A 288,358-nucleotide genomic window follows, 5' to 3' on the forward strand; every position below is an offset into this window, starting at 1 on the left:
CGAGGGAAGCCCCAGGTGTCTAGTTGAAGCAGACACTATGCTGACAAAGTGTTCCAGAGTTAGAAGGCGTTTTGTACAGACAGCACAGTCATCTTATATCGACCTTCAATACTGAGGACGAGAGGGATTATCAGCGGATCTTAGTAAACAAAACAGCTGAGCTCTTCAACAACTGATTCCAGAGTTTTATTAGCAAATTCAGATATTTTTTAACAAAAAGCTTTTCAATTGGATGAAATTTGCTATTTTTGACAACTTTTGTTCTGCAGTCAAGACTTCTTATGTTGAGTCTAGCTTTATTCATAATGACCATGGTCAGTACTTTCCTATTGCATAAACTCTCACTATTAAAAAAAAATCACACATAACTTCTTCTAAACCTCTCATAAATAACGAGATTTGTCTTCTAATTCACAGATGAGGAAAAGAGCTTGGAAGAGAAGCCACTTGCTCACCCTAACTCTTGTTGGAGGCATGGCTGGGATTGCAGCAAAAACACCCAGCCATGTCTTTCTGAGATAGGCAGTAAGTGGTTGGCTTTATCACGTAAATGCCTCTGATTTTCATAAAACAGTGACCATGTCATAACCAATTCCCATTCTTCCCCTCCCACGAACATTTCAAACTAGTGCTCAACACATCTTCCCAGAAGAGTTATCTTTGGGTTATATAGCTCTCCCCATGCCCCATCATCTCAGTTGGTTCCAAAACATTCTACCAAATTAAGTGCTGGCATCACAGATTGGCAATCAGGACCTCTGAGCCCACCTTGTTCCATTTCTCTGAATGTACTACATCTTGCTGCTTTTACTCCAGCTAAGTAGGGTCAGGCCTGGATGAGGTAGGACACAACATGGAAAGACTGGCCAAAGAACTCGCAATCAGTTTAAAGTTTTAATGTAGTATTTAAAAAGAAAGAAATCAATGCAAAAGTGCATGATAAAAATATCAAAATTTTAAGTGAAGGCAGGACTGGTACTATGGGGGCTTCCATTTGCTTCGAAATCTAAAATGCCTTGAAGGGGCTCTCTGGCAGCTAGACTGAATCTAGCTTATCTTGCAGTAACCGCCTCCCCCCCCCCCCCCCCCCGCGGTCAGATGTTCGTACTCCTGAAGCGTCCTCACAGTTAGCTCCCAAAGCCCCTTTCCGCACTAGTTACCTCTCTGAATGCGCCAGCATTTATCGTTAGCTCGCTTCTGTCAGGAAAACCTATTTCCCCTTGCACTTTGAAGGCAGGCTGAATCATCTTGGATCCTTTCCAGCACCTTCCTAAACCACCCTGGGCAGGCCCTTAGCATCTCTTTGCAGAACTCTTTGGTTCAAACAGGCTGAGCAGCCACTGGACCCAGCCATGGGTTTTTGGTCTAGACTCTAGAATGTTGTTATTATTATTGTTGTTGTTGTTGTTGTTGTTGTTATTACTACTTAATTCTCTGGCAAGATTCAATAACCGTAATAATTTGCATGAGAAAAGCTATATGTCGACCAATTATTTATTTGTTCATAAAATAAAATCCAGCAAACCCAGGTCTAATTCTTTCATGATAGCAGTGGGCATCTCTAGCAGGACAGCTGCTCCGCCTGCGGAGCTCTCTTAAACTGGCCTCCTCCTTCCCTCTTCCCTCATTAACTGGGCTTGCCAGGCCCCATTAGCTCTTGGATTTTGTCACCCTAGGTAAGCTTGGGACTGAATAAAACTCCACCTGCTGGGCCCACATTCCTGTAGCGTGTTTTCTGGTTGTCCTTTAATACCAGCTGGCAGAGGCTCACAAAATCAACCCACCTTTCCAGCCCACAAACTTCTCACAACCCTGAGGCTCTCCCTGCCTTGCTCTCGCTGACCGGCTCCCCCGGACCTTCCTCCACTTGTCCCCTGGGCTCCGGGCCTGAGGCCCATCCCCCGAGCCCTATGCCACCGATCTTTGCCCCGGGCCAGGGCGCTCTGGCTCGCCCACGGCCGCACTGGGCATGCTCATAGGCAGCGGCGGGGGCAGGTTGGCTTCGCTAGCTCGCACTCGCGGCAGCGGGCTGGCGCGAGGCTGCAGCTGGAGCTCCGGTGTTGGGACTTGGAGTTGCCAGGAGTTTCCCCAGCCCCTCCCTCTTCGCCGCGCAGTAGCAGGAGCCCGCGCGGGAGCGGCGAGCAGCGAGCAGCCAGCAGTCGAGCCGGGCCAGTGTGGTCCGCAGACCCGGTCTCCGCGCGGGGCAGCCGCGGGGGAGCAGTGTCTCCGGTTGGGACGCGTGCCGCACAGTAGGCACCGCCCGAGCACGAGCCGGGCTGCACGGTAAGCTCGGGGACGCGGGGAGGCCAGGCCACCCGGCGTACGGTGGCAGCAACGGTAGCTGCCGGCTGGGATGCGTGCCGCGCGGGGCAAAAGCCTGTGGTAGGCGCGCGGAGAGTGGCGCGAGCAAGTTGGAGGACGGCGGGAAGAGAGGGCTGCACGCCTGGTGCAGCTGCTTTGTGCGCGCGAAAGGGGATCTGGCTTGCTGATTCTCCCCGAACCCGGGACCTGGAGTGCGAGCAATATTGGTTTTAGCCTAGAGGACAGTTTCCTGTGAGAAAGTTAGTGGCAGAGTGGAGCCCTTAGGTCTGCACGGCCGGCTCGGCAGAACGGCCCCCAAGGGTGCCGCCTGGAGGCTCTGGTTATGGAGAACTCAGTGGGTCGCTGTGCCCCTAGTCAGAGCTCTCTCAGCTGAAATCAGCGAATCACCCCAATCTATGAATCCTGGTGTCTTTAGGAAGATCGTTGCTACCAAAACTGAGGCAGATGCTTTTGGCCCCCATGGCTTTTTTTTTTTCCCTCTCCTGTGACTAATCTAAGAAGTGGTCCGGGGCTAGGTCAAGGCCTCCTCTGAGCTCCGTTTATTTTTATTTTTATTTTTATTTATTTATTTTTTAAGAGCACTCCAGAATTCGGCTCACACATGTGGCGGGTCTGGGGTAGATGATAGCTTGCCCCCCACCCCCCACTTTTCCCAGGTTTACATCATCACAGACCCCAGGACCCAAAGGTCAGTTAGAGAGTTTCGAATGGTGCACAATTCTTCAGAAAGAGTGCATGGGAGCTTGTTTGCCTTGGACTTCACAGCGACCCTCTCCTGTTTCTAGCATTCTTCTACCCGGACTTTGTGGGAAGGCGCAAAGCCAGCGGCAGAGGGCTGTCTGCTTCCTGGCATTGGCTCCTAAGGTCTTTTGGGAGACTCAAGGGTCTGAGCCTGGCTGTAGCATAGTGCAAGGATATGGAGGATGTCTGTGTTCGTCCTGGATCCACTTTTTTTCACTTCTTGTTTTGAGTTTTAGGGTTTTGCCTACACACCAGTGAGAGCGGAGTTGTCATAACAGGGTGGGGTGTCGGGGAAGGTGGAGTAGCGGGGGTTGAAGTGTGTGGAGGAGCTTCAGCCTGGGCGCTGAGTGGTTGTTTGCCTTGCCTAGGAGGCAGCTATGGGAGGAAGCCCGGAATGATTATGCAGGCTAGAAATAAGCCTCTCTCTCTTTCTTCCTTCCCTTTTTGATTTTCTCTTCTTCCTTTCCTCTCTTTTGGCTGAGCACCTTGGCTGGTTTGTGTGTGAAGTGTTTAAAGGGACCCTGTGAGGAAGTGCTAGTGTTTTAAGACCTCGCCGTTTCTGTTGTACGCTTTTCTCTTGGGTTCTCCCTTTGGGGACTGCACATTTGGGGAGAATTTCCAGATGTCCAGATCCCATTGGTGGGGCTGTTCCACCCAGGTTCTTCAGTTAGACAGACATCTAGAGTCCCAGAGTTCCCTGATGACAGGCCGGGTGGGCAAGCTGTTACCCACTCTGGACTTCAGGGCTTTTCTCATTTTGTCTTTGTAACAAATAGGAGATGGTGGTGACACTATTGCTCTCCGTGGCAGTTGTGAGCCTTGAATGACACCGTGGAAATGGAGAGAGCTAAGGAAACAAGGCGGTGTCTGCGCCTTCTGTATTGTCACTGTATACTGTACCCAGGTTTTAAAAAGTCTGTTTATTCTTGATGATGACAGAGCCAGCCAAGTCTCCTCCCGCTATGCAGGAGGTTCACTACAAGGTTTAGTTGCTGAGATCTGTGGAAACAGCGATTACACACGCTGGCTGCCCAGTTTCTCTTGGGTCTATGGGTTGGAAATCCCTCTTTTCTGTCTGAGGGAGGCAGTGTGGTATAATGGAGGAGACAGTGGGGCCTGCCTTAATACCGCTCACAGGTTTGGGGCCCCAGAATCCTCTGTGTCAGCAAGGCCTTCCTTTGTGATTCAAGACTGGTGAGGAAATCAGCAAGTCCTGCCTTAGACCTCTCTTCTCTTAGTGACCTTGAACTAAGGACTCAACCCCTCTTTGGTAAAAACAGTCTGTGAGACTAAACACCAGCTTAAGAGGCAAGGACAGGAGAGACTGCAGGCCACCCAGTTAACAAGGATTTCATGAGGGTCCCGAGCTTCCCCAGAAACACACCCTGAGCCTAGAACAGAGCTTCCCAAATATGAGCATTAGGCCTTGCTAACTCATAGATTGCTGGTTTCCACTTCCAGCCTCTAGGTTTAGAGCAGAGGTACAGCAGTTTGTGTTTCTAACTAGTCTCAGATGATGCTGGGCTGTTCCCCAAGCCATGTCTATAGAACCGCTTATTTGTATAGGAGGAGAAAGAGAGATGAGGGCTGTTCCAAATTACCAGGAGTTTAGCTCTTCATAGTAGAAGCAGGGTTTCTTAATTGCTGTAAGCATTTTGAACTCCAGGACACGTGCCAGCTTCCCTTCCTCATTTTAGTGATCCTAGTCGCTTTTCAAATGAACAATTTTACAAAAAGATAAGATTGCCCCTTTCTTACTGTCAAGTACTTAGTCTCAGGTCTCTAGAGATTTGGTAGACATGGTGCTCATGCTCTGGTAGGGAGAGATTGGTGATCTGTATATGTATACAAACCTTTGGGACAGTCTCTTACTTATAATTGATGTGGGAGGCTCAAGTCCAGTGTGGGTGGTAGCACCCTGAATGGTGTTCCTGGGTTCTTTAAGTAAGCAAGTTGTGCAAGCCAGGGTGGCAAGCCAGTAAGCAGTGTTCCTCCAAAGATCCTGCCTGTGTTCCTGCTTGAATCCCTGCCCGGACCTCCTTCAGGCACGAACTGTGATTGGGACACGTAAACCAAATGAACCCTTTCTTCCCCAAGTTGCTATTGGTCATGACGTTTCCTACAGCAAAAGAAAGCAACGTGGCACAACAGGTTAAGTCCAACAAGTATTCTTTTTCTCTTTTTGAGGCTCTTGGCATTTAGTTTGCACACAGCCCTGATGGCTGGAACGATGTGGTTCAAGGGACAGATAAAATGACCAGAATGCACATTTTAAAAAGGAGTTTTACTGATGTTTTCTCTGAAGACATAGCTTGCTCAGGCCTTCTAGAAGTGTGAAGTGGACCCCGTGCCAGTTGACCCATGGCGATCAGACTTAGTCAAGATCTTCCGTGCTTTCTGAGGGATGACGGCCTTGGCAGTGACCTCCAGCTTTCAGAGGCCGCTGTGCATTATCAGCAGGGTGCCAGAGTGAATTAGCTTTTTAACATTGTTTAGATTCAACCAATCCAAAGCACTTTCCTTGTCTCCCACACTGCCGATGGTCCTGTGCAGCGAGATCTTGCTATGACTTGCTATGACCTAGATTGATCATGTCTGCATTTTAACTAGTTTGCCTCAGAGAGGCACTAGGAGACTCCTTGGGGCAGGACGGTTTTCTGGGGAAGAAATGAAGTTTATGTAATACAGCACCCAAATCTGGGCATATGAGATCAGTTAGCACTTTCACTACTTCATATGTTGCCAGGCCAAATGGAATCCGGCTCACCCTCACGCTTTATCTTGGCTTTCCATTTGGGCTTTGTTTTAGCATTAAAATGATTAACAGTGGGGAAACTTATCAGTAAATCAGAAGCCTATTCAAAAACTCAAGTGTGCCTCTTAATGTTTTAGTAGATAAAAGTGAAGGCCCGAGCCTGCCTTCCTGACTATAATCAGTGCCTGGAGAAGGAGCAGTTGCCAGTCTTAAGATTCAGTGGTTCTCCTAGCAGGAGCCCCGCTCCAGCTTCAACCCTCCTCCCCACAACTTGGTGTGTGTACTTTGGGTGGTACGCTTACTTTTGCTGCTACTCTGATTGTTTTCTTTCATGAGTGTGAGTAGTCCCTTTCTTGTCACTGTTGTTGACTTTTCTCAGCAGGAACTCCCTGCTGTCTTTGTTCTCTTAATACGTCTATTGTGCGACAATCATTATCATATTTCATTTCTCTTTGGTTGTCACTGTCGGTGCTGGGGTCACAGGGAGTCAAAACCCAGCACCATTCTGAGCCTTCCTGAGGGCGCTTTGAGCAAAAAAGGTCTCTGGAACACAGCGCTGGCTCAGTTCTAAAATACATTTGTTTGCTATTTGTTCTTCATTTCAAAAAATCTTTAAAAAGCAGACAGCTTTTCCACATTTTGAGTCCATGTGTATTTTTTTTTTTTGGTAACATGCTAAGAGTTTCCACCAGCAGATGACATTAGAAAACAAAGCAAATATACTTTGTTGTCTCCATAGAAAGTGTTTTCTCCTCAGTGCTGTCCCGCTGATAGAATTGAGCAATAATTAGATTAGCTCAGCAGTTCTGAGTGTGTTGGAAGGATGCTGTTGGGGTGGACGGTAATAGGTGTGTTCTTCTAGAGCACAAATCAGTTTGGGGAATGCTACCTATTATTTTCCTCTCATACAGAGACGCTAAACATGCGCACCGTCATATCAAAGAAACTGAGGTGTACCCCATTGAATACTGTCAACAGATACTCGCTCATATTCATTCTAGTCAGGATTTCTCACATCACAAGTCATTATTGAGTTTGTTTATGAATTGTAGGGGATGTTCCACTAAATTAGGATGTACTAACAATTCTAATATGCTCTATAATACTAGTATGGATGAAGTGGCTTCACCTACTATATTCCTAAAATGTTAGGGACATTTTCTGGATATTGGTTGATTAATGAATTCTGTAAGGGATGACTGGCTTGTACTGCAGAGGGAGAGTTTTAAGCCGTGGTGGTTAAGAAAATCTTCAGAAAGGGGCAGGGTAGCGTGAATAGGGACCCCCCCCCCCACGCAGGGCATTTTGGGTTGGTGGTATGATGCAGTAGGACCCTGGGGACAAACAGTTGTGTCTGTGTGGATGACTATCAAGGTGCACAAAACATGAAATGATGCCTTGCTCAGCTTGAGTCTTAGAGACCCTGGGGTGGTGGTGGTCCAAAACACCTGTTCTGTGCTTTCTCGATTCTGGAAAGTCACTAAGGCTACAGGTAGGTTCTGATGATGGCAGAAAAGATGTTTGTGGGCAGTAGAAGGCTTGAAGTTTGGGGGATTGCAAAGAGGAGGACTGGCTCAGGGAGGGAGAGTGGAGTTGATGATAGAACACCATGGTCCTTGCATAGTGGAACTCGGACTGCAGCTCCATGGAAGAATGCTGGGTAATGAGAAGGACTTTCCAGGAAGAGAGTTTCTCCCTAGCGTTTCAAAAATAGCAAGAAAGAACTCTCACCATTCAACAAGAAAGAGGCAAATCACCCAATTTGAAAGTAGATAGAGAATTTGCATAGCTATTCCTTTGAAGAGGAATGTGAAAATTTGCTCAGTGCCATTAGTCAGCCAGGAAACTTAAATCAAAACCACAAGGAGATGCCTCCCATCTATCAGAGTGACTGGGAGCAGAAGACACAGGGAGTAATTGGGCCTTCATGTGGTGGAATGTAAACTGTGCAGGCAGTTTGGAAAACAGCTAGATGGCCCTTCAAAATGTAAAGCAAGGTCTACAAAAAGAAGCCCCCCCCACTCCTAAGTATATTCCCAAAGGAAGTGCAAGCATGTCAAGATACACTCTTATGAGTGAATATTTATAGCAGCATTAGTCATAGAGCTCAAAGATGGTAAGAACCTTCCTCTATCCACCAGCGAATAAACAGAACACAGTATGTCCCCACAATGGCAAACAGTCTTTCTGTGAAGAGGAATGAAGTTTGGATTCACGCTACAACACGGGTGAGCCTTGAGCCTACTATGTGAAGAAGAGAGAGCCACAGAATTCTTTCTGAACTGCCCAGAAGAGAAAGCCCAGGGTGTTAGAAATGAGTGTGAAACAGGAAGTGACTCTGGTGAGCATGGGGTTTTCTTTTGGGGGTGATGTAATATTTTGGAATTAGATGGTGATGGTTACATAATTTTTGGTAACTATTGAGTTGCATACTTTAAAAGGATAATTTTCATGGTACACGAATTACAGCTCAATTTAAAGAGTAGGAAAAAGTGTGTAGTGGCCTGAGAGGTTTAAAAGCAGCCTAAACATCAGCTTCTGCTACTGGAAACCCATCTGGCTTACTTATTTCTCCTTGTCTGTGGGACCTTTAAGGTCCTCTGTGAACCTTCAGTAAACACCCCTCCCCCAAATGGAAAGGATTTTGCTCCTTCCCGCCTGGGTCAGTGCTGAATGCCCTTTGTCTTCCCATCCCCTCCTGTTTCTAGATTCCCCTCCTGAGACAAATTCCATATTTGGGCTCCCTGATCCTCAGCCAGCAGAGGTTCTAATGATCTGGCAGCTCATACTTAGCATCTCCCTTCAGAATTGACTGTGGTTCCCAGAATTTTGTCAAGATCTCCCTCCTTGTTTTAAATCAAACTGTATTCAGACCTCCATGGGCTAAATCATAGTATGTGAGCATCAGTGTGTCTGAGCCAAGAGTTATGATGCTCTAAGTATGTTTAACACCACTGGGGCTGAGGCAGTTGTCCTGTGGGTGGAGACATTCTTCCCTCTTTCCTGGCTTGGTGGAGCAATGCTCAGTGGAAAGCTGGAAATGCGAGGGGATCATGTTTGAATGCTGACTCCCGCTCAGCCAACTGCTAAGGCTCTTGAGATTCTGCAGTTCTGTCCAACCTGGAGTTGACACAGATGCTGTTTTCCCATGTGTCACACTTGAAGTGAAGCTGATATCCTGCGAAGAAGGCAGCTTTGGGATGGGGTGGAACTGACTGTGAATCACAGCTCTGCCCTGTGTCTGCAACGGGACCTTGGCAAGTTAATTACCAAGTGGGCCAGTTTTCTTTCCACATCGCGGTAAGACAGAACTCACAAAAACGTGCTGAGCATAATGTCTCAGATTAGCAATGGAGTTTGCCTTTTCCTTACCCCAAGGGCCAGGAATTCCATGGTGAAAGCTAAGACCAAACAAAACAAACTGTATATATGAAAGAACAAGTGATTTAAGTTGTGTGCATGGCTTGGTGTAGGGAATGGTATATGAGATTTAATCTCAGTCCCCAGGGAACAATTTTCTGTTTACATTACCATACTTTGGGTGAGGTTTCTGTGTCACTCTCAGCTGAGTCTGGGTCACATTGAGTCTCTAGTCGGCTTTTGTGGGTCATCTTTTGCTGACCAGAAGGGTATCACTGGCCATCCTTGTCTTGCTGGCTTCTGCCTTCTCTTGCTGGTATTAATCTCTAATGCAAGGAAGGCAAATTAAGGGAGCAGATGCACATAGGTGTGCAGCCCCAGAAGATGTTTCTGGGGTTAAGATGGCAAATATTTGCTTCCTGATGACCTTTGGAAAGCCTGCCTGCTTTGCTGCCTTCTCTGAGTCTGTTCACCGTGGGTGGTTTGATGGAATTAGGTTAGTAGGGAGCAACTGAAGAGGAACCCAGGACTAAAGCCGGGACCATAGCTCTAGCTGGCATCTGTACTGGGTGCTGTGTGGAGTCTCAGTGTCCTGTATGGTTAATTGACCAGGAATAATCCCTTCTGGCTGCCCACATGGGGTTTACCCAACAGTTACCATGTGAGTTGGTGATTGTGGAAGCAGATGGATTCTGCTTCCATCACCTTCAGTATGTTCAGTAGAAGCCAAAAGGAAATCATCTTTATATTTCTATTTATAGAGCCTGCTTGCTTTCTTTTGGGAAACAAGATAGAAGTACAATCTTTAAGACAAACAAATCTAGTTGTAGATCAGTAAATCTAAACAGTTTCCAGTTGTCACAGTCTGAGGGTCACTGCTTTTGTAAAGGTGACAAATGGATCCCATGAGACTCTTTCCCACACTCTGGTTTGACTCTTGGAAGTGGGAAGTGTCTGATTTCTGGGGCACGTGATGTGTGCTCTAGTCACTTTCTGTAGCTACAGGTATCTATGTTTTGTCTGGCAGTTCACAAATCAGGAAGGGTTTTTTGTTTTGGTTTTAGGCTGTCTTGAAATGTGTTGCCTCACATAACCTAAGGTGAAAGCTCATAGTTCCTAGTGATTGTGAAGTCAGTATTGTTCTTGATGAATTTAATCTACCCTATCATTAAATAGCAGCCAGGAAGCTGTCCTGCTGCTCAGGGTTGTAAAGCTGGGTGTTCCTGAAATCAGTCCTTTAAAATTAGATCTGTAGACAACTATAACAGTAATTACAAAACCAAGCAAACCTCTACTATGATGCTAGGATGCTGTGCTTGTGGAAGGAGTTCGGTGCTAGTAATGAGGGTCTTTCTCCCCATTTTCTTCTGGTAAGTGCAAAATGAGACTTTCAGATCTCTTTCTAATATTGCCAGTTACACAGTGGTTTATCTTATACTTAATTTTGGTAAAAGAATGAATGAAGAATTCTGAACTCAGATGCCTTTTTTAGGAACTGTCTTTGCTCTCCAGCCCCACGGAACTGAAGCCCTTCAGAAGCAGGAATAGGGATCTTGGCATGTAGTTTGCTTGCCTCCCTGCAGATACTATGCAAATCTGGTAGATAGAAAAGAAACAGTAGTGTGTGGAACTAGACAACTGCTTCCTCTGGGATTCCTCGTCACTGTCTAGTCTATTAATGATTCTGCCAGTGTTGTTTTTCTTATGTAACTCTTGCCTACAGATTATATACGCCGCGGTTTTGAGTACTTTAGAGTTGATCCCCTTAAAATTCACAGCCAGCACTTAGAAGTTTCTAGAAATATGTAGCACTTTTATATTCTATGCCTTGATTTTAATAGACAAGTGAAATCATATGTGTCAATTGTATACAACATGTTTTGATATAGGTGTGCATTGTAGAATAACTAAGTCAAGCTCATGATGCATTACTTTCTGTTTGTGTCAGACAATTGAAAGCTCTCAAGTAGTTTTCAAGTACACAACATACTTGTGTTGATGACTGCCATTTTGTTTGATGAATCTCTAAAATTTATGTCTCCAAACTGAAATTTTGTATCCTTTGACCAACATTTTTCATGTCCATTTTCCCTTCGTAACCACGATTCTATCCCATACTTCTAGGAGTTTGAAAGTATGACTTCTGACCCCCTGGTTTTGTTTGTGAGATTTATTTATGTACTATACTGTGTATCACAGTAACTTATTCATTTTCAATGGTAGATAATATTCCCGTGCAAGGATATACAGTAACTACATATGATAGACATTGTTCAACCCTAGTAAGAATACTGCTGATATGAACATTTGTGTTTATCTTTCCAGGTGAGTACGTTTTGCATTACTGGTTGAGCATGTGTATATTACTACTGAGTCCTAAAAAGTTGTGCTAGCTGGTTCTATGTCAACTTGTTGCACAATGGAGTTATCTGAAAGGAGGGAGCCTCAATTGAGAAAATGCCTCCATAAGATTCGAGATACAGATGTAGGGCATTTTCTTAATTAGTGATTAATAGGGGAGTTCCCTTCCCATTGTGGGTTGTACCATTACTTGGCTGGTGGTCCTGGGTTCTATAAGAAAGCAGGTTGAGCTAGCCATGATAAGCAAGCCAAGGAGTACCACTCCTTTATGAGCCTTTGCATCAGTTTCTGCCTCCAGGTTCCAGCCCTGTTGAGTTCCTGTCCTGACTTCCCCCAATAATAAACTCCGATGTGGAATTATAACACAAACAAAGCCCTTCCTTCCCAGCTTGCTTTCGGTCATGGTGTTTCATCACAGCAATAGAAACTTTTACTAAGACAAGTCGGTACCAGGATAGTTGGGTGCTGCTGTGACAGACTTGTTTTGGGAAAGATTATGGAAGGACTTCAGCACTTTGGGCTAAAGAACAATTGGGTGTTGAGAGTTCAGTGAGCTGTTCTGTAGAAACTTGGAAGATAAGAATGCTGAGAGCAGTTAAGGCAATGAAGGTCTCGGTTATAAAGTGTAAACAGAGACTGCTTGTTCATTTCCCAGCTGCCCAGATCCGAATAATCACACAGAAGCTATATTAATTATAACACTGTTTGTCCTGTTAGCTCAGGCTTCTTATTAACTAACTCTTACATCTTAAATTAATTCATTTCTATTAATCTGCATATCGCCACAAGGCTGTGACCTACTGGTAAAGATCCAGTGTGTTCTTCTTTTTAGGTAGCTACATGGTGTCTTATGGCTCCACCTACTCTCTTTCTCTATCTCTGTTTGGATTTCCCACCTTGGTTTCCTCTGCTAAGCCATTGGCCAAAACAGCTTTATTCATGAAATGAAAGCAACACAGAAGGACATCCTACATAATCTCCCTCTTCTGTCTAAATAAAAAGGAAAGTTTTAACTTTAACATAGTAAAATTACCTATAATAAAATAGTTATTAAGCAAGAATTATAGTTACACTATTTAGTCCATTTACATTTGGCAAATTAAGGAAAATACTCTATCATTTATCCTATCTTTGTGAGTCTAAAGTTTTATATCTAATTTATCCTTTATCATAACTAAGGAAAATTATAACTATAACTATCTGTCTTCAACTCTTCAAATACCACAGAAGGATATTACCTAAGGAACAGGAAGTGCATTGTAAGCAACTTCCAAAGTTCTAGAATTGACAGAGACATTTTGCTGCCTGGCCAGTCACCCAAAGTTCTTCAGTAATGTTGGGGCATCCATCTTCAGCCTACAGTCCCATAGTATCTAGCAGACTTTTCCATGAAGCAGGAAATTTGAAGATCTGTTCTGCCTTGTAATGGCAAATTTCATCAGTTGGTTTCTTTTGTGCCCTGCAGAATGTCTGGCAGTTTCCTCTGTGACGCAGGAACCCTGGAGGACCATCCTATTTTTTGGAAATTTTAGCAGTCTTGCTAAACTTTTCTGTCTTGTTCATGTAGCATACCCTTAAGCTTTCCAGGCAAGAACAGTTTCTTGTCCATATGGGTAGCCTTGTCACATTGAATGCAAATTCCATAACGAGTTTCTTCAGTGTCCATCAATGTCTCTGAAGTAATTGGTGCTGCCAGAAGCAGACATGCCTCACTGTCAGTAAAACTCTAAGTTCTAAAAACATTTTAAATGTTATGTTCTGTAGGTCTTTGAAATATTTGAAGAATACTCATCTGTAATATATCTCTGTTCATCTAGAAAACCTAACAAACATAATTACATTATAGATGACTATTAATCTGTATTTCTTACACATTACATTTTTTAATTAGGTGTACAAACACAGTGCCTTAAACAAGAGCAGATATAGTCTACATAGTATAAGAAAATCAACCTTCAATATGTATTAAGATCCATACCAATGTAACGAATTCTCCCCCCTTTTTTAAATTGACTGTGACCTTTAATCCCTTATAATCAACCCTTTTTAAATGAAAATAAACATTTATAAGTAATCATTATGGAAATTTTGGCAGAGTTTTCTCCAAACTTCTTCCTGCTGTTTGTTGGGAAAATTATTTTAGGGTTTGTGGATCTTTTGGGGAGTCTTGTTCCATCAAATCATATTAGCCTTGAAGAACTCCACAGGTTCTCATCTTCTGTGGAAACAAAAGAAGAACCCCTTTTCCAAAGTAACATATCCTTAGAGTCAAATTTTGAAGTCAAGATACTTTTATGTTGGTTTAACTTAGCAGCCTCCAGAATCAAATGTCTCACTACAGTAAAAAAAATATTCAAAGAAAATACAATAATTTGCATAATCCAGACTCTCTGTGTATATTTCATGTTTACCTGGCTTATATCTTTTTAACTCTCTTTATTCTTTTAATTTACTACTGTCCGTGCTCTTTCTTCTCTCTCTCCTAAGCCCATGTACATTTATCCAACATTGTAACCCATTTAGAGGAATCTGTCTTTATGTCTTTATTGTTTATCTGTAATCATTTTCTGACCTGAAGTACCTTTTCTTTTAATGCTAAGCAGGTGTGGATTGAGCCAACTCCACAGTCATGCCTGCTCGTTCTACCCCATCCAATATGGCAGAGGTATGTTCCCTGCCTCTGTGAGTCATGCTCACTGCCCCAGCTCCAGGGAAGTAGCGGTCTGTGTCGTGATTAAGAAACCAGTAGCACGCTGCTAACAAACCCCATGTAAGTGCAGGACCTCCTGAAAGAGCCAGAGTTCATGCTGCCAGCACAAACCTGGAAGCTGCTGTTTCTTAAAGAAGCCACACAATTTGTTGCTGCTAATGCTGAGTCAGGAAACCTTCTCTTAAAGGAAACACACTTGCCTCTAACAAACAGAGCCCACCTGAAAAAATGCTGCAACCAAGAAGCCGTGCTTAACTCTGTTCTTTTATGTTTAGAATTTCTTCCCAAGCTTTCTCAAGCTTTTTGTATATGTAGTTGCCCCACTCGCCTAGACCCGAATAATCACAGAGAAGCTATATTAATTATAACACTGTCCTGTTAGCCCAAGCTTCTTATTAACAAACTCTTACATCTTAAATTAACTCATTTCTATTCATCTGTGTATCACCATGAGACTGTGGTCTACTGGTTAGGGTCCAATATGTCCTTCTCCTTTGGCAACTACATGATGTCTCCTTGACTCTGCCTACTCTCTCTATATATCTCTGTTCAGATTTCCTGCCTGGCTTTATTCTGCTAAGCCATTAGCCAAAACAGCTTTATTAATTGTCTAATAAAAGCAACACATATACAGCAGGTCATCCCACATCAGAAAAGTTTCAGAGGGAAGAAAGTAAAGAACCTACTGGACCTTTTGTGTGAAGAATCTGTTGTGTCTGGTCAGCTAGAGCTGAAAAGTTAGCTGTGATTTACATGAGTGAAAAGCATTCACTACTAGAGAAAAACTTGTGCTTTGCTGGGACAATGGATGCTAGTCAGTGGGGGCTAAAGACTCCGTGATGATTAAGAGGAGACCAGCATCGTTGAGGTGAAGTCTTCTGGGAAGTGTTTCCTCAGGGTTAGCATACATAAACTGTGCTCCAGAAGTGGCTAAGATTGTACCTCATTCTGGCAACCAAACTTGGTAGTCACCCATGGGGTATGGGTTTTGAAGGTGTGAGGAGGTCATGGAAAGCAGCTGAGGCTTGTCACGTGACAGGGCAGGAGTCTCTGAAGAGAGGCCTGGAGAGGCTATTGGGAAAAGTGAATCCCAGTCACAGCAGAGGCCCAACAGTTTGAAGATGCCAGTACCATGGCATGATCATGAAGAACGCAGCAGTGATGGGGTGGAGCCGGTTGGAGTCTAGAAGACAAGCTGTGTGTGCTGCCGAGTGAAGAAGTGACGAGCCAGTTGGAGGATCCCAGAGAATTAGACGTTGAGTTATTTATACTTTTGGAATTGGGTTTTGCTTTGTTCATATTGTGATTGTACCCCGATTCATCCCTCTTGAAGGAAGAAAATATTTGATTTCTTTTGTTTTTACAGGAGCTCAGAGTTGAGACTTTGAGTTTTAGAAGCCTTTGGATTTTACTGTTCCCCTGCTCTCTGAAGGGGATGTCTCAAGACATGGGTTCTCTGTTTAACCCTGGCTGCATGAGTCTCATACTGTAGACCAGGCTAGCCTTCCCCCCAAGTGCTGTGCCACTACTACCTGACTCACTCTTTGGGTTTTAGAAGAGTCTGGTGATTTTAAGAAGACTGAATATTTAAGTGTTTGAATTTAAGACAATGGGACTTTTAAAATTTATATTGATTTAAATATTAATGTGTGAACTTAAGGAAGAATAAGAAGGAAAGAGATATAGCTTAACAGTGATGTGCTTGTGTGTTAAGTTGACAAGGGACCAATTGTGATGTCTAGTTTTATGTCACATTGGCCTGAGCTGGAGTGATCTGAAATGAGGAAACCTCTCAATTGACAAAATGCCTCCATAAGATCTGTTTGATGTCCTTTTTTTAAATTTTTTTTATGCGATTGGTGTGATGGTGGTCATGGCTTCTATGGGAAAAGCAGGCTGAGCAAGCCACAATGGGCAAGCCAGTATGCAGTCCTGCCTCCAGGTTTTTGCCTTGACTTCTTTCGGTGATGAACTACAGTGTGGAAATGTAAGCCAAATAAGCCCTTTCCTCCTCAACTTGCTTTTGGTCCTGGTGTTTGGTCATGGCAATAGAAACTCCAATAAAGAAAGACATGAACAGTTTTCTATTGTACTCATTTATACTTTATTAGATTGGAGTTTGAATTCCATAATCTTACCAACATTTAGTTTGGTAAGTCATTTTGATTTTAGTCTTTCTGACATCTGTATAAGGCTTTATCATTATGGCATTAAATTATATTTCTCTTATTACTGTTTGAAGCTTGATATCTTTTATGTGCATATTAACAGTTGGATATATTCTGTGAAGTACCTGTTAAAGGTTCTTGCTTTCCAGTTTGCCCACCCGGCAAATTACTGAGAACAGCCTCAGCATGAAAACTCAGTGCCTAGCTACATCTCTTTATATCCTGGGAGATGAGGGCAGGGAGGGGTACATAGAATCCTAAAACCCCTTTGTATGGAAAAAACTCCCAAAGAGGTAGAGCTAACCTAGACAGTTATAAAGTTATGAGAGATTTAATCTATGTATGAGCTTTCATTTTATAAGATTATTTTTGGAAGATGGGATAATATTGCTAAAGAACACTTTGTGTGTTCTTTTGAATAGTTTTCCTTGGTTTTAAAATGCCCTTGGAGCATGAGTGTGATTTAGGGAAATAGCAATAGACATCACTCTAGATGAGGGGTATATAGCTCCATGGTACATTGGTATAACACACAACCCTGCGTTCAATATCCAGCACTGCAGAAACCAACAAAAATACCACCTCTCGTGAATGTGAATGATCCTTCATCAGTGACCAAAGAAGGGCACTATTCATGTGACAGAATTTTTGTTTCTTTTGTGAGCCAAGGTATCTTAACAGAGTAGAGGAGTGTTCTACTTCATTACTTCTGTAGTTGAAAGAGTAACCAGAGGTGATTACGCCTAGAGAAGGTTTAGGGATAGAGAACATGATTCAGGAGTAGAACCTAGCTGTGTTCCCATTTCCCTTTCCCCATCCTGCCTGCATTAGTCAGCTTTCGATTGCTGTTACAAAATGCCTGAGATCAGCAACTTAAAAGGAGACAAGCTTGAGTTTCCTACTTCATGGCAGTCTCTGGTCACGTGGCCTCTTTGTTCTGGGCCTGCTGCACGACTTGACAGAATATCATGGCGGAGAGGAAGCCAGTAAGAAAAAGAGGAGAAAATTTCAAGGTTCCCATATCCCCTTCAAAGGCCCGCCCTTAGTGACCTAAGTCCTTCCAATGGTCTCTCTTCCTGAAGTCCACACTACTTCAGGTAGCATGAAGTGAGCTTTTGGGGAACCCTTAAAGTGTTTCCCCCCTTTGTTATTGATGTTCCTTTGTTTTTAAAGAAAGAGTCTTGAAGTGTATCCCAGGATAAGTTTAACCTCACTGTCTCCCACCCCCATCTCAGCTTCTGAAGTCTTGGGATCACTGCTATGTGTCACCATGTTTGGCCCATTGAGGGACATTTAAAATCTAGACCATAATATTGCTCTTCCTATGACAAATGAGAAAAGAATTACCTTTTAGCCAGATACTCATAGTGAAACCTGTCCTTGTCCTGTCCTGTACAGTCTCAGGAACAGGCGGGGATTGAGTGGTGGGAAGCATCTTCCTGACACTCTGGTTTCAGGACACAGTGACTGTGGCTGTGAAGGATTCTCAGGCCCGGTTGTTTGTATATGTTCTTCAAGGCTTTACCATGTCCTATCAGAACTGATTGGCTGGACTGGAACCTTGACTGTATCTGTTCAAAACTGGCAAATGCTACTCAGAAAATACTTCTGCCAGGCTAATAAACATTGTCACAGTTGGAAACCACATTCTGTGTAGACAATAGTATTTTTCTACCTAGATATAAAATCTGACCATAGAGGAAGAGTGTTGCTGAATTCTTTAATGGTTCTTCATTACTGATCTTGAAAGCAAATCATCCGTTGCTCTTCCCTGAGATTGCGCGGGTTAATGTTTTTGGTGTGGAGTAAGGACTTGCAGAAATTAATACTATGTTCTGGGATAGTTTCTTTCTCATAGACAGCCAGCTGCCTTGACATAGGAAGGGACTGAGGAAGGGACTGGAAAAAAAGAATACCCTTGACTATCCTTCGCTGGCTTTCTCCTTTCCTGGACTCCTTAGAGCAAGGCCTAGTTGGAGTACTTCTCCTAGGGCAAGAGAAGCCATCTGTTTTCTTGACTGCTCAGTGGGAACTCAGGATCCTGCAGAGTTCTCTGGAGACTCCTCAGTAGTGAGGCAGAAGCCATGTTGCCCCTGTCTTTGCCACACCTTTAATCTATATTGCCTGATTTTCAGAAATGATTTGTGCATTTTTATACCTGGTAAAGGGTTAAGATATTCTTTCTCTCTCTCTCTCTCTCTCTCTCTCTCTCTCTCTCTCTCTCTCTCTCTCTCCCTCTCCCTTTCTTTCCTCTCCTCTCCCTCCTCCCTCCTTCTCTTCCTCCTCCTCCTCTTCTTCTATTCTTTCTCCTCCTTCTTCCTCTTCCTCTTCCTCTCCTCCTCCTCCACCTCCCTTTCTTCTTCTTCCTTCTCCTCCTCTCCCCACCTTTGGTTTTCTTTCTCCCGTCCGTCCGTCCTTCCTTCCTTCCTTCCTTCCTTCCTTCCTTCCTTCCTTCCTTCCTTCCTTCCTCCCTTCCTTCCTTCTTCCTGACAGGGTTTCTCTTTGTAACTCTGACTGTCCTGAAACTTTCTCTGTAGACAGGGCTGGCCTCTAACTCTGATATATTTTTGCCTCTGCCTGTACTAGGAGACCAAACTCAACAGCCTTTAGGTATAGAGAGATGTACCTTTTCTGGGATTAAAGGCACCCACCACTGATGTAGGATTCCCCTCTATACGCCGTGAATATCATTGGTTAATAAAGGAACTGATTTGGGCCCATAGCAGAGCTATAGGGGAAAAGAGCTAGTGGGGGAAACTAAACTGAATGCTGAGAAAAAGGAGGCAGAGGCAGAGAGAAGTCGTGTAGCTCTGCTGGAGACAGATGCTGGAACCTTTCTTGTAGGCCATAAACCTCGTGGTAAAACAATGGAGATAGGTTAATTCTAGATGTAAGAGCTAGCTAACAATGCACTTAAGTAATTGACCAAGCAGTGTTTTAAATACTATAGTTTCTGTGTGATTATTTCAGGGCTAAGCGGCCGGGGACCAACAAGCAGCCTCTCTCCCTCCAGCACACCATTACCTGGCTAAGAGATTTGTTTTTCTACCACATTTAACTCCATAGAGGATTCCAGAGCAGGTGCAAAGAGGTGGGTGTTGCTAACACTGAGCTGGTCTCATCCTCAATGGCTGTGAATAGCTGGCACGGGTATCCATCTAAACCACTTCCTTTATGATTACATTAGCTTTTATGTGTGTAGATGTATACATGGCAGAACTGGAGTGGCTGGCAGATGCCTCAGCTTAATACTCACCTCCTGCCAAAAAGAAAAATGAGAAAATATTGCTTGGTATTTTGATTGTTACAGGGAACAGAGGAAGCAGAAGATGCACATTGTGATAGGCATAGTAAGCTCCTCATGCATCCTTACTCTCTGGGAAGGAGTAGGTCAGGTCCTAGTGATGGTGTTGGGTCAGTATGGTAAACGCTGTTGCCCTGTAGAGTGGCTGTGTTACCTTATAGATGCAGCTGTCTGCAGCTCTCCCGCAGGTGTTTAAGCTCTTGGTTTGGGAATAAGGACCTCACCCCAGTCACTGCGGTGTTAATTATATTAAGTACTTACAGTTGTAGGCAGGTTTTAAGGACATTTTATGGATTCCTTGAATTGTGTTATTTATATGTTTGCTTTACAAACTTAGAAAGAGCTTGTCCTTTCATTCTTGGTTCATGTAGCCTTTAGTGTGACTCCTGAGTTCCCTGAGCACTGTCATGTGCAGTCGTAGTAGCGAGCAACTGTAGAGTGTCATCAGAACCTGCAGCTGTCACCCAGAAGTGCTAGCGGTAGAAATAGGAGACACATATCAATAGGAACTATATTTGTCAAAGAAACTCCCACATTTTGAATCAGCTTAGCTTAGATGAGGCATGGGAAAATGAATTCTAGCAGGTATTGAGAAAAAAAAAACAGAGTTTTCAAGAAGTCTATCACTGACGTTTGAACAAGGGGGAAAGACAGTGGGTTTATTTAAGGTCAGAGAAGCATCTGTGGAAAGATACCATGTGTGCTCCGTGGGGAGCAGCCGTCATTATAGCAGTTAGTATTACTGAAGAAAAGTCTTGGAGCCCAACCCCAAGGTATGTAGGTGTAGAGAGATGTGCTGTGGATCTCAGGAAACATGCTGAGGCTGTTCTGAGCCTTTCCTGTCTGAGCTCTGTTTTTTCTACTCATACCAAATTCAGCTTTCTTTCGTCTGCAAGAGCAATGTAGTGACAGCAGTGCCCTTAGGCATCTGCCAGGGATACATACAAAAATTTGTGGAACCTGAAAGGTTTGACATGAATTAAAGGCGATCTTTAATTATAGTTCTTCCTAGCCTGCAGTCCTCCTTACCACTAGTGGGCACTGTTGCTAAGTGGGCATAGCCCCTAGGATGACAGTTGACTCTTGGGAAATAAGGTCTATTTCTTGGATAAGTGCTCACATATAGGTAAATTCCTTCCTTCCTTGGTCCAAATTCATCAAATATTATCTTTTATATTTATAAATATATAGTTCTTGTTACTTATCTCTTCGTAATTGAATTAGTGGATCACTTTTCATTCAGGTGACTCTGAAGACTGAAAAGGAGTGAAAGGTTCAGTCTTGTTTTATTTTTTATTAAAAGTACGTTAGACTTCAGGGTCTGGCTTCCTCAGACAAATTTTAGCCTCAGGGTTGACAGTGTGTCAAGGACCTTGATTCTTCATGGAATGAAGAGGCTCATGCCAGCCTTTCTGAAAATGGGGGAGAAGACAGTCCGAGAACTGCTGCAGACTCTGGAGCTGCCCTCTTAGGGTTCAGGAGTGACCCTGTGATGTGTCTCTGTGCTGTCAGAATGTTATCCTAAGTATGGCACAGCTAAGTATATGTGCTGCTCTTTCTAGTTAACCTCGGATGAGGAAATCCTTGTTCAGCACCTTAAGACACACAAGACTAAATAACATACTGCCTGAGAGCTGCATTCAGGACTCTTAAGAAAATAAAAGTAATACTCATTAATGTAACTAAAGTGAATTTATTGACCACTATCTTTTTCTTTTATTTAAAAAATATTGATTTTAAAAAATGAAAAGTGAAGTTGTTTGTCCCTACAAAAGATCTATTTTGTGAATATTCCAAATTCACGGTTTTTAGCAGAAAAATTCCTTATGTATCCAATTAGATGGTTTAGTCTTCTCTTCTCTCCACCATTTTGTCTTTCTATGTAATTCCATTTTTTTCCAGTGAAGAAAATAGCAGCTGTATAGTTCAACCAGGACTCAACCTGAACCTAGGTAGGACCCGTGACTTTGTATAATTTTAAAATTTTCAAAAGTTCTTTATTTTGTAATCTGGTTTTCAGTTACCATCATTTTCTTAGACACTATTACTTTGATTTTAGTAACCAAGTTAATTGTTTATGTGTAAGTAGGAAACCAAGCAATGACTTTGCCTTACTGTTAAATTAGTATGAAGATTTATAGCCTGATGGGTGTGGTGCGCCATGCACTTGGGAGACAGAGACAGGTTTAGCTCTGGGAGTTCAAGGCCAGTGTGGTCTACACAGCAAGTTCCAGGACAGTCAGAGTTACATAATGAGGCTGTGTACTCGAAACAAAACAACAAGGATTTAGGGCTCTTTAAATATTTTTTGTTGAATTTGGCAATATTAAATGTGCATCTGAATGAATGATTTGAAGTGTCAAATATTTGTGTCTAGACTGGTCACCTTTTTCCCAAAGAAAAAGATTCAATCCATGACTGTAAAGCATGCATGCTCCGTCAGTTAATCTGATCTTTATGAGTTCTTGTCCTTGGCACTTTGCAGTGTGTCTAGCTGTCATACTGGGTGCCATGAATCCTCACAACAGTAGCGAACAGTTTTAACTCTTTCTTGGGTAGAAGCGAAACATGGTGTATACCGAGGAGACACCATTCTTCCTTTGAAGAGAGAGACCCTGAGTCATGCAGCACACTGCTCTTCCAGAAAGCGTGAGTGCTCTAGAGGCTCTAAGTGCCCCGGGGCGGGTGGGGGGAGCCTGATGCCTCTGTCAGGACTTGTTAAGCCCCACTATTGTGGTGGCTACTGAAGCTATGGGAAATGTGATCTCTGATTGACCTCTTTCTCTTCAGAAACTCTGCTCCCTGGCTCTGCTTTTCACATTTTGTTTTCTGCGCTGTCTGCCAGGATGAAGAGCTCTTGAATGAAGTGCGTCTTATCCTTAAGGTCATCGGGTTGGTCTTCTAGCAAGGCAAGAGACAAGTTTTCAGAGTTCACAGGGCCTGTGTTAAGGAGAGAGGAGAATTGTATATTGTGTTGGGAAGGAGTGGTCATGCTTTCCTGTGCCTCCTCTGCCTGCTCGGGTGCCCCAGGCCTGGGCTTTCTCATCCTGTCAGGGAGGGTGGTGTTCTGATGGCTGAGATCAGGCAGGTGTGGAGGAGTGTCCCGAGATGGATTTTTCTTCCTTGGCCTGTCACTTTTTCATCATGGTCGTTCCATTAGCACTTAGCACCGATCAGAAGTGCTTGAAATAATCCGCATCAGTGATCTTTGTCTATCCTGAGATCTAGGTAAGGGTTCACAACCTCTGTGATATCATTTGTGAAAATCGGATTTCCACTCAAGGCAGAGGTGGCATGTGTTACTACTGTGGCATGCAGCTCCTCCTTATGTGTGCTTGGTTGTTTGTATGTCCAGACTGAAAGCTTGGATAATGAGACAGTAACTTGTTGTTTTCTGTCTTCAGCACACCCGTCACATCTTGAGTCCTTAGGAGGGGTTCGGTGGGTTAGTGGGTACAGTATGCTGAAGGTGCAGAGAGAACTCATTTTCAGCATGGACAAGAGAGTTGTTTTTGCCTCATGTTTCCTAACAATGATGTATAGCAGAGGATAGAGTTGTGTGTTATGGAGAATGAGCATGAGACCTGCCGTTCTTTTTCAGAGTAGAAACTAAATGGCTGACAAGAGGTAATATCATAGTTATTTGGGATCTTTGTTAAAATGACAAATTTCTCCTGTGTAAAATGAGATGATCACTTTGTGAGACATGTTTTAATTAATGTGAGGATTAACTGAGATTTGCTAGGTAATAAGCTTCCTGCCTGGTCTGCAATGAGGTCTCTTCGGGGTAAATCATAGATAGCTATTAACGCTATTGGTCTCCAGTGTGTGATAGGATCAGATGGCTCCTGCTACAAAGACCCAAGATGACATTTCAGAAATAAAAATTCTTAAATTCTTGGGCAATCACTAAATAGGTACCAAGGTGTTAGGATTTATCATAAATGAAGTCACATGTCCTCTTCCCCCTTCCTCTGAATGCAGCTCAGTGTTGTTATGAGGAAGGCAAGTACCTGCTGGTTTCCTGGGCAAACCTACACTTGCCGTCACCAGGCTATAAAGGAAATTTTTCACATGGGCTGTTACGCGGGGACCTTTCTAGTTGTATCAGAGGACCTAGACTGTGCCTTCATCCCATTATTTGGTACCCTGCAAATATAGATCTCCCTGCAGTCACTCGGGGAATAAGTACTGAGCGATCACAGGTTGGACCTTGTACAGAGTATGACAGCTACTGATGAGACGCAACCTCTGCTTTTCCTTGAACTGCAGAAGATCAGAGTCACAGTAGAACATGGAAGATGCTTCAAAGGCAGCCTATGCAGTCCTGCGTTTAAAAGAACAACCATAGCCTGGAATCTTATCAAGAATTCAGGGGCTAATTGTGGAAGAGAACATGATTGGGGTGCAGATGTCTATGTGCTGTGGTTGAAAAGTAAACCTAGGGATAGGGTGTAGAGGAGCCAGCGTCTGAAGACTCATCTGCCAGCAATAAGGCAGGCATCTGTCTCTAAGTCTGGGAATAGAGGGGCTAGATTCGCATTTTAGGAAGTTTGACTTCATCACATGGGACTCCCAGAGGAAGTCATTGCAGCTTTCAGGGAACTGTCTCTTGAGATGTTTTATGTTGGGTTCAGTTTTGGGGTTTCAAAATAACTTTCTCTTCCTTTAATTTCTTTTGTAGTGTCCCTAAGGGGTAGGTAGACAATAAATGAGGATGGAGTTTCTGAATATCTCAAAACTTGATGCAATAGGTCTTATACTCAACAGTCTTAGAACATGATGTCGAAACATTTAATAAGATGCTAAGAATGCTTAAAGGTATTCTCCAGTCTGCCTGCCTTTTATATTCATACCTACTGATGTGACTGCCAATTCCCTTAACTTTTACACTTGTGGTGAAAGCTTGCCTGAAGATCAGAGTGCAGAGCTAGCCACAAGTTAGCCATAGAGGCCACGCAGTGGTGGCACACGTCTTTAATCCCAGCACTCAGGTGTCAGAGGGAGGCGGAGCTATGTGAGTACAAAGCCACCCTGGACTACACGAGAGTGATTCTGTCTAAAAGAGAAACAGAGCCAACTGGTGGTGGCTCAAACCTTTAATCCCAGCACTAGGCAGATGGAGACCGGAAGTGATATGGTTGGGCAGAGAGAGGATAGAAGGTGGGAGGAGACAGGAGCTCAGGGTTCAGTCTGAGGATTCTGGGAGACAGGATCTTGCCTCTTTGGGTCTGGGATTCGGTAGTGGTAAGATTTACTAGTGGATGTCTGCTCTGCTTCTCTGATCTTTCAGCATTTACCCTGATACCTGACTCTGGGTTTTTATTATTAAGACCAATTTGAATTCATGCTACACACATGCTACACATTGTTAACTTTGCTATGGCTTTGCTAGATGCCAGAAGCACAGTAGGCACCACTGGGAACTCACCAGCCTGTTTTTCATCCCGCACCTTCGCAGGGCTAGGAAAGGAGAAATTTACCAAAAAATGTTCTTTTCATTTTTATTTCACACGCACGTGTTGCACAACTTCTGTGTTCAGAACACTGCTCAAGGAACCATGGAGAGTCCAAAATGAAAATAACCAAATTTATATAAAAAGAATCCTGTCATGAATCAAGCCTGTCTTAATTCAGCTCTCATGTTATAAGTTCCTTAGCTTTTACAACAGAATTTTTATTTTTATTTTTTAATGAATGTTGGATGTTAAAATGAAAGGCTCCTTGCTCAGATGATGAGGGAGATTGAGCCTACACATTTGCCTTGCATTATTTTGTTCAGTAATTAGGTGTAAATTGGTACCTTTCCAAGTGGTATTTTTGAAAGACAAAACAAAGCAGCCATGAAAGGATCCTGTTTGTTTATTACAGAAGACATTTCTGCTTGATTAGAGGCCCAACAATGATGCTTCATAAATATCAATTGCTTGGGGTTCATAAACAGTCAGATGTGAAGTTTTTGTTTGTTTGGTTTTTCCCTTTTGTTAACCTGTCCCCTACTGAGTTAGCAGTGAGGTTGGTAATGTAAGGGCTTTCTTTCTACCACACCTAGCAGAATGCTTACTACAGAAGTATTTCTAGGAGCTAAAGAAAAGTCAAGTTCTTTCATTTATTGTACTTAAAAAATGATTTATTTATGTGAGTTGATGTTTCGCCTGCATGTTTGTCTGAGGTTGTTGGGTCCCCTGGAACTGAAGTTATACTAGAGTTACAGACAGTTGCCAGTTGCCATGTGGGTGCTGAGAATTGAACTTGGGTCCCTCTGAAAGAGCAGACACTGCTCTTAATTGCTGAGCCATCTCTCCAGCATTGAAAAGTCAAATTCTAATTTTGTCTATTTTAGAATCTATGTTTTTAAAAGGATTTGCTGAACTGATTTATTTATTTTCACCTGTTTATGAAAAAGTTTTGGGGCACAGAGGGAGCTCTATAGGAACAGGGGAACTGGACTTTCTAATGTATCTAGAGTAGAAAACAGACCCTGAAAGTTGGCTGTTCTTCAAATTACTAACTTTGGGTAATCTTCCAGACCTCTAGTTTTTTTGATTATGTTTTTCACAGATTCTGAGATATGTATTTTTGTTATGCTATATTGTACCGTGTCTAGAAACAACAGTTCATCGTACAGCATAGGTCAGTTGTGATGGTTATTCCCTTAACACAGTATTGCATCATGAATCACGTAGGCAGTGACTCTTTAGCTTTGTCAGAATATGATAGTATTTGTCCAATCTCCCATGCTCTTATGAGTATCAAATAAGAGTCAGTCTCTGGTTGTACTGATAGAGCAGGGAAGGCACATTTGGGCATGCCTTGATGAACTTTTTCTCTTTTGTGTTTGTTATGGATACATTTTGTTTTTGTGTATCTTAAAAAATAAATGGAAAGGAAAAAAATTGAAAATATATTAATCCAGATACCAAGTAACTTTCTTGAGTATTTGAAATAGCAAATGAATTTCAATGGAATCTTAGAGTTGGCTTTCTGAAAGTTATTTTTTTTTCTTTTCATATACTACTTGAGACATATTGGTCCTAATCGAAGAAATAGAGAACTCTGTGAAATATTGATTTATTTAAAGTAAAATAATTCCCATTTGATATTATACCTAGTAGGATATAATTTTCCAAGTTGAACTATTAGTTTTTAACTATAAAAGATTCTTTTCATGGTCCTGAATTATTATTATTAATTTCTAGTGTTTTTATTAAGGTCTCAAAATGCTTTGGGGAAGCTTGTCATACTAGCATTTAGGTTAGGATTGAATGATGAATCCCTAGTTAAGATCACTTTTCCAGAGATAATTTAATTCCAAAGTAACAAGTTGTCCCCTCATATTTCTCTTTCACCTTATAGTAAGAACTCTGAGGAAGGCCACTTTTAGGTAGGTGATTAGGTAGGGTAGTCAGAAGATCATGGTTTTATTTTGGATAAATTAAATTTGCGGTGAGTTTGAGGCATCCAAGTAAAGATGTTGAGTAGGCGTTGAGTTTGTGAGTCAGAAATAAAAATGTGGCATTTTGGTGTAGAGATGGTAGATGAAGTCCCAGTATTGGATGAGATCACCTAGGAAACTAGGAACATTAAGGGGAGGTTGATGAGCCACCTTCAGCCAGCAAACCTGTTTAATTTTGAGTGTACAATGTTTTAAAAATATTTGAATGAGTTGCTACAGTGTGTGTTTATGGCTTTTTGGCTGCTCAGAATATATTTTCTGTGTTGTTAGCAGCAAATGTTCTTTTGAGACAATCTCTGTCCTCTGGTCTCAGGCATTGGGCATTGGGCATTAGACTCAGTTCTGGCTCTGGTTCCAAACGAAGTAGGTGGCCCAGGGTGATGACAATGAAGGTGGTAAGATCTATAATTAAATGGAGCCAACATGCCTGTTCACTTGGTACAAGCCAAAAGCCCTGGCTACTGTATGAAAATTCACAAGGTTGAAATTCTGGCAATTGCATTAATTAAAATTCTTACTAGTGCCGCTAAAAGAACTCCTGGTTCAAACTGGGTTACACCCGAAGGAAAATTTAGTGGCTGGTTTAACTAAAAGGCCTAGAGCTGTGACTTATCACAGGGTTTAGTTCGAGTAATCGGACCAGCTTCCTATCTGGGGTCCTCTTCTTAGTTCTTCCATGCTAAAGTAAGCTGGCTATTTCTCAGTGCCAAAGCATTTCCTGGGACCGCTAGTCCGTGTTCTTCCAGCTTTAGGCAAAGCATAAATCTCTCTATAGATTATCCATAGCCTCAACGTTCTCTGTATTTGGGATAACTTAGATTATAAGCCTACTTTTGAACTGAACATTGTGGGTAGGGACACTTGGGGTTGAATAAGAATGCCTTAGTGTAGGATTTGGTATGTGTATTATGGTTTTTTATAAGGGAATAAAACTGATAAATTCACACACACACACACACACACACACACACACACGGGTGTCAGTCAGTTCTGTGCAGTCTATTACAAGATAATTTAGTAGAGTAGCCTACAGGCACTGATTCCAGTAGTCTAATCATGGCTGTCCCTCAGTGGAAAGGAAAAGAATCAGGTAGTTTTTTAGTCCACTAAACTGGATGTCTCAGTAGTACCAATCTGGTGCAACTAAAAGAGCTAAAAGAATCCGAGAGGATTCCTAGAGAGCTGCTGGTCCTCAGTCTCTATTGGAGTCCAGAAGAGTTTCTGATATTAGGGAAGGAATGCCTCAGCCATGTAAACTTGGCAGCGAGAGTGGGAGCAGGCAGACAAGAAGTAAAGGCTTCCTCCTTCTATGTCCTTTTATGTGTGCTGCCCCCAAAAGGTGTGGCCCAGGTTTCAGGTGGGCCTTCTTTCCTCAATGATCTAGTTAAGAAAACCCTTCAACATATGTGTCCAGCTGCTTGGGTTTTGATTACAGATGTAGTCAAGTTGGTAGCCAGGAGTAGCCCCCACAGTCTACTAAAATGCTTGACTGGATGGGTGTGGTTGACGACTTAAATGAAAAGGAGAACTAAGGGGACATTGATTATGAGCCAGAGAAGGTAGAATGGAGTGATATGCTACTCATATAGGCTGAGTGGCACTATCAGGCTGTGGGTGTCTTTCTCTAGTGCCTGGGTGCTCAGTCCTAGACCCAGAGCTGCAGTCAGCATCACCTGATGCCAGAGTTGGGTGGAAAGTGAGCAACGTCAGTTTAGGACATCGGGTAATAGCGTCATGGGAAATGCGCTCTCGCGAGATGGCCTTACAGAAGTAAGATGGTAAGAATGGACTTGAAATTCAACGTCTAATGAGGCAGAGATTGTGATCACAATGAGAGAGGACAATGCCAGTGGGCTTGGATGTTGAAAGTGTCTCTGCTGATGTCAAGACTAGGTAAAAAAATGAAGATTCTGACTAGCATTCAAATGAGGTGATCGGGTGGCTGTTTTCCTAAGAATTTATTTTCCATTTCCTCTAAACCTCTTGAGTTTTGTTGTTAATGAAGAGGTTTTCTGTCCACCTGTCTGTTTTTGGCGTGTGTTCTAGGAGCAATGTGTCAAATGTGTCTTTAATCACCTTATGTTACACTGCTAAAGGAACTATTGTTATCCTGAGCTCAGTAGAGAATGTTACTTGATTATGTAACATTGGCCTTATGTGGTCATGCTGCTTCAGAAGGTGACTGACCCTGGAGTCAGAACTTTCAGAAAAAGGGCTGGCTTTGGCCGAATACCCTGTGGCTCTGACGATACACGTGAAAGGGAGAGTAAGAAGGAAGCCATGAGGACACATCTGTTGCCATGTGTGAAGTGCACTAGGCTTGCCGGGAACCGAAGCCAGGCAAGCCCCCCACTCGGGAGTTTAACTGAGCTCAAATATTCCTCAGAATGTAAGCACCCCAGTCAGGACTTCTTACACTTGAGAGGAGTTTGAAATACTTAAAAAGGTAGAAAAAGAAAGAAAAGGAAAAAAAAAACAAACTTGGGCTTTATACTATAATTCTAAGTTTAATCATTTCAAAACATCTAGCGTGTGATGAAAATCCTCAGCATGCCAGAAACTATCATCAGGAAAAGAGACAGAAGATCTTGCACATGGAGTCTTTTAGACACTATTCAACACTCATTACTAAGTCTGAAAGGATTAGTGAGCAACAGCAGTGGTGGCGGTGGCGGGGGCGGTGGCGGTGGCGGAGGCGGTGGCGGGGGCAGTTGTGGTGGTGGCGATGGATGGTCCAGGTGACAGCACTCAGTGCTCAAGGTGTCTGCCGTACAGTGCAGTGTTCTGCTGTTCCAGGAGAGCTATGCTGCCACTAGGCAGCTCAGTTTGATCAGATCTGCATTATCTAAAGCTCTTTTTATTCTTTCTTAAGGAACTTACTTGTCCACCACTGATTTTGCTCTCATTTTTTTCTTTTCTCCATCCTAGTACATATTTTTCTCCCCTCTGTGTCTCATTATCTCATCTCTTTAAAAGAATTAACCAAACAAAACACAGACATATAAACACGAGAAAAACAGAACCCCAAACAAATCTAAACGATGGTGGATCTTTCCTGTCTCACATTTTCTTGCATTTGTGTTTTGTGGGATTGCTGCTGTATTTTTAATAGTGTCATAGTTTATTCGGGTTCTGAGAAACTGTACTCTTCCCCCCAACCTAAGACACAAATCACTGCATTAAACAATTCGACTTAAAAACCTTTTAAAACGATTTTTTTAAATGATTGTTAATCATGGTCACTTGTGTGTGTTTGTGTATTGGTATGTGAACATAAGTTCAGGTGCTTGTAGAGCCAGAGATGTTGGATCTCTCTAGAGTGAGTGTCGTAGGCAGTTATGAACCGCCTGGTCCCCTGTGGTTAGGAACACGGTGTTCCTAACCACTGTGCCATCTCCCCACTCCAAAGGCTTAATAATCTTGACAGCTTCTGCTTGCCCTAAGGTATTCAGCAGTCCTAATACTTGTATTCTGGAGTTTCAGCCCTTTGAGGGTTGCTTCCATTTTCTCCAAGGAGAAAGAGTCGTTGATGAGCATAGCCCTTCTGCTACTCTGTTTTACTCATGTAATAGGATCTCCCAATGACTCAGGTGCCTGGTTTTTTTCTTAGCATTTTCCTGAAGACACATGCTTAGTCAGTTCTGGTTATAAGTGGTTATTCTTCTGTATTTTCATGAACATCTTCACTAAGTATTTTAAATCCTGAAAAATGGACATGTGAGGAGTAAGGCCACATAGTAATGCTTCTTGGCTTTAACAGAACAGAAGGCAGTTGAGTTCAATAGAACCAGGCAGCCCCCACTTTCTGAAGAGCTCTTAGAAAGTCTTTGTGATGATCAAGATTGAGGAGACTGGGCATAGTGTCAAACACCCTTAATCCCAGCACTTGCAAGGCAGAGGCAGGCAAATCTCTGTGAGTTCAAGGCCAGTGTCAAACAATTAGTGAGTTCCAGGACAGCCAGAGATACACAGTGAGACCCTGTTCTGAAAAAAATAAAACAAAACAGTAAAAAAAAATGATGAGCATAATGCCCGGCATAGAGCTGGGTGTTAATTTGTGGTAGATATTCTAATGGGGACTGGTTGGCTGATCAGGACGTGTATATAATGGAAATTTAGGGTGTTTTAAATATTTATTTATTTATTTATTTATCTATTTATTTATTGTACAATATTCTATCTGTGTGTATGCCTGCAGGCCAGAAAAGGGCACCAGACCCCATTACAGATGGTTGTGAGCCACCATGTGGTTTCTGGGAATTGAACTCAGGACCTTTGGTAGAGCAGGCAATGCTCTTAATCTCTGAGCCATCTCTCCAGCCCCCAGGTTTTTTTGTTTTTATACTTATTACTTATTATTTATCTATTCATTTGTTTTGTTTTTGCTGTTAATTAGGACCCTACCTTTAAGGCTAGAATCACCTCTGTCACAGGAACGACCCTGGGGCCTAGGAAGTTCATGATTGCACCAAACCCAGAGAAGTTGTTTACATTGGCACGTTATAACTAGGACTCAGGTCTCTGGAATTTGGAACCAAGTTTTTCTACCACATCCAGGTGAATGGCTCTGCAGAAGTCATCCTTACTGTAGGAGTGTGGAAAGAGAAGAGGAAAGAGCTAGACGGTGTTTTGTGTCAAGAATGTTGTAGTCCTGAGTGGTGATGCCAATGAACAGCCTCAAATCTATGTTCTGGTGTCGTAGTATTTTGTCCCATTACTCTCCCATGGTTGCCTTCTGTATCTGGTACTGTTTAGCAAACTCTGTATTGGTATCATGGAGAGTTTGAAGTTTTCCCAATGTCTGAGGGGATCTTTTCTTCACTCTGTGAGATGCTCATAGATCAAGACACTTTTCAAAGAAACTGGTGGAAACATTAGGTAAATTATTTAAAGCAGAGCAGAGGAAACCCCTGTTATAGTTCTCAGATGTTGTCTGATAACAATTCTTAACTTTTTGGGTAGCTGGAAAAGCCAGTGATTAGTTTATACATCCCAAGTGATTTAGCCAAGGATCACAAAGCTATTAGTTCATATACAGAGGAGGGCAATAAATGGCTATTAATAGACCTGAAGGTGCCCCAAAACTTGTAACATCTCAAACTCCGTATAACGCTGAGGCTATAATCAGTTAACCAGCCTTGAAGAATGTTCAGTTGAACTGCAACTTCTTCTTATGAATATTAACACAGAGATCAGCCAAAAATGTGTCTTCTGGTTATGCAAAGTTGGACGCCGTATGTAATTGTGTTGTTGCTATGGAACAGCCCGTTTTCCCTCCTGCAGGTCTTTCCTTAGGGAGATCCACAGTGATCTGTAACCACAAACATCTGGACAGAGGGAAAATTCAGGCTGGATGCAGGAGCAGAAAGAAGAGGTGTGGAATTAGAACAAGCAGGTTGTTAGCTTGGAATCCATCCTTGATGGGTTAGATTCATGCCGGTGAGCTCAGCCACCTAGTACCTGTCTGCCCCACTCAGCTGCCTGCTAAGATCCAAGGCCAGGGAAACAGAACCAGCCCACAAAGTAGTCGCCGTTCTAGAAGCTGCTTCTGTGAATGTTTGTTGCTTCTTAGAGTCAGAAGCCAACTTCCTTGGACATACTGTTCTTTGATGTCCCAGGAGGAACTGCTAACAGGGAAGTAAGTCTCAAGGAGGCACCTTTAGCCAGTGAGCGTGCCTTGCTGGTTCCCGTAGAAGATCTAATCACTGAATACACAACATCCTTACCTGACAGGTCAGCTTTTCATCCCTGTGAATGTCTGCTTCCTCTCATACCTCTACCACTTCCCCTCACGATTTCCTGCTCTCCCACCTTAACTCACCAAGCCTAATCTTTTTAAATGTTTCCTAATTCCCTTTCTTCTGAATGGATAATGGGAATTTAGTATAACTAGAAAAGAAATCCTCCAAACAAAGAACTTTGGAAGTTAGGTCCCAAATTCTTTGGCTTTGGCTATCTTTGAATGTCAGAAATGATGTAATTTTGTGATTCTGAGTCAAAAAGTTGGGAAACAGCAGCCATTTACGGCTAGGAAAAGCAAAGTAAGCTCTAACACCGTCTTTATTTTTTCTTGAGAAAATGATAGTTGTTAGAGTGAAAGAAATCAAAATGTTGAGAATTACACAGCATTCACTGATAGAGCTTTATCAGCCTTTGCTCCTTAGGGTAAGAAAAGAAAGAAGAAACAGGGCTTCAGAGCACAGCAGAGCGTAGTAGTGAGCAGGCCTTACTCAGGATGCATGACCAGGCATTCGCAAGCCCCGCTACAGGAACGACCACATTACACCTCTTTATCTTTTATGGTGTGGCCAGGGAACTCAGGAAGGCCTTCAGTTTCCGAAGGTCACATGCAGCTAATAAATGACAGATCAGCAATTTTCGCCTGGACAGTCTGACCCAAAGCTCACACTGTCACAAAACCAAGCCGCCTTGTAATGGGTCATTTTGATGTTTTTCTTCATTGTGGGCAGCCTCTGTGGTGTCTCTCAGATTGACAGCTTCAGATTTTTTCTTTTTTTGTTTGTTCATTTACTTTGCAGAATTAAAAGGCATTGTTTGGTCTAAATCATGTTTAGTTGGAAGCACATTTCCTGTTTATCATGAATGAAGAATGTGGTATGTTTCTAAGTAGGACAATCGGAAAATGCATATGATTCAAAGCTATTGCGTATATCTTTAAGAACCTTTACCTAGAGGGATCATTTCCTCTCAAAAATAATAAGCCAATTTTTCTATGAATGGTGCATCTTCCCTAGGAGAATATAGTGTTATCAGGTGTGCAGTCTTGGCAAGAAACTAAACTTCTCCTTCGTTCCTGAGCTGATGGAAGAAGAGGACTGGAGGAGGTGAGTGGAGAAAGCTTGTATACGGAGGAAGCCATGCAGGACCCAGAAGCACCCCCTTCTTTAGGCCCGGACCCTTCCCCACTGTCTGTGTGCTGACACGGAGGCTCCCATAGAACCTGAGAAAATACTTAAGTCTAGATTCTCCAAATCTAGTGTTTGTTTGGAAACAGTTCTCCTTAGTTTTGTCAAGGATAATGTCTATCATGTACTTACTCCAAACAAAACAAGGGTATTTTTTTTCTTTTACTATTTAGTTTTCAGGTTGACCAGGATAATTTGTTTTGGTTTTGTCTTTTTAAATTTATTCCTTTATTTTGTTTTTGAATAAATTATCCTGTAGTCCAGGCTAGTCTCAAACTTAGAATCCTCCTGTCTCAGAAGTGTGTTGCCATATCTGTCTTCATAAGCACTTTAAATATTTCTTTTGTGTGTGTGTGGGGGGGGATTTGAAGTTAAATGTTTATGAACTGTGTTTTATTTTTTTCTCTGTATAAAATAGGATCACTGTTCTCCCAACAGTTTATTGTTAACTAAAGTTGAGAAGCTTTGAGCACTGCCCACTCTGCTACACATAACGTTTTTAAGGGCCAGTGAATAAAATTAGACATTCATTTTCTTAAGAAGCATTCCACTCAAAAGAGGAAAACAAATTCAGCCGGAGGGGCATGTACTGAAGCTTCCCGGGATGACAGAAAACGAAGCTCTCAGTCGTTGGTTTTTGTAGTCACAGCAGAACGACAACACTAGCAGAAGCTCATTCATGGTCATGACTGAGGATTTCAGCCAAGGAAAAGCCTGCATGGCCATGAGGTTGAGTCATGGAGTCCCCACTCATTTTTGAAGCCAGGCTCCAATAGACGGTTCAACTATGGTTCTTGGAACTACTTTATTTTAAATTCTGCGTTTAATTGAAGAAAACTCTGGAGGAAAACATCCTGAGATTTCATCAGTCAAAAAACAAACAAACTAACAAAAAACAAACAAAACAGCAATTTAATCGTTGGCTTCTCATTTCCCCAGCACCCCCTGTCTCTAAAATGTGGATGGTAAAATCCCATAGGTTTTGGCCTCAGGAATCTTTATCTTATTCTGTCGCACTGAATTCAGTAGCCTGTAGTTTCATTGCACTTTTCACTACCAGTAGCTTATCTTGGCTACATTAATTTCTGTTCTTCATGGTCATGGGGCAGTTTCCTCAGTCAGAGCAGAAAGTCTGCTTTCAGAACAGCTGCCAGGGCCTTCAAAGGCTGTGCACAGTGAAGAGAGGTTTGATCTTATGTAATGTCCCTAGTACTTTTCCACGTCAATTAAATAGGAAATGTATGCATACATATACATCCTTAAATTTCCTACTAAATTCGTTGAACAGATTCATCTCCACACAGAGAGCACGTGGTATTTGGTAACTGGTGCCTTGAAGTTATAGCTGGGGGATTCCAGGAATTTGGAGCGCTGGTGTCACCAAGGAAAATGGCCCCGCCTTTCTACAGTTTGATAAGCTGTTGAGAAAGTTCTGCTTTTTTTAGTAGAGCCTGGAAGTTCTGGAAGAAAAGGAATTTTGTGTGTGGTGTTTTTTTTACATGAAGTGCACTCCTAGCTATAAAGCTATACTAATAATAAGTTAAATGCCTTATTTAAAAAGTTATAAATACACGTGGACTTTTTTGTAGCATGAGGGGCCAGCTTGTTGGGGTTTCTGTCCCTCCCAGTACCCCAACAACCGGCAAGCAACAAAGAAAATCACACACAGGACTCCATAAGGTTATAAACTGATTGGCCCATTAGGTCAGGCTTCTTGTTAACTCTTATAACTTATGTTACCCCATTATCTTTATCTACATTAGCCACATTGGCTCCGTACCTTTCTCAGCTGGGCAAGTTACATGCTGCCTCTTTGGTGGTCTGCGCAGGAGTTGCTGAGGGAGCTTTCTCCTCCCTAGCCTTATCCTATTCTCATTGCTCCGCCTCTACTTCCTGTCTGGTTGACCCGCCTATACTTCCTGCCTGGCCAATCAGCGTTTTATTAAAATATATGATTGACAGAATACAGATAATTTTCCCGCACCACTTTTTTATTTTAGTATTAAGTATATAGTAATAGCCCTTAGCAATTTGAATTAAGATTTAAAATTTGTATTTCTTTTAATAACAGAGAATATGAGTGTCTGGCAATTAGAAATTGGAACTAATTTTAATTGCTGAATAGGTTTTTTTTTTTTTTCGACTCAGTTTTGGGGTAGTCCAGAAGTCTGTTTCTTTTCTTTTTCTTTTTTGGCTTTTCAGGACAGGGTTTCTCTGTGTAACCTTGACTGTCCTGGAACTAATTCTGTAGACCAGGTTGGCCTCAAACTCATGGAGACCTGCCTGCCTCTCAAGTGCTGGAATTAAGTGTGTGCGCCACCACACTTGACCAGAAGTCTGTTTTCAAGTATGAAGATTCCTCATAAAGTGAGCCGTACTTAACAGCTTTTTGTGAGTGTCTTGTTTGAAATTCCCTCTGGTGTGAACACAAAATTCCAGTACTGAATCTGCAGGAGGAATCCGTAATCGTAATGATTCCCACCGGACAAAGGCTATGACAGAACGTATGAGTCAGCGCGTGTTTCTGAAACATGAAAGGCTCTGCTCGGTCATGCACCGTGTCTTCGCGTATCCCAGAGTTAGCACACAGCTGGCTCCTGTTCTCCTGTGGAGTCATGGTAGGGGAGGAACTGCAAATGAACAGCAGGATACGTTCTAATCTTCCTTGCAGTGAGAATTTGGTCCTGTGATGCTGTGAACATACTGAAGACCATTGGTTTGTGCGTTTCGTTTTATTTGGAGTCAGGGTCCTGTTTTACAGCCCAGGCTGGCCTCAGTTGCGTGGTGAGACTCTACCCTGGCTTCCGAGTGCTGGGATGTCTGTGCAGCACCATGCCCAGCAGCTGGCACTCTTTCAGAGGATGGATAGCATGTCACTCTAGAGCACCACTATTTCTAGGAAGAGAGGAGGGATCTGTAGGTCCGTCCATGGTGTCACTGTTCAGAGTGTGGCAGTGTGTCCTGTAGAGCATGTCCAGCATGTCCTAGTATGTCTTGGTGGCATTATGATTTGTTCTACATTTTTTATTCATTTTTGTTTTTTTGTGATCTCATATGGTATGGAAGAGAGGATGTTTGGGATTTGATAACTGGAACCATTGGTAGCAAACCTGAGCCTCTTAGAGGGTCAGCATTGTGTAGGAGTGTCTCACACTAGCATAGGCTACAGGGTACGTGCTGTGTAGTGTACGTTGTCCTCAAACTCCAGTCAGTCTTCCTTTCTCAGTCTCCTGTGGCTTCAGAGTGCGTTCTTTTAAATACTTTCTTATTTAAAATATTTAATATTCATATAGTCATATAATGTGTTTTGAAAGCAGTCCACCCTCCCAGACGCCGTGAGTTCAGGTGGGGGAAACCATGCCATCCCTGTAAGATAGCATTCAGCAACATAAACAGACGAGATTCAGAAGGGGAAGTCCTATGATGTTAACTGAAATCTGAAGCTGTGGGTTTAAATTTTAGAATAGAAAACATTGACGTGATAAGAATTCTGTATGTTAAGGTTTCAGTCCTTGCTGACTTGTCTCAACTCTCGTATACTTGTGAAGTTGTATGATACTTTTAAATCAGTCAGCACAAATTACTTGGAAATGATGTTAGCTGTCCCCTAGGACAGTTGAAAATTTTTTATATAAAGTCCAGTAACTCTTGATAAAAGTGTTATCTTAGTCTCAGGGTTTTCCACATTATCTGTGGGTTTAGTACATAATATGCACAGGCTGGCTGGTAGGCCTAGGTGGCGGGGGGACTTTTGCTGGGGAAATTGACTCATAAGACTCAAGACAAACCTTTTGACCAGAGCATGGTTGAAGAAAACCTTGAAAACTGAAAAGTGTGGAAGAAGATCTTAGAATAGCTTTTTTTTTTGTTAATGAAAAGCCATTTTATGAATTATTAGATATTAATGTTTGCTGTTGTAAGGATTAATGGAAGTTTAAAGTATTCTGCACATATGAAAACTTCTGAGGTGTAAAAAGTGTTTTGTGTAATATGTCTTCAAGCTTTGGTCTTTAATCACTATTTTGGTGGAATTATTTAACCATATTTGAGAGACAACAGAAGAGTAAGAAAATAGGATCATTATTGGCAAAAAGCTAACAAAGAGACAGCTCTACAAACAAATGCTTGGTAAATAAACATCATCCCATGCATGATTCTGGAGCAGGTCAGAGTGATTTATCTGATCATGTTCATGGCCAATTGTGAAAAGCTGGAGCTACATTTTTCCTCTCTTTTAATAAATTGTGACTACTTACTATGTGTAGAGTTAGGTCTAGTGTCTGAGCTATTTGTTTATATGGGATTCAGACAAATTTCTTCCTAATGTAAAGGAATTTTCCATCTTTTCTCTCTGGCTTCATGGGGTGGGTGCTGAATTGGCCCGAGAGATGCCTGGAGAGGGCTCCTGGGGAGGACTCACCGAAGTGAGCCCCACATGTGCTTGTAGTTCTTGTTTGGTGACAAGCTACCAAAACCGTGTCCAATTCCAAGACTGTTCATTCTTGATTCCTGTGCAGGCATTAAGACAGTAACCTGGGTTCCTGGAAACCCTGCTGGAGGCACAAAAAGGAGCTTCAGTTTTGTGCAATGTTTGAGGTGTGGAAAGATTCTGGAATGTGTTGTGAGGGTCACTTCTTTGTGACTGGTGTCTTCAGATGTGGTGGAAAGCATTCATTTCATGGATGCCTTCCACAAATGTTTACTGAGTACTTGTACCCAGAACTGCTTTGGGTTGTACAACATGCACACAATCCTCTACACACAGGGCTTCTGGTGGAGGAAACTGACACCCAGTATGAGCTAGAAAGAAGCACAGAAGTGGGTGGGAATTATGCTGTGGTGAGAAGGGACAGACTGGCAGTCTTCGTTGTGGTTTCTAATTGGACCTACTGGCATGAGGTAGCACAGAAGTAGGGCGTGACGTTCACGTGCTGTGACTGCTTATGTTCTCAGAGTGACTACTGCTGCTGTCACAGTCAGAGCATGGCCCTACACCTGTAATTAGCAAAGCTGTCTGCAGAGTGACTCATGAGGGCTAAGTGTTTTTTTGCTAAGATTGGCAGCGTTCTAACGGATACATGTAAAGAAGGTATTAGTAAAGAAAAATCAACTGACTTTGTTTATTCAGTAGGTGTTTAATAAATGATGGTCAGCACAAAAGACATTACAAGGAAGAGCAAAGTGAATTTCATGTCAAAGGAATATGTGGGTTATTATATTCACAGAACAGAGCATTGAACTTCAGTTGTTTAATATTTGAGAGATAGGAAGAGTCTATGACATATGTTGATTCTTCCTTTTGCAAAGGCATGAGTTTAATTTGGATATGGTGGAAGGCCCATATGTAACTAATTTATCCAGTGTTTATCCAGTTGCCTGGTATCCACATGTTAATTGGGTTATTTTTGCCCCTTATTTGAAGAAAAACATTCTTTCTTGGTGAAATACAGCTCTGAAGAAAACTACTTTCCAGTGTTAGAAAGTGCCAAGCCTAAGATGAAATGGATTTCGGAAAGTGCTGAGCCAAGATTAGATAGATCTTGGGTAGGGATGGAATTATATAAGGCCTCAAGGCAACACTTACCACTTTGCTGCCTTTATGAGAGAAATGTTATGCTTTACTAATGTTTGAGATCTGGAACATGAGCCCTTCATGAACGTGTTGTACATGGGGTCTTGATAAGGACCTAAAGGGTACCCTTGCTGGAAGCTGAGTTTCTTTGTTAGCTTTTTGTTCTGGGTTCTAATCCCAGAGTTTTCTTTTTTTCAGAAGTAGAGTATCAACTTTATTTGTACGAAAGTCTTGGCATTTATACATCTGGGATTGTCGTTAGCTGTGCAGAGGAATAGTTACATACATTTGCAAGTGCACACACATGCATGTACATGTATGGCAAGGAAAAATCTCCAAAGTGGAAGGAAAAGCTATAAGGTACAGGGAAGAGAGACTGTGAGCATCTCCCTCAAATCCAGATTTTCCTGTGGCTACAGCAAGAATGCATTCTTGTGTCTTTTGCAGTTATGTGCAGCCATATGACCAAGTAACTGTCACGGTGTGGACAATATGTCCATCAGTGTGAATCTGTGGTTCCTCGTGAGGAAGGAGAACATCTCACTCACCGCTCCCGCATTTTAAGAGCAGAGATATTAGACATTTCTGGTTTGTTTTGCCAGTGACTTCCTTTTCCTAATACTATGATGACGTGTGGTCAGCAAGAGAAGCAAAGGTTGCATTTCAGGAACTGAGCCTCAACCCTGATTATTGAAGCTAATTGTTTCAGTGTGAAGGAGACAGTCCCTTGCAAGAGGGAGGTTATTGTACGATTAGGCTGTGCAAGTGTGTGTGCTGTACTCAGTATTAGTTAGGTCTCTGCTCTTGCTCTACTAACCCCCTGACCCACAGGCATAGGGTAGATTCCAAGGAGCAGAAACTGGTGCTTGGTTTTCCCTCCTTTCACTCAATTGTTCTATTGTTTGCCTCGTAGGTAAACAATACCAGGAAGCATGGAATGAGGGGACCATGGGTCCTAGCCTGAAAGAGCTAACAAAAGTATTGGCAAGTGAGACATTCAGCTGGGGGTAATAAGTACTTAATTTGAATTTCTCAACCAATAAATGTTGTATTAGGAGCTAAGTGATAACTTAACTTTAGGTGTTTTCCCTTTGAGTCCTAATCTAATTAGGTTTATCTCCCACCTATTGAGGTGTCCAACCACAAGGTCTGGTAACAGCTCCACTCAGAAAGACCTTTCCCTTCCTCTATGATCTGTTGCACGTGTGAGATTATCTGGAGCAGCATAATGAGGACCTCATTTCTCCTTGGATTCCATTGAGCTGGAGGGAGAAGAATCACTTGTGACTTTGCTGAGCATGTGAGAGTGGGAACACAGAGACGGAGGCACTAGAGTGTGCAGTGGGAACATAGAGACGGAGGCACTAGAGTGTGCAGTCTAAGAAAATCTTTGCCAGTTGGGCTTTCAACACACTTTGTGTCCCCCTTAATTTGACAGTGAAAATTCAAAGATCAACCCATTTCTTCTCCTTTAGCTCTTTACCAATTTGCCCGTATGCCCCCATTGACTTATTACTACCAACTTGTTTGCTGCTCCGCTGAGATCCTAAGTTGGCATATTTATGCTTTAGGGGTAGTGCCAGACTTCAGCCATCTTAGTGCTGTTCAATCTTCTGTGTTTTATGTGGCTCAGGGAGTGTTTGCTGCATCAACTGATTACTGACTTTTCTTACACAGGTGGAGCTTCTTGCACTAGTATCATGTTTGGTGAATTGTCCTTTTCATGTTGAAAACTATATCCTTAGACTCGTGTGATGTTTTTGTCTTATCGTTTGTTTCTATGACACTGACCTGGCCTTGGCTGGTAGCAGGACTCACTGAAAATTAGGTTGAAGAAAGGAAAGTGATGTTGTACTATTTTTTTTAATATATAAGTGTTGTAAAGGTTTTATTTTTCCAGATTTATTTTATGTTCTGGGTCTGAGTGTATGTATATACACCATGTGTGAGTTGGGTGTGCATGGAGCTCAGAAAAAGGCATCCCCTAGAGCAGAAGTTATAGATGGAAGTAGGCTGGCATTTGGGTGCTGGAAGCTGAACCTCCATCTCCTGCAAGAGCACTCATTACTCTAAACCACTGAGCCATGTCTTCAGTTCCTAGCAGATGTGTCTTAATCTGTTCCAACATATAATGCTTGGTGCATGTCCTGGAAGACTCTTGACCACACTGCTTTTCTTTTCTTGGCAAAGAATCATCTCCGTGCTGCATGTACTATGTTGTCTAATTTAATAGAAGGAAACAAATTGATATTTTCCTGCCTGTTAGTAAGATTTGTATCTTAGATCCATTTTGGTGCACTGGAGAATTCTCTGAAAAAGAACTCATGTCATGTAGTCCACAATTAGGCCTGTTTTCCTAATAAAAATTACAGCTGAAATCCTTCCCTTGGGGTCTTGTTATCCTTCTTCGGACAGGCACATTTTAATTGTGATAATAGTACCAAGTGGCGACTTAGCAGGATTTAAGACAATAAGTCGGGGAGATTGGGTGTCCTCCAGGAAGAGATGCCACTCTCCTTTGTAATTAGCCGTCTCCCTGGCACCTCTGTTCGACCGTACAGGAGTAGGGCTATCACCCACGTATGCAGTGGTTGACCTTCCTTTCTACTCCAGATGAGAGGCAACTTTAAAGAAACTGGCCAGACTTTCCTTCTGATCCTCTTCTGGCTTCTTTTGTAAGAATCTTTTACCAAATGACAGGGAAGCAGAAGGTCATCTTCACATCTCTGATTCCTCCAACCCAACCTTTAGTAATCTGCAATGTGAGTATTTCAGTGCTGACTCGTAATCAGAAATTTCTGTCCCACCCAGTCCCGTAGTCATTCAGTCCCAAATAAACAAACAGAGGTTTTTTTTTCTTTTTATTTATTTATTATTATTTTTTCCTTATTTATTTATTTAAAGAATTTCCACTTCCTGCCCTCCTCCCAATACCCTCCAGCTCCCCTCAACTCCCTCTCCTCCTCCCTCACCATTCCCAAGAGCAGTCAGGGTTTCCTGCCCTGTGGGAAATCCAAGTTCCTCCCCCCTCCCTCCAGGACCAGGAAGGTGAGCATCCAAACAGACCAGGATCCCAAAAAGCCAGTCCATGCAGATGAAACAAGACCCAGTGCCATTGTCAATGGCTTCTCAGTCAGCCCCCATGTCAGCCACATTCAGAGAATCTGGTTTGATCACATGCTCTCGTTCAGTCCCAGTCCAGCTGGCCTTGGTGAGCTCTCATTCGATCAGTCCCCTTGTATCAGTGGGTGAGTGCACCCTTCAAGGTCCTGACTTCCTTTTTCATGTTTTCCTTCCTTCTGCTCTTCATTTGGACCTTGGGGGCTCAGTCCAGTGCTCCAATGTGGGTTTCCGTCTCTATCTCCATCCATTGTCGGATGAAGGTTCCCTCTGGTTCTGCTTTCCTTGCTCACGATCTCCCTCCCTCTGCTTCTCATTTGGACCTAGGGAGTTAAGTCCAGTGTTCCAATATGTGTCTCTGTCTCTATCTCCATCCTTCGCCATATGAAGGTTCTGTGGTGACATGCAAAATATTCATCAGTATGATTATGAGCCAAGGCCAGTTCAGGCACCCTCTCCTTTGCTGCCCAGGGAACAATCTGGGGACCTCTCCTTGGGCCTGGGAACCCCTCCAGAATCAAGTCTCTTGCAAACCCTAAAATGGCTCCTTTCGTTGAGATATAAACTTCCCTGCTCCCATAACCATCCTTCCTCCCTCCCCCTCCCATTCTCCCAAGCCATCCCCAATCCTCCCCCTCTCCCTTCTTTCTAACCATCTCCCCTTACTTCCACCCCCCACCCCCCCATGCACCCAAGTTTGCCTGGCAATCTTGTCTACTCTAATATCCAGGAGGATAACTATATGATTTTCTTCAGGTTCACCTTCTTATTTAGCTTCTCTAGGATCACGAATTATAGACTCAAAGACCTTTATGGCTAGAATCCACTTATGAGTGAGTACATACCATATTCCTCTTTTTGGGTCTCGGTTACCTCACTCAGTAAAGCGAAACAAACAGAGGTTTATGTTAATAATAAACCATTTGGCCTATTAGCTCAAGCTTATTATTAACTATCTCTTACACCTTAAATTAACCCATAAGTCTTGTCTATGTTTAGGCACATTGCTTGGTACCTTTTCTTAGTAAGGTTTTCTCATCCTGCTTCCTCTGCATCTGACTGGTGTCTTTGTTTCTGCCTTTCCTCTTCCCAGAATTCTCCTAGTGTGGTTGCCTTGCCTATACTTTCTGCCTGGCTACTGGCCAATTAGCATTTTATTAAACCAATATAAATGACAAATCTTTACAGTGTAAAAGAACATTATCTCACAGTTTAACTCTGCCAAACATTGTGAAGACAGGCTATGATCATTTCTTTAACAGAATTTCCAAAGCCAAGATACCATGGCATGGTGTTTACCCACAGAAGTTAACTTCAAAATATCTAGTCATTTCTCTTGATAACAGGGAGCTTATTGTCTTGTCTCAGTAGAATCTGTCTGGTCACCTGTGAGGGAATTAAACACTCCCTGTATCTAACTCTCTGCGTTGTGATACCAGCCTGGAAGTGTTTCTGTAGTGATAACTGCTTTTAGGAAACATGTTTAGAGAGCTATATCTTGCAGTATCAGTGTGCTGGGTTAGAAAGAAAAGTGAGTTTGTAATGTATGTAGATTATTGGTGCTCTCTTTTAACCATAACAGATGGCATGAGTCCAACATTCATAGTAGCTTGAATTATATCACAGATGGTAATTTCAGAAGCTAGTCTAGTATATGGCTGTACCTCCTGGATCCACCGGGTCTTGTCTGATCTCGGAAGCTAAGCAGGGTGGGGTCTGGTTAATACTTGAATGGGAGCTGGTCTATTGATTTTGTGTGTGTGTGTGTGTGTGTGTGTGTGTGTGTGTGTGTGTGTATGTATATATATATATATACATTTTAGATCATAAACCTAGCAGAAGGTACATATTTGAGCAGAATAATCATATATAAGTTGCTGAAAAATACTTTATTGTAGAGGATACTGTCACTCTTTGTCTTCGTTGAAATTGCTATGAGGAAATAAGTAAGAATAAGCATAGGTAAATTCAAGAATATGTTTTGTTATAGAAGATAGTGCTACCTTATCTCTTCACTGTATCATTATACAGAAAACAAATTGTTATACTAAAGGTATAGTTACCTCACTTCCTATTATGTCATATTCATGAAAAAAATAGAAGATATGCCAAAAGGAAAGGTAAAAGCTCACAGAAAGGACAAAGCAATAACACAAAACCAGACTGTGTCCTGATGCAGATGTTGGGATTATCAAATAAAGAATTTAGAAAAAAAAAGAATTCAGAAGACTATGATCTATTAAGGGCTCTAATAAATGACTTTCAAGGACAAATGTGTGCAATAAACAAGGAGATGAAAACAGCAAGAAAAGGAAGAAGGAAAGTGCTGGGGATAAAAATGTGGTAACTGAAATAATGAATTCTTGGGCGTGGAGCTGAAGGCTCAGGAAACTGAAGCCATTCTGGCCACAACCGCATCCTGAAACCGTTGGATCCTTGGGAAGAGTCATTTTATTAGTCTAACCTCAGGTCTAGTGGCAAGGATTTAGACCCTTTGTTTCACAGTCTGTGACTTAGACTACCAGGGAGGAGTGAGAAAGCAGAGACTCTTTTCCTGTTACAGTACTTGAGCGTGTATCTCTGCCTCTGACTTCGACGGAAGATAATGTGCCGTGTAGACTGCAAAGAAGCCTAAGATCTCCACACACAAGGCTAACAAGGATCCTTCATTACAGGGTGTCAGACTCTGTGTCAATTATAAAAATAACCAGCCTTCTTCCAACTAATAATTAATGGAAAAGGGGGTTTATGTTCACTACTGTGAAAGCAAGGAACATTTATAGCCAAGACTTAAAAAGCTGCATAGTCTCTACAGACGGTATTGTTTCTGTTCATTTTTGGAAATGGGTTAAGTTGAACTTTTTAACCTCTTAAATATGACAGGCAGCATTGATGGTTTGAAGACAATTCTTTGAAGCATTTTTATATGGGAAAAGTAATATTATCTCCATATTGGTTTCTGATTTACACAGGAATAAAAAAAAAAAGGAGAACTCCTCAAGGTCAGGGCCCAGATCTTGGTAACATTTGTGTCTTTAGTGTCTGCCAGACATTTAGTGTTTAACTATCCAGTAAATTCAGGTGGATTTGTAGAAATATATGAGTCTTAACAAATGGGCCAGAGTAGCTTCTGAGTCCTGTGCTAGAGACCAGCCCATGTCTGGTCACCAGTCCTCCAGTTATGGCAGACAGCTCAGTCAACACATCCTTTGGTTTTCCTTTAGATGAAGTAAAGTTATGACATCCAATGAGTGAGTTTTTCTTTTTCTTTTTTCTAAAGTTTATATGATTTTAATCCAGTGGCTAAACTCAAAGACTTTGCCCTCATTTTTTATCTCTAACTTATGCATAAGAATATATGATTTGGACATTATTGAAAAGCGGTTTTTGTGTGAAGGAATCCCTTTTGTCTTCTGGACAATTAAAATGATCACCTTCTTATAACTTCAGAAATGAAAAATTTTAATACCAGCCCATATTTTCCTTATCAGATTAGCAAAAGCCAGAAAGACTAATAATTATTAGTATTGAACTGGAAAAAAGCAATTACATACACCAGGGGAAGTGTAATTAAAATTTGTGCTACATTATAGAGATTGGCCAAAACTATCAACATTCAAAGAATGCATCAGTTTTTACATGAATATTCATGTAGACACAGCAACTGTCTTGTATCTTTTATTTCTGAAAAGTTAAAATATATGAATATACACTATTAGAAAAATGGTCCTATTAAATGACATATTTATATAAAGAAATAACAAAGTGCACTTAAAAATGAGGTATGTTCTCTCTCCCTCTCCATTTGCAAATAAATGTGTCTGTATATACGTACTTATACCTTCATATACATGTTATATATACACATCTAAGGAAGTGTTAGTTGTGATTCTTCCTAATGTACCACTGGAAATGTGAACTGTATATTCTCAGAAGTTTAGAAGATTGCACAGTAATACTTGCTAACAGTTATCTATGAAGGGCTGGTTCTTATTCTGGCCTTTTGCTTCCATTCTTCATTTGTATTTTACAGTGTAAAGAATTAAAAATATTTAGAAATATATGTGCACATGAGCAGAGATATCTGCCGACACTAGGCAGAATTCAGGAACATTAAGGGTTAGTTTCCTGAAGGAGGGAGGGAATTGGAATTAGAAATAAGAGAACAAGAAAACAGCTATTGAAGGTCTTTGAATATGTGATACCTAGATAATTTAAACAAACTATTCTATACAAAATATATATCATATATAATAAATTCTTAAATATAAATAGAAAATCGATATAATATATTTTATATAATAATTTCTATGAGTCATTTTCATCTTCAGCGTCCTAATCTCTGAGTGTTTAGACTGCAGGAGTAGCCTACTGGTCCTTTGTTTTCCTTTCTGTCCATAGGCCCTGTCTCTCAAAGGAAGTTTGCTTAAAACTAGGAGCAGGCAAAGTAGATAAAGACAGAACTGTTGCACTCTATGTCTTGTAGTTGACAGGTAGAAGGTATCCCCACTGAGGGTTCTGCTGTGGCCCTGTGGCATGCCCAGGGCTTCAGGAGTTCACCAGTGTGTAACCAGTTCTGGCAGCCAAGGCACATTCTCTCAATATAGAAGATGGCAATCCTCTGCCGTTGAGCTGGTCAGCTGACATGGCTTCCTTCACCACTGGAGCAGTCTTGAGTTGGACCAGGTCTAGCTGCAGCATTTGAAAGCTGTGCCATTTCTCCTTATGCTCAAAGGAACTCTTTGCCTTATGCCCGTCATCTCGACATTCTCATCCTTTCCTGTCTTGTTCATTTCTTCTCGTTTTCCTTATTTTGTGTGAGCAGGCTGGATTTTCTTGTCTGATAAAGAAAATTGTGATAGGTGACACTTACTGACTGTGTCCTGTTAGTGTTGCTGTAGCATTTTATATAATCACTCTTCTCACACTCTCACAAGGTAGATGCTAGTATTGTGGTTTTATGGATGAGGAAATGGAGGGAGGCCAAACAAGCAAACACTGTGTGAGGTCAAAGAATAGCAGAATGGTTGAACTAAGAAGGGCCAAGCCGTGTCTAGAGCCTTTTCGGTTACTGCAGTCTGTGTTTGTCTCTTGACGTTTGTCCTGGCTATTACTTTGCAACAGAACAAGCTCCATTGGGTGCTGTGTCTTATGTGCTCTGGGGCGTCTCTTTCGCTGCCCTATCCACCTCCTCTCCCACTTTTAAAGATGAAATGACTGAAGTATGACTGAAATTCACACCAGAAATTATTTTGGAAATGTTTTGAATGACCCTCATAGGGATTACAGAGAGGAGTAAGACCCAAAGGTTCAGGTATAGGAATACTGTATGAGACTGACATTTGCACGTTTGTCAGGTAATTTGGTGCTGGCCAGGAGAAAACAGGGCCCATCATTTGATCTGTGGTCAAAGTAGAAGTTAAGGGGTGCCGTAGAAAGTGGTGGTGACGTTCCAGCTATAAAACCAGTGCTCTGCTCTTCTCTGCTACTATACCATTTTCATCGATGCCAAGGAATCTTAACAGAATTACCTGAAAATAAGTCTGAGAGGATCTGTTCTGACCACTTGTTTCTGCAGTTACTATCTGAAGATCCAGGAAAGAAGTTAAAGAATTAACCAGATTTCTAAAGGTTTTGAATGGTAAAATATTAGAGCACTTGCTCAGGAAAAGGATAAAGCTTACTAACTGGCCTGGAAGCAATGTAAGAAAAAACAAATTGACAACGTATGTGAAAGCTGGGGTGGGTTCAATAGCATGCTATAGAACTCCAGTCCACCTGTGTGAGATGGATGGCAGAGAAAGGAGAATCGTGGTAGGCCAGCTAGTCTGCCATCCACAGCGGTGAACAGCAAAGAGATTCTATCTCCAACAAAGAGGAAGGAGTCGGCCAGAGCTCAAAATTATCATCTGATCTCCAGATGTGTGCTTCTGTATACTTATGCACACTCATGCGTATACACATGTACCATACACGTAATGCAATGTACACACACACACACACACACACACACACACACACATGAACCTAGGTGTTTTTATGGCTGGTGTTAATGTATTTTTATCATACGTGGACTATGAAAAGTATAGTGTTGGGTTGAATGAGAAATGTTCCTGTTCCCCATAGGTTCAGGTAGTTGAACTCTTGGTCCCCAGTTGGTGACATTATTTGGGAAGTGTCTTCGAGTTTTGATTGCTGTGATAATCCACCAAGACCAAAAGCAACTTGGGGAGGCAAGCGCCTATTTCATCTCTACTTCTAGGTAACAGTGCATCGCTGAGTGAGTCAAGGCAGGAACACAAGGCTGAAACCTGGAGACAGCACCTGAAGTAAAGACCATGAAGGAACTCTGCTTACTTGCTTGATACCCATGCCTTACCCAGACTGCTTTCTTTAACACCCAGGACCACCAACACAGAGGTCACAACACCATTGTGGGCTGGGCCCTCCCACAACAGTCACTAAAATGCACCACAATCTTACCCACAGGCCAGGCTTGGGGGGGAATTTTCTCAGTTGAGATTCCCTCTTCCCAAATGATTCCAACTTACGTCAGATTGACCTAAAACCAGCCAGTACAAGGAGGTTAAGGAGGTACCATCTTGCTGGCAGAAGTATGCCACTGGAGGAAGGCTTTGAGATCCCCCCTCTCTCCTTTGTGTTTTTGTTTAAAGATGGGATCTCTGAGCTTCCTGTCCCCACCTCCATGCCTGCTGCTTGCTACCATCTCTCCCCTCTGTGGTGGGTTCTTATACCCCTGGAACCATAATCCAAAATAAGCCCTTTCTCCCATAAGTATTTTTGGTGGTGGTGTTTTACCTCGGCAACAGAAGAGTAATATAGTGAGTTTTTAGAAAAAAATGTTCATGTTGGTTGATCAATTTTACCCTTAGAATTAAAGAAAACTTATGGGAGAATTGTTATTTCTTTTATCTCAACTATTTGGGTTAGGGAGAAAGTAGATTCTAAATATAGAAACACACCTGCAATTAATACAGAAAATCTAGAGAGAGAGAGAAAGAGAAAAAAATGTTACTCTTCTGAAAATACTCTGCTCACTGAGAGCTGAAAATCATGTTCAAACTTAGAGCGCATGTGGTTTAGACCTTTTCTAAGACCGCGGGTGTGAGCGCTATGAGAGGAGCGCAGCAGGGTAGCCTTGCAGAAGCAATATGCTCAGTTCACATGTCACTCTTCCCACAGAACTTAGAGCCGAGTCTTCGCCAGAGGGAAGCTGGGACTAACAAACAACATGGGGTTGGCTAAGTGTGCATTAGGTGGCTTGTGAAAACCACCCCTTCACTCTTTCCTTCCCTTTCCTATTAAAAAAAAAACGGGGAAAAAACCCCACTAACACTGTCCGTGTGTATGTGCAGTGGCTGTTGTGCCTTCAGTAGAGATATGGTCTTGCTTTTGGCATTTAGGCAGCAGGATCAATAGAAAAAAACTAGGGAAAGGTAACCGTGGTCACGTTAATCGTGAGGGGCCTAAGTGGTTTCTTTAAAAGAGAACTTCTAGAACTTATGTGGAATGGGGAGGAAGTCTGAGTACACACATTTAAGGTATTATAATAGGGGCTGGAATTTAATAGCTCAGAATTTGGTTGGAAACACAGACCCATGAGCAGAAGATGAAAATCCCCAAAGTGTGTTTTTCCCAGGGATGAAGTTGTGCTGCGGTACAAAAGGAGGGTATGTATTCTGACCTGGTGAGAGACAGGAAGGTACAAAAGGAGGGTATGTAGTCTGACCTAGTGAGAGACAGGAAGAGGAAAGAAGTGCAAGCTGAGGAGGTCACCAAGGATTTTCCATTCCGTGTTGCTACTCTCTGTGTGTTTTGTTTTGGTATTTTTTATCTTGTTGATTTTCTTGTTTTTGTTTGTTCATGCTGATTTCTTTTGTTCTTATGTTTTCTGTTCTTTGTTTTTTTTTTGAAGGAGAGAAAAAGCATAAAGTTGGGTATTTAGGGAGGTGGGACGTGCTGTGAGGAGATGGGGTAGAAAAAAGTATGTGATCAAAATATATTGTATGAAAAATTAAATAAAAGTTTTATGTATTTAAGTGTTTGCATGTATGTCTGTGCATCATATCTGCCTCATGTCTGAATGCCAGAAAAGGTTTTAGACCCATTGAAGTTGGAATTACAGATAGTTGGGAGCTGTCCTTTGGGTTCTGGGAATTGAACCCAGTTCTCTGAAAGAGCTTTCGTCATTTGAACTGGATGCTGAGCCATCTCCTCTGCTCCTGTTTTCCTTTTAAAAACATACTTAGTGGGAGTTTGAGTTTGTGAGAGTTGCAACCTTGATTTGGTTGATTTCCCTCTTACATAAAGTACAAAAGTCATCTTGCATTAACGTGCCTTTTGACTAGATTTATCTTGCCTTTGGGGATGATGAAAGCTAGGCAAGCTAAGCATCCGATAGACAATGAAAGCTCTGTGTGTTTAAAACTCTGAACTGGCTGTCGTTATATTATATACATCCCTTAATGGTGACAAATTACGTATTCATGTTAACCTGTGTTCTCAGAGTGACTTGTCAGAGCCAACTTGGGCAGCTAGTAGGCCTTTCCTCTATAAATACAGATCAAGAGACACACACTTGCAGTTTTAATCTTGTGTACCACTGAATGTTCTTGACTGTTAGATTCGTTTGGTTACATGTAAGAAGGAGTTCTTTCTAATTACTGGAAGAAAGTTGAGTTTGTCTTACGTATACACGTGAGCTGAGAGGCAGATGACCCAGTAAGTTCTCTGTGTTTCTTTCTTCTACTTTTTAATTCTTTCTCTCTCCCTATTGGGCTGCCCTGCCTATCTCTACCACACTGTCTTCAATTGGCAGGTGAACACTATCTGTAATTTGGCATGTGTATAATTAGTCTCATCTCCGCCTTTCTTTGCATTGTAATTCTGAGCAGATCTTCAGCTCTCACTGCTGACTTGTGGTTGGATGGATGATGTGTTGTGTTTTCAGCCCATGGGTGACATCAGTTGTGTTTCCCAGGAGTCTGATTTCAGACGATAGGGCTGGCCTGACTTGTTCTTCCAAGTGAGGTCACACTGTAGATAGATTGACTCCTCTTGGTCAAGATTTCTTTTCTCTAGCACTCAGTTTAGACTGAGAGGCATACCCATGTGGCTCATAAAACAGGTCTGCCCCCTCTTCAGAATCACAGAGTGAAACCCAAGGTCTTCTGAAGCAGACTTTTCTCTACCTATTACATAACTCATTTCCTATTTGTGGTCTCCTAAATCTTCTCTAATGTAATCAATCCTCATAGTAACACTGCTTGTTTACTGCTGTTTACAAGAAGCAAACAGTGATGATGTAGTCCAGTGATTGCAGCCAATTAACAGTGGGGCGGTTGAGGAAAGACGATTATAATTTCCTATAAAATGGATTTAAGGCCTGTCTGAGCTACAAAGTAAGTTCAAGGTCAGTTTGGGTAACTTTGTGAGATTCATGGCTGCCACTGCCGTCCTCTCCTCCTCCTGCTCTTTTTCTAGGAACTAGAGCTTGAACTTAGTCCATAGAATAATGTGTCTGCCTTTCTTACCTCATGTGCTGTGATGAACACTCTTCATGCTGATTGAACAATCATGAGGAAACCACCTCTCAGTCTAGCTTGAGGAAGATGCACCATGCATTGACCACTGGCTTAACATGTGCTCCGTGTAGAAATGCAGCCAGTGCCTAGAGATGAGCAAGCCCAGCTGAGCTTCTGAGGTCACATGCTTGGCAATAGCTTTTCAGGAGGAGGAGCCCTGTCTCCTAGGTGCCTGCTCTTTGTCTGCCTCTTCTCCCATGAAGTGAGTGTCCTGCTATGTTAATAGCCCCTAACCACTGACTCTCTCTGGGTTGTGCATTGGTCTGGGACTTTGGACACACCTTGGAATCTCTTCCTTTCTTATGCCTTTTCATCAGTTTCTCCTCTTGTCCCTTCAAATTGTTTTTGAAGTTGTATGTTGTTTCTTCCTTTTTTCTTTCCCCAGATGAATTTTTCAGTACTTTAATGACATGGCATAGAATGAAATGGAATCTTAGCATAGCAGTTATATATCAAACCAGAATGTTTTTTGTTTGTTTGTTTTTGTTTGTTTGTTTGTTTGTTTTCCCCCCAGAGACTCTATTAAGAAGTTAGAGCATCTTAGTTTTGCCTTGGACCAATAGGCATCCATCAGACTTGGATTTTGTAATCAAGCTTGTTTAGTTCTGGCCATTTTTATCCTGGCCAATTTCCAGGTGGTTCCTAAGTTCATTGCTTAGAAAAGGGATGAAACATTTCATTTCCTGCACTGTGTTGTCATGACTTTGACATTTAATCGCTCGCTTTCTCCGGTTCACAAAGTACGGCGAGCTGTCTTTATGTTTACACACTACTGAGAAGATTAGGATAGCCAATGAGAACTAGAAAAGTAGCAAATAACATAACCACTTCTCCGATAACTCAGTGTTGATGCAGTGTGCAGCCCAGAAGCACCCGGGCCATCAGCAAACACCAAATGACTTCGCGTTAATTAGGTCATTGATTCTTTGCAGAGATGTGTTATGGAGGGCATTTATCAGCCTTAATTTGTTCTACGTTATTTATCTTAATTTGGTGAATAAAAATTTCTGATCTGTAGCTCGGTTCTCTTTCTCCTAACTTCCCAGCTCTGCTAACATGGGTGAGTTAGGCTGACCCTGTGGAAACCTTCCCAAACAGGAGAGAGGCTTCTGTTTTATAGAAAGACACATGAAACACAATCAGACATCCTAATGGATAGTAGAAGGTAGTTCACATAGGGACTAAGGCACACTGTCGTTGTCTTACGTTGATCTGTCGGCACTGTTTAATTCATTATTCTCCAGTTATTTTGGAGGTAACCACTGAAATATAAGACATTTCCTTCATAGGACTTCCAAAGAATGGCTAATTCCAATAATAAAAAGAGTAAAAGGAACATAGCTCTTCTGTAACCGAGCCACCAGGTTTTAACCAGTGGTCCTTGGGATGCCAGTGGTTGTGCATTCCCCGCCCCCCCACACACACAAGGTACCCCTACAGCGCGACCCTGCTGGGTCTTTCCATATATTACTGGAGAAGTAGGAGTCTACTTGTAGCTTCATAGTCTCATTAACAACAACAACAACAACAACAAAAAACATAAGAAATGACTCAAACAGAAGCTCAAGGAGAACGTTACTAGATTTTAGAAGGAAAGCCTCAAGGCAAGCAAGCTGTAATAGAGGAGAGATGGGGACAAGCCATGCTGTTTTAGGTTGGCAACATGACAGACAAGGGAGTCTTTGCAGGAGTGAAGCCCTAAGTGTTAGGAAAACCACACCCAGAAAAGGGATAGAAAGAGGAAGGAAAAGGGAAAAGGTATCCTTTTTGAAATAATCCCCCAAAGTAGTCCATAACCTATGCTACAATGCGGTTGTGCTATGCAACCAACTGTCAGGTCAGGAATTCTGGGGTGGAAAAGCAGATTACCTCATTAACATCACCCTTATTCCTCCCTTCTCTTTAGCATGACTTCAGGTGAACCTGCTTTCTGAGAAGTGGCTCCTTAGCCAAGCCATTTACCAGCCAGGCTGGAATGTTAAGTGTCCACCCACCCAGGCCAGAGGTGGCATTCTCCTGCTATAAGAAAATCAGTTTCCCCTCATGGGCCTCTACTTCCACAGTGACACATGAAGTGGCTGTCCTATTTCTGGCTGAGATTCCTGACACAGACTTGGCACGTAGTAGATACACAATGACATTCTTGACTGGAGGGAGGAATGCATAAATAAGTGCAGTTTCTATGGAATGCCAGCGTTTGTGCAGAGACATTAACCAGGATGTCAGAGGAAGAGAACCACCAGGCTGGTATCTAATGCTTGTGGAGATGCGCCCTGGGGTTTGCATCTTTGTCTACTCACCCACTGATTTGTTCTGGGAAAAATATTTCTGAGCGTAATTGCTCTTGTGCTGGGTGTACCTATTTCAATTTTTTTAATAAACATAACTGAAATGTTCTCCGCAAGTTTTTGCTAGTTGGTGACACATGAGTCTCCTGGTAGTTCACATTCCTCTCACCCCAATCACACATTTCATGGTGTTCATCGTTGTCTCTCTGGGGCCTGCACTTTTCTAGTACATGTTGGCATATTGGAAGACAGACCAAGGAAGATGATTATATGATAAAATGTTTGCCATATGCTTGCTTTGTTATTACTCTTGCCTTCCTTCCATCCACCTAGAGGTAATGATTTTGTATCTCAGCTTCACTCTCACATTATCTAGTGTTTTATGTTTGTTTGAATTCAGTTCTGATTTACTTTTTTGAAAAACTATGTGCTTTGAATGTTCTGCATCCTGTTTGCTTTGGTATGTATACCAGGCTCCATATCCTTGCTCAGCCACCCAATTGTTAATTGGCTGCAATCACTGGACTACATCATCACTGCTTGCTTCTTGTAAACAGCAGTAAACATACAGTGTTACTATGAGGATCAATTATATTAGAGAAGATTTAGGAGACCACAAATAGGAAATGAGTTATGTAATAGGTAGAGAAAGTCTGCTTCAGAAGACCTTGGGTCTCACTCTGTGATTCTGAAGAGGGAGAAGACCTGTTTTGTGAAGGACATGGGTATGCCTCTCAGTCTAAACTGAGTGCTAGAGAAAAGAAATCTTAACCAAGGGGAGTCAATCTATCTACAGTGTGACCTCACTTGGAAGAACAAGTCAGGCCAGCCCTATCTTCTGAAATCAGACTCCTGGGAAACACAACTAATGCCACCCATGGGCTGAAAACACAACACATCCTTAGTGACCAGAAAGCAAGAGACTTATGAGTGGGCCAGTTGTTGGATATCTAGTGAGATTTAAACCTGGAAGACAGGCTAACTGATGGTTGTGAACAAGGAGATAGGTGGCATGGTGACCGATCAGTATATGATTATGAGAATGGTGAAGAATACAGGCTTTGTGCTGTCAAATTCTCTTAACTTGCAAGAGAAACTGGAAACGTATTTTACATAAAAATAAGTATTTTCCTATGTTCACAAACCAAGACAATTTATTCTTGCAATAACCTTCATTTATACATTTATAACCTTAATTCGGCCTTCCACCTCTTCAGTGAACCTTTTCACAAGTGGGCATGAGTTATTTATTGGTTTGTTTGGTGCTGGAAAATAAACCCAAGCATCCATACATACTATGGAATAAGAATCTTACACGTATTTTTTCTTCCACACCCGCACCCCTTCAAATGGTCCTCAGCACCAAGTGGACATTCAAGAAAGACATCATGCTAGTATCATACTATCTCTTGTGATCACTTGTTTTTTCTTGGACTTTCTAAAGTATGTGTATTCTGTTCAGAAACTTCCCGATAGAGGAGTCACTGTATTCTACCTGTGACTGCGATCTTCCTCTCAGGGTGCACCCATGGTGCAGATCACAGGTAGAAGTCATGACAGGAAATGGCCTACTAGGTCACTCGTACAGAGCCAACAGCTTCCCCAGGCCTTCCGCCTGGCTTCCTTCCGAAGTGAGCTGCCTGCATAATTCCTGCAAACTGGCCTGGTTAACTTCTTTCATTGCAGCTCAAAAATAGACTTAATAGAGCAAGTATTTCCTGATCACCAGTCTCTGAAAGATTAAGCTGGACCTGCCTCCTCTACCATGTAGCAGCAAATTCTGATTCTTACTTTAATCTGTCGCTTGCCTCTTTTTTCTTCATCTTTCTTCTTGAATATTTTATATTTTGTCTGTGTTATCTAAACCTCACAAAAAAAACCCAGGCTAAAGTCATTCATCAGAAAATGTGGAATGAAAAGCGAGTTCGTTCCTGTCCCCAGACGACTTTGTTACCTCAGTTTAGAAAGGAATACTATATACTAGGACCAGAAACATTCATCAAGGCTGGGTAGATACCCAGTTTGAAGATCTTGGCCCCGAATTATTTGATTTTCCAACCTAATGATTAGCAGTGAATGGCAATAACCCAGCTTTATTCCTTTGCCTGGTCAGCTTCTCAGCTACTGTGTTGATTTGTGGACTTGTTTTTCTTGTGAATAAATCCTCCTGAGAAGAAGCTGTCTCTGTAGAGACGGATAGGTTAGAATGTCAGTAGTGTAGAGAGTTTGGACTGTACCAATCCTTATCTTGGGCTAGCTTTAGCCTCAGGAAACGCCATTCCTTACTCAACCTCTGTGTGAGAATAATGTCCTATGACTAGTAGATACAAACCTTCAGAGTCTACTGACTTAGGAGACACGCTGGCTTTCACCAACCCAAAGCTAAGAGTGTTGTTGATCGTATCGGGAGCCCACAGAGAAGCATTCTCCAGTGTGCTGTATCCACCTCTCTGATCTTCCCATCAGTGTATTTTAAACTTGCCTTGCTCTCTGACTTCCTTTGTTTTGTAAAACTATAACACTTAAATGGCTTCCACCTTGGAACGTGGAATTTGGGGTAACCGAAATCCGTGTTCCTGAGCCAAGGTCACTCAAAGTGCTCCAGAGTTAACTATCTTTTATTCTCCGTAAGATGAGAACTGTGGCCTTAGCGGTGACGTTCTTTGTACTCCGAGGAATGGCAGCTCTCTGGAGGGGAGAAGACTCCTTTGCTCATTATCTCCCGAATCTTCTGTCTCTAGAAAGGGCTGCCACACTGAGTGAACGCGACATGTTCTCTCTCATTTTTGTTCTCTGTGTTCATTTTCTTTTCCCTTTTAAAAAATGTTCCTTCCGTTCTGCATCTCCTCAGGTCACAGCATTGTTTTCAGAGCAGGAGATTTCAGTGTGCCCTCTCAATTGTTTTCTCTTGAGGCTGGCAATTTATACGCCTAGCTGAGGGCAGTAGCAGTCGAAGGCGGGCAGGATTGATGGGGCAAGACCCACTGTTTCCCTTTGTCCACCCAGAAGTGAGGATATGTCCTCTCTCTCCTCACAGATGTGAAAGATGAAGTACAGTGCTGCTTGAGGACTGCTCGTGTCCCATACATTGTGTGGGACACGTGTGGACAAATGCCCTCAGATATGCCGGCAGCCTGTCAAGGGCAAGGCCCCTGAGCTGGGAGCGGATTTCCACACAATACTTCACACACGTCCCGTGAAGTAGGTGCACTACCCTATTTCAGATATGCAGACACAGGCCTCAGAGGTGGGGAGTTTTACCCTGATTCACGAAGCAAAGGCAAAGACTGGCTTAGATCCATGATGACAAACGTAGACGCCTTTTCACTCTCCGTCAGCTGTCAGGTTGGGGTAGGAGAAAAGTCACCATTCGGCTTTGACCCCAGCTTCCTGATCAGGTGGACTTGAATATCCTTCAAATTCAATTCAATTAAAAATGTCAATGAGAGACATTTTTAAATTTAGTGTTGAGCTCATTTTTAGGTAGTATTCAATTGAAAGATACTTTTCCCCTCATCATTATGAAATATTGTTATGGCTAGTTAGGTCAGAAGTTACTTATCTTCTGGACCCTGTTGATTAAGAGGGATTGACATTGACTGACAGATCTGCTGATTGGATGGGGCAGACTCTGCATTTGCATGTGGGCCTTGAGTCTGACCTGGATTTATAAGTTATTCTGTAACAATCTGAGACAGTCACTAGGGCTCTCTCCCCACTATGTATTCCAACCGCATAGAGATTTCCGTCTTCAGAGGTTGGATCCTAACCTTGGTATTCCAACTTACTGCTTCTGGGGAGTATCAAGCGAACCTGTAAAGACTCTGCAGTTACCCAGCAGGACCTCATGCAGCTGCCTGCGGAAATCAGGGTAGTCCCACCATTTCTGCGAGCCTTTTAATAGAGCACTGATTGCAGATTGCAGGCACCTGGTGCTGTTTTTGTATTGCGACTGAAGGGTACCATTTCAAAGACAAGCACTGGGCTTGACTGATTCCTATTTCCTGCTCCGTTGCTTGCCAGGAATAGGTACCAAGAAGCCCATACAACAGCTGATCTGGCTCCCAGCGTGGAGACTGCCAATGCCAAAGTGTTAATTCCCAGAATGACAATGTGCCTGCGAGTCGCCCTGAATGGATTCACCTGACAGTGGCTCAGAGCACCAAGGTTATAGAAGGACTAACTGGGGTCAGCACAGAGCTCTGTGGGTTGACCCTAGGCCAGAGTTGTTCTGTGCTGCTTGGACTCCCCAGCATGGTTCACTTGGGCCTGTTATACTTTAGACCTCAACAGCCAAATGAGTGAACGTAAACCGTGGAAATCCAACAGAAGTCGTGCTGGCCTGAAATCAAGGCTTACAGATCTACGGGCTTGAGGTATTGCAGGCTAGGACTGAGTTTTGTGTCACTTCTCAAGGAAAAGAACGGACCTGAGCAGCTTCGCAACTGTGCGGAACCACGCTTGCTCCTTGTCTTCTTCCCACCCTGCCACACACCAGCTGTTCTCATGTCCACAGCCACGGGGCTGGTATGACACTTTACACCCTCTTACCATCCTTTTTAAATTTCAATTGGAAGGAGCATTATAGTGAAGTGGAGACCAGCATCTAGTCCACATTTTGGCTTTCTTTCTCTTTGAATATAAGACCTTGGAACTCAGCTTCTGCGTTAGATAGAACTGAATGAGACAGACAGTCACCAAGATGATTTTGCTCCTAAAACTTGAAGAGTCCAAATGCTCAAGATTCATTTGGACAGCGTCTTTCAATGTAAATATTATTGTAGTTAGGTAGGAATGAGAAAAGCTGCCAAGGCAATGGTTGTAGGTCATGAAAGCCTTTCTGAGAGCCTCCTTGGTAAAGCAAAGTATATGGAATACCCATGTGAAGCCTTGGGCATTGCTACCAACAAACTAGGGTTGCTTGGAGCATCACAGAAGAAGATAGAAGGTATAGAATGTATGAGGGATGGCAACCAAGAAGGTCAATGTTGTGCTTTTGAAACGCCAGGGAGAGGCAGTCCAGTAAAGGAGCTCAAAGAGGAATATCCCCCTGAGGACCAGCAGAAACCTTGGAAATCCTTGTCTTTTACAGTTAAGTCTTTTCCTCTTGGGAAAGTAGCTTATAAGCTTCACAAAACTGCCTCATGACAACCATCTGAGATCTTCTCAGGAACTGACTCCTGACTGGAATCAAAAGGAGGGAGGCTCAGTGGGCACTGTCCTCTGTTGGTGCTCGCGTTGGTGCCCAGACCCTGGGAGAGTGGGGACTAAAAATGGCGGGAGAATAAAGCCTCATGCGGTAGTCAACTTTATTTAGAGCATCAGATAATTTATGCTCCGAGGGTCAAGAAGAATCACCTGAGTAAAGTACACAATCACAAGGACAAGCTACACGTGGCAAAAATATGTTTTTCCATAGAGGCCTATGAGTAACCACAGCCGAAGTGAGCTCATTCCTACTCACTACTCCTGGGATGACTCTGAAAACACATTCCAAGACAATTCTGTGTTTTGAAAAAACTGAGGTCCCAAGATTCTTGTCTTCCTTTCTTGGAATTTTCATGTAAGCACTCAGAACACTCACACATCTTTATGCTTGGATTGTGTTCTTTCTGGAATGGGCCATCTATCGTAGAGTCTTACTCTATGCATTAAGCTCCTTTTTAAATTCGGGAATAAAAGTAAGTTATCTTAACAACACTATGTGATAGTCTTTGCCAACTAAGCTTGGACACATCCAAGATGAACTGGTAGCAACGAGGAATGACCAGAGCCCAATTTGTTGTCTTTGTAGTTGCTGGACAAGGTTAACAACAGTGTCTTGTTCATCAGAAAGCAAAGATGATCAAAGAAAAGTCATGAAATACTGAAGCCCGTTTTGATTTACCTAGAATGCAGGTCTGCCTCCCCTTCTCCCTTCCTTTCTTTAGTATAAGATGGTGCAGAGGAACAGACAGACACTCTTCTAGGATTGTGTTTCTAGCTTCAGATTCCTGCTTGCTGTTTAAGGCTGTAGGCTCTACAATAATTTACTTAACAACTTACTTTTCTCATCTAGAAAACCATTTCTTTTCTCCAGATATAAACATATCTGTAAGGAATTTTAATGCCAAATTCACATCTCTGCCTGTCAGAATTTGAGGCAGTAGCATAGAAAGGTGCTTGTGGGAGCTGGAGCAAGTCTGTCTATCAACATTCTCATTAAACTATACAGGCACAAACATGAAGCCGAGCCCTGGAGAGAACAGGAAAGCCTGGCATCAAATCCTTGGCCGGATGATGCCACAAAAATTGATAAGGAACCCAACTGTAATTTTCACTTATGAAATTAGGCATTGAAGGCCCTAGAATCTTTCCTTCTAAACCAACATGGTGAATATGAATAAAATGGACCCATGAGGTATCATGTTTTTATGTACTGTTCCCTTGCCTGAGGCAGATCTTATGGCAGGTGGTGCCACTGGTGACATACCGACTGTAGAAAACACACTGCTGCTCTCATCCAGACTGAAAGCAGCGACATTCTCCAAACTGGGCTTTCTGATGTGGAGTACTAGTGTAAAACTGGTGATACGATGAAAGACAATAGGAAGTAATTTAAAAGTAGTTAAGATCATATTGGTTTCATCCATATTTGAAGTATTTAGAAAGCTCATACACATAAAAATTGGAAGTTCACTCTCAAAGTTTAGCTTTTTAATATTATAATTCAGGTGTATTTTGAAATAGAATTTGCTTAGTTGGGAAAACTTAAAATTTACCTACGATTGCAGTCAGTATCTGCTGTAAAAGGTGAATCCTATTTTTGCTAAAGATTTCCCCCATCTGTGTGTGTGTGTGTGTATGTGCATTCACACACGTGTGTGTGCTTAATCTAATCTTCAACACTTTTTTCTTTCTCTATCTTCTCTTCAGCATCAGTGAAGCAAGGGTGATAATTCAGCAAGCATACTGAGTATAGCTCATAATTAAGTTGTTTGTGTATAGAATTGACCCTGTGTGGTTTTGACTTTGTTTGGACATGATTGAAATTGGCTTGGCCACTTCCCGTGCTCCCTCTTGTAGGTGATGGTTTCAGACCAAAGTATTGTTGTTGTTGTTGTTGTTATATTTTGGTTTTGTCATACTGTTTGTTAATGTTAGGATGTGGCAGTTTACAATACTATATTGTAAACAAATTTATAAACCAGGTCTGTGGCAGAGCAGAATTTATTTTTGATTATTAAACCTATAAGAAGAATGGACTTAGCAAACACATAAACAAGAAAAACTGAGATGAAAGCAATGTTTGTAACTGAAGTAGACATGAGACATAGGTACCGAGAATCCTGTGACCATGTCTCCTACAGAGGAAAATATGTATTTAGGGAAAAGAAAGCCCACTCTTACGCTTTAGCAGCCAGTGATGGAGACTCTTTCCTTCTTAGAGACACCTCTGTGGCCAAGGCTGCTGTCTGTGCTGGTCAACAGTCTGTGTTTATACTGTTCAGTCATGTGTCTGAACTGGAGCCATTGGAAGCTGGCGTATGGCTTCTGCTCTTCTGTCCCGACTGGGGTCAGGAGGTGACTGCTGCGGCACAGAGGGAAATGTCCTCTCGCAGAAGAGTCTTCCAGCCCCTCGACCACTCGCAGAATTAACCCTCCTCTCTCACAATGATTTGGTACTGATTGGAATCAAAGACAGTGAATCCAATCACGGGAGCCCAGTGAAGTATGTTTTTATGGCTTTCAGGTTAGGGGGAGAATAGGTCCGAAATCACAGATGTATATGGTAGCATTCTAGCTTAGTGACAGTGAGGACAGCAGGAAGATTATCGGTGTATTTTCTTAGTTTGAATTCAAATAATGATATGAATTTAGTAGAAAGCTTGTTTCTAGATGTTTCCTGGGAATAAGTATGCTAGGCATGGTGGTCCACACCTTTAATCCTAGCACTTAGGAGGCAGAAGCAGGTGGCTCTCTGTGAATTCAAAGCTAACCTCTTCTACAGAGGGAGTTCTAGGAAAGCCAGGGCCACAAGAGAGGCCTTGTTTTAGAGAAACAAAATCCAAATAAGAACAAAACAACAACAAAAACAAAAAGATGCAAGTGCAATTTTATATTCAGATGCTCGTTTTCTGTTCTGGAGCCTCCTTATTTTCACGCTGCATTGTTTCATTCTTATTCTTCAAGTCCGTATCTATGAGTCCCCCACCCATTGTTCCATTTTCATGTGTATGTGGTATGCATCTGTACATATGTGGTGTGTGAAGGTGCCTGTGAATGTGGGTGGGTGTGCACCTGGGGAATTATCTTGCCTCTCATTTAATGAGGCAGGGACTCTCAGTTGAATCCATGGCTCATTGACATGGCTAGTCTGATTAGCCAGCTTGACCCAGGAATCCCGTCTCAGAGGCTGGAAGTGTGGCGTTGTGTGTGTGTGTGTGTGTGTGTGTGTGTGTGTGTGACATTCAATTATGAGGGTTCTGAGGATCTGAAATCCTGTCCTGTATGTATGGTCCTGATTTAAAAAAAAAAAATATGTGATGCTCCAATAGGCCAATGGGCATCAGTTCCTCTGTATTTAAGCAATGAAAATTTACGAGTGTTATCCACAAGGTGTTGCTTTTGAAATGAGCCTGAGGCAAGCTTGTGTCTTTACTGCAGCGTACACGTTTCTCTGATAGTCGTTTCTGCCTCAGTGGGTTTCAGCTAAAACACTCTCTCCACAAGAGGAAATTATAACACTTTCCCATAATCTGTAGCCCAAAAGGAATTGACTAAAAATGGCATAATTTATCATTATAAAAATACATAGCTAATGATCCTTCTTTGCAGTCTTGAGATGGTGCATTCAGCAGCTATCTTGACCTACATTTGGAATTGAGTGTGGAAGTGCTTTGTAAATAGGGCTGTAGACACTTAAGGATTCCTTACTAGCACCCTGCAGAGCATCTGCCATGGACACCTGCTCAGGAAACATTAGTGTGCTTAACAAGGAAGTCTTTCAGGACAGGGGGCCACCGCCCCACCAAAACAATGGTTCTAAACCTGCTTGTGCAGCAGAATAGACTGAAGACATTACATGCAAACAAGTCTCCTGGATCTCTGTGACTCAGAGACCCCAGATATAAAGTCTACTTGAACCCCCCCAACACACACACACACACACACACACACACACACACACACACACATCCTATCCTGAAATGTTCCGTCTCTACCAACTGCTACCATTCTGATAGAAGTTTTAGCTTTGTATATATTAATGACTTGTAAAACTGGTGGCCAGATGACCTGTGGAACCTGAGAATGAGTTAAAGAGTTGTTTAAAATAGTTTATAGAATTCAGATGTGCAGCTGGGTGTGAGACAGCTACACAGTGGCCGGCTTGCTTCCTGATTATTCTCCTTTGAGTTCACTGTACATTAACCTTCCCAGAATGACACTCACAATGTACATCTTCATGTACTTCAGAAAGCTCTGAACAAATAACGTGGCACTTGACCCTAGAATGAATATGATACTCCCCCAGTAGTGAATTTTTAAGAAAGGCTTATAACTCTCCATTTTTGTGTTTATATAGAGGAAACCATCTATTTATGTGTGTTTATACATGAAAAACAGTGAGACTTTGCTAAGTAAAGCTGAGTTTTATTCTTCTAGACATCTCTGCTTTGCATGGGTAAATTCATTCAATTTTTATAGTTCAAAAGATATTTCATAGTTTGTATCATAACAGGAGTTAATAAAATTCTCCACGTTTAAGTTTTTTTTTAAACAAAAGTATTGAGACACTGGAATGCGTGATCTGAACATATTAACCTATTTAGCTCTTCAGTTCCAAGATGGAGGTAAAGGTGTCTCCATGTTGTATTAAGAGAGTGGTTCTCATCCTGTGGATTGAGACCCTTTTGGGTTTCATAGGGATTGCCTAAAACCATCGGAAAACACAGATATTTGTATTAGTATTCATAACAGTAGCAAAATTATAGTAATGAAGTAGCACTGAAAATAATTTTGTAGTTGGGGGTGGTCACCAGAACATGAGGAGCTGTATTTAAGGGTCACAGTGTTAGGAAGGTTAAGAACCACAGAGCTAAGTAAACTGAGAGTCAAAAATGCTAAGATTTACCCATCAATTTCAGGCCTTATATGTTGGATCTGGAATTTAAATCTCAGCTTGTTTTATTTTAAAACTTGGGCACAGAGAAGTCAGTAGTTTATCTTTCCTATGCTCTTCCATTTGTGAATATCAGTATAACAAAAGTAAGAAAGGTCTCTTCAGCTTCTCACCAGCCTCCAAAGGCATGGGTGGTTTTAAGGTCCTGGTTAGACAGGTGTGCCTCTTTTGTCTTCGGAGTCATCTTCTACACAATGTGGCGTTAGTTCTCTATTACCTTTCAGTATAGGTTGAAAAGATATGAGTCAAGATGAAGAAGCAATGCCACGCCTGCTGGGAAAGGTGCCTGCCGGTGAGTTCTGGATGAAATTGAGAATGTGGCTAGCTTTCTTCCTCGGCTTTCTTTTCTGTGTTTCCCTGACTGGGAGGCACAAAAGACCTCAAAGCTAGAAAAGCAATATGTGTTTCTCTAATTAAAACAAACAAACACCCCCCCAAAAAAGCCCCAACAACAACCCAACAAATCATAAAACTGTCATAGGTACAGACAGTAAGACACATGCATGCTAGGAGAAGTTATTTTTGCCAGCTTGAGGGCAGTCACAGTGGTCAGTGCAGTGAGAACCAGGCACACCTGCACTATTTTCTATTTCATAGCCAGCATGGAGAGAAAATCTGGCCGCAGTGCAAAGACTGTTGTCAGACCACAAGCAGATCAGAATATACATACATATATATGTATATAATATATGTCTATATCTATTTATCTACATTATATATCACATCTACTAGACCCATGACTTGTATCCTTAGTGCATGTGTCCATATATCTTTTTGGTGCTAGTAGAACTTACTTTATTTCAGAATTAAAGAGAGAAAAAAATTTAAACCGGGAAATTCTTTATATTTTTCCTACCAGGGGCTTAGAGATGTAGACAGGTATGATTTTGCCGTTGAAAGATATTTCCATGATCTTCCTTCATAAATCATTGGAATTTCAATGAAACTTTCAAATTGCATTTATTGTTTTAGGAGGTGTGGCATGCCACAGTGATGCACGTATGGAAGTCAGGTGACAGCTTGTGAGAGGTGATGCTCTACTTCCACTCAGTGGGCTCTAGACATCAAGCTAAGGCTGTCAGGCTGGGCAGCAAGTGCCGTTAATCCCAGAGTTGTTTCTCTTGTCTACTGGTGAAACCTGTGCTGCAGTCTGTCATCAGCCCTAGTAGGACAGAGACCATATCTTGATTTATTATGGGATTTCTAACAGCAAACACAAGGCATCATAGAGTGGGAGCTTCTCTATCACATGGTCAGCTTAGGTTAGTCCCATCAAGCCTTTGAACTACTGGCATGTCATATACTGCGCTGCCAATCTGTATGCAGGACCTCACAGCACCCCACACAACCTGTGTGGGCAGAACAAAGACTTCTCCTGCACCTTCAGTTCTGATTGGTGCATGTGATATTCATGTGTGTGCAGGTATGCATGCATGTATATGTGGAGGCCACAGATCAGTCTTAGATAACTTGCCTCAGGCATTGGCCCCCTGGTTCATTTTTGAGTCCCTTGGCCTCTCACTCACTGCGTAGAACAGGCTGGCAGGCCAGGGATCTCCAGGTCTCATCAGCACAGCGCTGGGATTACACGTGCATGCCACCACAACTAGCCCGATTTTTCTTTTCCCACCTGGACTCTGGGGATCAAACTCTGGTTCTTGTGTCTTTGTGAGCTTTCTCCGTGAATTCTGAAGTTTTAAGTTGCCTGAGTCAATATTGGTTAGTGATAAGTAAATACTTACCTGTGACCTCAAGGGTGAAGACAGTAGATTTGCCTAGGTCTCTAGAGCTGTATTTATGTTCAGATTGACTTGAACATGAAAGACAGAAGCAGAATTAAGACCGTCAGGGAAGCGCAACTTTGGGAGCCATATGTAATGTGTGGGCTGTGACTGCATTAGTTTGTGTGTGGTGGGGAGAACTCGTGAGCCCTAACATACTGCTTCATTTTCTTCGTGGTTGGTCACCTACTACCAGTTAGCCACAAAGGCGGGACCTGCTGGGTAGCATTTCCAAAATAGTTAGCACAAGTCCGACATGGATTTAGAATTCCATGGCCACTGGGACTGCAGAGAAAAAAAGCACAGATTTGGCAAGGGTCCAGATGGTGGTAGGTCTCTGCAGTGGAACATGGGACAGTAGGGCTCACTGCAGGAGTCTAAGAAACAAGAGCGCCTTACTCGGATGATGAGAAGTGGCTGGGCCCTGGCGAAATCAATGCTCTTCTGTTCCTTATGTGGCTCTTCTGTAGAAGATGACATAATGATTTCCACTCCGAATGGAATTAGGAGAATGTATTTACATTGGAGTTGAAAGAGATCTGGAAGGAGCATAAGTACCTCCATTTAGTCAGTGGAAAGACTTCTCAACTGCAAGTGTTATTCCTAACAAAGGAGGAAGAGGACGGATACTGTTGCCAGTTAGGGGAGGCGCAGCCTAGGTAGAGACTAGCAAGCACCCTAGAGCTCTTTGCTTGCTGTTCCTGCCACATTGTGTTGGGTGTTTCAGGTAGTGAAAAGCACACTCCCTTTCCCTTTGCATCTCTGTAGACAGTACACTAGGAAGAGCTTGTTGTTAATGTCTCTGTAAGTCGGAGCTTAAACTGCAGACTGAGCAACACTGCACCTGCGAACACTCCCTCCTCATTCCTACCCGCCCTACAGTATTGTTGGTTCCAACTTGCCTTTTTTTTTTTCCTTCAGAAAATTCCCTGCGTGCCCGCCTCGGTTTCTCTACAATGAGTGCCAAATCTGCCATCAGCAAGGAAATTTTCGCACCTCTCGATGAAAGAATGCTGGGCGCTGTCCAAGTCAAGAGGAGGACAAAGAAAAAGATCCCTTTCCTGGCGACTGGCGGTCAAGGGGAATATTTAACTTATATCTGCCTGTCAGGTAATGGAAACTACACAATGACACCAAAGCAACCTTTGTTTTAAAATGCTTCATCTAAGGCATCTGGGAGTCATGTTCATTTGGTTACGTCTGCCTTTCCACTCTTTTCTCCTGTCTCCCATCCTTGCTTCCTTGTGTCTTCTCCTCTGTTGTTGAGATTTCTGTGTACTGAAAAGATCGTGAAGTTCAGGCTTCCGGTCCCTGAAGAGTTTCTGCAGAGTTTGGCGGGCACTTTCTGATTCATTCCTTCCTTCGGAGGGAGTGGTCTGTCCTTTGGGAGTTCTGTCTGAGAATCCTTCTTTTGGATAATTGTTACCACTAGCAGACTGAGCTTCACTTTTTTTTCCCTAGACCACTGCCAACAATTAGTAACACTTTTCCTTGAGACAAATATTGGTGCTTTAAGGAGCAGGAGAGAGAAGATTTCCTTTACAAACCCTTGCTTTGCCTGACAACCCCAGACATGTGAAAAAAAACCCATCTGTTTTTATAAGCTTAGAATTTGCTTGGATTATTATTTTCTCTTCCTGCTTGTGATGAGAGGAGATCTGTGGGATTTACGGTGGATGCACACCAAGTTGTTTTGTGATAAAGTTGAGATCAATTCTCCATGAGCTTCCGAGTGATCCTAAAGCTAAGCACTGAGGGCATTTGTAATATTTCCCAAGAGAGGAATGGATAAACTAAACTTACCACACTTCATCTTTTGTAAGATCTTCTTGAGCTGTGCTTTGGGAATACAACTTTAATTTTAAGACCCGTTTTTAGCTTTTAAGCAAAACTCAGCATCTGGTAAATTAATCAGAATTAATTTCAAGGAATAAAAGACTTTTCATTAGATAGATAAGAATTTATCAGACTTAGATTAGAATGAAATGAGAACATAGCATTTTGATTAGCATGCCTTTAAAATTGTTGGAAGAAAATTTTATTCATTCAGAAGGTGTGGGAATCAACCTGGAAACATTATTCTGTCCTTCCTAAATAAGGATTAGGTTTAGAAAATATTTGTGTTTTGTTAGTATAATTGAGCAATGCACAAATGGGAGATAAATTAAGAAACAGTGACTTAAGTTTTTTAAAAAGAAAAAATCAGCCCAGGAGGTGTTGGCATACTCCTTTAATCCCAGCACTTGGCAGGCAGAGGGGGAGTGGATCTCTGTAGGTTCAAGGCCAGCCTATTCTACAAAGGGAGTTCCAGGACAACAAGAGTTACAGAGAGAAACCGTGTCTCAGAAAAAAAAAAAAAGGAAAAGAATCTTTTCTTTTCTTTGTTGTATGTGTATGTGTGTAAGAGGACGTTTTCCCTGCCTGTATGTCTGTATGACTTGTGTGCAATGGTAACGTGTGTGTATGTGTGTGTGTGTATGTGTGTGGGAGCATGTTTTCCCTGCGTGTATATCTGTATGACTTGTGTGCAATGGTAACATGTGTGTATGTGTCCGGGAGCATGTTTTCCCTGCCTGTGTGTCTGTGTGACTTGTGTGCAATGGGAGTGGTGAAGAGAGGCCATCACATCTTCTGGAACTGGGGATACAGACCTCTGTGAGCCACCATGTGGGAGGTGCAACGGAATCTGAGGTTCTGGAAAAGCATGAAGTCATCTCTCCAGCCGAAAGGAACTTTCGCCATACCAGCCCAGGATTTTGTTGATAAGATCAAGGTCTTAAAAATACTTTCATATTTTAAATTTTGGACCCTGTTGGTTTTTTTGTTTTGTTTTGTTTATGAATATCAACAATGGATGAAGTGCATACCAATAATCTTGTTTTGTATTTGGCTGAGCACAGACACAGAATATTCTAACCCTTTAAAGCTCGTTTCTCTTCACTGCTCTGAGACTTCCTACAGGCACATAATTGAATGAACAGTGCACAGTCCAGAGGGCAAGTCGGGTTTTGCCAGGTGTATACCTATAACTGAAGGTCAACAATTTTCTTTGTCTTTTAGACTTACATTTTTATCTGCCTGATTCTAATCATAAAGTCTCTGAGAGTGGTAATGGGGCTCTAACAGGCTCATCTCAGGGAAGCTGTGTAACCATCCCTCACAGAGCTGGAGATAATGACCTGAGACTCTTCAGCCGCATTCCTGTTAAAATTACCAAGTCCTTCAGGTTGGAAGTGTAAAATGACAAGAATTGTTTCTTCCTTGCATTCTAACAGAGGGGAATCCCTTATTCTGAAAGTCTTCATCCTTATCATTTCTTTTTTAAATTGTGAGAAGCTACATAAAGTAGAGCTGACATTTTGACAGACAATAGAACGGAAACCAGGGCAGAAAAGGGCCAGGTGGCTTTGACACACACATTTGTTACATTATGCTTTTTTCTTAAAGAACAAAGTAATAACCGCCTTTATTTTCTGGTTTATGTACAACTTGGAGGCGTTTCAGTTCTGATAAAGTAATGCTTTAACTAACAAGTTAATCAATATGTTTTATCTTTTATATGCCGAGTGTCTTAGGGGCTAAGGATACAGTTATAAGAAAAAAATATGCAGGTTAGGTGGGCTCCTGTGGACATTAATTGCTTTTAAAAACTCACATAATTATAAACTCTGAAGAAGGCAAAAAGGAAAAATGCAGATGTGCATGTCTGGGGGAATTAGTTCTGTGTGGTAGAACGGGCTTCCATGTTTTGCTGAATCGAGTTGTAGGTGGGCAGCACTCAGGCAGAGCAACAGTGGTCTCATGGCATGCAAGTGGTCCCTGGTTTCTCCCGTTTCCTCTGAGCTACTGGGGACAGCTCTTTGTAGCTGACCACGGGTAGGAGGTTTTGAAGTAAAAGCCCGTTCTTGCTATTAGTGTAAATTACTATGCATTCTGGGAGGCCAACCCCTTCACCCATTATAGCATGGTTGATGGAAAGCACCTATTCATTTATCAGAGGTGAATTTTGTATAAATTAGCACAAGGTCTACAAATAATTTTTAACAATCTTTTCAGTACCATGGAGCATTAAATCAGGTCAAAAAAGAAACTTAAAAAATATGCATGTAAACATGAATATTTTAATATATTTTAACTAGTGCTTATTCAGTTTTTTCTGTGTCATGAATAATTTATAATATAAGAACCAGAGTTGTGTGACCATAAACATATCTATCTATATCTATGTATCTATCTATGTATCTATGTATGTATGTATCTATCTATCTATCTATCTATCTACCTATCTATCTTTGTATCTATCTAAACTCTCCTGGATTATTAAGATATTATTTTGGAAGGAAAAAAGATACTCAATCCAACTTAGTCACAGTGAGATTACTGAGTTTGATAGTTTCCTCATGGTCACCCAGGTCTAATTTTTTTGAACTGGTCCATGTCTTTAATCCCAGTACTTGGGACAATCACAATACCGTGTACATAGTCATGCCCTCAGGAAAGCTCTCACGAACAATTGCAGAAAATCACTGACTTGTTTCTGCTCATGACAACCCAATGTCATGTTGTTGTGCTGTTTTATGAAATTATGAGATCTATGAGCCAAAACCTTTTTGTCTTTAATTACGCTTTACGCGTACGCTTTACGCGTACGCTTTACGCGTACGCTTTACGCGTACGCTTTACGCGTACGCTTTACGCGTACGCTTTACGCGTACGCTTTACGCGTACGCTTTACGCGTACGCTTTACGCGTACGCTTTACGCGTACGCTTTACGCGTACGCTTTACGCGTACGCTTTACGCGTACGCTTTACGCGTACGCTTTACGCGTACGCTTTACGCGTACGCTTTACGCGTACGCTTTACGCGTACGCTTTACGCGTACGCTTTACGCATGGTACTTATTGTTAAAATGTCAGTAAATCTAAAAAGAGTAGTATGATGATGAGTTGTAGAGCATACTTAGCGCAACAGACATTTTCGCAGCATACAAGACACTTTTTACACAACAAATTGGACAGAATTTTCTCACCACCAAGTCTCACAATATTTAAAAATTTAATTTACTTTCATTAATCTTTTTACCCTCCTACTGTGTTGCCCATAGCTGGCCTCAAACTCCTGCCTTCAAGTGATTCTCCTGCCTCAGCTTCCCAAGATATTGGATCTATAGCTCCTGACTTTGTGCCTAGCTTAATGTTTTATAATTCTTGCTTTGATGTATACCTGTCCAGCTGTTCAAGTCTCTCTCTGTGAATCAATTTATACCGTTTTTCTTACTGATTTTTCAAATTAAATTCCAACATAGCCACAAATATACTTCCCCCAGAACACAACAGTGTACACAACATTAACTAGAGTTCAATATTTATTTACATTCTCTTTTTATAGCATCCCTCTAGGTAAACTCTGGAATGGTGTACAAATGTTTCCATTCTAAGATAACTCTATAATTGGCTTTTTGAACACATCAGTTCCCATTTTTTTCCTCTCAGTAATGATACAATGAAAAAGACCTGCAATAAAAATGAAAAAGACCAGTAATGCCGAGTGGTGGTGAGCATGTCAAGGTGTGTGAGCTCTAACAACCATGAAATCTGAAAGCAATGTAACTACGTTGGCTGGAAATTTGGCAGTGTTTAGTGAAGTCCGATATATATCCCTATGCTAGCCATCTACATACAAGAAATAAAATCCTATGTCCACATAAAAGCTTGTTATGAATGTTCCTATGTTTTACTCATCACCAGAAAGCCCAGACATAATTAAAATCTCCACCCACATGTGGAATGAATAAAGCAATATTTTATATATAGGCAGTAAAATCTATCCAATTCTACTAGTGAAAAGAAATAAACCACCAATACATGCAGCAGCCACATGGACAGACAAGTGTGAAAAACCCTCACTAGCCTGTTCAAAGCTAGAGCTGGTACCCTCTTCTCCGTTCCTCATGGCACCTCCCACGCTGCTGGCTAACGATATGTGGTATGTGCTTATGGGAGACTGTTGTCTGCATTTATGGTTTGCTGCTTGCCTGATTAGGGTGTAGACTCAACTTGGGACTATTAATATATCCAAAGGATAAAGACACGGCTTATCTCCCCATGATAATTTTAGTCTATGAATTAAGTATTACTTTATTATTACTATTCAGTTGCCTGCTAAACATTCTGTAATTTCATCCTCACAACTATTTATCTAATCCCCTATTAATTTGGTATGTATGATATTTTATATTTGCTTTCATATTCATAAATGGATAAACTCTTCCTCTGGCTGCCACTTTGTCCCCACAAAAGGGACCCATGGAAACCAATTTTTGTGATCAGCACATTCTTTTATATATCTGTTGAAACAGAAAACCTTAGTTCTTTTCAAAATTATTGTCGATTTGTAGAAAGAACAAAATTGTCCTGTTTAAAAAAAGTTCTGAATACACTGTGATGAGGTAATTTATGTACACATGTTCCGTGGAAGGCTGCAGTATAGAGTAGGAGGATGGGAGCTGGTGATGCCGCCCTGTATCTCAGCAGCTCCTAACCCTGGCCGGTACTTGGGTGTGGCCCCTTCCAGGATGCTCGGGAAAAAGTGTTAAATGTGTGGGACTCTCAACTAAGGTTGAAGCATTTTCACTATTTACGGGTCTTACACTCGGGATTGTCCCCTGGAATATTTGACATAATGACACATTTGGGGTACTCAATTTTATTTTAAAAAGTGCTTTTTAGTCCCATGTTTTCTTTAGCCCTGGTTAAGGTTCTACAGTTTTATGTGTTCTTCAATTGAAAAGATATCTAGGCTAGGGCTGTAGTTCTCCAACCCCTCTGACTTAGCTCAACAGGAGTGGCGTTTGAAAGGGCAGATTCTTCTGTTCATGATGATAGGGAAGTACCACTTTTTACACACACAGTATCTTCCTGCTCATGCTAAGGTGTGGAGCAGTAGGCTTATCTACAGATGTTGTAGTTGTCAGGGTAAGTCTATGTTATGAAGATTTGTATGTGCAGTCAGCTGTAAAATTAAGAAACTCTGGAAAACCATGACATACCAAACAAAGTTTCCCTTCTGTTTTATTTCTGTGACTTTCTTTGTGATCTTTTTAATTTTTATAAAACTACAATTTTCTCTGTCATAATGTTTATTGAGTATTTGTGGTTTTGTGATAAATCCATGGCTAAAGTATCAGTAGTGACCATTGGTTATGGGGAATTAAAAGAGAAGAGTTTCTTCTCCTGTGCTTTCTGGGACTATAGACTTAGGCGCTGTGATCACACATAAAGGGCCTCCCCGAAGAACCTGCTGTACCTGTGTCAGTGGAGTGCCGTGGTAGGCATGGTTGCATCCTTTCCCCTGTATTCACTCATTCTACCCTTACACTATGCTATGAAGCAGTTCTTTGTAGGTGAGGGGCTGAGGACAGACATGGATTAGCTTGCTTACAGTTGCTGTCACAGGACCTGGATGTGAGCCTGGGTAGCTTGAGCCCAGTTTGTTCTGATTTGTTCTCAGTGTCTCTGTTCTGTTTTTTTCTGCTAGGTATAAGAGTTGTGTGAGAAAAGAATTCCAAAACCAAACATCCTTCCTCACTATCTACCTCAAGCAACTAATGACCATTTCTTAGCTTTGCCTTGTTTTGTACAGGGGTATGCCTTTGGTTTTGGCTGGATGGTAAGATTTGTAAGCCAAGCCATTAAACCTGGGAACAAAGATGCTATTGGCAGATCTGTTTGCCTCTTAGAAAACTGATTACTCAGGGAAATTCAGTATCTCCTCATAGTGACCTCTGTCTATGTACAAACTTGGTTTGTTCATTCATGTAACAAAATGTTCTTAGATGTCCTTATGATTCTAGATCATCTCTTGTGAAAATTGATGGTGATATCTTTTCTCAGGCCCCATTGAACAGAGGAGTCCAGCAGTAGAGCACTAAGAAGTTAATGTGTACCCTCTCAGTTCATCTTCACACCGGCTTCTGTTATTTCTACTCTCCAGATGGCCCAGCCAGGGCTAAGTGGATAAGTGCCCTGCACGCTGTTGAACCGCTAGAGAACACAGTGCTGAGACCACACGTGAGACTTTCTGCTCCAAAGTATACATACTTCTAAATATTTTCCCTCCAAGACAGGGCTAGGTCTGAGGAACAGGGCTCTCCCATTCCCTCAACACAACACGATAACATTCCTTGAGCAGAATGTTCTGGTCTCCGGGGACTTAGAGGAAGTGCTGGCAGGCACTCCTGCTTTTCTGGTGGTTTAGCACGCCGGCAGAGTTTTCTTTTTCCATTCTCTCTTGTGTGTGTTCCAGGACCCAAACCAGATGGAAACAAGGGAAAGCTCCTGACAGAGGCCAGTGCCAAAACTTTTCATTTAAAAAGGAAACGCCATCTGTGCGCTCCCCCGCCACCCAGCCCTCTGCTTCCAGGAGCGAGTTTCGCAGCCAGCTCACTCACTCCTGTTGCTGTCGATGAGCTCGCACTAATTGCAGAGGTAGTACAAGTGGTTCAGGCGTCCGGAGGCAGAGCTCCCTCTGAATTGTGGCTGACAAGGAGCTGGAGATATCTCTGACAGCAGCTGACCAAGCAAGCATTGTTGTCCAATACGAGCATGGCTCTCTGTTTGGGGGGAATTTTCTAACTGTATGCTTTCAGAGGATAGTGCGCTTTGCTATAGTGGTGTGGAGAATCTAACATCACCATCTGTGGTTTATTAGTACACTGGGGGCAGAGACGTAGGCACTAAGGGTCTCTCTTGCACCTTACATTTCTACCCCTGCTATTGTACAGCAACAAGCTGGGCATTCTGCTCATGCCTCCTAAAGCATCGACAGCTGACTTTGTGGCAGTTTTGCGGCTCCGTGTTCTGATCTCAAAATGGGAGTGACTCCTGTACTCAGGGTAGCCTTAAAGGCTACTCGACTCTGTATGCGTCTGTGCAGGGCCTGGTACAGAGATGGGGTTCCTCTTGGGCAGTGCCAGGCGTGTCCTAGGCAATCTCAGTTAATCTGTGAGCTCACTGATGCCTGTGACGACATCAGCACGTGGGTCATGTGAAGCACTGTCACCCAGCAGCTCAGCTTCACTTACCTGCTGCTCCTTGGGGCCTCCCTGCTTCAGCATCGCTGGCTCTCCTCACCGTGGCCATGGTCCATCCAACCATCCCCGTCATTCCGGCCCTTGCTTTCTAAATCAGCTTCTCTTAAATTTCTTTACCCAGCCTCCCTCCCTCAACTCCACTACTAGGTGGCTTCATATGTACTCTTCTCCTTCAGGAATTTGGGCTGAAAACGCTGGTGAGATTCCACCCTGATCTCACCAGTGTTTGTGTATTGCTGGGTATGTTGGGCATTGAAGTCAATAATGTTCAGGTCCCTGTGTCCAATGTCAGGAGTAAGAACTGGCTTGGTCTATCAGGTTCCTGCTCCTGAAATGCGAGATGTTGTTTGCCTACAGCTACCTTCGCTACATCAAAAGAAAAATTCAAACAAATTAGAACAAAACATTCTCTGGGGTCAGTCAAGTGCAGTGTTACTCAAACAGCAGAAGTGGGAGAGGCTGACATGGATACCTCAGGCCCAGCTTTTCAGCTTTTCAGCCAGCTCAGGTTCTTGTTTATGTTTCTGCAACTCTTTCCTGTTACACTGTGTGTGTGTGTGTGTGTGTGTGTGTGTGTGAGAGAGAGAGAGAGAGAGAGAGAGAGAGAGAGAGAGAGAGAGAGGTTTGACATTTTACCCTCGTTAGTCATGCTAAGCATATACAGAGTTCTCCAGAAGAAGCTACAGATGAGCAGAGCCACAGTGCACTTGGCTTGTATTTCAGGACCATAGAACTCAGGGCCAGTTAGCCACGGCGCTCTGGGCACAAGTGTGCATCCACCCAGCCCCACACCGGCACTCAGCTCTGTTCCTATCAGCACTTGCGAGCCTCTCACGGAGTGGGCTGGTAGCAGTGACCTCTCTGCCCCCATGACTGTGGTCACAGTTCTCCCACAGATCCCTGAAGCTTGAGGTAGGGGTGGGGGTGGCTTTTTTTTTTTTCTCCTGCTGTCTGTCTTTCTGGTTCCACAATCCAAGGCCTGAACTCAGGGCTAACTCTGAGGTTTAAGCTGGATTGTGACAGAGGGAGCCTTCTCCTTTTGATTCTTCACAGAAATTGTCATGTCTCACAGTGAGCTGCTGCTGCTGGAGCCTGTCTCTCCGTGTCCTTTGCAGTCATTAAACTGCTGAGCAGAACATTTTATTCCGCCTAATGGCCCAGTTACCACGAAGGAAACAGGGAAGTTTCTTCAGACTTTTAGAGGCATGCAAAATGAGCAATTTATAAAAGCTTCCATTGTGACCCACGGTACCAAGCTGTTATCTCAGAATTTTGAAGTACCTGGTGTGTTCCCTGAAGAAAGACTTTATATTATGAAGAATAAATGATCATTTAATGGACACTGACTGCATCAGACCTTCCCCCGAATGCTCTTTCCTCACAGGGATCGTTTTCAGTCTGCCTTTCCTTCAAGAGGGCTATCAAGATAAACACGGAGACCGCATTTTGTGTTTTAGTCCTGACCCCTCTGACGATGTTAATGCTGTCATTCCTGCCCCCCTTTTCAGCACATGTTAGTTTTTTTCGTCTACCATATGTGGACCCCATGTGACTGAGGTTGTAAACGTCAAGTTAGACTGTGTGTTCTGTTCATATCTGCTTAAGGAACCACACTCCTCTGAGAAGCCATGAGCACCTGGAAGTGGATTGGACATGCCAAGCTTATACCTGCCCTTTAATCCTTAAGATACAAGTTTCTGTTTTCATAAAGGAAATATTGGAGGCTGAGAGTGGCCCTCTTAAGCAGTACCCACACAGTTCTGACTTCTGGTAAGACTTTTTTCTCTAATAGAGAGATTCATGAAGCTTAGCTCATTTCTCTGAACACTTGTGCATGCATATACATATGTACATGTAATACACATATGTATGAAACATGTGCACATATATGCACATGTTGTGCTAAGACAAGTAATATACACTAGACAGAAAGACAAATATCTTGTGGGGAACATGTACAAATCCTGACATTGGCTTTTTAATGTTCATGCTTTTCAATATTCCTTCATTATGATATTCTAGATATGGGGCCATCCCCTGAAGTGTGATCAGCCTATAGGAGTCACATACTGAAATTCTGACTCTGTTTCCCCTGCAAGCCATCAAGTGTCCATAGCTCCTTGGTTAGGGGTAGGAGCCCATGAGGCACCCACCCTCATGCCAGACTGTTGACTGGCTTGGTCTAGTACAGATAAGGTCCACGGCTGCTGTGAACCTTCTAGCACCATGAATGCTAGTCAGTAGGGAAGAAGTTTCTAGTTAAACACCAGCTCAATTCTCAATGTTCAGTAGCATAGGTAAGTTTTGCTTTCAGCAGTAGAGCCTTACCTTCAGGTTGTGGAGAGTAACTAATAGCCTTGCCAATAGTGTGTGATGTTTAGGGAATTAGGAATATATAATTCCTATGTATTAGGAAGCTTTTATGATAGTAGGTTTCCATATGACTTTTCAAGTGACCTTTAGTGTTAGTTGGCCCTCCGCATGTTCCCTCCTTTACTTTGCCTACTGTGAGGCTTGTGTTTGTGTTTGTGTGTGTGTGTGTGTTTGAGACAGAATTTCCTGTGTAGCCTTGCTGTTCTGGAACTAGGTTTATAGAACAAGACTGGCCTTGAACTCACAGAGATCCACCTACCACTGCTTCCCTAGTGCTCTGATTAAAGGTGTGCACCACCATGACCCATTACCCTGTCTTCCAATCCAATAATTCCAATAATTCCAATTATTGGATCTTATTAATTCCAATTAATAAGAGTTTAATACTCTTATCCTATTTTGCCCTTTCTCTCTATATAATATTATACTCCATCTCCCTTTCTTTGGAAGATCCCCTTATTCTACCCTTGTCCCTTTATTAGCTTCCTATAGCCTCTGTGATTATTCAGATCAATACATGATATATAAAACTTAAAAGCATACGCATACATCTCAAGAACCCACAAATATAAGACAACATGCAATATTTGTCTTCTTTAGGTCTGGTTGCCTCACTTGGGATGGTTGTTTCTAACCCTGTTCATTTAGCTTCAAACATTCTAATTTCATTTTTCTTAACAGCTGGTTAATATTTCATTGTGTAAATGTAATAAAAGCTGAACATCAAGAAAACAAATTACCCTATTTAAAAATTGATGACAGAAATAAATGGAGAATTCTTAAAAGATGAAACAAAGTGGTTGGGCTGAGAAATACTTAATGAAATGTTTAATATCCTTAGCCATAACGGAAATGCAAATTAGAACTATTTTTGAGATTCCATCTTACTTCAGTCAGAATAGCCAAGATTAATAAAACAAATGACAGCTCGTGGTGGATGATGCCAGGAAAGGGGAACACTCGTCCTTTGCTCACGGAGTGCAAACTTGTACAACTGCTGTGGAAGTGCAGGAAGCTGGGAACAGGTCTACCTCAAGACAAGACCCAAGGGACTATCATCCCACAAGAGAGATACTTGCTCATCTACTCTCAATGCATCTCTATTCATAATAGACAGAAATTGAAAACAGCCACGTTACTCATCAACTGATATATGTATTTGAACTTCTTGAATGATTCTTACTGAAATAAAGTAAAATAAAATCAAAGGTCCAGACTCCTGACTAGAGTTCTCAGAGGTAGTAGTCTTGCCTGCTGTACTAATAACTCCTGTCCAGTGCACTATATTCAATTTGTAAAGGCTCTGGCTTAAGAAGTAACTACTTGATGTGGTGAGCACGCAAACACAAGGAACGCCCGTCACAGTGGCTGGCAATGAGTGTCTTTAAATGATGGTGTCAAATAATTGTGCCCTCCCTCAGGTTGTCTGTTTTTCTGAAAGCTGGCTGATATAATTTTTTTTTGTTTCAGTTTTAAAGTTTGGTTTGAACTGCATGCAAACATCTGCAGCTTTGCTTTTGGTATCTTTTCATCAGATTGGGTTGGAATTTATTTAGTTCTGATGCTTCTTGGCTTTTGTACCGTTTGTTTAAAAAAAAAAAAGGAAACCTGCATTTCCTTTCTTGACTTGCTTCTTATTGATTCGTACAAGGGAGCCTCCCCTTTTGCTGATACAGCAATGTCCTTGGTTGCTGGATGGGCCATTCTTTTGGGCCTAGTGTTTTTCCTTATTTGTACATGATTAAATGTCTCTGTTGGTTTTTATACTGCATACGTATAGATTGTATGTTTTAGGGTTTGTAGTGAGGAGCTGTGAGCAGGCCTGCTTTTCATCCTGCATGGCTTCCACATGGCTAGCTTAGTCCCAGAAATAACAACACACAAATTGTATTCATTTAAACACTGCCTGACCCATTATCTCTAGAGAGTTAGTTACTGGCTAACTCTCACATCTTGATTAACCCATTTCTAATAATCTGTGTAGCACCACGAGTTGGTGGCTTACCGGGAAAGATTCAGCATGTCTGACCTGCTGGCTGTCTCCATGGCGTCTGCCTCATTGCCCTCTTCCCAGCATTCTGTTCTGTTTACTTCACCTACCTAATTTTCTGTCCTATCAAAGGGCCAAGGCAGTCTCTTTATTAACCAATGAAAATAACACATAGATAGAAGGCCCACCTACATCAAGGGTTTCTTTGCCAACCTTCTTTAGGAAAGACTTTTTTTAAACTTAAATTCCAACACAGTGGCCCCATACCCACATCCCCAGCTTGCACTTAAAGGTGTCTTATCTTTGCCATTCTCTCCAATGTCCCTATAGTCCAGTTCAACTAACAGATTAATACAGTGAGAGGTAAGCAAAACAATCATAAAGAATTATAACAGTAAATTGTCAGAAGGTATTGAAAACCTGAGTTTATTTCTGGAATTTTCTATTTAATATTTTTAAATGGCTGTTGACTACTGGTAGCTGAAACCAAGGGAAGCTGACTCAGATGGGGAAGACCACTGCTGTATTTTGTCTGAGACACGTCATGCCACGTCTCCTAAGGGAAAAGTAAGTCACTGACTTTTCTTTTTCCCTGGGTTCTGAAGCTGCTGCAAATGCCACTTTTTATTTTCTCTCTAGAAACACAGAAGTTGGCCCTGAGGTTGAATTCTGTTTCCTTTCCCTTTACGCATTGGGCATCAGAACAGAGCCACAAGTGTGTGAAACAGACATCCCACCACTGAGCTGTGTCCTCGGCTTTGGACATGAGCTTTTGTGTTTTAGGTGGTCAGGGAGAGCCAACCCTGCTCTGGCTGTTTCTCCAGCTATCACTGGCTGCTCAGATGCCCTTTGCTGGCCAGCGCCTCTGCATCTCATCATGCAATCTGCTACTCCTTCATTCTGAAACCCCTCTTTCCCTTTCCTCACCAGCTCTCTTAAAAATTCAGCTGCACACAAGGTCTGATCTAAGATGTCAGTCAGGGAACATTACAGCTCATGAGGCTTTTGCAAACTGCTGTGCCGCTACTGATGGGCACATTGCCCCGGGGTTTGTACCTGTAGTAGGTTACTTTGGAAAGTAGTGGTGCCAGCATTTTGCATGTATGGAACAAGGATTATTATCCATTCTGTGCTTTCCTAAAGTTTACATTTGGGGTTGGAACACACGGTGACTAATGCCTGGATTGCCATTTGATCATTGTGCTTTTGCTCAGAACTTTTTGTATGGTATGAGATTTACCTGCAATGAGAAGGTAGCCTATTGGATGGACTTTGCATTTCATTTAGCTTCTTATTTATTTATTTATTTATTTAGTGTGTGTGTGTTTAACAGAAAATAGTACTGAAGAAATAAAACTTGATGCCAAAGAGCCTTGAATTATGCATTTTCATAGATTGGCTCACTAACACCAAGAGTGATGCAAATGCCTCCTTCAGTTTCAGAAGCAATGTTTGTGTGGTTTTTAAAATCTCTACATAGCCAGCCTTACAAATAAATGTTCTCTTGCTTAGCACTGTGATGATGGGAGTCTTATTGCCAAGACTCTCAACATAATGTTTCAAACTTGCTTCTTTCCCAAGTCTCATTTTATTTTGAGCTATAACATAGCTCTGTGAACACTGAGGTCAGGAACAAAAAGGGACCTTTTTTTCTCTATTTAATATATTCATTTCTGGAAATAGCAGGTCACAAGCAATGGGAGAGTTTTGGATAAATGACGTTAGATTTCCTTTTGACCACTTTAATTTTTACTTAGATGTAAGAATAGACCAGCGGTACTCAGAATTCTTCAGAGGATGCTGCACTTGGTTTACACAAATCATCCAGGTTTTTACAGGGTAATTAATGAATTAGAATCACAGCCAGTTCTAGATCAGGAATGAAATCTGTCTTGAAATAATTCCATAGGTTTAATTTACTCTTTAGATAAGTAGACGGAATCAACTATTGCTCCTGAGTCTTGTCTGTGGAATATCATTTTCCTAAATTTTATGTGGGTCACAAACACAGAGTTGTCTGTGTACACTAGTAACTAGGAATACTATGTGAGTGACAAGCCACTTAAGTTAATCTCCTCCATCACTCCAGCAGTACCGGAGTGGAGGAACATGTGGCCCAGTATGGTTCTAGTGATAGTTCTGTGCTCATGATCCATGATTTTTTCATTTCTTGGATAGCAGTAGCTCAGAGAAGTAACTATGTCAGAGCAAGGACTTGGAGGAGAGAGAAACATGGACTTTCTCACTATAAAATCTGTGATGTTCACAAGGGATCCCTCGGCCATTTAGAGCCATAATTTTCACATATATAAAAACTGATTGTGAGACTGGTGTTTGGTGGGCACACCTGTAATCTTAATACTCAGAGACTGCAATAAGAGGTTCATAAGTACAAGTCTGGTCTCAGGTATGCCATTAGACCTGTCTAAAATGGCAGATCAAAAAATTTAAAAAATATGTAAATATTTGAGTGCTATCATGAGACAAGCAACAACAAACTGATGGAGGCTGACCTGAATGAGACTGGATGTGTGGAGAGGCTGAGGATGCTGGGCAGTTAGGGTGCTGCACCAAGTGATGGTCCTACATGACTGTTTATGTCTCAGCCTCATCTCTCTAGTTCTGATCGACCTGTGCAAACTACGTTACTCTCCTGATAGTAAAGACACCTTTTACCCTATGGACTTGGTGTGGAAGTTGTAGGAGACTGCCAGCTCCTAGCATGGTGCACCACAGACCTCAGTCAGAGCTAGTTGACAGTGCCGAACCATGTGTGCTGTGGTCTGCTGAAGAGTGCAGAATCCTGCAGAATGTGATCCCTGTAGTCTCAGGGATTTGAAGATCCACAGGAGTGAACTGAAGACTAACATGTAAGTGCAGAATGCAGTGAGACACACCACTTGCTCTGTGTCTGTTACCTGCTGACACCCAGGGTGCCCTGCCCTGACCTCATCATGACAGAGAGTTAAGTTTTTAGCTTTAAAGATGACATCAGTGTGTTGCAAAGCAAGACAACACAAATACCTGCCTTATTGTTCTGTGTGAGCTTTAGGTTTCTTTTACTTTGATAGCCAGATAAACGCCTACTGTCATGGTTTGAATAAAAATGGTCCCTACAGACTCATCGGGAATGGCACTATTAGAAGATGTGGCCTTGTTGGAGTAGGTGTGGTCTTATTGAAAGATGAGGTTTCAGAAGCCCAAGCCAGGTCTAATAGCTCACTTGCTCTTCCTTTGGATCCAAATGTAGAACTCTAAGCTACGTCTCCAGCACCATGTCTGCCTGCATGCCACTATAGTTCCTGTCATGGTGATAATAAACTAAACCTCTGAACTGTAAGCCAGCCCCAATTAAATGCTTCCCTTTAAAAGAGTTGCCATCATGGTCATGGTGTCTTTCCATAGCAATGAAGCCTCAATGAAGACTCCTAGCTTCCTGCTTTGTGTTAGGTTTTGTTTTCTTTTACTTTGTTTTTAAGCTGTGTGCAGTCAGTTCTTAGTTTCTTCTTCAAACTTCTTTGTGGTATAGAGAGTCTTAAGCTCCAGTAAGCTGTGAGCTTACTGTACACCCAGTCCTCAAGGATCTTGAATTCCTTGAAGCTTGATAACATTCATTCAGGATATAAAAGAAACTTTCAAAAACCAATTTCTGGCTTAACATTTTTCCCATGTTCATTTTTATGCTAATGCTGTTTGCTAGGATTTTTTTCCCCTTCAAATGAAGACTTATTTGCAATGTCTCAGTGCCAGAGTGTGTCCTGCACATCTCCACATGCAGTGCACAGCCCTCCGCTGTAGGTGCATCAGCTGCTAGATCAGGATGCTGAAGTCCCTACTGAAGTCCTGTTGCTTACTGCAATCAAAGGTGCAGTGAGTTCGGCCCCTTAATTCTGACCCGTGTGATCAAATCAAAAGAGGCAATGTCTTCTTCATGTTGCTTTACCCAGCTGCCTGTCAGTTAAAAACCAGATTTCTCTTGTGCTTTTTGATATGTTGGAGAGTCAGTAGCCTGTATTTGACATGCTATAGTAAAGAAATAAGCATGGGTTTTTGAGTCATACCACCATGGGCAGATTCTTAGACACCACCTGCGTGCATCTGACACAGATACCATTGAGACTGGTTACTTCCTCTTTGTGTGCTGTTTCCTTGGCTCTGAAGCTGATTGCTGTAAAGATGGGAGGTAGCATGTGTGGCGCATCTTACTTTTCGTCTGGCACCTGGTGATTTCGATTGAATAAAATCTGCTGCTATTATGGTTGTTATCTGCTCAGTTGGTTTACTGTGCTGGCGTTAGTCACTGTAACCTGCTACAGAACGCAGACTCCTGCCCCCAGGTCACCTGCCAGATGCACCCCCACTTTCTCCGTACAGCTACACTGTACCACTGCTCATCACTGACCTGTGCCCAGGTGTAAGGGTTGTCCTAAGGGCTCAGACTCTGATCCCAGTTTACTGTGTCAGTTTGAGTGTCCTTAAACATTGCTGACAAAGAAAGCTCCATGCCATTCTGTGCTGGTTAGTTGGAACTGTCACCTTGACAATGTAGAAGCACCTGGAAGAAGAGTCTTAACGAGGGCTCACCTAGAACAGGTTGGCCAGAGGGCATGTGCGCGAGGGATTGTTTTGATATTCAATGGCGGAGAAAGATGGGAGAAGAAAGGTAGCTGAGAGCAAACAAGCAAGTGGGTAAGCATCCATGTGCTCCTTCCCTCTCTGCTCTGGACATGATGTGAGGCTTTGAACACCTACTTTAACTTCCTACAGTAACGGAGCGTAAACTGAGTTAGAACCAGATGAACTGTTCTTCTGTCATGTTTCTTTTGGTCACTGTGTTCTTTCACAACAGCAGAAAGGAATGAATGGTTTGGCATACCACAAGTCTTCCTGGTCAAGAGAGATGGCAGCTAGCATTTGAAGTGGCCACCTCATGAGTCCTTCTGTTATTTGGGATGGGGTGACTGTGTTAGCCATCCTCCCTAAGAAAGTTATTCTCTTTTCCTACCATCCATTAATTGCCACAAAATATACACACATGTATAGGTGTGCACATGTGTGCGTGCACATACCCACAATTTTGGGGTCAAGGGCATAGAAGAATACATAGTTTAAGATTTTAAAACTATGTTTCGCTTAGTTTATAAAAGCTGATTCCATGGGAAATTCAAGGGTTGGTGAGATTGGTTATATTGTGTTCTTTAAGGAAAGTTAAACTTAGTACAGGCACAGTAAGGTAACAGATTGGATACATCGCTTTGAATGGTCTCAGCTTGTTTGAAAGCCCACGACACTGTCCAACTTCTGACAAACCTATTCCCACAGTAAGGTGTACTTTCTTATTAGCCCTCGTCACCATCTCCTCCCCCTTCCCCATCTGTTAAGCAACATTCTACGTGCACTCCACGCCAGCTCACCTTGGTCAGGTCCATTTTCTTTGTGTAGATGTTGACCCCTGCTCTTAGTATCAATCACTCTAAGCCTTGTCAGTGCCACTTAGCCTGAGTGACCATTTATCCCGTGCTGTGCTGCCTTTGTTGTCTTCATTGCGTAGTATAACTTGAAATCAGGTATGATGATACCTCCTGTAGAATTATTTTGGCTCAGGATTGCATTGAGTATCTGGAGTTTTTTGTGTTTCTATGTGAATTTTAATAATTTTCCCTGTTTCTGTGAAGAATGACATGTGAATTTTAATGATAGCTGCATTAAAACTATAGATTTTGTCTAGTAAAATAGCCATTTTCATAAAATTCTTCTAGTCTTTGAGCACAGAATGTCTTTCCATTCTGTGGTGATTTCTTCAATTTCTTTCTTCAGTGCTTGACAGTTTTCATTGTAGAGTTTGTTGCTTCCTTTCTAACTTATTGAACTTCCTTAGTTATTCAGTTACTTAGTTCCTTATTACAAGATTTTTCTTTTGAAGCAGCTGTAGATGGGATTGTTGCCTGAATTTTTTCAGCATATTTATTATTGGTATATAGGGAAGCTACTGAGTTTTGCATGTTAATTTTCTGAAAGTACCGATCAGCTGTAAGAGTTTTCTCATGGCGTCTTTTTGTTTAAGATTGTTTTATTTGTGTGTGTGTGTGTGTGTGTGTGTGTGTGTGTATGTGTGTGTGTGTGTGTGTGTGTGTTCACCAACACACAAATGTCTTCTGGGGCTAGAATAGATTGTCAGATTCCCTGATGCTGAATTTATAAGGGAATCATGAGGATGTTGATATGGGCATTAGGAACTCATTTTCAGGCCAATAATGACCAACAAATGCTCTCCACAACTGAACCCCCTCCAGCTCCTGGTTGATATAGGCAGAGGCTGCTCATTCATTCCCAACTACTCAGAAATGAATCACACAAAACTGTATTAATTAAAACATTGCTTGGCCAATCACTTAAGCGTATTGTTAGCTAGCTCTCATATCTTAAATTAACCCATTTCTATTATTGTATACTTACCATGAGGCTCATGGCTTAACTGGTGGCAAGGTTCCTACTTGCAGCTCACATCTTTCTCTTCTGGAGGCTACATGGCTTCTCCCTGACTCTGCTTACTCTCTCTTTACATCTCTGTTTGGATTTCCCACCTTGATAGGGAATTCAGCCAATCACATTCTGTTTGTGGGGTGTGTTGCCCTAAGGCAAAAGTTTACCTATAAACCTGGCTTGTGCAATTCCCCACACTCTCTCTCTCCCTCTCCCTCTGGCCTGGATTCAGTGTTTCAGACAGGTGCAATTCTGTGTAAGTTTTTCCTTCTGTTTTATTAAAGCTGTATCTTTTGTAAGATAGTCTGGGGACTTTTCACTACCGATCGCACTGCGTCTTCACCTTCTGGCTTTGCTCTGTTTAGCCATTGGCTAAAAGCAGCTTTATTCATTAATTAATAAAAGTAACATATAGATGGAAGGACTTCCTACACCAAGTACAGTCTTTATGATCTCTTCTATATGCAGTAATATCATCGGCAAATGACTATACTTAGACTTTTTTCTTTCCTATTTGTATCCACTTTATTTATACTTTCTCATGTATTATTACTCTAAGAGTTTCAGCACTATATAGAATAAGAGTATAGAAAGTTGACATACTTGTCTTGTTCCTGACTTTTCTGGAAATGTTTAGAGTTTTCCCCCATTTAGAATAATGTTAGGTTTATGTTTGTTACATATAGCCTTTAATGTACTATGGTAGGTTCCATTCATCTTTAATCTCCTTTGAGTCTTATCGTGAAAAAATGATGGATTTTGTAAAATGCCTTTTATACATCTGTTGAGATGCATCTTGGTTCTGAACTGACTGGTTTTGTATGTCAACTTGGCAAAAGCTATAGTCATCAGAGTAAGGAGCCTCAGTTGAGAAAATGCCTCAATGAAATCCAACTGAAAGCCTTTGTCTCATTTAGTGATCCATGGGGCAGGCCCCAGCTCATGGTGGATGGTCCTGAAATGCTGGTCCTGGATTCTATATGAAGGTGGGCTAAGCAAGCCATGGGAAGCAGGACAGTAAGCAGCACACCTCCATGACCTCGGCATCAACTCCTGCCTTCAGGATCCTGCTCTTTTTGAGATCCTGTCCTGACTTATTTCAGTTATGAACAGCAATGCTGAAGCCAAGTAATCTCTTTTCTTCCCAACTTGCTTTTTTTCTTTTAAAATCACAGTAGTAAAAGCTCTAAGACTCTGCTGATTGCTGGTGCTGGGACTTGAGTCCATTCATGTTTGTAGCAGCTTTTTATCGTCAATGGCTTCCTTCACTGCTTAAGCTTTTCTTTACCTCCTCTCCACAGTTGGAAGTTAGCTGGGTGGGATCTTGGCCTGAGGTTACCACTTCTATCACTTCATTGAAAATCAGGCTTTTTCTTAGAATTTTAATCTCCTTGAACACAGGGCTTAGCTCTAGTACCCTTCCTGCTGCTTTTATTCTCTCCACACTATACATTTTCTGTTTTGCAATTCTCTGCTCCTTTTCACTGTAGATCTGCATGGAAGTTGACCACTAAATAACCACATGACAGGGTCAATACTAGGCTGTCTTGAAACATCCATTGCCAATGCCATAAATACAGACCTCTTCAATTTAGCCCCATTCTTTGCCAAAATGTCTCTAGGTCATCATCTCTAGGACACTTACTGATATTCTTCTTCTGAAACTTCTTGCACTAGATTCCCACAATTCAAATTTCCCACGGCTCTGTCTTGCATGCTTCTACTATGATGGCCCCTTAAATCCTGCATTAAAAATTCAACTGTTTTTCCAATCAAAACTCCCAAAGACCACTTTCCACTAATAAACAACATAGTCAGGCCTGTCACAGCAATCCCTGTTACCAACTTCTGTCTCAGCCTGTGTTCTGTTTCTGTGAAGAGACACAATGACCATAATAACTTTTATAAAAGAAAACACTTCTCTGGAGTTTGTTAATAGTTTCAGAGGTGTAGTCCATTATCATCATGGTGGGAATCATGGGAACACACAGACAGACATGTGCTGGAGAAGTAGCTGAGAGTTCAATATCCACATGCTCAGGCAGCAAGAAGAGAGAGACTCTGGGCTTTGAAGGGGCCTTTTGAAACCTCAAAGGCCATGTTCATTGTTACATTTTCTTCAACAAGGCCACAGCTCATAAACCTTTCAAATAGTGCCACTTCCTGGTGACTGAATATTCAAATCAATGAGCCTATGGGGGACATTCTCATTCTTACCATCGCAAGATGATCATGTGATCTCTTTCCTTCAGTCTATTATGAAATGCATTTCATTCATTTATTTGTTTGTCTTGAACTAAACACATATTTGTAGAATGAAGCCATGTTAATAGATTTTTCTGGTATACTTTTGAATTCAATGCATAAATATTTTATTGATAATACTTGCATCTATCTTCATTGGGGGAAATTAGGTAATAATTCTTTTGTTGTTGTATCTTTATATGGTTTGTGTAACAAGGTAACCTTGACTTCATACAAATGAGTTTGGAAATATTTTTTGTATTTTGTAAAATAGTTTGATAAATATTGGTGTTAACTTGCTTAACAGTCTGGTAGCATTTAGCACCTAATATAGGTAGATCTGGATGGTTTTAGTTTGGAATTTTATTTTTTATTTTGTTGTTGTTTATAGGTTCGATCTCACTACTTGTTATAGATTTTTTGAAATTGTTTTTTCATGCTAATTTTGGGAGTTCATATTGATTCAGAAATTCATCCATTTCTTTTTATTTTAGATTTTCTAAGATAGTGAAATGTAATTTTTAAAGATATGTCCTAATCATTTTCTGGATTTCACTGGTATTCATTGAACCATCTTCTTTATTTCTTATTTTTTTATTAGGGGTTTTCTTGTCGTTCCATTTGTTAATTTGGCTAAGAGTTTGTTGATCTCGTTTACCTTTCCAAAAATGAACTCTTTGTGTCATTGAGCCTTTTCTTTTTATTTTCTTTTTATTTCCTTTGCATTAATTTCTCCCCTGACCTTAATTCCTTCCATCTATTAATTTGAAAATTGCTTTTACATTATCAAAGGCCTTGAGGTATATTATTAAATTATTTATTTGAACTCTCTCTGACTTTTAATGGTACAATTTTGACTTTGAACAAGCTGACCCTAGATTACCACCCAACCAGGCCTTAAATTCCAACAAATGTGTCATTATAAGAAAAATGTGATAATAAATGTCACACATATAGAGTAAACAGTGATGTAGATGGATATCAACATATTGCCACCATAAGTCCTAGAATTTTGTCACTTCATAGAATCGGGAAAAAAAAAAAAAACCAAGGAACAAATTCTCCCCTAAACACAGAGGGACCATTGCCCACTGATTTTTTGATTTTGGACTTTCAACATCCAAATGTGTTGGAAAGTGAGCATATTGTTTTAAATGATTCTTTGTGTAATAATTTGTGATAACAAATTAACAAATTAAAGGTTGCTCCCCTTCAAGACACATAATCAATGCCTATGTCTTTAGACATAATGGAATCATTTGAAAAGTACCAAAGATACCTGTACACTCATACTAGCCAACAAAATTTTAACAGAATTTAAGTAGGCACATATGTATTGAGCATTTGCATATGCTTGCAAACAAGAAATGAAATAAAATATGTTTTGGGCCATCTCCTTACTTTTATAAGCTTCCTGATACGGTGTCTTTCTCTGGACCCCATTGCTTTTGAATCACATATTGTGGCTTTTGCTTATTTGAAAATTTATTGGCAGCATCACACAGATGACGAAAGAAATCAGCATTTCAACTTTCTTTTTCTTTTAAGCTTAGTGAAATGATGAGGCGCTTATTTTATTGTGTGTGTATAATGAATATCAATAGTTTAAAAATATTTTAACCTAGAGCCTTTGTTCTAATGATAATGAGTTTTAATTGTGGGGTTGGAAGGAATGTTTCATGATGCACAGTATAAAATGCTGCTTGCAAAGCATGGGGAGTTAGAATCTGTCACTTCAAAATGTGGTTTCATCTACAACTCTAAAAGAGAAATGAAATGTAGAAAATGTGGTTTTAGTAAGACTTCTCCATCTCTGACTTTGAGATAAGCTTATTATTTGACTTGATAGTATTTTATAAAGATTTTTTTTAATCTCTTAGTGAATATTTTGAGTGCACAGTAGTGAGGGGGGCGAATTTAGCCATCCCCCATATACTAGCTACTTTATTGCTACTTACTTCTCACTTTATAGCTTTTATGTAAATCACCTTTTTATTTATTCATATTTTATTGAGTCTATATTTAAATATATATTTGAAACAGTTTTAAATGTAATCAAATTAGCAACATCTCAATAAGAGACTCAGTATTCAGCTCTCATGATTACCCCATGTGTATTTATATCTAAGAGGCTCAGTATTCAACTTTCGGAATGCTCCATGTTTATTTATATCTCATAAATATAATGAAATAAAGTAAATTTGATGAAAGTAAATATTTTTTAGGTAAAATGTACAGTACTCAAAAGAATAAAATCCATTTTATAACAGAAAAAAATTGAAGCATAGAAAAGAACTTATGTCTCTTCAGTTTAGCAATTATATAAAATAAATAAAAACACAAAAATATAAAAATTAATTTTTTATTGATTTATTTATCTTTATTTTATGTGCATTGGTGTGAAGGTGTCAGATCCCCTGAAACTGGATTTTCAGACAGTTGTGAGCTGCCATGTGGATGATGAGAATTGAACCCTGGTCCTCTGGAAGAGCAGTCAGTGCTCTTAACCGCTGAGCCATTTCTCAAGCCCCTAAAAATTAAATTTTATTAGATGTATACAATTCTTCTCCATGTCATTATTCCCCAAACAATGTAGTATAGCAACTATTTGCTTACATTTTACTATGCTAGATGACTGATTCTCTATAAATGCTGTAGAGTGTGGGGGGGGCTTGTAGATTATAAGTAAGCCATTGCCATTTTATTTAAGTGATGTGAGCATTCCTGGATCTTGGTATCACTAGGGTTCCTGGACTCCATACCCTAGGATATCCAGGGACTACACAGTTGTGTTGACAAAGGTACCGTTTACTTGATTTCTAGCCCTGTCATTTGGATTTACATTTTTATGGCTTTTCTGTAAGTATATACTGTTTAGTACTTGGCTTCTTCCTCTCACGGGTCAGGAGATTCATTCACTCCTGTTGCTTCATGTAGCTATAGTTTCTCACTGTCATTGCTAAAGAGTGTTCGATCATACAGAGTCTCACTATGCTTCATGCTAATGTTGATTGATTTTTTAAAGGTGTTTTGTTACCAGTTCGGACTTTACTAGTTATGTTGTTCTGCGGTGCCTCTTCAGCTTTGGTAGACACAGATTTCCCGCTGTGATACTTACTATACTCTTTCCTAGAGCATACAGAGCACCAGTTATCTCATAGGTGTTCATTTTTTAGTTTCAAATTGTTTGAAGAACATGGAATTTAATGAATTTGACAAGTAGGTTACTATTTTTGTTAAGCTAAAATGTTAAGGAAATAAATTTTTGCTCAGATTAAAGGCTTTTTTGTTGTTTTTGTTTTTTGAGAAAGAGTTTCTTTGTGTAACAGTCCAGGCTGCCCTAGAATTCTCTTTGTAGATCAGACTAGCCTTGAAGTTATAGAGATCTGCCTGCCTCTGCCTTTCAAGTGCTGGGATTAAAGGAGTATGCCACCATTACCTGGCAATTAAAGACTTTTTAATGTATATATTCTATGTGGACTATATTTTCATCTACAAATTATCTCAGGCTCATTTGTTTTGTCTGTCTATGTCAAGGAAGCTGAGAAGAAAGGATTTGCCCCAGTTCCTCTGGGACAGTCTTAAAAATTTAGGTTGGTGTTGAAGGACATTCTTTAGCTCTCAAATCCAAGAAGTCTACAACTGTCCCACTTCTAGAGAGTCTGCGAGTGTTCTGGAATCTTTTCTATTTTCTGCGTATATGTGAAATTATGTAAATTGTAAAAAACTTCAGAAGTATTGGATAATCATTGTTCAGTTTAGAGGCAGAACTTCTTCAGTTCCATGCTTGTTAGACTTTTAGTGTTCATAAATAGATATTAAATGTTAAAATGGTGGCACTTCGTGATGAGGTGTCCAGTTTTGTCTGTGGATCAAGTACTTCTATTCTAATGTTACTTACTCTGGTCTTTTATTGAACTTAGCCTCAGTTCAGTACCTTTGTGTCTTTTTCATCATACTCATAGTTACTTTTGTTCTATCCTCACCTCTCTAACCTCCTCCCCCTTTTATCTTCCAGTGATGCTATCAGGTCTGGATGGGCTTTAGGATGTATGCAAAGATATTACAGAAAAATTAGTATCTGCTTTAACTGACTAAATCTTGCTCTCCATTTTCTGCTTCAGAATATGTTTCAGCAATATGGGGGAGGTCCTCCTCCAGTGCTGGTTCATTATGTTGTTTATGGTTAATTCATCACCAGTCTCATGACCTCTGTCTTATTTATACAGAGGAAAGGATAGTGACATTTTTTTTTCTATTCCTCTTGGTGATAGGATACTGTTTTTTTCTATAGAATATGTTATTCATTTAAAAATTCTTGTGAAAGTTATATACTGTGGTTTATCAGTCTCTGGGTAATCCAGAGAAGGTCCTAACAAAGTGAGAAAATAGCAGAATTTAAGAATCATTAAAGATGCTATCTTCTAACAGGAAGAGAGACTAGTAGATAAGAATCATTAAAGATATTACCTCCTACTCATTGCCCAAACACAACTCTCACTTGCTGCTTGTTAGTCACTTGCTGCTTGTTAGTTGAAAGAAAGTTCATAAGCTCAGATGGCCAGCCATGTGAGCACCATGTCAGGAATTCCCCTTATGGGTCTGGTTATAGCCCCATGCCAAGAACTGCTGGGTGCTATGCCCCATCCTCAGCTTTTGCCACTTCCTAGAGAGTCATTATATAAAACACCAGCATACCAGACATCGGCAGGTAGGTGAAACGTTTCATTAAGAACATAAAGTCAAGACTTCTCACAATTGTTGGTGCTTCACTTGAGAATTCCTTGGGTCCAGATTCTGTACAATGCCAATGTCGAATAGACTCAGCCACAGAGAATGATTTAGCAGTTGCCACTATGCATTACAAAATGGATGTTTATGAGTGAGTTTAGGGCTATGTCTCAGTGTAGGTCCTTTTCAAGCATTCTTGCTTTCTCCACAGCCAAGAAGAGCTGGTACCTTGTCCATTATCATCTTCATGCACATAGCACTATCTGCCTTCTGTGTAAGAGTAAGGTGAAGGATATCACATTTGGAGACATTTTTATTAATATTTTTTGTATTACATTCATATTTCTTTCCATATTGGAAACTGATCTGACCTAAGAAGCCAGTAACTACTAGTAAAAATTGTAGTGATATTCTTCAAGGCAGAAACCAATCTGTAAAGAAATGAGAGTTAATGTGAAAAGAAAATGCTTCTGAGTATAGATCCTTGGTTGTGAAAAGTACATTTCATTCTGAGAAATTGGAGACTGGCAAGATTTTTTTTTTTTGACTTTTCAAAGTGTAGCTAACATTGAGAGATATGTAGGATTTGGTGATTAAATTCTAGATATAATGTTACAAATTCTCATCCAATCCCTTCCTATGTACTATACAGTTGACTTTTCTACTCTCCAGCCTTTCTTTGTTCTCACTTACCTCCCTCCTCTGTATGTTAATTTTCTTAGTGTCTAGAAGCAAATGCATTGTTTGCAGAAATGTCTCTGTTTGGGATATCTGATGAGTGAATTACATTCTTCCTTCCATTCCTGGCTTCTTCTTTCTGTGTTTGACAGTGGACCTTGATGGTAATAATTTTTCTGTGTCATTCTTGGGAGTATGTGGGTTGAGCCCACATATGGGCATGTTTCAGTGGCATTCCACTGAAAAGGTCCTGGATGTCCTGGTCTATTTTTCTATCTCTGCTTCTGTCATCACATTGTGCGCCTCGGTCCCTTGGCACACAGAAAGCCATCTGTGTTCCCTTCTGTAGCTGTTACACCGTGGCTGTCACTACTATGAGAGCACAAGCTACTCAACCAGAGAGGCGAGAACCTGTGGATTCTTTGGTTTCCTTTGTACAGATGCAACTTTGGATTAAAATTGTCTTTCCCATTTTTTTTTCTAGAAAACTTACCTCACTTTGTCAATCAGGATTAAATTATTTAGAGGAGATTTTTTTTTTTTACTAACATATGGGCCGCTTTAATTTACTGGTTTCTAAGCCCTTGACTCATAGAAATCATCCATAGCTTCTGCCTTTGTTCTCTTGTGTTGTATCTTCTGAGCAATTTCTTAGGTCTTCATATTCCTCTTAAATTTAAAGTTTCTGGTGTTTTGATTCAGTTGCTTCAAATCATGGCTGAATTCATTTTGGTCGTATGGCTCCTTGCTAAGGCTAGTTCCTCTGTATTGCACACCCTTATACTTTCACAAGCACTGTGCTCCTCTGATTATCTACCATCCAACACTCGGTAAAATTGTTCCCATGTGCATATTATCAGCACTGCTGTATCCCTCATTGAAAAACTTATCCATCCATTACAGACTGTCTCTGACTCCCTTCATCTTCTCTAACCATCACGAGTACCTCATTTCCTCTTCTACCTTGTTGCTTACTTTGTTTTTCTTCCTGTTGCAAATCCCTAGCACCTTTAGCTCTTAAATTTGCAGACCCTTGGGTCTCTGTTCTGGGTCATCTTTCACACTCTCTCTTGCTTCCTACATTTTTAGTAGGGAATTTTGCATTCTTAAAGGCTATAGGGTAATACTTCTAGTACTTTTATATGAAAATTAAAGAGTAGTGACAACAGTAATATGAAAATGGGCATAAATGTTCCGGAATACTGAATATAATAAAAACTGTTCCGTTAGCAAAAGTTTCTGTCCCATCCTGTCCCGCAGTCATTCAGTCCCAAAGAAACACACAGAAGCCTACATAAATTATAAACTGGTTGGCTTATTAGCTTAGACTTTCTTATGAACTACTTCTTACATCTTACATTAATCCATAATTCTTGTTTATATTAGCCTTGTAGCTTGGTACCTTTATCAGTTAGGCATTCTCTTCTTGTTTCCTCTGCATCTGAGTGATGACTGTAGATTGAGCCTTTCCTCTTCCCAGAATTCTCCTGTTCTGGTTACCCAGCTTATACTTCCTGCCTGGCCACTGACCAATCAGCATTTTAGTGAGCTAATACAAGTGACAAATCTTTAGAGGGTACAAGACCATTGTCCCACAGCACTGTTCTATTGCTTTATGTTTTTCTCTAGTTTTCTTCAGTTTTAAAGTTATGGTCAAATTTTTGGTGATAGCAAGAATGGTTGAATTATCCTTCTTTTATTTCAGATATTAAATATCATAATTTTATTTCAATATTACTTGCTACCTAGCCCATCTAAAATTCCATATATTCAGTCTGTCAAACATTGGTGTAAATATTTTAAGATAATTTTTGACCCACTTTATCATTGCTGACTTAAGCTCTTTTGATCACTTTTAAGATCAAAACAGCTTAATGGTTGACTTGAACTCCCTTGACTTAAACTGTTTTTAAGTGCGTTGTGAATGTGTCTGAAAGCCACCTGGTGACTAATTCTGGAGAAAACTTGTTAGATTATTTTTCCAAGTAAGTTGTTTTGGTAAAGAATTCAATGAGCTAGTAATCCCTTATGACAGTGCATAGCAAGTCAATGTTCAATAATGGTTGTTATTATTTTGAAACATAGAAAATTCCTTTAATGAAGAGTGCACTCATCTATTATAAGTATAATGAAATCTGGCCTGAGTCTCTACCGTCCAATGTTTTATATCTGTAATCCATTGTCTAGTGAGTTCAGAATTAAAGACACTTAGAAATAGGAAATTATTTTTTTATTAATTATGTGAATATGTGTATATCTGTCTATGAGTTTGTGCTCATAAATGCAATATCTGCAGAGGACATCAACCCCCTAGAGCTAGAGTTCCAGGTCATTGTCCTGGAATGGGTGCTGTCCTTTGTGGGTGCTGGGAACTGAACGCCATCCTCCGAAAGAAAAGCAAGAGAGTATTCTTAACCACTGAGCCAGGCCAGAAAAAAAAGAAATTTTCTTGCCAACCCAGTTGTAGGAAATAAGTATAGGTGCTCTCGAAAGCAATATTTTCTCCCTCATTCCTTTATATGTGAGAGCTTGAGAGCTATTTTTATACTTAATAAATCATGAATCCTTGGAGGTAGATCTCTTAAACTATCATGTCATTCAGCGGCGACAGGTAGAGACCCAGCTCCACACTGTCATCTTCACCAGCTCAGTGAGCTGCTCTGAGCTCAGTGTAGACCAAACAGGGATTTGTGACTTTGATATGGAAAAGGATTTCTGGCCTAGGCATTTTTAAGCAGACTTGGAATTTTTTTATTAAATATAATTTAATATAGATTTTATCTCTAGAGTTAGGAGAAAGGGATGGCCAGCAAGGAAGAAATGCCCAAGTGTGACTCTCTTAGGAGTGTCACAATTAAGTATCCTAGCACTAGTCATACATGCCATTTTGGTGGCTCTCAAGTCAAGTCTTTAAACAACTGCTAAGAAACCTTCTGTCTTCCATTTCCCTTCTCTTTGAGAAGAGAGACAAGAGAGATGGTTACACAGATACTGTGGAGAGAATGATAATCTTATACAAGAGCCAAAGTCTGCTGGAGTTACACAAGGGACTTGGTACATGTCCTTTCCTTGTAAATGGAGTTAGCAGTTTAATTCTAGAAAATGTGGGATTGTAAAAGGCCTTAAGCAGTTGTTAATTGTGCTAAAAGCAATGCTTTCCTGATGTCACGAATCTTCAACTGGATTCCTGGGTTGGGAACTCCTTTCTTTCTCCTGTTTCTATAATCTTCCCTCTCTTTCTATGCTGCCTAAATTACTTTCAAAGTAGTTCATTGAATTAAAGACCTTAAATAGTCCTTTGTCCTCACATTGCCAATAGTAAACCAACCCAGCAAGAATTTCATCCCCAGTCACATCCCCTGAAAGTGGCACAGTCATGACAGGTCCGTAATCCAGCTCGGCTGACATTTGCATCCACCTGCCATTAAGCAGTGTATGGGATAGTCTAATGCAAGATGGAGAAGATTCTGAAGTACTTATCAAAGAACAAAAGGGAGACTCAAGAGAAAGGTGATTGAGATCTGAGAAGAACATAGGTTTAAGACCAGAAAGTATAGGGCAACAAGAAAAGAAGGTATTTATTAAAAACAAACAAACAAAAAACAAAAAAAACCCACAGGTTGAAAAACTGGGGTAAGAACATAGTAGTCCCATGTTGGTTCATGGTCTAGAGTAGTGACGGAAAGGCTAGCATTGATGTTGGTTTAAAAACTCTTTCACAACCTAACTAGGAAGGCATGGAGTAATGGAGAGGAAGATTCCAGTGCCCCCTCAGTTTTGATTTCAGAATGATGAAGGCACACTGTACTGTAGACTTTAAAAAACATTCACATTTTCAACAGAGTAATACTAGAGCTCCAGAGAAAACCCTCTCCCGATTTATCATGCTCCCAACAAAGTTCTGGCTGTGCACACATTCAGCTGATGGGTTAGGACGGTGCGACCCCGATACGGTTAAAAATAACTTTAATTAGAATGTTATCCCTTGGGCATTTTAAATCCAGAAGGACTGATGTCTGTGTTGCTCAGACTCTGCCAGTAATCTGGGCTGCCCTGCCCCAACTGCGATTGTTAGTGTGTTCCTTCTGTGGAGGTTAGCCTGCCTCCTCACCTCAGAGATCAGCTGACTGAAATTCCTCATCTTGGTGTGTGATTAGCAGGCTGACTGCTGAAGACAGCTGGAGAAATGTAGGGCTGAAACAAAGCAGCAAATTCACCAAGACCTGACTGAAGACACAGACAGAACTAAGGGCAAGGCCATGATCTCTGTTTTAAATCTGCTTGGGGAGAAAGCAAAGCATTTGCAAGTTCAAGACAGTTACTGCCAGAAAGCAACAGATGAATCCCAGTCACAGCATTAGGCTGCCGCTGTTTTGAGTCACCGAATTAGCCTTTTTAAATGAGAAATTGTGTATTCTTTCCAAGTTCCTGGTGCTTTAGAATCAAAGCTAGAGCTTCTGCCGTTGGAGGTGTGCAATGAATTATTAGCAGGTTATTCTAATGACTGAAACCAGTTTTTACATCTTTCTGTATGTTACAACCCAATAATGCAGTATTACATTTGACTGAACACTCAGTTTAGTGCTGAATAAAAGCCAGCTTTCATTATTGGTAGAAATTACAATTTCAAATGTCCTCTAGTTCAGAACAAAATCTGGCAGCTTTCGTTCAGTTTGTCTTTTAAAGGAAGAATTAAGAATCTAATTATGAAATGATATAAGGACCATAAGACTGCTGGACAATACACAGATTTTTAAGGTTTCCACACTCATGGAGTATCTAGAATGACTCATTTATCACCTAGGCTCCTCTTCTGCTAGCCTAATATACCAATGGCAGTTTAAACAAATCGAGAGCATATTTCCCCTTGGGCTCCAGTGGTTACCATGACTCCTTTGCCTTGCTGCTCTGCCTACCTTACCTGAATCTACAGGCGTTCCTCTACTGGACCTTCTGTGAAGCCAAGGTACTTCGGCTGGCCAGAACTCTCTCTTAAGGACACCCTGGCTATTAGTAAGACAGGGTTAAAAACAGACTGTCGACATCCGTGTTTCAGATGATCACCAAAATCAAGGGTCTGTTAAAGAGGGCACGGTGAGGTGTTCCTTAGTAACACTGCCCGTCTCTGGTTCCTGAAGTTATCTTGCCCTAGAAAGCGAATCTCCCAGCTCCGAGACTTTCATTTTTCGCCTGCTCTACTCTATGACACTCCTCTCCCTACCAGGGACAGTCGGGAGGAGCTGTTTTCTCCGGTGGTCTGGAGCTGTACCATCTGCTCCTGCAGCCACAAGCTATCACTGTGTGGCTACTGATCATTTACAGTTAAAAATAATCCCAGTTAAATGGTGCCGTAAGTCTAGACCTGCCCAATTTTGAAGATTTAGCGTAAGCATAAGAATATGAAATGATGTAACAATCTTTTTATTTTTATTGCATACCACATTAAAATAAGATGTTTCCACATTGCCTGATTATTTGCAGCTGTAAATACATATTTCTGTTAGGAAAATGAGGATCAAGTTGGGTATGTTGGTACACACCTGTAATTCCAGCCCTCAGGTAGCTACAGCTACAGCAGTATTGCCATGGTTCAAGGCCACTCTAGGTACATAGTGAGTATCAAACCATTCAGAGCTTTATATTTGACTGAAGAAAAGAAGGAAGGGAGGAAGGAAAGACAGATGTTTTTGTTTTTTTCTCTTGGAAGCCAATGGTCTGGAATTTGTGTTTCAATATGTAGAGATACCTAGTATTCATGAAGTACACATCATAAGACTTCAGTAAACATATGTTAAAAGCTTAGACTAACCGAGAATGGCCACTGTTAACAGAACAGCAGAAATCCCTGATTTTTACCTCTCACGGTTGACTGTTTAAGCTGTGACTTCAGAGAAAAGAGTATCACATTGAGTTATGACTGAGGGTGTGCTTTGCAGCCCCATGAAATTGAATCTGTTCCTGAAGCCTTCCATTTACCTCTGTTGTTATAAAGGAACCTACCACCTTTTAGGGTGCCCACCGAGCAAGTGCAATTGGAATCAAGACTTCCTAAACTAGAATAGAAGGCGAGAAGATCCCCAGATCCCCAAAGCTGTATTCTTCCATATGTCCAGATGGTTTGCCAGGCAACGTGCTTGTCCTGGCCACCAGTGAACCACGGAATGAAAGCTTTCAGTCATGGCGGAAAACTTCCTGATGCTTGACTTGATCCAAACCAGATAAACCTCCTGAGATGAGGCAAATGAATGCCTCGTGATTTATTTCTGTTCTGAGAATACCAAGATAGAATAAGAATTTATCTTCCACTCTCTTGTTCTGACACAGCATCTTCCTTTCTGTGTAGGTGACTGCTTTCTGTGTGTTTGGAATAGATCATATATGCACAATTTTTGCCCACCCCTGAACACGAGCCCCAAACTTGGTCAATATGTGGTAAGGACCTTAAACCAGCAAAATGACTTTTTAAATAGTGACATCCAGGCAGACAGAAGAGGACTGGATGTTAAGGAGTAAGGTGGATCCTTTTGAAAGCTTTGAGGCATGAGTCAACAGGGAGATACTTTGTGTTCTGCTACCAAAATGGCCAGGCCTGGTGTTCCTCCAGCACAGTAAGCAAATAGTCCTTAAACACCCAAACATGCACATAAGCTGACTTTTTGTTTTTGTTTTTTTCTTCTTAAAATGTCAAAGAATGTCTTTTTTTTTTTCTGAACAGTCTGGAAAGAGATCTGGTGTAGTTGGTGTTTGTCTAGAACACTGAGGAAGTAGCTTCTGCTTTAATACAAATGAGGGTCTTAGAGAGAGGCTTTCGCTTCCTGTTTTAGCTTGACGATAATACAAAGATCAGAATCGCTGGGGAGAAGTAGACTCTCATAAAAATCAAATCTTTGCAAGACTAAGATTTTTAGGAGATCAAAGATTGTATGCTTAGGCGGGCAGCAGGCAGCGTCTGGTGAGACAGTGCTGGCAGTTTATCTGTAGCAAGCTCTGCTTAATGTTCTTGTATTCATAACAAAAGTTCCTGGTGGGGTCCAGTGCTCGCCATTCTGATAGCCACATTCTACACTTTCAGGTCAAACAGCCAAATCCCAGGCTGTGGTTATTATATATTTAATTAATAAAATCAAGATCTCTGACCAGTATGTGGGGAGGGACGAACAACAGTGTTGAAAAAGTAAGTAGTTGGGACTGGAGAGTTGGCTCCGCGGTTAAGAGCCTTCATTGCTCTTCCAGAGAACCTGATGCTGTTCCAACTGTCCACGTTAAGTGACTCTCACTGCTCATAACTCCAGTCCCTGGGGGTCCAGTGCTGTCCCTGGCCACTGCGGGTTTCTGTGTGCATGCACTGAACATCAGCTTACACAGGCAAACACATGTACAAATGAATAAGTTCATTTTTTCTTTTTAAGGTTAAGCTGTTAACCTTGCCCATGGCTCTATGCTTGTATGATGCCAGGCTAACCTGGCACAGGGCCTTAGGGAATGGAGCAAGCCTGTCTCAGACACAAAACATAAATTAAGTTCAGAGGCACCTGACCTTGTCAAACTTCAGTTTGCAATTTTAAGTCATGGAAATTGTCACCTACGCCTTGTGACTCTACACACTGTTCCGGTTTTCTCCAGTTTGTTTGAGAGTCTTGAGCTAGATCTCCCCTGGAGAAATAGGTACCAGTAAGAATCACAAAATTACCTATGTCTGGTCTCTTCAAGGATGAAAAATTATCTGGAATGTCTTCATGAGGAAAATGTTATTTCCAAAATCAATGTTGTACCTGAGAAAAGACTTGAGGCTATCCTCCAGTTTCTGAAAGGCACCAAAGACAAAGCAATGTAACTTAGTTGAAAGTCTACATCTCCACCGTAACTGTACCATCTACAAATAAAAATCTTATATGCATTTGCTTTCTTATCTTACACAATATGTGCATTTTGTGCGCAATGCCCATCTGATTCCCCGTAATAATCTCATTTTATCACACACATCTTTATTACTTCTATTTTCCTGCCAAATTCACATTGCTCTTCTTTTAGCTTAAATTTCCTTTTGATTTTGGTGAAGTGTTTTATTTGTATAGTAATACACACACACACACACACACATCGTTTCTCTGGTTTTTGCTTTTTATTTGTTTCTCTGTTGTTTTGACACTTTTATTTTCATTTCATTTGCAACTTTATTTTCTACATCTAATTTTTTCTTCATTGCCCAAAATTCATTCTTTTGGGTAATTTGGAGATTCCTTATTACACATTATCCAATGAACTCTGTCTCCCATTAGGAGTCCTTACAGAATAGATTGCTGGTGAAATAATTTGTTGCACTGAGAAGCTGATATGGGTGATAATGTTGTATCTGCCCTCTCACATTTTCATATTTACTACAAGATATTTATTCAATAAAATGTTAGAATAGAACCAGGTTTCAGAATATGGAGCTCTAAATGCTGTGGAAAGAGAAGTCTCACAGAGAGATGTCCTTCTACTGTGTGAATCTGCATATATATATATATATATACACACAAATATATATATACACAAATATATATATATATATATATATATATATATATATATATATATAAAGCCAGGATTTTTCTTTAAAGAAGAATACCTTATTATTAACTAAGGTTTCTAAAGGAACTTTCATGGAAGCCAGGCAGTGGTAACACACTCCCAGTACTTGGGAGGCTGAGGCAGGTGGATCTCTGAGTTTGAGGCCACCCTGGTCTTTCTACAAAACGGGTTCCAGGACAACCAGAGCTATTCGGAGAAACCCTATCTCGGAAAAAGTAATATTTCTTGGTGTTATTAATACTCACTATGTCTGGTATTGCTTTTGATCCTTTAGTTTTTTTTTTTTAATTTGGATATTCCAATTATTTAAACTGCTTCACTGTAATGGTTTGATACAAGTATATAATGTACCCTGATTATAGTCTCTGATTGTGGTAGTTCATCCTGATTGTCAACTTGATTATATTGACAGATGCATGAGGGATGAATGAATCACACCATTCTAGAGGTAGTTTGATCATGAGGCCTGGGATTTAATCAGTTATGTAATCAATTGATAGATTCAAAATTTGAATAGACCGTTTGGAGGTAGGAGAATTGTAGAGAGGGGGTTCTGCTCTGGAGGCAAACCTTGAGGATGTGGATTGATTCTGGCCTCTCCCTGTTGTTTTCTCTGCCAAGAAGTAAGGAGTTTTTCCTCTGCCAAATTCTTTGGTCATGGACCCAGCTATCTTTGGACAAAAGCTGAAATAAAACTCCTTTCCTAATTTAAATAGTTTCCTTCTGGTATTTAGCACAGCAAAGAATGGTCTCACACACTTTGTTGGAGGAGTTTTATATTGGAGAATGATCGTATCAGTTTCATAAACAGTAACACTTACCAGAATTACACTCTTAGACTTCTTAACTTCTATTAATTGTGGTTTTTTTTCTCTGTCAGGGACTATAGTACACACATTCCATTCTTACAACATGTTGTTTTCCAATATTTTAGTTTTGGTTCTATATATCAGTGAGTTTGATGTCAGTTCTAAATCTTTTTACCATGGTCTCTTGGTTTCAGAGTTTCTCTTCTTGCATAATCTAGATAGACTACATTTCATCTTGGAGCATTTAGTGATTTTTGTCAAGAAGTTATGAGCTTGTTCCTAGGGTCCCTGTGTTCTTTTGTGTTGATGACAGTGTGCTTATTCTGTGGACATTTGAACTTTTTCCCCATTGTAGCTATGTGGCTGCTGCAAAGAGAGGCTGAGAAAAGAGCTCATTATTATTTTTGCTCTATTTCACATTAGAAAAGTATTTCATTGCATTGCATATTTAACAGTTTACCCTCTATTTTTTATTCTGTGAAGTCTCTATGTTTATTTTTCTTCATGATTTCCCCATTATGTGTCTTAAGATTCTGTGCTCCTTTGGGGATGGGGCTTTGTAGAAATCTTTTTGGATTCTATTATTGTCTCTTGTAACAGATCTTTCTTTGTTACTGCTAGCTCCCAAATAATGATACAGAGACTTTTCATTAAGTACAAAATCTTTCCCTTAGCTTAGGTGTGTTCCCAACTTGGTTTTAAAACTTAAATTAACCCATTTATATTAACCTACGTTCTGCCACATGGCTCATTGCATCACCTTCATGTTATACACCCAACTTTCTCCAAGTTTCACAAGCATTTGCTGTCTCTCTTCACAAAGTTCCTGTCTCTGCCCAGAAGGCCCACATATATTCTCCTGCCTACCTATTAGCCATTTATATCTTCATTAAAACCAATCAGAAGGTGCCTTGGCAGAGGCACATCTTCACAGTGTACAAAAAGATTATCCCGCAACAGTTTTTAACACGTCTCAACTTTGATATTTCTACCATTATGTTTACTGTCACTTTTTTTTTTGTTTTTGCTTTACCCAGGTTCAGTGGCTATTAGTTTTTTGGTCTGGAAATTGCTCTGTTACCTTGGGGAGTATACTTACATCCATGAAAAATAGAGGTTTTGTTGTAGAAATAAAGTTAGTCTTATATTTGGATTGCTACATTAAATATTATAACCATTTTTGATAAAATATAAGATATAATTGAAATTTCCTAAATAAATTTATTTTTAAAAATTTAATATGGTCATGTATTCTTTAATATTCCATGAAATTGAATATTCTGCAAAGATAGCACTATGCGATGAAACTCGATGAACTGTGTTCTTAGATTTTAAAAAGAACCCTATTTTAGGGGTAAATCTGGATAGGCTATAAAAGCAGATAGCCCAACTAAGTTTTGTGGAAGCTCAAAAGAATAAGGAGGAAAACAGGAAGTAACTCTTAACATGAAACTTTTTCATATTGGTAGGGCTAAATAGTAGTTTGTGGAGGATACAAAATATACTTAATAAAATGGCAGTCATTTTAACATATTGCTGCTTATGAAACAAAGTTTCTTTTCCTATTATCACATGCATCTTAGGTACTGTTTCAGTTTTATTAACCTATATGGTCTATCAGAGAAGAATGTCTCTTGAAGTTTCTGTATAGTGTTAGTAGTTCCTATGCACTAACTCCACCCTAAGTGAGATCTCTTGGACAATGAAATGATTTATTTAGTTTGCCTTGAATAAGCAGAGAACATTTTCACTATAACAGTTGATCATAATTTCTTCTTAGAATACTATGTGCAGTTAATAATTTGTCCATAAAGTCTCAATACCACAATACCACGGCCAGAGAAATATAAAGTGAAGATTTTATCATGAAAGGGATTGTCTGTTTTTTTCTAATATGACTTTTCTTCAAAAACTAAAAGTTCAGTGGAAAAAAGTTAATTATATTGAAATATTATATATTTTTAGTAAAATGCAGGAACTGTGACATTTCCATGTTGTCTCTGTGAGATTCATTGTGGGTCTGCTTTACCCGATGGTCTGATTAGCCATTGAAGGGATATGGCACAGCTTCAGAGGGATTTCACCTCCAAAAGTAGATTTGTTTGTTGCCAACGAAAGCACTAACAATGGTGAAGAAATTTAATAAGATAAGTATTTCTATACCTGTAGCCTGGGAAATATTTTTCATTTAGGGTGACTCTAAAAATTTCTACCTTGCAACTGGGAAGCAATGTTTTGTTCATTCTTACATGTAATGAAATGCTGTTTTGTGAGTCAGAGGCATGTTATCGTGACTCTCTCCAGCCCGATTGTTTGGTCGACTGCCCCTTCTCTCAGATGTCTAGCCAGCTAGCTAACTAGCTATGAAGATGGATGTGTGTGTGTGTGTGTGTGTGTGTGTGTGTGTACACATGTGCATAAATACTCCCACACATACAATTTCATATGTATGTACAATGTATTCTGATCATGTTCATTCCACAAAACCTCAAATTTTCTCCACCTCCCTCCCACATTCAGATTCTCTTCATTTCTTTTTTGTAGCCCACTCAGTTAAAGATGTGCTGCCCTTGTGCACGCAGATTTGTGTCCCTTCTCAGAAGCATGTGCGATCTCAAGGGGCTGCATCTGTAGAAAACACCCGACTCTCCCTTCCCCAGGAGCTAAGGCCACCACTCCTCAGCTGGGGTAACACCTCGCGAGCTCTTTACCCTAGCCATGCTGAAACATTGGCTACTTAATTTTGTGTGGCTCTTTCAGCAACTAAAGTGGCTGAGGTGAGTTCCTGAATACAACAGCTCCACCATGTCTAGAAGGCAGTGTTTGAAGGAGTCCTCCCCATACCCTGCTCTCCACAGTATTTCTGCCCCCTCTTTTCTTGTGTGGTTCCCCAGGCATTGTGGGCAAGGGTATAATATAGATGTCCCATCTGCGGCTGCACTCTCCACAGTCTCTTATCTGACCAGTTGCGAGTCTCCGTGTCAACTACCATCCATCACAAAAAGACGAATTCCCTTATGAGGCATGGCAGCTGTACTAATCAGAGTATGAGGGTAATTATATACCTGCCCACTTGATACTATGTTCTTTAGCAAAATGATGATAGATTCTCCCTGTCATTGTGGCTTACAGGTTTTTGACTGGTTTTAAAGGACCAGGCATGAGTTTGCTCCTATGGAGTGGGCCTTAAATCTAATGAGAAAGCTTCTGGCTCCCTCCTGAACATACGTAGCACTTCTGTACCCACAGACATATCTTTCCAGACTAGTTATTATAACTCTTAGGGTTCGCAGCTGAGTTAGACTCTTGATGGCTTCTCTTTCCTAAAAGTCTTCAAAGTAACTTCTGCCCTATGGAAAAATTGCCATGAGGGTAGAAGCTTCTAGATCATCACCAGCTTGATTTGTCCATGTCCTGGGATCCAAGTATAGGGTATGTTCAGTAGTAGGTCTTAAAACCAAGTGTGATGAACAGCCAAGAGGAATGGTAACAGCCTGTATTGTTTTGAAGGTCTCAGAGGCCCCTGACCCTGGCCAACAACCTTAAAGAAGGTATCCCATACTTTGAGACTGAATTTTGTGTCAGATAACTTACAGATTTGTAAGAGGCATTAATCCCTGTGTATGTCATGCTTTTTTTAAAAAAAATATTATGTTTTGGAAACTTATAAAATGATACTTCTTTAAATGCCTACAATCATAGAGGAGGAACAGGGAAACAATTAAAGGAAAGTAGTCATTCCATTTCATTGAACAATGTCCTGGGTGAAGTGGAGGTCACTCGGCCGTCCTCTGTAGGGCTTTACTTCTCTACCTAGGCCGTTAAAGCTAGAACATTTTGCTGCTGATGTAAATTTCCAATTGGACAGAATTCCTCTTGTGTTGTGTATTCTTTTCCTATTGAAATATCTAAATGGGAAAGCAGACAAATGCTTATCAGCTTCTTTGGGAATTCAACAATGAAACTCCCTGAAGCTGCCGACACGGGCACAAGGGCTTTTTACTACTGTGGACCACTGCTTTAAATTTCTGCAGACTCCTGGGAGAGACCAGATCATCTTCTGTGAGACAGGGTACTGTCTAAGCTATGCATGGCCCCAAGCATATGCATGTAGACTTTCAGAAGTCTGGGATTTTGCTGGAGTACAGTATGCCTTGAAGCTGCTGAAGATACAAAACAGTCCATGAAAGAGGAGTTCATCATGTGGGCCAAATATCTGTGACAGTGGAAGGTTGAAAGGCCTTTTGGATGCCTTAAGTTCTTAACAACTTTATCTATGAGGCCCATTGCTTTCCCAAGAGAATAACATCCCACAAAACTACAGGTTTTGTTGAGGTGGCATGTCCTGCTTGGTAACAGGCACAGAATTTTCAAGGGTGGACTTTTTAGCTTGCAGCTTCCAGGATGTTCTGCATTGCTGTGAAGGGTTTTTCCCTCAGTCCTTGCATTGTGCTTCCTTCTGTTGCCTGCCATTGGTCTTGGTCTTGTGAAATGATCTACCGCCATTTTTCATAATCTGACACATGTTGAGATTTAATAGAATTTCCAACCTAACAATGGCTTGGATTGATATATAGTGATTTGTTGGTTTTTTTTTCCCCTCATAGAGTTTTTAGAATTAAAAGCTGTCTTCTTAATGCCAGTGAGGCAGATTATTAGAAATATTCCAATTCTGCCAGCACATGGTTGTCTCGAAGTACCTTTGGAGTGAATAAATTGAAATAAACAATGATTAGGTATGACAGCTGCAAGTGCTGTTGAGCCTGTGAGTTACTGACTGCATGTTTCTGCTTTAATCACTGAGATGCTAAATTATTTCAGCTATGTGTTCCTTGCTGCTATATTTAGGGTTGTCAGAATCTGAAGCGATTACTAAAGAGCTAGAAAGTGGTGTCAAAAACTGGGTAGGTTATCCAATTCTAATTTGTTTTCACAGTGTGAAGTTGTTAATAGACTCCTAAGCTGGTGCAAGCAGAAATAATGTGCTTATGATCTAGAGACACTATTAAAATTGTAAATGAACGTATTAGCATATGGCTATGATGAAAATAAAAACAAAACCGAGAAGAAAAAAACAACAAAGGAAAAGGAAATATTGACAGAGTGTAAGGTTAATGAAAGGTGAACTTCAGTCTTTCCACCTTCTAGAATATTCTCTCTCTTATCTAGATCTTTCCACAGTATTGCAAGTGTCTAGACCCTCTTCTTTCCCTATATTCTTTTATATAGTTTGGGCTTGTTTGATAAAGAAAATGAGAAGAGTGATCTGATAGATTAATCCAGTAGGGGATTATTATTTTAAATTCAGCTGGACTATTTTGCTACAGGCGGGGTATCAGAAGGCCCCTTTATATTTCGATTCTCTGCTGTCTCTTCACCATTCCCTGTACTCAATTGTCTGTGTACGCAGAGGTCTAAGGTTCATGAGGAAATTGAGAAGAGCGATCTGGTAGATTAATCCAGTAGGGGATTATTAGCCTAAATCCTGATGAACTGTTTTGATATAGGAAAAGTATTTGAAGGTCCATTCGCTGGTTTCTTTTCCCCTTTCCTCCGCCTACTCAGTTGTTGATGTGTGTAGAAATGTAACCAGACCAGAGAGTAATTCAAAGGCTATCTGTGCAATAAACTAAGATGAATGAGAATTTGACCCTGGCTGATTATATGTTCCCCAAAAATAGAAGGGAAAAACTTGTTATTAAAGTTGAAGACATAAAGGTTTAGGAGTTTTTCACTCTAAATGTTACCATAGATTGCTGAGTGAGGGGAGAGCATAATAAAGAAAAAGAACCTCAAACATATTTGAAGCACATTTATGCTAATTTCTCCCAAAGGAATGCTTCTGCATTGTGTTTCTTATGTGAGAAGCACCGAGTCCAGAGTCTGTTGCTGCATAAACTTATGGAGAAAGACAGCGTCAGAAGTGATTACACAGAAGCCAACTGTTCCTTGAAGATGTCTCTAGAGGAAAGGTTATTGGAAACTACGACAGTAGTAGATGTAGGACCCATGATCTCACTGCTTGTAAACTTTGGATTGAGTTTACAGGACCAAGCATGTATTCTCTCCTCTGGAAATTGCCTCAGATCCCAGTCACAAAGCAGTTGGTCACCCCAGCACAGTCATGCTGTTCTTGCACCAATGGATATATCTCGTCTAGAAAGTTGATATCATACTATGCAGGTCCAATGTCTGCCGAGACTGTTGATGCCCCTATCCCAGCTGCCTGCATAGCACCTTCAGGCTCTATGAATACTAACTGGTCAAGAAGAAATTTCCTTCTCAGTCCCAGCTTGATTTCTCTGTGTCCCGTGACTGAAGTATGTGGTTCTTCAGCATTAGGGCTTTATCATGTAGTTCTGGTGGGCATCTAAAAAATGTCAACAGCCTGCATTCCATAAACATTCTTCTTGAAGAGTGGGTCCACATGCCTTCCACATAAGAGCATATGCATATCATACAGCATGAGAAGAGCACTAGGCATCCACCCCCTGGTAAATCTCTATAGCTCAAATTTTTAGTAAGAATAGTCTACACACAAGATTTTGCTTGATTTTGTTCATCAAAATGTTTGCATTTTACTCCATGGTTTTCAAATCAGGAAGCTAATGTTGGCAAGCAGCAATTATAAATTTTTAATAGTAACTGGTGATAAAACTTTTATAACACTCAATTTTTCCCCAGACATAATTTTGAAAGTCACATGTCAAATGTCACCCATTTGATCCCCCATAAGATCTTCACACACAAAAAGATTGTTCACAGTGTTATTTTCTATTTACAAATGATTGATCAAGTGAAAAAAGGTCCATTTATCTATCCACATGTACATAGACTCCTAGGTATAGGCTGGGATATGGTCACGCTCAGAGCTCTTCCATAACTCTGCTGGAAAGTGCTTAGCATCTACATTGAAAATATTTTAAAATCATAATTCATGATTTACTTATTTTCAACTTTTTCTTCTGCTGTAGTTACAGATTTTCTTAGCAGGTCCAAAACAATAACAATCAAGCAGATTGGAGCTTTCCATTCTATGTATTTTTTCCATAATACAAGAAATAAAGTATGTGGGGTGAGTTTGCTTCGGGCCGTGGCAGGGTCCCGGTGAGGAGGAGCTTGGGCGTTCCCCGACCCCATAGACGCCCAGGTCGCCCTGCAGTGCTGGCTACCCCCTCCCGCCTGCCATCCCAGCTCCCATCCAGATCCTTCATCTGGCGAAGGACGGCGATACAGACGGAGACCCACATTGGAGCACCGGACTGAGCCCCCCAAGGTCCAAATGAGGAGCAGAAGGAAAGAGAACGTGAGCAAGGAAGGCAAGATCAGAGGGAACCTTCATCCGACGATGGATGGCGATTCAGATGGAGACCCACATTGGAGCACCGGACTGAGCCCCCCAAGGTCCAAAGGAGGAGCAGAAGGAGGAAGAACATGAAAAAGGAAATCAGGACTGCGAGGGATGCTATCACCCACTGATACAAGGGGACGGATCTAATGAGAGTTTACCAAGGCCAGTTGGACTGGGACTGAACGAGGACGTGATCTAACCAGATTCTCGGAATTTGGCCGGATTCTCTGAATGTGGCTGGCCCGAAGTCTTTCTGAAAAGCCATTGACTATGACACTGGGACTTGTTTCCTCTGCATATACTGGATTTTGGGGATCCAGTCTGTTTGGATACTCACCTTCCTGGAACTGGAGGGAGGGGGGAGGAACTTGAACTTCCTACAGGGCAGGAAACCCTGACTGCCCTAAGGGACGAAGAGGGAGGAGGAGAGGGAGTGGGGGGAGTGGGAGGGTGTTGGGAAGAGGGGCGGAAATGGAAACTTTTATAATTTAATAAAATTACTTTCAAAAAAAAAGAAATAAAGTATGTAAAAGCTTAATTATTTGGCGTGCTTATCGTAAGGGATTATTTGCCCCAAAGGATGCCCCTGATACTAACTCCGTGTCATGTATATGTAGGAAGATAGCTGTGTGGGTAGCCAGGGAGGTGTGGGCATCTCCAAGACTCCAAAGAAGTTGTTTTTAAAAAGTGGTTACACCTCCCCTGACCATCCCTTACTTCACTTACACCCCTTAGTTCCTTTGGAAAGACTTTTTCTTTTGACAGTTTTCCAGGAGAACTTTCTAGACTGATTAGACATAAAATAAATGCTTATTTGTTCATGCAAGGAAGAAGAATTAAAAGGAAAAAACAAAAATAAAATCCATTGCCAAAAGTTAACTAAACGAGGCAGTCAGCAGAGCAAGGATATGTCAATGCCTACACTGCATAGTGCTTCCACTTTAATGATACTGTCCAAGCTCTGCTTTTATGTTCCAACCATCAGAAACACTGGCCCTTTTCCAGTTTTCTTCCTTGGTGAGATATTTCAGGGACTTTTGGCAGAAGAAAAAATACTGTTTCTATTTTTATTGGAGGTGGAAGATAAATTCCATGTAAGTTAGAAGTAGTGTTCGAGTTGAATTCTTCTGCCCTCCCATTTCAATGTAGGGACAGGATGGAGGCTTAGGACGTTTTCAGAATGTAAAATATTTTTAAGACCTACTATGTGAACTTGTTTAGGGATTTCTAAAGACAATGAATTAATTGATTACTCCTGTCAGACTGTCCTGTGTCTGTGTTCTTGTAAATCTTAAACTGTTGAATCTCTGGTTTCTGAGAAGTAGTTCAGGTAACCTGTAGAGGTTATGGGAAAATGCTAAGGCTTCTCCTTGACATCTCCAGGAAGAGGAATTACTGGATAGAACAAGATGAAGACTCCACCCCACCCATCCCCCGCCAGTCTGCATTACGATCTCACACTATGTTTTCTGATCAATGTCACTTCTGTTGTATTGCACCTCTCATGGTTTGACCGATATCAGGCTCTTTCAGTTTTGCTAGTAATGGGAGGAAAGGTTCTGACCCCCAGCACCCAGGTTCTGTGTTGAACCATTTACTATGTACTTTGTGCAAAACTGGAAGCTGAGCCAAGGCTCTGCGCAGGTTGATGTGTCTTATAGTACGCAATAGAACTCTTTGGATCCTGAATCACTGTTTTTGAATAAGTAAATAAAAATGTATTCAGAATTCTTCACCATTTAGTGCAGTTCAACATGAATTCACCCATACGAATTTCCATATGGGTTTCAGTCAGTATTCTATTGCTGTGAAGAGACACCATAACCAAGGCAACTCTTAGGAGAGAAAGTGTTTAACTGGGGCTTGCATACAGATTCAGAGGTTTAAACCATTTTCATCAAAGCAGTGAACATGGCAGCATTCAGGCAGGTGCTGGAGCAGTTACTTCAGGCTACATTCTCATCTACAGGCAAAGGGAGAGTAGACCAGGGCCTAGAGCCTCACAGCCGGGCTCCAGGGACACACTTCCTTTAGCAAGGCCATACTTCCTAATCCTTCTAACCCTATCAAAGAGTTCCACTCTATCAAAGAGTTCCACTCCCTGGTGACTAAGCCTTCAACTATATGGGGACCTTTGCAGGACATTCTTATTCAAACCACCACAATATCTCTATATTAACCATTAAATATTAGATATGACTGTGTTGCTTACTAAATGGAATGTATTAGCCTTAGAACAGTACTAACATACTTTTTATATCTTAGCTCTAAGTATTAGAAAATAAAATAGGGGATAAAATAGAAGACAGAGGAGTTCAACAGCTATTATGACCTTACGTTCCACCAACTTCCCTCACAGACTTTTCTACCCAGGAAAGAGTTTACAGGGTAAGGTGACCGGTTACATGTCGTATTCTGGCATGTTAGATTCAGCCGTGTAGGTCCTCCACATTGCAGACTGTCGGTTAGTCATCTGTCTGTTCCCTAGAGCCAGCACAGCAATGAGCATAGACTGTGATAGATGATAAATGTATGCATGTCTCTTTGAATTCTCTGTACAATTAGACAGGCACAGTGGCTTCTAAGAGTGTAGAGTGTGGAATCACCAAACAAGAATAGTTAGTTCTTCTTACTTTGTTTTGTTTTTGTTTTGAGATAGCACAATATAGTACAATGACCTCGAACTTACTATGTAGCCCGGACGGCCTTTGAGTTTTTGGTTTTTTTTTTTTTTTTTGGCCTTTGAGTTTTTGATCCTCCTGCCTCAGCCTCACAAATGCTTCCTTTAGAGATATGTGTGTGCCACCATTCCTGCAACAATCTACATGTGTAAGAACTAAAAGTAGGTTGTGACTCTTGGCTACCCTTGGATTTATTTTTGATTTTTTTTTCTTTACTGCTGCCTTGGATTTAAAAACATTGTATTTCTGAGTGTACTCAGGTATTTTTAGTGATTTTTTTTTAATTTATGTGAATATGACTCCATTGCTGGGGTAGGAAAAGCCAGTGACTCATGAACACACCTGGTGCCCACTAAAAGCAAGAACACAAATCCATCAGCCCAGAGAAAGTTCTTGAAGCTTGGTGGATAAGCACAGTGAAGGAAGGGGTAGAGCAGAGGAAACCTTAACACTTGTGAATGGGAAGTGAACTGGCATTTCTGTTAATGACCTTTCTCATTTTCTATACTCTTATTTGATTTTAGAAGGAATGATAAGAAATGTCTGATCCTCAATACTAAGACCTTCTTCTTCAGCTAGTCTGTATGTGTGTAGGAGAGCAAACGGCATCTGAAGGTGTAAGATGGCTCAGCTACTACGTGCACTCTGGAGAACCTGACTTCCTTTTAAGAAGACAGAGTGTTTGGATAGCATAGCTTGCAATATTGAAAAAAAATGAACTTAGTTACTTAAAAATAGAAAATATATGGTAGCATGGTGGTATTTTAATGATGTATAGGAAGGATTCTTTCCTATGCTACCCTCTTGTAGAAAGTTTATCAACATAAAATGTTAAATATATCGAATGTGGTTATATATCTATGAATATATGGCTATGATTACACATACATAGTATTAATGTGTGTGTATCATTAACATTTCATTCAGATGTTTGGCCAGCTTTGCTGAAGACAGGGACAGTGTCATGTAGCGTGGATAATAAAAACCCAGAGACAGATATTGGGGTACAAGCTGAAGATCAGAAAAGCAAAGCAGCCAAGCCATTAGAGAGTTCCTACCTCTACCAAGACTCAGAGAAACAAAGGGGCGATCTGCCATCAACATGACGGCAATGCACTCCACTAAACCTCAGACTGCAGTGAGCTCTTGTCTCCTGCCTTATATCCCCTCTCTGTCCAGCCCTATTATTCCTGTCTCCACATCCCTAGTGCTGGGATTAAAGGCGGGTGACTCCCGAGTGCTGGGTACACCTTTGTGTGAGTTGTCTTTCTCTTTTTTGGCAGATTCACTCTCACATAGCCCAGGGTGACCTTGAGTCCTGGGACTAAAGATGTGTGCCACCACTCCCTGACCTGTAGGTGCTTAACTCTGCAGTATGATTGCCAGGCAAGATTTATTTATTAAAATACAAATAAAATACCACTATAGTGTCACAGATTTTATATGAAAGCACCAGTGTTTCTTTCTGTTTGTTTTTCCCTTATTGGGCAGTAGATACTTGTGTGTTTGCAATTTTTTTCTCTATATCTCTTTGTCAGAGCACTTTGCCATAAAATTTAAAATATGGGCAAAAGGCAAGGATACTTAACAATATAACAACACCATTAAAGATTAGAACTTTGACTCCAAAGCAGTGAGAATCCAAAGCATTCTTTCTCTTAAGTCTTTTAATGACCCAGAACCCCTATTACAATATCTTAAGCAGATTTTGGGGGTAGTGATAGCATACCATGACACTTTAAATGTTCCCCCTTTTATGTAGACTGTTCTTAAGGTGGAATAAGGATGAAGGATTTCACAGGAAGATATAACATAAAGGGCAAGTCAAGGTCAACAAAAGGAAGGATCCATTTATCCAGCATCAGAGATTCTGTTGGAATGTGCATTATCTCTGTGTACTTATACAGCTCGGTAAATTGCAGAGACAGAAAAGTTTTGAAGTAAGCAGAAGTACAGCTTCCAAGATTTAGCAAGGGGAAATGAGATTACGTTCACAGCAATGCTAGCCTGGCCATTGCAAGAAGAAGATATGCCTTTGGCTGTGCATTTTAAAGATAGCTCACCCCAGGCTTTTCTTGATTCCACAGAAAACAGAATTTATTTCTATCTTCATGGAGATATTATGTATGACATTGCATGAATTAAAAACATCACAGAAATTTCTTTGAGTCCTCAACCCATCTCTCTAGGTAGACATTTTACAGATGAGAAAAATGAAGTTTAAAAAGATTATGTGTCATTCTTATGAAACTGCAATTACTAAAAGTTGAAGAGGCTCCACATTCCTATCTCTGTGCCCGTGGGTTTGTGTGTCTTTCAGTCCTCATTGGAGATGTGGCTTCTTATAGTGATCAGTTTTTAACTCGGGAACTCACAGCTGGTCACAGTGCAGAGAAAAAGCATTTGTGGAGTGCTCAGCCACATCTGGGCCTGTGAGACATCTGTATTCCATCCCCTTCCCTGTCTCAGAAAGGGGCATGAGAAGACTGTGATAGCCTGAGATGTGGAGGATTGAAGCAAAGCTGTCGGTTGGACTGAACAAGATCAGTGCATTGTGAACTCGCAGCAGCTGTGGTTGCCTGCATGCGACTCAGCCAGGGAATATTCTAGTATGAAAGGCAGGAGTCAGACCCACGTCTGGCTGAGCCACCATATATGGCTTCCGGGAGAGGAAAAATCCTTTTTGTTTAAGGATAAAGTTTCTGGTAAGCCAGCTACACTGTGGTGGTTGGCCCCACACCCTGAAGTCACTGGGCAGCGTAAGTTGGGACTATACGGTTTAAAAAAGCAAAGGAAATTGAGTTGAGAGGGAGTGGTGGCAGATCTGGGAGAAGCGAGAAGCAGAAATATGGAGGTATATGTGATCAAAATACATCACATGCATGTATGAACTTCTCAAAAAGTTAATTCTTTTTGAGGTTGAGGCTATTTGAAATTCAGTTTGACGTATCTGGTTTTCACTCCCCATTTACTAAATAACTAGTCCTTGCCTTTGATATCTGTGTCTTTCACATTGCCAACAGCACATGCCATGCACCAGACCTCAAGGTTTCATGTTGACATCATGTTGGGTGGTCGTAGCATGCAGAGAATTCCCAGTAACTGGACCCTGTTTCTGTTTCCTAAAAGCTGGTCATATAGGTAGCAGTCCTCACGAAAAGATGGCCTCCACTTGTCAACAGGAGTTTCTTGTGTTGTGGGAGAGATAGACCAAGCTTACTAAGGCTCTCTGTGAGCACCAACTCTTCTGGGGGCACAGAATTGCTGAGTAATAGAACCTTTTCAATTCATGTCAACTATAGTGTGTTTTAATAAGGAGAACTGCCAAAAGCATGTATTTGCTCAGGAGCTTTGGGCTCTGCTTTTATCAAACTAGGTAAAAACAAAAAAAAAAAACAGTTTAAAACATCATCAACAGGGAAAAAAAAATAATATTGCCTTCAAAGGAATGCCTTCAAGTTTTTGAGCTGGAAATGAAAATATTAGATAGTATTGCTGAAACACTGACAAAAGTTGAAGGTTTTCATGAGCAGATATTTTCAAATTGTCAGAAAAAAGCCACTAGAAGCAGGTCTGAGTGGCAGCATCCTAGCAAACAGCTGCACTGATGCATCCTTTAGATAGTGGCATGATGTGGCGGGTATGTACCTTCTACCAATACAAGGAGCCCTGCGCCCCTCTGACCCAGCTTTCCTAAGGACATCACCAGGCCTGCTGCGGAGCTTCAGGGTCCACTGAAACAACAAAAGAGGTAGCGAGCTGCATGGCGTCTGGGAGAGTTAAGCGTGAGAAAATGAGAAGTGTTGAAAGTTTAGTTTGTGGTAAATTTTGACATCTAGATGTTTAATGTTCCATTCATTTACTGTGAAAAGATAAAAACTTGCTCATGAGAGTCATAATGACTAGATGTGAAAAAAGCCTGGAACGCCACACTTTCCCCCAAGGTTTCCTTCTTCTTGTTCTATTTCACACTCTAGTGGAGTGTGGATGGAGTTTTAATCTCCCAGCCTGTCCCGCCTAGATTCCGTCAGCTCTGTAGCTTGTTCTCCATTACAGGCACATTACTATGATTTCATCTTAGCAGCTGATGTTTTCTGAGAACTCAGTCTTACAGCCACTGCCCTAAGTAATCACCTGTCCTGGTTAGTACTTCTCAGTTCAACACAAGTTTGAGTTATCTAGGAAGAGGGTCGTCAATTAAAAATCTTCCTTTATCAGATTGTCCATAGGCAAATCTTTAGGACATTTTTTTGATCAGTGATTAATGTGGGTGGGCTCAACTCAATGTGGGTAGTGTCTCCCCCTTGCTTGTAGACCTGGCTTGTGTAAGAAAGCAGGCTAAGAAAACTACGAGGGAAAATTCAGTGAGCCGTATCCCTCCATAGTCTTTTCTTCAGTTTCTGTCTCCAGGTTCCTGCTTGAGTTCCTGACCTGACTCCCTAACTGTATATTATATGATAAAACAAACTCATTCCTCCCCAGGTTGCTTTTGGTCATGGTGCTTTATCACAGCAATAAAACCCAGATTAAGACAGTGCCTATGCAAGTATATTATATATGTGTTTACCTAATCTTGCCCATCGCTTCCCCTGTTAGCAAATATGCACATATCAAATTCAGTTTTCAGTAAGAAAATTTTCCATTTCACCAACCCTCAAAATTAATGTACAAGGCAGAGCTACAGGTGTAGCTTGAATGTAGTACATTCAAGGATTTATTAAAGCCTTTGGAGACACAGGGAGGGGATGAAACAGATCTTTTTTGTCTTTTTCTTTTATTGCTATTTTATTTTACCTTTTACAAATTTTTAATGAGCTCTACATTTTTCTCAGCTCTCTTTTTTATTGATTTTCTTGAGCTATACATTTTTCTCTGCTCCCATCCCTTTCTTCTCCCCTTCTACCCTTTTCCATGGTCCCTGTGCTCCCTATTTACTCAGGAGATCTTGTCCTTTTCTACTTCCCATGTACATTAGATCCATTATGTCTCTCTAATGGTCCTCTTTGTTGTCTAGGTTCTCTGGGATTGTGATTTGTAGGCTTTATATCTAAAAGCCACTTATGAGTGAGTACATATGATATTTGTTTCTGGATCTAAGTTACCTCACTCAATATGCTGTTTTCTAGATCCATCCATTTGCCTGCAAATTTCAAGATGTCATTATTTTTTCTGCCGTGTAGTACTCCATTGTATAAATGTACCACATCTTCTATATTCATTCTTCAGTCAAGGAACATTTAGGTCATTTCCAGGTCCTGGCTAATGATGTTGCTATGAGCATAGTTGAGTACATGTCCTTGTGGCATGCTTGAGTATCCTTTGGATATATACCCAAAAGTGGCTTTGCTGGGTTTTGATGTAGGTTGTACATACTTGAAAAAGTTGGTGTATCATTTTATTGCTAGAATGCTCTTTATGTATTTTGGATACAGCTTGCATCACCAGGTTAAGGAGTATTTTCTTTGGGGCTGAAGAGATGGCTCAGCAGCAGTAAAGAGCACTTGTTGCTCTTGCAGAGAACCCAGGTTCAGTTTCCAGCACCAACATGGTGATTGACATCCATCTGCAACTCCAGTTCTAGGCCATCCGACACCCTCTTCTAGTCTTTATGGACATCAGGCACACATACAGTGCTGAGACATGAATGATAGCACAACACTCATACATTTAAATAAAATAAATCTAAAAATATGTTATTGCATTCTGTATATTAGTGGCAATGTTTCTAATGAAATTCTGTCCAGCCTTCTTTTTTGTCTCGTGTACTTTCAGTTTCATATCTTAAAAAGCTAATTTTGATTCAAGACTCACAAAAGGTCGTGTCTGCATCCTTTCTTTAAGATTCTTAAACTTTTATCTCTAGTGTTTAATCCTCAAACACATACTAAGTTTTGCTGCAGTGTGAGATGGGTGTCTCATACATGCTTTATGTGTGAAGGTGAGTTCTCCCAGCATTGGGATGCAGCTAATTTCTAAATGAACAGGTAGAGTTCCAAGAGATGCTCTTTGAGTATGTATAGTGTTCCTGCTGCCGCAGAGAGACTGCATTGTACTCTGTGTTTGCTATCTGCCATTTTGGCTATAGCTTCTTCTCATACCCTTTCCACTGAAGAATGTATGAGGCTGCTGCTGTCCCCATGTGAGTCCAGTACCTTGTCAAATAGTATGCAAAGTACAGGGGATAATCACAGCCTTCTCCTTCTGCTTTTCCCATCCTTTCATCTAGTTTTTGTTTTTGTCTTTTATAAGACTTATCTGTAAGAACTTTATATGAATTGATGTGATTAAGAAAAGTTGGTGGTCATGGTGGTGCACAAGTTTAATCCCAGGACTGGAGAGGCATAGGCAAGTTGATCTCTGTGAGTTCAAGGACAGCCTGCTCTACATAGCAAGTTCCAAGGTTACATAGTGAGACCATATCAAACAAAAGAAAGTCATAATTGAAAATGGATTTTAGTATTAATGATTTTGGTTCTGTAGTATGGAGTTGCACAACACTTTGACTCTCTTCAAATGCTGGAGTGTATCAGGTGCACCATTGCATTTTCTTCCTACTCTTAATTTCTTTATTCTATGATTCCTGCACAGAATATATGCACACAAATTTTTTCATGACATGATGCTCCTAGAAAGTATGGTCTAGGAAAAGTCATATTTTCCAGACAATTAAGCAACTGTAATTTCTTAGGTCTTCACTCTGAAAAAGTCCATCACTCTAAGTTAGCAAACCAGTATTTCAAACTTGAATGTGCATGCCTATCAGTGAGGAGATAAAGGGCAGATTCCGATTCATTATATGGGTGGAGCCTGAGGTTCTGAATTTAAAGCTAGATCCCATGTAATACTGATGTCTTTGACCTCCTCACTCTCACACTTTAAGAAATAAATATTCTCTGATTGTGTTTGGATCTTTGAAGTCATACTAAACAAGACTCAGTTATCTATAACTTTTCTTTAAATAAACCAACAAACAAAACACTTCCAAAAAGATAACAATGCTTCTCTTGTACTTGAATAGAACAAATAAATCCATTCAAATATGCATGCTAGTAGCCACAATCAGGAAATGTTAGATTGGTTAAAGAGATTTAAATCTCTCCTTAGAAAAAAATCTGTAGACATTTTACTGTGAATTCCATAGCTGAGATGGCTGCGTTTATTTTTGATTGGCTGGAATTTCTCCTCTGGTCTTTGTGTTCTCCATGCAGCACCTCACTCAAAAAGATGTTGCCTTATCTGTGCTTAGATGAACAGAGTATCTAGATTTCTGGTTAAAGAATAAAATGGGGTAAGAGTTGGACTCCCTTTACGTGCTCCGTTTTACAAGCTTTCATAGCAATCTGTCAACTTTGTGTGTCATATTTCTTTGTAGCAAATTTGGTTTGTTATACAGTGAAAACTACTTACTCTTAACTGTCGGAGTTCTTCTGATGAAAACTATGGCAATTCTCCTAGTACTCACTTAAAATTCAGCATGAATGACACTTGAAACTCTTTCTTTCTTCTTGTTTTTCTTCTTGTTCTTCTTGTTGTTCTTCTTCTTGTTGTTCTTCTTGTTGTTGTTGTTCTTCTTTTTCTTCTTATTCTTGTTCTTCTTGTTCTTGTTCTTCTTGTTCTTGTTCTTCTTCTTCTTCTTCTTCTTCTTCTTCTTCTTCTTCTTCTTCTTCTTCCTCCTCCTCCTCCTCCCTCTTCTTCTCCCTCTCCCTCCTCCTTCTTCTTCCTCTTCTTTCTCTTCCTCTTCCTCCTCCTTTTTCATTTTTTGAGACAAGGTTTCTCTGTAGCTCTGGAGCCTGTCCTGGAATTAGCTCTTGTAGACCAGGTTGGCTTCAAACTCTCAGAGATTCTCCTGCCTCTGCTTCTGGAGTGCTGGGATTAAAGGTATGTGCCACCACCATCCAGCGTGCACACCATTTCTAATGCGGGTTGAATACCTGTGTATTGAATCCTGCCTATAAACCGCTGCTGAAATGCTACTGAAGTTCTCAATGCAAGACCATATTTCTTTTGGTTCTTAGGATTATTTGAGTTTGTTTGTTTGATCAGTTGGTTGATTTATATGGCATCTACTGTGGTCTATAAACTTCAACCTAGGAAAGGAATGGGGCATTCATTGATCAATACTGCATTTATTAATTATACCTTTACTTGATAAAGGTTGCTTATTTTGCAGTTCAGTTGGAACTAGTGCAGTAGATTTTGTGCTCATTGTTAGGAGTAGAGTAGAAAGAAGATGTAAACGTACCAGAACCTCATGCTTTATTCTAATTTCTGTGACTTAAACCACAAATATTTTTAGAAAGGTTTTCCTCGCCATAAGAAGTTGGAAACATCCCTTTGCTGGAACATAAAACACAAAACTGCAAATAAAAAACTATATAAATTCAGAAACAGAACTCAAGTCCCAATTCATCTAACGGTACTCCTGAAACTACCTGTAGTGCTAGGCCTGTTCTTCAGCTTTTGATTGGTCAAGACCAGTCCCTTAGTAAAACTATGGTAAAAAAGAAATGCTGGAAGTATGACATGGGTGAAGATCAGCTCATGTTAAATTCTGGTAGATGAAGGAGTTCTCCCATTTCTTTGTTGCTGCTCTATGTCAGTCCCCTCTTGATGTTTCTGTTATATAACACCACCAGATAGCATGGTATGATGATCATGCTTTGAATAGCATTAATCTCTTCTATTCAGTTGTGGATGGGGCTGATCCATGTGTTCTTAATTTTTAAATAAATTGACCTTTAAGCCACATCTTCTTAAACTGTAGGACATAACACCACAGGGTTATATAATTGAAACAGTAAGAGATTTCTGTACACTCATGACCAAAAATTAATTTAGAATTGAATAATTATAAGCTCATGGTTCCAGCAGCACTTCCCCATGATGTATCTTATGACTTCTCTGCATCTGCCACTCAGAGCACACAGCACGCACTTGGCACTGAGCAAAGCCATAGAACAGCAACCAATTCTGCCTGGATGTCTCACCCTAACTGTGGCCCACAGCAGTTTGTTTCCAAAGCCTGTATATCCTCCCTGGCAGTTCCATAGTCGGTTGCCTGGCCACACTTGGCAGTTGCTCAGCTCAGTCATAAGAGATGTCCCATTCCCTCCTCATCTATAGTGCTGGATCCTTGCCAAGGTGTCTTCCAACTTTGAGAAGCAGATAGTCAGCACCTTTTGTAATCTGTGATGAAGATAATCCACTGCTATGGTTCTTGTTTTTTTAACTGTGAAGCAGTTTAGCCATACAGAGAAGCACATGTGACATTAAGGTCTGGCAATATTCAAATCCTCCTTCCCTCTCTCTGTTTCAGATACAGCTTAGTGCTTGCTCCCACCATTCCATCTCTTTTCTTCTTTCTCCTCCATATGTGACCTCTAGTTCTTCAAGAATCCCTTGTCATGAGAAATGTTGCCTATACTTTCCAACCTTTTCACAGCCTCCAGGGCTCTGTGTGGTGGATCAGTGTCTGATGCTAAGAGTTGAAATAGGAGCAGAATGTTTGATGATTTTGATAAGACTTAAGTTGTCATCTGTGCTTATGCTCTAGTAACTAATTATCACATATATGTGTTTTCTAATCCTGTGATCTTCTAGCTGATATAATTTTATGAGTTACAACATTTATTGAAGACATATTTTAATGTGAGAAATGTTATGCATTACTTGTCACATGGAAGACAGGCCAGGGCAGGATTAGAAGATTATATTCCAATAATATCACAAGTATTTGTCCAAGTAGCTCATCCAGTGCTTTGATCCATTTGTTAGGTCAGTATTCAAAGGATCTGTTCTGTGCCACCATAGACCCTAGGCTTTGGAGGACTAACAAAAGTAGATAGCCTTGCTTTGGTGAAGCTCATAGTGTATTTGTAAATAAGCAGATGAAAAAAAATACACTAGACAGTAAATGTATATGTAACTGCATAGCAGAGTTAGTGAAGGGTTGGGGATGGGGTCCCGGTTATATCCTGGACAGTTAGTAAAGGCATCTAATCAGGGAGCATATCAGTAGTGACCTGAAGGAGATGGGGACAAACTACAGATGTCAGCAGACAAACATGTTAATGATTAGATTCACAGGACTTCAAGTGGAAGGGTGCCTGACATGGAACCTTACACTGCTTCTTCATACAGTTCTGTGGAGTAGCTAATGGAGCTGCTATTTTACCCGGTTTTGTATATGGTGACATTAAGGCAAAATCTTGACTCTTTCAGTACCATACTTGATAGTTGGTAACTGAGCCAACAGTAACCAATGTTCTATATCCTAGAACATTTTAGTTTAGAGGTACTACAATTTACTCATTAACATGCCAGGATTTACAGTAGCACCATCTGGGACTACCTTTATAAATGATATTTTTGTGGGATCACATAAAATCTTGGAACACTAGTCCCCATAACTATAAAATGGGAGATGTAGCATCCTGCATTGTGAGAACCAAAGGGCAGTTGGGGGCAGGCTCTGTAAACTGTAATGCACTTGCACACATAATATGTTGTCAGAAGACAACATTTCTGTGGCAAGGTGTTTCATTGGTCAACTAAAATTTGTAAATTTAATCTATTCAAGGCCAAAGCTATATATCAATGTGTAATACTTTATATTTGTGATGTCTTAAGAATCAAAGGATAAATTTAAATATAGATTCAAACAAACCCAATGCCTATCTTTTCTTTTCTGCTTTTCCCTACAGATAAAATGGAAATGTAAATATGGCTTGATGTATTTAGCTGGCACTAACTCTGCTACTATATACCGTAACTATTTCTATTTGAGTGCATTTCTTATTGTAATTTCTTGATTCCCTTTATGTTCTGCCAGTTCTCATTAACTTGTCCTTGAGCTGTGTAATCTTGGGTTTAACTACTGGAGGATGATGGGGCTTGCCTGAGGTGAGACGTGACTGCACAAGACTCATCAGTCATTTGCAGTGCTGTAACTCAGCCTGTCCTCTGACTGTTGAAGGAATGTTAGATTTGAAAGAGAGAGAGGTCTGAATGTATCAGCACCAGCTGGGCTTTATAAAGAATCTGAAATAAATTCGTCTGTTTCCATCGGAGTAGTAGAAGGAGGATCATTTTAGAAACAGAACTGAGAAAACTTCCCAAGCAGAAAGGCCCAAGAGACCCAAAGAGTGATCTAATTGAGGAGTCAAAGATAGGCCAGAAAATATGGAGCAGAATGAGAGTGGAGAAGAAAAAAAATTGAGGAGGTAGGTGGGTCTAGATCCTGCAAAGACAGGTCTGCCATCCTCTGTACCGTTACTTTTATTACACACTTAGTAGGACACAGGAGATGGTTATTGCATAAAAATGTTACTTGATGCATTTGACATTCTGAGTGCCATAAAGATCGGGCACAGAGCTCACACTTGGGAGCCTTGTACAGATGTTTACTTGTACGGAGTCTTGTGTTATTTAGATGCCACAAGAGTGAAGAAGATGAGAGACATCTTTGAGGTTCATTGTGGTGGCAGACATCTATAATCCTACCTACTCAAGAGACTGAGACAGAGGGACAATTTGAATTCATTAGTTCATAACTAACTTAGTGATGTCCTGTCTCAAAGAAAAGGGCAGAAAGAGAAGGACAAGGACTATATACAGCTCATACTGAGATGGCACAAGTTTGCTATTGATTGAGTTGTGTGAGATGGTTAAATAGGAGATTATAGGTAATTTGTAGATTTTCAATATAATCAACTGAGTTAATTAGTGATATCACTTACTGTAAAGTTATAAAACTAGAAAGGGTAAAGGCAGGATATCAAAAATGCCACTCACTGAGTTACACACAAGAGGCCCATTGCAGACATCCATGCAATAATGCTGGTTAGGTGGCTGTGACCTGGAGTCCCTAATAAGAGGGGCAGTAGATTCAGCATATGCTCTTAAATGCCTTAGTCTTCTGCTGCTAATTGAAGCCTGGACAAAGAAAAACTTAGAACTCTTATCAGAAGGAAAAACGAAAAACTACAAACCTAAATGCAATGGTGAAACTTTTTAAAAGAGGGAGTAGTATCAACCTATAGTCCATGGGTGGGATGTCTGTGACACTGTTGCTTCAACAGGAAGATTCAGTGTGCCAAGCTAGAGATCTAGAAATTGCATGTCTGTATTTTCAGACATTTCACTGTGGTGACAAAGACCCGAGGAAAGCAATTTAAAAGGAAGAAAACTTGGGACTGCAATAAAAGCATATTGTTCTTACAATGAATTAGAGTTCCATTCCCAGGACCCTTGTCATACAGCTCAGAAGCACCTGTAACCCCAACTCCAGGGCAATCAGGCCTTCCTTGGCGCTACACATGAGTGTAGAAACATACATATACACATAATCACATTTTATAGAAGGAAGAATGATTTAATTTGGCTCACAGTTTGGGTGTGAGTTAGCTGGCTCCACTGTTTCTAGACTGTAGCTGGTATAAGGAAAAGGAAATTGCTCTTCTCATAGAGGAAATGCAGCCAGAGGCAGAAAGGACAACAGAAACTTATACCTTTCCAGGGCATGCCTCCTTCCTCAAAGCAGGCCCTGCTGCCTACTTCCTATGATCTTCAAAAATGCCATCATTCTATAAATTTATCAAGGGATTGTCTACTGAGTAACTCAGAACCCTCATGATGTATCTTAGGGTTTCTATGGCTGTGAAGAGATGCTATGATCCCACAATTATTATAAAGGAACATATTTAATTGGCGCTAGCTTATAATTCAGAGGTTTAGTCCCCTGTCATCATGTCAAAAAGCGTGGTAGCAGGCTGGTATGGGAGAATTGTCTGTATTCTGTCAATCATGTTTTAAATAAATGCTGATTGGCCAGGCAGGAAGTATAAGTGGGAAAACCAGACAGGAAGTAGAAATGATGTAATGAGAACAGGAGAATTCTGGGAAGGAGGAAGTTGATTCTTCTCACTCCTGCCCAGATCACCAAAGCAGCAGGATGTGATCTGCCCCACTGAAAAAGGTACTGAGCCACATGGCTAACATAGATCAGAATATTGGGTTAATATAAGCTACAAGAACAAATAAGTAGTCTGAGCTAATGGGTCAATCAGCTTTATAACTTATAGAGATCTCTGTGTGATTTTCTCTGGGACCAAACAGCTGTATGGTACCGGACGGGACATAAACCCCAACAAGCAGGCCTCGATCATATTACAGCAGGCTGGCAGACATGGTGCCAGAGAGGAAATTGAGAGTTGAACAGCAGACAGCAGGAAGAGAGAATCACACTAGGTGTGTCTTGAACTTTTGCAACCTCAAAGCCCACCCCCAGTGACACACTTCCTCATACAAGACCACACCTTCTCCAACATGGCCACATCTTCTAATAGTTCTACTCCCTATGGGCCTATGGGAGCTGTTTTCATTCAAACCACAGCATAAGGTCACCACCTCTCAGTGACTGGAGGCACAAGCTGGAAACCAAAGTTTCAACATATAGGCCTTTTGTAGGGGATACTGCGTATCAGCACTATAACTATTTTCACTCTTAAAAAGATAAGATCATAAAAGATATGAAGAACGGAAGCAACTAAAATACTAACTTAGCATGTTTTTCCATTTTTTTTTCCTTGTGCCTCTAAGGCACTATTTAGGTAATTTAGGTAATAATACACGGATTTTAACAACTGTGTATAATTTTATAATAGTCTTCCGTATGATGGGAGTCATTTCCCATATTGCAAACTTTTAATTAAATATTTAATTCTTGAATCTGTATTTTTAAACTTAGTTTTAAATGCTTTCAAACCTTTATTTTCACTATTTTTGTGCAGTTCCTACTTAGTTTGTTTTTTCTCTGTGTGAGGTAGGCTGCTCATCTCCTTGGTCTGATTATTTCCCCTTCACGCCAGTTCGTACAAAGTAAGGCAAAAGCTTGTCAGCTTGCCAGCTTAGAATCTGGATTTAGTGAGATTTCCCACAGTGAGGGAGACTCTTGATTTGAAACCCATACAGTCCTGCACTGTGTCTTTCTTTACTTTAAATGAAAATAAATGATGAATGTTCTATTCTCAGGTTAGGTTACATAAGAAAACCAATCTTTTAAAATATCTAAATCCAATGACTTTCAAATAAGATGGCTACTAAAAAAATCAATGATATATATGCATATATACTTGTATATATATATTTGTGTATATATATATGTACATATATACATATATATATGTATATATGATTCCCTAGGCATAGGAAGCTAAATATATTTTCTGTACATAAAAGATTATTATCAATGTCAGTTGAGACAATGATTATTTTTGGCTTTTTCTTTGAATTGCATTACATAAATCTTTTAAATGGCCTCATATCTTTTACTTACTTAAACCTAAGCAAAAGATAATTGCCATGCCAAAAAATAATTTTTTGAAGTTTTTGTACTGCAGAAGTTTATTATGTCCTTAATTCTGTGTATTTTAGTTTAAGGCATTCATATCTAAGTTGAAAAATAATATGACATCTGTTGACTGATATAAGGTGTGGATTGAGAAAAGACCATCCTAGGGGCCTTCAAACTAGAGGAATACAATTGTCATTCATAAGGCCTTTTAAAAAATTAATCTGATTCTTTGGGAAACTAGAAATGTATCTTCAATGAATATGAAATCTTTGTTAAAAATTCCATTGCTAAAAATGGTAAAAATTAGAGATAATTGACAGCTGGTTCTCTATCCACACGCAGGTCCTTTATTCTACTCTAAGATTCACCTACTTCCTGTAACAGTTTCTTCTTGTAGGGATAACTTGTCCTCTGGCCCGCTGAGCTCAGGTCATACATGAGTGTCCCTTTCTACAGAAGAACCTTGTGCAGTCTCTCAGGTGTGGGAACACACATCTCAGAAATGTCTCGGAGAGCTGGTTCAGCCTTGGTTTCACGCTGTATACCTCCTGAAGCTTCCATTTAGGAACTGGCTCACTAAAAAGTTTTAGATATTCCCTTTTCAAAGTCAAAGGATGAAGACAGACTGTTGCTTCAAAAGGCAACTGTGGAGTGGAGTATAGATAACAGAGGACCCAGACAACAGCTTTCTTCTTCTGCCCGGAAGGTTTGCTCCTTAGTCCATGGAGCTCAACCCCATGCTGTTTGCAGATCAGAAGAGCAGGCTCCACTAGAGGCTCAAGGGTTCCAAACAAACAGACAGGTAGGAACAAAATGCCAAAAACTTATAGAGTCTTAGGGTGGGAGCATAGAAAAAGAGCCACATTTGACAAACATGTTGCATATCTATCTGCTCTATTCTGTATGCTGCAGTAACCACCTGTTGAATGCCCCTCATATGGCACTGCCTTCAATAGATGGCATTGGGCAATTGTTTACATGAAGAAGATAAAGCTAATGTTTGTCCACTCCCAGGCCTAAGGCTGCTGTATGTAAGGAATCCTGAAACTTGAAACTTGGGCAGACATCTCCTGGCACAAACACAAAGATTTTGAGATAATACAAAAGAGGAAATACTATTTTGAAATAATCCAAAAGAGAAGTTGAGTCAGTCCCATCTGAGATAATAGTACCTGTCCTTTACTGTAGTAAGAATCTTCATACAATTAGAGGAGATTTAGATAAGTTCCATCTTACTAGTAGAAAAGATGCCCATACGTATGGAAAATTGAGATGTATAGATGGCTAATGATTTTCTCAACATCTCCTTGCTACTAGTAGTGAAGCCCAAGACTCTCCTTTTAGGCTGGGATATTTCAACATCTCCATTTTAGCAGGTGTGAATAGCATAAGTGATGGACCTCCCCACCACACACAACAGTAATAAATTCTAATGTTCTAGTGTTAGTTCTACAAGCCAATAAGGTAATGGTAGGTCATAATAGCTTGTCAAATATTTCACTAATAATTACAAGAGAGGAGCCTGAAGGCTTCAAGTCTAAGGACATGAAGATGTTGACTGCTAAGATCTGGGCATGCCAAATGTGTGTATTAAAATTATCACACTGGGAACTGGAGTGTTGACTTGGGGTTAAGAGCACTTGGTACTCTTGCAGAGTACCAGAGTTTAATTCTCAGCTCTCACACGATGACTCACAACCATCTTTATCTCCAGCTCCATGTGATCTGACAAGTCTCTTTTTGCCTCTGTAGTCACTGGGCACGATGAGTGTGGTGCACAGACAAAATATTCAGGCTAAATATCATGCAAATAAAAATGTTTAAAAAATCGCATTGTACCCTGAATGAATTATACACATTAGTGATTAATTCCAAATTACCCATTATGCATTGGTGTCACAGTCAGAAAAGAAATAAAAGCATTTCTTTTTCAAGTTATTTAATCAAGAAGTGAGTCTAGATTTGAATTCTGTTTCATGTTTCCCGTGTCTTCTGTTTGACGATGTCAGTTGCATGGATCGGTGCCTGACCAAAGGCTATCTTGTGATTCTGTCCCTTTGACTGTGTCTTCTGTTCTGTGTGTATTATGTGACTGTCCCTAACAAAGGGCTTTGTTTTGTATTTCTTGAACAGTACAGAAAGCTTCACATGTGGGAAGGAATGAGGGATACTTTTCAGAAATATTTAACAGGGATTAAATCATTGACTCCAAGTTATCCCAACCAATCCAGACAACAAACATCATTGTTTATCAACCAATATCCATTTTTAAAAGGTTGCTTTGAATTTCTATATTTGCTGATTTCAGAAAATGATACACATACGTTTTTTGGATCAGGAACATGAAAGAATACATAATTTAAGATTACAGCTATGCTTAGGTTGCAAGAATTGACTTCATGGGAAATGCAAGGCAAGTAAGGTTGACTGTTACCAATGTTGTTCTCTTAAAGGTAGTTTAAACAAACAGGCCGAGTACACAGTAGGGCAGCAGGCTTAAATTTTCAGTGACTTCAAGGTATATTATGAACTCTGTCTCTGTGTTCTAGCAAAAGTTGTAATGTCTTAGGATGTAATAGACATTTTCAGAATATTGTATTGCCTTGCTACACCAATAGTTACAATTATGTATTAATAAAATCTCATTTTTTAAAAGGGGGAAAGTCTTCTCCAGTAACCATTGGTTGGAAGGGAGGGTATTTTCTCCAGGACTGGCTGTAGTCAAGTACATTTGCTTTAGGTGATTTTTTTTTTGTTAGACTTGTTTATTCAAGTATCCGAAAACACTCTTTCCACTTCCTCCCCTTCTCCCAATACCCTCCCGCTCCCCCCACCCGCTCCCCCCACTCCCCCCACTCCCTCTCCTCCTCCCTCACCGTTCCCCAGAGCAGTCAGGGTTTCCTGCCCTGTGGGAAATCCAAGTTTCTCCCCCCTCCCTCCAGGTCCAGGAAGGTGAGCATCCAGACAGGCCAGGATCCCAAAAAACCAGTCCATACAGACAAAACAAGACCCAGTGCCATTGTCAATGGCTTCTCAGTCTTCATTTGGACCTTGGGCTCAGTCAGCCCCCATGTCAGCCACATTCAGAGAGTCCGGTTTGATCTCATGCTCATTCAGTCCCAGTCCAACTGGCCTTGGTGAGCTCTCATTCGATCAGACCCCTTGTATCAGTGGGTGAACGCACCCTTCGCGGTCCTGACCTCCAGTACTCCAATGTGGGTCTCCGTCTCTATCTCCATCCATCGTCAGATGAAGGCCCCCTCTGATTTTGCTTTCCTTGCTCACGATCTCCCTCCCTTTGCTTCTCATTTGGGCCTAGGGAGTTAAGTCCAGGTTCCAATATGTGTCTCTGTCTCTATCTCCATCCTTCGCCATATGATGGTTCTGTGGTGATATGCATAATATTCATCAGTATGGTAATGGGCCAAGGCCAGATCAGGCACCCTCTCCTCTACTGCCCAGAGTACAATCTGGGGACCTCTCCTTGGGCCTGGGAACCCCTCCAGAATCAAGTCTCTTGCGTATCCTAAAATGGCTCCCTTAGTTGAGATATAAACTTCCCTGCTCCCATAACCATCCTTCCTCCCTCCCCCTCCCATTCCCACAATCCATCCCCGATCCTCCCCCTCTCCCCTCTCCCTAACCATTTCCTTGTACTTCCACCACCACCACCACCCCCGTGCACCCAAGTTTGCCTGGCAATCTTGCCTACTTCTAATATCCAGGAGGATAACTATATGATTTTCTTCAGGTTCAGCTTTAGGTGATTTTTATTCATCTTTTTGGACTGCTTTAACAGTACTAGAAACAACCGGAATTACTTTTCTTAAAATTCTGGAGACTGGAGATCTAAATTCAGGGTAGCCGTGGAGAAAAGTTTGGGAAATCTTTCTCCCTGACTTCTAGACTATAACCATTGCTTCCTGGTGCATCCCCTCCGCAGAACTCCTATGCAGGCCTCTTTTCCTCTTCTTATCAAAACCAGTCATACTAGATTAGGACTCTATTTTTATGACCTCATTTAACATATATTACTTCCTTAAAGATCCCGATTCTAAATATAGTCAGATTAGAAATCAGGGATTCAACATCTGATTTTGAGGTGACACTATTGGGTCCAAAAAAGGAACATTAAAGCTGTGGGTCCCCATCACCTGAGACAAATGCTTTTTCTAGCTATTTAAGTGTGAAGTTCCAGCCGGATGTAGTCGCCCCAATATTCACATTAAATCTGAGGTTATTGTTCATTGGTTTGTTTAATCTGAGACAGCTTTGACTCTGTGTTTTGACTGGAGATGTGAAATCTGAAAAAGACAGTTCCTTCCAGTTCATGATGCTCCTGGATCTCACAGGAGCAAGTGACAAGGTCACCCACAAGAACAGTGTCCCAGCGCCAAGCCACTGACACTGTTCACCTGTTCCCACAAGCCAGCCCTTGTGCTCTGTGACTGAATGTCATTGTTCTCACTTGAAAGGAATGACAACAAAACCTATCGATATTTTTTTCAGCCAAGATGTTCTAATGCAGCAAAGAGAACAAGAATGTAGACAGGGTCAGAAGGGAGAGCAGCAGCAGGTGTAGTGGTACATGCACCCGCAGGCCCCAACCGAAGTACGACTGAGTCCTGGCAGGCATTCTCTGGCCTACCAGCCTCACTTTGTTAATAAACCTGAAAGTCAGTGGTCTTAAGCGGTTCACCGTTTTTAAAGGAACTGTGAAGCTGTGCTTCTGATTTGGGATTTTGCTTTGGTGTACACATTCTTTGTGCTCGGCAGCGTTCAGTCCCTACACCAAAACACAGCTTTCCTATTTGGTCGATTATCTTTTGACAGTTAAGACGTCTTACATGTTCAGAGTGTCTGTATATAGCTTTCAGGGATCTTCAAATTTAGTATAGTTCATTCCACAACATTTATAAAGAATCTTTATCCTCTGACATTCTGAACCAGGCAGTACAAAAAAAAAAATCAAAATGTATTATCTGTCCTTAACTAACTTCCATTATAGATGAGAGAAAGTTTATTTATGAGAGAAAGTATAAAGTTTATGTGTGTCATGGAATATGTTAGTGACGGGGCCATCAGGGAGACGATTGCCATCCATACAGGCAGTTTAAGAAAAGGGTTGGGGATAGAGATGGCTCAGTAAATACTGTTCTTTCAGAGAACCCAGGGAGTTCGTATTGGGCTTATCTGGCAGCTTACCAGGTCACAATGGCCTGTAACTCAGAGTTAGGGTTGAGAAACCTGATGCCCTCTTCTGGCTTCTGAGGGCACTATAGACACATACTTACATAGAGGTAGGCAAAGACATATGTATATCTGTGTACTGATGGGGGTCCACTGCTTTAACACTCCTGTTTTGGATCCAGTCATATTGAATCCCTAGTTTCATATATATATATATATATATATATATATATATATATATGTGTGTGTGTGTGTGTGTGTGTGTGTGTGTGTGTGTGTGTATGATATATCATTATCATTATATATATATATATATATGATAAACATATATATAATGTTCTCTCTCATATTGGGAAGTGACAGCAATTGCACTCATTTGATCCTGCAATAACTAGTGAGAGAGCTAAGCGAACGGCTCTTCCAGTCAGTAGGTACTCAAGCTGCAGTTTACTCCATGGATGTCTGCTCGTAAGTCATCAGTTGTGTCTCCACGGCTGAATGAGAGTGTAATGAGGTGGCCATCTGTTGAGAGAGGAGTAGTTACCTCATCTTCAGTATAGCCATACTACAAACTAGGGCTTCAAATCACAAGTTTTACACACACGTGCAGACACACACACACACATACACACACACACACACACAAACCACTCTTGTGTTTTTGCTTAATCTTTCCACATCTATGGAGAACATTATTGCATCTTAATTTAGTTCAAGTATAGACTGACAGAGTTTCTCTGTGTAACAGCCCTGGCTGTTTTAGAACGAACTTTGTAGGTCAGGCTGACCTCAAAATCACAGAGATCCACCTTCCTCTGCTTCCCAGGTGCTAGCGTGAAAGGTGTGCGCCACCACTGCCCTGCTAGACTTTTGACATAAGTATTCACATAGTCACTTCCTGAGTTTTGTATATGTAAGTGTTTCTTGATTATAAAACACAATTTGACAGGGAACACCCTTTTGACTGAATCATTACACCCATCCCTTCATTAGCAACATCAAGTGACTTCGTCAGAGTTTCTATAGCTGTGAAGGGTCACCATGACCACAGCAACTCTTGTAAAGGAAAGAAAGCATTTAATTGGGACTAGTTCATGGTTTCAAGGGTTTTTGTCATTATCAGTATGCCAGGTAACACGGTGTCATGCAGGTAGACCTCTTGCTGGAGAAGGAGCTGAATTCTACAATTCTACATCCTGATCTTCAGGCAGGAGAGAGAGAGAGAGAGAGAGAGAGAGAGAGAGAGAGAGAGAGAGAGAGAACCACCCTCAGTGACACATTTCTTCCAACAAGGCCACACCTCCTGATTCCTCTTCAGGTGGTACTATTCCCAATCACTAAAATATAGGAAGGCCTCTGGGACCATTCCTATTCAAATGACCATACCAGGTATTGCTCATATTTTTATAGAGATTTTATTTCTTTTTAAATGCATAGATATCAAATTATTTAATGTTAAAATTTTATTATATTAAGGAAACTGAATGCTTTTCATTTTTCAGTCTTTTCCTTTCTTGATTGAGGTATAAGGAATCTGTAAAAAGCGCAGCCTTAAATGTATAGCTTATTGATTCTTTGCATTTGTGGACCCATATTTAAACCCTACCCAGTTGAAGACATACAATACTTCCACCATCTGGCGCTGTTTCCTTGCTCCCATTTCCAGCCAGAAGCAGCCATCCTTAAAGAGAAGCACTTTCCTGATTTTTATCAACTGGGGTAACTCTGGTTTTCCACAGTGCATATTAACTCTTTCTAATCTTGATTTCTTTTATTCAGTACTTTTAGAGACTCCTCCATGTCTTACGTGCCTTATCCATAATGGAGGTGGGTCATTTGGGGAGGTGGTAGATTTTTGTTGCTGTCGTTTGTTTTTGTTTTTTATTACTGACAAGTACCTGTTCTTAAGGCGTGTTATTATTTATTGTCCTGTTCTGTTGTTTGGGTTACTACCAATTTGGGACTATTAGGAAATTTCTCCACACATTCTAATATAGCCTTTCTAGCCACACACACTCATTTCTCTTGGGCCATAGATCAGAGCAGAGTTTCTGAGTCTTAGGAATGCCATGTTTAATTTTTTCAGAAACTGCAGGCTATATTCCAAGTGGTTATAACATTGAACCCTGCACTTGTGGTGTGTAAGTAGCTCAGTTGTTCAGAATGTTCTAGTCATAGCTTGATACAGCCAGTGCTTGCTTTTGCTTGTTTGTTTTGTTTATTCGGCTTTTGTGCTTGTTTGTGTTTGACATACGTGTATGTGTGTTTTTGTAATTTATTCATTTTTTTCTTCAATCTCAAAAAATCATGTATGTCTAAACTGGGCCTAAATTTGAAAAGGTTGGTTTTGATTATGAAAAGAATGTTTATAGCATTCCTACATACAGTTCTGGTTTTAAATAAGTTAACAACAATGACACAAAATTAGTGTGTATAGTTAAAGTAAGTCATAGTTCCTCTTTTTATCTACAGTGAGATTGGTCATTTGGTTGTTCTTGAGGTTAAGCTTTTAAATTTAAGCTATAAACACTACTTAGTCTGCCCTGGGGTAATGCAGCTTATGTAGCTATAAGCAGAATTCTTCCTTCTCCCAATTATGAATACATCCCAAGTTTTATTGCCTTCATCGCTGCTTTAGATTTTGCTGGTCAACATTTATTTCTAAAGTTTAATTCAAAGTGGGCTGTTGGCAATGGGGTTTCTTCTGGGAGGACAGACGACGTACTTTCCTTACTGGACAGGAAATGCTTCAATGTCAGACATAGAGGTCATTTTTCTTCAAGATTTTTATAGCAACCTCATTTGGTCCTGTCATTTTCACAGGCGGATACAAACCTCATTTTCTTGTCTTTCAATCCTAGGCAGATAGCTCAGACACCTCTGCATACCACACAGAAAAAAATTATGCAGAATCACAGTAGCTCAGTGAAATCGTTTTGTGGAAATCTCTTGCTACTTAGCCCAGTTGCTTTTTGATATAGAGTGCTGTCAGCTTCTTTCAGCACAGACCTGACTCTTTGAAGCTACATCAGATGCCATGAGGAAGTGCGGACTTTACTTTGTACTCCGTGATACATTAGAAGATAACCATCCACAAAACCCCCTTTCTTGCTGCGGCAAGCAGATGCTTTTTTGTTTCCACTCTTCACTCTGCTCTCCAGCAGTTCAACATTCTGTTAGAGTGCTATGTTCTACAGAGCTAGGGATGGTACCAAATGGGGCAGGGAGTTGATATGACTTTACCCCAATGGAATTGCAGATACCCCAAGGAAGAGCTTGATATTTGATAGTCCATGGGTTTGAGGGATGTAAGACACAGAAGTGTAGATTTCCATTATGAAGACTAAAAAGGTGGAAAAAGAAAAGGTTGAATATTCAGGAACAAAAACTGAGCAGATATAGTCAGATTGTTTGCATGTATTTCAGTCTTGATCAGAGTTGGGACACTTTGGTCTCTTTAATTTCTTGCCATGTGTGGTTTTGTAATTCATGCAGCCTCGCTGATGCTTCTCTTCCGTTGTGAGCATCGTCAATAGCAATGCTCAACAAGCTCCCGCTTCTGAGAATGGTGAGAGGTGTGTAACACAGTGTCCAAGAGCACCCCCTCCAAGGGTTGGCTAGTAGGTTAAATTCCTGCTAAGCTTACAGCACTCGATACCCATTATAAAATGATAATGTCATTTGACTCACAGAACTGTTATCAGATTTTAGGAAATTGAGGAAGTCCTTCTCATTTCTTCTGAGCAATGTAGGTCCTTTGGAAGTTTTCCTGAGTGAGCTATTGTAATGGCATTTCATTTTTTCTAATAAATAAAGCTTGCCTGAAGATCAAGAGTAAAACACTAGTCAACATTACACACTAGGCAGTGGTAACACACACCTTTAATCCCAGAAGTCATACTAGTTGCCATAGAAACTATGCAGTGTGTGCCCAGTTAATCCCATTGGTGCACACCTTTAATCCCAGCCCTAGAGAGGATTATAAAATGGGAGGAGACAGCTCTCAGTCACAGTCTCATTCTGAGATTCCTGGAGGCAGGATCACCATTTTCGGATTGATGTTGAGGTAAGAGCTAATGGCTGGCTCTTTTGCTTTTTCTACCTTCAATTTGAACCCCAATTTCTGTCTTTGAGTTTTTATTAATCATGCTTCAAGCTGTGTCAGAATTATCTGTGCTAATTTGAACATTCGTGTCTTCTAGCATTACTAGAGTAAGAAAGACCAATTAGCATTGATTTTCTATTTAATGTGATAATTACTTTCACTAAAACAAAATTGTAAATAAAATTAATTATGATATCTAAACATAGTTTGGAAAAAATCAGTTGGACAAAAGAAGAAAGTTAATTATCCATATGTGCACCACTTAGACATAACCATTTTATGTAAATAATGCTTTGACTTATTTTCTATTCAGAGATGAGCTTCATTTTTTTTACCAAGTTGTAACCATCCTATAAAATTCATTTTTTTTACTTTCCATCTGTTCATTTACTGTATAATCACAAGCATTTCCCCATTTTCCTCTATATTTAAACAAAGAATGTCTCACTATTCACATGATTTTTGAATATATTCTTTTATGTTTAGTAGATTGTTGAGCAAGGTGGCTGTTTATTTTTTCAATACTGTAATATTGATTGAGTAAATATCATTTCTTTAAGGTTGTTTCACAAAGGTAGAATTACAAAGCCAAGGAATATGAATGTTTTCTTACCTGGATGTTATTTTTTTAGAAAACTTGTCACACCTGTAACCCACCTGCTGGAAATAAAGATTTTCCAGAGAGATCCATGCCAGCCAGATCAGCATGAGACCTTGGCCAAAACTTCCCTAGGAAATGCATGGGGTGTGAATGGCTGAATCAGAGGAAAACAAGAATTGCAAGAAACAGATTCCACATATGAGAATGTGCCTAAAGTCCTGGATGAAGGTAGCATAGGATTCAGGATGCTGTGTCCCAGCATAAACAACAGGTCTGTCTGAAAATGTGCTTGATGCTGCTCCAGTAGCCTGGCTAGTTGCAGAATTGAGGGAGTAAATATGCCAAGTGTAAATGAAAGATGCACCCAAAAGCTAGTAGCGTCTACAATTTCTGGAGGATAAATAAGAATTTACAGTACTTTGAATTTCCCTTTATAACCTGCTACTATGTGTTTCAAAGGAATACATTAAAATAAAATTTCCTTTGAAATTGCTGACCTTTTGCAATCTAGTTTCTAGCACAGCTTGTTGGGAAATCCCAAAGAACCGAGTTCTTAAAGTCCTTTCTCTTTATGACTTATTTCCCTCCACCTAGAAAGCCTCTAAGGCTTGTCCATTCCCCTGTGCCATGCAGTTTTATAGTGACGTGTTTTCAGGGCCTCTTTTCATCTATTGTGTTATGGTTCACGGGCACCTGAGCACTCTTCAGGCTCTTTCAAATAGTCTTGACTCACTTTCAATCCATGAACCCTTTCTACCCCCAACACTCTATAGCTTTCACTGCTCCCCCTCTCTCCCTCTGTCCCCCATTTCTCCCTCCCTTCCTCTTCCTCCAGGGTCTAACTCTATCTCCCAGTGTGACCTTAAGCTCATGATTCTCCCTCCTACCAAGTTCTGAGATAGGCATATGCCCAGCCAACACAGTGTTCTTTCTGTGAGTATTTTTTTTCTTTCTGGCACTTCCTTATTTGGGTGTAGATGACCTTTTGACCTCAGACATGCTGAGTCACTACAGCTTTCTTTTGGTATAATTTTGGGCACCACCGAGTCTGGAAGCTGTTTTACAGCTCACGTGAAAGGCGTCATTTAGATTCATCTGTACTGATACTTGTCCTTTAGCAGGTACGACAGTTGGAAGTCTTTTCCCTGGGCAGCTTTATGAGGCATCACAGTGTTGAGCCACTGGCTCTGTGAGAGGCAGCATGCTGCATGTCCTGTCTTTAAGTCATATGGACTGTGACAGGTACAGCTCCATGGCCCGTAACCAAAGCTCTCACAATGCTTCTGGAAGGAAAAGCACTCTTTGCTTCTGAAGATGGCAGTGATAGCAACAGTTTCTGCTTCAGGAGAGTCAATCTCTTGATAGGACTACTGGGTAAGAATACTCTGGTTTCGTTTTGATTTGAATCTTCCATGTTGTCCACTTAGGTTTCGGCTATCTGGGTTTTCAGCTTGGGTCACTACCATCTCTCCGTGTGCTCTCTAGCTTGATGTGCTTTGTTGGTATTGTATTGGTCTTAGCTAGGGTTTGTATGGCTGCAGTGAAACACCGTGACCAAAATCCAAGTTGTGGTGAAAGGGGTTTATTTGGCTTACACTTCCACGTGGTGATGACCCAGTGAAGGACTGAAGCTGGACAGGAACTTGGAGGCAGAAGCTGATGCAGAAGCCATGGAAAGAATGCTGTTTATTGGCTTCTTCATCATGATTTGCTCATCCTGCTTTCTTTTAGAACCTAGGACTACCAGCCCCAGGAATGGTATCACCCACAATGGGCTGGACCCTTCACATAATCGCTGATTAAGAAAATGCCCCATTTTTTGCACATAGCTGAAACTTATCAAGGCATTTTCTCAGTTGATAGTCCCTCTTCCCCCTTTCAGTTGACTCTAGCTTGCGTCAAGTTGACAGAAAACTAGACAGAACAGTGTTCCTTTTAAGGTTGCATTTATGAAAGCTTTGCCTGTGGTCGTGTGTGTGTTTGTGTGTGTATGACAGAACATTGCAGTTTTGACCCAGAAATGGTTGATTTCTGTGAATTTTGAGACACAGAAAGCTACTACAGGTTGTCAACATCTTTACCTGACTATTCAACTTGACAGTATAGTGTATGCCTTTTGGGTGTGTATCCATGTTTAAAATAGAATAGAGAATAGCTAAAAGAAAGAAATTCTGGGTATCTAAAAATACACACTCATGCATTTCTGTTCCTGCCATTGGGGTTGTGGTAAGCTCTTCTAGCACCAAGATTCGCACCGACTGGAAAGTAATTGACGGGAAGTATCTGCAGCCAGCATCTCTGCACAGGGCAAGGGTGTTCAGAGTGTTAAAAATCTGTATTTGCCATCCAAGCAATATGAATCTTGGTGGTTCTTGTTGTGGAATTATGGCCAATCAGAAAGGATTTGCTTGAGTTCTGTGAAGCCTTTCACATCAGCACATTCTCAGTATTCCTCTTCGCTCTGGTGCCTCCTGTGAAGATTTAATAAGCCCTGTTTGCAAAACAGAAAGAAAAAGGCTAATGGCTCAGTAGAAAACCCCATTAATGTTTCAGGCTACTGACTGTTGAATCCAAATATAGATTTTAGGAAGACGCAATGAACAAAGTGAATTTCTTTTGAAGTAGTAAAAAATCTTTCTTTTGCTGTAAGGAAAGAGATTAAAGTTAGTTTCCCATCGAAGTGGGAAGAAGTTAATAATGTCAGTGTTTCCCTAAATATAATGGTTGGTTTTTATTTGAAATTATTTAATTTCTAGTGGTTTTAAATTAACATTGCTAAGATTTTGTCTGTTTTGAGGTAAGCCACCTGCCTGTCCATGGACTCTTCTACTCCTGAGGTTTGTTTTACAAAGATCCCATGTGCTACCAGTTCTCCCACCTTCTGACCCCCCAGGGCCACACCCCTGCTCCAACTCAGACAGATTTCCCCTTCTCAGGAGCAGGTCACATCAGCTAGAAGAACAGCCCCCTACACAGAGGAAGAACCCCTGTCTGACCAGAGACCACTCTAGCTACCAGAAGTCTAGCATCCAACTCAGAAGGAGACACCCTGCTGGACCAGAGGCCACAAAAGGTACCAGAACTTCAGGCAACAAAGATCAGAAGACCAAAGATAAAACAAAATACAGAAACCAAACATCCCTGATTTCAAGCTCTACTACAGAACTATAATAACAAAAATCCCACGGTAGTGGCATAAAAACAAAACAACAAAATAATTGATCAATGGAATGGAATTAAAGACCCAGACATAAATCTACATGCTTATTGACACCTACTTATTGATAAAGAAGCCAGAAATATACAATAGAAAAAATAAGGTACCTTCAACAAATGGTGCTTGTCTACTACTGTCTGTCACCCTGCACAAAACTCAAATCCAAGTAGGTCAAAGACTTCAACATAAATCTAGATACACTCAACCTGATAGAAGAGAAAATGGAAAAATGCCTTGAACATATTGGCACAGGAGATAACTTCCTGAACAGGACACCAATAGCACAAGCACTAAGATTGACAGTTAAGAAATGGGACCTCATGAAACTGAAACGTTTCTATAAGAAAAAGGTCACTGTTAATAGGGCAAAAAGGCAGCCCAGAGAATGGGAAAAGATTTTTATCAACTCCACATCTGACAGACGGCTAATATCCAAAGAATATGAAGAACTCAGGAAACCAGATATTAAAATCCCAATAATCCAATAAAAAGTATTGATATACAATACAATCAATAAAAGTATTGATATATCTGGAGTACAGATATAACAGAGAATTCTCAATTGAGAAATCTCATGTCTGAAAAACACTTAAAGAAATTTTCAACACCCTTAGCCACCAGGGAAATGCCAATCAAAATGACTGAGATTCCATCTTACATTGACAGAATGGCTATGATCAAAAACATAAGTGACAGCTCATGCTGGTGAAAATGTGGAGCAGGGGGAATACTCCATTGCTGGTGGGAGTGTAAACTTGAATAGGTACTTTGGAAATTTATATCACAATTCCTCAGAATATTGGGAATAAATCTACTTCAAGTCCCAGCTATACCTCTTCTGGGATATACCAAAAAAATGCTCTGTCCTATCACAATGACAATTGTTAAATTATGTTCAAAGAAGTTTTACTCATAATAGCCAAAAACTGAAAACAACCTAGATGTCCCTCTGTAGACGGAGGCCGCTTGTTCGTTTTCCGGCTGCCCAGACCTGAAATAATCACACAGAAAACATATTAATTGTAATATTGGTTGACCAATAGCTTAAGCATATTTTCAACTAGCTCTTATATCTTAAATTAACTCATTTCTATTATCTTATATTTTACCACAAGGCTCATGATTTACTGGTAAGGTTCAGTTTTCAGCTCACGTCTTTCTCTTCTTTTGGCTACATGGAGTCGCCCAAGACTCTGCCTAATATATATATATATATATATATATATATATATATATATATATATATATACATATCTTTTCCAGCCTGGCTATAGTCTGTTAAGTCATTGGCCAAATGCTGCTTCTTTATTAACCAATGACAATAAAACATATTCACAGCATATTGAGGGTGATCCCACATCACCTCCCCTTTTCTGCATAGAGAAGAGAATCCCACATCATCCCTCAACTAAAGAATAAATAAAAAAAGTGGGACATTTACATAATGGAGTCTTACTCAGCTATTAAAAAGAATGATATCGTCAAATTTTCAGGCAAATGCATCGAACCAGGAAAAATCATCCTAGATATCCAAAGCTTCCCAGAGATGATTTTTAAGATACGCAGCATTTATTGAGTGCTTTCTACATGCCAGGCCCTGTACTAATGATCAAAAAGTACGTTATTGCTGGTCTTTCAAATAATGTGGATTTGAGACTACTATTATTGCTCTATTATATATAAGAATGTTGAATCCTGATTGTTTCAACTGGAGTCATGCAGACAAGAAGTAGAAGCTGCTTGCAGCTGGTTCTGCCTGACTCCAAATCAAGATGTTTAAATACACCACTGTAGCTTTGCACAGCTAGCATTTGCTGGAGATAATGACCTAGTATAGTACACACAGCAATTTCTTCCTCTCTGCTCTCTCTCCTTCCCTTTCTTTTCTGGAAACAGAGTCTCTCTATGTAGCCTAGGCTGGTTTTGAACTTGCCATCGTCCTGTTTCAATCTCTCAAATGCTGGAATCTCAGGCTTGTGCCACTAGCTTCCTTTATATCATTTATTAACTTTTGAGTCCCACAGGAAAGTAAATGACTCATCACATCATATTGTTTAAAAATAATATTCATCAGACAGTTGTGCCCTAACCAAAGCAGTTATGGAAATGGCAACATTTAAACTGGAGGGGAAGCAAAGCACATTTATACTGAAGCCTGGAAAATTTATTAGGACTGAGCTCAAATATCTTAGTGTTCTCAAGGAGACCAAACCACGTACTCTTACACATTTTTGCATTTGGAGATACCTGTTAGGAGAAATAGTTTCTCTCCTTTCGTGATGTCACTGTCTATATAAAGCCAGAAACCGTGTGAAGGCAAACTCACAAGTTTTCAGATTCTGTGTTTTGAGTGTACCTTCAAGAACCAGCAGTGGGAAAGTCTGCGATTATATGTCGTATTAGCATCAGATACTATAGTTTTACACTCCTCAGTGACACATGCATATTTTTGGACAGCTGCCATGTGAATGCCTTCAAGGCTGTGGCATTGAAAAATTGCTTAAGGAAAGCCACTGGATTATTTCTACTCTTGACTGAGCTGGGGAAAGTTCTCAGTTTGTTGTTGTTGTTGTTGTTGTTGTTCTTGGAAGAACTGCTAATTTGGATTTATCGTCAATTGGGAAACTAGTCGGTATAGAAATTCTTCAATGTGCCATTTAAAATACCAGTGAAATTAAAAATGGCAATGTGTTCATTAAGAAATGGAGATAACAGTACTCTTTGTTCCTACATTCTGTCTTGAATGAGAGACGTAGATTGGACACTGCAGCTCCTCTTTGGGTGATTTTATCTCAACTTTATCAATATTGTGATTTCAGATATGAGTGTAATTAACAATAATGACATTATTCACTTTTACAGGTTAGGTTTTTCTGTAACTTGCCCCCCATTCAGAAAGTAAGTGACTGAGAGATGTGAACCCATCTAATCTTGTGACTTAATTCACTCTCCTTTTTCTTCTGACTAAGATGTGCCCGTTTGCTAAGATAGGAAGAGAGTAACATCCTAAAGAGTGCTCTGGGGTTTCTTTTGAAAAGCGAGGGAAAGCAGCCTTCAGTGAAAGAAGCTCTGGGGTGTTTTTGTTCTCAGCACAGGACTGTGTCCTTTTGTCGGCCAATTATTTAAGAGCTTGTGCTGGAGGAAAATTTCTGACTCAAAACATTTTTATAAAGCACTCTTCTTGGAGAAGGGTGGTCTGATTGTTTCCTCTAGCGCTGGAAGGTTCAGGGGCTGGACAGTGCAGAAGACCAGATAGCTGGTTACTAACTCAGACCTCAGACACAACTCTCAGCAACACAGTGACTTCTGAATCACTAATGCCAGGTCAGTGAGTGCAACAGATTTTTTTAAATATATTGAATCTTTGATCAGTTTTTTACTTCTGCTAGCAGACTTTCGAAATGTTCTACCTGAGGATCATAGGGAATGGGCTCACTCGTCGAGACATTAGACTTTGAGGACCTCTCAGCAGCTGCAGCCACTCGTGGGCACTGTTATATCAATAATGTCAAATTTTATGATTTCCTCTCTCACGATTTCCTACACTTATATTTTGTATTATTAAAATATTAGTGTTCTTGATGGAATCCTAGAGTAGCAAAGACACAGTAATTAAGGAAACTCAAATAGAGTGTACACTTTATAGTAAGGCCTCAAAACAGATGTGTTTTTCATAAAGCTCAATGTGTTCTACATTAGAGAGTTTATTTATTTATTTTTTAAAGAGAGTTTGTCCACAGAAACTTCAGGAAGTTTAGAGGCCTAGTGTACAGAAGAACACATTTGGAGTATATTTGTGCGCAGTTAAGCACATGACTTTTTATAGTATAAGGGAGATATACACAGTGTGTCTTCAGTCTTTTGTGGTATAAGGGCACACTTAGACAGTTTCTGATGTCCTTGACCATCTTTCTATATAACCGTATTTTATAACATTGTAATTGGTTCATGATATTCAGCTATATGAAAATATTGCAGAGTCTTTAACCAATTTCATCTTGTTGGAAACAGTTACTCATTTCATTATTATACAAAATACCATGCTGTAGCTTTGTATTAAAGCTTCATTAATATCCATTAATAGTTCCTCAGGAAAGAACATTGCTAATTCTATGAACAAATGAATGTTTCGTATGCTGACAGTCTAGAACTAATCAGGAAGTTGAGGGGAGGTATTTGTTATTCTGTTTGAAACTTTGGTACCCATGACTAGAGGCAGTGTGAGGACCAGAAAGGAAAATTGAGTAAACCCCACTGAGGCATTGGAAAAAGAGCAGAGTGGGTGCTGCTTTGCACAGACTTGGCATAGAGGAGAGCTTCATGGTTGCTCAGAGCATCCTTCTCCATTTGCTGGGTGTGAGGTTACAGAACAGTTTTGGCCAGGGCTCGGGCATCTTGACTAATTAACTCAGAGCCAGGTTTCTAAGTATGGGGAGCCCACTTATACCCCATCACCCAGAAGGGGGATAGGAGTTGTGGGCCACGTTACAGAGGAGCCTGACTTGACAGATTTTCACAACCGTCTGTTGGCCTTTTGCACCCAATTTTGGGCAAGCTGAGTGGATATTCCTATGAAGATACTCATATGCCTTCCCTGTGCAACGTCGTCCAGTTGGCCATGACTCCTCTTCTCTTTGCTCTTACTTTCAAAGCTGCACAGAATTATGTCTGCTCCCATCTTTTAATTACCCTGCCCTGCACATGCCAGTCACTCAGGTTACCTGCTTTGAAAAATACATCTATGCCAGGCACGGCAACCACACCTGTAATCTCCGAGTTTAACAGAGGAGGCCAGTGAGGTGGAGGTCATCCCGGACTTCTCCTGAGTTCATCATCTGCCTGGGAAATGTAAAGCAAGACCTTATCTGAAAAGCAATCAAACAAACAACAACTCCTCCCTGTCATTTCTGCAAACAGTGTTCCCATGAATTCTCAGACTGTGCTTCTGCTGCCGTGGTGTTCCAACTCCACTATAGCCCAGCTGCTTCCTGTCTTAAGGACCTGTAAAGGGACATTGATGAACCTTGCTTCTGTCCTCAGACGTTCTGGATTTGTGGATGACATCTGTGTTGTTTTACACTTGTCATTCATTGTATTTCGAGGGTTTTCCTCCTACGAAGTGTCTCCTTCAAGATGTTTCGAGTGTGGCTCAAACACCGACTTGTGCTCTTTTCTGAAGTCCACTCCCTAAACAGGGTTTTCTTTTCTCCTGTTCCTGGAAGAGTGTTCCAATGTAAACTTCATCTGCTGCCTGGAACTCTGGCCACCCACCACAGCCTGGGAAAGACAGAAAGATTCACAAGCCAGGACCCCCAAAAGGTATCCAGAATGCTGCCCCCGAGTCTCACCCTTGAACTAAGGACATGCAAACACTGAACACGACACAGGAAGCCCCTGCCACTCCCAGCGCTGCATTCTGTTTGATTAGAGAAAAAAAAAAAAAAAAAAAACAGAAGGCTATGCAACTCACCAGGAAAATCCAGTCTGTGGAAGAAAAACGTGGGTGTGACTGAAAAGACAGCAGAGATGATGCCTGAAATGATGTGGGTGCCTCTGGACCAGGACCCTTGTGGAGATTTTGAGGCAATGAAAAAGAACACTCTCAGGAAAGAAATTCAGCAAACCCTATGAAGTGTGACTCTTCTAATCTTCCGAAGTTGGAGCTGCCCCACAGTGCACCAGCCACCAGCTCACCCAGCTTCTCTGCCCTCTAGCTATCTCCACCCACTCCTTTTCTTCCCAGAACCATGGGAAGGAGATTTAGGTGTTCCATAATCATTGGCTCTTAGCTTGTCTGTATCACTGGGCCATACATACCTTACTGTTTTCGGTTTGATGCTCTCCTGTGAACTGAGCTAATTGAAGATGTTTGTTCCTATGTCCCCTTTACTTTTCATTTTACATTCAGGTCCCAAATCCCCAGCACTGTATGCTGTGGTGCAGTTACTTACATCCCTAGATTCCTTGTCACTGCTTCCAACACAAAGACCTTTTTTTCCTGTCTGGAGCCTTTGATGCGCTAAGTCATACCTGGAGCAGTGGATGTGGTATCTGATATAGCCTATGGATGTGAACTAAATACCCATGTGCCTTTAAGACATGACAGTAGGTTTTACATTCTTTGAGAAACTCTAGAAATCCTTCACCTGTCTCTTGTTTTGTTCGTTGGTTGGTTTGTTGGCTGATTGGTTGGTTGGTTGGTTTTAGTTTTTGTTTTTTGCCTGGCATGCCTATCTTGGCACTTAAAAAATGAAATTTTTTTTTTAAAAAATGCCTGAAATTAATTAATACTATTGCCTAACTAAGAAAACTTTCTGGTGGCTTCTCTAGGGACTATTGTGAACACTACAATAAATAAAGTCTGTTTATTAACTTGTTTTCCCAGGAACTTGTAGCAGAGATTAAGTTAGAATATGATTGGGAGAAGCAGTGATTACTGGTCAGTCACATGATCTTTTAGCTTTTCACTCACAACTTTACCCAGACACTAGTCAGAATAAACAGGAGTCAAGCCTGCTGGTGCAGGTGGTTCACCATTCAGTACAGGAAGGGAGAGTGTGCACCAAGCAAATGTAAAGAACAAGAAATATATAAACCACACATTTTTTTTAACCATTCTTCTATTGAGGGGCACCTAGGTTGTTTCCAGGTTCTGGCTATTACAAATAGTGCTGCTATGAACATAGTTGAACAAATGCTTTTGTGGTATGATAGGGCATCTCTTGGGTATATTCCCAAGAGTGGAATTGCTGGGTCCTGAGGGAGGTTGACTCCCTGTTTCCTGAGAAACCGCCACACTGATTTCCACAGTGGCTGCACAAGTTTGCATTCCCACCAACAATGGATGAGTGTTCCCCTCACTCCACATCCTCTCCAGCATAGGCTATCATTGGTGTTTTTGAGTTTGACTATTCTGACAGGTGTAAGATGGTATCTCAAAGTTGTTTTGATTTGCATTTCTCTGATCGCTAAGGAGGTTGAGCATGACCTTAAGTGCCTTTTGGTCATTCGAAGAACAATGACATCTTGAATTTTGCATGCAAATGAATGGAAATAGAAAACGCTTTAATGAGTGAGGTAACCCAGACCCAAAAAGAGGAATATGGTATGTACTCACTCATAAGTGGATTCTAGCCATAGATAAAGGTCTTTGAGCCTATAATTCGTGATCCTGGAGAAGCTAAATAAGAAGGTGAACCTGAAGAAAATCATATAGTTATCCTCCTGGATATTGGAAGTAGATAAGATTGCCAAGCAAACTGGGGTGCACGAGGGGGGGGTAGAAGGTGGAAGTAAGGTGAGATGGTTAGGGAGAAGAGAGAGGGGGAGGATTGGGGATGGCTTGGGGGAATGGAATAGGGGGAGGGAGGAAGGATGGATATGGGAGCAAGGAAGTATATATCTCAACTAAGGGAGCCATTTTAGGGTTTGCAAGAGACTTGATTCTGGAGGGATTCCCAGGCCCAAGGAGAGGTCCCCAGATTGCTCCCTGGGCAGCAGAGAAGAGGGTGCCTGAACTGGCCTTGGCCCATAACCGTACTGATGAATATTTTGCATATCACCATAGAACCTTCATCTGACGATAGATGGACATAGAGACAGAGACCCACATTGGAGCACTGGACTGAGCCCCCAATGTCCAAATGAGGAGCAGAAGGAGGGAGAACATAAAAAAGGAAATCAGGACCGCGAGGGCTGCGTTCACCCTCTGATACAAGGGGACTGATCTAATGAGAGCTCACCAAGGCCAGCTGGACTGGGACTGAACGAGCATGTGATCAAACCAGAGTCTCTGAATGTGGCTGACATGGGGGCTGACTGAGAAGCCATTGACAGTGGCATTGGGTCTTGTTTTGTCTGCATGTACTGGCATTTTGAGATCCTAGTCTGTTTGGATGCTCACCTTCCTAGACCTGGAGGGAGAGGGGAGGAACTTGAACTTCCCACAGGGCAGGAAACCCTGACTGCTCTTAGGACTGGAGAGAGAGGAAGAGAGGGACTGAGGGGGAGGAGAGGGAGTGGGAGGAATGGGAGGGTATGGGGAGGAGGGGAGGAAGTGGAAATTTTTATAAACAAATAAATAAATAAATTTAAAAAATCAAAAAAAAGAAATAGATAAACCAAGGATTGCTCCCATGTCAGTGGTAGTGTGAAGCAGGTGGTTTCGCACACCTAGCTGAGCACTAAGTGACCCCAGGAGCCCCACAGAAGACACCGTGGTGCTGCTGGGGGATCATTTTGTCCACCTGGGTTTTTATTTTTGAGAGGGGCCAGCTCTGCCAGCAAAGTATCCTGCATGTATTTCATTCAATGATATCTAAAGTTAGATCCATAAATGTCTCTCTTAGGGTCCTCATTGTTTCTTAGGTTCCCTGGGATTGTGAATTGTAGGCTTGTTTTTCTTTGCTTTATGTGTAAAAGCCACTTATTGAGTGGGCACATATATTTGTCTTTCTGAGTCTGTGTTACCTCACTTAATATGATGTTTTCTAGATTCATCCATTTGCCTGCAAGTGACATAGTTTCATTCTTCTAGCTGAAGAAAACTCCTCTGTTTTTCTTCTCCCACTTTTAGGCTTCTAGGTGGATTCTGTAACTTGGCTGCTAATCTGTCCAATCATAAGCATATGTGCAATATTCATCTTTGCTGACATAGGCTCTCGTGGGTCTGTTGCAAAAGTGATATAGCTACATCTTATAATAGTCATAATAATAGCTTTTTAAAAAAATCCATTCTAATTTTCATAGTTGGGGTACAACTTTATATTCCTACCAACAAGAATAACTGATATCCCATCATTGACAGCATGTATTTTATGGTTTGTTTTCTGGATTATTGGCATTTGCTCTCTTGATTTCTTTTTTTCTTTGGGTTTACACGTTTTATTCTTTCATAAAATTCCTAGTCTTCTTACATTTGAGGCACACGATTGTCTGTGCCAAGTACTGTGTTAGGAGGATGTTAAACACCTGTGTTTTCATGATGATTCCTTTGTGCCAGAGTTTCTCTACAAAGACAGTGAGCGTGGGCAGAAGTTCCCTGTGATTCCTTACTGTTTTGCACTGTTCACATGAAAATGTGCAATAGCTCCAAGGCAAAAAGCAATTTTTGAATTGAATAGGAAAGAGGTCAACAATAAGAATGTAGAGTGTCTTGTGGGTGAAGATCCTGCCAGGTTTTCTGGGAAGTCAGTTTTAGAAAAGGTCACTAGATACTTGAATTTGGGTTTTGTTTTAACCTGGGCTTGGTTATCTGGTAGAACTTAAGCTTACATGTAAAATTTTTGTCCAACATAAATAAATGAATAAATGGGTCTGTGTTAGAAGTCATGTCTCAAGTCTGCGAGAAAATGTTGAACTGTTAGTAAACAAGATAGAGACAGTTGCCATCTGTGAATTTTTAATTGAGTTCATGTTATATATCATATTTCTTTTCAAATTTTATTAAAATAGTATTGCATCATTTTCCCCTTTCCCTTTCCTCCCTCCAGCCCCTACCAAATTCCTCCACCAATTCTTTCCATACCCACCCCTGTCTCACATTGTTCGCTCCTTCTTCCCTGATTAATCCCATTATCTATGTTTGCATGTATGGATGTAAGTGTGTGTGTGTGTGTGTATATATATATATATATATGTGTGTGTGTGTGTGTGTGTGTGTGTGTAGTATAAATGTGCATATGTATATGTAAGTAAGCATGTGTGTATTATATATGTATATATGTGTATGAATATATATAAAAATAAAACAAAATCCCAAGTCCATTTTCGTTATTTGTATGTATATGGTTTCAGGGACACTTTGTGTTGTATAGCCTCTGGGAGAGGCTAACTCTCCCTCTCTCAGGAGTCATTGGTTGTCTGTAATTAGGAATTCCCAATAGGTGCAGCAGCTAAACATTTAAAAAAATGCTTTTCAAAAATGCTTAGAAAGGGGTTGGGATAAGGAAGTTGGGATAATTCCTGGCTGGTTGAAAGTCTTGAAACCATAAAATGGCAATTGTTATAAGACTATAAAACGGCATAACTGTTAAAATGCTGCAGCACAGAACATCATGATCAAAAGCCAAATGGCAAAGGATGGTCATATTAGAGAGCTTATTTACTTAGAGCAGAAAATTTCCAGATATAAGAAATATCTGGAAATTTCTTATATCTTTTCTTAAATAAATAAGAAAAGATGATTAACATGATAGAAAAAAATGGAAAAATACATGAACTACGAATTGGTCCTAAGCATATGAAAGCCTTGTCAATAGTTAGACAAATGCAGAGGTGAAGTACATCGTGTTGTCATCTCTTACCTCTTGGCTTCCTGCCTCATCGTGCCCTGTGCCCATGTGCATGTGAGAAAATAGACATAGGTGTCCAGTGGGAGAACTTCTGCCATAGGCCAGCAGAACACTGATGACAACATAGTTATAGTGCATAAATTACTTATGCACTTGCTTGTTGATACAGCAATTCCATCTAGATCTGGACCGTTCTTGAGGCATGCTTGCAGGATTATTGGATGTAACATAATTGATTATCAAGAAGAAGTCACTATTCATCAATGGGGGAGGCTGGTTAAGTAATCCATGTCATATTCTTAGGACCAAGTATGTATTATGAAGCTATAAAAAGAAATATTTTAACTGATAGTACTTAATGCCTGTACTCAGGTGCTTATTTATACTGACCAAATCGTAGAATCAGCCTGGGTCCCATCCATAGATTATTAGATGGGAAAAATGTGGAGTATTGCTTAGCTATAAAGAGGAAACTTTATTTCATTTTCAGGGAGATTTATGGGACTAGAGACCATGATCATGTAAGAGGTGGAATAAGCTGGACTCAGACAAGTACAGCCTTTTCTTCATGTGGAGTGTAAGGGAGAAAAATAATCAGGAAAATTTGAAGGTGGAGAGTTCAGGGGGGTGGCAAAGTGGGCTCGGGGAAGCTGGAGGAGAAGTAAGCATGACTGTGACCAACACATGTTATATATGCACTCATGAAAGACTACAGTGAATCCAGTTATTTTGTACAATAAGGACATGATAATGAAAAGCACTTGAGAATTTCTATCTGGATGAGTCTCAGAAGGGTTTCACGGTTCAGCGTTTTTTAAAACAAGGAAAACCTTCCACCTTCCCTCGAATGTGGAGAATGAGAAGAACGCCTGTTCGTGTGTGTGGTTTCCACATCAAGAAGTGGGGAAGGGGCTGAGGAGGATGAATACAGATGCAGGCGTCATGTCTTGGTATCTTACTTTTAAATCATGTGTGTGTGTGTGTATGTTCCCTGTTTAAAGTAAAATAAAATTTACAAAGAACAATTTATGTATGGACATTGGCTGAATTCATAAGTGTCTTTGGGGTCTTTGGGAATAGACCGTCATGAAGAATCAACGCTTTCAAGCGAACAGACCTCAGGCTGAATGCCAGATGCCAGAGTGCACAGGTGCTCACAGGTGTTCATTGTTGCTTCCTTACGACGTTGAAAGTCATTCTTGCCATTCCCTGTAGAAAACTAAGTATTATCAATTAAACAATTGAGCAGTGAGCAGAGCAGTTTTCTGGAGGAGCACACTAAGAAAGTAAAATGTTCCGATGACCCCCACCACAGAGGAGGTTTAAGAAAGCTCCTCATCCACTCACATCCGTGGCATGGTGTGTGTTAAACAAGTGCCAGAATCTGATCGCTTTCCACCTGCACCCAAGTCATCATCTCTCTAATCTTTAGTGTTCTAAAACATTACCTGTTGAAGCTGTTAAATCCGTAAGTACTTTTACATACCCAATTAAATACCCAATTACCAATTTGAGACTCTTGCCTTTCATCTTCAAACGAAACAAACCCGCCCTGCAGCTGCGTTGTTAATGGGAGTAGATTTTGAGGTAAGCAATGCTAGCTGTTCTCTCACCGTGTAAGCAGAAGTATGATGTTGTGCTCCTGCGTCACGCTCCATGAACCTGCCCACACCCGTGTTGGCTATGATTTGGTATGTCCTCTCAAGGGAAGGAAGAGGATTGGGGTAAACAGTAGTCAGGGCCCAGGCAGGAGTGCTGGAGCAATTCCCTTTTCAAGAAAATCATTGTGCCTTTGTATTAAGGCCAGGGAACAAGACCAGGAAGTCTAGAGCTCTAGTTGTGAATATAAATATATATTTAACAAGATTACTTCCTAAACATTTAGCTTGGACATAGAGAGTACCCTGGATGCTTGGCCAGGATGTGCGTCATCTTCTGGCTCACCCCAGCTCAAGGCAATCTGAAAGGAGGAACTCGTAGACTGAATGTGTATCTGTACCTGCTTGTCCAGTCTTTTCCCCTTAGTGAGCTCGCCTGTTTCCTTGTGGAAGCAGAGACATGGCTTGGGGAAAGAAGCATAGCTGTGCTTTGCTTACCGTGAGCTCTCTCTTAAGGACAACAAACTTAGGGAAGGATACTTCTTCCCTAAGGGCGCTGAGCTCAGCCCACCTCTCCGCATCACCATTCCTTCCAGTGTGTGTTCTTCCCGCCCTCATACCTGATCATATGAGATGATGGGAGTGAGAAGTGTGCCCTGTGGCATCTCTGATACCCTGCCTATATTCTAGCACTCAGGGGCTGTCCCTCTTCCTCTGAAGTACATCTGCCAAGGAGTCCAGCTGTGTTCTGTCACCTGGCTACATCCCTGCTTCATCTTCCCTCTCCATCACTGTCATGTTGCTTTCAGGGTGCACACAATGACATTGTTTGAATGGATGTTATTTGTGCCTTTAAATTTTCTGGGAGAGAAAAAAAAAAAAAACGTCATGCTGCTTTATGATCCAAGTGTTGGCAGTTTAACTTCCTCTTAAGTGACAGGAAATTTACATATTCTTCCCATATCTAGCTGTGATTCTCTCCAGGGGAATTTAGGAGAGAATTATGAGCATAGGGTTTTGCCACTCCCAGCAGGAAAAAAAAAAAAACTTCTTATAACATGAGGCTCCTTTCCTGCAAAGAGGATTTTCCAGCCCTGCTCTCAGGCATCTCTTCTTATGGGAATGGCAAGCATGGGTCTCCCTTTATGAGTCTCTGATGAGTCTTGAAATAGTGACACTGTACAAGGAGCTGAAAGCAGCCTGAGTGTTAGACATTCCAAGTATGTCTGTCTCATGTCCTGCTTGGATTTGCAAAGGTGTAGAGCGTTCTGCAGTACTTAGGAAGTCCATTGCTGTGTTTGTTTCTCTTAGGTCTGAGAAGATGGTCCCCACAGTGTCAGCATGCATTCATTTCTGTTACTTTTGGAATCAGAGAATGTTAAGACTAGAAGGAGTGAATAGGGTTTCCCTGGCCCAGATTCAATCTTAAAGTTGATAACAGACGCAAACAGGAAAGATTCATGTGCATAGACAGATAGGCAAATGTGTCCTGTTTCCCCAGATTCCCGGTCCCCGCTGCTCGTTGATGCCATCTTCAGGTTAGTATTGCTGCTCTTGGTTGCCATCCATCAGTGGTGCATAAGGTTCACTGCCATGTGGAGCATCCTTCCCATGTGAGGCGATGCATAGATTTTAGGTCAAATCCCGTGTCGTTAATGTTGTTTTGTCATCTAATGAACAGGAGGAAATACAGGCTAATCAGACAAAGAAACATTGTTCTGCACTAGGAAGCTGCTTTAGTAAGCTTGTCCATTGGGCAGAAAGCAAGGAGCATTAGTTTTCTCTTAAGGGCAATAGGCTTACCTGTAATTCTTTGAACACTATAGATCTGGGACCCCATAAAAAAAAATACCTTTGTGAGGCTCCCAACAAGAAGCAATTTTTTTTTTTTTTGGATTCTCACGTAAACTTCCCTTTACTTTGTTCTAAGAGTAAATAAACTTTTTTTATAGGAAAAAAAATAACTACTAATTAGCGTTAGTCTTTTGAATAGAGGTGACCTTCCACCTGTCATAATGCATGAGCTGCATAGTAAAGACTTTAATGAACAAGACAACATGGATAGCATGTGGCCTCCTATGTAATGAGGTTTGTTTCTGTGACTAGAACTGGAACAGAAGCATTGATAATGATCTTCTGTCTTTTGAAAGCAATGCTTTTTAGGTAACAACAAAGGATGAATTTGATCTGACGTTACTTCCACGTACACCCCTCCCCCACTTGCACTTCCCTTCTGAGAAACCCTGCACAACCCTCTGTGGTAGTGTGCACTTAAGATGGAGACCAGTGGCATGATGAATCCACCATGCCATAAATTTGGACCTCTGATCTGAGGGCTGTCCCTTCTCCCCCCCCCCTTGCTCTTCACTTTAATACACAACCCATCAGTCTTCCTCCACAACCTCTGTCCTCATTCAGCATATAGACCCTCAGGCAAAATCTTTCCATGAGAGAAAAGTACGCAGTTTGCCAAGGACAAAGAGATTGCCTTCAAAACTCCCATTGCTTAAGATTTGTAAGCTCCCATTTGGAGTGTTCAGTGTATTTTAATTTTAGTTTGTAATCAAGAGCTTCCATTACCTCATTTCTAGGACACAAAATTGACAGTCGGGGGATTCTGCATATGTGCATCAGCAAAATTATGCTCCTTGTCTATTGGAGGCAGGTGTGGTGTTATATGAATTTTCAGATGTGTCCTGGGGACGACAGTACTGGAGTTTGGGCACATCGAGTCTGTGTCTGTTATATTTGGACGCTGTTCCCACGCTCTTCCTCCATGTCCTCATTGTTCTCAATCAAGGAAGAGGGATGCAGAGGGTGGGCTTCCAGCTGCAAAATAAATCACCTACAAAGAGCCCTCAGTAGATGGCGGGAGCAAATGGAAAAGAAAAACAATCGAAACAAACACCACTGCCGAACAGCAGTGACCTTTCCTGTCCTTCCTTCTGCAGGGCTGTCATGATCCTTTCAGACCAGAAACAAAGTCACTGTGATTATTTCCCTTTTGATACCGACCCCAAACCAGTCACATCTGGCCATCTCTGTCTATCTTTCCTTTCTCTCCTCTGAAAATCTGATTTAGACATTGTTCATTCTTATGCTTAAACAAGTGACTATCCATAGCATTTATCCTACCTTTTGGAAAGATTTAATTTCCTTTCTTTGTTCAAGCCTCACTTAAGAATTTAACCCCTTTTGATGATTACCTTAGCTTTTGAAAACCTCTATTTGAACTGAAATATAGCTACCATTGTGTGTGGGGGGGGATTGGGTGTGGGTGTGGAAAGGGGAGAGAGAGATTGAACCTAGGGCCTTATGTGAGTTAGGCAAGGGCTCGACCATTAAGCTCCATCTCCAGCTCTTACTTGCTTTTTTTCCCCTCTAAACATAATGTGAGATCCTTGGGAAGTAAAGGACCATATCCAGATTTACCTGGACAACTACTACACACATTACCTACAGCATTGTCGGGTTGTTCTCGTCTGAGTTTCATGCATTCAAAATTTAATTTTTTTGATCATTATATCTGTGTCCATCCCGTTGATTCTGTTCCCACAGAGAACCTTCTTTAATACAAAAATGACCTGGGTGCCTTTTACCTGTTTATGATGATCTGCCTTGCTTAAAGAATCAACATTATTTTCTAAACTAGTGCTGTAGTCTCTATCAGTAGTCCAGACTTGAATGATGAACACTTCTGAGTAGTCCCATAGCTACGCAAGTGTGTTCCACCCGTGACAAAGCATGTTGACAGCAGTAATGTGGACTCATACCAAGGGTGATTGTAGGCAGGGGATCAGGAGAGGGGATAGCTTGGTGTCAAGAGGTCATCCTTTTAATATTTGAGACAGACAGTGATATCCTTCCATGGAATTCTCAATTGCATAAAGTTACTGCCTCTGTCAAATGGGGGAAGTATCTTAGTTCATGATCCTCAGCAATGATATCTGAATAAATTGTAATTTCAGTTAAAGGTAAACATCAAAGGTTTTGATGTTAGCGATCTTTTGCAAAATTTGATCCAGTTTGAAATATTTATTTACTTGTTTCATGTATGCGGTGGTGGATTGTGGCACTCCTTCAGTGCGTTGTATAGAGAGGAGAGGATAACTTAGAGGAGTTGGTTCTCTCTCTCTCTCTCTCTCTCTCTCTCTCTCTCTCTCTCTCTCTCTCTCTCATCTGGTCCCAGAGATCATACTGGGGCTAGCTTGGTTGAAAGCACCTTTACTTGCAAAGTCCAATGGGATCATTCTTATCACAAGTCCTTCAAATGCCATTCAGCAGTGGACCTTGAATAGCAATAGCAGAATGCAGACAATCTACACTGGACAGGAGAATTTGGATCATTTACACTGCAGGTAGTGAATGTTCTGCTGGTTGCGGATGTTGAGAATTCTTTTGACCTTTAGATCCACTGATGACATCATCTGACACATTCCCCGAATACAGCTTGTCAGGAAAAGGCCCACAGCTCCTGTTTATCTTGAACATGGAAGTTCCCCAAACTGTGACCAACGCCTGTATAGATAGGGATGGTGGAAGGGCTTTTCGGTTTTTTCTTCATACCTTGGAATCATCCCGACATTTTGAACAGCCTGTCTACTTAATATCCATAACATTCGTTCAGTGTTTACCCACCACTGATGCCATCTGCTAGATACATTATTTGTCTCCCAAGAGGAGCTCAAAGTGGGCTTTCTTACACTGTGAAAGAATACAATGAGATATAAAATACTGGCAGAGATTATCGACAAAACATAAGCTCCCAAAGTCAATTTTCTCTGATTTCGTTGAGAATGCGGCCAAAGAGTGAGCCTCTAAACCATCACTATAGATAACAAGATAACCATAGATATGTTGCATCATTAATTAAAAAACCAGTGTACTCAAATAGGAGGTCAGATAGGGCTGGTGCCGAGCATGTGCTTATTTCGCATTTGACATTTTTGATGTATTTTTATATTTTTCTTCGTGTCTGAAAATGGGAAATGGGAACCTCAGTAGGAGTCAGTGAAGGATCATGAAAGGAGTGGGTGACGTGTTAATGGGTGCGTAGGACAATGCCCCATATTAGAGACTATATAGGAAAGTTCGGCAGGGTTATTAAAAACATACTGGAGACAATTCAAATAACAACTCTCAGGCTGTGAAAATGTAAAGATGGAAATGATGGTAATTATATTCTATAAAGAATTTCTTGTCAACAATTTTTTTTAGTTGTTGGCATAAGTTATAAATTACTTTGATGAGAATAAGTTGAAGGAACATTTATACAATGTGTCTTGGAAGACAGAGTGTAACCAAAGGGAAGCATGAGTGAACAAAAAAGCTCTTGAGATAAATTTCCTGATAGGCAGACTTGCAACACATACATGTATGATCTGTAACATGAACTCTATGTCAGATTGGTGTGATAAACTGAACAAAACTTTGGCTTATATATTGAAAGAATGGAAAACATCACTTCTGAATAAGAGTTATAATTTTATCATCTTATGGATCTCAGGACTTTCACATTTGGCTTTTAGTTTAGCTTTAAGTCTAGTACAGATTACTTTGCAATAGAAAGTGAACATTTCTGCCACAAATTTCAGTTGAAATAAAGTAAACAATGAGGACCTTAAGAGAGACATGCATGGATCTAATCTACATGGAAAGTAGAAAAAGACAAGATCTTCTGATCTTGTAAATCGGGAGCATGGGAACCATGGTAGAGGGTTGAAGGTGAGGAGAGAGGAAGAGAGGGGTGCAGAGAAAAATGTATAGCTCAATAAAATCAATCAATTAAAATATCACAACTCAAAAAAGAAATAAAGTAAAATTTTGTATTAATCCAATATTATGCAAAGCATTGGAGAATTCTGGGAAGTGTCATGCTTTAATAAATTTGTTCTGTGTCAGACATAAACCACATATGTCCATTATGTTATCCCTGCATCCAGTTTTTAGTGTGACACCTTGACCTTCCAGTAGAAGATTCGAGGTGACAATCACTTACTGAAAACCCATTCCCTAGTGTAGTCCCTGAAAGGTTGAAGAGGCATCTGAATATCTATCTGCACCCAAGAAAATCAAGTTGAGTTACTCCCATTAGCATTTACAAAAGCTACAGCTTCTTTCTCTGTCACAGAGTAATGGCTCTTTATAGTGACTGTTCTCTGCTTCATATTGGTTTTATCAAATGTGGGAGCTTGAATGAGAATTGCTAACGTAGGATCATATATTTGAAACCCAATAGTTAGAACAATTTGGGAAGGATTAGGAGGTATAGCCTTATGAGAGAAGATGTGTCCCTGGCTTTGAGCTTCAAAAGTCCCCACCATTCCTAGTTAGTCTCTGTTCTCTCTCTCTCTCTCTCTCTCTCTCTCTCTCTCTCTCTCTCTCTCTTCTTCCCTCCCTCTCTCTCTCGTTCTTGCTCTTGCTCTCACTCTCTGTGTGTGCTTGCTTCATGCTTGTGGTTCAGTTCTCAGCCATACTCATACTCCACCATACTCACTGTTGTGATGGTCATGGGCTCATTCTGAAACTGTAAGCCCTAATAAACTCTTTTGTCTATAAGTTGCCTTGGTCATGGTGTCTTAACACAGCAATAGAGCAGTAAGACTTCAAGGGAGTCTCTCTTGTCGGTGCTATAGCTGAAGGAGGAGAAGAAAGGAGGTGCCAAGCACATGGGAAAATTACATGCATTGTGGCCAGCTGAGTTGAGAAGTGTGGGTTTATTGATAGTGGTGCCTCATTTCCTTAGGACAGTGCGTCCACCAATTATGTTGTAATTTATGTGGAAATTACATATAAAACTGAGCATATTAATACTCATTCAGCATTCATTCCTTTTGTTCTAAATCTTCATTGCTATGGTACTTTGGAAAGACCCCAGAGATTTTTCTTAGGAAGAAATCGTTTAACACATGTGGCCTCATTTATTTCAAAAATGACTCCTAGGCTGTTTCAAAATGGTAATGGCATGCATAACAATATGTTCCACCTTGGAATTTGCAGCAGGAGTCAGAGATGCAGAGGGGTGACTCTGATTTCCGTGTGTGAGGCAGCTCTTTACCATATGGGATAATCTGCTACTCAGGTGTAACCGCTTAGCCTCCCTGCCACATCTGTCTTAAATGAGTCCCAATTTCAAAAGTTTTAAAATAATAAACAAAAACAGAGACATGATCAATGAATGTAGAGGATGAAGTGTTTGTAACCACAGTGATCAGTACATACAGCTCTATGACTATTTCTAATGGTGTGGAGATGGTGTGACATTCTGCAGATTAGAATCAGGACACTGAGTCCACACGCCACCAATGACTTTGAAAAAATATATTCTCAGGATATTTATAATATGCCAGATAAGACAAAATGCAAAGCAGACAATGACATACTTTTAAACAGTGTCCTTCTATCCACTAGGCATCTGGCTATGAAAATAGTGGTTATTTGGTAACTGACCTTCAGGACTGTTACTTTTGTATTATAATAATTTTGATCTTACATTGATTGAAATTTCTATATTGAGCCTCGACAGCTATGTGGATTAGAATATCCACTGTATCTCTGTTTTCACTTCTATCATCTAGTCTAAGCTTCTTTTTGTCATTTCTTCCCTGGACTACAGGAACCCATGTTGCAAGGGAGGTCCCTGCTTTTATGCACACTTCTGCCATGACTTATGCACTGCAACAGTCAGTTTAAAGAAAAAAGTCTCTCTAATTACATCTTGATTCATGTTTACAAAGCCCTTTATACCAGGCTCTTAATGACTTGCACTTGTGTTTGTTCATTTTCTTTCAGTTTCTTCTTTCCTCGTAAAGCTTTATCATCCTAGATAAAGAAACTTGTCTTCTTTGAGATGTTAACTCTTTTATATCCATACGTGTTGCCCTAATTGTCGTACCCCAAAAATCTTTCTGTACCTAAAAATGTCTTAGGATTTTATCTTTGGTTGTGTAAAGAAATAGAACATGTAGGGCATATACATACATGCATATGTGTGTGTGTGTTATGTTCGACGGTATTCCATCACTGCAACAAAATATCTGAAATCACCATAATAGAAAAGTTCTGCCCAAGCATATGAGCCAGATGGACAAAACATTCAGAAGCCACCACAAGTCAAAATAAACCCTTAGTCTTCCACATTTTTTACCATGTATTTTATTGAGGCAACAAAAACCAACTACCACAAACGTTGTGAGCAAATGCCGTCACTCTCAGTCCTTTCAGATAAGTGTGTGACAAATGTCTCCTACTTTAGAGACTGATTTCATTCTCATAGAATATTTTTGAGAGATTGTGTTTTGATTTGTGTAATCCTTCATTCGTTCATGGATTATACTTTCATATTACAGTGACATGTTTTTGCAGCCCAGTGTCCCAAGTATTCTCTCCTGTGTATTTCCTTCTAAGTTTATACCTTTTGGTGTTTATGATACTTGAGTATGGCATCATTCAGACTGACTTTGTGGATAGTAATAAAAGATTTCTTTTTGTTGCACCCAGTTGTTCTAGTATTCTGTGTTCTAGTACTTGCGTTTTTGTTAAAAACCCACATGTGCATCTATGTGCTACATTGCCTTGGGCTCTCCCCGCTGTTCCTGCCTTTATGTGTCTGTTTTTCTAACTGTAGCACATGTCTAGGGTTGGTTTTATCAAAAATCTTGTAATCACATCACATTAGTTTTCCACTTTTCACTCAATGTCTGTTCCTCTCGCATTTATTTCCGTATGAATTTCGTACTCAATTCGCACCAAAATGCCCTGTGACATTTTTAGTGAGGTATCAATAAATCTGCATATCAATTGAGGAGATTAATAATGCAGAGTTTTCTAGCCTGTTGCCTCTGTGACTCTTTAGATCAATTTGAATATTTTTGTCATTTTAACCATGCTGATTCATTCATTTGCTTGAACATGAGATAGTTTTATATTAGTTTAATTCTTCAATATCTTTCATTGTGGTTTTCAGTGTACAAATATTTCACTTCTTTGATCAAATCGTAGCACATATTTGTGTGTGTGTATATTTGTGTGTGTGTGTGTGTGTGTGTGTGTGTGTGTGTGTACTGTTACTTACCTGTAGTAGGTCCTAGCTTGAGTTAACCAAGATAAGCCCAGCTAGCTTGAATCCCAGATGGCTTTTATAATGTGGTGGAATTTTTGGTGGAACCAAAATGTTTTGCTTGATTTTATATTTCAGTATCAAGCAGTAAAAAGTTAACATGTCAGATTCTGAGTGACATTTCTCACTTTTTTAGACTATCAGTGATGCACGCCTTTATTTGAAATCTGTGTAATTAGAGGTGTATCTGTATCCAGTAAGTGGTGGTAAAGCAGAGAGCAGCTATGCCTGTCTTTGCTTAACTGATAGCTGTAATTATATTTGACAGCTTGTGTTTGCTAAGTAATAAAAAGCTTTGATTTTTTTTCAAAATACTAAGGATATGAAATATTTAATAACTATTCCATTAGGAAATTGTGTTGATTCTGACTCTTCAAGTTTTAGCTACCTTCTCTTTTTCCCTCTCCCTCCTTCCTTCTCTAGCTTCTTCCCGCCGATGCTGTTGTCACAGGAGAGCCACGGTTGTAGGAAATCCTCCCATGTTTCATTTGTACTGAATATGTGTTGTGAAATACTGTCCCCAGTAGTGACGCGTGGCTGAGGGTGCAGCCTGGAGGAACTAAGACCCAGGACTACATTTCAGCATCCGTCGTCTTGCAAAACTGGAAGGGAATAAGTTGCTGCCATCCTTCTCTCTTGTAAGATGTGTTTTCTCAGCTTTTCTGAGCTGAAACTTGCTTTTCTCAGCTTGCCAAGTTATAATAGATACTGAATTTCTGCCAAATATGGTGCTTTCCTGAGGACAGTTACTGCTTCACCTATATTTTCCAATATGTAATGTTACTTCTGAAAGAAAGTGTAACAAATAAAGGACATTGTCTCATATTCGGTGATCTTGTCTTCCAGCTTCTTGTAGCGAAATTTAATTGATTTTGGGGTCATGTAGCTGCGGCTTTGATTCTTCTGTGCTATGGTCTACTGTAAATCTCTTCTAAGAATAGATAAAAAGCAATGCTTGCATTATTTTCCAGAGGAAATGAGGAAGTAAGAACAGAGCAGATTCTGTCTGCAGTCTACTCCTTCTGTTTCCTTGTTGTATATTGTATATTACAGTCTTTAATATTTCCTAAGCTGAATCTCCTTCAAATTCTATCATAGTTGTTTCTCTGAGCATTTACTTTTCTTACTTGACTGCTTGACTCAGTTCATTCCATGAATCAGGAATTTCATATATTTCCCAGGTAAAATGCAAAGGTACAGAAACGAATATTACTTTTGTTTTGTAAGTTGTTTTATATCCCGTTTCACCTTCACCCCAAATACATTGAAATAGATTTGTTCTCCAAGTCTACGACAGATTGTGTAAGGAAGTTAAACCATCCAACACATTGACAATGGGTCACATCTCAGGGCTCAGGTCATGTTTCCAGGGATTTGGAAGTAAAAGAATTACTTGCTGAGGAGGCTGCTCGAATAAGGTTGTAGGAAAAAATAGCATAAGTGGTTTTAATGCTGAAATTCCTCTCCTATTTCTCATGACGTTTCTGTAATTTCTTGATGTTTACCCTTCCTTATCACTCAAGGTCCTAGGATAATCCTCTTTTTTTTTTAATAAGATGTTCAAGTCTCGTAAACTATATCTTGATTTTTGAATCCTAGCAGTTAGACCTGAAATAAGTTTTCCTGTGTATCTAGCTTCTGGCGGGCACAGAACTGTTCTTTATCTCAGGGAACCAATCAACCAGTGGCTAGTTCCCTTGTTTATGCATATACAATTTATACTTGTGTCAATTTATGGGATAGAAGACATCAGATCTCGTCATTATTTTATTGCTGTGAAGAAACACCATGACCAAGGTAACTCATAAAATAAGGCATTTAACTGGGGGCTCACTTACAATTTCAGAATTTTAGTCCATTTTCATCAGGGCACGGAGCACAGTGGGACCTGTGGTGCTGGAGCAGTAGCTGCAAACAATATCCTGATCCACAGAGCAAGAGAAAGAGAGAGACACTGGGGCTAGAATCTGAGCTTTGCACACCTTAAAGCCCACCCCCAGTGAAAGACTTCCGCCAAGAAAGCTGTAGCTATTCCTAACAAGGCCATTCTCCTAATATTCTGATCCTCCTCAAATAGTGTTGCTCTTTAATGACTAAACATTCAAATATTTGAGCCTGTGTAGGCCGTTCTTACCTAAAGCACCACATATCATAACCCTAGTTTGGAGAGAGCAATGGAAACTCACGTTTTTAGGGTTTGCACTCTTTTCAGACTTAAGATGTAAAGGCTCAAGACTATTTATGCTGTACCCGAACCCAGTCCTCTACTTGAAATAGATGTGTTATACATCCTCATAATTGCAAAATGACAGTGAAATTAGTAATATGGTAAACAAAGGGCTAGACTAGATTTTTCAAAGTATTGCCTAGATATCCTTTGGTCTTGTGACATTGGAGTACTCCATTCTAACAGGCATACTACATCTTCACTACATTCTAACAGGCATATTACATCTTCACCGGTAATTTGAAAACACTAAAACAAGAAGTCCCTCAGCAAAGTTCAGCAAAGTGGGCACTTGCTCTGTCAGTGGATAGATGGGTACTCTGAGCTTCCCTGGAGAAGGCTTGATGCACGATGACTTATTCTAATTATTTATAAGAGAAAACATTTTTCCATATAAATGGTTCCTGTTTTCCATCGCTACCACTGCCACCACCATACCATCATCATCACCATTCCCAGCCCATTTTTCTCTTCCAGCTTGAAATAGTGATACCAAATACGAAATTTCCTATATAGAAAACTTCTTCCTTTGTGGTTAGAACACATGGAGACCAAAGCCATGTATACTGAGTCTCTACCTTCTTCACTTGGAACTAAAGAACAGGGGTGGCTTAGCGGTGTTCTCCTCCCATCCCCAGAGTTCCTTATTAAAACGTGCAAATGGAAGGGTACTCAGGCCCAGTGAGGGCCTGCAGAAGTCTTTACAGAGAGCCCTTGGTTTCTAAGTTGGGAAGAAAGGAGAGCTGAGCCCTAAGGACATATCTAACAATTTGGGAAAATAGTCTGAATCCAGGGTCACAACCTTCTGGACTTAAATCATATATGAGATCCTAAACAAACACACCTTGATATGTTGTATAACAAGAAATAGATGATATATAGAAAGCCGCATGTCCTGTCTCCCACTAACTCTTGCAAAGGTGAGCGTTCCGTACTCCGAACGTTTTTGTGGTAATTATTCAGGAATTTCTGTTTTTCAGCTTTATAAGCGTTCAGCAACCTCACCTGACAAATTTGCTGATGCAGCTCAGATCTGAAGTGTATTTCTCATGCATATGATGAAGTCTAATGATAGTGCATCAGAGTTTTAACAGAGCCAGAAGGAAGCCAGTTTCCAAGTATCCATTTCCTTACCCTGCTCCTTTACAATGTTGCTAACCAGAAGCCATCCTTAAGTTTGCTCTGATGTCCTGAACCCATGCTGCTGATTTCTTCTGTTGCGGCTGCTGTATTTTTTTTTTCCTTTGTCAGTCACCCCAGCACAGTCAAATAGCAACACTGGTAAGATTAGAAACATCACTTTAAAACATATATACATTATATATTTCTCACCAAGAGCCTTGAAAATAAAATGTCTGGGGATTAGACTATCTGAGCTGGGATCTGAGCTATACCACTAACACTGAATTGCTCTTACATGAAAGCTTGTAACAAGACTAATGTATGGAGGTATTTAAAGTTTGTAAGGTATGCAGGCATGGTGATTCTCATGTTAGTTGCCTAGCCCTATATGCCATGCCTACAACATGCTGAATAGATCCTCCTCCTGCCTCTTCTTCAGTACATGATTTTACTATGTAGACTATGATAGTCAGGAACTTATTGCATAGTCCATGCTTGCCTTGAACTCATAATCATCCTCCTGCCTCAGCCTTCCAAATGGTGGAATTAGAAGTATATTCCACCTAGTTTATTTGTTGGTTTCTAATTAAGTGAAGTGTTCTCCAAGCCCAGTTTATTTGTTGGTTTCTAATTAAGTGAAGTGTTTTCTAGGTGGGTATAATTAAAGTTTGTTATCTCCATCCTGTGATTCTATTCTGATTCTGTTTCATGGAAATACCATCTTCTGAGACACATTTTGAAGCTTTAGTTCATGAAATGGAGATAAAATACAACTTGTGTAACAGTAGTAATGATAATCTGGACACAATACTTTGTATCACTGCTTCTTAGCTGTATTTAAGCTATAGCCGAGAACCTAGGACCATGTTATATTAAGATTAAAAAAAAATCATAAAACCATTTTGTTTTCTTCAGAGATCATAACAAAATGGCCTGGATACCTTCAAAACATAATGGATGAGTCTTAATATGTACAGTATGGACCCCAGAGGAGCCATTTGCAGATCTTTTATCCTATCTAGGAATGCATTCTTATTTTGATGTTAAAGACTAACACCTGTCTTAATTGCTAATCATCCATTCACCAAAGTCTATGTCTCAGATGCTAAGCTCTCTCGAGCTGGAAATTAATAGTGCATACATTTCAACTATGTTTACCACATGGCTTTCTATTTAAGGAAAACAAAGCTCTGCATATTTGTGACTTGGATTTATTTTGTCTTTCATTAACTTATTTGAGTAAAATGTTTGTTTATTTAAAGGGAAATATTAAGGAAACCATTCAGGGAACTATAAAAATCACAGTAAGTGTCATTAGAAAGAAAGGCTTCAATTAATCCTTACTTACTGAACATCCCACACCAAGTAAAATGTGACATTTGACATTGCGGCAAGAATTTGCAGTAGAAAAAGGAATGACTCAAGGTTTCTCATGTATGTCGTGGGTTTGCCAGTTGTTAGGTGTGACTTTGACAGGTCAGCTCTTTCTGTGCTTCAGTTTTCTCATCTATAAAAATGGACTTCTTGCCTAAGTCACAGAGAATAACCAAACTGTACCGAAAAGATGTCTACAATCACATACTGTTTTTAGAAGTGTGTGGAAACCTGTGTCACACACTGGTAAGTAGTGGCTTAGGTTCATGTGAAAATATATCCATCTCACATATGTTTGCGGACTCAGCATATGACATAGCTCTGATTCGATTCTTCACAAACATCTTAGAGAAGCAAACATTGGATAGTGTATCCAGGCTTGAAATAATCTATTTTTCACACAGACACAGTTCAGTGTCGAAATGTGCTAAGTGAAACCTACATAGATGAAGCACATCTATGGTTGATAAATTAACCATAAATGTGTCTTTCTGGGAAGTTAACCTATAGCCTAGAATATGAAGAGTAAGCAAGAAACACTGAGAAAAAAAAGGAAATACCGAACCTACCAAGGGTGTGTCATCTGCAGGAGTCTGGAGGACAGACCTTGCCAGGAGCAAATGACAGCCAGAGCTTAGGGGACAGAAAGGGAAGTGAAATGTGATGTCCCTAGCACCCAAGGGCAGGTCATTTAAGGCTTTGTAGGTCATGGGAAAAGGCTTGCATTTTCTTCTAAATGCTTTGAAATACAACTTCATTTAAAAAACATAATTCCCAGGGTTGAGGGTTTAGTTCAGTCATAGAGTATTTGCATAGCAAGTGCAAGGCCCTGGGTTTTGTCCTCCACTCCGGAAGAAAAAAAAACATAATTTCCTATTCTGTGTAAACTTAGCTTGTCGTATGTCATAGGCCAACTGGGAAGAAGCTGGGTGAAAATCATGAAAGTCCATGCCAGGGATGATCATCCACTGCTGGAGAAGCTGTCTCTTTGCAACAGCACTTTGACTTTTCTCCAGTCTGTGCTTTAGCCCCTAAAGCTCCCGCACTATTTCCTCAGATGACTTACACATCATGGGTCACCCCGACCCCATCCGTCCATGCCATACCCATGTATGGTGTGCTGTGCTGCAGAATTTTTACCCCTCAGATTGCCACCTGGGTTCTTGATCAGAATCCCATCTTACTAGTCCCAGAATTACCCACAAAACATAAATATTTGTTAAATTGATATTAAATTGATAAGGATATGTCTAGTGGTTCTTGGCAGTCAATCAGCCTCAGAATTAACTGAGTAGATTTAAAGTGTATATGTCCGGGCCATGTCCCCAGAGGTTCCCATTCACACAGTTCATTGTGTTTGCTGTTGAAGCGTCCGGGTGATCCTGATGCTCAGTTATTGCTGACAACCAAGGAAGAGGACGGTTACTGCAGTATCCAGGGACTGTCATATGCACCTGCTGCTGTAAATACCTGTATGTGTCTGTCCTTCACGGTCATTGGATGTACAACAGAAATTGCAGTAATTACTTAAAAATTACCGAAAATAATTAATTGAGGATTATAGTTTATATAGATAGTGAAGAACACAGCACTGTGACATTTATTTTTAATATATTATTTGTTCTTTGAGAATATCTTACATATATACAATGTATTTTGAGCATACACACGCACGCGCGCACACATGCACACATGCAGACTTCCACTCCAACTCCTCCCAACCTTCTAACTCATCTTCCACCCAGCCTCAGGCCTCTTGTCTTCATCGCTGAGTCCGATTAGGGCTTCCAATATGGGCTTGGCTTTAAGGTCAACTGCTGAAGCATGGGCAGCCTATCATGAGTCATATCTCTGGAGAAAACTAGCTCTTCCTCCACCTCTCTTCCCATCAGATACTAAGTTGTCTGCTGTTAGGGGTGGGACCACGCCCCATCCATGTTGAAATGTTGATTGGCTTGATCTGAGTGCCGTGGTATTTTTTTATTCAGACAATTAATTTGCATTGAAGAGGTGCTTTCAACCATCTTGCTGGTAGACTACTCTCTTCAGTAGATGGGTGAGATTTGAGAGATTTATTTATTTATTCATTCATTCATTCATTCATTCATTCATTCATATCAGCTATGAACTCCCAGTACCAGGAGGGAGTTAGATCACATTTTTCTTCAGGTTTTGTATTCAGAAAGTCTGGAGTGATATAACTGTTTTGATTTTGTAAGAGGAAATTTTTGTTTAATTCTATAATAATGTGTATATAATAACATGATTTTAAGGCACCTGCTTCAGACTCAAAACTTGGATGTTGGAGATAATAACAATAAACAAAAATCAAACCCAACCGGGCTTGGTGCCCAGGAAAACTAGCCAGATGACTAGAACTGGGAGAGCAATAAAGTAATTATGGAAATGAGGCAGGAGTGGATAGAGCTGTAACTATATGCTTATGATATGCTTATATGATATGTAACTATCATGTTATAGCATGATCTCTGCTGAGGGGCCTGGTGAGGGCTTTGGTCATTGTGGTTGGGGTTCCTAACCAATTACTTCATTTCAATGACAAACGTTTAGTGGAATTTGCCTCCCTGACGTGTGTCTTAAACATGCCAGGAACATATGGTATTCCTTCATTGTGTGAGAGCTTTTAAAATGCTAAAAACTCCTTGGAGAGACAAACAGACCAGAAGTAAAAAACAGGTGTTCATAACAACTTTAACTGAAGCCAGGAGAAAAGCCTAGAGTTTCCCAGGATGCTGGTGTGCCGTGTGATTTTCATAAATGGGAGGAAATCCTCCTGTGTGTTCGGGGGTGTGTCTAATGCACATGTCTAATACCCATTTCCTGTTATTGAAAAACAGTCTTTAATATGTTCAGCACATTTTCGGGCCTACGCATAGTCCAGGCATGTTGCTTCTTTTAACAAGAAAGTGTAAGCACAGAGCACACTATCGGAGAGGCCCATTCAAGTCTCTTTCTCGCCACAGGAGGTATGTGTTAAATGAAGAAAAGTAATTAAAAGGAAAGAACAGGACATGACTGCTCCTAGGTATGGTAGAGCAGAAAGTTTATTGTAGGTTAAAGGGAGAGCATAGGTAGAGGCCGGATCATCTGGGAGAGTCCAGCGTGGACATGACCAAGCTGAGCTGGGTTGTGTGGAGAGATGGGGAGGGAAGGAGAGAAGGGGAAGTAGATGCAGCATCCAGGAGGCCAAAGGTACGAAAGGCTAGGTAACCAAAATGTCTGGATTATATGGGGAAGAGCCTCTGGAGGAAAGCAGTCCAGTCCCTGGGCTAGAGAGTTCAGGATATGGGGTGAGGTGTGCCAACCATATCCTCTAACAGCCAGGGACTGAGGGATGCTGGGAGAGCTTGGCTTTGGGTCTGCTTTGATATGTTAATTTGGCACCACAACTGTTTGTCCCGGGTATGAGACTTAACGCATAACATGTGTGTTTTTGTGTGTTCGTGTGTGTGTGTGTGTGTGTGTGTGTGTGTGTGTGTGTGTGTGTGTAGAAATGGTCATTCCCAAAGGTTCCAATAGTCTAGAGCAGAGCTTCTCAACCTTCCTAGTGCTGTGGTCATTTAATAAAGTTCCTCATGTTGCGGTGAGCTCCAACTATGAAACTTTCATTGCTACTTCATAATTGTAAGTTTGCTACTGTTACGAATCATAATATAAATAGCTGTGTTTTCCAATGTTCTGAGGGAACCACTATGAAAGGGTTGTTCAACCTCCCCTCTCAAAGAGTCATAACCAAAAGGTTGAGAACCCCTGGACTAGAAACTGAGAGGCCATTTGTGATCCTGTAAGTGGAGTAGTGAAGGAATGATGATTTCCTAACCACAGAAGAAAGGGAACTGGTGTGAAATGTTCAGAACATTTTATCCACATATAACTGAGCTAATAAGCAACAAGCCAAAGCATTATTTGATGTATAAACTCATTTACTAAATTCAGTTTAGGAGCAAAAGGAGATTGTACTAAGGCCATAAAGACAGATTTCATGCTGGACCTGGAGACTCACCACAGCTGAAGGCAGAGTCACCTTGCTGACTTCTTTCTTAGGCTCTCCTACTTCAGTCATGAGCTGCAGGATACATGAACAATAAAGGCTTTATTTAAAAATATGTGTTTGTGTGCGTGCGTCCAGGGAGCTGAAGTTACAGGTAACTGTGAGCCTTCCAGTGTGGGTACAAGGAACCAAACTCATGTCTTCTGCAAGAGCAGCAAGTGTTCCTAACTGCTAAGCTATCACAACAGACCTATAGAAGCTTCTTCTAAGCAACTGTTAGAGCAAGTGTTTTCTCTTGCTCGTCCCTTGAAACTCTGTGCCACCTGCTAAGTATCCACATAGTTATTAGACACAAGGCTAAAATAGTCCCCAGATGCACATTCTCCCTTAAGGCAGTGACTGGGATTAAATACCTTGCGGCCAGCAGTTTTGGGCGCTCTCCCCAGCTCCTTTGTGACGTCGCATGATTTCGCATGGCTTCCCTGACTTCCACAGACATGACATAGTGGCTCGTTGGAAAGCCTTGTCAAGATCTGGAATGACCTCCTTCACCATTCTTGAGCCTTAAATTATCTGTGTAAGCAAATGCAGAAATGTTTTGGCATGCCTGTTTACAAGTACCTGCGCTTGACTTTGCCTGAGAGGTGATGCTGCCTATCTGCCTGCAGCACAGAAGATTGAAAGTCACTTAGGGTGGAAGGATTGTCCTGGTCCTCAGGTTTTGGGACTAAAAGAATTCGTGTTGGAGCTATGCCCAGAATCCTAGCCAGACAGTCTTAATCAGATGTAAACTAGATACAAACTGGGTCATGCTATAAAGTCAAGTCTATCACGGAAGCTCCAGTATTTACAGTGAACTATAAAACCGGAAATAGGCCTGGTGGCTACCCCCAAGGAATTGGTAACCTTTTCCTCACTTAAAATTCAGCCTTCCTAATGAGTCCTACCTGAGGCCTGCCTGCCCTGCATACTTCTTTCCCTGAGAGCTGAATTGTGCACTTGTAGCCTCCATTAAATTACTTGGTGTAATTCAGTTAAGATATTTTCAGTTCAATTGGATGAAGACATAAATGAAGCAACAATCGCATTATAAACTGCTGTGGGAGGGGGGAGGTTATAACTTCATTTTCTCTTGCATGCACTTCTGCCTAAAGGCAGCTCCCATCTTCTCTCCATGCGTGTGCACATTCGATGTCATGTAAAAATAGCACTGTTTGAGGAAATCTGCCAAATTGCCTGCCCACTAATCTTTTTTTTTTTCTTTTTTTTAACAGTGACGAACAAGAAACCCACACAGGCATCCATCACAAAGGTCAAACAGTTTGAGGGCTCCACATCCTTCGTCCGAAGATCCCAGTGGATGCTCGAGCAGCTTCGCCAGGTTAATGGCATCGATCCTAACCGGGTGAGTGAATTTCTCAATGCTAAGCAAAGGAATTCTCTTCACACGATGACTCTGATTGAGCACAGCAGGGGGAATGGTAGCTAGAGCCATTCTTATGAGACTATTTCTCTCTTTCAGTTGTGTGACCAAAACTCCCCAGTCTCTGCTCCTGTTTTAGGGGAAAATATACATTTTCCATGTTTGATAGGAATACCCAAGAGATGGCCCATAGGACACTGTTGTCTCCAGTGTGTTTATCAACATAGGACAGAACTTAAAGAATCATGTCCCTAGGTATGAAAACCCCAGGTGTGTCAACATTTCATTTGCCTCCTAATGCCAAAAAATTAATGGCATTTTAAAATAATGCATTAAGATTTGAACAGAAATGTGTCATGATGTGAGCATGTATTCAAAGGACCTGTTTTCTTTGGTGCTCAGACTTCACTGTCCCCAAACATCAGTGAAGTACTGAAGAAACAAGGAGAATTCCTTCCCACCCTTTGCATAAAGAAATTAACAACAACAACAACAACAACAACAACAATGTGGAAAACTTAAAGGAATGTTTTTTTTCTAGTAATTGGGCAGATACTACACAGTCACCTTTCTGACACACGTGTCTTGACCACTGCACTGCTAGCCTCCCGGAGACACCTCTAAATATAAAAATATTTGGATTTATTTGCTTGACAAAGACTTGCAGACTCTCCACGAATTTGGGTCATGGTAAAGATGAATTTTATGGTCCACTTTTTTTGGAGTTTTGTTTTAGCCTTTGCGTCTCTTTTGAAAGGCCAGAGCTCAAAGAGGAAGTTGTGTGAATTGCGGTCAGCAGTTATTTCGCTGTCTTTTCCAGGATTCTGCAGAGTTTGACTTGCTGTTTGAAAACGCCTTTGACCAGTGGGTTGCTAGCACGGCCTCAGAAAAGTGCACCTTCTTCCAGATCCTCCACCATACCTGCCAGAGGTACCTCACAGACAGGAAGCCAGAGTTTATTAACTGCCAATCCAAAATTATGGGAGGTAAGTGGGCACTTGCACTATTACAGCCATCCTATTTCCCGATACTCATTTTCATATTAGAAGCTGGGTGTTGAGCAACATAATTCAAAATAAACAAAAGCATCAAAATGCTCAGAACTAGTTGACATTAAGGCATCTATTGTATACTATGTCTCGAGGCAAAGGCAGGCTTTCAGTCTTCCATGAGAGCCGGTCTTATTATAAAAACTTTTTAGCATAACTAAAACAGTTTGTACTATGAGAACAAGTCTGTCTCTTTATTAGAAATCCTCTTCTCAGTTTGATCTCTTTGCTGCCTTTGCTATAGGTTTATTACAAAACACTCTTCTGGGTTCCTCCCATTTTCCTTCTGAAGTTTCTTCAAATTCCTCCTAATACTGTCCTTACTGTATTAATTTTCATAAAATCACTGTGCTGGGATACTTGACAGAAACATCTGATGGGAGCCAGGATTTCTGTTGGCTCACAGTTCAGAGGAATGCAGTCCACTCATGGTGGGAAGTGCATTCACAGGGTGGCTAGAACAGCTGGGTCTGTGGCAGAGGGTGCTTACAAATTAACTTTTTAGAAAGTGGAGATGGCCTTCAAACTTACCCATCCCCTAAATGTAAACCCCATGTTCAAACGGTTCTCAACCTCCAAAATCAGTGCCCTCAACTGGAGAAAGGGTATCCCATCACATAAACCTGTGGAGGGCATTTCATATTCAGACTGTAACATTTTCTATCAAAAGCCTTTCTTGTTTATTCAGGAATAGCATCCAGTGATGAGTTAGTATTGTAAGCCAGGCTTAAGGGGCAAACATTGGTGCTGGAAACATTTAAGGGTGCCCACATCTATGTTTCCAGTGGCAAGGCCTTTTAGGAAAGCCATGCTGACAAAAGTGAAAGCCTTTTGATCACTTGAAGTTGGGTTCATATTTTAGAACATTGGTCTTTCTACTGATGAAGAAAAATATTTTTAAATGTACCAACTTTGCCATCATCAAATACTGAGAGGATCTCATTAGAGATGATGCATCATCCCCTTGGATTCTATTTATCTTTCATATGACTGTGGGGCAGAATGTATTGCTTTGTGCTAACAATTGATCTATTCATACTGTGCTATACCTCCGTGAGACTTTGTATTGAGAATGCACTGTCTACTTCATTATTTCCCCTGTGGCTATTTATATTTTAGGGACCTTAGGAGGTCTTTCTTATGCATCAAGGGAGTCCTATGCTCTAACTCCCCTGTTTAGTTATAAAATATGTGGGATGATGAATCATATATGTGTGTGTGTGTGTGTGTGTGTGTTAGAATACATGGCCACGTCATACTGCATGACTCTGAAAGATGAGTGTAGAAGGGAAGTATTAGAATGGGGTATTGTTCCCTGCTATGCCTTTGTCACTTGGAAGTCTTTAAATTAAACCTGCATTAAAATCTCATCCTTAATCAATTTGTTAAATGGGCAAACTATAGTTTTTGGAACACTTGGCAGCTATTTTCAATGCATAGTAAGTTGTCCAGGAAACCAAGCATTTACTCATTCTTCATCAGACGGGATTTTCTCTTCTGACCTAACATCAGATTGGTTTCTGCTGTAAGCCACTTTCTTCATTGAGGTTGGTATGTCCATTTGCTTGCCTGGCTGGCTCTCTCCTGTGGCTCTTCGAGAGGCCTCCCCAGCATTGCTTCTCGGTATCCCACACTGAGAATGGAGAGTCCAGAAGGAGACCCGAAGTCATGGGAGACATCTTTCACATGTTCTTCTTTCACCTGGAATATACTCACGTTCCTCACAAGTCAAACCCAGCTGTGTCTATTGGTCAATGGTCCTATCTTCTATTACCTTGTAAACCCCAAAAATGCACCACTGAGATGAATCCTCATATTTCTAATGCTAAGCAGTTGATGTGTATAGTGGATAAAACTAGATTGCATTGCTCTAGTCAGAAAAAGAATAAGCTAATGAGATTAGACACCGGAACTAATTCCGCCTCCTGTGACTCTAGGTATTTCTCTTATTTATTTAGTTTTTCCTTTATCCTCCTTTAGTTTTCCCAGGAATAACACCTCCTAATAGACCAGAGGATTTCAGTTCTATCATTCTGAGCATCCATAATTCCTGAGGCTTTATTGTCGAATTATTTCTTGACTAAGGAACTAAATAATTTACTCTGTTAAATATCAACTGCTCCCACTTAGGAGAAACAGAAAGTTTGTATTGAGCGTGCTCTTAATTTGCTGGCAGCATATGTGTCCCTAATGAATGCAATTTTTCTTGTTCAAACAGTTGTCTGTCTTTGATAAGAGTTGTGCCAACACAGCCTGATGAATTAGTTCTCTTGTTACTCTTCCTTTCTTTCAGTTACATAATTTTGAAACCTAAAAATGGTATTTCTTGGATGACTCTAGTCTTACTTTTGTGAATCTGTTCCATCTTCATCAGATTAAACTCAACACAATTTCTCAAAATCTTTGTTTATCACCTTCTATTCAGGTCACAAGTTGTAGATACAAATGTTTGTTTTACTTTGAAATGTGTCAGTTTTGTGATTTCTTTAAAGGAAACTATTATTGTTATTGGTATCTTACCCTCCAACAATCTCTCTACTTGTTTTATCTTAGCATGAATGCAGCCTTTGGAAATACAATTTATTATCTCTGCAAAAAAGAATCAGAATGAGGGTTATTAATTTGCTAGGGAAGGGTCATGTCACTTGTCAGGCGTGGAGATAAGAGTCCAGCGATGGCTTTTACAGCCCTAATGACACCTTACTTAGAGAATGTGACGTGGCTTAAGTGTGACTAATGCTGCCTGGAGTTCTGTAGGAATTGTTGAAAACTTTTTAGCCAGAGCATTCCTGGTTTTTAAAAGGGGACTGGATAGGAGAGATGGACTAGAGGTTGTGGATAGTTTTAAATGTCTTCCTTGCCACTTCTTGTGTATATAATTAAGATGATTATCTACTTTTTGTCCTAAGAGCCATAAATTCATCAAAGACCTTTAAAATCATCTGACTTTGAATTGTTTATTGGTTTTTAGGGGGTAAGGGAGAGTCAGAATTTCAGAACAGTTAAAAACACAGGAAAGGTGGTACTGTCGTGGCCTCCCAAAGATTCTGAGAGTGCTCTAGTGCTGTCCTTGGAAAAATGAAGGTCCAGTGGTTTTAAGTGAGTTTATCAATGTCACAAAGAATATATCTGTCCTCTGAATAACACTTTCTTTAATACCTGTCCAACATAAGGGTATCACCTAAATACCAACAGCTCCATGCTATCCCACCCTACATTATCAGCTGTGCAGGCCAGGTGTGAATCTATGCTTCTTTTTCTCATGGGGAAGGTCAGTTAGAAAGAAATGAAATTTTCTCCTTGACATACTCAAAATTCTGTGCTCCAAAACTGTATTTCCTTAGCTCCAAAGAAAACAGGCATTTAGGCCTCCTCACCGCTAGTTCATGATCTGAGAAAGAAGTGAGGACGTCTTCGTGGCTGGTTGAAGGCCTTCAAGAAATGGAAGCAAAGCTGCATTCTCTCAGAGATGTGAAGGGGGCCCTGCTGGCAGCTCCTCATTCTTCCGAAGCTGTCTCCTTATCTAGTGATAGCTGAAGATGATTGACCTAGGACAACATTCCCAGTCCCATCCCTAGTCTTTATATCCTATCGTCTCTTCAAAATTACATCTATCTTTTAGTTTTCTGATTCTCCAAACTACCTAGCAACCTGCACAGATGGATGAAGCCATTCATAGCTGCTGCAAGGTGACATGGTATCATGAGAGGGATCCCCGAAGGTGAAGTATCAAGTTCACATGAGTAGAATATACTTCTGGCATCATAGCTTTTATTTTTCTCTGTATTTGTTTTACACGGAGATGATGATAGAACATTATACTCCCGGTAACATATGTATACTTGAATTTTAGCTCCTGAGAAGAGACTTTCCTTTTAAAGAAATACAGTCAGCTCCAAATGGGAATTTTATTTCATATTAATTTGAGGTCCCATGTCTGGCTTTGTTATCTTGCCTACTTCATTACTCGTAGTAAAATGTGAAACTTTCCCAATGGCTCCCACCCTGTGTTAATGCCGTCACCTTTTATAGTGATTGCTGCTGACCTATTTGGATATCTGTGAGACTTCTGTTTTCTGTTTCTAAGTATTTGCATAACATAATGAGATATCTTTTGAGAGGAGACTCAAGTCTGAACGCAGAATTTATTTATGCTTCATACACAGCTTATGCACAGAGCCTGAATATAGCTAATAGTCTTAATAGCTCTGAACATGAAACAAAGTTTTTCCACAGAGGGAATGACTGGGTGAGCCTTTTCCCTTACAGATCCTAAGCAACTGTTAGCTTGCCCCTATTTTTCTCTACAGCCCATCATGAAATCAAACTGGAGTATTTCACATGTCTGTGCCCAGAAACTTTTAGGTTTGGAGGTCATTTTGGTTTGTAGACTTTCAGATGAAGGATGTTCTAGGAACTATGAATAGCTCTCTAGGTACTGACTACTTCTGTGTTGCAGCCGCTAAGTCTGTATTATAATGATAATTTCATTTTCAGTAAGTGGCATAGATTATTTATGGTATAAAATGATTTATTCTCAAGGTGAGCATGCAATGAAGTTTATCTTAAGAGTTTTTCTTGAACACCAAGGCCGAAGGCCCTCACTTGTTGGATTACTTCTTAATCTTTTGGTTCTTGCTGTGTCATCCTCAGTAGCTCTTCCAACTACTGTATGAAGTTCAGGCGTTCACATCTTCTCTTGTCATTGATACCACGGGTGATTCTTCAGCCCTGCCCATGTGTCGGGCACTGAGACACCCGTTAAATGGGCACTTTCACCACCTTAATTCACCTTCCTGGTAGGCATCAGACTTGAAAAGCAAACTGCACATCGGCAAGGTAATGGTCACACTGCACTTTAAGGGATGGTTAGCAGCTGACAATGGGGCAAGAGGAAATAAGTTTTCTCTTATTCCAGGAGTTAATCCAGACAGTTTGATTTCTATGTTAACTATATTCAGAATTTATAGCGTGGCAGGTTTCTTTCTCCAGGAAACAGCCTGCTTTGAAGAGCCATATATTTGATCAGCAGCAAAAGGTATTGCGGACACATTGCCCTTGTGCCTTCTCTTCTTTGGAAGATGCTATAAAGCCCAGATTCTGATCACTATTAGGATGCCAGAAACACAGATGCCTCTGATGTCTCCCTCATCCCAGGCTGCCCTTTGTCTGTCCCTGCCGTTTGGTGTACTAGAAAGGAAGCCCAAAGGACTCTACTCTCTTCCCCTGGGCTGGGCAGAATGCAAAGATTGAATCACAATGTGACTTAGTATTATACTTTTTTTCCAGAAGCAAAGCAAGGTCATCCTTGTAAAGTGTGGGAATAGACTATGTCACCTTGTGAATGTCACAGGCTCAGACAGTGTAAAGTAAGACAACACACTAAGTGAGTAGAGGAGGTGGAGATGACTCAGTGGCTGAGAATGCTTGCCACACATCGTGAGGACCTAGATTCGGATCTTCAGCAGCCAAGGAAAATCCCAGGTGCAGCTGTATATCACGACCTTCACCACAGTTGGAAAGGGTCCAGGTACAAGGTTCACCGAGGCTTCCTGGTACCCAGCCGTTTCTAGTTTCAGCGAGAGACCCTGCTGCAAAGGCATATGGTGGAAAGTAGCAGAGGAGGCCACCTGGCTTCTGCATGTGTGCACATAGGTTCACAGGTCTGCACTTACAACATATATACATCCTTCACATATGCCACACACATGTGCACGCATGACTTCTTTTTTAACTTTACAAGTACTTTTCAGATTAAAATATAATTACATTCTTCTCCCTATCCTCCCTCCCACTCCAACCCTTCCTATGCAGAATACCCCACTCTCAAATTCATTGCCTTGGATTGGATTCATTGGATTGTAGATGTTTTCATTGTGGGACTGGGCACTGGACGATCTCCTGTTTGCTTCATTTTTGTCAGTTGTGGCTTTCTGTCTGTTTTATGGGGGTGTCTCATTGATGAACTACATTTACCTGTGAGTATAAGCTGGGCAGGTAGGTTCTTCTCGAAAATCAATGCTCTAACTGACTATAGCTAGTTGTCTTTCTGGTGCTGTGAGAGCTTGTCCTCAGGAGGAGATTTCCAAGTCAGATCCAGCCCAGATCCTCCAGGTCTTGGACATACATGATCTCCTCTGCAATGGGGACTTCTCTTTAACCTCTGAGTAGCAGCCAAGGGCAGCAGCAATATGTTCTGAGGAGTCTCGTGGAGAACTTTGAACAACAAGCCAAAGGTGCTTCTTATGCCTCATGTTGAGATTTTTATAAGACAGTTCATGGCTCTCGAAGGGAACGGTATAGTCCCAATGGGGGAATTTCATTTAAACTATGTATATACTGACTTACATGTGTTATAGGCAATTTTAGGTAGAGAGTTAATATGATTACTAATGACATTTTGAGACATCCTTACTGTTATTTTACCTCCTCCCTCCTTTTTCTATATTAATCTTGTTGTTTGTGTGTTCTAATTAATCCCTTGTTCCCCCATTCCCCTCTTCAAATCACGTGTATCCTGCTGTTTCCCTTCCTATTGCTCCCCCCCCCCCATAATCCATTTACTTTCCTGGTTTCTGCAGTTACTCCAGAATACATGCATGTGTTTATGGGGGGAAATATGTGATGAATATAATCCCAAATTCCAATTTATTAATATGGTTCTTCAAAAGAACGTGTTAACATTTGCTATAATTGTTAGATATCTTCTATTATTGAATACTTTATTTTAATATATAAAGGCTTTATGGAGCATGGACATGAAAATTCTACACACGGTCTGACCAAGCACATTAACATAAATTGCCTGTTTCTCTAGAAAATCTTGTTTAGTGTCGCTCCTAACTGAAATTCAGTACACTTGGGAATACACACCCATCCCCCACCCCTCCCTCTGCCTAGTCTTACCCCACACAGGTAAGGATTCACAGGTAGAATTAACTTGTTTTCAAGCTTCCATGTTGTTTCCGGTTATCTCGGAACAGAACAAGAGAGGATGGGCTTCACAAATAAATCCTAGTTATTGAAGAGCCACAAAACGTCTCTTCTGACTCCTTGTCAAAGTTCCACTGGTGACTATATTTGTTGTCCTTGGAAAAGTAGTAGCAATCTTTTTAGTTATCCTCGCCCTTGGTACAAATGAAGAAAATGACTTGCGAAACACTTACTGCAAATTCCAGCAGGATTAAGGAACAGAGCTGGTGTTTGAGTTGAGATCTGAGTCTTATTCCCCACCCATTAAATGGGGACGAAGACTTACAAGGCCCCTTAGTGGACAAAGGGCTTCATTTCTCTGTATTGATTTAGCTTCAAAGAGGAAGTAATACGACTTTAACAAGTTCCTTGTGAGATTTAAATTAAAAATTATGTTTATACACTCATGAAAGACATTTAATTATGTTCATGTCCAGATAGAGAGACTTATTCCTTCCATAAAACCATTTTCACCGCTGTAGCCAACACATCTTTTCCCGGACAGCATGTTTTATTTCAGAATTACCTCAGAGAGCTTGAGGGTACAGCCTGTGTTCTGTTCCCTGTTCAACCCCTAATACTGAAGAAAAAGAATATCACAGAGAACTTGCTGGAGACAGGAATAAACAATGAAAAAATCTAGTGAGCTACTGAAAATAATGATGATGAAGTATACAATTGGAAAATTCTATTTGAAGGATATATTTTGGTTTTGTTATTGGTATTCTACAACAAAGAAAAGAAAAACAGAAAAAGCAGACAACTGTGTAGCTGGAGAGATGGCTCAGTGCTAAAGAACAGTAAACTGCTCTGCCACAGAACCTGGGTTCAATTTTTATTTTCACATACAGGCTCACTGTAGGTTTTTTTATTTTTTTATTTTTTTTGTCTTTTGGCTCTTTCTTTTGGGGGCCAACCACCCAACTCCCAAATAAACCACATACATGGAGTCTTACTCTTTCTTAAGAATACCTGACCTTAGCTTGACTTGTTTCTAGCCAATTTTCATTAACTTAAATTATCCCACCTATCTTTTACTTCTGGGTCTTTTTTTTAATTTCTGTATACCTTTCTTTATTTCTTACTCTGTGGTTTGCTGTCTAGCTGGGTGGTTGGCTCCTGGAGTTCTCCTCCTTGTCCTGCTTCTCAATCTCTCCTCTTGAATTTCTCCTCCAATTTCTTCTCTCTGCCTGCCAGCCTTGCCTTGCTATTGCCCATTCAGGTTTTTATTAGACCAATCATGTGTTTTAGACAGGCAAAGTAACACAGCTTCACAGAGTTAAACAAATACAACATAAAAGAATGCAACACATCTTTGAATCATTAAACAGATATTCCACAGCATAAGCAAATGTAACACATCTTAAAATAATTGTCTACAGCAGTTCATCTGTAACTCCAGTGTATGGGGGCCAGAACCTTCTTTTGGCCACCAGATATCTAAGTGGTACACATACATACATGGAGGTAAGACACTCATACACATAAAATTTAGAATGAATTTTTAAAAAGAGGCACAAGTGTGTTTCCCTTACTACCTGATCCATTGACATAGCTCTGTGTCAGATTCACTTATCCCTGCCTTTGATGGTATCACTCATTAGCCCTGTGACTTTCTCTAAGCAGTTTACATTATACTCGGTCTCTCTGCTTTAATATATTTGGGGCAGTAATGTATGCTTTAAAGAATGGCATGGAGGTTAACTTTAAAATATTCAGTCAAATGAGTCTCCTATTTTGAATCAACTAATATATATGTATACATATATATGTGTGTATATATTGTGATTTATTCATATTATATATGTATATTTATTTATATATAAATACATGTTCATATATGTGGAATGCAGTTATATACTATATATAATCAAATTATGTTATCTACATGTCTAAAATTTCTAAATGAGACCCCTTATTTATATAACTGATATACATTATTAAAAGCCCCCAAATTTAAATGTGCACATTCATATTATTGCATGTTTTTCAGAGTATTTATAAAACATTTTCTTTATGAAGAAAATTCCCTTGTATTCTTTGTCATGTTTTCCATGCAAATAGCTGTATAGTAACTTCTTTGTTTCAGCTAGGAATGAGCTTGTTGCATTGTAGATACTTCAGATGCTTGGGATGCTGAATTACTTACCATGGTTTTATAGAATGCTGAAAGTGTTGCATTTTATGTCTGACATTATTGGAGTGCATATGTTACTGCTGACTTAACAAAACAATGATGTTCAAAATATATTGAATGACACTATGCCAGAGTTCAGGACACATAATTCAAAACGTCTAGTTAGAAAAAAAAAAAAAAAGGTTCCAAGGCGTGTTTTTGCAACTTTACAGGAGAATGAATATATGTTTGCTACAAAAAAAGAAAACATTCGTGACTCTACTTCTAGTTCCTCTGCCAAAAATGAAAATACATGAATCAGGTGATGCTGCTTTATAATGAGAAGTGAATTAGCATTTCACCCACAGAAACAGACACCCTCTTCTGTTCACATGCTGCCATACAAGAGCATTTTAAAGAACTTTGAAATCTAGCTCTCCACTTGATCTTTCTGTCCTGTGGTGGACTAATGTGTGTCATCTCTTCAGAAACAGGATATTATCTTCAGATTTTGGTGAGCAGCCAAGAGCAATAGCCTGAACTGTTTTGGGGGCCTTTGGGATATTCCTCACAGACAACGCTAGGGGAGATGCTCTATACTTGCACTGGACTTTTTGTTTGGCAGCCTACAGCCTCTAGGAAGAACATCATTCCTTGTGTAGGGCAGTTCCAGTTTAACTCCTCTACATACACACATTTATACACATGCGCACACACATTCATACGTGTGTACGCCCGCGCGCATGCACACACACACACACACACACACACACACACACACACACACCACTCCCCACTCCCTCCTCTGCCCTTCCTTCCCATCCCTTCTCCTATTATTTCCCCTTTCTTCTTATTATCTGTATCTCCCATCAGTTAACACTCCCCACATGCACACATGCACACACACACACATACAAGCACACACATGCGTACACACAGACACACAAACACATACTCTAATGTTCCAGGTCTAGTTTTCTGGATTCTAAGGGTGCTTCATTTAAACACACAAGACCAAAGATGGCAACATTTGTCTGTTTGATCTGGGTTATCTCACTCAGGAAGCTGCTGTGTGGGGCTCTCAGGTGGGAGAAGATCATCGCTACTCTTCACCCAGCTGTGAATCTTATAAACTACAGTATTAAACTGCATGTCAAGATGCATGCATGGGATGAGAACAATCAAATCTTTTCTAATTGAATTTAGAGCCTATTTTATAGGCAGGCCTCACAGTTGAATCTACATCCTGCTCAATGAATATAGTATCAAATGGGCCCCTAAGCTCATTTCCCTATGCTGCTGGATTAGGTCGGATCTCAGCTCTCATTCGAGAAGTTTCTTTGTGCAGTGGACACTCGTTATCCAGAAACTCACAACTAAGCAAAGTACGGAAAATAAGTCTAGTGAAGTGATCAATGACAAATGGAACATCTATATTGCTGCCTCCCCTGGCCAACCACCGTGGAAGAGGCAAGGAAAGGCTATAGAAGCTTGAGGTCAGGGAGGATCAGGACAGAACAGTGTCTTCTGGTCATAACAGGACCGCTGCATCCTTAAACTCCTGGCAGCTGTGATTGCCTACACAAGGTCAAACCAGTCAGCCTGGAAGCATGGAGGAGGAGGGGCTCGTAAGCCCCAGCTGCTAACTGAGGAGCTGTTGAAAGTTTGTGGTTTCTGGGGAGGATATGTTTTCTTTAAGGGTTTGGAACCTGGTAAGTTGTTCAAATTTGTGGATAGCCTTACACCTCTGAGTAAATGAGCAACACAAATGGAACTTACTGAGCTACTTTTTAAAGAGCAGTGCAAGAAAGTCAGAGGGAGTAAGGAGGTGGGTGGTAGATGATAGGTAATAAGGTTAGGAATCAGGGGTTATTATAATTAAAATATATTGTCTATAATTCTCAAGGAATAAATTGAAATAGTATATATTTTAAAAAATAAGAATGTTATGTACTGTCTATTAAGTGAAAGATTTTAATCTCTCCTTATTTCCAAATGCCAATATTACTGTTTCATTCAATGACCTCTTGGACTTAGAATGCTGCTTGAGTACTCTCATTCTTCCTGATAAAAGGACAAAGAAATTGACCAATAGATAGAGGTCTTCAATGAGAGACTATCCTGTAAGAAACTACTGCTCCTAGTGGTCACAGTATTTGTGAAATCCAGTTCTAAGAAGTTGCTTACCCTTATACTATTCAGGTCGCTGTTGTACTCATGGACATGCCTTGCCAACCATTACTATAGCTCCACAGGGCTCACAGCTAAGTAACACTGTTGGTGAGTTCTCCCCCAATAGCCTACATAGCTCCTTCTGTTGTGATGAAAGCGAGCCAAAAAGTAGGAAGCTTCTTGAGCAGTACCAACTTGATTTCTCGAAGTCCTGTGACCAAAGTGTATAGTTACTGTCTTCAGCAATAGGGTCTTGACATCAAATTATGGTGGACAACCAAAGCAGTGGCAATAGCCTGAATTGTTTTGTGGATACCTGGGACACTTGTGATTAACATCTCAAAGCTAAGTATTCCAGACCTGGCAGTTGGCTTTTATGTGGTGTCCTGTGGCTTGTGGGAGGGATATTATCTGCTATCTAGTGCAGCATCAATTAATCTCTGTTATGTGAGAAAGAAACATGTGTGTATGTGTAACATGAGGGGCCGGCTTGTTGGGGTTTCTGTCCCACCCGGTACCCCACAACCAGCAAGCCCAAAGAAAAATCAATCACACAGAGATCTCTATAAGATTATAAACTGATTGGCCCATTAGGTCAGGCTTTTTGTTAACTCTTATAACTTATGTTACCCCATTATCCTTCTCTACGTTAGCCACATGGCTCCGTACCTTTCTCAGCTGGGCAAGTTACATACTGTCTCCTTGGTGGTCTGCGCAGGAGTGGCGGAGGGGGCTTTCTTCTCCCTAGCCTTATCCTATTCTCATTGCCCCGCCTCTACTTCCTGTCTGGTTAACCGGCCTATACTTCCTGCCTGGCCAATCAGCGTTTTATTAAAATACATGATTGACAGAATACAGACAATTCTCCCACATCATGTATGCGTTTGAAGCTTATAAAATATATTCATTTCTGTATGACTTTTCCAGACATTCTTAGTGTTAATTATCCTTCCTTCCTCCAGAAAGGTGTGCTCACAATTTTCAATAGCAAATGGAAAAACCAACAGAAAAATAAGTGAGAACTGAAATTATCCAAAAGAAAATGAAAAGGAAAAAAAAGCAGAAATCTGAAAAAGAATTTAAAATAGCTATATTTAAGGTGAATGACGCTAATAATAAAATAATTCAAAATTTGAAATTCACTGGAGTAATTCACGAGCTTCATTAGTCACATTTTCTTGATATACAATAAGAGGAAAATTTACTCTATGCAGATCTGTGGATAGGTGTTGGTGTTGGCTGCTCATTCTATCCTGGGTGCTCAGACCTGAAATAATCACACAGAAACTATATCATTTGCAACACTGATTTTTTTTGCCGTTTTTGCCAATGACTGTAGCATATTTCTAGCTAACTCTTACATCTTAAATTAACCCATTTCTATTAATCTGTTTATTACCACAGTGCTGTGGCTTACCCACTAAAGTTCTGGGCATCCCTCTCTCTTCCAGTGGCTTTATGGACTATCTCTGATTCTGCCTACTTTCTCCCAGCATTCAGCTTAGTTTTTCTTCCCAGCTTTATTCTGCCTTATCACAGGCAAAATCAGATTCTTTATTCATTAACCAATAAAGCCAACATATATACATAAGAGCTTTCAACATCTTCTCACCCTTCTATCCAAATAAAAAGGAAGGTTTTTAACTTTAACACAGTAAAATTACTTATAAGAAAACATGTATCAAGGAAGACTTGTAGTTACAATACTTATATTTATTTTATCTTTTATCGTAACTAATAAAAACTATAACTATTCTTCAACTCCATCAAAAATCACAGAATGATATAATATTGCCTAAGTAAACATAATTACACAAAGTGTTGTAAGAAGGCAGCTTGTTTTTTTTTTCCCAGCCACCTGGCAGCTCAGACCCAACTAATCACACAGAAACTATATTAATTAAATCACTGCCTTGCCTACTACCTCTATCTTCTTATTGGCTAGCTCTTACATATTAATTTAACCCATTTCTATTAATCTGTGTATTGCCACGTGTCAGTTGCTTATCAGCAAAGTTTTGGCATGTCTGTCTCTGGTGGAGGCTGCATGGTTTCTCTCTGACTCTGCCCTTCTTTTTCCCAGCATTCTGTTTATTTTCCCTGCCTAGCTCTGTTCTATCCTATCAGGCCAAACCAGTTTCTTTATTAACAAATGGTATTCACAGCATATAGAGGGGAATCCCACATCATCTCCTTTTTCCTGCTAAAATAAAAAGGGAGATTTTAACTTTAACATAGTAAATTTACATATAACAAAACAGATATCAAGCAAGAATTACAGTTACAATCTTTATATTTACTTTATCTTTATCATAACTAAGGAAAACTATAATTGTAACCATTTATTCTCCAACTCCATCAAAGACTCCAGAAGGATATAATATTACCTAAGTAAACAGGAAGTGCATTTTAAGCAACTACCAAAACTTTAGAATTGACAGAGACGTCTCACTGCCTGGACAGTTACCCAAGGTTCTGCTGTAACGTTGAGGCATCTATCTTCAGCCTACTGGCCCATAGTATTCAGAAGACTTTTCCAAAAAGCAGGAAATTTCAAGGACAGTCCTGCCTATATTGACAGTTTGTCAGTCACTTTTTTCTTTGTCCTGCAGAATGTCTAGCAGACCCTTTCTTGAAGCAGGAATCCTGAAGGACCATCTCAACTTTAGGCAAGTTCAGCAGTTATTACTCTGTGGGTTCTGTAGGTCCAGCTTTTACAGCATACCGTGAAGCAGTCCAGGCAAGAGCAGCTCCTTGCCAAAATGACTAACAAGCTCCATAAGGAGATTCTTGAAGTTATTGGTGCTTCCAGGAGCTGATGTGTCTCATTATCATGAAAAGTTCTAAATTCTTGAGACATTTAAATGCCATATTCCATAGGTCTTTGAAAATTTTGAAGAAAACCTATCTAATTGAAATATACCTCTACATATCTAGAAAACCTAACATGACTAGAAACTTGACTGTTATAGATGATTATCTATTAACCTATACTTCTTAATTATACATTACATTTTTAAATGAACTACACAATCACAATACCTTAATCAATAGCAAAAATATACATATAACAAAGTTGACCTAAAATTTGTATCAATAAACTAAATTCCATACCAATGCAAATATCTATAGCATATCCCCCTTTAAATGTAAACAAATATTTATAGACAATATTTGGGAATATGGGCATAGTTCTTTTCATACTCCTTCCTGCTTTTTGTTTGGTGAAGTAATTTTTGTGGGTATTCACAGTGACCTTTCAGGGGGTTTTGGTAAATCAAACCACATTAGTCTGGAAGGATTCCATAGGTTCTCATCCTCTATGGAAACAAAAGAATAATCTCTTTTCCAAAGCAACATATCCTTAGATCTATATTTTGAAATCAAGATACCTTTAAAGTATATATGTTGGTTTAGTTTAGCAATCCCCAGAATCAAATGTTTCTCTGCAATCAAAAAATTTCAAAGAAAACACAATAACATAAATAATCCAGATTTTTTTGCGTATTTTTCATATTTATGTGGCTTATTTTTTATTTTTTTTAATCTATGACTGTACTCTGTCTCTTTAAAGACTTTGGTTTATGTTCGTTTAAGTGATTTACTTCTTTTCCAACTCTCTATACTCTTTTTATTCTCTCTCCCAAGCCTACGTACATTTATTCAACACTGTGACCCATTTAGAGTTCTTTTCTATCTGAATTTGTTTCTATTGTGTACCTGTAATTATCTTTTGAAGAGCACTTTTTTTAATGCTAAGTGAGCATGGTTAAGACTGACTCCCCAGTCCTGCCTGCTTGTTCTGCACAGTCAAACATGGTGGTGACATGGTTGATGCTTCTGAGAGCCATGCACATTGGCCCACTTTTAGGCACAGAGATGGTCTATGTTGCCATTAAGCACATTGTAGCACTCTGTTCTCAAAACCCATTTAAATGCTGCATAGCTGGACCTCGTCAGAGTTCATACTGGAAGTACTGCCCTGGAAGCCGCTATTTCAAAATGACATGGCTTTTTTCTGCTGTTGCTGAATCAGGAAGACCTCTCTTAAAGAGACTGCAGTACACCACACTAATAAGCCATGCTTAATTCTGTTCTTTTGTGTATAAAATTACCTTTTAAGCTTTTAAGTTTTATGTGAATATAGCTAGTACACGTTGGAGTGCCAATTTGTTGTATGGAGGCTGCTTGTTTGTTTTCCAGCTGCCTGGCAGCTCAGACCCAAAATAATCACAAAGAAACTATATTAATTAAATCACTGCTTCACCTATTACCTCTATCTTCTTATTGGCTAGCTCTTACATATTAATTTAATCCATTTCTATTAATCTGTGTATTGCCACATAGCAATTCCTTGCCAGCAAAGTTTTGGCGTGTCCATCTCTGGTGGCAGCTCCGTGGCTTCTCTCTGATTCTACTCTTCTTTTTCCCAGCATTCAGTTTAGTTTCCCCCCACCTAGCTCTGTTCTGCCCTATCATGCCAAGCCAGTTTCTTTATTAACCAATAGTATTCACAGCATGCAAAAGGGAATCCCATATCTCCCAAAGTTCTTCTGTAACATTGGGGCACCCATCTTCAGCCTACAGGCCCATAGTATACATCAGACTTTCCCATGAAGCAGGAAATTTCAAAGACAGTTCCACCTATATAGGCAGTTTTTCAGTCACTTTCTTCTGTGTCCTGCAGTATGTCTGGCAGACTCTTTCATGAATCAGAAACCCCAAAAGACTGTCTCACCTTTATTAAAGTTAGTCAATTTTCTGTGGGTCCTGCATGTCCTGTTCATACAGAATAGCATTAAACAGTCCAGGTAAGAACAGTTTCTTACCCAAATGGCTAACAAACTCCATAAGGAGCCTCTTTGTTGCCCATTATTCTAAAAGTATATTGATACTGCCAGGAGCAGATGTGTCTGACTATCATGAAAAGTCCTAAGTTCTTAACACATTTAAAATGCCATATTCTGTAGTTTTTGAAAGATCTGAAGAATACCTATCTAATTGAAATATATCTCTATATAGCTAGATAACCTAACTAACATGACTACAAGTTTGACTATTATAAATGACTATCTATTAACCTATATTTCAATACCTTAATCAAGAACAGAAATATATAATATTTTTTATTATTTTAATATTATTATTAATTTTTATTTTTAATATTTAATAATTATTTATTATAATATATAATAATGAATATATATAATAAAACAAAATTGATCTCAAATTTGTATCAATCGACCAAGATCCATACCAATGCAAAGTATTCATATCTATAGCAGATAGGGTTAAAATAAGATGATGTATGTGGGAACCAATGTATGTGTTCCATCAACAGTAAATAGATATTTATTTCTATCCACAAAGACAATTCAGGCACTGACTGACCTTCTTGTTCTTCTTCCTCTCCAGAGAGAAGGGATAAAGCATACAGTATCAAAAATGCTCAGGTTCTAATGTCCCCTCTTTGAATATGAGCTGTGAGCTCAGATAAGTTTTTTATATGACCATTAGACTTTCCATTTTCAATATAGACCAACCTTATAGAATTTCCCAGAGGATTAAGTGAGTTTTTAAAGACCACTTTGAGCAGCATTTTATGTGACGTACCTGTTCGATGTGTATTAGCTAGTAGTGCTGTTATTTTTCAGGAATGGAAATTTGTAACAGAGATGGTTGCATTAGGCACTAGGGACTGCTTCTTTAACATTGAAGATTGGTTTTGTTTTTACAGGGCATGGAATTAATGCCTCATCCCTCAACTGTACTTCTGTTCTTTTGATTTACAAAATATGAAGCATGATGGGTTTCAAATTATCTTTTGCACATGCCTAAGTATTTTATAAGATAAATCAAAATAATATATTGTGTAGACTTTTATGTTCTGATACCAGCCAGCTGTGTTGACTTACTCCTTGGAACACTAGGGCAGAGGTCTATAAACTGCAGGGCTCTGATCAAATCCAGCCTATTTTTGTAAATAGAGTTATATTGGAACATGCCACACCCCTTAGTTGCCTGTAATCCAGTTCCAACATATAACAGCAGTTGTTACAGGAGCACTACCACTTGCAAACCCCAAAATATTTACTAATTGGCCATTTACAGAACTGACTCTTCTGAATCCTACCTGACAGATTTTTCAGTAAGTCTGTAGTTAAAACCAGTATTTTTCATATATTTCATAAGGGAACTGACTATATCTAGAAAGTGTAAAAGACAATAGAATTATAAAGAATTAGTGGTGATAAGGATCATGTTCCCAGTGGTGGTGCCTGGCATGTGTGTGTGCATGTATGTTTGCATGTACATGTGTGTTTATCAAAATTACGAGAAGAGATGGAATTTATCTACTTTCTCACTGCTGATCTTTCTGTAAAGGGATGCTGTCAAGGCCAATATGTCTAAAATTAGAGCACAGAGCAGGAGGGCAGACAGGGACAGACAATGCAGCTTTCGCTCATCAGCGCAGAAGCCGGCTCCCTGTGGATTTGCCTGGCCGGGCTCCCAGTTGGGGGGGAAGGATCTTTGTCATATTTTCAGTGTCCATTTTCAAGACCTGTTGACCTCTGAATGATCCGAGCTTTTTCTTTTCTGTTCTAATTGTTTGTTGCTTTGTTTTTAAGTATGTTTAACTTTTTAAAAGAAAAAACTACTATATATGTTTGTTGAAAATTTCATAGTATGTAAAAGATAATAAGCACCAGGGGATGGAAGTAGGAAGCTAATTGAGCTGTCTATGCATATAGGTGTTGATGCTCACACTAGCTGAGTCCCTCAGGATATTTCTAAGAGACACATGTCTATGTAGCTACTTACAGAATATGTTCTCCACCAACAATATCAGCCATTTGACAATGTTTGTTCCCTTTAATTGCAAAACACAGACCCAAACAAGTACTTTTGTGCCCATTTTGCCAGTAAAGTTCCGAGTTAAACAGTGCAGACACTTGAGTAGAATGTAACAACATGGAAAAGATTTTGTTTGTGGATGAACCAGGAGCCATCATTAGTTGCTTTTTCACGGTGGCTGCTATTTGTAGTCACCCACAGCTCTGCAGGGTTTTTCAGACAAACCCACATACAGAAGACAGTGTCTGGAAGACATGCCTCAGGGTGGAGTGCAAAGGAAAGACTGTTCTTAGTCCTGTTCTGTTAAAGCTGAACTGTGTCCCTGACCTCCCTAGATTCCCAGCAGGGTTGTGGGCCCTCTACACTTTTTGACTATTTTATTGTCAGTTTCACAAAGCTTATTTTTGTCCTAGCCCTTGTTAAAATGAACACAAGTGCCTATGTGTCTAACTCCAGGTGACTCTGGTAATATGCGTTCCACATGTCCTCAGCTCAGAAAACCTTGAACATAAAGATTTCCAGCCTGTTCAGTCCAGTCCTCTAATCCACTACCGAAAAAGCCACATGATGGCATTTCCTCAGCTCTGGTTCCTGATCTTGAGTCTCCAGGAAGTATTCAATATAATTTGAGACATGATACACTGTAGCTATATCACCGTAAGAGCTCAAATTTCACATGCGCATTTGCTTCTGTTATTAAATGTAAACTAATAAGGGCAGATATCACTAGCTTTTTTGTTGCAAGTTTGTTTCTTATTTTTTGTTCTTTAGAGACAGGGTTTCTCTGTGTAACATCCCTGGCTACCCCTAACTCACAGAAACCTGCCTGCCTCTGACTCCCAAGTGCTGGGATCAAAGGCATGAGCCACCATGCCTAGCTCACTGCTGGCTTCTTACTGAAGCGTGAATTTAGATAATTTGGTAGACACAAATGCCAAATAGACCTCCAAATCTGCATCCTGAAGCCATTTTTCTTTTATCTTAAAACACATCACCTTTCCGTGCTTTTCAGAGTTTGTGGTTGCGTCCCACTTTCTCTCCTCTTTCCTGCTGCTCCCACCCCTTGTTTTAGGCCATTGTGTCAAGTTACATGTATTCAAAATAAGCAAAGCGCTCAATTACCTAAAAGGACAATGGAGGAAAATTGCAGTGCCATATATACCCTGTAACCTCTAATAATTATGTCTGGATCAGCTAACATACAAATTAAAATATGCGCGATCTTGATGTCTTTCTCATCCACAAAAGGAAATGATTACTACGTTTTGTCAAACTCATGTCAATATGATGAGATGGTAGAGTGTTCTGCCAGCAGCTGCACGTTAGCCATATAAGGGAAGGCTTTAATTATAGCTCCATCCTGCAGCAAAATGTGTAATTGGACTCATGTAAAATTTTACTTGAAACAAGAATTTTTTTTTTTCCTGAAGATTCCAAGAATTAAGAAATGGTTCTCTTTCTCCATTCACCTTTCTGTTTGCCTTGTTGGTCTTTATATCTACACCCTGCTGTCTTCCTATTATGAGAGTTAACAAGAAGAAAATTTCATCTGTCAGTTGATCGCTCTCTGAATGATGTTTCGTTTTCATTTCTGAGTTGTGAATTCGCAAGTGATATTTATCTTTGGTGTGTAGACCAATTATTTGTTGTATTCCTGCAAAGCCACTTTCTGTACTCAGTGGTGTATGAAAGACATAATGCAATCATCCCATCATTCAAGTGCAAATGTCTGTGATTTCACGCACATGTAAGAGAACTCCTTACTAACAGGTGTTGCTGACAACTTTCTCACGGCGCCACACAGAATGAATTAGCAGCTGCTGTGGTCTCCAGTCTCTCTGGTAGTGAATGTGATCTCAGTGTATCATCACGCCTAGAGTCTGCAATATTTATTACTTATTGTCATTTTGTTCTTTAAGTTTACCCAAAGGTAGATTTTTAATGAGACAAGAAGTGAATAATTTTGTCTTAATTCACACTGCACAGAAGATAAAACACACTATGGGTGTTGTCACCAGGAGTTAATATACTGTTGCTAAAAGTTATGATCACAAGTCGAACGCAGGAAACAGGATGTTTATATTAGTGTATTAATCTCAAGTCTAGGCCTTTTTATTTTGATCCATAAAATAGGCTTATTAGTACTTATTTTCCAAAAAACACCTATTTGTCTTTAATGACATGATGGAAAATAACTTTCTATAAAGTGAAACCTAGCTTTCAATTGCATAAGCCATGTTATTTTATTGTTGGAAAACAACATTTTAAAGCGATTCACATAGATATTTTCATTTACTACATGCTAACCAGGTATTTAGTATTTCCCCCTTCCACCCCCAAACACAGTAAAACAACCTATTGACTCCATGTGTTTTAAATTAATAAAGCATTTTCAATGGGCTTTTAAATTTGGGCACTTTCCTCAGAATATGTTAAAATTGTCAGCATCAACCCTCTACAGTTCAGAATTCAGTCAATACAACAGAAATGCTTCCTTCCTTCTTTATGCCTTGTGACTGGAAAGCCTTCCCTCAAACAGTTCATATGTTAGGAACCGAGGACTCAATTTGTGTTGGTCTCTTCCCTTCCAGAGGCAGTTCCACAGTGGAAAAGAGAGATGGAGGCCCGCCACAGGGCCTTCATCAATCACCTCAGCCCCAGTAACATATTGCTTCTACTGTCAATGCACTGACCATATTACCAATTTTACTGCAAGGGTCGCCTTAAAAATATATGCTTAAACCTGTGTGAGAAAGAGAGAGAGTAGGGAAGGAAGAGAGAAACGGACACTATTCTGGGGATCTCTGGCATTATGTCTGTCAAATCGTTCATCTGGATCTTAAAGGAAAACACCTGGGAAGCATTGCTTTAAATCCTTCAGATGGTAAGCCTGGTCTGATAGTTATGTGATCCATAAGAATCTTATATGCATGCAGATCATTCGTTCCTTGGTATGTCTTTCTAATGCTGCTTGCAAAATATGCTGCATAACCTTTAAACTGTCTCTCTAAACGGGCATATATCTTTATCACTAAGTTGTGTGATTTTTTTCTTAACATTTTAATCTTATAATGACTAGGAAAGGAATGTATTAAAGTTTGTTATTCTAAATATGGTTTTCAGTGTTTAACCCTTTTCCTTTTAAAGTGTGATATTTAAGCAGGAAGGTGTGAACAACAAGCCTTCATTCTCTCCAACGAAATAAACATGGAAAAAAGCAAAATCTGTTTTGGTTTAAACTCATTTTGTATGTCATACTTTTTCCACCAGATCATAGTAGTTTTGGAAACAGCAATGTTTCCAGTGAAGATGTGTCTCTATATATCAAATAGCTTCAATTAGATGTATTTTATACACGATTAGATCTTCAATAGAGTAAAGAAGTCCCTAACAACTTGGAAAGCCATATTAACAAAATTACAATTTTTTCACCATGTCCAAAAGTTAAGCTCTTCTATATACTAACCATATCATAATCTATGATGAATGGTAATGAAAATAGGATTTAGATGTATATACTAACCATAACACGTTTTTATGAATCCATCTATCTTCTATTTCTGGTCAATTTCCCATCCATTCAGCAAGGATCAATGAACATTTACAAAAGGATACATGTTATTCCCGGAGATGCTGGAAAGTCAGAGATGGTGCAGTGTTCTAGAAAGAGGCTCCAAATATGACAAAATGGACAGCTCAGTAGATGCCTGTCCATCAGAGAAATACAAGTGGTGGTCTGGGAGCATGGGTAGGCTTCCTTACTCGATTTCGGTGGATCAGAACTAGAATTCCAGGAGAAATGTGGTTTAGGTTGCCAAGCTGATGAAAGGGAATATGGACAATAAGGGAAAATCCAATCTTGGCACTTAGATTCTGCCTCAAAATTGTGCCTTTAAATATGCGGAAAGTCTCATAGTACAAAGAAAGTTGTATCAAAGCCAACCAACCATAGCTTATCAAGTCAAGATTTTATCGCAGGCTAGTAATATAATTTTGTGTGAGTTTCGGCATTTCACTGGGCTTAAGAGATCATGCTATATATCTTAAACAAAGCTATTTGGATATAATATGATTGTGAAACATTTAATATTTTCCATGGCACATGGTGGCCCTGAGTAAATCATAGTTTCTTACAATGACATCAATGGAAATGAGCCGCATTTGTGACTCTGGTGATACACATCCAGGTATACAGTTGGTTGGCCGCTCCTTTCAGTTCAGATCTTGTTAATATGAATTGAAAAAACTATTCATGTCTAAAAATAGTACAGTGTATATTAGCTCCTTTCTGTTAATTGATCATAATTGGGTTCCGCTGATGATAATTGTAGTGGATTTTAATGACAAGTTGTCAGTTTTCAGAAAAATTCATCTTAGGAAGTAAAAATTTATAGCAAGAATTCATTAGTAATCAAACAAAATACGATAGAATAACTAATTAATAGTCATGAAACATACTATGGTTGTATAATTTCAAAATTTCTAAGTACCAGAAAAAAATTGTAAAAGTGCCCACTACTGCTGCCAGCCCAGGCAGAATTGGACTGACTGACATTCCTTAGTGTGGCCATATTCTGTGCCTTGTCTTTGACATGAGGTTTTCAACTTTATATTCACCAAATTAAACTCTGAGAATTGATTTCCAGGTTCATGTGAAGGTCAGCATGGTCTGAGGGACTAAAACGATGAGCCCAAAGCAGTTCCTCCTCCGGTTGCTTGTGTCAGGGATTGTGTGACAGCCATAAGAAAAATAACTAACAGGAGAACAATTCTACTTATTACCTTCTAAACGATAGGAGTGAACCTTATAGCCATAATGACTTAGCCCACTTGTAATGTAACCTTGGTAACTGCAATGGCAGTTTCCCCTGCTACACTCAGCGCATTTCAACTAAAATTTAGCACCAATGTCACCTGTACTCTGCAGACTCATTCATCTCATTGCTGCTTCAAATCTCATTGCTGGTCTTTATGCATTGCTTAACCCTAAGCACATCATTAGTGGTTTCCTCACAACGATTTAGTTATCTTAAAGCCATTAGTTAGTCATGAAAGATGCTAGTGATAGCCTTGAAGTAGCCCCTTTTTTGCCCTTTGGAGTTTTGTGATTAGTAATTAAAGTGTTTACTGAAATCATAAACTCTTGTATGTGCATAGGCTTAGTGGAATGAACTTCTCAGCAAGTAAAGACTTGACATTTCCCCAAAGGAATGTGTATCGATTGGTGTAAGAAAATCAGGTATTGGAGTTTTGACTTCCATGGTTTTTCTTTTTAAATTCTAGAGCTCAGGCAAGTTTAAAAAACTGATGTTGGTTAAGACTTCTAGAGTCGAATACTCAGGAGTTGATTTTAGACATATTCAAGTGCAGTGTAATTTTGAAAAATATTTTCTGGTGACAATTACCACAGTAAAGCTCATGGAGTGAGTACTTCAATTTTTTTTTTTTTTTTGCAAAGTACATGTGACCTCTTCCACAAGAGTAGGTTCTATAGCTTAAGGGGCTAGGAAAAGAATCTGGTATGGTCTAGGTCATTATAGAGGTCACCAAGCTACAAAGTATCTGGGAAACATCCCTTAAGGCTGGATTCTACTGACTGAGAAAAAAATCCTCAAGATAAAAATCCAGACAGAGGCTGAATAGTCTGGGGGATTCTGGTATGGCCCTGCCCTACAGATAACACAGATTACTAGGCTATTAACAACATCCACTCCCAGCTCCCTGGGTGGAACATACACATAAGCATTCCCCCACCACATATGCATTCGTTGTTGAAGAGACCAGCCTGTGTGCTTAACATTCCTGGTTTCTCTAGTGTTTTCTGTGAGCACAAGGACCTTGGGTCCTCTATACTAGACTGCATTGTTCCCTGTACCATGTTAATAAACAAGCCTTCATATGTTTCCTCTCCTTTGTGAACACTCTATATGTATACCTATTAATTTTTTCCTCTTTTTATAGGTTTATTTTCACATAAACCACGTGTTGTATATAATGAGTAGGCTCAAGTTAGGGTTAAGACTGTTTGGTGGCAAGAGTACAAATGAAGATCAAACACAGGAGAGGGAATTTTGAAAATTCACAACCTGATAAGCTAATCAGACACTTAGCACAATATGTGATCGATTGTCTACATTAATAAAGGCATGAATACAGTGCCAAGGGTGCACAGACATGGAAAAATTTCTGTTTAAATTTTGTTGACGTTGAGGCTGAGAAGATGGCTCATTCTGTCAGTACTTTCACAGAAACATGATGCCCCTCTGTCCAATGCCCAGCACCCACATTAAAAAAAAAAATATTAGTGCATACCTAGCATCCCAGCACTGGGGAAGCAGAAACACACGTGTTCATCCCTAGAGTTTGCTGCCCATCCAGGCCACCCATATCTGTTTCAAAATATAAGGGGAAAGCAACTCAGTGTCGACACCCAATGTCAACCTATGGCCTTCACACGCTTGTATATACTGACATGTACACACGTAATTAATGAGGTCTGGTTTACCTGCATTTTCTACCACTTGGACGTTAGTTATTATGTCTAAGAAACCTAAACTATGGTCATAAGATGTACACTGGTGTAGGAGCCAGTTTGTTTGTTCCCAGTTGCTCAGCCCCGAAATAATCACACAAAAACTGTATTATTTGCAATACTGTTTGGCCAATAGCGTAAGCATATTTCTGGCCAATTCATATGTTAAATTAACCTGTCTCCATTAATCTGTGTATTACAGTGAGGCTGTGGCCTCCAGGTAAAGTTCTGCCATCTGTCTCCGGTGGGGCTACATGGCTTCTCTCTCACTCCTCCTTCTTTCTTCCAGCATTCAGTTTAGCTTTTCCCACCTACCTATGTTCTGCTCTGTGCAGGCCCAAACCAGTTCCTTTATTAACCAATGGTATTCGCAGCATACAGAAGGGAATCCTATATCATGTGTTTCTTTCTAAGCATTGTACAGTTTAGCTATTATTTTTAGTCTTTGATCTGTTTTAAGTTTTGTATATGAGCAACATAGAGGTCAAACTTGAGTCTTACATGTGCATCTTCAGTTTGCACAGGAGTGTTTGATGAGGAGGATCTTTTTCTTCATCGAATTGTTTTGGCATTCTTGCAGCCACCTCTTTGATACATTTTCCAACTTTCCATTGACCTGGGTTTTCCTCTACTTCTCAGTACATTTTATTCCTCCCCATCACGGACATTTTTAGTTTTCCCATTCATGTTAAAGGTTAAAATTCTTAAGGAAATGTTTATGAACCCTGCCGCATTGTCTACTGTTGAACCCTGGTCCTGCTTATCCCCTTCTCTTCTGAAAAGGTCCAAATTTTATCTTCATCTTAGACTTTGTTACAAAGTTTCTTACTATCTTTACCTGTTTTACAGGTTGCGCTTGGAAATCTTACAGGCACTGTCAAAATAACATTAGAAGTGAAATACTAGATTCTCATCTTTCATCTTCGAAGGAAATTTGTTTCTCTTGTTTCCATCTTATAGCCAGTACTCCAGTTTCCCAAGCCCAATCCGTATTCCTTTTCATTCCTACTTCATCCCCTGTCCCTCCATATGTGTCTACAATATTTCCCCTGTTTATCTTCTTCCCACTGACATCATCCCAGAATTTGGCCAACATTATCTCTTACGTGAAATCATTGCAGTAGCCTCTTGACAATTCTTTCTGTTTCCACCCATGCTCCTTCCTCAATCTACAGGCAAGTAACTACTTCGAAAATCTTAGTCCATGTTACTCCTATTTCAAACACAACAATACCCCCAGTAGCACCTAAGATCCACCCATAAGTTCTGTAGAGTCTGACTCCTGTCTCCTGCCTCTTCCTCTCCATAAGCCACAATCTCATCTGAAGCCACGTCAGTCTTCTTCAGTTCCGACAACATTGAAGTCTTTGCCTTCACTTTGTCTCTTCCACAGCACAGCTTAACCCATTACCTCTTCAAAAGGTATTCCCAACTGACCCTAAATCAATGTTCTTCCCCTTCATTTACTACTCCAGCAAATTACTGGAGAACGTTTAAATTGCTTCTTAACTGCCTGTCAGTGCTTTTAATTTTTTAACTGTTTACTTACGTAGAAATTTTTAACTGTGTTTTAGTAACTTCATTTTATTGGCAAATGAATTTTTACATATGTATGTCTACCTCTACACATATTTTTTCCTCTCATAAGTGTTTTATTACTTTATAAATAATAGGAATCAAATTTCCACTTCATCCCCTTCCTCCCACTTCCCTCCCGCTTCTTCACTCACCCTCACCTTCTCTCCCTCCAGTCTTAAGAGAGGGCAGGGTACCCTGCCCTGTGGAAAGACCAAGGCCCTCCCTGCTCCATCCAGGCTTAGAAAGGTATGCACCCAAATAGACTAGGATCCCAAAAAGCCAGTACATGCAGTAGAGACAAATCCCAGTGCCATTATCATTGACTTCTCAGTCTGCCTCTTCCCACACCCCATCCCCATGCTCCCAATTTTTGCCTGGCAATCTTGTCTGCTTCCAATTTCCAGGAGGATCTATATATGTTTTTCTTTGGGTTCACCTTATTATTTAGCTTCCCTAGGACCATGAACTATAGGCTCAATGTCCTTTGTTTATCTAGAATCCACTAATGAGTGAGTACATACCATATTCATATTTTTGGATCTGGGTTATCTCACTCAGGATAGTGTTTTCTACTTCCATCCATTTGCATGCAAAATTTAACACAAAAGATGCTCCACACATATTTTTGACCTATGGGCATTCCACTCCCTGACATTAGACTCGCAGTTCCTTTCCCGACATTGGTGAGGAGTGCTGTGTATGAGAACAGAGCTGTCTTGTCTGCGACCCTGTTTCCAACCTGATGCTGTACCTGTTGTAAATAATAGGTAACCCCAAAAATACCTCAGTGAGAGCACAACAAGCCATCATGGAAATTTACAAAGATGGAATTAAGTCTGCCTAAGTTTGAATTGTTGGGTGAAAGAAAAAGACGGTGTCATGGGGTTGAGTAAACAGAGTATACAAAGTCTCAAAACAAGAAAAGAGGCCTTATGTGCATATAGGCTGATTATATTCCTTCAAGACTGTGGGAACATTGAATTCAGTAAATACTTATATTAAACATGACTTGGAAAATAAAATTTTACTAAACTTGTAAACATTGCTTATGAAACTTAGCTTACTGAACAATTTAAGTTGCAATCAAAACTTAAATGTTTTGTATAATTAAGATAATGTAAATAGATAAAATATGCAGTATTCACAATTAGTACTTAGAATATTTTATTTAGTCCTTTCATTTAGATTAACAACATCAAAAGTTTGTATCTCAATTATTGTGTAACTTCTTCACAGATCCTCCAAATTTAATGAAATTGTTTTCATGTTTTTCTGAGCCTAAAGGAATTGAGTTGTCAAACAGTTGTTTTTTGGAGGGGCGCTGATTCTGCTTTCCTCTCTTAGTGTGATTCAAGCTTGAATCCTTATTATGTTTCCCTAATAATTATTTATAAATGTGGTTCCACTGGCAGCCGTACTGAGGCTAAGCTGTTACCAACACTCAGTATTTTCAATCTAATAGATATCCCAGAATGCTTTACTGTTTGCTTTCTTGGCCAACATTACATAATCCTCCAACTGATTACCAATCTGGTGTGTTAACTAACAGACACAAGCAAGTGCCTTTTAAATATCTTACTAATTTACAAATTATCAAGATGTGTCTCCCCTGGTGGAAGGGGATCTACTATAAACAGCTGAATTTCTAAAGAAGAAACTATCACACCTATGAACCACAACAGCAACCAGCATGGTGCAATAACCTAAGGGTGCAATAGTGGCACAATATCTTGGCAGTAACCAGTTGGATTTAGACCCACTCAATAAGATGTAAATCATCTGTGTCACTGGAAACCTAACCAACTAGCAAGGGCTAGTGAAGTCATTGGTCTTGGAGGAGAACTTACAAGTACTGCTTTACTAATGTGTAATCACCCTTCATCAAGAAAACATCTCTCTGCAACAGATGGAGACCATTACAAAACACCACAGCTCTTGACAGAGGTTTCTGTCCTGCCTGGTTCCTTTTTTTTTTTAATTATTAAATCACTGCTTGGCCAATCACTTAAGCGTGTTGCTAGCTAACTCTTATATCTTTGCTTAACCCATTTCTATTATTTTATATTCTACCATGAGGCTTGTGGCCTACTGGCACAGTTCCATCTAACAGCTCATGTCTTTCTGGTGGCTTCATGGTGTCTCATGACTCTACCTTCTTTCTCCCAGCAGATTCTTTATTCATTAACCAATGAAAACAACATATATACAGAAGGACCTCCTACATCAAATAACCAATGAAAATGCAGAATTGTGACCCCCCCCCAGTCTCAATGGATACATCTACAAATTAACTCCTGAACCTAAGGTTTGAGGAACTGGTTGAAGAGGGAGAAGAAAGATTGTAAGAGCCAGAGAATCAGGGAGTTAGCTATGAGATTGTATCTCCTTGGAATCTCAAAAAGCACACCCATAAAGTCTCACCAACATGAGTGCTCAACATAAAATATAAGACAAGACAACAATAGACATGCTAAAGTAGAGGAAGGATCAAGAGGAATCAGTCATGTACAGATAAACTGCAAGTATCTAAGGAATGCTGAGAGGGAGAAAGAGTCTTTCCCAAGGAAGAGAACACAAGTATGTTATCATATACCAAATTTTCAACCCTAAAAGTACAGCTATACAGACTGAGCAGACTATATTTAGGGACATATATATTTAGACATACATGCATTTAACAACAAAAAATGAAAAAAGAGGCCATGAATTTGAAAGAGAACAAGGAGGGGTACGTAAGAGGATTTGGAAGGAAGAAGGGGCAGAGTGAAATGATGTGATTAAATTATAATCTCACAAATAAAAGAAAAAACTAGAAGAAACAGTCTGACTTTGGAATATCCACTGTCACTCTGGGTAGCAGTAATATTTTATCATTAAATTTATTGTCAGCCCTTCGCTGTAACAGTTTCTACTCTGCCTGAAACACTTTGGCCTTCTATATTTTCTGTATTTTTCCATTGTTATCCGCACAAATTCAGACAAATACACATTCTCTTTCTTTGTTTTCTACAGTTGTGATAAACGCCATTACCAAAAGCAACTTAGGGAGGAAAGGATTTATTTCACGCTATGGCTCGTAGTCCTTCATTGAGGGAAATCAGGTCAGGAACCCAGGAACTGAGCAGACGCCACAAAGGGATGTTGCTTACGGGCTTGCTCAGCCTCCTTTCTTATACAGTGCCAGACCACTTGCCTAGGGTGGTAACACCAATGAACTGGCCCCTCCCACATCAGTCATTAACCAAAGAATGCCCTACACAGTCTTGCCTACACACTATCTCTGTAGGAAGTGTTTTTCTCAATTGAAGTTCCTTTTTCCATATAAAATCTAGCTTTTGTCAAGTTAACAATCAACCAGGACAAATACAAATTCTTCTATACAGAGAAATAGTTAAAGGAATGAAATAACCAAATATTAAAATTGTATATTACTAAATAAAATAAATCAAACAAATGAAGCCTCCAATTTTATTTTGTATAAGCGTCATTAGTATGTATTTTATATGACCTCTTTGTCCTATTAGCATTAAAATGTTGTGGAGATTTTTAGATAAAGCTACTATAATTATCTCATTGCTATAACTTTTATTACTTTTAGAATTCTAAATATCACAGCTTGCCTAGAGGAATCCACATTAAACTAGCTTTTTATTTCCGTACCACCACTACCATTTGAAAGCATTCTCAATGTCTGGTAATAAGATGCTTCAGAAGTATCTGCTTCTTACCCCAACTCATGGAATCTACTTTTCAAAGAACTTCTCTTTCTCCTAGCATAAAATTAATAGACATCAAAACCTGCATACCAACTGCGTTTGAGGCTGGACTGATGCTGCCAACATCAGAAGAACACTCTACTTCTAAGGTTAGGAACAGAGATGGACGCAGATTTCCTTGTTGATCTTTTTATTCACTTTGCTTTTCCTTCCAGACTCATTTACTGTATGTGCTTCTCTAGAGTAACACACTATAACAACTTCATAGCTGGAAAAAATAATGGGGCAATAAAGGCCAGAGAACTATGACAGGCTGAAAGTAAGTAGCCTGGGACTAGATTGAGAGATGGGTCTCCCTTGTTAACGCTGTCATATCATGAGTGTGGGCCAGCACAGCATTGAAAGAAGAAAGTTGCATGACCCACATTGTTTGTGAAGAAAACAAAGTACTGGAGTCCTAAAAGGCAGTGGGAAGGAAGTCATGCAGGATGCTGTCTGTGGTTGTTTAATAGGGCCAGGACAGCATCTAAGGTTCCGTAGTAACTAGAAGTAAGTGGAGAGCTAAGTGCCATTTCAGGGTAGGATGTGCTAGACTTGGGTAGGATGATGGAGGTTACAATCAAAGATGTTGGCCTGAACAATATTGTGAATTCAGGTAGAATGGTACCTGAATGGTAGTTAGAGGAAGAAGACAAAAAATAAGTGACTAAGTTAATGCCAAGGTATGATATGTGATGCACATAGGGCTGGTTATGTGTGCAACACATACCATCTGTGGTAAGTGAATTGCAGAATATGTAGTGAGCATTTTGCTAGGTGTAGATTGCCTTTACTTCTTATAATAGACCCTGGGAAACAGGTACTTTCATTCCCTTTCTGGTGACAAGAAATTATAACCTCAGAGTAGCTTATCTGAGACCAGAGATGACAATTTGGCAGAGCCAGTATCAAGCCCAGATATTTCTGGCTTCGTTTCTCTAACAAGAAAAAAAAAACAAACAAAGGGTGTAGTCAATGTGAGTGGTAGAAATAGAGAAAGTGTATTTTAGAAGCAAAATAAAAGAATGACCTTTGAAAGAACCAGCCAATGAGTTTGTGATTCAGTGGCCAGGTCACTGATAAGTCTGAGAGAAGAACCTCTGGGGGAGTGGGGGGGATGGGAGGTTCTATGCATATGTAAGCACTTGCACAAATTTATGCACATGTGTAGCAACCACAGGAGGACAAGGTGTCCTGCCTTCTTTCTTTTACTCTCTGCCTTATATCTTTCAGACAGGCTCCATCACCTAACCTAGAGCTAACCAATTTTCTGCTAGGTCATCTTTCAGTGTCTGCCCTCATCCCCAACTCTGGTGTTAAAGGTGTGTGCAGTCATACTTGGGTTTTTCAGTGTATACCAGGGCCCAAACCCAGGTCCTCATGTTTGAATACCAAGTGGTCTTACCCACTGAGCATCTTCTCAAGCCTGAGAGAAGAATCACCATATAGTGGGTCAGAAGGATCACACTGAGCATTCAAAATGTTGAGGAAAATCCGAGAGAGAGAGCCAAAGAAGGCTGGTCACAATGTGGGAATGTGAAAGGAGAGATGAGCTGAGGTAGGAAACCTAGCAGAAAGATTTTAGTGCCAAGTTATTTTGTTAATACTGATGGTTGACTATCTGAAGCATACACCACTTGTATCTTATACTTGGAGATAGTTTCCGTCATCCATTCTTGGGGGTAGGTACCATACTGAACTCATAATAAAGTAATTAAACTGCAGCACAGAGGGGAAGGTAACTTGTTCAGTGTTGTATGGCTAGGAAGTAGCAGACTGTACATGTTGAACTGAATTTGCTTTATAGCCCACAGCATTAGGTAAAGGTATTTCATATTATGTATTTTTGAAATTGTAGTTCTTAAAATAAAAGCCACTACCTTACTCCTCTAATAAGATCAAAGACCTGCATGGCATAACTTGATCCTTACCAACTTAACGAAAGAGACAAAAAGCGTAATCTGCTTTTCTTGTTGAGAGTCTCTTAGGCTTTTAAACCTCATAGCAAGGTGGGGTTGTACAGGGCACTTGTTGTGAAGTGTCACCCTTTTGAGAGCCTGGCGCTCTAAACTGAACCAACAGATGTGGGCTTGCATTCACTGTTCTCATACACCATAGCTCATAAGAATAAATCTCTAGGAACCAAGACTTAATTTTTGATAAAGGTATTGATTTGATAAAGGTAAGTGTTGAAAGGGACATGGATAGAATCCTATATGTCATTGAGCATACTGGAATTGAATTATGAAGTCATATTTACCTATGAGATAGAGAAGGAGAGAGCATAGGGCTCTTTCCCCTTGTTTTAAGGGTTTCACTAAATTGCCTTGACATAGACAACAGGGGGCATGCATTTAGTAGAACGGGCCAGTTTCTTCTTTACTAACTCCATCAAAAGATCCCAAGGCCTCTTGCAAGTAGGCTTTGAAATTTATGGGTTTACAAAGTCTTCCTGGATTCTGAGTCCATTTTTCTGAGTCACCCAGCTCCAGGCAACTAGCAAGTTTCATGGTCCCTGAAATTAGCCACCAAACTGAAACAAAAGATAATTCCAGAACTGCCACTCAGCGTGCTCTATCTGTTTTACTGCCTCCATAAAGCAAGCCCTTTGAATATAATTACATGACTTGTCTGTCCGTTACTAAATTGATGGAGACAGCCCAGATTCACAGCCTTTCCCCTTTAACTTAGGAGTGAGTCTAGCTCCTTGCAGCGTTTTCCAGCCCAAGTTCTGCTTCAGCACACTGTCCAGGAGGATCCCACAGGCAACTCTGTTTGAGAAATTGCACACCATACTTTCCCTCCATGCTTACCTCATTTAAATGTGTGGCTTGCATAATGAAGGGTTATCTAAAACTCGGCAAGAAAGATCCTGATTAGGTTGTATTTTATAGCTATTTTGACATGTCATTTTGCTTCCTTTGTGCCACATGTTTTATAGCATATTTCTTTATTGAGTCTTTAAGAATCTCACATCATGCACCTCAGTCCCTCTTGTCTCCTCACTCTAGTATCCTCCCTGCACCACCACCGCCTCCCTCCCCTAAAGGAAACCCACCCATGTAATTAAAAACAAGCCAGCAAACAAAAAAGCATCTTGCTCTTCCATCTTTCCCTTCTCTCCAGCACCTCTTCTTCTGTTCTTGTGGCATTAGGAACTGCAGTGTGTCACACATTTTATCATTTGTCTAATCAGCCCCACCTGCAAATGTTCATTGCATTGAATCATGGGTCTGGTTCAAGGCCTCGGGCACACCACCATCACTGGTCCCTCACCAAAATGCCTCTCGAATATCCAGCTATTACCCTAAGTCATGGAGATCCTGCAGCTATCCTTCCATAGACCCAACCCCTTCACATGCTCCAGTGGGTTATAAATGGGGAAGATATTAGGGTGGACCAGCCTAACGCCCAGGATGTGGGTCTGGGTGGTAGCTGAGCTGGTCATTCTAGGCCACTGGGACCAGCTGGGAGAGGTGACTCTGCCCCTCGTGAGCCCACATAATGTACAAAGACCTTGTTATTGCTCTGAACTTTAAATGATGTAGTCTGTGAATTAGGAACCAACTTATTTTTGGGGGTAGGTCTTTGCATCACATTACTCATTTCATATAGATAATAACTAGCCTCATTAGCACTTAAATTATATTCACTTCTAAGATGTTGAATGCAGGTCACATGACTAAGTCTGCCTTAAAGTGCTAGGGGACTGAAGGACCGATGAGGGTCTGGAGTGGAACTTCTTATCACGGGAAAAGGATGGTATGTAAGTAGAAGTGAGCACTTTCAGGAGCAGGCAAGAATTCAAGTCTCTGGGAAACTTTGTTTTGCTAGAGGTAGACTAGAAGTAGAAAAGAAGGAAAGATAAGCCTTGGGGATTAATCCCACATATTACTGTCCATTTAAAGCAATGCATATGCTACTAAGCCAAGCCAGACTTAATTGTACCTTAAACCTTACCCGCAGAAGTGGTTTTGCTAAGAGAGTTACTCTCCTAGGTGAAAATTGAATAGAACCCATTTAATCTACTTGTGGAACAAATTATTATCAAACAGTTTTAGCATGCATATGAGAGTATTAATGGTTTTGGTATACTAACGGATTTATTATAATAAATCTTCCTGCCAATTTCTGTGAGGTGTTTTGCTTTGCTTTGTTTCGTTTTCATTTTGGAGAACCCAAATATTTCAAACAAAGCAAAAGTATTTTTAAAAATCTGGCTAGAACTAAGGCCTGGTGGCTAAGACTTCTTACAACTTTTTCAGACAATCCTAGTTAATTTAAGGTCTCAGCACCTATATCAGGTAGCTCAGAACTGCTTATAACTCCAGATTTGCGGGATCTGCTGCCCTCTTCTGGCCTCCATTTGAAATTACAGCCACTTGATAGATATACACACACACTAATAATAATAATAATAATAATAATAAAATTTAAAACTTTTTAAAAACTTGTTTCCTTAGATTAATATATTTGTTTTATCATCTAGATGAACATAATTATCTATTACTTATTTCTAGATGATTTTCTTCATTTTCTAAAAAATATGAATAATGCATATTTTTAAAATATATGTATTTTATATATATGTGAAATAGCTATTGAAGTTTTTCAATTACCTCTTTAATCAATATAGTATTAAAATCTTATCCAGCAGCATGTAAGCTGAGGTCTACAATCATCCAGTTAATTCCTGCTGGTGTCTGAGCTATTGGAATAATTTATGTGCTTATAAAAGCTCTGTTCCCTTAATTGTCTTCATTTATCACTTTCTGTGTGCTTTCCTCTGCTTCCAGTCCCCTTCCTTGCTCTCTCTCCTAATTTGGTTCTAATGGTGACTGCATACAATGATGAGTCTTCATCTCATGTTCCTCTCCCACAGTTCTTTAAATTGCTTAACGCAAAGGGAGCTAACATGTGTTTGTTTTAAGACGACATCAAGTGAAACTGATGGGAAGACCACATCAGTGAAGCCAAACCGGTCTTCCTGTGCCCTCCAGAGTCTGTAATTCAAACGGCGGTTGACTCTATTTGGTGTGGTTGACAGCTTCTTCTCCGCTCGAATAAATTTGGGTATTAATATGCTTCCTGTCTATTTAGAAAGAATTATGATTCTTGCTGTCTCGGGAGATTGCTTCATTTCCAGATTTAACAGCACATGCCTTGACTTAATGGATGTGTGTTCATCTCCCCCTAAGCGAGACGCTGAGCTACACTTAGATACTTAAGCATCATCGTTCATTAGTTATGAAACATTTATCCCAGGTTAAGATGGGAAAATGTAATTTTGCCATTTTCTAAAACTTCTCTGGAAGGCATTATGTGGCCTTCCTTAGAGAGGAGGTGGGGTGTGAGCGCTACAGCTCCTGTGTCTCCATCATGATGTCCTCGTAGCAGCCAAATGAGGGAGATGGCAGGAACCACGTTTTGAATGTAAAGAAACCGAACACCAGATAAGTAACATCAGGGTGACTACCAATTGCGTCAGCTCAACAGTACCTGCTGTAAGTAATTCTGAGTGTTTAATAAAAGTCTCAAAGAGAAATTTCCAGCATATACTAAAAGCCACAGAGAGTTTATGCCATTTGAGCCGCCAACTTCTTTGCTAATAATTGTAAGACATGTGAGTAATTTTAAAAAAGGAAAAGAGTAAAGACTTGGCCTCTGTGTGAGGAGCACGGGGATGGTAAAGAGCGCAGTGTAGCCGACTGTCGAGAATGCGGTCTGTGCTTGTGTTGGGGTAAAGGTCACATGAGAGCCTACATGCAACCCCTAGACTTCTGTCTGCTGCGATAAGATGGACAGATACTGGAGTCATTCACAGATCAGGAACCTACAGAAAATACTATAGGGTCAAGTGTAGACATAGTGGATTTGAGGTAATTTGGGGACATTCATTTGGAGTCCAGTAAGAAAGCACATGGGTCCCAGCTCAGAGAGCTACCTTATGAATGATGAAGATTTGTGTCATTGAAACTGAACTTCATATATTACCACAGGGAGAAGCCAGAGCCCTAAAATTATTATAAGTAAGGGTTTCAGAAGGAAGGAAGTCAAGCGAACCAATCTAAGTCAAAAGAGAAAAATCATTACAGATTTAAGGAATGGTCAACAGAGTGAAGCAGGATGCTCAGGAAGTTGATGATGCAGCTAAAAGCTGTGCATAAGAGGCCAAAAAAGTGAAGTATGTAAAGACATTTACTTGGTTTATGTACCATGGTTACACTTGGTTAAGCACCCTAGAAGGACATAGGTAGTGAGCCCGATAGGTGAGAGGCATTCCCTAGGCCTTCCAGTGTGGGTAGCATTGAAAACTGGGAGAGGTCATTTCAATGGAAAGAAAGAGTTTTTTTTTTTTCAGATTCATCCTTATTCCTGAAAATAACTGAATTTGGATTTCCTATGGCACTGGTCATCAATGTCACCTGTAAACAATGAGTGCCGCATTTGGTTCCATTTTAGTTACACAATGTATTTCCTTCTACAGCAGCTATAAGAAATTGGGTGTAGCATTACCTAACGTCATGTACAAGATTCATTTCAAGAAAATCCTGACGTAGAAGCAATATGACTTATGCATAGGAGATTCAGTCCAAATTCATAGGTGTATGTAACCTAGGAAATCATATGGGTCTATTATAATTGGGGAAAGGAGGAGGGTGATTATATGTCCTTTGAATTTCATTGCAGTTACTCCCAGAGTCCCTTCAATTAGTAATACAATTGTTCTTAACTAAGATATGGTAGTTACTTTTCTCATTGCTGTGACAAAATGCCTGGCCAAAGCAAACCAAGGAAGGGGTTTTCTGGTTCAGACGTTGAAGCACAATCTTTACCAGCTAGAAAGAAGTGGCCAGGACAGCGACTCTAGCTATGCCATCCGGAGCACGAGGCAGATGGCCATACTGCACCTACAGTCAGGAAGGAGAGATGGATGCTGAAGATCTAACCACTTTCATCTTACTCAGCCCTGGACCCCAGCCCAGACATAGTATCATCTACATTCACATCTCTCTGAAAACTCTCTCACAGACACAACCAGAGTCTATCTCTTAGCAACACTAAATTCTGTCAGCAAACTGAGAATTAAGATTAACCATCACAGATACACCATATGTCAACTTGCCGCCCAAACACACTTCTTAATGTCTTATCCCAATAGATTTATGGCCATCTCATAATGAAAAATGTAATCATTCCATCTTAAAATATCCCCAATAATCTTATAATTTTAACACCTTTAAAAGTCCATAGTAAGCTGGGGCAGAGGTGGTACACACCTTTAATCCCAGCACTTGGGAGGCAGAGGCAGAACTCCATGAGTTCAAGGCCAGTCTAGTCCACAAAGAGACCAGGAAGCCAAGGCGACATGGAAACCCTGCCTCGAAAAATAAAAAAATGAAACGCAATAAAAAGGTCCATAAGAGTCAATCTAGGAAATATCAGACTGAGTAGGAAAAACACCAAATTCTGCCACTGATTCTCTGGCTTCTGGGGTTCATGGTGTCACATGGACTCTCACAACCTTTGGTAGCCATTTCTCTCCAGTTCTGCTGCTGGAACACATATAGTCTCTCTTGGTCTGGTTCCTCTCTGTGCCTACAACTTTCCGAGACTGACATCCCATAATCCTGGCATCTCTTTGGGTGTCCAGTGTGATGTATACTTCATCCTTACAGCTTCACACAATGGCCTCATGTCCTTGTAGGGAATCCAACCATGCCACACATTGCCTGGCCTCTGTGGCATTCTAGAACCTTCATCGAACCATTATGATCCTGGAAGTCTTCCATTTTGAATGCTTGCAAGACTAGCATCATATTGGCAAAAATGCCAAGATCTCTCACTAGCTCAAGGTTGTAGTCTGGCCCCTTATACCAGAGTGGTAGTTTCCTCTGTGCACTTTAGCCGCTGAACCCAGGAGAGCACTTTCCCGGGAGGCTAGTTTCTAGCAGGGAGTTCTGTCAAGAACGTTCTCAATCCTGTTGCTCTCCTTCCAGATGAATTTTTATTTTCACAGGCTGCATCAGGATGACTCCTTTAAGCTCTGATAATGGCTTTCTAGGACCTCTCTTGTCACAAAGCCACTCTTCTACATCTCTCCCACAATCCAGTGGTCAGACTTATCACAGCAATGGTTCCACTTCTGCATTCCAACCTCCTCTATTAGCTATGTGTGTGTGCGCGTGGACGAGCATGTGCACATGCACGGGCATGTGTGTGTGCACGTAGACCAGAGGTCAACCTTGTGCGTCCTCCTTGCATTGCTCTCCACTTTGTTTCATTTTGATTTGAAATTTATGTTTTACTCGTGAATATATGTCTGTCTGTGTGTGTGCCCTATGTGTGTGCAGACATCCGCGGATGCAAAAGATCCCTGGATCTAGAGTGGCAGACCTTTGAGCACTGCCTGATGTCAGTGCTGGGAAGCAAACATGGTTTCTCTAGAAGGGCAGTGAGTGCTCTTAACCACTGAGCTATCTTTCCAACCTCTTCTACTTTATTTATTGAGACAGGGTATCTCATCAGGATCGGAAACTTCTGATTTGGCTAGACTAGCTGTCCAGAGACTTCCAGGGACCTACAAGTCTCTACCTTCCCAGTCTTGTGGCGTGCAACACCACACTTGGTATTTTTACAAAAGTTCTAAGGATCAAACTCAGGTCCTCTTGCTTGTGAAGCAAGCACACTGCCGATTGAACTGTCTCCATAGCTTTGTGTTCTTCACTGCTGTAGTCAAATATATAATAAGAAGCAACATAAGGGAAAGGGGATATTTTCTTTCTTCATAGTATAAGAGTATAGGCCATCATGGAAGGGAAGATGGGGAAGAGTGGGTGTGTGCAATGGGAGTGTGAGGCAGTTGGTCACATGACTTCCACAGTCCGAAAACAGAAATGCTGGTATTCCACTTGTATCCTACTTTTTAACTCTGTCTGAGGTCTGACCCTTTGGGACGGTGCCGCCCACTCTCGGGGTAAGTCTCATTTCCTAGTTAAACCTCTTTGGAAATGTTCCCACAGACATCCCCAGAAATGTGTCTTCTGAGTGACTCCAAACCTGTCAGGTGGATCATCAATATAATCGTTCACACTGAGGCTTACAGATTCTTGCCGCACCTGTTCTCAGTTCTCTTGTTGCGAATTTGTGGTTCAGATTAGGAGGGGTTTCAGTCTCTCCTCCACCTTCCTAGTCCATCCTACCAGCTAGCCTCTTCCTTCTTTGTATCACTTGGCTTGCCATGTAACATTAGCAGTAATTATTTACTAAGAACGCTTTTAGGGCAGAAGCAGCTTGGAATTATCCTGGGAAATGACCTGCCAAATCACACACCTGCCAAAGCTTATACTTGCTCACACCTGCATCTGTATGCCAGTCTGCCCACATTTCTGTCATAGGACTGCTGCATCGTGTCTGTGGGAAAGGAAAGGGCCATCCACACACGGAGGCCCCTTGGTAATAGCCAGGTCACTTTCTGGTGTGATGACCATATATGCAAGCTTTTCCGCTTGTCCAGTCTGCTGCCTCAGAATTTTGTACAAATGAAGTGATCTTGGTGAATTTTTTATGCTTGCGAAATCCTGTGTTAATAGCTGGGATAATAGACCTCCACTGTAGTCATGGGTACAGTATGAAAGCATACTGAAACCAAGATTTCTTCTCTTGAAGTTTGTTCCGAAGTCCCTGTGCTCAATGCCATTTCCCTAGCTCTGTACTCACTGTGTACAAATATAATATGTATATAGAATACGTGTGTGTGTGTGTGTGTGTGTGTGTGTGTGTAAGGGGGAATGTGGTGCTGGCTACAACTGGCAATGTTAGTTAACCCTAATCCCCTCTTCTGAAGTGTGTATTAAATCCTTGAAAACTAGAAAGTGGGTCCTTCAGTGCTGCCTCTGGACCAGGCATTCTTTGCCTGAGATTCTTTCCCACAAGCTGCAAAGTGTTCCCACAAAGGAGAAATTAGGAAGCCTCTGTAGCTGAAACTACTGGAAATTAGATTTCTACATTTCTATTAAAAGCTATTTGTGGCTAGAAGCATCCAGTAAAATGATGTAATCAACTTACTCAAAGACATAAAGCTATTGTATTAATGCCATTAAATATCTTCCATTCGACGTTAACAAGACAGAGGTATAATTTTTCCTGAGGCTCTCATGTGGCAATGTGCTTGTCCTAGGTGGCGCGTTCTTCACCAAGTTCTGCTGCCTGTCTTGGCAAGTTGGAGTATCAAGAATGCATGACCTTTTGTGATGCTGTTATCTTCTTCTGTCTCTGGTGTCATTCCTGAATTTGCAAATGCCAGATTTCTTCATTCGCCAGTTTCCATGATGGTTTCCTACCTGCTCGCAGCATACAGTGCTGTGGCTCTGTTTGTCATAATCTAGAGTTCACATGAGGAAGCCTGACCATCAGTGCCGCAGCACAGGATTGGAGGTTGGAAGCCATACTATCACCTTCGCCACACACTGGGGAGGGTGGCTTACTTGCTAGGTAAAGGGATGAAATAAAGGGGAAGGGATATATATCATTACAGCTAGGAAATCCCTATAGCCCAAATTTTACTGTGATTATTGAACCTAAGCTTCATGTCAAAACAAACTGTGAAGCTGAGATAACAGCAGTGGGGGAGGTTTTGCCTCATATTCACAAGGCCCTGAGTTCAGTCCTCAGGATTGGAAGATGAAAAACAAAAACCCTCCTACAGGTTTTATTGAGCATGGAATCCCACCACTTTTGGGACAGAAGCAGAAAGATGAACTCCCAGGCTAGCCTAAACTACACAGTGAGATACTTGTCTCAAAGAGTCAATAAGGCACTGAGGTGGCTGAGCAGGTAAGGCCCTTGCCTCCAAGTTAACTGAGTTCAGCTGCTGGGACTTTGGCCTTTCCATAGTGTGGAATCTGTCACTGTGGCTTAGACAAGCCAACTCTTGACGCTCTTGCAATTCTTCCAGGAAACAGCATCCTCCATTCAGCGGCTGATAGTGTGACCAGTGCAGTGCAGAAGGCAAGCCAGGCCTTGAATGAGCGTGGGGAACGGTTAGGCCGGGCCGAGGAGAAGACCGAGGACATGAAGAACAGTGCCCAGCAGTTTGCAGAAACCGCACACAAGGTGAGCCGGTGGAGAGAGTGCCCGTGCTGGGTTATAAGAGGTCGTAGTGCCGAGAAATTTCTTATGGCAAGAGAGAAAATCAGGTCATTCTTTATGTCCTGTTTGATGGGCCATTCCATGATTACTAGGGCCTACGCTTTTTTCCCTTGTGCCTGGCTTTTGTGATCACTGGCTTGTTTCTAACAATCCCATTCTCTCCCTGTGACATTCTGACTTTTAGGTATTTTACGTACCAGAGAAAATCTTTAATTGCTGTCCCAAATATCAGGGTCCAAGTCGGGTCACAGGAAGAGGGAGAAATGAGATCAGGTCTCAGGATATAGCCCTGTCCTTGGCCACAATTGAAGGAACTATAGGCCTCGAGTCTTCTTGGGTGTCTTTCCTAGTCTGCCCATGTCTCATTCTGTATCTGTCATCATGTGTTGTTAGATCTTCAACAGACATAAAGCAAGCCCTGGCCTCAAGGCTGATTTCCACTCTGGAAGTGGCTGAGTGCTGATTCAAGACCTATAGTCTGAATCTCTAATCTTGAACACAGGTGGCGCCAAGATTATCCGCTAACCCTGGCCTCTGAGAATGGTACCTCTCATATAACCGGAAGCCTAGCATGCATGTTCATCCTTTCGCAGAGAACCGCCTCTTAGAAGGCGCAGGACTGAGTACTGGCAGCCCCTATCTAAGGCAATCATAAACGGAAGGAAAGAGGAGGCCCCCTGCTCAGGCGATAAGGGAGATTTATTACTATGCCTGCACTTCATATCAAAGAGTGGTTCATTGCTAGCTGGTGATTTGAATTTAAGTTTCCGGAAACCATTTCTACCGGTGACATATTGGCCCGTCAGGCTCATGATCCGGGCCTTGAGAGAGTTTTTAGTTGATCTCTGCAGGAGAATAATTCAATTAGCCTCAACAGAATACACAACTTCTGCTGAGGAAACGGGAATGGAGAGCCAAGAAGCAATGAGAAAGATACATTCCACTGGTGCAGAAGATGCCTCTCCAGGCTTCATAGAGGAGACTGGCTCCGGCTGGATGTTCATGCTGCCTTTCCTGCATGGTCCCCTCTACACATAACTGTCTACGTATCCCAGGGACTCTCTGCGACAGTGGTGTCTCAGTGCTCTTAGTGCACTGCCTCTGAAGTCCAGGTAGAGTCCCTTGAAGGAGAACTAGCCAAATCTGTTTGAGAAAGTAGACAGACAAGCTGGAATCAGGACCTCACCCCTGTGAGCTGTTCCAGAAGGAGGAAACAAGATGCCTGTTTCCCCATGGCTTTGTGTACAGAGGAAGGGATGGCGTGGAAATGTGACAGTCCCCAGATGCGCTAATACGAAAAACAACGGCACTTATTTGAGTGGGAGACGAACAGTAGAAATATGGAGGGAAACTCTTCGTGTTGAGGTGGGGAAGAGAAAGCCAAAAGAATCCCAACGTCTGCAAACGGTGGGTTGTCCAGACGATTATCTCTCCTGCCTTCCCACAGAATTGAGCAATCAATGGTGCACTGGTAAAACTCTGCTAAAAGAGTTCTGGCTGATGATTAAACCATGAACCAGGTTACCAAGGAAGCTGGGAAACTATTCTTCCTGATGTGGGGTGGACAATACCTGGATGTCATCCACACCGGCGTCCCTCTCGGGAGGGGTTGTACAAACACCCCAGTTCTTGGCCGTTGCAACTGTTTCCCTGACACTGTGGCCAAGTTTGCTGGGTTGTTGGGGAAGTAACATGGTATAGTAGTTAGCATCCTACGTGTGAGCCCAGCGCTGTCATCTACCATCTGGGTGACCTTGGACAAGTGCTAAATTTCTCAAAGCCCGTGTTATCGCATCAGTAAAACAGAGGCAACTAATTAAAAACAGCACCTACCTCCTTGGGTGCTGAGATGAACATGCACATAAATCCAAATTGTTTATGATTTATTTCAATAGACATAGCTTCTGCCGAGCCTGTCCCATTTGGTCACATAATGAGCTCAGTAACGAGGCTGGAGAATTATTACAGATGACTGAGATACTTTAAAACAGCAATATATTAAAAAAAACGGAATACAGATGAAGATTGTGTGATTAAAATCAAAAGGGTAGGGCAGCAGGCAGTATACGGTTTCTGAGCTGAGAGCAGTCCTTACAACAGCCTGTGAGACCAGAAGTTGATGAGATCATCAAATGCAAGGGGGTCTCCAGCTTTGTCAATGCAGGACAGTTGCCTGGTCTCAATGAAGAGGGCTTAGGCAAGAGAAGTTAACATTTTAATTGGTTGCCCCTCTGGAAGGTGTTCCCAGGGGAGAAGCGACACTGTGGAGTTCCTGAGAGAACGTGAGGGAGTGTAAGACGGTGTCAGAGCTTGGCTCGTGGATTTCTAAAATGGGAAAATGCACTTATGAGTCACTAGCCTTGGCTGTGTTCCTAGTGAGGAGGTTGACCTCTTTAGATAAAGTGTGGCTGCTTTCCCACGGGCAGGAACTGCTGATTTGTCCCCTTCTTACCTTCTTACCACGAAGGTGCCGTTTCACTGGCGAAGCCCCAACCAGGCCTGCTGCTGGGAAGAGGGCTCAGAGGCGGAGCCAGGCCTTCTGCCCCACCCCCCGAGACATGTGTGGCCTGTTGACTCATGAAGAGTGGGGTGTGTTTACAGGAGGAGGACCCAGTGCACATGGCAGAGAACAGTCATCGCAGGGGACAGTTCCTCTGGGGACTACCAGCATTCAATGGAAAGTGTAGCCTGTCTCTCTAGATTACAATAGGAAAGAAGCTTTGGTCTTCTAGTTTTTTCCAGGACCCCTGCAATGGCCCAGGTGCAAGAGTGGAGAGTCACTTTTGTACAACTACGTCCTCAAATTGTGTAGGTGCTGGTCCTCCCTAGAGCAGAAAGGGACAAGATCCTTCTCTCCTGTCCCGACACCCTCCTCACCCCAGCTCTGGTTAGCCTGTCTTGAGGAAGTGTGGTTCCTTCCGAAACTGTGGATTTGGCACAGGAGGTCCGGCCATCAGGAAAGAACAGCTCATGACAGAAGCGGCTCTGCTCGCTTTCCCTGCCCCCCAAAGCTCAAGGTTGCCGCAGCGTTTTCCAGGTTTTGACAGCCCACCATGGTGTGAATCAGCAGGCAAGAACATTGCCCACAGTTGGCACCCTCAAATGCCATTTCTCACAGAAAAGAGCACTGATCTGGCTTTTCTGCACCAGCCCACATTTGTGGGGGAAGGGATGGCAGCAGGCATTATCTTCTCTAGGAGAGGGAAACATCAGTCTCTCTCCTTTGTCTTCCATTGCAGTTCCTCCAGGCCAGAAGGGGAGGGACACTCATGCCCAGAGCGCATCCCTAGCTTGAGTAGTGATTGTTTTAATTATCATTCTGTAAAATAGGGTACAAATCATGAAAAGGGGTTTCTGTGAGGCACTCAGTATATAAACCAGGAGGAACTTGTAAATGAGGAACTGCAGCACCTGAGTTCATCTGGGGCCCTTTTACAGGCATGGGAAACAGTGGGAAAGCAAGGTATTCTTGACTTCGGAGCTCAGCATCTCACAGCGAAGTTGTGTAGTCCAGTTTCCTAATTTTCTAGTTCTCCTGATCTTTCTGCCTTAATTCTAAGGCTCTTGATTCCCAGAGACTTAAGTAAGCCAGAGTATCAGTACTTCTTTCCCAAATATCTATTATTAGTCAGTTCAGGCTACTTAAATGAACAAACAACAAACTGATAGTTGATAAATGGTGAATTTCTTACAGAGAAAACTGAGGTCAAGATGCTTGATTCCATGCCTGGGTAGGGTCTGCTTCCTGATCCTCTTGTGGTGACCTTCGAGAGTATCCTACCATGGTGAAAGCGGAGTCTCTAGTTCATCCTGAGACCTCTGCATCCTAATCCAGTCACCTCCCAAGCCCACCTCCTATAGCCTCTCCTGGCAGTTAGGTTTCAGCACATGGCTTTTGGGAAGGCACAAATATTTGACCACAACGAGACCTAAGTAGCAAATTGTTCTATCCAGTTGCCTTTCTGCAGAGTACAGGTGGCCATGCCCGGGGCCTGGTCTGAGCAGCAGTCCAGTCGTCCCGATTAGGAGTGACTGTGTGAACTGGCACAAGCCCATTAGTGGGGAGTTACTAGCTCGATAAATGCCACGACAGTAGCCTTGATCAAATATTTATGGTTCGTATTCATTACGCACAACACTTAACAGCTCAGTGTTTATTTGATGGACCTCGTTGCTAAATAATGCATGAAAACTGGAGGCCGAACAAAAATGCAGGCCTGACCGTTAAGGGGCCCAGAATGTGACTGAGGACTGGGATAGGTCTGAGGCAGGGCCCTACCGCTATCATTTCCCTGTGTTGTTGACTAAATAATGTCAAGAATTATTAGATAACACCACAGTTGTTGGAAGCAATAACAACAACAAAAAAAGCTTTTGCACTCTATATAGAAGAATGGGTGTGCTCAGAACTCACAAATTCTGCATTTGACAGCTGGCTAAGCATCACCAGCAGCCAGCAGAAGGTCTGAGAAAGACTTCACTGGCCATGCCATACAGAGGTACCAAGGCTTTCAGCCGAGGTTTTCCTACCAGAGAATACCAGGATAGCGTCTAGCCATCTTCTGTCACCTGAAGCAATATTGATACTGTTTTCCCAGGGGGAGCTCAGGGTTCTAACCTCTCTCTTTCAGCCACCAAGAAGATGACACTGTGACTGCCCTGGGGTTTTCTAGAAAGATGGATTATTGACGTATTTCAGGATGAGGCAAAGTACCAGTAATTAGAAGTGAAGGTCTATTGTTCTTCCCTACTCAATAATACAATTTAACTGCCTGGAGCTTTGGGCCTGGTTGAAAATTCACGATGCATATTACAGAGATGATTTTAGACTGTCGCTTAGCATGCTGTTGAGCTTTCACACTTAAATATTAACATCTCAAGAGTGTTGCTTCCTGACATAACCAGTGACCTAGGAGCCCCACCTGACCCTAGGGTGAGTCACTTGTCCTCCCTGGGCACCTTGTTTCCATTGTTCCTGCAGTGGGATGAAAGAACACCGCATAGCATCCTCCACCAGCAGACACATAAACCAGCAAGGCTGACAAAGTGCAGTCTCCAGCGCACATCTACCAGGAACCAGGGAGGCTGGGAATGGTGGCCATCACCACACATAGAGTCCGGGGACGTGTCTCATCCTGGGTGTGGGAAGGAGAGGCAGGGAGAGCTCCCTGTTAATAAGGTCTCATTTGTTCTCATCCTTCTCGCTCTCTCTCCTTAGCTTGCCATGAAGCACAAGTGTTGAGAAACTGCCTCTCCTGGTGAACCTCTAGAGATGATGGAAGTGTTTGCTCAGCCGTGATTCCAAGAATTCCAGACTGCTGCTTCTTTCTTTTTGTTGTTGTTGTTTTGTCTGTTTACTTGTTTTTTCAGTATCTGGACATTGAACGGTTTGGCTTTTCATCTTCAGATGTTAATATGAGTGAAAACGTGTTGTGTTCATACATTTCCCTATCTTGCTGAGAAACGCTGCAATAGCATCAACTTCATTTTTATTTTTTCATTGTGTGTGTGTGTGTGTGTGTGTGTGTATTTTCCTTTGAAGGAAAATTGTTTTTGTAGTTTGAATATAAAATTCAGGCTAAATGATAAGCCAGGTCTAAACTAGCAAAAAAAAAAAAAATTTTTTTTTCTTTTCACCCTTGGAAACTAAGCACGAAAACAGTTGAATGTGCCGGCATCAGATGGTGGCCCTGGGTAAAATTAAAAGTCAAGCAGTGGTTTCACTTACACTCCTGGTTCTCTTCATCTGAAGAGCAAAATTAAAATCCAGTATCCTGGGACTTAAGTCTGTGCTGCAGAAAACACGCTTATCAGGAAAAGGAGCGGCACTGGGTTTTGCTCTTTGCATCTTAATCTTTTTGCATGAGCCATCACTAGCATTCAAAAAACACGTCGGAACCACAAATAGAAATCTACTTTCTGGGCTGAAGCATAAACATTTCTGCTCCTTCTTTTCCAGTCTGATTAGTAGGAATTTTCACATGAAGGATAAAAATGTGGGTGTAAAGACCTTTACGAAAAACCTCCTTTTGAAGTTCCATGTCTTTATGGTTGTTTCTCTCTTTTGTCATTCCCCAAATTAAAGTAGCTGACCTAGGGGGATGGTTATATTTCTAACAAGAAACAATGTATCTAGGCACAATGAGGTAGCACAGTAGATGAGGTGTTTATACCATAAACCTGGTGACCAGATGCCACAGAGTTAACCTTTGACCTCCACACATGTCATCACACACCATATAAAACACATACACAAAACAATAACAATGAATAAAGTAAAAAATAATTTGTCTAGATAAAAGTCTATGTAAATCATAATGTGAAAAGATGCTACTTTTTTCTCTCTTTTTGCAAAGTTATGCCCAATGTTAGAGGAACTCTCACAGTAGACTTGGGAAAGGACCCCAAGTTTCTTGGTATCTGGGTTTTGGAGGTTTAGATATTGGTTTTGTTTTTGGTTTATTTTGTGTTGTTTAACATGTGCTTCGTGACAGACTGCATATGTGTCCATTTGATCTTGCCTGTTCTGGTACAGACAGCATGACTCCAAGCCTTTATGTTGCTGTCAAAATGAACAGAATCTCTTCCGTACCTTTGGATTCTATGTTGCTCAAGATACTACTGCACATAGACTGTGGACATTCTGTTTTCTGGAGGATTAAAAACTAAACATAAAAAAAAAACCAATCTGTGCTGTTCCTCGTAGAGCAACGAGGCAAGCAACACATGTCTGGCACTCACTGCAATGCATGGAGTTTTCAGCTGCCTGGGTCTTAGGACCCATTCGTTCTTTTGTATCCACCTGTTTGTGTGTGATGTAGCCTCTGAGGCAGCAGCATAAGGTGACTTTAGATTACTAATATGATTTAAATAGCATAAGTTCTCCTAATAATACATCCCAGGGAAAGAGCACACGGTTCATGGAATATCATAGGTATGAGGTCAGGAGGATGGAATTTGTGGCGAATAATCCTCTTGGGCAGATAGTCCAGTTGAAGAACATACTGGAAAAATGTCTACTGTGGGCTAGGAATGTTTACTGTATTTTATACTTTTCTTTGGGTGTCTTAACATTTTACAGAAGCCGGGAACATGCAATCCACTGACTACTGGAACTATCTGATTTCTAAAACGATAAATATAAAAAGCCCCCTCATATCACTCCAGATAGGTTTCATCTGCAGACTTTAGCTCAGAAAACACACATACTCATCTTCCAAAGCTGGATTCTTGTTTCAGAGAGTTAGCATACATAGTTGAGAGAGGTAGTCTTACTTTCTCCATACAACTCAAGAACAAAATTGATTGTCTGCTTGGGGGCAGCTGATTCAGAAGGGGCAGAGGGAGGGGCCATGTGCATACTGTGAAAGCTGAGTCTTCCTCCTCAGCCTAATTCTTAGAGTTCCTTTTTATAAGTGTAACTGCCCTTCCCCTGCCCTCGTTCCGTTCTTCCTGTGGATCACACCAGGCCCAAGTCTTGTTAGAAACAGCCTGACCTGGAAGAGAAGCTCACTGGGAGCTACATTAGCTGTCTCTACTGATCAGTCAGCATCCAGGCCTTCACCATGATCTTGACCTGTGGTGGACCTTGCTTGTCCTCCACCAGACATGTGTCTGTAACAGCTGTTCCTGCCCCTCTTCAACTGTCCATCAGCCGTCCAGCCTTGTGCACAGAAGCCCCCGACAGCACATGTGAAATTCTCACTGTCCTTTCGTAGACGGTGCTGCAGTAGCAAATACTAATGCAGTCTAACCCACTGAAATTTGGTCAAAGGACTCCTGTCATCTGGGCCCAGGCCATTTGGTTGGGCTTGCTGGAAGATTCTCAGTGCTTATTTGATTTCTGCATTTCACTGTGAATTTTGGAAATGCAGTCTTTGTCCGAAGGACTTTGCACATCACAGTGACAATGCATTAAAAAAAAAGGAGCTTGCCAGTGTTTCCCCTTCTTCCTGGAGTGCAGCCATCGAGTTCTTCACTGGAGTGGTCAGATATCTGTGTAAGCGAGCTACGCAGTTATTCAGGTTGATGTTTCATCTTAAAGAATGTATTTGTAAAATGTAAAGATCAGTAGTTAACTTTTTTTAAGGTCCAATAAATGTAAGCTTACGTGTTAGACTTAAAATTATAGTGAAATCTGTCTTATCCTATTGTGAGTAGAAAAAGGTTATGCATTTCTGTAGAAACATTTACAGAGTTCCCTAAATAAAAGAAACTAGTTGAGATAGGTTTCACTCCTAACTTTCAGAATTGTGATGCTGTTAACGTGTGTTGTTCTTGGTTCCTCAGAAATTCTGACATTGAGCCTCCGCTGCGTTTCACTCAGAGACAAGTAACAGCTGTTCTGTTGGTTCGCAATCACAGCTACCGAATTTTGTCATTAAATATTTTAACTCTGTGGTGAAAGTTTCTTCTCTCAGTTATTTGGGAAACCTGTGAAACCCCACCAAGCAGGGGAGCACCATAACGCCTGCCATGCTGGTGGGGAAGCCTGCATGTCTCAGAGACCCAAGCACTGAGACCAGCATGATTATGGGAAAGCTTGAAGTGTAGAAGATGGAGGAGCTAAGCTCAGTGAAGAGCGTGTTAGGGTCTCAGCGAGAGTTGGGTCTTGTTTCCATCTGTGAATGAAGCAGTTAGGCTGATGACTGCATGCCCTCAGGCTGGTATCAGTAATATGTGCTCAGTTTAACAGTTTCTCTCAGAATGCTCCATGACTCAACAGACCAGTTCCCTGCTCCGTCCGATGGTAAGGTAGACTAGATCAGGTCGTGTCCACTTGCTCATTTATTTCTGTGTCAAAGCAAATGTCACTCCATTGGTTTTCAAGGGAAGTGGCCCGAGTAACTTTGTCAGCAAAATGGCCATCTCGGGCAGGCACGCACAGGAAAGTAGGTAGACTGAGAGACTCAGAGACTGTGGTCTCCACTGCTCCAGAAAGAATCAATGGTGATAGAGTTTGGTTAAATGAGAACCTTGAGTTAAGGTAATGGTGCACCTAAAGACACCTGCTCTTGTGAACAACATCACAACTTACCTGGTCGACCTTAGAAGATTATTATATTGTTAAAATTATTTTATTTGTTCTTAGTTATACCAACTGATAACACCTCAGATTTACCAACTCAAATTTTGAGAGAATTCATATGATAAATTGATAAGGACTTCAATCACTTGGTAATCTTCCCACTGTTACCACCAGGAATGTGCTTTTAAAAAAGTGTGTGTGTGTGCGTGTTCGAGATACTCAAATGTATGCAGCACCACACCAAGAAAAATAATTTGATGTCTTGTCAACCTTATCTGTATAGATAAGCAATTTGAGATGGGGAAAGATGGAAATGAGAAGAAGGGCGATGGGGAATTTCCTTGATGTGTTTTGAACCAAAATTCAGATAAGTGGATTTCTTATTGATAATCCCAGTGCCTCTCACTGGCACAGGATAGCATGGGCGGCAGGCAAATGTAAGCTCACACACACACACAGCCCCACTGGCCATGTTGAGGAAAGGGCTGTGCTGAGCTTCCAGAAAATACACACAGGTCACTGCATCTGCAGAGGGAACTTACAGTCACCAGTGACACTAGAAAAGCCTCAGATGGACCCTTTACCCCGTAATAAACAAAGACTTGCATGGCAAGGATCAAGGACATGGGCCTAACTGGTCACCACTTCTCTCCCCTGTGGAACCTGGTCTTAAGTGTGTATACACGAACTGGACATAGAGAGGCGCTTACGTGTGGAAGGAAGGGGTTACAAGGAGGGGAAAACAAGAGGAGGCCGTGGAAAGACAGACGGACACTGCATGCTTTCTTTCACGTAGAATCCGGATTTACCACGTGTATATGTGGAGAAGGAAAGGGTGAGAGGGCAATGGGGTGAACATATGCAGAATGCAATGAGATGCTTGAAGATGTCAGTGACGGCCCGAACTCTGCATAAAAACTAGTTTAAATCCCACACGTGCCCACGGGTGAAGCTCAGCTCAGCTCAGAGAGAGAGTGCTGACTCACCAGCAAGGTGCTCCCAAGGAAGGCTGTCCTCGGGTCTTGTTAGAAATTCGGAAGTTGTTTCTATGTTCTACTTGACAAGAAATGGTGCATTCACTCTGTTTCCATGGCTAGTATTTGTCGAGAGTCCGTCCATTCTGTGACGGTGCAGACACGGTACCTTTGGGTCTCGGTTATGTAACAGTACACGGGTGGTGCAAAACTGATCACCTTGTGGCCCAAAATGAAAAGCAGATGAAAGTTTGGGTCCCACGGGCCTCCTTAAGAGTACAGTTTCAATACCTTGAAAATCCCCCCCCGCCTACCTTCCAGTAGCCTTGGAATGATGATGACCAATGTTCACCAGGCAGAACTTTTGAGCACATTATAAATCCAAACCATAGGAGCATGTAATTATTTTATGTGGGAAGCCTTCCTGATGCAGAAGTTACCTTCAAACCTTCGCCAAATGTCTTTTCTGTCCCGGCCCTTCTGGTAGGTCTGTCTTGGTCCCTTTATCAGCTCAACCTTTCTAAGGATCACCTAACAGCAAAGTATGTACTCACCACAGGTCACAGCCATTTTCTCCACTGCCCAACTGCCTGTAACATCCAATTGTAGTTTTCTTAGAACATTCACATTTACTTTTAAATTTGCTGTTTTGCTGTCTCTGATAATCTTGCCTGTTGCTAATAAATAAATAAATAACTCCCTCAGGACCCAGATTGTGGGCATCTGGCTTTCCCGAATGCTGACTAGATTTAAACCAGCAAATAAAAATTGCCAAGAATATTCAGTATAAAGTGTTCTTACACTGAGTTGCTGCTGGATTAGTCTTTTGCCTTGACTCTCATATTTTCACATTTGAGCCTTTTCTGAAACCTCTGGATTTCTCAAATCCTACTTTCATTCCCCCTGCCTCCTCATATGGCATTTTCCTGGGGAGAGATGAGTAAATGTCTGCTCACGACAGATAGAGTACCTTGGAAAGATCAAAGTAAGGATACTATCAAAGCCCAATGTGGTGAATCATGAGACTCCTTCATCTTACTTATGAGCATATATGTGAGAAATTACTTACAGAAGCAGAAATGACTCCCAGGAAACCTTGTCACCAAAGTCCACTCCAGAACAGGTGGCAGCTCACAAAAGCTGGATACCGGGAGCACCCTACCAACCTGAAGGCAGCTGGTCATATTGGAACCAGCCCTTTCCAGGTGGCTCTACTCTTCCAGGAGGCTTGACCAGCCTCTTCCTTTTCCAGGCAGGTCAACTCATCTGAGAGTGTTTCTTATCTGTTCTTACTCTTTATACACCTTTGAGAAAGGAGAAATCTGGTGTATCTGGTAAGTTTCAGGGACTTCCTGAAACCTTGGAGTTGTTTCCTTCCTGGTAATCAGCTTCTGTGCAGTGATTATCCATTATTCTGATAGAATACTTCACATCACTTCAGAACACCCTGTGTCTGCCTCCCTCCAAGATGGAAGTTTGCCTCAGAGGAAGTGGCTATGGAACATGCCTTCTCTTCAAGTTTTCTGTCACAGTTCTTTCTGTTTGCTGAGTCATGACTAGGCTTCATAGAGCTTCAGGGTGACTACACCAAAGGTCTGTCTGATCCCATGGCCCATCCCATGGATGCTATGGACTATGCTATATGTATCACCATTATTCTCATACTCCCGCTATTAGGCATTTTAAATGCCATTGGTTCTTTCAGGTTGGAGGAAAGTTTATTTTACAGCACATAATCTCCTTTTCAGTCTGCCCCAGGTGGCAAGTTTAAATGTCACACATGTAGACTTAGGTGTGTGTGTGTGTGTGTGTGTGTGTGTGTGTGGAAAAGGGAGCCCCTACCTAGTTCTTTGAGTCCTAGGTATCAGTTGTCACTTGCCAACATTAGCTATGGATGGAGTCTTTGTCCTATGACACCGTATCACAGTTGCTCTGCCAATGTGATTATTTGTCAGGGGACGCAGAGAGAAGAAAACTAAGACGATGGATTCCTCAAGCTTTACCATGAGCTCTAAGGCTGGAGACCACAAACTCTAAAGACCCTGCATGTGTAAGCACGGATAGGTGCACCAAATGACCTGTTCAATCACTACTGCATCCTTTGTTGCTGACACAAACTTTTCCTTAAAAACAATCCCATCTTTTTCTAGTTTTTTGGAGGACAAAGAATACATTTTTATTGGAGAGCGAGTCGGCCTTTGGTCCACAGCACAGAGGGTTCCCTCTGAGTGCTTTCTGTTCCAGGCCTGGCAGTAACACCCAGTATGTGGGGACGTATTTACATCAGTCTGCAATGTTTCAGTATTAAAGAAGCCTTGTAATTTAGACAGAAAATGTCCAGGGATATATCTGGGGAATGCAGTTCCGCAGTAGAGTGCTTGTCCAGCTTGAGGACCAGGTTCCATTCCCACTACTGTGAGAAAAGGGAGAAAGGAAATGTGGGTGGGAGTAGAAGGTAGAATTGTAACACACGCGCATGCACACCCCTCCATAAAAATAAACCATGGCCTCTACAGTGTGGTGAGTTGGGGCAGGGCACCCCCTTGTGGTTACTCACAGGAGTGCGCATTTCAGGATACCAAAGAGGGATCCCTGGTCTAACCATCTGTCCTTCAGAATCCAGCACCAGCTTTGTCACGTATGTGGCTATGCAGGTGACTGTGATGGTAGCAACTGGGTGACATAATGACAGCCCTGTGCCTGCCACCTCCACGCTCAGTGTATGTCAGCTCTGTCAGTCTTTCCCGTGATGGCCCCCAAAGCAGTGACTTCGCAGGACTTTAATGGCTGCTGAAAGTGGTGGTGCTGGTCCAGGGCATGTGGAGCAGATGTTATCCAAGTCTCTCTGGCCTTATGGTCCATCTACACTCCATAGACAGACACTCTAGCAACGAAAGACAGTTGACCTAAGTGGCCAGCGGGAGCCACTTGCTGGAAGAAGCATCCAAGAAGGCTAAGAAATTCAGCTCTATGTCTCGGGCACCAACCGTGGGAGTAAAAATGAACAGATCGAAGTCTGGGAGATGTTCTGACATCCTGTGAGCAGGAATTTATGCCACTCTTTAAGAACAAGTTCAAAGTCCTCTGCAAATGCATCTGTGTGATGCGAAGGAGGCCGAGAATACCCTTCTCAGACTAGTTCCCAAGGCTACTTTAAAGAACCATAGACTGTACAAATTGAACTTAGCCTAAAGTGAAAAAGGCTTCGAGAAAATGGAAGCAACTAGATCTCACTGGTGCCTACGTTGGTGATGACATCACTTTCTGGAAGCATCTGATGTATTCAACTAAAAGGTAGTCTCAGGAAAATTATGGCAATGGCATACTATTCCCAAACAACTATAGTGTTTTATTTATGAAATGGAAACATGGCATTATTAATAGGCCATTTGTAAAAGACCATGTGGGCAAGAGAGGTCAGGGCAGTTAGAACAGTAGACCTGCCCCAACCAGAAGCCCAAATTTCATCCCTCTAAATAGTATATTGTTACCTTTCCCCAAATACAAACTATACAGAATTTCTTCATGACAAAGTGGGTTGATTTGAATTCTTACCAGAAAACCTACTGGCTTTGACATTAGTGCTGTGTTTTTAGACAAGTGATATTTTTTTCTGTATCTGGCTCTTCATATCCCAAAGTAAAATAATCTCCAGTGTATCTGCCTCAAGCCAGGCGGATAAGATGGTATGTGGGAGAACTGTGGAGAATTCGTGGTACAATGGAGGTGGGGATTTTTCAAATCCTACTTTTCGCTGTTCCCACCCAGTGCCCAGGGGTTTCCTCTGTGTTCCACCACCTCTCTATCTGTGCACCAGTCCTAGTAGCAATGGATGGTATCAAAATTTTCTTCCTTTATCAAAAGGAAAATAAAGACCTCCCCCCATTACCGCTCGTCATTATGGAATGTGGAGCAGGAAACTATTGGGCATAGTCACAAATTGCTCATGGAAGGTGACAATGGTCTTACAAGCCATTCCTAGGGGGAATGTTTAGGACATCCCCAAGGTCAAGGAACTGACCTTGTACAGGTCCCTTTGGAAGTAGTGCACTTAAGACTGCAGGTAATGCTGGAGAGCCCTGGCAGCCTCTCAGAGAAGCTGATGTCTACCAACCAAGAAAACATTAAGAACAACAGCAAATTGTCAGAAGACTCCAGGGAAATCAGACATTCATGTTCAAGAGCTGAACTGAGACCCCTTCATCCCCTGACTGGGGAGGTCTGTTGTCCTGAGATTGTGCCCTAACATTAGCTAAGTGAAGTCACAGAAAAGAGCCAAGTCTTGGAATTCACTAAGTAAAGGGGAAGGGGATGGTGGTTAATAAGTTATCTGGCAATCAGGTTCTGATAACGGGATGGCAACCAATTGACAGAAGACTCAGTTTCCCTCATCTGAATCTGTGAGTGCAGCACTGTTATCCCCATGGAAAGTGGTGAGGCTAAAATTAGCTGTGGTAGTCTGAATGTAATTGGCTCCTATAATCTCCTAAGGAGTGATGTTATTAGATGTGACTTTGTTGGAGTGGGTTTGGCCTATTGAAGGAAGTGTGCCACTCTGGGGGCAGGCTTTGAGGTTTCCTATGCTCAGGATACTGCCCAGTGTCTCAGTTGACTTTCTGTTGCTTGCAAGATGTAGGACTCTCAGCTACATACAGCTACAGCACCACGTCTGCCTGCATGCACTGTTGCCTCTCACCATGATAATAATGAACTGAACCTTTGAAACTGTAAGTGAGCCACCCCAATTTAATGTTTTCCTTTATAAGAGTTGCAATGGCCATGGTGTCTTTTCATAGCAATAGAAACCTAACATACCAGCTCAGTTTCTCCTTGAGGGCACCAATCTGGTCTCACTTCCCCCTCTAGAAAGGGGATTAGAAGTGATATAAGTGTCCCCGCCCTTCAAGTTTAAGGTTGAGTTGGAAAAAGCTCTGACCTTATGTTCTCATTTTTTCTGGGTCCCTAGTGATTCTCTATGGTGGGAGTCAGCTTCTCTCCTCAGATTCCATCATCTGCCTTTTACTCTCTGCCCTCTCAGGTTCCATCATATGCTTATCACCCGCCCCCCAGATATGCAGGAGAAAATCTGAGGACCTTGCAGGGAGCATAATCTATATTCTGCCCACTGGACTCCTTCATTTTTGCTCTATTTTATCTTTCCTCTTAATCTGTGGAATAAAGCAAGAGAAGAAATGGAAGAGAAGAGAAAGAGAAGAGGAGAGGAGAGGAATGGGCAGGAGAGGGGAAAAGAAGGGGAGGGAAGGGAAGGGGAGGGAAGGGAAGGGGAGGGAAGGGAAGGGAAGGGAAGGGGAGGGGAGGGGAGGGGAGGGGAGGGGAGGGAAGGGAAGGGAAGGGAAGGGAAGGGAAGGGAAGGGAAGTAAAGGAGACTCATACACAGTTCCCAGATCCGCTCACACTTAGAGAACCGAATCTCCCTAAATTCAACAAGGAGCGTGAGCAGCTGCTACCTCACTAATCGCTGGCTGTAATTGCCTGGCCACTTCAAGCATGTCAGACTCTTTTGCACTTGAGAACCTCCACAAATGCTGCGTCTGCTGCCAAGAATACTTCTTTTCCCCATGTGGCACATGCTGACCATTTTTCACATCCACTAAACTGTCTCAGAAAGACCTTCCCAGGCCAACCCCTTGCAACATCTTTCTTCATGGTCTTTACATCCAGAAGTGTTTGTCTGCATGTAGTTCATTTCTTTGTTGTCTTGTACACAAGATATTGAATTCTGAGAAGCCAGGAGCCATGCAACTGTGACCTGGAACCTAAGATTTAGCAGAAATTTAATACTTTCTTGGTAAAAGAGTGAACCTGACATATTAAAAGCCTCCAGGTAAAATGGTATGAATAGGAATTTATTGGGGGGAAAAAATAAAACCAGTGAGTTCTAGGCTAGCCAGGGCCACGTAAACCCTATCTCAAAAAAGCAAGAAGCCAACAACAACAACACTAAAAAAAAACAAAACAAATAAAAGCCCAACCAACTTAACAAGGAAAATAATGGTATTGAACTGAAGCCACATCTTAGAAGGCTGAGTGTCAGCATTAATATATAGGACATGGGTGCTAGTATCGTCCTCAGTCACCTCTGACCTGGACCATGCTATGAGTTTTATGTCCCCAGGCATGTGGTGGTTTAAATAAAAAATGGCCCCCATTGGCTCATGTATTTGAATGCTTAGTCAGCAGGCAGTGACTTTATGCTATATGAAAGAATTAGCAGGATTAAAAGTGTGGCCTTCTTTGAGGAAGTATGTCACTGGGTGTGGGCTTTGAGGTTTGAAAAGATTCTGGTCTCTCTCTCCGCCTGAAGATCAAGATGTAGCTTTCAGCTCCTGCTCCAGCACTACACATGCCACCATGTCCCACCATGATGAAAATGGACTCAACCTCTGAAGCTGTAAGCAAGCCCCTACTAAGTTCTTTCTTTTATAAGAGTTACTTACTTTGATCATGGTGTCCCTTCGCAGCACTAGAACAGTGGTAAACCAAGGCAGAGGGTTATAAATAGGAGCTTATTGGGAAAAAAAAACAATCCAAGCAATGAGTTTCAGGTCAGCTAGGCCTACACAGACTCTGTTCCTGTCTCAAAAAATCAAAAAAAACCATAATGATAATAATAAATTAAAAGATAAATAACACTTGAGTGGAAATACACGTTGAGGCCATGTCTTAGAAGGCAAAGAGCCAGCATTAGGATTTAGGTTGCTGGCATCTACCACCCTCTCTCACCTCTGGCCTGGGACTACACCACAAGCGTATGGTCCTGGCTTTCCTATCCACAGATATAGTGACTTAGGTTTCCTTCCAAGAGCAGAAAATGCATTGAAAGTTTCTTCAACTTCTGCAAGGCAGAACACAGTGAGCAAGGGTCTCAAAGTCCCTTTGCAGTGGTCCTTTTTGATACTTCACATTAACTCGTGTTGCTTCTTCCATCCAACTTCTGCAGCCATGCCCGTTCCTGGGTCCTCAGCACTTTTCCTTCCACCAGGATTCTGAGTCTGGAAAAGAAACTGGAATAATAGAGGCTCCTGGAGCTTCCCGAGAGTCCTGTGCAACTCTGTTTCTCTTGGGTCTTTGCTCAGCACCTCTTCTTCATTCAAAATACCTCCTACCCTTCGTCATGCTCAAGCAAGCACAGGCAAGCTCTACTTTTCTCAGTTTTCTGGAGCATTCTGTTATTTATCACAGGTATGAACTGTATCATTCATAGACAAGTGGCCCCCAGAGAGCTAAAACCAAATCCCAATGATCACACACGAGTAGCACAATAGATGATTGTTTGTGGACTAATGTATATATAAATACAGTGTCTTAGCCAAGTATTTATTGTTTCCTCTCTCAACCTAAGCAAAAATAAATGTTGAGTATTTTTATGCATACATCCTTTTGCCATCTCTATGTAAATACTGATTTTTAAAATAGTTTTCCCTTGAACTAAGCTCTTCTGGACAATATGTATATGCTTTGCCTAGGTGCATTATCATATGTGCTCACACATTAGAAGAACCATTCGTTTCCCATTCACTATCAGAGTAGTGCTTTCTTGTTGCTTTCTGGTTAGCGATGGGAGAGGGAAACTCATGAAATGGAATGCTTTATGTTAATTCTTATCATGGTGACAGCGCACTGTAGGCTCGCAATGCGCGTTAACTTTATCACAACAGTGCTTACATGTTTCGCTATAAAAACGTTGAAGTCCTCATCTTCATGACAGGACGAATCTGAAAGACTATTGAAAACTAGACACCTGGAAGCATAAATATCTAACTTGTCATTTAAAAACGTGTGCGAGTATAAAGTACCAGGAACAGAAGGCCATTATGTGAGAGCCTGAAACAGGGGACAGAGATGACATCAACACAAGTGTCACAGTTGAGGGCAGTGGGGAAGATTGTTTTATTCTAGAATGGAGAAGCTTTGAAGCACATGGTATTTCCTGTCTTGAGAAGTGGTAATGGGGTGAAAGCGGGGCAGAGATGGGGGAGTAGATCTGGTTTTTTACAGAACATAGACTTAGGGAGAGAGAACTGGCGATGTGCCCTTATATTCCAATATCTTTACTATCTACTGAAGGCTTCTACCTACACTTCACCTTCCCAAGCTGTGCAGTCCAAGATCCAAAAAAGACCTGAGTAGGATATTCTGAGTCCTAACAGGTAAATGTCTATGTTGCTTTAGAAGCAGGTCTCTTTTCTTTAACTCAGAGGCCCATTGGGAAACTTATATATCACATGTCTTCATTCCTTCTAACTACCTTTAAAAGACAAGAGCACATCAATTTTAGTGATAGGAAAATTGTCCTCTCTTCAGGTGGGCTTAAACCAGGCTTACGAGAAACATTGTTGATGGCTAGGACTGTTGGGAGCTGTGAACCCCCATATCCTGAATTTCTTGTAAACAATTTCTTTTCCCCTGATTTGAGTGCCTACAGCTGCTCTGAGCACGAGACCCTCAGGAGTTCCTGATGGCAGGGGAATAGTTTCTGGTGCGCTTGGCTGGGGCATGGCTATCCCTATATAAGTTGCCCCTGGACACAATAAAGGGGTCATCCTTGGGGCATTCTGGCATCAAGAATCACCCGTGTCTCTGTCTCTCTCTGTCTGTGTGTCTTTGTGTGTCTCAATCTCCAGCCCCTTGCCCAATTCATGAACTGTATGGTGGCGCATAGAGTGCAGACAGGCATGGAGCGCCACATAAGACCTTGAGATCTTGTCCCTATGACAAGTTAATATTCTAGTTTGTGAGGGCCATTGGGGTGGGCTGAATGACACTGCCTTCAAAGGTATGCACATCCTGAACTATGGTACCTATAAGCATGCTGTTTTACATGACAAAGGGGATTTTGCACATATAATTAGAGATCTTGAGATAGGTTAGAATAGGTTACTTGAGTGAGCCCATTGAATCACAGTGATCCTTATGAGTGGGAGACAGGACTGTTAGAATCAGGAAAGGAAATGTGGTAGTGGAGGTGGGAAGAGAGGGAGAAAGGAAAAGAGAGACAGGGAGGGAGGGGGTGAGAGAAAGAATGAAAACTAGTCCTTAGTTTTGAAGATAAAGGAAAGGGCTAAAAGACCATAAATGCAGATGGCCTCTAGAAGCTGGAAATAACATGATAACATGAACACAGGATCTCTCCTAGAGCATCCAGAAGAAATGCAGCCTTGCCAGTGCTTTGTCTTTAATAGAACTGTAAATAATAATAGATAGTAATACATTTGCAATGGGGCTGGCAAGATGGCTCAGTAGATAAAATATTTGCTGTGCAAGTATAAGAACCATAGTTTGATATGGGAACTCCATCAGCCAATATTAAGATACCGGACCACTTTAGGCTACTTTGGGCCAGAATCTTAAAGGCTACTGACTGAAAGAGTTTCCACAGCACCCCCCCCATTTTGTTTAAATAAGGGGGCTTGGTGTCTGAAAGGCTATTGGCTGAAGGAGTTTATATCCTTAGCACCCATAAAACTCAGGTTGGCACAAGAGCCGTCTGAAATACCAGCCCTTAAGGGGATCCCTCGAGCAAGCTGGCTAGCTGCAATAACTAGAATTGGTAAGCTCCAGAACTGCTGAGAAACCTTGTCTCAATAAATAAAGTGAAAAGCAACTGAGGAAGCAATAAGGCCTACACACACATACACACATGCACACACACACAAATAGCAGTTCCATACATGTGAAAAGATATCCACAATGCATTCACATGACACATATGCATCCCACCCCAGAGTAAACAAAAATAAATAAATTTGTGTTTGTTTACTCCCCTAAATTGGTAATAAGTTGTTACAGCAACAATAGAAAACTAACAACATCTTTAACCTCCATGGTAAAACACATAAGCTTTTGGAAGGGATCATGCAAGAGGCGGGAGAACAAGGAGAAGTCAGGGGAACATCCTTGTCTACATTGACATGATGTTCTTCATGCTCAGTTTTTCCTTGTGATGGGCTTGAAGCTGCGCACCAGGTTGGTCCAGGATGGTATAAGGTCATGTCTGCTGCCTCAGTATGGCATCATTGGTGATTCTTTTCATTTTGATAATTGCCTGTTTCTGGATACACATAGAGATTCACTGATGATACATTAGAGAGAAAGTCACTGGCCTCACCTTACGCCCCTCGGACAAGCTTTGAGCCCAGATCTCAATGTAGTCCCCAGAGTGATCCCCACGTCTTTATGTGGCAATGAAATCTCAGAAGAGAATGCATTTGGATGATTGACAGTGAGGAAAGCAGACATTTCAATAATAGACGCAGTACTCAAAATCCCTTCCTGGCACAGCCGAAGCAAGGAAACTGAAATTACATTACTTAATGAAAACAGCGATTTTAATATATGATAGCTCTTACAGAGGTGGCAGTTTGAGAGACGGTGCTTTGTATTGTTTTGATTTAATTTGATTCATTTTGGTTTTTAGCTGTGCTTCTGGGTAGACTGGTGATAGAAGCAGAGAGCTAGGGAAAGGAAGGGGTGTGGGACAAAGTAAAGCACAAAAGCATACAGGCAAGAGTGAAGGGAAGGGTCCTAAGCTCCAGATACCTTCCTCCCTTCTCCAGGTTTCAAGAGCATCCAATAAATATCACAATAACCTTTAATCTCAAGCTACCCTCTTTTCAAAGACACACCCTGTTCTAGAAGGTACAGCTGAACAGTGGGTCACGATTGAATCCTGGGTCTGCCGGAGTGGGGTTCTGAAGAATGTCAGGGCAAGGACTTCACGTGGTGTTTCAGCTCCATCACACAGAACCAGAAGTGGACTGAATACGCCACTCAAATTGAACCTAAAGGGATGAAAATTAAACTGCTGACAAAATGAACGTTATCAAATTATAGGAAGCTATTTAATAGGCTCAAGTTCACACCTACCTTTCAAGGGCTTTAACGAGAGTCTGTCTCCCAGCTGTTCTCTGCTCTTATCTAACAAGCAATTTATTAGGCAGGACTATCACCGCCTTTAATACAGGATGTCTCTCACAAGCCCCTCCTTCTTCTCTCTTCTTTTTAATTCCTCTTTGACTCTCCAATCCCCAGAGATGCCACCCTCAGACTCCTGAGCCTCCCTCTGCATGAAGCTCTGGTTGATCTCCATCTGTTCTCCGCTCCCTCTGAGTCCTACCAACATCCCCTCCCTCTTCCTTTCTCCGCACTCCAGACTTCCTAGGGGAAATACTCACTTGCCTCCCAAGATATTTTTGCAGTTGGTGACAGAAATAAAGAGAGGAAAGGGGAGTCGCGGGAGGAGAGGAAACCTGAGTTACAGTGCGTGAGGAGACCGAGGGAGAGTATGGAGAGGAAGGCTGGGAGGAGCGTATGAAGGACACATGAGAAGAGGCCTGGTGGCCAGGCAAGGGGAAAGACCACCAAGCACTCCTGGCTGCTCTCACATAAGCCTGCTCTGTACTATGGTTCAGAGAAGCTGAAAGGGGGCCTGCGGAAAGTCGGAACACTCACCAAACCCTTGACAGCAGCTATTCTTTACAGAGGCTGTGAACAATTGCCTGCCTGCCAGTGTCTGACTGGAATAATAGCAGTACCTCCAGGATGATTTGGAAGACAGATGGTAGAGGCAACCCCGTTTATCTGCCAGCAGTCACTTCACGAGTCTCACTGTCCGGTCAAGCCAGGGTGGGAAGTATGAATGAATGTAGCCTTGCTGATTAGCCTTGCTCATTGGTCCTTGTTGTTTCAAAGGGAGGACCCCACCCACCTCTGCCTGGCTCCTCCACCTTTTCTTATTCGCCGGACTGTGCGAATAGGACCTTTTCTTATTCGCCAGGTGCTTCCAGAAATGCCTTGGGTACTGTGAGGCAAAGCAGGCCTGCGAAGCCTGGAAACTTTGCGTGGGAGCTCATTTCTCATCCATTCAGTCCCTCCTCTTCTCTTCCCGCAGCCCCTGTCTCAGCTGCCTTTTGTTGTTTTCACGCTTTGGGTCCACCTATGCTCACATTTCAAAGGCCGCATTACTTTCCCTATGCTAGGCCGAGTTCCTGTTCTCTACTTCAGTGACAGCCACTTCTCCTACCATTTTTATAACAGGTATCATCCAGATATTACCTCTCTGTGCCACATGTATGGGCTTGGAAATGTTGGGGCACTCTGTGGCATTTTGGTACATCTGAGACCCTTGACTGTCATTCAAGAGCCCTTTCTAAGAATTCATATGGGGGAATGAACCAAAGTGAGGCTGGGGAAAAGGACAAACGGAAGGCCAGGCTCATAGCATTTCCCGGTACAGAACGATAAGGCCTTGTGCTCATTTCCACAGTCTTCAGTTACCATCCTGAACCTCTCCATAATTTTTAAACAATCCCCAAAACTGTCATTTTTGTAGTGAGTTTTGAAAATTCAGTGGCTAGTTTCTGCCACAATTGGCGGACAAAGGGCAGAGCCATGAGTTAATAAGGACAAACTGAGAGGCTAAAAATCCCCAAGGTTTCTGTAAGTTGAAATAAATGAAGATCTGCCCATCTGACCAGGGAAACATAAACAGCAAATGCTATTCGCATCTTGGAGAAGATGACTTTTTATTTTATTTTATTTCTTATTTTATTTATGATTTTTTTGTGGTGCTGGGGAAGAAACACCGGGCCTCCTCTAGGCTATGTAAGTGTTTCACTGAGCACACCCTCAGCCTGAAGCAGCCTGATTTTAATATGCTGCTAAAACAAACTTTGTTAACCTGCAGACACCAGACAGTCGTAAACACTTCGAGGTAGTGGCTTCACCAGTGATACCTCTTGGGAACAATTAGAGTCAGCACGGATCCTTTCACTGCCATACCAACTTCACTATATACCAATTATCCTGAAACATCAACCAGCACACTAGAAAGATTTGTGAGAAATAAGACACAGATCTCTGTGGTGTACGCGGGCAGCTGCAAGGGGGATACATTAAATGCCAGGCTGAAGGAAATACAGAAGTGGCTGAAAATTGAGTGGGAGAGCAACTGCCAAAGACCTAGCGGCCCAGCAAAGGAAATCCTCCTCTCGAATCCATCCTGCTGCCTGTTCACAAGGCTGCACAGTTGCCAGTCACACTCAGCACCTCATGTGGCATGAGCCTTTCCCAACACTTCCCTTCCTCACACAGCCTCTTCCGCCCTGCTGTGAAGTGACAAGACTCCTAGGGAGATGGAAGGCACACATCTACTTGCCCTAACAAGGGAAACCATACCAGACCAAAGTATTGAAATTCCCTGAAGTTGTAACAGAAGTTTAGGTGAGGGGTAATTTATAAGGGACAGTGATGACTCAAAGGCAGCTGCATCCCCAAAACCAGCTCACCCCAGCACCAGGCCAGGCTCCCGGAAGTCACTAGCGTGAAGCTCTCTGCAGAGCTTGCAGGCAGCCCCACTGTCTAAGACTCTGTTCTCTTAGAGGTTAGTCTCTTCTCCTAGCAGTTATTCAGCCATTTTTAGATTGCTAGGGTCGGATCATCAGAGACTCTTACAAGTTTCTGTTCTAGACTGCTGACCTGTTTGGTTTACCTTTGGAATGTCAGGAGCCTCTCTCTCCCGTCTGGAAGGAATGTTTCAATAGAAGGGGATGTTTCTATGAGTAGGAAGCTGTCATGCAGCATCCACAAATACACAGAGTAGAAAATTCCACCTTCAGCTTTGGCCCTGCAGCTTTCTCACACTCCCTTAGACTGAAACTGTGGTTTGTACAGTTCATGTCATTAAGTATGTCTAGGAATCTATAACTCTAACCTTTCCTAAAATGCATTTGTGAATACCACCCATTAACATCCATTACCACCCGTGCACCCATGCAGGAGCCAGGATCTTGATGTGGTAATAAGTTAAGTGAGGTCATTAATGTAGACCCAACCCAATATGACTGCTGTACCTATAAGAACAGAGATCACAAAACATCCAGACAAATCAGAGGATATGAGTCATAGGAAGAAAATGGCCATCGTCAGGCTTAGTAGGGAGCTTGTAACAGATTCTCACAGAAAGAAACAACCCTGCTCATATATCAATCACAGGCATCCAGCCTCCGTAAGCACGGTACAGTAAGTTTATCACCTGGTGTGTGGTACTTTTGCCACAGATGTCTTAGCAAACAACTACCTATCTCCAAGATGGGCATGGTAGCACACACCTTTAATCCTAGCACTCAGGAGGCAGAAACAGGCACATCTCTGAGTTTAAGGCCAACTTGGTAAAACAGTAAGTACCAGAGAATCCAGGTCTATGTATACAGATCCTCTCTCTCTCTGAAAAAAAAAAAAAAAAACAAATACATTATCCAAGTTGTTTACTAACCCTTCTTCATTTGAGGACAATGTCTTTCAATGATGCTGGAGGAAGTATAGGCAAAGGCTCCTGAGAGGAGACTCTTCTTGTCCTCCCTCACTCTCTCTCTCAGCCTATTTCTTTATGTTTTCCTCATTAACCACCACAGAAAAGCCTTACGATCCCTGGCTCTGTCCACTGGACAAACAGCCTCCATCTGTCCCATACCACCACTCTAGTAACAATGCTCTCTACCGTGCCTTCCTGAACGGCAGAGCTTGAAGGGAAAAATCAATTCCAAACAAGAAAAAAAAATAGTGCAAGTTTTATTTTCACCAAAGTCTTCTTGTAACTATCCCTTATCATACATAAATAAACCTGTTCCTTGTGACGGTGGTTGTGTCCTTTCCCTAAGCACAGCCACCTGAAACATATGCTCTACAGTGGCATTGTAGTAAACTGAACTCCAAACAGAGGAAACGTGAGAGAGAACTCAGTGTGAGAGTGTGAGGCCATTTTCAAACCAAAAAGAGGTTAGTTCCTGACAGTGCCACCCTCTCAATATTTGAAAGTCCTCCAAAATAGTATTGTGTTTGTGCTGGTTAGTTTTTATGCCAACCTGACACAAGCTAGAGTCATCTGAGAGGAAAGAACTTCAGTTGAAGAAATTCCTCCATAAAGTAAGACTGTAGGCAAGTCTTCAGGGCACTTTCTCTATTAGTGATTAATGTGGGAGAGCCCAGATTATTCTAAATGGTGCTACCCATGAACTGGTGCTATAGGAAGGCAGGGCAGGCTGAGAAAGCCATAAGGAGCAAGCCAGTAAGCAACATTCCTTCACACTCTGTACACAAGTTCCTGCCTCCAGGTTCCTGCCTTGTTTGAGTTCCTGCCCTGACTTCCCTGGATGATGGACTACAATCTGGAAGATGAAATGAGCCCTTTCTTCCCCAGGTCACTCTTGGTCACAGTGTTTCATCACATCCATAGTAAACTAACTAAGTGTTCAACCTCCATCACTGCCGCTGCTTATGTATGGATCTCTGTCAATAGCTGGAAGTTTTAGATCTGAACCTAGAATAGCAAGGAATTCTAGAATAGCAAGGAATTTCATGCAGAGCCTATCTGTACTAGGCTTTTGGCATCCAATTACAAAGCAGCCCCAAAACTATATAATTCATCCCATGCTTGTGGGTTGCAAGAATTAATACTAGAAAAATGCATACACTACCAAAAAGCAATCTTCAAGTCCAAATCTCAATGCTATAAAATGTCATTCTGTACATAAATAGTAAATACATCCTAAAATTAATATGAAGAACAAAGTACCCAGTCTACTTAAAACAATCCTGAGCAAAAGGAATAATGTTGGAAGTTTTATGTCAACTTGGCACAAGCTGTCATCAGAGAGAAGGGAATCTCAATTAATAAAATGTCTCCAAAAGATTGGGTTTTATACAAGTTCTTTCTTTTTTTCTTTTTCTTTTTTTCTGTGGTTTGTTTGTTTTTTAGTTTGATTTGTTTTTTCAAGACAGGGTTTCTCTTTGTCACAGTCCTAGCTGTCCTGGAACTACCTCTTGTAGACCAGGCTGGCATCAAACTCACAGAGATCTGCCTGCCTCTGCCTCCCAAGTGCTGGGATTAAAGGCCTGCACTACTATCTGTCTTTCTATGGATTTTTAAGGCAGGGTTTCTATGTGCAACAACCTTGACTGTCCTGGAACTCACTTTTGTAGCCCAGGCTGGCCTTGAATTCACAGAGTTCCCCTGACTCTGCCTCCTGAGTTCTGAGATTAAAGTTGTGCACCACCATACCTGGCTAGGCATTTTCTTAAATGGTGACTGATGAACAGAGCCCCGGTCCATTGTGTGTGGAGCCATTCCTTGGATGGTGGTCCTGGATTCTATTTTTTAAAAAAGACAGGGTGAGCATGCCATGAGAAGTAAGCCAGTAAGCAGCACCCTCCATGGTCTCTGCATCAGCTCCTGCCTCCATGTTCCTGATTGAGTTCCTGTCCTGACTTCCTTTATTATTAAGCAGTACTGTGAAATTGTAAGTCAAATAAACTCTTTCCTTACCAACTTGCTTTTCGGTCATGGTGTTTTATTGCAGCAATAGAAACCCTAACTAAGACAGTACTGGAATAAAAATACACACATAGGTCAGCATACTAAAACAGAGTACCCAGATATAAGGGCACACAATTGTAACTACTTGATTTTTGGCAACATGCCAAAATTACATGTTGGCAAAAATGCAACCTTTTCAACAATTAATGCTAAGAAAACTGCATATTTAGATGTGAAAGAATGAAACTAAATCCCTAACTCTTATCCTGCAGAGAAATAGATTCCAAACAGTCAAATGTAAGATCAAAAACTCTGAAGTTATTAGAGAAAATGTAATGAACATATTTTATGATACAGGTGTGTGAAAGGACTTTCTGAACCAGATCCCAGTTGTTCAGGATAGAAGGCCAACAACTGATAAATGGGGCTACAAGATATTAAAAAATTTCTTCAGAGCAAACAAAACAGTTAATCAAGTTAACAGCCTGCATAAAAGGAGAACAAAGCTATACATCTGACTGGGAATTAATATCTAAAATAGACAACAAAGAACTAGACAATACTAAGCAACCAGAAACTAAACCCAATCCATAAGTACACTAAAGAAATGAACAGGCAGTTCTCAAGAGCAAAAATGTACAACCTCATTAGACATCAGAGAAATCCACATTACAGCTATATGGAGAGTTCAACTTATCCCAGTGAGAATGTCAGTTATTACAAAAAAATTACAGCAAATTCTGGCAAGAAAGTATTTTCTGCATAGTGGTCAAACCCATTCAGGTATCCTGAATGAACCAGGGTAGGTCATGGCTTCTTCCCACGATGTTGGAGCACCAAGGATGGGAACTGAGCATGAGATGCAGTAAAGGGAATGTATTTTCCTAGGTCCTAACTCTTCAATGGAGAGTGGGATGGACCCAGGTCACATTTGGCCATGAAATGTGAGATCACCTCAGAGTACTGGCAGCATTTCAAAGGTCTGAGATTTACTCAAAAATTAAGAAATAAAGACGCTCATAAACATACCTATTTGTTTGGGGAGGTTGCTTGTTTGTTTCCTGGATGGCAAGACTCCCGAAATAATCACACAGACTGTATTAATTAAAACACTGTTTGGGTGTAATTGGAAGGAAAGGCTACAGGCCATTTACGAATTTCTGGGGTGGATCCCGGTAAAGCTCAGAAAGAAGAAATACTAATCAGAAAGTATTGAATGAGAAACATCTATTTTTAATATAAGAAAAGAAGGAAAAAGGGCAAACATAAAGTAACTATGACTCAAGCAAAACACTAACACATTCTACACATCGGTCAGAGGCATCAGCTACCATCCTGCTACAGATGGGCTTGCTCACCACATCTGTTGAACACCTAGCATTCTGTACTTAAGTTATTTATAAGAAAATGTATGTAAGTTAGTTTGGGTTATAACTATAATATACTTAATGTCCAATAACATACAACCATTTGTAATTATTGCCAAATAATTGTGGTGGTATTGTATGTGTTAGCCAAGTAGTTTGGGTTTCCTGAAAAGCTTTCTTTTCTGAAAACAATTTGTGATTTCGTAGGAAGATGTCTTTTACTATATACAGTGGAGGAAATTTAAAATAACACAGAGTAAATATACATAAACATCCATAGTCTACATTTCTGATTTTATCCGTTGCTGGATAAAATTCAGCAGTGCCACATTATTATAAACCATTTCTTGTTTTGTGACTTGACCTGAGCTTGTCTAACAATTTACTAGGCAGCATGGTAGGAAGGAGTCCGGAGCTGGTGTGAGTTCTCCCCATTCTGTTAAGGGGCCTATCCTGTGTTTTCATCTGAATTCCTAGAGAAAAAGTCATGGGTATGATACTCCTCTATAAGAAACATAAAAGACCCTGCAATTAGAGATTGACTGTTATGTTTATTTTAGAGTAGGAAAAAGTATCTTCAGTGAAAGCATTTGAACAATATGTCTTTACTCATTCACACTAAAATGAAAGGCAAGTTATTCTACTAGCTAACAAACAGACAGAAAATATCTAAAAATGTAGATATAGGACCATGAAAAAGAAGGTGGATATGTGAAAATAAACAGTTAGTTCTAGTATCCTATTGTATGATAATATCACTGTGAACTATATAAGTCATAAAAATAAAACTATCTCTTTGTCATTTCAAAAAAAAACCACTGTTTGGCCCATCACTTAGGCGTATTGTTAGCTAGCGTTTACATCTTAAATTAAATTTCTATTAGTTAGTTTACATCTTAAATTAAATTTCTATTAGTTAGTGTATCGCTACATGGCAGTGGCTTACCTTGCAAAGTTCTGGCAGCTGTCTTCTCCTGCAGCTACATGGCATCTCTCTGACTCCGCCTTCTTTCTCCCAGAATTCAGTTTAGTTTTCCTGGCTAGCTCTATTTTGCTAAGCCACTGGCTGAAACAGCTTTATTCATTAACCAAGAAAAGCAGCACATATACAGAAGGACTTCACACACCACCTACTTTTTAAACTTGTTATTGCACAGCATGTAGAAACATTATTGGTACAAAATGGGTCAGTTTCTGTGTCTTTGTGTAGTCAATGACTTGAAAGTCACTTATTAGTATAAATAAAAATAGCACTTTTATCTTCAAACAATTAATTAGGAAACCCAGAACTAATACACAAAGGAAAGGGCTGTAAAATACACACAAAATTAAATGTTGCCCAGTGATTGAAATATCCTCACTCCCAGAAGAATATTCCAGTGTCATTAAAAATTGGTTTATCAAAAGCCAGGCAGTGGTGGCACATGCCTTTAATTCCAGCACTTGGGAGGAAGAGGCAGGCGGATCTCTATGAGTTTGAGGCCAGCCTGGTCTACAACAGTTAGTTCCAGGACAGGCTCTAAAACTCCAGTGAAACCCTGTCTCGAAAAAAAACAAAAAAAAAGAAAGAAAAAAAAGAAAAGATAAAGGAAAAGAAAATTAAAAAAATGGTTTATCTATCTATTTTCTCATTATCTGACTCTAGTCCACTCCAGACTTAGGAAGACTTTTGGCCTATGCTGCTATTATCTCCCATGAAGTTCCTTTCTTGTATTATTCCTTTCTCAGAAATGCAATGCATCACTGAGTTTTTTTCTGGGTTTATGGTGCTCTTACTTTTAATTTTATTAACTTACTGAAAATGAGAAGCTGATGGACACTTGGCCCAGAGATTAAACTCCATGTCTTGTAATTAGATAGTGTGGATTTATGCTTCCATGGGATCCTTCCTCCTCACTACAAACAAAAGAACATCCCAGTGGGTCTTTCTCAAAGCATCATCCTTTGAATTTACTCATGGATTCTGAGGAAACAAGAGTGAAATTTTCTTTGTCTCTTTGGTTTTCCTCTGATGGTTTTGCCACTTGACTTTGCTTTTTGGCAAGAGTTGAAACTGCATAAAGGGAACACACTAAATGTATAATGCCTGGCTAAATTTCACTTCCAAATAACAGAACTTAATTGGAGGAGGGAATGAGCATCATAGCCATAGGGAAGTTCTGAGCTGCGACACTCAGACTCTCACCTCTTCCCAAGTGATCACAGGAAAGAGTGGGGAGACTGTCCACCCCGTGTTTGAATCCTAACCCAGGGGGCAGTTTTTAAATCTGTCGTGTGCTGCTAAGTGCTTAACAAGAGAATCTCAAAATATAAAACTTGATTTATAGCATGTGTCCATTTCTATGGCATGAATTCTTTTTAATCAAAGCTTATTTCAAGGCACTGAATGCAAGGTTAAGAGAGGTTCATATTTTGAGGTCCGCTGTCCCACATAAGATGGCTGTAGAACACCTCTCTGTTTAAGCCTCAGCTTTTTCATCTATAAATGGTGAGGAGGTAACTTTCAGGGTTGTTATAAAAATAAAGATAATTAAAGATGAAGAGGGTAACTCTCAGAGTGAAGATGAAGCAACTTTCAGAACTAATATAATATAAAGATTAAAGTAATAACTGTAATGCAACCAGGACACCCTGACCACTAGAAGGTCAGTAAATTGTTCATACACATCACCACTTAAAACTGGGCTATAAGAAGTGGCTTCACTTTGCTCAGCACTCTAATCATCAGTCTTAAAACTTTAGCAAGTAAATAACCTTCCACAGGTGTGGCTGGGAACCTGGAGATTTGATTTACATTAATCAAGCTCATAAGAAGCATATATATCTTATAATAGCAGTTTACCATTTTGATTTAATGCATACAGAATTTCTGAAGCAACCACATAGCACAGCAATTAATTTTTACTTTTAGTGACTTAGGAAACTGTACTACAAAAACATAAATATTAATTATATTCAAATATGCTTAAATAAAATCCTTATTAAAAATTAAATTGAGGGTGCCCTTGAGCCTATACTTTCTTTACTATAACCCTGGCCTAAAAGCCAAGACTGATGGTTTTCTCTAGTCTCCTGTAGGCAATTAGTTTTGCAAGGCTATGGAGGAAGACATCATTAAGAGGAGAGTATATTTAACATCACTGAGGGAGTCCTGCCTGAAGTTTCTCAGCTACAACTATGACAGATTTTAAATTCACCAAGGAGAAAAGGTAGAAACTAGTGTTTCATTTTTTCATTCTATATGCTAACACATGGAAAGGTAAAGAACATGAAATATTCCTAGAAGACCTCAGATGGATTCAAATCTTGGAAGCATGACATACATAGTATTCTTTTCTCTGCCCCTGGGATAACAGGTTGAACAACCCAAAAGATACACACTGTAGTGAAATACAATAGTGACTGCTTCCATAAAATATGGGGTTCTATAAAAATTAATAAAAGAAAATTAACCAAAATTAGAAGGAGAGAGAGGTTTAGTATAAAAATTCTCAACCTGTGAGTGGCAACCTCTTTGTGGGTAGAACAATCCTTTCATAGGAGTCAACTAAGATCACTGGAAAACACAGATATTTACCCTATAATTCATAACAGTAGCAAAACTATATTTATGTAATGATAAAAGTATCTTTATGGTGGGTGGGTCACCACAACATGAGGTACTCTATTAAAGGCTGCAGAATTTAGGAAAACTGAGAACCACTGATGTAACAGATCAATGTTGTAAGAATTCATGAGTTCTTAGTTTGGTAAGTACACTCTACCATAAAACCAGATACACTGAACCTGATAGAAGAGAAAATGGGAATATCCTTGAACACACTGGCATAGGAGATGACACTCTGAACAGAATTACAGAATATCCATAGCTCAAGCAGAAGATCACAATACATTAATTGGACCTCATAAAACTGACAAAACAAAAGCTTCTGTAAGACAAAGAACACAGTCATTCAAAGTGGTAGCCTATAGAATGGAGAAAAGGATTTTTTAAACCAATTCTACTTCTGAAAGAGGACTAATATCCAAAAATGTATAAAGAACTCAAAAAACTACATATCAAATAATAAACATCAAATAATACAATTTTAAAATCAGGTACAGATCTAAACAGAGAATAATCAGTAGAGGAATCTCAAATGGCTGAAAAACACTTAAAGAAATGTTCAACATCTTTAACCATCAGGGAAATACAAATCGAAATGACTTTGAGATTCTGTCTTACACCTTTCAGAATGACTAAGACCAAAAGCACAAATGGCAGCTCATGCTGGTGAGGATATGGAATAAGAGGAATACTCCTCCATTGCTGGTGGGAGTGTCAACTTGTACAGTCATTGTAGAAATGCCTCAGAAAATTGAGAATTGATCTACCTCAAGATCTGCCTGTACTACTCTTGATCATATATCAAAAGGACACCACATCCTACAACAAAGACCCTTGTTTAGTTGCATTCTTTGTTGCTTTATTCATAATACCCAAAAGTTGGAAACAACCTAGATGTCCCTCAGAGAAGAATGAATAAACAAAATATGATACATGTACGCAATGGAGTATTGCTCAGCTGTTAAAAAAAATGACATCAGGAAATTTGAAGGCAAATTTATAGAACTAGAAAAAGCAATCGAGATAACCCAGACCAAGAAAGAAAAATATGGTATGTACACTTATCAGTGGGTATTAGCCATCAAATAAATGATAACTAAGCTAAATACCCAGACCTGGAGAGATTAGGTAAAGTGTGTGTGGGGTCTATGGAAAATGCATAAACTCCCAGAGAAAAAGAAGTCGAATAGATTTTACAGGTGGACTGGGGACAGGTCAGCATGGGAGGAGGGATCTGGTGGGGAACAGGATTAGGGAAGACAGTGCAGGAAGTGACAGCTGAAATTGGGGGTAATGTGGGGTTCCCCTCTATATGCTGTGAATACAATTGGTTAATAAAGAAACTGGCTTGTCCTGATAGGGTTGAATGGAGCTAGGCAGAGAAAACTAAACTGAATGCTGAGAGAAAGGAAGCAGAGTCAAAGAGAAGCCATGTAGCCCTGCCAGAGACAGATGAAGAAATTTTGCTGGTAAGCCTCGACCATGTGGCAATACACAGGTTAATGGAAATGGTTTAAATTAATATGTAAGAGTTAGCCAATAAGAAGCTAGAACTAATGGACCATGCTGTGATTTAATTAATATAATTTCTGTGTGATTATTTCGGGACTACGTGGCCAGGAACTAACTAGCGGTCTTTTCCTCCAACATGGGGGAGGGCAGTATGGAACCTAATGCAATAAAAACTTTCTGGAATCTAAGAAATTGATCCTAGTGAAGATTTATAGGAATGAAGAACACAGAGTCTCATCTGGCCATTTTTTTTGTAGCCAGGCAAGGCTTCCTGTGGAGGAATTCATTTGAGTTGGTGGCCAAAGGGTACCCTTGGAAATCCCCCAAATAACCCAAGAAAGTGTTAAGGCAAAAGTTTACTCTCTGCAAACTGGCATCAGGGTGCTATTGCCAAGGACAACATCCACACAACTCTTTGAACATGGAGAAGTAGAAGTAATACTTAGATGAAGCATTCATCTCTACGTTCTAGTGTCTTTTGGTGCAAGAAAGTTCTCTGCAGGTTGCCAAAAGAGAAATTGAAACACCAATGCAGCCACCTTTGATCTACTACTTGTCCATCCTGCAAAATATGCTAGGGCAATGGTAGCACAGAACTTGTGGGAGTGAACAACCGTTGCGTCATTTGACTTAAGGTCCACTCTGAGAAGGGATCCCTAACCAACACTGCTTGGGTAACAAAGAACCGGAGATTAGATAGCTCAGAGACCTAGGGTAAAATAAAACACAACTGATCTAAAAATAAAAAAAATCAATAAAATGATTACTAATGATATTTTGTGATACTCATAGATCAATGCCTAACCTAGTCATCCTCAGAGAGGCTTCCTCTGGCAGCAGATAAGAATAGATACAAAGACCTGAATCAATTAAGCAAGGCATAGATGATTTCAGAGAGAATGGAGCAGGAACACAGGGCCTACATGGGTCTTTTCCAGGTCCTCTGCAGAGACCTTGTACTATCAGCCTAGTACTTTGATGAAAATGAGTGTGTCTCTGACTCTACTGCCTGCTCTTGGGACTTTTTTCCTCCTGTTTGGTAGCTGTGTATTACACGAAAATTTTTGTTTCATCTTAATTTTTATTTTGTCATGATTGGTTGTTATTTCATAGAAGCCTGATGTTTTCTAATGAAAGAGGGAAAGGGAGTGTATCTGAAGAGAAGGGAAATTAGAGAGGAACTAGGAGGGGTAGAGGGAGGAAAAACTATAATAAAGACATATGATATGAGAAAAGAATCTATTTTCAACTTTTAAAAAAGACCAACTCTTCTAAATATTAGAATAGAAAAAAGAGAACAATGTCAAGACAAAGGCATAGAATAGACATTCAACAAGATCACAGAACAAAGCTCTTCCCCTAACTGAGGAAAGCATACAGTTACAGATATAAGAAGCACACATAATACCTAAAAGACAAGACCAGGCTAGAAACTCTTCAAAATATATTAAAATTAAAACACTAAATATACAGAACATGTAAAGAGTATTTAAAGCTTAAAAAAACACACAAGTCATTTATAAAGGAAAACTCTTCAGAATAACAGCAAATTTCTCAATGAAAACTTTGAAAGCCAGAAGAACTTGGAACAATGTACTCCACATTCTAACAGACCAGGAATGCCAATCTAGTCCTATCATATCCAGCAAAGTAATCTGCCATAGTTGAAGAAGAAAAGAAAAATGTCTATGACATAAATAGCCTAAAATAATTCATAGTCACCTCAGCAAACCAGTCCTACATAGAATACTAGAAGCAATACTTCAGAGTGAAGAGGGGAATACACATGGCCAAGCAACTAAAGAAACAAAATAAATAAGTATAAAAGAGAACTATTAACACAAACATCCAAAAGAGGCAACAATTAACACACATTTTTGAATAATAACAGTAAATAGGAATGACCTCAACTTTCCAATCAAAAGACAAAGATTCGGGAAGGGATTAAGAAGCAAAAATCAATATAGCTGGTATCTATAAGAAATTCAACTTACCTTCAAAGATAGCTATCATGGGAAACTGAAAGTGTTGGAGAACATTCTAAACAAAAGGACCAGAAAAGAAAGTCACTGTGATCCTATAGTATCTGACAAAATAGACTTCAGACTAAAACAAATGAGAAGAGGTAAAGAAAGGAACTTCGTTCTAAACAAGGGACTGATTAATCAAGAAGACATTGCAATCCTAAATCTACACACACCAACTACTGGCATGCCCAACTTCCTTAAAAGCATGCTAATGAACTTAAAGACACAGATTTACTCTGACTCACTAAAAGTAGGTGATTTAAACATCCCACTTTTTCTAATAGTTTGGTTATCTGGACAAAAATAAACATAGAAACATGAGAATTAAATGATATCATATACCAAAAGAACCTAATAGACATTTACAGGTTATTTTCAAACACCAAACAATAATAACAGTTCACTCAGCAGCACATGGAGGCATATCTACAATAAGATAAAATAAAATAAAACTGGGGAACAAAGCAAATCTTAACAAATTGAATTACTTCCGTACACAATCTACAATGCAATAAAGTGTAAAATTAACACCAAATGAGTCTCTAGTAAATACACAAACACATGGAGATTAAACAACTCATTACTGACTCATTACTAAACTATTAACAGGTGAAAACAGAAATAAAAATAATTTCTGGAATTAAATGAAAATAATAGAATAACACAACAAAAATAAGCACCAACATTCGAAAAAATATCAGAAAGAAGCTGGACAGTGGTGGTGCACGCCTTTAATCCCAGCACTCAGAAGCCAGAGGCAGGGGGATCTCTGTGAGCTCAAGACCAATCTGGTCTACAAGAGTTAATTCCAGGACAGGCTCCAAAGCTACAGAGAAATCCTGTCTCAAACAACAACAACAACAAAAACAAACAATAAAAATCAAAATCAAAAAGAGCACAAACAAATGACTTAATGATACAACCTAAAAATTTGGAAAAAATAAACAAAATGACACAATCTCAAACTCAGTAGATAACAAGAATTAGTAAAAATCAGAGGAGGAATTAATGAAATAAGGGCAGAAATACATAGCTTAATAGACCATTGGCCCAACTAACCAAAGAAAGAGATGACTCAAATTTACAGAACCATGAATGAACAGCAAAACATTACAACAAAAGAAATTGAAAACATTATCCATCGATACTTTAAAAAGCTTGCACTCCTGCTGCAGAATATTTGAACACTGGGCAGAAGTGTCTTTGCCAAAGCATCTTCTGATTAGTTTAATAGAGAGCTGAATAGCTAGGAAGGAGAGGATTGGTGGGATTTTCAGGGAGAGAGCAAAGGAGGAATAAAGGCATGGGGATTTTGCTGGAAGACTCAGAGCAAGTCAGACGTTCTGTATAAGGGATGGGTGTCACGACCGCCTCGAACCAGCAATAACAACGCGACACCAGAGCTCTTCTTGCAGGCAGTTTATTCAGGACCTTGAACAATGGCTTCTCTCTCCCTTCTCTCTCGTTTCTCTCCTTGGGCAGACCTCTCTCAGCCCTTATATAGCCTATGGTCACCTATCCTGGAGTGCCACGTGGACATCGCCCATAGGCTCAAGCATACGCAAGTGACACACGATCATATCAAGTTAAGGGCCATAACCATAGGAGGAGTTGTTTGTCACAGAGAGCGCTCGCTTTCGGGCTCACGGAGGGCGGCAACCGGCACCATCTTAAAGGTGCGGCTCCACGCAGCTCTCTACAGATGGGAAAGGTTTTGTGGCAGAAGGTAGATTAATATAAAATAGGTTTAAGTTACAAAAGCTAGTTAGGTACAATCCTAAGCTAGACATCCACTTTCTTAATTAATAAGGAGTTTCCATATCATTAAATTGGAGCTGGCTCACCTGTGGGACAGAAAAAGGCTCATTACATACTCCATTAAGTTAGAAAATCTAAAAGAAAAGCATGAGTTTCTAAAATCATCAAAACCACCAAAGTTAAACAAAGGGAAGACCCTTGATTTAAATAGACCCACAGTAAAGAAGATCAAAAAATAAAAAATAAAAACCTTCTAACAACAAACCTCATCACAAGAATCCACAACTGATCAAAGTGTAGAGAACAACCTACTGTGTGGTACACATCCCCGACAGAGCTATAACACAACCCTATATCCAAATCTTAGAAATTTGCAGTCTCAGGGTGTCTGCTGTGACAGGCGTCTTCAACATAAAAAAGGGCTTCACAATGAGAGTGCTCGTGGACATCCCAGTACGGATGGGGAAAATCTGATGAGGCCTCACCCCGAGATGAAGAGGTATAGGCAATTAATTGATGCTGAGAAAGGAAGAATAACTCTATAGGATGTGCCCCTGATAGGTTATCCAATCTCAGGCTCTACATACATACCTACACCGGCAACACTAAAAGGACTTAACAGGAGCATACGTATATACATGATATTGTGTAACAGTAAAAATAAAAGGAGAGGTCATGAATTTGAGAGGAAGTGAGTTGGGATCACAGGAAGAGCTGTTGAGGGAGAGAGTAGGGTGGAAATTATGTAAATACGGTGCTCATATATGAAATAATCAAAAGTAACAAAGTATATGCAAAGAAAAAATATTCCTGAAAGGAAAGAAATGGAGTCCTGGAACTGAGGTAGCCCCTTCAGAATTTTCAAGGTATAAATGAGGCAGTGGAGCCATTACATCATGCTGATCAGCCACTGGATACAGGCTTCTGCTAGAAAAAGCCCTATTAAAGGCGCACAATTTTCTTCAAAAGAATCTGATAGCAGAACCTGTTTTCCAGCAGAAATTTTCAGGGCTTTATTCCAAGAAGGAAATATTTTCTACACCGAGGAAAGGAACCTCAAGAAGCCGTTGATGTCATGTATGTCATGGAAAGCTTTCATGAGAAGATTCTGAGTCAGAAACAACTATTTTCACGCAGTAGTTGACTGGGCCTTGGTCTCGGGGACAACTCAGGTGAATAACCATTTACAGGAGTGAGTGATAAAGGATTGGGAAAAGACGAAAGTGAAGCTGAGAGCTCAGCCAATCTGCCGTTAGAGACGTTTTCATCAAGGTAAATGACGTTAGCCTTGTACCATAGCACTGATCAGTCATTGAATGCAAGGTCATCCCAAATAAGTTTGCATAAAGCTATCCACAAGGCAAAGAGCAAGGGATGGAAGACACTCTTCTGTGAGCAGTCAGCAAAAACACACTTGAAAGTTGTAGAGATGATTATTCCATGGGAATTATGGATGTATACTGTTACAGTCAAAGTCAAGTTTCTAGTATTCTTGACCAATTGGAGCAGAGAAATTACACATTCTCCTGATGTATGGCCACTAAAATGTATTAAGTTGTGTCAATATTCTACTTATAAGGCAAAGCTAACACATCTAACCTTCTGTGGTAGCAGAAGTAAACGGCTACCACTTGATTAAATCTTCAGTACTTGAGTGTCGTCCTCTAACATCCAGGGTAGACTAATCTGTGGCTTAGAAATGACGTTTTAGCTTTTCTATCTCGTTTAGAAAATGAATTAATTCAGCAAACTCCTTATCCACTAGGGAACTGAACTGGTAAAATTTTCTCATCTGATCTCCATTCCAGTTAGAGGTATTAATGATTGTGGAAGGACTCCAGATACTGAAAACTAAGAACGAGCTGGGTAACTGAGTGGCTAATTGTGTGTTTTGATGAATTTATCTATATTTTTTTAGAATTCTTCCTGTCACAAAATATCCATATTTCTTATTAATCTAAACACTTGTGATGTATAAGTAGTCTCCTTTAGTTTATAAAGAACTTCCATGATCATTTTTGTGTTTTCTTCGTTTTTACCCTCAGAACAATGCTATGAGTTAGATATTACCAATACAGGGTAAGTATGAACATTAAGACTCAGACTCTACTGGCCAAATGCCTCTTAAACCTGTCTTGCCACTGTCTGCTTCAGCAAAATGGGTAAGTAAATAAGAAAGCAAGCATCTGGATAGCCTGTGTGTTACAAAATTGAAAACCTCAAAACTATACAACTTTATTAACATGTCTTCTTTACAAGACATGAAGGAATGTCATCTGTATATTAAAACAGACACCAAAATCTAAAATCCAGGACTTTACAGAACATCTTCATTTGTCCAGAAAGGTAAATCACTTGCCTCACTCTTTGTAATGGTGGGCTTTGAACTGACATTCGAGTTGCTATTCTCTAAGACCTCCTGGTCATTTTTGTTCCTGAAACAACTTTCAGTTTTGGAATAAGAAGCTGAAAGAACTGGGGATCGAAACCCAGATTCCTGTACTTAAAGTACTGCCTTTTACATTTCTATTTATTTATTTATTTTTGAGATGGAGTCTAAGTTTGGAGTTCTTTCTGGTCTAGATACCAGTATGTAAAGCAGGCTGGTCTCAAACTCACAGAGATTTGCCTTCCTTGCCTACTGGGTGCAGGAATTAAAGGAGTACATGATCATATGCAGAAGTATGGCCTTTTTAAACAGGGTCATGCTAAATTATTGCATATTGGGCTTGAACTTGTCATTGTCTTGTCTCAACCTCCTAAGTAGCTAAGGTTACAGGAATATGCCCCTGTGCCTGTCTACTTATGGTTATTAAAACATTCTTTCCTCATTGTCTATAAAAATTATGGGCGTTTGGAAGTTTTATTCTAGGCATCAAGTCTTTGATTAAACTTGGGGGACCCAAGCATAGGGTGTCAATTTAACAATAATGAAATCCAGGGCGGGAAGTGAGCCTGAAATGGGTTCTAAGAAGATGGTTCCAATATGCTTCAAACATGTTGAAAACAGCTGCACCAATTAAAAGGCAATTAAATGCATAATAAGTAGAATGCTACCAAATTGTTCTGCAAAGAAGTTTAAATGAGAATGGCTGCATGTTGTCACAGAGCAAGAACTGTGTGCCTGAGTAAAGGTTACACACTTTTTCTCGGCAATTTCAGAGAGGCATCTTTAAAGGCAACAGCCCAGAAACAGTTCTTTCAGGGTGCCACCCCACCTTGTGAAGATCATGTCATTTCTGCAAACCCAGTGCAAGGGAAAAAATGAATACAAAGTAAGAATTAGAGTGAAACACAGAAGTGAGACCTCAGAGGTCCCCAAGTTTGCAGTCTGTAAGGTGCCCATGACATGATGTGAAGAACCAAGCGGAAGCAGAAGAGTGAAATGAACCAAGGAGGAGCTTATAGAATGAGACAATACTAAAACCCCCACTTTTGGAGAAGAACCAATTCATCTTTTCTTATTTTATAATTTTGCAGTAAGTAAAATAATACCATATAACCTGGTTGGTCCTTGACCTATCAAATAAATATTTTCTACTCTTTTCTGTATTAAAGGCCTGTCTTGATTGCCAGATAACATGGCATTCTGGTTAAAATAGGAACAGCATCCACCAACTCAAATATTTGAAGGCTTGGTCTTTAGAGAGTGGTACTATATGGGGTTAGAAGGTTGAAGTGGGTGTTGCCTTGTTGGAGGAAGTGTGTCATGGGGAATGGGCTTTGGGGTTGTAGGAGCCCAGGGCTCTTTCTCTTCCTGCTACCTGTGGATCTGGATGGAGAACATACTGCCATGCTTCCCACCAAGTTGCTAAAGGACTAACTGCTCTAACTGTAAGCAAACACCAGTTAATTGTCTTCCTTTAGAAGAGTTGCCATGGTCACGGTGTCTCTTCACAGCAATAGAACACTGACTGAGATACACGGCTATAAGTATTCATGGAAACCTGGACCAGTATTTGTTAGAGGATATGGGTCATTAAACATTTGACAATTCAATTATGACAAGCTGGGAAATGTCTAGACAGGCTTAGGGTATCAGAAAGTTAACAGCTAACCAACCTGAAAGACTAACTATGTTCATGGCCCACTGTGTCTATGTCAGTCTCTGTCAGGTGGCTAGAGGTGAAACAGGGGCCATCACCAATCTAGAGGATCAACAGTCATGACGGAGACCTACAACAGAAGAGAAAATCTGAAGCTCCCTGGCAGCTCAACATCCTTTTAGTTACTACATTTAGCCCAGATGATCTTCAGCCACTAAGTGTTGTTGCTTTTCTGTTTACTTCCAAACCCCACAGAAGTTCAGAGGACAACAGAGTAAGGCAGGAAAAGTGATGATTTACTCTGGAGCTGAGATTTCAAGTTAATTTTCAAGGAGAAGAAAAAGGAATGAGACAAAAAATTTAAAAAAAAAACAGAACAAAACATTGGAGCCCCTAATCAGGTAAAGAATTGAAGGAGCAAACATTCAGTCACCTTAAGCCTTCATCTGTAATAACTTGAAGGTGAGCTCCTGTGCTGTCAGAGCATCCTGCATCCCTTGTGTATGTAACGAGAACTAGCTCTCAAAGCACCCTTACCAGTCAACAAGTGGCTCTTCCCCAGAGCACAAGTACACTCCAAAGGCTCAGACACAGTCCACACCAGTCGGAAGAACAGATACCATTGGCCCAAGTAGGATCCATAGCATTCAAAACAACAACCCCGGCAGCTCTAATAGAGGGCAGGCTGGTCTTTGGTACACCAGAAAAATACTCAAGCTTTACGTTACTGAAGTCCAGTCTGGATCTAAAGACCCAAGAAAACTTTAGTTTTACTGGAAGCCAGACCAGATCAAGGGACCCAAGGTATCCAAAACCCCAGCAGAGACACTCTAATGGACCTGAAGACTCATCAGTCACCAGAACCCTTGGCCACTTAGGTCAGAAGACCAGAGAGAGAACAGAAACCAAGGAATAAAACACCCATCCAACAAAGGCAAACACAAGAATCAACATCTAGACCTATAATGATTCCAAATCCAATTGCCTAAATGTCAGGGTAAGAAGAAGAGAATAACAGAAAGAACAATATGTCATCATTAGAACTCAGCTTTGCGATGACAGCAAGGCCTGAACAAACCAATGCAGCTGAAGCACAAAAAAATGAACATTAAAAAACAATCTTGTACAAAAAAGAAACTTCCGGAGGCATCACCATCCCTGACATCAAGCTCTATTATAGAGCTACAGTAATGAAAACAGTTTGGTTTTGGCATAAAAACAGACAGGATGACCAATGGAATAGAATCGAAGACCCAGATGCTAATTCACACACCTATGAACACTTGATTTTTGACAAAGAATCTAAAATTATACAATGGAAAAAAGAAAGCATCTTCAATAAATGGTGCTGGCATAACTCGGTATCAATATGTAGAAGAATGAAAATAGATCCATATTTATCTCCATGCACAAAACTCAAGTCCAAATGGATTAAAGACCTCAATATAAATCTGGCCACACTGAGCCTGATAAGAGAGAAAGTGGGAAGTAGACTTTAATGCATGGTCACAGGAGACCACTTCCTAAATATAACCCCAGTAGCACAGACACTGAGAGCAACAATAAATAAATGGGACCTCCTGAAACTGAGAGGCTTCTGTAAAGCAAAGGACACGGTCAACAAGACATAAAGGCAGCCTACTCAGTGGGAAAAGATCTTCAACAACCCCACATCAGACAAAGGACTTATATCTAAAATATATAAAGAATTCAAGAAATTAGACATTAAAATTCCACATAATCCAATTAAAAATTGAAGTTCAGAGCTAAACAGAGAATTTTCAACAGAAGAATCTTAAATGACCAAAAGACACTTAAGGAAATGTTTAACATTCTTAACTATCAGGGAAATGCAAATCAAAACAACTCTGAAATACTATCTTATATTAGTCAGAATGATTAAGATCAAAAACGCCAATGACAAATTATGCTGGAGATGATGTGGAGTAAGGGGAACACCCCTCCATTGCTGGTGGGAATACAAACTTGTACAACCACTTTGGAAATCAGTATGGCAGTTTCTCAGAAAATTGGAAATCAGCATACCCCAGGACACAGCAATACCACTCTTGGGCATATACCCAAAGGATTCTCAATAATACTACAAGGATACTTCTTTAACTATGTTTATAGCAGCATTATTTATAGTAGCCAGAACCTGGAAACAGCCCAGATGCCCCTCAACTGAAGTATGGATAAAGAAACCCCTCATTCCCAAAATAATCTAAGTCCCTGAGTGCTGATTACTGCTTTTTACCAGGTTCTTCCTTCCAGATTCAACACAGTTTATACCATTTTATGAATATATAAAATGTTTGTGCCTGTCAAAGTAGAGGGGAATATGTGCATATTCAGAACTAAACTTAACTTCATATCAGAAAACCTTCTTTTCCTATCTACATCTTTCTCCCACCACTGATTCTCCATCTTATCATTGAGTTATAAACCCTGATACTGAAGCTTTCTGCCATTTTTCTTGAGTAACACATGTTTGAGAGCTTCATAGTTCACCAACTGTCATATTGCTAACAGCTGTCTTTCATAGATGTCTGACTAAAGCTTCTGAACCACATTTGGCCTAATGGTCTTATTCTCATCCCTTAAATTTTGCTGTCCCAATTCTAGTTTAAATGTTAACTCTGTAGAACCCTCCATCATTGTTCAGCCTAACAGCACAGAGAATACAAAGACTTTGTTTATATAGGGTTTCTCTTATTTTTCTGTGGGCATCAGCATCTAGGTCATCTAAACTGCCTACCTGGATATGTAGTTTCCCATAAGGCTCACCCCAAATGTTGCCAGTGGTCACTGTCTGGGACCAGGTACCCCAGGTTGTTTGCATCTTGTTAAAAGAACTAAAGAAATATACACAAACAGCAAAGTAATAAAGGCTCGTATTTAAAGATAAAGTTTAAATAGGACAAAGTTGCTGCAAGGGAGCAGTGGTCTACCTGAGCCACAGCGCTCCTGAGCTACCGCTTGCTGCCAGGGCTTGCTTCCTTCTGCAGGTCCAAAGGAAGGTAAGTTGTTTGACATGGGTGGAGTGTGGATGATTCTGTTTTTGGTTATAAGACTTGTTCACTCTCTAGGTTCTTTCCCATGATGCATGTGATATTAATCATATGTTTGCCCAATCATGTATAAGCACAAGATGGTAAATAGGGAGTTTATTCTAAAAGTTGATGTTTAGGACATAGTTTGTCTTATACGCTCAAAACTAAAACCAGCCTAGTTGGCATTAGCCTACTACTCCTAGTTTCAGGATATATGTCACCAAAAAAGTGGCTTGCTAAATGTTTCTGGAGAGCTGTATGTCATGCTGACCTGATTGCTTTTATTAAAGAGCTACGTGCATACAGCTTAGTGCAGGTTGCCGAGTAGATTTTTTGCAAATAGCATGTATGTACTTCAAGCAAACTGGGTCCTAAGTTGCTAAGCTATGCATGTACTTGCCTGCTTCAGAAAGACATGTGAATTCTGACCATATTTATTCTACTCTAAACATACCCCTTTCTTTCCAACTTATTCCAGCATACACAATAGTTTAGATAAAAAGATGATTTCTGAATTAGAAATATAGTTGTGGGTACACATAGAGTGTGCCAATTCTGGTGATTTTTTTCATTTAGTTTCATAATTTTGAACCAGTCACTTTTCTTTTTGTGGTTCAGATTTTGTCCATCTTCAAATAAATATTCCAGGTCTAGGTGAAGTTTGCAAATAATTTTGGAGCATGGGTCCCTATTTTTCAGTCTTTGTTTATTTACTTTCTTGCTTGTGTCTGGCTCCTATGTCGTAGTATCACATATTAGTGCTCAGCACTGTTGGATTAATTGGGATATCAGTGGTTACCTTAAGTACACTTGTAGTACTGTTTTCTTAGTAGGTAACTTAAGCTAACTGATTACACAGTTGAATATGTTCTTGGAAACAGTGTCTAGAAATGGAAATGGGTTACTTTAGCTACCTGCCCCTCCATGTTTCTAATGACACACTTGTAATCAACAACTTTCTGAGAAGAAGGCCCCAAGTTGCCACAGGTACAAAGTTACATATAGGTTGCTCTCTCTGTGTTTGAACTACCCAATTCTTAATTTCCATAAATTAGAATTAAGACAATGATGTAAAATCAATTCCAGGGTATTATTCATCTTATGGCAAAGGCCTTTGTGGAGTCCGTGCGTGCTGGGACCTGACTTGGGGAAGGTAGAGAGAAACTGGCTCGCTCTGAGTTGGAAGCTCTGGTTCCAGGAGACTGACTTCCATTGGTGCCTACAGAGAAAAGCAAAGGGCAGTTCTGAATGCAGAAGCTGAAACTTCCTTGGGGATTTCTGAAAATGCTTGACAAGGAACAGCCTATTGCCTAGAGTCAGCCAAAGAGAAAGCCGGAGGCCCCAGGGCTGCCCCAACCAGTGCCTGTGTGACTTCTCCCCTGACTTGGAGTTCCTAAGGGAGCTTTACTGTCCCAGTTCTCCACAGCTTACTCCCCACATGCGACACAGTGGAAGGGCTGATTCTCTGCTGTCACATCAGTTAAAACCCAGCCAAGCAGTGGGAAGTCTCTGGATTTTGTTCTATTATTAGAATCCAATTACCATCTGGTGGCATCAGGAAATGCTATTCTTCTGTGTCAGCGAACACATAATGCAGCACCGTGGTGAGCAAGCTAAGAGCTTTCAGAGTGTGGACCAAAAGTAGAGAAATGATATTTTACTGCTCAAAGAATCTTCTCACTCTTGGAATCCCCTAACCTTAGACTAAAGCTCTCTTTTCTCTCTCACTCCCGGTCAAAGCAGTGTTATCTAAGCCTGCTTGGTTAGACAATGGCAGCCATAAAAGTAGCGAATCACTAAACAAAAAAGCCAGTGGTGGGTGTGGAATACCTCCAAAGAGGTTATGTTTGTTACTTTTTGTTGGTGTGATAAAACACCATGACTAAGAGCACCTTGTGGGGACTTCATTGGCCTCCAGGTCCATACAGAGATCTACAACAGCAGGCCAGCATGGCAGCTAGTATCCGGAGCTGGAAGATGGCAGATGACATTGTATCACACAGGAAACTGAGAGCAAAGTGAACATGGAGTGAGGCCATTTGCTCTCAAAGCCCATGCCAGTGACCTACTTCCTTCAGCCAGCTTCCATATCCTCAACATTCCATGACTTCCCTAAAGAGCATCATGAACTGGGGAGCAAGTGTTCAAATACATGAGCCCCTGAGGGACATTTCTCATTGAAATCTTAAAACAAATGTTGGTCAAGGAGGCCACAGAGACTCCCAGGATACTACATTCTCATATCATTTTTCTTGGTTACCCAGCAGAAGTGGCTAAGAAGACCCTACTGCTGAAGACACCCTGGACTTTGGTTGTATGTCATAGAGAAATCAAGTTGGAACTGTGCTGGAAGCTTCCTTTTTGATGGGCAGCTCTCATGTGCTAGATGGTGGGTGCAGGGAGGCTCTTGGAAGGCAAAGGCAGCAAGCCTTATTCCAAGAGTGCACTCTGTGAAGTACAATACTAACCTGCAAGGCAAGATGTGCCTGTTGGTTCAATAGTTATGCTACTGTTGTCTGTTAGGCGATTAATTGACCACCCCCTGATTGGATTCCCCTTCACAAGAGGGCATCCATACCTAGCACTGTAAACTTGATTCAAAACCTATGACTGAAGAGGTCTTGGGTTCTAGAGGAACCTAATATTGCTTCTAAGCGAAGGTGACATAATATCAAATTGCTTTTAAAATATCTATGTTTATTTCCACAGACAAAGGCTACCCCAACCCTAATTAGAGAAGTCTTTCCTTGCGGTGAATGGAGTGGAATATAAGTACTCATTGATTCTCAAGATGATAAGAATAAAGGACAATTGAAACATATGCATGGGGTTGGAAAGATGGTTGAGTGATTAAGAGCACAGGCTGCTCTTCCAGAGGACTCAGGTTTGGTTCCCAGCATCCACAAAGAGGCTCAAAACCTTCTGTAGCTCCAGTTCTAAGGGATACAGTTCCCGCTTGTAGTCTTTGTGGGTACCAGGCATGCACATGGTACACAGACATACATGCAAGCAAAATACACATACACATTAAATAATTTTTAAACAATATATATACACTACTGATTTTTATTTTCATATGCTTTTTATCATTTAAAACTATTTTTAAAATTGAATATATTTTAATCATATTCTTCTCCTTCCCCAAGTCCTTCCAGATCCTATCTGCTTCCCTATCCACTTAAGTTTGAGATTTCTCAAACAAACAGAAACCCAATACAACAACCCCCAAAAAAGAATAAAATACACTCAAACAGAAAAAAAGTCACGAATAAAAGACCACAAAAACCTCAGAGTGCATTATATGTTGTTCAATGGCTACTGAACATGAGGCCTGCCTTGAAGTGATTGATACATCCAGTACCACTTCATTGGAGAAAACTGATTTCCCTTCCCCAGCAGGTATAAATGACAATTCAGTGGTTAACCTTTACCCTAGTAGCTAGATTTTCACCCATCCATCTATCCATTTATCCATCCATCCATCCATCCATCCATTCATTTAAAATATATATATATATATAAAATATAATAAGATAAAACAAAAACTGTGACACAGAAGTTGGACAGAACAGAACAACAGAATAAAGAGAACTCAAGAGAGGAGAGAAGAATCAGAGGCCCTTCTTGCTCATACATGCAGGAATCCCATAAAAACACTAAAGGGGAAGTCATAATATATACACGAAGCTTTATGCAGACTCGTATAAGTCCTGGGTATGCTGCTTCATTTTCTGTGAGCTCAAATGATCTTTGCTCATAATGATTAAGAGGGACTTGTTTTCCTGGTGTCCTCTACCCCCTCTGGTTCTTACACTCCACCTCCTCTTCTGTTAGGTCCCATGAGTTCTGAGGGGAAGGATTTGATGGAGACATTCCATTCTAGGGCTGAGTATTCCAAGGTCTCTCATTCTCTTTGCACTGTCTGGCTATAGGGCTCTGAATTTGTTCCCACCTGTGGCAAGAGAAAGATTTGCTGCTGATGTTTCCTTTTCAAAAGTAATAAAGACAGCATTTACTCTCATGTAGGCAGAGTTCATAATGAATAGCAGGTACTCAGAGTCTCTCTGCTGCAGATGTACACACAGGTGGTATCTGAAGGCTGAGCAGTACAATGGAGAGCATTGTTCTCTGACACAAGAAAACAGGAGAAGGAATAGAAAGGCACCATAGGCTCCCAGGTTGTGCAGAAACAAAACACCGTATGGGAATTTTAGCAATTACAGCAAATCTCTTGAAGTACATAGATTATTATAAAGACCTAACCTTTTGAGTTCTCAGTAACATAAATAAAAATAAGACAACACATCAACATATAATGAAAGAGAAGCAAGAGATGAACAGTTTACTGGAAACTCAAGTAAAAAGCCATTGCTGGCACCTTCATAAGAAGAATTTGTGAGCAAAATGTGGCTAAAAATAGTTAAGCTGATTTGAGGGAGCCAATTAATCATTTTCATAGTATCCATTTTGACAATACAACTTCAAACCCTCCTGATTAGAATTATACTTTAAGAGACCAAATACCCCAGTGTTAGGGTGATGCCCATTAGCGGTGTGCTAAGCAGGGGCTCCCTGTGATGCTCAGGGAGACTGTGATTGCTGCCTGTCTGCATTCCCCCATGCTTTTCACAGAGGGAGCAGTGGACAGGGAAGGACAATTTTCATGATGGTTGCCCTTGAGTGAGACTATGCTAAGAGAATGACAAGAACTCTGTCTCTTGTTCTTGACAAGGACAATGCAAGGAAAAAAATAAGTAATTCATAAGCCTCCTCAGTATTCATCATTAAAATTAGTCAAAATAATTCATTTATAGTCAATCTTGGAGTGGTATTTATTACTGGATAAATTGTATGCACCGTATTTAGGTCACTGGAGACAAATAAATTGGGCAGTAAGAGATTGTTAAATATCTTTCTCCGCTGGGCACTGTGTTGGGTATTATTTGTATCAAAGACTAATTGGACATTTAGTTGACTATGAAGTAGTAATTGCTTTGAAATGTGAGCTGTTTTGAACAATAGATAACATTTTAATAAAGGTTTCCTCTGCAGACTTTATGGTCACAAAGGGATTCAGAAAAAGACTCCAGCTTATTTAGCTTACTAACTCCACTAGGCAGTGTTTAGGAATTGGGTTTCAGCTTGTTATTAAGCCAAAAGAAAATATTCTGGAAGTTTAGCGTCTTGTCGCTCAGGGTCTTGAAGGACCTATTTGGCTTGACATCTGGCATCTCCGATTTTCTATGGAGAGAAGTAAGTGTATTTATTTGATCGTGCTCACTGGAATCCCGGTAAATTTTTTTTTAATTTTTCAGTGTTAGAGTTCAAACTTAGAATCTTGGGTTAAGCAAGGGCTCTCCCTACAAAGCTATAACTCCAGCTGATATAATAGATAATATGTATATACAAATATCTGAATAATTGTAAAAACCAGTCTTTTTTTCCAATCTTATCTTATGCCTACTAGGTAAGTATCCCACCACTAACAAATCCTACCAGTAAAACAGGTTCCCAGATCTTTATAAGCCATTACACCTTAGCCTAGTTGAGGCCATGCTGGAAGGACCATTTTGGCTCACAGTTCATCGGCAGCAATACCTGGTGTAGGATGTGTTGCTTTCATTGATTAAATAAGAGACTGCTTTGGCCTTTTGATAGGGCAGAAACTTAGGTAGGCAGGAAAAAGAGAACTGAATTCTGGGAAGAAGAAAGCAGAGACAGGCAGATGCCTTGGCTCTCCTCTCTGAGACGGATGATGGTTAGACTCATGCCGGTAAACCACAGTCAAGTGGTGATACACATTAATAGAAATGGGTTACCAGTAAGAGGCTAGAGCTAATGGGCCAGGCAGTGTTTAAATTAATACAATTTGTGTGTTGTTATTTCGGGATATAAGCTAGCCTGGTGGCCGGGAGCTAGGTGGGACAAAAAGCAGCCCACACCTCATACAACAAATACCTGCCGGCATAAGAACAAAGACCTAATCCATCAAATCTATAGTTCTGGGAAAGACCTTAAATGTACTTGCTTTTTGATTCCCATAGTTCTGACTCAGCCTAACTGTCCTTGCTAACTGAGGTGTATGAACCCCGGTACAGTTTGTGTGCTTACCTGCCCAGACCACCCTGAGAACTACTCAAGGCTACACGGGATCAAACAGCTGCAGACACCAGCTGATTAAGACTCTCTTTTGGCTTACAACCATGTTGGATCGGTCTTCTCTGGTGTATACCTCACAACACCAGTACCTCAGCAAATATTTCTGAAAAGGTTAAATGTGTTCGCTCTTACTTTTCTAGATATTCTAGATGCCAGGAAATTAAAAAGAAAGGATTTTATCCTTTGTGTCAGTTTAAATATTTTGGAAAAACAAAATCTTCTATCTCCTTGCTACGTAATCAAGAGGAAAAACAAAGGAAAACACTTATGACAAAAATATAATTGATCCTTTTATCTGTCTTCTATCTATCTATCTATCTATCTATCTATCTATCCATCCATCCAATAAGCTCTCCACTTCTCTCAGAAGCCTTCCATGGCCACTCCAGCCAAAAGAATTTTTTCACATGGGCTTGCATGAACTTATTCCTCCATAACACACTTCTTACATATAGAGACCAGGTGTACAACCTACTTCCCTGTACGTACTATATACACTTGTGGGGAAGACTCCACGTCCTGTTTATCTTCATTCTTCACAGTGTCACATATGTGACATGGAGTCAGATCAGATCTTATCAATGAATGAATGCACAATAACTGTCTCCTTAAAATTCTGAATGTTGTGTAAATTAGATTTCAGCATAAAGTTTTATTTTCTAGTCAACATAGCTTTTTTCCCTGATTGCTTCACAAATGTATTCATCTTAGGTTTGTTCGAATCAGCATCCAAATGAGGACACATCTTGCAATCAGTTGTAATCATCTCTTTCAGTCTATCCTTTTTTCTTTTCCTAAGCATTCTTGAAGAAACCAAGTAATCATTCCCATAGCGGCTCCATATTATACGCTTCATAGATCACTTCTTGGTATTGTTTAGCTTGTCTCTCTAATTCTTGTAGTTCCTGCACACTTATAATTAGTTCTAGATGCTTAATAACATACAAAACCACACAATCTAAAACAAGGTGTCATGAAAGACATGCTAATATGTCTTAATAGTGTATAATACCATGCTCTCTGATTTTAGGTGCTATAAAGATAAACTTAAGGTTTTTTTTCAGTACAGAACATTGAACATAAAGCCTCACACATGCCAGATAAGCATTCTACAATTGAGCTAGATTCCCAGGCTTCTTAGTTTTATTTTGAGATAAAGTCTCATCAAGCAGACCAAACTGGCTTGAAACTTGCTATGTAGTCAAGGCAGGCCTTGAACTTGGACTCATCTTGATATACCTAGATTAATCTCTAATTTATAGCCTGTATCACTAAGATTGGCTATTGAGTTTTAATGCTCATTATAAAATTCTTCACTAGTATTTAAAGTTTCTTTAGTAACCATGAAAGCCTTGGGTTTATATTTCTATTTTATCAGTGGTTGCAAATTTATGTTTTCAATTTTATAATTCGTTCTACATTTATTACTCTAATATTTCTATGAAGTACTTTCCTATATCCCATATTTGACAATTTGAAATAGTTTGTATGGAATAAAGAAATATTCAATCCTTTCATTATCAATTTCTAGATTAATAAAATGATAGCAAATTCCAATGGTGGATGATGAGATGCTAGCTTGTTATGGAGTATTGTCATGAACTCATGAATTTTTATAGATTGAATAATGTTCCAAACAATTGTATTCATTGTTCTTTTTTGATGCTTAAATTATCTCATCCTAGATCAGTAGGGACTTCAAATTGATTTCTATGTATTTTTATCCATAACAATTTACTTGGACATTTTCAAAGAAAGAGAAATTTAAAGAATATAATGAACTTCGAAATGCCAAAAATGAATGGCAACAGTTTGCTGCTTTTGCTTTACTTGTGCATGTATGTGCATGTGTTCATGTGTATGCACAGTTTTTCTGTATGTATGTATGTGTGTGTGCTATATATAACTATTTGAGTATAAGTTTCAGTTCTCTTAAACTTTTAATACTTTAGTACACACATTTTAGAAATGAGGACATTCTCTTATTAAAAACCTATGTCTTTTTTGCAACCTTTAATTTACAATGCTTTTCTTTAATAATACATATTTTTTTCATACTATTTTCAATCAGCATATAAGGTGTTAGGTATCATTGTGACATTTATAATAAAGTGGCAACACAAGATTTTTTTTCAAGGTTTGGTCCAGCTGTTGCACTAATATGTAACACCAGTCTGTATCCCCCCATTTTTTGTAGCGTTAGCAGTGCCAATTTCGAGTGCTCAGGTATCAGATATATTGTTTGCTGGGATTTACAGATGTGATCTTCTAATTCCATCATCCCTTTCCCATTTATTAGCCAGAATACTTTTACACCAAAAACAGAAACAAAAATTTCTTTCAGTGCGCATTTGTTAAACTGAATATTCTGAGAAGAAAGATAAGATAGATTCCTGATCCTTCCTTTTGTTTCCACTAAGGATAATAGTACATTAATCTATTAACATTCTTTAAAAGTGATGAATGAGGAAGCTTTTCTAGAAGTAAAGAAAAAAGGTACAAAGCAGGGAAGGGAGTTCGATGACTCAACTGGAGAAAAGGCAATACAAAGATGACAGAGGGATCTATCATTGCCAAAAGAGAAAAGTAAAGTCAGATGGACTACTTTGCTAAATTCTGTATGAAATAACTTTGAAATTGAATGAGATATATTATTCTGTAAGAAAATAAAACTTACCCCTCTCAAAAAATTAGAAAAATATATCTTCCAAATAACAGCAGTCCTCAGTACCTTTACAGTAGAATTTTACTCAGTCAAAAGAAAAATCAAATAAAAAAAAAATCCACAAGGGAGTAATTCAAGGACATCAAAAAAAGAAAACCTTTAAATTATGTTCATAATTTAAGTATAATTTTATACCAAAACCTCCTTTTTAAAAAGGGGGGTAACAAGAATAGTTTCACTAATGAAATCAAAGTCCCATACTCACAAAGAGATCCAGAAGATGACTTAAAGAGTATATTATACGTACTAATTAAGGTTCTTCAGAAAAATGGAGCCAATAGTAAAGGCATGGCATACCACTATTACCAGCATCATGTAGAATATGCCATTGTTGAGTAAAAATATAAGCATATATATATATTGGTATTCACTTGGATATTAAAAGGATGGAATTCTGGATGGACATATAAGAATGTAATGATGGCAGAACAGGTGGTGGTGAGGATCTGAAAAATTAGGGAACCAGGATGTGATAGAGATGCTTTACTGTACACACAGCTACACACGAGTGCACACACACTTACAGGTGAACACATGGATATATTCATATAAAAATGTTACTCATATCTCTGAGTTCTTTAGTAAAGCAGAACTCTTTATAAGAGTAAAACTATTACTATAGAAATTAGCTTAGATGATTAGGAAAACTAAAAATTAAAGGCCTAACAAAGTTAGTTGTATACTTCTAGCCTATAATCAGTCAAAGAGATAGGAAACAAAGGAGTAGCTAGGGTTTAAGTCCTGGTGTAAGAAGTAGGAGTTGTGATGTCCACGGTTAGGGAAAGGTGAATGCCAGCTCCAGCAGAGAACAAATCTTTCATCTTTCCTTGGATATTTTGCTCTTTCACACCCTCAACAGGTTGGCTGCTGTCCTCCTCCACTGTGGTCACCTCCATCTGATCCATTCACTCATGAACAAGTGTCTCTCAAGACCATCCTCAAAGTCACCCAGAGTCCTCTTTACTATCTTTATGGCATCCCCTAACTTGATCAAGATAATGCACAAAAATAACTTTCACAATGACCTTTTAGAATTATTGGTGAAAGAATTAGACAGATACTTTTAGAGAGAAGATTGAAGATTTTCCAGGTTTTTAAAAACTGAATTTGTAATCGTATGCTTTATAAAAAATACATGAATGCTTTAACATCTACACATAAGGGTTATCTAAAAGCATTTCTCTGGGGGGAAAACACATGTCTTAGCTGTACTTTGTCATTAAGTATTCCGATGTTTTTGAACACAGCATCTATATGCCTCATTTGTCTCTGTTTTAGTAAGACTACATGCTGCATAATGCATCAAAGTTCCATCTATTTATAGCCTGTAAGTCACACAAGCTCTTTGTGGGGATGCTAGAAAAGCTTTTTCTGAAAACTGGAAGATAGAGTTATGGTCTAATTTCTATCCACCCTATATGTGCTTGTTAACACTGGGATACTCTAAGAGCATTTTAAACAATTGTCTCCATAATCAAGATCCTTAATGCATTGTTTCTAAAAGCAGAGAGCAAATTCTACATTAAAATCTTTGAGGAAGTTGGGTGCCTTTAATTCTAGCTCTCTGGAGACAGAGACAGGTAGATCTCTGTTGACTGAGGTTTCTGTCCCACCCGGTCCTGAAGTCATTCAGTCCCAAAGAATCACACAGAGATCCACATTAATTATAAACTGATTGGTCCATTATCTCAGGCTTCTTATTAACTAATTTTTATAACTTCCATTAGCCCATAATACTTGTCCGTGTTAGCCATATGGCTTGGTACCTTTTTCGGCAAGGAGTCACATCTTGCTTCCTCTGTGTCTGGATGATGACTGCCACCTGAGACTTTCCTCTTCCCATAATTTTCATTGCCACGCCTCTACTTCCTGCCTGGTCGCCATTGCCCCATCTATACTTCCAGCCTGGCTAATGGCCAATCAGCATTTTATTAAAAATAATACAAATGACAGGATTAAAAAAAAACATTGTCCCACAGCGGATCTGTTAATTTGAGGACAGCCTGGCTTACAAAGAGAGTTACAGGACATCCAGAACAACATGGAGAAGCCTTGTCTCAGAAAAAGAAAATCTTTGAGTTAAAGGATTTGAGCAGCTCTCAAATAAAGACCAGAAGTTCTCTCAAAAATCTTGTCATGGTATCTACTGTATATATTCTAGAAAAGAAAGGACAGGACTACAAAATAGGAGCTTAAAGCCTTGGACATTGCTATTATTAATGTCGAGGGGAAAAAAGGCTTAAATTAAAGTCAGTTACACAAATAATCACCTGGTCATTGTCCCTCTTCATTGTTCCTATCTCTAAAGAAAGGAAGAACCAAAGGCTGAGAAATAGTCCTAGAATACTGCAGATGGTGGGATGTAGGGAGGCCCTCACTGGCTCTGCCTGAGTCCTTTTGAGCTCAGAGAAGACAACAAAGAAATGCAAAGGAAAAGAACTGGCCTTGAGAGGTTTTTTTTAAATGTAGAATATCCTAGTTTTCATCTCTAGAAGTGTCATTAGGTTCCTTTTCCACCTTTTATGTTTCTACTCATTATGCTGGGGTTTTTCTTAAATCTTTGAGGCTATATAGTAGCTATTCTAAAGTCCTTGTCTGATTATTCAATCATCTCTTTCATTTCCAAGTCTCGGTTTTTCATATATATATATATATATATATATATATATATATATATATATGTATATATATATATATATGCATGTATATGTATATACCATTCTCAGATTTTTTCAATATCAAATAATTTCTACTTGGATCCTGAGTATCATTTATTTTATGTTGTTGAAAGCTGGGTTTATTTTAGTCCTTTAGGGATGTTTGCCCTTTTCTGGTAAACAGTTAAGTTTTATCATAATATTATTGTATACATAGGATACTAAGAGAGCCATAAGAAGCTAGTAGAGCAACACACTTACAGTCAGAAGACATGAGGTTGTGCAAAAATGTTAATCACTCCAGTCAGCCTTAGAAGCAGTTTATTTTTTCAATGGTTACACCACAAAATCATACCTAAACATATCATTCAGATAATCTCCATACTGGCTGATTTAAAGTACAATACATAAAATATATGCTTAAATGTACAAGTAGGGGTGAAGAGAGTTTGTTCAGTGGTTAGGAGTCCTGTCTGCTCTTGCTAAGGACCCTGACTTGGCTCCTAGCAAAAGTCTGCAACTTTAGTTCCAGGGGACCCAATGCCATCTTTAAGCCCCCACAGGAACCAGGCACACAAATGGTGTATACACATGCATGCAGGCAAACATACATACACACCAAATGAAAATAAATACGTATTTTATACAGAAGCAGAAATTAAGGTGAGAGATGCTTTCATTCCACACTGCATTAAAAATCAATTGTAAATCAATTTCCAAGAACAATAGTCAACTGTAGAAATTATTTCTTTAAGAAAAGAAGATAAAAGTTAACTATTCCCCCAACACTCTTGTATCTTAGACAGACATTTGCATTCTTAAGGACAAAGAAACTATTACATTTTACTTTCTAAGTTGTGTGCCAATAGTACAAACCTTTAATCCCAGCACTCAGGAGGCAGAGGAAGGCGGATCTCTTAGTTCAAAGCCAGCCTCATTGACAAAGCAAGTTCCAGGACAGCCAAGACTACACAGATAAACCTTGTCTTCAAAAACCAAAGAGAGACAGAGACAGAGAGAAAAAAAAAAGAAAAGAAAAAAAAAAGAAATTTTACTCCCTATACCAAAATCCATTTATTAAAGTCAACTGAGAACTGTCTTTTCTGAAATTAATTTTATATTTTTACAGCAGTTGTTTCCCCTCACTTCTTTCCTTCCAGTCCCTCCCTCCCATCCTCATGCCCCCCCATCCACTCCACCTCCACTCCTGTTAGGAAAATGGCAGACATCCCATGAATATTGGCAACACACGGCATATCAAGCTGCAGTAAGACTAATCACCTTCCCTTGCATTAAGGATATGCAGTATGAGGAACAGGGTCACAAAAGCCATAAAAGAGTCAGAGACATTCCCTTCTGCCACTGTTAGGAGTCCCACAAGAAGAATAAACTATACAACTTTCCCACAGATGTAGAGGACCTACAAGTCCCATGCTAGCTCCTTGTTTGTTAATTAAGACTCTGTGAGCTCCTAAGTAGCCAGGTTAATTGATACTGTGAGTTTTCTTGTGATGTTTGTGACCTCTCTGGTTCCTACAGTTCTTCCCCCCTCTTCAGCAGGATTCTCCATGCTCAAATTATTATGTGGCTAAATTTTTCAGTCTCTGCTTCCATCAGTTGCTGGATGAATTCTCTCTGATGACAATTGGGCTAGATACTAATCTATGAGTATCATAGAATACCATGGATACTTTTTTCTCCAGTCATGTTTGGTTCTGTCTTATGCTACCCTCATCCCAGCATATCCCAGACAAGACATACTGTAGATCGAAGTGTATGTGGCGCGTTGATGTATCAATCCCTCCAATGATAGACTTGCTTGGTCACAAAAGATGGCAAATTCAAACTAGGTATCTGCTATTACTAGGAGTCTTAGTCTTAGTCTTAGGGATCATCCTTATAGATTCTTGGGTGATTCCCTTGCTTCAGGTTTCCACCTGATCCTAAACACTCCATTTCCAGCTGTTTCTTTCAATACTGTCCCCCTTCATCCCCCCAACATGATCATTCATGTTTATATCTCCAACCACCCTCAGGCCAGGCATAAAGTCACATCTATTTCCTTTTCCCAGGGAGATCCAACCAACCCCTTGAACACTCTTTGTTACCTAGTCACTCTGGGTCTCTGGATTTCAGGATAGTTATCCTTTATTTTACAGCTAATATCCACTATGAGTGAGTACATGCCATGTTTGTCTTTCTGGGTCTGGGCCTGGTTGATTTTTTTAGTTCCAACAATTTGCCTGAAATTTTCATGATGTCATCATTTTTTACAGCTGAGTAATACTCCATTGGGGTAAATATACCACATTTCCTTTATCCATTCCTCAGTTGAAAGGCATCTAAGTTGTTTCCAGATCCTAGTTATTACAAATAATGCTTCTATGAACTTAGTTGAGCAAGTCTCCTTGTGGTAGGATTGGGCATCCTTTGGGTATGTGCCCAAGAGTGATATTGCTGGGTCTTGTTACAGTTGATTCTCGGTATTCTGAGAAAACATCATATTGATTTCCAAAGTGGTTGTTCAAACTTGCACTCCCCAGCAATGGAGAAGTACTCCCTTTAATCCATATCCTATCTAGCATGAGTTGTTATTTGTGTTTTTGATCTTAGCTATTCTGATAGGTATAAAATTGAATCTCAGAGTAATTTTGATTTGCATTTCCCTGATAGCTAAGGATTGTAACATGAAGGCCGGCTTGTTGGGGTTTCTGTCCCACCCGTTACCCCACAGTTGGCAACTCCCAAGGAAAAATCACACACAGGACTCCATAAGGTTATAAACTGATTGGCCCATTAGGTCAGGATTCTTATTAGCCCTTATATCTTATATTAACCCATTATTCTGATCTATGTTAGCCATATGGCTTGGTACCTTTTCCAGCTGTCAGCTTCACATGCTGACTCTTTGGTGGTCTGAGCAGGAACGCAGAGAGCTTCCTGCTTCTCAGAATACTCCCAGTCTCTTTGCTCCACCTCTACTTCCTGTCTCTACCTCCCCAGTGCTGGGATTAATTCTGCAGCATTTATAAGCAAATGTCTTTTGGCGCCCAACGTGGATAACTGAATCCACAGAAAGCTTGAGAAAGCTTGGGAAAGCATATTTTCTTGGTGGCAGCAATTTCTTGGGTCTGCGCTGCCTGCTAGAGGCAAGCAAGTGCTCTCATCTAAGAGAGGCTTCCTGACTCAGCTTTAGCTGCAAAATCCTGCAGCTCTTTTAAGAGGTCCTGCCACGAAACACTTAAACGGTGTTGACGGAAAGCTGAACGCATGCTTTTCAGTTGTCAGTCATAGCAGGAGAAAAGTTATGTCGTTTTAAAATGCTGGCTTTCTGGGCCATCCTGCCAGGGCAAACTCTGACTCTTTCAGGTAGGCAGTCCAACTGAGTGTGGTCTGTGAGCAGAATGCTGCAGTTTGCTTGCTGGCAGGAACCTTGAAATGCCACAGAGTTGTGAAAATAAACATGACTCCAGTGGTACCTCAAGCCATGAGGCTGGAAAGCTAAGGAATGGGTTGGATCTAGCCGTTAAAGTCATGGCTTTAATCCACTCCAAAAAGACTCATGTGGTCAGAAAAAGAGAGAGAGATACAGTAAAGAGAGATTTAAAGAGGAAGAAAACCTCTAAATAGTTTACAGTGTGTTAAAAATACATGCAGAATAAAAGTTAAAGTTCTTAAAGTAAAAAGAAAGAAAGAGAGTAGTTGGGTGTGGTAGTACACACCTTTAATCCCAATGCCTGGGAGACAGAGGTAGGTTGACCTCTGTGACTTCAAGGTGTGGTAGCACATGCCTTTAATCCCAATGCCTGGGAGGCAGAGACAGACAGATCTCTGTGAGTTCAAGGTGTTGTAGCACACACCTTTAATCCCAGCACTTGGGAGGCAGAGACTAGTGGATCTCTGTGAGTTCAAGGACAGCCTGGTCTACAGAGTTATTCCAGGACAAAGATATATACAGAGAACCTGTCTCAAAAAGCCAAAAAGTAAAAATAAAAGAAATAGAGGTTAAAATAAAGCTGCATAAAGATGGAAAATATACAGAGAATCTTAATACTGTATGCTATTATGTTCTCTTTGAATTTTTTGAATGCTGAGGAAGGAGCAACAGCTGCTAAAATACTTTTATTTATAAATGCTGCTGAACTAACCCAAGACAGGTATTTTGAAAATACCTTGGCTTCAAAACTGAAGTCAAAAGGCATGTTACTTTGGAGAAGAGATTTTGCTTTTGTTTCCACAGAAAATGAGAGGCTGTGAATTCATTTTGAGTTAAGAAAAATCAGGTTCGAAAAAGGACGACCACCTGAGAAATCTCTGATAGGAACAGATGGCCCAGATGTCTGAGTTCTACATCCGCAATGGATTCAAGATGCTTCCTGAGATGATCAGGTCTCACAGGATACTCCAGTCAGGATTTGATTATAACTCTAAATTTTCTTTAGGTCCCCATAAGATCATCAACGCCCCCAACCAGCAGGAAGTAGCCTGAAATACTACACCCACATTCCCAACAAATGGACTATGGGTATTTTCCTTTGTTTAAAAAAAAAAGAGGGAAATGGTGCGGGAGAATTGTCTGTATTCTGTCAATCATGTATTTTAATAAAACACTGATTGGTCAGGCAGGAAGTATAGGCGGATCAACCAGACAGGAAGTAGAGGTGGGGCAATGGGAATAGAAGAAGGCTAGAGAGGAGGAAGCTTCCTTTGCCACTCCTGCGCAGACCACCGAAGAGGCAGCATGTAACTTGCCCAGCTGAAAAAGGTACCAAGCCATATGGCTAAGGTAGATAAGGATAATGGGGTAATATGTGTCATAAGAACTAATAAGTAGCCTGATCTAATGGGTCAATCAGCTTTATAATCTTATGGAGTCCTGGGTGTGATTTTTGTTGGGAGTTGCCAGCTGTGGGGTACCGGGCAGGCCAGAAACCCCAACAAGCCGGCCCTCATGTTACAAAGGATGAAATGTTTCTTAACCATTTGAGATTCTTCTGTTGGTAATTCTCTGTTTAGATTTATATCCCATTTTTAAATAGGATTATTTGGGTTTTTTTATTGAGTTCTTACATATTTTAAAAATCAACCCTCTGTCAGAAGTAGGGTTGGTGAAGTATTTTTTTCCTATTCTTTAAGTTGCTGTTTTGTCCTGTGTATGATGTTCTTTGACTTCCAGAAGCTTTTCAGTTTCCTGAGATCCCATTAATAGCTGTTGATCTTAGTGTCTGATCTGTTGCTATTCTGTTCATTTTCCTGAAAGTTGAATTAACTTATTCAACCACTACAAACTGAACACAAGTTGTGGACAAAAATACATTTTTATGGGATGCAAATATGTGTAGATAAGTCACTGTTCTTCTCCCCTAGAAGTTTACAAATGAAAAAGGAAGTTGAAGAGGTGGAGGACAGCCTTGATATGACATTTGTCATCTCATTTTCCTGTGCCCGTCTCTCTAAAGACGTCCTTTCCTGAGATTTCTCTGACTTTAGCCTCCAATATAGTCAGAAATAGCAGTGCGCAGCTCTTTGATTGGCCTTTATCACAGTCTTTGGTTTTTCTGTTTTGGTTTTCTGATTTTATTTCTAGTTATATATTCTTGACCTCCTCCTTGTTAGAATCAACTGTGGAGGCTCCACACATCATTCATATAGTCAAGCATCCATTCAGAACTCACCCACCCATCCATTCTATTCTTTAACTCCCATTGGATGCACTGTCCAGTCTCACTTCTCACACTGTGAACTGCGGTAGCAGTACACTGAACAAGTTAAATGTTCTCTTTCAGCCTCACTATTTGAAATTGATTTTGGACAATATGTACTTGCCTCATTGGAGTTACTGACTCTCCAGTAAACTGGTATATATGCTCTACTCTAGAGCATATATACCAGTGCCTCAGCCCTGAAGGACCCTTCTGTGCAATAAGAAACCTACATACAAAGGGCCAGGAAGGAGTTAAGAAGAATTTAATTTATCAAAACCTAAATTCTGATGATATAGATAGATTTATGTATGTATGTATATACTTACTACATATGCGACCACATATATTTTAGTCTTTCTATGATTTTCATTAACTCAATGCATATTAACTTAAATATAATTACATAACTTCCCCCATTTCTTCCCTTCTTTCCCAAGTCCAATCCTTCCAACCCCTCCCATGTCCTCTGCTCACTCTCAAATTGATAGCCTCTTCCTCCAAGATTATCATTACATGATGTGTGTGTGTGTGTGTGTTGTGTAAATACAAATTGCTTAATCCACTCTTGTTGTTTGTGTGCACATGGCTATAAGGTTTCAGGGTTGTCTACCTGCACTGGGTAACCAATTAGGGAACTAATTCCCAGAACAGGTTAATTCTCCCTCTCTCTGCATTCATCAATGGTCTATAGTTCTGTGTATACGAAAGGGATGCCCTGAGGATTCCCCACTCCATGTTAGCATGTCTATTAATTTTCTCTTTATTCAGATTCTTGTTTATGCAACTATTTCTAGAAGAGGCAGGCTTACATTCTGACTCTTATAACCACTCCATTCCCTCTTCTGCGATGTTCCCCAACCCACAGATGCAGGAGTTGATCCACAGATGTGTACGTTGGAACTTCAGTCCCTACAATGTTATCTCTGTATTTTGACTGGCTATGGTTTTCTGTGATGGTCCCCATTGATGTAAAGAGCAGCTTCTTTGACAGGTGGTGGTAATTGAATTAAGGCCCTATGCTAGTCTGGCAAAGTGGCAGTATCAGATTCTAAAATCCATGGCCTCAGTAGCTCCAGGTAATTGGCTAGGTTTACAGTACCGGGCATGATTTTCTTCCTGTTGAGTGGATCATAAGTTCAGTTATATAGCTTCTGGTTACCACCATCATGGGAGTCCAATTATTGGACTTTTATGGATGTCTGGCTGTACTGGTCATTGCTGTGGTTCATGGATGTCACAGCTGGGTAAGACTATAAATTGCTTTCCTCCCTTGGCAGCTTGCATAGCAAATGTTGTTAATATAAAAGCTAGAGCACAGGAAGGCGGCTTTCAGATTAGATTCAGCTCAAATTATTTACTCCTGTGCCTTACGTATGCAGTGTCTTTGGAAATAGGTACTTAACTTCTTCCTCTGAGAGGCAACCAACTCAACAGCAATAACCTATGTTGTCTAGGCAGTCATCTGGACTACCCTGGCAGCCTGCTCAAAGGGAGGTTTCTCATTCCTGCTGCTGCAAGTTTTGCTAGTCTATGATTTGGGGAAGAGATAACAGTCCAAGTGGCTTAACTTCATTTACGAACTTTGTTCTAACTTACGCATTGCATATATTTTAAAGCAAATATATAATAATGATTTCTTAAGGCTTTGCCAACAACCTTTGTGTTATTTGACTCTCCTATTTCTGTTCAGACTTTCCTGACCTTTTTCTCCAGTAGCAAGCCTCCTCTTCATTTTTCCTTTTTCTCTTTCACTGCATCTTGCTAGTCTTTTCTCAAGCTGTCTCTCATAGTCCCTTTATGTTTTCCTGGTTTCTGCTGTTACTCCAGGCTATATACTCACATCTGAAGTTTTGGAGCTAGGAACCACAGATTTAAGAAATCAAGCAGCATTTGTCTTTCTGGGTCTAGGCTAACTCACTCAATATAATCTTTTCTAGGACCACCCATTTACTGCAAATTTCATTATTTCATGTTTATAGCTGTATTGTATATTCCATTGAGTATAGGTACCATATTTTCATTATCCATTAAGCAGTTAAAGAACAATTAGGTTGTATCCACCTCCTAGCTATTGTGAATAAGGTGACAACAAGCAAGTATCTGGAGAGTAAGATGTTGAATCTTAGGGTAAACGCAAAAAGTGCTATAGTATATAGCTGGGTCATATGGTAAATTTCCTGTGGGGTTTTTTTTTTGATTTTGAGGCCTCTCCACACTGATTTCTAGAGTGGCTTCACCAGCAAGCCCACTTCCAGCGAATGGTGGTTCACCTTCCCAATAGCCTCACCGGTGCTTGCTGTTAGTTGTTTTATTGATCTTTGTACTGTTTTTATTGAGCTATATATTTTTCTTAGCTCCCCTCCTTTCAATATTAACTATTCTTAATGTGGGAGGGATAAATTGAAATGTCAAAGTTATTTTTAACTTGCATTTCTCTAATTGTTAAAGATTAATACTTTTGAGTTATTTATTAGCCATTATTTATTTCTTCTATTGATAACTCTCTGTATAAATCCCTTGCCCATTTTAATTGGGTCATTTGTTTCCTTGACTCTCCTATTTTTTCATTTTTGTACATTGTGAATATTAATCTTCTATCAGATGTGTATCCAGCAAAGATTCTCGCTCACAATGTGAATCTCTTCTTCTCTCGTTGATTATTTCCTTAGGTGTACAAAAGTTTCTAATTTTATGACATCCTTCTTGTCAATTTCTGACTTAACTAGTTCCTTGTCTAATGGGATCCTACACAGAAAATCCTTTCCTACACTTCTATCTTGTAAGGTCCTACCTGTATGTTCTACAGATTTTAGCTTTTCAGGTTTCAAATTCAGGTCTTTGATTCATTTGGAGCAAATTGCTATGCAGGGTGATCGATATGGCTCTTATTTCATTGTTCTGCATGTGTACATCCAATTTTTCCAGCACCAATTGTTGAAGATACTATGTTTTTGCTTCTTTGTCAGTCTTCAGATGGCTGTAGTTGCAAGTACTTACGTTTAGGTCCTCTCTATCATTTTATATTTCTAGATGTCTGTTTTTGTTTCTTATGTTTTTTATCACTATAGCTCTCTAATATACCTTGATACCTGGAATGACAGTCCTTCTGATATTAAACTTTTTGTTCAGGACTGTTTTGTCTATAAGGATCTTTTCTTGTTCCATATGAATTTTTTTTTTTTAGTTTTGAATTATTTTCCTATTTGTATCCTTTTCATTCCCTTCTCTTGACTTATTTTGCTAGCTAGTACTTCAAGCACTATCATGAAAAGGAGTGGGGAGGGTAAATAGCTGTGTTGTTTCTGATTTTAGTAGGAATTCCTTCAGTTTTTTTTCTGTTTATGATAATGTTAGACATGAGTTTGGCATATATATCCTTCACTATGTTGAGGTATGTTCCTTCCAATATTATCCTCTCTAGGATGTTTATGAAAACATACTGGATTTTGTCAGAGGCTTTTTCTGTATCTATTGAGATGATCGTGTGACTTTTGCCTTTAAGTACATTTATATGCTTTAATATATTTATTACATTGTTGAACCCTACCCCTTTTTCTGAGCTAAAGCCCACTTGATTGTGGTACATGATATTCTTAATATGCAGTTATATTCAGCTTCCTAGCATTTTATTGAAGATTTTTGTGCTGTGTTCATCAGGTAAATCAGGTTGTAGCTTTTGCTTTTGTTGAAATCTATCTGGTTAAAGTACTACTGGTTTTATAGAATGACTTTGGGAATACTCCTATTTCTATTTTCTGAATAATTTAAGAAGTATTAGTTGTAGGTCTTTGAAAGTCTGGTATAATCTTGCTGTGAATCCATCTGGACCCAGGCTTTTATACTCAAAAGGCTTTATATTACTGTTTCAAACTCCTTATTTGTTATAGAATTGATTAGGTTGTTGATCATTTTTTTCTTAACTTTCATAGTTTGGGTGAATCAATTCATTGTTTTCTTTTAGATTTTCCAACTTCTAGTAGAGTACAGGTTTTTAAAATATTCCTCTATAATATTCTGAATTTCCTAAGTAGGTGTTTCAATGTTTCCCTATTCATTTCTTATTTAATTAATTTGGGTCATATCTTTCTTTCTTTTACCTAGTTGGGCCAAGGATCTAACTGTCTTGTTTATCTTCTCAAAGAGTCAGCTGTTAGAGTCATATTTCAATTTTTCATATTGCTTTTGTTGTTTCTATTTCATTAATATCTGTTTTGATTTTTATTATGTCTTGCTATCTGCTGGGTTTTTGTTTGGTTTGTGTTCGTGTTTTTCTAATTTTTTAGTTGTATAATTAAGTATTTTTTTCTGATCTTTAATGTAGGCAATTATGACTATAAACCTCCTTCTTAGAACTACTTTTAATATGTTCCAGATGTTTTGTTGTTTTATATTTACATTTTCATTTACTTGCAAGAAAATTTTTATTTCTTTCTTGAATCTTTCTTTGAATCATTCATCATTTAGTAATAAATTGTTTAATTTTCCCATGAGTTTATAGACTTACAATAGCTTTGTTTGCTATCAATTTAAGTTTATTGCATAATGGTTCATATTGGATATGTGAAATTGCATCAGTCTTTCTGTGTTTGTAAATAGTTGCCTTGTGTCCCAGAATGGCATCTACTTTAAAGAAACTTCCACATACTGCTTAATAGAATGTGTATTCTTTGTTGTCAGATACATTTGATGTCAGATTCATTTAATTATGAGAATTCTGTTTACTTTTTGTTCAGTTGACCTACATATTGAAAAAAGTGGGGTGTTGAAATTACTTAATAGTACTAGGCTTGTGCTAATTCGTGTCTTTATTTCCATTAGAATGCTCTTTATAAAACTGGGTGCACCAGAGTTTGGTGCATAAATACCTAATATTGTAATATTATTTCCTTTACTGATACCCTTATTAGTATGAAGCTTTCTCTGTCTCTAGTTAGCTTTATTTTACAGTCTATTTTCTCAGATATTAGGATAGCACTATTTCTATCCTTCCATTTTAAGGTAGTGTTTAACTTTAAAACAAAGACAAGTTTCTTATAGACAGCAGATAGATATCTGCTTTTTTAAAAAAATCAATTTCTTTAATTTTCTCAGATGAGAAAGCCATAAATCTTGTATTCTTCAAGGAGAAATAGAACTAATTTGGAGGATTTAGATTATAAACTTGCTTATTGATATCACTGCCAGGTTCATCAAATTAATAAAGTTACTTCTGCTCTAAATCCCAGGGACTTGGGTAATGAGTTCTGATTTTATCCTTTCCAAATTTTATCGAATTTTTTTAACTTTACATTTTTCTCTGCTCCACTCCCTGCTACTCCCCTCCCCTCCAACCCTCCCCCAAGATCCCCATGTTACTAATTTACTCAGGAGGTCTTGTCTTTTTCTACTTCCCATGTAGTTTATACCTATATAAATCTCTCTTAGGGCCCTGATTTTTGTCTAAGTTCTCTGAGATTGTGATTTGTGGGCTGTTTTTTTTTTTTTGCTTTATGTTTAAAAGCCACTTATGAGTGAGTACATGTAATAATTGTCTTTCTGGGTCTGGGTTACCTCACTCAAAATAATGTTTTCTAGCTCCATCCATTTTCCTGCAAAATTCAAGATGTCATTATTTTTTTCTGCTGTGTAGTACTGCATTGTGTAAATGTACCACATTTTCCTTATTCATTCTTTGGTCGAGGGGCATTTAAGTTGTTTCCAGGTTCTGGCTATGACATAGTTGAGCATATGTCCTTGTGGTATGATTGAGTATCCTTTGGATATATACCCAAAAGTGGTATTACAAGGTCTTGAGGAAGGTTGTTTCCTAATTTTCTGAGAAATCACCACACTGACATCTAAAGGGGCTTTACCAGCTTGGATTCCCACCAGCAATGCAGGAGTGTTCCCTTTACTCCACAACCTTTCCAACATAAGTTGCCATCAGTGTTTTTTATCTTGGCCATTCTTACAGGTGTAAAATGAAATCCCAGAGCTTTTTTGATTTGCATTTCTCTGATGACTAAGGATGTTGGACATTTCCTTGCTTCATATGGAAAAAAAAACCAGGATAGCCAAAACAATAAAAGAACTTCTGGAGGCATCACAATACTTGACTTCTTAATCCAGTCAACTTGTGCCTATCAAACCTTTTGCTTGGAAAGTTGAGGCTATTAATATTTTGAGCAACTATTAAAAAGTTATGTATATATTACAATCATTCTGTTGAATTTTGCTGGTTTGTATTCTTTGTTGTGCTTTGTATTTTATTAATTATAGATTGCTTTATTTTGTTTCTAGAATCTCTTGGGTGTGCTTATTCATGTCTTCAGTTCAAAGTATTGCTTCCAGCTTTCTGTTTACATTTTTATCTTATATAAATTTTTTATGCTCTTTGACTCATGAAAAGATTTTTTTTCAGCTTTAGGAGATAGTTATGAGGGATGCTGTAGTCCAGGTTGGCAGTTACCATCTTTTGGAACTTGAAGTATATTGCTCTAGGCTCTTCTGACTTTCAAAGTTTTTGTTGAGAAAACAACTTTTATTTTGAGGAGTTTCTTTTATTTGTGACTTGCGGTTTCTCTCTTAAAGATTTCAATACTTTTTTGTTCTGTATATTCAGTGTTTTGACTATGATGCAGCACAGGGAGACTCATTTCTGGTCTAATCTAGTTGCAAGTCTATATGTTTCTTCTGTCCTATGAATATGTCTCTCCTTAGTATTATAAAGTTTTCTTACATGCTCTATACAAGGGGACTGATATAATGAGAGTTCACCAAGGCCTGTTGGACTGGGACTGAACAAGGACGTGATCCAACCAGATTCTCTGAATGTGGCTGGCCCGGAGCCTTTTTGAAAAGCCATTGACAATGACACTGGGACTTGCTTCCTCTGCATATACTGGATTTTGCGGATCCAGCCTGTTTGGACTCTCACCTTCCCTGGACCTGGAGGGAGGGGGAGGAACTTGAACTTCCCACAGGGCAGGAAACCTGGACTGCTCTAGGGGATGGAGAGGGAGGAGGAGAGTGAGTGGGGGGAGTGGGAGGGTGTTGGGAGGAGGGGCTGAAATGGAAACTTTTATAATTTAATAAAAAAAAGAAAGAAAAAAAAAGAAAGTCAAAACTAAAAAAAAAAAAAAAGATATGGTCTGTGACAATGACCTAAGACTCTTTTCCTTTGTGTTCCTTCCCTGTGCTTTAAAAAAAATATTTTTTGTTTATTTGGTCTATGTCCTCTTCTTTATCTTCAAGTACTAATTCTATCATTTGCTTGATTCATTCTAGGTGCAATGCTTCTTTTTTCAGTTTTCTAATGGAGATATTGAGTTTTATAATTCAACATGGTAGAAGATGGAAGCAGGACGATTTGAAGAGCCAGAATACCAGGAAGTCAGTTGTAAAACAGTCTCTCCTAGAAATGGCTTCATAGTCAAGCTGGAAACAACAGCAATATCAATGAGCATATTAATACTGACAGGGAAACTTTCAAGAAGTCCCAACCCTAGACAAAAAAGTATAGGCAGCTATTGACTGCTGGGCGAAGAAGATGCAACCTTATATTGGTTATCCAATATAAAGTGGTCAGCCATAAAACCATATACACACAAACCACAAAATGAAGTTATTAGATTGCATTTAAGTAACAAATACAATCAAAGACAGATGAGCTCATTTGTTTGAGGGAGGATTGATGGGGGGTCTTGGTGAGGGGAAGGGAGGGTATTATTCTATTAAAATTAAAACATTTTTTTAAAAAATCATCTTTATTTCAGCTTATGGTCTTTTTCATTTTCTTTTTTTAACTGAGTTCAGTTTTTAAACATTTCATTCACCTATGTATCTGTATGGGGGGGTTATCACTCAGACATTTGCTGTTATCTTCTTAGAGTTCAATAATGTGTTTGCCCTCGTCTTTTGTAGATTCTTTGAATTCTTTGATAAAATTTATGACTGCTGTTTTAAATTCTGTGTCCTGGGATTCATCGAGGTAGTTCTCACTAGAGAATACATTTATAGGAGTGATGGGTTTGATAGGAGACTTATGTCTTGACTATTCATTCACATTGATTCTGTTTAAGAAAGTTGACCTGGGCATGTGGAGTTCTTTCTTTGACTGTCTTTCAGATGTGAGAATGTGGCCCGCCTTAGATCAGACCAGTGCAAGAGATTCGTGACTGGAGCATGGCCTGGGAAAGCTGGTGGATGAGCTATTTGATGGAACCAGGCAAAGATGGTTCCCAAAGCATGGATCTGGAATTGGCCTGTGAGTGTAGAGATGATAATGGTGGAGAGAAAGCTAGGACATGAAAGGTGCATCTCACCAGTCAAAAGTAGCTCACAAACAAAACAGTTCGAAAGGTCATGGGTCTGGAGGAAGAAACAAGTTTCGTTAAGGATGGCAAAGGGGAGAAACAATTTACCAGGCAAAGGCAGCTCACATTCCTGGCTCTTGGGTTGTGGGTATGGAGAGAGCCACAGGCGTGGCTTTGGGAATCTGGGAAAGGAAAGACTTGACTTACCTAGCAAAGGTGACTCCTAAATAAAGACAGTTCATGGGTTGTAAAACTGGAGCTAGATCCGTGGGTCTTCAGATTGCTGGGGGTGAAAATATGACTAACTTTTTATGTATATAAGTATTTTGTCTGCATGTATATCTGTGTACCACATGCATGCAATGCTTAATAAGGCTGGAAGTGGGCATTAGATCCTCTGGAATTGTAGTTACAGGTGGTTGTTGGCCTCCATGTGAATTCTAAAAATTGCACCTAGGTCTTCTGAAAAAAGTGTGCAATGCTCTTAACTGTTGATCCATCTCACCATGCCTTGGTTTTTAAAGATTAAGGTCTTCATAGATTGCCTAAGTTGGCCTCATATCCCTAGGTTCAAGTAATCCTCTTGTTCAGGCATGAAAGACAAGCCATGAAATTATTCCTGAGCTCAACAAAAGTTTCATTACAGTTGGGGGCATTATACATATTGTTCATCATCAGAGGATTATTAGTAATTATGGGCTACATTTTTGGTTTTAGAATATGAAATAAGATAGTGTGATGTATAAAAATCTTTATTTAGGCTGGGCATCCATCTTGGTATCAACTCACCATTTGTCTTTGACTGATCCCTGGAAAATAAGTTCCCAGTACCCTGACTCAGTGATTCCCTCTCCTTGCTTAGAAAGGTATAGTCATGACTATCTACTTGCTATGATAGGCCTAACTTCTTTTGGCATTTGTAAGTTGCTTACACAGGCAGTCAAGAACTACTCTGAAGTCTCCTTGACTATCTAATATTGGTAGAGAAGAACCACTCTTGGTTTTCAAGGTCTTCATGTGATTTTCACCTTTAAAAAGCCTTTCCTCACTCTCCTTCTCACAGTAATCTCAAGTTTGGCTCAGGGATTGTTGTCCTGCTAGCAGTAATCTTTAAATCATTGAATTTAATTTAATTGAGTTTGTACTCTTTTCTTGCTGTTTGTGAACCTCATACTAGTAGAGCTAAGAAAACTATTTAAATGGATGCGCCTATTATGGTAGAAACAGCACCAAGAAGTCTGTCCTCTCTCTGAGTCTCTGCACTGTGATCAAGACTGTTCTCTTAGCTAGTTTCTACGGCTTTGTCTGTATTTTGAACTCAGATGTCATACTTGAATTATAATCTGCTTTTGCTTCCAGTTTTGCTTGAGGATGCTTGATGTCTTTTGGCTCTCCTTGACTCTATGTTAAAAACCTTACAATAGACCCATTATCAACCCATGTTTACTTCTATATCAGACAAAGATCCTTGAATATTTAAAAATCAAACAATCAACTTATCTGGGAGAGTACTATGGATAGTTTTCATATTATATCAAAAGATGCTGACTAAGAAATAGCAAATGATGACAGATAACAAAAGGAAGGAGAAGAAAAATGACGAAGGAGCCTTACTAAATAACTTAAAAATGTTCAGTCTTTGGGTAAGGAAAACTAGCCAGTGGCCTTCAAAAATTATACAGAGGAAAAAAAGATTAGATGGAGAGCTGAAAAAAGAGCAACACTTGTATCTATGGGTAACAAAGAACATATTTCTATTAACAATCAGATTTGGAGACATTTAAGCTTGAGGAAAAGGACTTGGCTGTTAGAAATTTTGTAGAGGAGACTGTGAGTGAGAGTCAGAGGTCTTACTCATTTGCAGTTCTCTTATGTGAACTCAGAACATGAGGATTACCATTCTAGGTATACAAATACTTAGTCAAGATAGAAGAAAGGAATCACATCTCAAAAGCTTCAAATAAATTGTATTAGCTTGCTTTCTACTTTTCTGATTAACACCATGACCAAAATCAACTTGGGAGGACAGAGTTTGTTTGGCTTCTACTTCCACATCACAGTCCATCACCAAAACAAGTCAGGGAAGAACTCAGGCCAGAAGCCTGGAAGCAAGAACTGAAACAGAGAGTATTGAAGACGTTGGCCTACTGGTTAGTTCTCCATGGCTTGCCCAATCTGCTTTTTTAGACAACAAAGGACCACCTGCCCAGGATTGCACTGCCCACTATCAGATGGGCCCTCTCCTATCAATCACTATTCAAGAAAATGCCTACAGGCCTATGTGAAAGAGGCAATTCTTCAAGTAAGAGGAGTCCTTCTTTCCAGATGTTTAGATTTATGTCAAGTTGACAAAAAACGCCCAGTACATAAATAAGATGAGTTCTGAATTAATGTATCCAGTGTGAGTAAACAAGATTGAAAACTATAAGAACATTTAAGTTGTGAAGAAATGATGAGTACAAGAATTCTTATAATTAAGAAGGTTAAGTGCCCAATGAAACTTGATGTGAATCTGTAGAATGATAATCAGGCAAATGTGTGGCTATAAAAAGCTCTGAGACAAGATGACCCATATTCATCCTCTCTGGAAAGACATAATCAGTTTGTACGGAAGGATTCAAATGACGGGGGCCAAACAGGCTTGCTCACACTTTTCCCTGAGGCAGACTTTCCCGAAGAAGAACAGCAAAGCCTCACAATTTTGTACACCTGTTGAGTAAGAAGGGGAGATTTTAAACCCCTGACTAGAGTTATTTATTATAAAGCCTGAATTAATTCTGTATAAGTCATCCTTGGAGAAACAGCAAGGACATGAAAAGAAAGATCCAAGCCCAGAAATGCCGAACCATCATTACTGTTCCAATACACGAACATCTGCTTCATTCGTTGGAAGAATGCTTTAGGAGGTCAGAGAAAAGCTTATCCACTAAATACTCTCTAGGGCTGTGTCTGAAAACACTGGGGCAATGGGAGCCTAAAATAAAGACAGGATTCACGTTGATTGCAGGGAACTTGAGACGATCATCAGTGTTAAGGCCTCTTGCTCTTAAACATTGTTCTGTTTTGCCTTTTTTTGTTGTTGTTGTTGTTGTTTCGAGACAGGGTTTATCTGTGCAACAGCCCTGGCTATCCTAGAACTCTCTCTGTAGACCAGACTAGCCTCGAACTCACAGAGATCTGCCTGCCTTTACATCCTGAGTGCTGGGATTAAAGGCATGCACCACCATATCCTTGCCACCCTTAAACAATCTTGTGTGGTTAGAACACACATTAGGAAGATTTTACAGGTTTAGCCACATGTGATCTGGGTAACTGATTAAAACTACTTAAATTTTTTTTTACCCTTGAGCAGTACTCTAATGTGCAAATGTGCCACATTTTCTTTATCCATTCTTCGGTTGAGGGACATCTAGGTTGTTTCCAGGTTCTGGTTATTACAAATAATGCTGCTATGAACATAGTATGATTGAACATCTTTTGGGTATATGCCCAAAAGCGATATTGCTGTGTCCCGAGGTAGGATGATTACCAAATTTCTGAGAAACCACCACACTGATTTCCAAAGTGGTTGTACAAGTTTGCATTCCCACCAGCAATGGGTGAGTGTTCCTTACTCCACATCCTCTCCAGCATAAGCTATCATTAGTATTTTTTATCTCAGCCATTCTGACATGTGTAAGATGGTATCTCAGAGTTGTTTTGATTTGCATTTCCCTGATAGCTAAGGATGTTGAACATTTGCTTAAGTGTCTTTAGGCCATTTGCGATTCTTCTGTTGAGAATTCTCTGTTTAGCTCAGACACTGAGAGCAACAATAAATAAATGGGAAATTCTGAAGCTGAGAAGCTTATGTAAAGCAAAGGACACAGCCAATAAGACAATTTTAATTGGGTTATTTAGAATTTTAATGTCTAATTTCTTGAATTCTTTATATATTTTGGAGATCAGTCCTTTGTCTGATGTGGGGTTGTTGAAGATCTTTTCCCATTGAGTAGGCTGCCTTTTTGTCTTATTTCCCACTTTCCCACTTTCTCTCCTATCAGGTTCAGTGTGGTCGGATTTATATTGAGGTCTTTAATACATTTGGACTTGAGTTTTGTGCATGACAATAGATATGGATCTATTTTCATTCTTCTACATGTTGGCATTCAGTTATGCCAGCACCATTTGTTAGAGATGCTTTCTTTTTTCCATTGTAAAATTTTAGATTCTTTGTCAAAAATCGGTTATTCGTGGATGTGTGGATTAATATCTAGGTCTTCAATTCTATTACATTAGACAACCTCTCTGTTTTTATGGTAATACCTGTTGTCTGGGTTTCTGTCCTTCCTGGTTTTTGTCCTCCTACCAGGTCCCACAGCCATTTAGCCCCCAAAGAAATCACACAGAGATCTAAATTAGTGATAAACTGATTGGCCTATTTGCTCAGGCTTCTTATTAACTCTAATAACTAATATTAGCCAAATATTTTTCTTTATGTTAGCCACATGGCTCAGTACCTTTTTCAGCGGGGCAGGTTACATCTTCCTTCTTTGGTGTCTGGACAGGACTGGGGAAGAATGGGCTTCCTCCTTCCCAGAATTCTCCTGTTCTCATTGACCCGCCTCTACTTCCTGTCTGGTTGTCCCAAATATACTTCCTGCCTGGCTACTGGCAAATCAGC

At 40.5% G+C, this 288,358-nt stretch overlaps 1 protein-coding gene across 2 annotated transcripts; it reads left to right on the plus strand.

The window, feature by feature from the left end:
• The first annotated feature begins 2,002 nt into the window (after positions 1-2,002).
• Stxbp6 (syntaxin binding protein 6) lies at positions 2,003-222,856 on the plus strand. 2 transcript variants are annotated; one of them, XM_048415670.3, is made up of 6 exons: positions 2,003-2,283; positions 67,553-67,741; positions 172,122-172,252; positions 173,091-173,256; positions 214,257-214,414; positions 219,669-222,856. In XM_048415670.3, exons 2-6 carry the CDS (start codon positions 67,588-67,590, stop codon positions 219,690-219,692), a joined length of 633 nt encoding a protein of 210 aa, XP_048271627.2. In that variant the 5' UTR covers positions 2,003-2,283; positions 67,553-67,587; the 3' UTR covers positions 219,693-222,856. The 2 variants fall into 2 exon arrangements, with proteins under 2 accessions (XP_048271627.2, XP_048271626.2); XM_048415669.3 differs by lacking the exon at positions 2,003-2,283 and adding an exon at positions 8,021-8,159.
• Positions 222,857-288,358: the final 65,502 nt, after the last annotated feature.

The sequence above is a fragment of the Myodes glareolus genome, chromosome 11, assembly GCF_982192425.1.
Source record: "Myodes glareolus chromosome 11, mMyoGla1.1, whole genome shotgun sequence".
Lineage (NCBI taxonomy): Eukaryota > Metazoa > Chordata > Mammalia > Rodentia > Cricetidae > Myodes > Myodes glareolus.

What these genes read in the sequence shown, in the direction of transcription:
- Stxbp6 (XM_048415670.3), top strand. Translation starts at nt 67,588, where the DNA reads ATGAGTGCCAAATCTGCCATCAGCAAGGAAATTTTCGCACCTCTCGAT. An exon ending in AACTTATATCTGCCTGTCAG is followed by an intron (nt 67,742 to 172,121) that starts GTAATGGAAACT and finishes TTTTTTTAACAG; the next exon opens with TGACGAACAAGAAACCCACA. An exon ending in CCAATCCAAAATTATGGGAG is followed by an intron (nt 173,257 to 214,256) that starts GTAAGTGGGCAC and finishes CAATTCTTCCAG; the next exon opens with GAAACAGCATCCTCCATTCA.